Below are 262,696 nucleotides of genomic sequence, written 5' to 3' on the forward strand. Positions count from 1 at the left end.
AAGTGTGAGTCAGACTGCTCTGCTTGCCCTCAAGGCTGAAGAGGGCAAATCCCTGGCCCATTTTGTTTACCAGCACAAACAAAGCCCTTGATCCCTCAGAGTCCCTGGAGAAGCCTCCTGGGCAGAGCTCACAGTGCAAGTTGTGTCATCCTAAAACAAACACCTACTCCTGGCCCCGGAACTCACACCCCCAATCTGATGACGGTGTTAATTAGATCCTTCTTGTTTTCGGTGGGAACACAGCTCACAAGCCACCCTCTGTTGCACTGCACCAGGTAGATGTTTTCTATACAAGGAAAAGGGTTCCAGTTTCACCTTAGGACTTTTAAGGGAAAAACACCAGAAGTTTCTTTGCTCTCCTGGCAGTGATTGGCTCAGTGCCAAGACAAAATTACTGATAGGTCTCTTTAGCTGTTCCTCACAAATGTAGTTATTTTCTATTGGGCTGTTTGCCAAAAAAAACACCTAAATTGTTCAACATTTTAGGGAGAGCATGAGACTTCTCAATGCATTTTCAGGGTGTTGTAGCAGGTGTGTGGGACCTGTCCCTACACTGTGCATGGCTTTGTTCTTTGGTTTTGTATTATTTTCTTCTTTTATTTAAAAAAAAAAAAAAAAAAAAAAAAAAAGATTTTTTTTTTCAAGACACACATGATCATGCTGTCTCACTAAATATTTTAAGCCATTTTCTGTGAGGTGCTGGACACCCTCAGAGGTATTGAACCCTCACAGAGCAAAATACATCTGGCTTGGTGAAAAATCCAATAACCCACATTTGGGACACTCCAAGAGGTGAATCCCACTTGAGCTCTCAGTTCAGAGGGGCCCAGTTCTGCTCCAGGGTTCAAGGAGATGCACCAGAATCCATCCCTCCATCACCCGACTCCCGTTCTTGGCACAGTAAGTGGATGAGCTCTGAAAAAATCAGATGAAGGACAACAGGACCAGCCCAATGGGATGTTCCAATTTCCCAATAGGCTCTCCTTAACACATCACAGCTGGGCCCTGGATCTTGCTCCTGAGGGCAGAAGGAGTCTTGGATGGGTAAAAATACCAAACCAAACAGCCTCAAATTGTCACCTCCACCTGCTCTGGAGACAGTGAATTCACAGCTTGTATTCATGGCTTTCAGACAGGATCCTACATGAGAGTTCCTTCTCTTAGCAAGGATCTTTAATTCCTGACCTTCCCCACATCCTTCCCTCCCTGCTGCCCTCCCTGGCCTCTCAAATCTCTTCTCCTGCCTATGCTAGAAGAAAATTCCTCCTGCTTTTGGAAGGGTCACTGTGTGAGCAGCGGAGAGATGACAGCAGCACTCTGAGCAGTCACCAGAGATGTTCCCCAAGCATTCCCCTCCCCTTTCCCCCTCCCTTTCTCCAGAAGTTCCAGTCCTTTATCACACTCATTTCCGCCCAACTATTTATTGTGCAATAACTCATTACCATTCCTCCTAGGACACCTTTAATAAAAGCCTATGCTTGCATATTAAATATTAAATTTATAAGATGTATAATCCTGCTAATTAAGTTGAATTTAATCTAGAGCTCTAAAGTAGAAGGAAAAGAGTGTGGAGAAAATAAGGAGGGGAAGAAAAAAAAATTTCAGAAAAGCCGAACGTGGCGGAGAATATCTGTGTGTGCCAACCGCCCCGTGGTGTCATTGTCTGAGAGCAAAGACATGAGGGGCTGCCCCCACTGAGATGAGAGAGGGCAGGGGATCCACAGAGCCCTTTGAAGATTCATTTCATGCCACTCACAGGCAGCACAGCCAGAGGCAAGGTGTCCACCTATCACAGACCCATCCCGGAGTCTGACAGACCTGGTTCCCTCTCCTGCTCCACCACAGACTCCCTGCCTGAGCCTGGGAAAAAGGTCCAGATGCACAAAGGGGCTTAGGAGCTGTGTCTTATTTGAGACAGGGCTTAGCTGCCAGCAAAACGATTCTGAAAGTCCCTGACTTTGGGGAGTTTTTGGTCCACGCGGCGTTCAAGCCTTCGGATTTCATGCAACGTTTGGCTTCCTTATAAAAGTCAGAGAACCTAATCCCAAATAATTTGTGTATTGGTCCTGAGCTGCAGTGCCTGCACACAGGGGTAATTCCAATTCCTCATGCAGAAGTCCTGTGTATCTGCTAAGATCCTGCAGCTCAAAAAGCAATGGGATTATGCCTGGATTCTTCAGGAGTGGAACTGCACGGAATCATGGAATGGTTTGCATTGGAAGGGACCTTAAAGCCCATCCAGTTTCCACCCTGCCATGGGCACTTCCACTATCCCAGGGTGCTCCAAGCCCTGTCCAACCTGGCCTTGGACACTTCCAGGGATGAGGTATCCACAGCTTCTCTGGGCAAGCTGTGCCAGGACCTCACCACCATCACAGGGAGAAGAATTTCTTCTGTAAACTCCAACTCCTGATTGTTGATTTTGATGTTCTTCTAAAGCCCAGAGAAGACAGCACGTCTCTGGCGACTGCCACTGATTAATGACCTTTTACTTGTGAAATATCTTATTTTGTTCTTAAAACATCTGGATTTCCCACCTTACCAACCCCACAGCTACATTACTGTCTTTGGTAAATACAGTTAAGGGTTGAACACCGCTCCTAGCCTTTTTCCATGGGAGGGGAAAAATGGAATGTTTTTTAAAAGCAGGAATAAGGTAACCATCATGCCTGGCCAGAAGCTGGAGAGTGGAGGAATTCTGCCGTTCTAAGCAGAGTGTGTAAGTGTCAGGGCAGCTCTGCCCCAGCAGAAGCATTTTTTTAAAAAAAGTTGTAACAGGCCGAGGACAAGAGAAGGGAAATATTTGGAAAAATTGAGCACTGCACTGGATTTACTGGGTTGTTGGGCAAGTAGTGTCCTGACCTACATCCACATCACCTGGAAGAAAGCTCTCCAGGGATGTTCCCAGCACAGCTGGAAGAGAACTCCCTTGGGGTATCTCCAGAACATCCAGGAAAGAGCTTCCAAAGGTTGTCACCAACAGGACTGGAGGTCACCAGAACTCTATCAGCACACCAGAAAGAAAAGGTGATTATGATATTCCCAGCATAACCTATCAGTGTTGGAAGACAATCCCACCAGGACACAGTGGCACATTTGGCGCCACGTTCCACCAAGATGCTCTGAGCCCATCTGGCTGCACTGGAGGAGTTAAAAAGCACAAGAACTGGAGTGCTGAGAAACAGGAATGTGAGTTATCTCTCCCAACAACCTCATCTTCCTTCATACCCACGGGGTGAACAAGACCCACGGCCTGCAAAACATGGAAACCTCCCTCCTTGTTGCCTCTATTACACCCAAGTTGTGCTCCTGCCTTTTTTTTTTCTGTCAGTAGGAGACTCTTGCAGGGCCATAAAGAAAATAACTCACTTACTGGCATTTTCTTCAAAGTCCATATTGTATGCATTGCTTTTCACAGGGAATTGGATTTTCAAATTCACAGGCTCTAAAGGTCAAGGATAACAGGCTATCAGCGTTTAATATGCATTCCAGGGAAAAGGAAAAAAAAACCTATAAAATTTGAAATAAAGGCTGCATGAAAATTCATTTCCAAAAAACCCAGATCAAAACATCTCCCTTCCCTGCCTATGAACTGGCATCTGCTCTTTGTTCTTGTATCTGAAATGTATTAGAAGTCTCCTGCTAGCACCATGGCTTAAGTCAACAACTGCAGCATTGATTCCTGAAGGTGATCCAGCAAGGAGGGGGGTTGGAGCCAGGACTTTTGTTCGGCATCAAAACAACAGCAACAGCAACAAAGACCATCGTAGCTTTTTGTGCCTGTGTGTGTGCACGTGCCTGCTAGAGATGCTGAGGTGGGTGAAGGTGTTGTAAGAGATTCAGCACGGATTTCAAACAACTCCCTGCTGCTGGAGGGACGGGGAGGAGCAGAGAGAAAGGAGAATGTGAAGCCCTAAAGCTGTCTCTGTTCTCATTTCAGTCACACCAGCCATTCTCGGGAAGGGCAACCAGCTACTCTGAGTTTTGCTGCCTACCCTGATAGGAATAAGATTGAAAAGGAAAGAGGAAGGAAATTTGCTCAGAATCCCATATTCTGATCAACCGGATGACTGTCTTCTCCCTTAGTGGGTTCCACAGGTAATACCCAAAAATGTTCCACTTCATCTTGTACCTCTCCAGCACTGAAACAACTCCCTCCTCACTGGAGGAATTCCCTTTCTTTTAGGATCCTCCTAATCCTAGAATTCAGCAAGGTAAGTGTCCAGGTTGAGCAGTCACTTTGATTGCAGATGGATAGAGACAGACATTTCTAGAAGGTTGTTAGCACAGCTGGAGAGAGGCAAGACAAAAACTTTCCCTGAAAATGCATTTGTCTCTCTGCCACCTCCTCCAAGAAGTTTAGACAGCTTGCTTATACAAGAAATTTCACTTTTCAACAGCTGAGAAGGGCCTCTCCCTTTGAGAACTGCCCAAATCCTGCACTCCCAAATCCTGTTTTCAACACAAAAAATCATTCCTTGCCTTTCCATCAACCCCTCACTCTGTGACAGACCTCTCAGCACCAGTTTCCACCTGGATCACCTCATTCCCTGGATAAGGGCAGCAGGGACACAGGGACTCACACCCACACACAGACTGATTCCAGGAGTGGAGCAGAGCAGGAGCCCAAACCCTCATCAAAGCTATCATGACTCATGGGGTCCCTCAGGTGTGGAATTGTCTCAAGGCAGGAACAGAGTCACAAGGAAAAGAATTCCCAAACTCCCCTACATCCCCACTCACAGGCTTATCTGTTGTGCCACACGTCCCACAAAGCCTTCAGCTGGAGAAAAACCCATCAAAAATGTGCTGAGTGACTTCCACAGCACGGAGTGCTAAATGACTCACCACGACTCAGTACTTGGTGCAGGGAAGGAGAGGGAGGAAAACTCGATGGGAAAAGTTCTGCAATCACTCTTCCCAGTCAGCTGCAGGGTGGGATCAGTCTGCCCGTGCTCTCCTTGCCTGAGCAAGGATGTGATGGGGAATCACTTCAGTGCAGGAGCTGCTGGCCCAGCTGTCCTCGGCTCCTAGAACAGCTATTTCACATTCCCCCCTGGAGTCCCTCAGGAATTCCTCCCCATCAGGTTTCTCCAAATTCCCCAGTACCAAACCAGCATAAGCCCTGGGTGTCTGCACATCTCATGGGCTGATGCTCTGCAGGGCATGAGGACAAACTCTCCTGTATGAGTTACCTCTGGAAGCTCTGGGGAGTCTCTAGGAACATCCAGCTTCTAGGGGGTGATGGAGCTTTCAAGGGAATTTTGAACCTCTGGATGCTCCCTGGTCCCATTCATTTGGGGCTTGGCAAGGAGCCCTCTCCAAGGCATCTTGCAGTGATTTCTTATGGTCTACAGAGAAAAGAGTCCCAGATCTTTCTTGAGAGAACCCAGAGGTTGCTTACATAAGAAACAGTGGGATCTGAGCTAGTCTTGAGTCCAGCTTGCTTCGTAGAATCAGAGAATATTCTGAGCTGGAAGCCCCTAGAATCCCACCATGTGCCTGAGAGCATTTTCCAAGTTGTTTCTTAAACTCTGTAAGACTTGGTGCCATTTCCACTGTGCTGGGGGGGCTGTCCCGGTGCCCAGTCACCCTCTGGGTGAAGAACCGTTCCCTAATACACAATATTGCCTGGTGTGGTGGTGCATCCCTCCCTGCCCAGCCCTGAGACACACAAATATGAGGAGCTGCACCAAGGAACTCATCATCCAGGTGTAACCAATGCCCAGAAACATCTCCTGATGTCCCTCCAGGGTACCTGGCTGCCAGTCCTCATAGCCCAGGACATCCTGGCTGGCTTGGACACAACAGGGACCTTGTGTTTCACTTTCCCTTTTGTCCACATGGATCTTCAGGAGGAGGCCAAGGCACTCCTCAGATTATCCACAGCTGCAATCCAGGTTGGCTTTTCCAGCCCATCATCTCCAGCAGCTGTAGTGATGCTTTGGACTGGCTACCTGGAACAGAGACCAGACAGAGTTAGAGAATAAAGTAATCATTTATTAAAGGCCTTCAGTAAATACACCCTGGGTGGTGCAAGAGCTTGGCAGAGGCCGTACCCAAGATGGATAATGGTCAGGAGTTTTTGGGGCAGATGTAAGTGTGGTCTGTTTGCATATCAGGGGTTAATTGTCCAATCACAGCTTCAGGTAAAGAAGTCACATTCCCCCAGTTTGCTCCTTCCCAGTTCACTTTTGTTTAAACTTTTCAGGCCTGAGGCTGTGAGGTGTCCTTGGCTCTCAGGCCTGGAAGGATTGTTTTGTCTGACCAAACTGTGAAAAGAGCTCACAAACCCTCTACATGGAGTTCAGAGTTACACACTAATGCAGCGCAGGATCTGAAAAATATAAAAGCTAAAACTTAAGGCATCAGTGCCCCCTTGCCATGGAGAATAGCTCTTTTCCCTTCCAATGCCTCCCACCGTGCCCGTGGGAGGGTGCTTGGGAGTCTCCACAGAGAAGGGGTTAACCTGCCCCTCTCTGGGACAGAGCCAGACACCCAACATCAATCCCTCAGCAGCCAATATGAATGAAGCCAATTTCTTCATCAAAGCCTAGGAACAGCTGGTTGCTGTTAAGGGAGCATTTATGAGGGGCCTGGAGGTGTTTATTGCATTGGGAAGGTTTCTCCTGCCCCAAGATCAAGGACTCCTGGACAGCAAGTCTACAGCCCAAAGCAACACCTTGTAGTGAGGAAAACAAAACTGAGACAAACCGCTGGAAACAGGTTAAAACTCGGCTACAGCAGCACAGAGAGGAGGTCTGGGGTGTGAATGGATTTGGGTTGTGCAGCACAGGGCTCTTCAGTGGAGGAAAGAAACACCTGAGGGTTTCTAAAGGTTTGTCTGCTGGGGTGGACTGAAATTAATTTGATGCCACCATGAGAGGCTGAGAGGCTCCCAGTGAAAAAGCCAGATCATCACAACTGAAGCCAAGGGACTCTTTTTTCACAAAGTTCCCTGTCCATCAGAAGAACTTTTTGCCTCAGGATATCAGGTATCAGTAAATGTGCAAGAGAGAGAGCTGTTTGCATCATCCGTCTGTAATTCTGTCATTCTGAAACACACCCTGCCCACTGCTTCATCTCCAGTCAGGCAAAGCTGGCTGGATCCAGAGTCAACATTTCCAGACACTTGAAGATGTTTGGTTGAAGAGGGAACAGTTTATTTGGGAAAAAGCATTTCTCTCCCTCACACTTACCTGCTTTGAATTCTGCCCAATGAGACAAGGACTGAAATCAAGGTGCAAAAAGCACCAGGAATGCAGGAATGGTCCTGAGTGTGTTCTTTCCTCATCCAGGAAAACAGCTCACTGAATTTTTTTTGCCCCTCGTTGCCAGTGCAAGTGGCTGAACTTATGAAAGAGAATTGGATATGACCGAAAAAGGGAAACGATGGGATAGGCAGAAATTTGGGACAGAGAATTGGGGACATGAATGGAGAGCACTCAGAGGTTGAAAGCAAATTCATTTTGGGAGGTACAAAGGAGAACATTCAGTATTTCTGTACTTCATGCAGATAGGAGGACAATTCCTTTCATTTGTCCCTGGAGCTCTCCAAGAAATCCAAGTTGCTTAGTTTGCTTAATTTCCAGCAAGGGTTGCTGACATGAGGAAAATTGTCTTCACACCCAGGCTGTGAAACTCTGGAGGAGGCTCCTGGGGAGGGAAAGCAGCAGCATCTTTTGTACTTGGGCAGATTGGTCTGCCTGCTCACATCTGCACAGACACCAATTCCATGGGTCTCACGGGTACAGGCAATCCCATGGAGTGACAGGGACATTCCTTGGGATTTCTGGGCGCTGGCCAGCTGCTCTGCCTGGTCTGCTGGGTGGCCAGAAAAAAGTAGGGCTACCCAAAATGGCAAAAGATCCTGAATAGCAACATTTTCACCACAGAAATAGAGACAGGAGGTTGTTTGGGTACAGCTCTCATGGGTGCAGGGTACAGGGAAGTGGGATAAAGTTTTCCCAGCCTGTGTTATCTGGAAGCTCCGGTTTCTTGATGATAACAAGGAACCCTGAGATCCCACAGCCAGCTCATGGGCCATGGCACTGATCCCCTCCGACCCTCAACTCCTTCCATGGGAAACAGGAAGGAGAATGTCCCTTTTTTCATTCTCCTCCCTTGTTTCCACGTGGAATTTACAGGTGGGTGACGCTTCCTGCTGCCTTTGTGTGCCAGGTGCTGGGCTCCAGTAATGCCTGAGACTCTGAGGTGTTGCTGCAATCTCTGCTGTTACAATTGCTGCCCTGGGCATGTGGTTTAGATGCAGGAAGAAGTTTAACCCTTCCACCGCCACCTGAAAAGCCACCAGTTCTAGTGGAGAGTTGCAGGGTTTATGGTGGAGTGCCTGGTGGGAACAGGGGAGAACCTTGGGCATTGCGAACTGAAGGTTGGTGGCAGGTAGGAGGTAATTGCTCTGTGCTGGCCAGGCATCAGGTCTCTGCTTCATTCCCTTCCCAAACACAGCAACCACACAGCTTCCAGCCTCCTGCTTGCCATCTGCTGTGGAAATGCTGCTGGATGAGTGGCCTCTCCTGCTTCCACCCCTCTCATCATGGAGCAGACTCAACCAGAGGAATTAACAAGGATTTCCCTTGTTAATTCCTGAAGAAAAATCTTCTAACAATTCCCTTGGTAGAAGATGCCCCCTCATGCACCCCTGGGGCTGTGTCTGGATTCTGCTCCAGTTCTTCTTCCCACACCAGGGACATCTGAGCTGGTTCCATCATGTGTAGGATGAAGGACACCAAGAGGGCACCAGGTCTGCATTGCACAACTGGCCCTAAACACACAAACCTGGAACATCTCAGCTCCATCAGACCCCAGTACAGCCCCTGCTGTACTGAACCTGCACCCCCTGCTCCATCTCAGGCTTCTCCATGGCAGGAGGAGAGGGGCAGAGCCATTCCCTGTGCAGCCATCAGCAGAAAGCATTGCCATGTTTTGGGGCAAAAAAAAAAAAATGCTTGATAATCCCTGCACAAACACCCTCCCATGGCAGCCAGAAGTGCCCCTGTGCAGAGGTTTGGCTTTCCTGGAGAAGCAGAGGAACAAGTGGTAAAAAGTGTTTTTCTTTATCTTGGGCAAATGGGCTTTTTTTTCAGTTGCTTCCCCCCCCCCCCCTTTCTTTTCCTTTTTTCTTTCCTTTTATTTTTTTTTTCTTTCCCCAGCAATAGCACAGCCGTTGCCTGCATACTAAGCACCCTGCAGCACTCTAATTATCCTGGCAGCACACACAGCCCCTGCTTCTGCTGATGGCTGCAGGGAACCACTGGGAAGGCAGGCGGGGATTAGAGAGAGACTGGTGGGCACAGGGAGTGGGATGCAGGACCCAGCCCGGGAGGTCAAGCCTGAAATCCCTGCACCCTGAGTGGAGGATTGGGACTGGAGCCATGCTGCAAACAGCAGGGTCTGCTACAATCTGCCTGCAGGTCCTGATTGCTCACTAAAGGGTAGTGAGTTCCTCCCCAGGGGGTGCTGGATGATGATTTGATGGTGGCTGCAGGATTGTGGGTCAGTCCCGCATCCCACGGGTCATTCACCACCAAATGGAGGCTCTCAAATGCTCAAGACAGGGGGCATTGTGGCCCCACCTCAAATTCTGAGTTCAGTTTTGGGCCCCTCATGACAAGAAGGACATTGAAGGGCTGGAGAGTGTCCAGAGAAGGGAACAGAGCTGGGGAAGGGTCTGGAGAACCAGGAGCAGCTCAGGGAGCTGGGAAAGGGGCTCAGCTGGAGAAAAGGAGGCTCAGGGGAAACCTCCTGGCTCTGCACAACTCCCTGACAGGAGGGGACAGCCGGGGGAATTTGGGCTCTGCTCCCAGGGAACAGGGACAGGATGAGAGGAATATAATCATTTAAGTTGGAAAAACCTTCTAAAATCAGCCATAACTGAGAAAATGGCCTCAAGTTGTGAAGAGGTTTAGATGGAATATTCAGAAAACCTTGTTCACTAAAAAGGGTTGTCCAGTCCTGGCACAGCTGCCCAGGGCAGAGGTGGAGTCCCCGTCCCTGGGGGGGCTTTAAAGCCATGTGGATGTGGCATTTGGGGATATGGGCCAGTGGTGGCAGTGCTGGGGGAATGGTTGGGCTTGATGACCTCAGAGGTCTTTTCCAACTCAAATATCTCTGTGATTCTATGGGGAGCCAGGAGGACTGAGCTGAGCAATGGGACACCACTTTTATGGTGAGAACTTTCCTATGGAAATAATGTGTCTGTTTTCAGGAGCAACATGGACCTCCAAACCAGCCAAGGGCAAAATTCTCCAAGTATTGTGGAGCACTGGGAGAAACAGCCAGGATCTTTTCTTGGGGAATAGCCTTCTGACAGGTGGAAGAAGAACAAAACCAAACCAAGCAAAACCAACCAAACAAAAAACACCAAACAACAACAACACCCAAAACAAACAAACAAACAAACCCACAAACCCCCAAAACAAACAAACAAACAAAAAACTCCCCAAAAAAACTCAACCAAAAAAAACCGTCTGGGCCATTTTCTTCCCTCTTTCCTATTACTTAGCAAAGCCAAACTGGATTTCTGCAGTGATTGTTTCTCGTTTAATCTGTCCTGGTTCCTAAAGCTTTAATTAAGACCCTACTGGGGCGTCACAGGATGCTCACAGTTACTTCAGAAGAGTCCTAATGCATTTCCAGACTGAGACCAAAAAAATGCTGAAATGAGGGAACTTGGGCCAAAACCCGATGGGATTCCAGCTGTCAGGACCAGAGAAGGGAATCCTTATTTGTAAGAGACTCTAAATATTATGGGTGCCAAGTCCTGCCTGCAAAGAGGGCATGGCCAGAGTCCAGTTCTGTGTGACTGATGTCTTCAAAATGAGGAGAGTCCCAGGCTGAGGGGATTCAAGAGCTGATAGACCCAGGGGAACAGGGAATAACTCAAGGCTAAAAAGGACCTCTCAGATAACTCTGGGCTCCTACAATAACCATAGGAGGAAATCAGTCAGTGCTTGTTGTATGAACCATCTTGATCTCTCCAAAACTTACTTCCAATTCTGACTAGGGGACAATCCACCGTCCCTTTGGGGAGAGAAATGCAGTGGCTCCTTTGGCAGGTTATTCCAATAGTTAATCTCAAAATGAGGGGTTTTTTAAGATAATTTACCTCTATTTCTCACTTGTATTTGCCTATGTTCACTTTCCAGGTAGCAGCAACTTTGCTTTGCTGTAAGAGAGGCCTGGATGGTGTTTTATCCTGTTCATTGGTCCATTTAAAAGGCAAGATTTTCCACATTTTATGCCATCCACAGCTTTGGTTTTGATAGTGAAGTCTTGGAGGAACCTTGAGCTGTGTTACCATGCAGTGCCAAGCCAGGGCACTTCCAGGCTGATGTGCCTCTAACCTGCTGTTGATGCCTTAAGTTTGAGCTTCCATGGTTTTCAGATTCTGTGCTGCCCAGGGGTGCAGTTCTGAGCCTCACATTCAGTGTCACTCAGCTCTTCACAGAGCAGGCAGACAAAACAAATCCTTCTCCTGATGAAGACCAAGGACAACTTTCAGGCCCAAAAGCACAAACAACGGTGGCTGAAGGGAGGAACAAGAAGGATGAGACCTCACAACCTGAAGCTGTAATTGGACAATTAAACCCCAAAATGCAAATGGACCAAAACTTACAGAAGTGGGAGACCTCGTGACCAGTCAGCCAATTTGTGACCATTCTTATCCATCTTGGGTGTAGCCCTGGCCAGGCTCTTGTCCTGCCCAAGATGTACCCTAAAGGCCTTTCAATAAATACCTACTTTATTCTCTAGCTCTGTCCAGTCTCTGTTCCAGGTCAGCCTTCCCAAGGCATCACTGAGATTCCTCCAGTCGCTCCCAGACCATCTCCAGTGTCCCCTTAGGAAATGACTCACAGGTCACTATTTGAGCCTTCCTTTGATCTTGCTGTAGAGCTTCCTGACTTATCCCATGGAGAAGAGCAGGTTCCTTTCCCTCTGTGCTGGTCTTCTGCAGATTGAAAGGTGGTGCCATGCCCCCACCTCAGTGGATGAAACATTTCTCGTCCTCTCACCTTTCCCCATGGACAGGGAGCCCTGGGATCACTCTCCTCTTGAATTTTTCTGATGAGTCCATCTAAATGCCATAACCAAGCTGAAGGCCTCACACTGATCCATCAAGTAGAAGAATTGCACCAGGATTAAGTACCCACAAACAAGGCCACTGCAGTCAATCTTCCCTCCACGGAGGCATCAGCAGGGGGAACTGGCAGCTGAAATGCCTCCAAGCATTTTAAAACCCAAAGAGCTGCGTGTTTTCATCTTCATAACCAGCCTTGCATGATGCATCCAAGCTACTGTTTATTACCCTGGCAAGAGCAATCTACTGCAGTCCCAACAAATGTAAAACAGACTGGCTTTTCCTTTTTTTTTTTTTTATTTTATTTTTTGTTATCATCTTTTTCCTTTTTTTTCCCCCTTTTCATAAAAGCAGTAAACGCTGAATAATCTCAACATCACCATTGGCTTTATTGGTTAATCAAAAGCCTTTTTTTCCCCCTCTGAGCCTAAGCCAAGCTCTTAACTCCATATTTAATGGGCAGATATTTTCTCCAAATGCTCTTTTTTCATTCTCATAAGCTAACTATGCAATGGATAATGGCTTCTTTTTCCTCTTGAAGTGGGCTCTTTATCTACCTATTGGTTCCAGCTGATATAAATCCCTCCTTTTCAAGATGTGTAGACAGACAATATTTCTAAATGGGAGACTGCCTGCATCTGTTCTCAAAACCTCTCCACTGTCTGTTTTTCTTTCTTTTTTTCCACAACCCATATAAAAATATTGGAATTGTTGCCCAAAAATTATTGTAATATAATTATGATTATTTTATATATGCCTTTATTTATTTATTTATTTATTTATTTATTTATTGTTTAAGTTGTAATGAATATTCATCACCAAGCCTGAAAAGACCAAGCTCCATCCTTCTTGGTGAGGAGAGGACCCCTCAAATGACCCATCTGCCACTTGAATGTCACCAGCTCCACAGTGGGTGAGTTCAGAGTGGGTGCCAACACAACAGGGTGGGCTCTGGGTGCAGCATTTTAGAACAGAGAAGGATGAAACAGGGAAAAGCTCTTCTAGACCGACATTCCCAATGAACATGTTCTCTGCTGGACATGGATTTTTTGGGATGAAGGGGTTGGATAAGGACCCTTCCTCCTACTCCATGTGCTGGGTCCTCACTCAGCTCCTTGCACCAGTTCCTTTTACTCTCTTCCCCCACTGTCCAGTCAAAGCCACCCATGCAATTGTGAAAAAATCAAAAGAAAAAAAGAAAAAGAAAAAAAAGAAAAGAAAAAAAGAAAAAAAAAGAAGAAAAACATTGGGACATTCTTAAAAAGAGAATCCAGGGATGGATCCCTCAGCCTGGAGAGCTGTGTCACTGCTCTGCTGTCTGCACTGAGCACATCAGCCCCCAAACCTCCTTCCAGCTAGGTCTGCCTGAATCACATCCTGGGAATTCGAGGCTCCAAACTGTCTGACTCAGGCTTCCAGAGGCAAGGAGAATATCTGCACTTTAGGTGGCTTCAGAAGCACTCGCCTTCTGCAAAAGAGCACTTCATAAATGGATGTTTTTCACTCACAGATTACTTCTTTTTTTTCATCTCCCATGCTTGTGTTTTTTTGGTTTGTTTTTTTTTCTTTTTTTTCTGAGCTCATTACTGGCTTGGCTGTTAATCCCTTCCACGACTCTATCCCTCATCTTCGGGGGCAGTTTAACAGTCCCTCTGTCTGTGAAAGGGCCTTCAGATCTGGGATCACAAAACATTAATTATGGATCTGCAGTATCAACTCCGTGCCACTTGCTACATTCGCGAGCTGCCAGAAATCAATGGGAAGTTTGTGAGAACTGCTGGCTGTGATTTCAGGCTCCTTCACAAGGAGGAGGAGTTGGGAAACCTCTGCATGACTTTTGGGGAAGAGGGCTGGTGCATGGCAGGTCACTGATGGCTTGTGACTCCATTATTTCTCAGGGAAAAGCTGGGTTTCCACTAACCAGCTCATTTGTGGGATTGTTTTTGCTCTTTACCTTCCAGGGATGAGCAAATCCTTGGACCTGAGCCCAGGCAGCAGCATCCTGGCCCAGTGAAAGTGTGGCTTCACTACACCAGGAGGGCTGCTCTAAAAATCCTCTGACCTTGCCCTTTCCTCACTCAGACCATCCTTGGTGACACTCTGGCTCTTGCACAGCACCTCAGTGAGGCAGTCCAGCTCTCTGAACAGGAATAAAATAAACACAACTGAAAAAAAATATATTGGGTTTCTGGCAGATTAATGTCTTGAATTGCTCCAGCACAGGTCCAGGTAAGCATCCACACCAGATCAGAAGGAAGTAAATTTATTGACACTTTAAAAAAATTATTTATTGTTGTCCTGTCCCAGTGCTGCCCGGAGTCCTCACACAGCCCCTCCTGCCTTGTGTAAAATCCTGCCTGGGCACTTCCCAAACTCCAATCCCAGCTCCCAGAGGGAACTCACAGCTCTCCCTTTCCCTGTAAAACTAGGAGAGGTTTTACAGCCCGTGCATGGCCAGGTGGAAACCTAATAGCAAATGCAGGACCAGAAAACAATTCTCCTGCATCCCCACCATCCTTGGCTGGGAGGAGGAGGAAGGGACCAGGAGGATGGTGGAGAAAGGTGCTCGATGGTGGCAGGAGATGCTCTGTGGGGTTCAAGAGAGAGCAGCGAGCGACCCACGGGCTCTGCAAGGCACAAACCCCGAGGCACCTGTGCCAGACTGGGCACAAAAATGCAGTTACACCAAACACAGAGGGTGTTGCTGCCCTCTCCTGCTGGACCAAGCACGCACCTTCCTCCTCACCAAAGCCAAGGTGGAGCAGGGTCACAGGCACCCATGTCCCTTCACTGTGAAGCTCCCGAAAGTGACATTTCTCCAAGGTCTGCTCGGCACAAAGCCACCACTGCCTTGGCTTAGCAGCTGGGAAAAAGCAGGGGCCAAGCAACTGGAACCCCTTGGGTTCATCCTGAAAAAGGGGAGAATTCAGCTGCAAAAATTTCCTTTTGATGGAGACTTTGCTTGTGGCGAGGAAGCAAAAGCTCAGCTCCTGTCCAGCCCGGCTTTATCCTCACCCCAGGGCGTAAGGACAGGTTCAGCTGCCCTCTGAGTGTTTCCAGCCCAAGGGAAGGGCTGGGATATTCCAGGAGGATGCTGAATTTCTGGGTGGGGGAAGGCAGCTCTGCCACAGCGCGTTGCTGCCACCGTGAGCCCAGAGGCTCGGAGTGTTCGCAGGGAACAGAGGCACCAGGACAGCTGTGAAAAGTTCACTTCACTCCCCGGAGCAACCACTCCTTTCACTTCACTCCTGGGGTGAAGGGCTGCAAGAAAAGCCTTGCTCTCAATGTAAAGGATGCAGGAAGGTTTTTGCTTGTGCATCAGCTTTGCCCGGTGTCCTCCCAAAGCAGGTTCTGAACTCCCCTGACCTGGTTTAGATGCCCCAAGGAGCAGCAGAGGCTGTCCCACCATCCAGAACAAATGTCCAGGGAGATGCTTCTGCTGTCCCAGAGCTTCTCCAAACAGTTCTGCCCTCTCCTTGGGGAGGGAGAGCTTCCCCAGACCTTCCCGTCCTTGCCGTGCGCTCTCTGATCTCAGTTCCTCCAGGCCATTCTCTTCTCCCCTGACCCCTCCTGTTCATCATTGTCCCCCTCTCCGGGGACGGTCTGTGGTGGAGCACAGGGGTCAGCTTCTGCAGTGGAATCCAGAGTCTCTGGAAAACCAACACATCCTGAATTCCCCTGATTTAAAAGGCCTTTGGAACAGCAACAGCAGTGCTCTGTCTGTGTCAGGGAGCTGGAAATGGAATCAGAAAAGCCTGGAATATTTGTTTCTGCTTTTAACAGCATTATTTCAATAGATGTGAATTCTTTTCCTTGCTTTTTTCAGTCCTGAGGAAGAGCAGGGTGGCATGAAGGTTTTCCCTCTTTGGGGGAATATTCAAAGGCAGAAGCTCCTGGTTCCTGCACAGCCCTTAACTAGGAGCTAAAGTGTTTGGTTTGCAGCAAAAGCGCTTTTCCACTCAAGCATCCCACAGGCATTTCAGCTACATGCAGGTAAATGAAGAGTGCAAATTAAACCAGCGCTAGGAAAGAAAAAAACAACTCCATCCCTAAATATTAGTCCCTTCACACTTCTCAGTGTTCAATATTGCATTGAAAAACATCAGTTTTCTGGTCACCTGTGGTATCTTTCAGGAGTGTGAGGCACATACAAACAGGACATGAGAGACCAAAATTATTCCTAATGCAAAAATCAAATGGGGAGAAAATCATAGCCTTTCACTTTCAATCAGTCTCAGATGTCATAAGAAAGCAGGAAAAAAAATAATAATAAAAAAAAAGGATTTAATTCAGTTCTGCTTTTTCTTCAGGAACAGCGCTTAAACATAAGTACTACCTGTGCTGATTTACCTGGGAACATCAATTAAGCACACTGATTTGCTGTTTGCCTATTAATCCAATTTCTTCATTAGACAGAAGGGGTTTAGTGAGGGAGCCTTGAGAGGTTCAGTACAGATAAGTCTGGAAAAGCTCACATGCATTAATGACATGCAACCCCTGTTCAGGAGGCAGCTGCTGAGGAAAAGCCTCAAACCAAAGAGCAGATCCTGGCCCCAGCACAGGAGTGGGGCTGGTACCATCCCCTGGCTCTGCTGGGAAGTGAACATTCCCTGCTGAGCTGTGGAAGGATTCAGGAGGTTGGTTTTTTGTTTGTTGTGTTTTTTTGGGTTTTTTTGTGTTTTTTTGTTTTTTTTTTTTTTTTTTTTTTTTTTTTACACACTCTCACTTGAATACTCCATTTTACCTGTGGAAACCTCCAAGTAAAGCAGCACTCTGGCTCCTACCAGACCCCAATGTCTGGGGTCACATTTCCTGATGTACTTGAGCTTAAAGCCACCAGTCTGATGGCTGATGACTTGTGGCTTTCCGTTTCTGGAGTTATGGGAATATTCCCAGATTTTCAGATTTATTTTATTTTATTTTTTTTAAATTTCTCTTCAAGTTTTTGCTCTTGTGGTTATAGAATTCCAGAGGGATATAATCTTTAAGGGATCTTAAAGATAGTCTTGTTCCAACTCCCTGCCATGGACACGGACACCTTCCACTACCCCAGATTGCTCCAAGCCCCATCCAGTCTGGTTTTGGACACTTCCAGGGATCCAGGGGCAGCCACAGCTTTTGTGGGCAACTTGTGACACTGTTGCACCATCCTCTGAGTAAAGAATTTATTCCTAATATCTAACTTAAACCTGCCTTCCTTCAGTTTAAAACCACTGCCCCTTGTCCTATCTGCCCATTATACAAATTCCCTCTCCCTCCATTCCACAGATCCCTTCAAGCTAGGGTGAAAGGCTGGGAATTTCAATATTTGTGTAGGTAAAAATGAAGTTACTGAGAATTGGTAGTCTTTGGGTTCCAGAGAAGAGGATGTTGCTCTCCTTTAGCCAGAAATCCTGTTGAGTGGCTGCTCCCACCAAAATCCCAGTGTGACCCTTGGTTCCTCTCCTCCCACATGGGAGACTTGAGGTTCCCTGCCACAAGAAGGATTCCTGGCCGAGACATTCCCTCAGGCCCCATGACAGGGAATTTGCCTGCCTGGAAGCATTAGGACTTCTTTAATTACAGCAGCCCAGCAGCCTTCTCCCACCTTACAAAACACCTGGCAAAATACCCCTGTTAATACAACATGGATCTGCTCCCCCAGCTGTGTCCCAGAGCAGGAAAGGGGCTCGAAATGCAGGTGGGAAGAGTGGGGAGGGGACATCAGGGGGTGTCCCTACAGGGCATGAGACTCGACTGCCTTTGAAAGTCAACCTGAGCAGCTGTTTAGCTCCAGCAGCCAATTTTTTTTCCCTCTTGCTGGCACTTTCCTGGAGTGCTGGGTCTGTCTCGGCAGAGAGCTTTTATTGCTGAGATGGTTACTTCAGCCTTGTCTCAATTTGCTTTTAGACTAACAAGCAATGTAGCTGCAAATTAAAAAGATGGAAAACAACAATAACCAAAGCTCTGCTTCTCTCTCCCCATCCCTCCTCCCTTCCAAGAGGACGCTGAAAGATTGAAAAGTGAGTCACTGAAAGATCTGTCTAGGTCACGGAGACCTTTTCTTAATGCACTGTGAATAGAGGAAGGAAGGGTTTGTGATTGCTGAGCAGGGACCTGGGCTCAGATCCTCACCTGGCTGCAGGCTCACAGTGTATTTTGCAACTATTAATTACAGAACTCCAGGGGATTAATTTATACAAAATGGGTAAACGACTCCCCTTTTTCCAGTCTGCCTGCTCAATTTAGAAGGTCACGTCTTTGGGGCACAGATTGCCTGTTTTTGGGAGAGTACAACCCCAGGTATCCATCAGCAGGCTGTAAATCACAGCCACAACGAGCAGCATGAACTACAAGAGCATAAAACACCATTTCCTGGCCCCTAATCCACCATCCTTTATAATTGCAGCCAAAAGAAATTTCACTTTTTGGCATTGTGATCACGCCATTTATAAACTGGGGTAGTTGAACCATTTATTTGTAAGAAGGGGCTCTTTTCTGAGGGGGCACAATCCTGGTATCAAAAGGATTTAGAGCACAGACTGTTCTTCAAGTTTGAAACAGAAATTATAAACTCAAGGTAAGATTCAGTAGGGATCCATTTTTGGTAGAAAATGGAGAGAATTTGAAGCTACAGATCCTGACTTCAGGTCAGCTTTCCATTCCTGCAGACCCAAACAGTTTTGGCCAAATGGGAACGACCAAGGCAACATCAGCTGAGCATGAGATGGGTGTGAGCTGGACAGAGGAAGTGGGATTATTTAGGAAAACATGAAAGGCATTAACAGGCTAATGGGCAGGACCGTGGAGTTAAAATATTAGATGACTGGGAAAAGCTCCCCAAACAGTCTCTTGGATATTTGACTGTTTTCAAAGGGAAATGCTGGAAGCAGCTGCTTCTGGAGATATTTTCAACTTTAGGGAGGCCAAATGCTGTAGGACATGGTGAAGGGAATATTTGCATTAGCTGGGAGGGACAGCTCTTTTCCAAGTGTTATTTATCTGCTCTGCTCCTCTCCCAGGAACGTTTTCTCCCTCCTTTGCTTTGAACACTGTGACACAACAGACGCCCCACTGTGCAGAGAAATGTCCCCAGGGAGATTCACAACCCTCCACATCCCTCAGAAGTGGAATTTCCAGCATGCTGGGCTTCAGGATGGCACCTCTCTGTTGGGTTGGGCCTTGGAGATTGTGGATGGATCTACAACCTCTGTGCTCTGTATCGTAGGGAAGGCCAGAGAAGTTGAAGACCAAGAACCACAGAATGGTTTGGGTTGGAGGGACCTTAAAGCCCAGCCAGTTCCCACTCCCTGCCATGGGCAGGTACACCTCCCACCATCCCAGGCTGCTCCAGGCCCTGTCCAGCCTAACCTTGGACACTTGCAGGGATCCAGGGGCGGCCACAGCTTCTCTGGGCACCCTGTGCCAGGGCCTCACCACTCTCACAGGGAAGAATTTCTACCCTGTATCTAACCCAAACCTACCCTCTGTCAGTTTAAAGCCATTCCCATTTGTCCTGTCCCTCCAGGCCCTTGTCCAAAGTCTGTCTTCAGCTCTCCTGGAGCCCCTTTAGGTTCTGGAAGAGGCTCTAAGTTTTCCCTGGAACTCTCTCTTCTCCAGCTTGAAACCTCCAAGTCTCTCGGCCTGTTTTATAACAAAGGATCTCCAGCCCTGTGATCAGCTTAGTGGTTTCTTCTGGAGTTGTTCCAACAGGTCCAAGTCCTTCTGGTACTGAGGCCCAGGAGCTGGGTGCAGGGATGTCTCTGAATCCTGATGGCAACATGAGAGAGAAAGGAGAGAACAGAAAACATTTGCAAATCTTCACCTCTTCTTCTTATGCACACTCACTGCACAACCAGTGCTGTGTTCAACACACCCACTTCAGCCTCTCCTCTCAGGAGGAGCGCACAGGGTTTTGAACCCTGACTAACTTCCTGTGTCACGAAGAAGGAGCATTTTCATTTTTCTGGTGGGTTGGCTGGGACACGGAGCACCAAACTCGTGTTCTGACACGGCTCCTCTCCGAATCTCAGCATCAAATGGAATCGGCAAGCAGAGCTTAGAAGAACTTGGAGATGATCTAAACACTCCCCTCTGCTCAAAGCCAAGGCTCTCTATGCCTCTGTTATTCACAGCTATTCCTAATTTCAGTTATTTATTGTTTTTAGAAGATACAGTATTAAAAACATTCAATTCATTTTCCCCTTATTCCTGGATTTTAATTAAGTTAGATGAGCATCAGGTGCATTTCCTCTCACTTCTCTATTTCTCTATTCCTTGAAGTATAGAAAAAACCAAGGAGAGACACAAGGTTTCTTAATTGTCCAAAGATGCCACTGACAAATTGCTTAGTTTTTCCTGACTCTCAGTTTCACTGCTTTTTTTTTTCCCCCACAGAAGAAAAGGCCGTGCCAGAGGAATATTTATGAGCCTGCACAATGGGGAAATGGCTTGTAAAAGTATCTACAGCAAAGCACAGCACAGACATGTCTATTTGCTAAGGAGCAGGACCAAGTTACTGAATCTGGGGAGCCACTGATGTATGCAGTAATAGAGTGAAATCAAGCTCCAGAATAAAATGTGCAGTCAGGCAGAGACCCAAATGAAATGCCATTGCGGGATACAAATGAAAAATTATCAAAGGATAAAATGAAACCCATCAAAACACAATGTCCTTCACTTTGTTGTTTTTATTCTAATTCAGAAACATTCGGGTTTCATCTCCAGCCAGGCCCTAAACAGAGGCAGACTTGCATGTTGTATTTCAGGCGTTCTTTCCTCGCTCTTTTGTTCTTCTATTTCTCTTTTTAATTCAGTTTTTTTAAGTGAACCCTAAGAAGGAAAAAAAATAATTCTGCCTTTGTTTCTAATCTGAGCAGTTTGCCCTTTGCCTGCAGGCTCTGCCCTCAAACCCCAACACGTATTTTGACCTTGCTCCCTGACCTCCCACATCCCCGTGGCTTTGCCTTCAGCATCCTGGTGTTAAATCCAGAGCCTGAGTTGGGATGAGGGGGTCCGTGAAAATGAGATATCCAGGTTTTCTTTCCTTAGAGGACAACCCACCTGGTCCCTATTATCTCTTTCTCCTCCGCCCTCCATCAGTACAATGTTTAAAAAGTGTAATTGCCCCGTTTTTAAACACTCACAAATGGTTTTCCCCTTGCCACGTATGCCAGCTGCAGGGATCTTTTACTTGCTGAATGGTCAAGCTCTCTGCTCTAAAAAAGCACCCCCTGCACGCTCGAAGGGACTTACAGAGAAGAATGCAGTGGCTTTTTACAGGCTTTTTACACCATTCTGCAGTGATTAGACTGAATCCTTTACTGAAGCACAGGATTTCCAGGTCTGGGCACCAGCCTTGCAGCGCTGACAGACATTGCTGCTGCCTCCCTGGGGCAAGGAAAAGAAAATTGGCTGTGTTGTACTAACAGACAAGGCAAATTATTTCCTAGAGGTGATTTAACTAATCAAGCACAGTCAGAAGGTTCAGATGTCCTTTCCTCTGTCTGTGCATCACCAGGGATGCAGGCTGGGTGCAAGACATGCATGAAGTGATGGTAAACAGCTCTGCTTTGGGTATTTTTCATTGGTGTTTGGGTCTGTGTTAACAAGTGTTACCTGTTGCACTTCCACGGGCAATTCCTGAGATCGTTTGGGCAGCGCCCTGGTGGGGTGTACCTTGAAACTCTGTTGTTGGTGAACAAAACCAAAGAGATTTTAGAGATTCAGAGGGTAGATTTAGATGGGATATCAGGAAGAAATTCTTCCCTGTGAGGGTGGTGAGGCCCTGGCACAGGATGATTCACTTAGGACAGGGAGTGACAGGTCAAAGGGGAACAGTTTTAAACTAAAAGAGCAGAGATTTAGATTAGATATTAGGAAGAAATTCTTTACTGTGAGGATGGCCAGACACTGGAGCAGGCTGTCCAGAGAAGCTGTGGCTGCCCCTGGATCCCTGGAAGTGTTCAAGGCCAAGCTGGATGGGGCTTGGAGCACCCTGGGACAGTGGGAGGTGTCCCAGCCCGTGGCAGAGGTTGGAACTGGATGGGTTTTCAGTTGCCTTCCAACCCAAACCATTCTGCGATTCTCTATTTCTATGGTTTGGGGTAAAAATGCCTCTGTTGTAGAATGTGGGGAGGCTTTCCATTCTGAGTGCTGAGGAAAGTCCAAAAGTTGGTGTCCATCAGACACAAGGAAACATTAAAAGGAGCCGATCAGCACATCTTGTTCCAACTCAGGCCAATCACACTTCAATTCACCACGGAAAATCTCTGTTGAAATCCGGGCTTAGAATACGTGGAGTCATTTCCCATCAAGGTTTTATCCTCGGGGCATTCAGAAACAACACCCCAGAAAGTTCCCAACAGCCACCTCTCTTTAAACATGCTTCTTCAAATCTAATTTTTTCCATACTCGTTTCCCAGCCCTTCTAGCTGAGACATTCAGATATTCTGCTCTTTTTGACCACACGGATCATTTCAAGCACATATTATTGCGTTGCTATGGTTATATTAGGATTGCAGTTTCCCTTTGTATTTGATTCAAACCCGAAATGAGTTCTTCCTACATAACCAGTTTTCTAATATAGAGATATCACAATTGTAGGGAGGTTTTTTTTCTTTTGCAGCCAATATCAAACATCGTTTCAACATTTCAATGTAATGGAAGGGCTGATGTGTCCCAGTCAATGCAAAATTCAATCCACCCTCAGAAGGAATTTTTGTAATCAGTTAAATTTTGGTGGCTTAACTTTTAGATGAGTAAAAATTAGAGAAGATGGGTGCTGGTTGAAGCATTGAAAATAAGATATTTCCAAGAGAACACACTTTTGCAAGAGTGCAGAAGATGAATTGTGAACAGTCATTGCAAAAAGGGGCAAAATTATTTAAAACCTTTCAATTTGGGTTGATTTCTTAATTAACACAAGACCCAGCATCAGATTTGGGAGAAAGACCAATTTTTTCCAGAGATTCAAAATTTTGTTCCTTCCTGCTGAGGTGAAAATACTCACTGAGAGTATCTATGAGACTCGTGCAAACTTTCTGGAACAAAGCTGGAGGAAAATATGGATTGGTAAAGCAATTTTGAAGACCAAAGATTAATCTGAGAGAAAGATACTCAAAAATAAAAACTACAAAACCCTTTTAAGAGTCAGGGTTAAAATTAAGGGTAAAAGAGCAAATTTTAAGCATCTTTCTAATACATCATCTTGGGAAGGGAAAGGAATACAGAGGGACCACGGCTGACAGTTGTTCCCATCACAAAAACTTTACACATTGCCTGGCCAGCATCCTTCCTCAGGGATAGGAGATGCAAGGACACCATGTTCCATCTGCCTGCCTGGAGCTCATTAGCCACCAGCTGCTGGAGTGGGATGGCCCAAGCACAAGCCTGAGTCCCCAGGCAGGGCTGCTCCATCCCAGGGTCCTTGGAGAGTGACTCCTGAGGCTCTTCAGGACTTGACTTTGTGATTGAGGGTGGTGAGGCCCTGGCACAGGGTGCCCAGAGAAGCTGTGGCTGCCCCTGCCTCGCTGGAAGTGTCCAAGGCCAGGCTGGACAGGGTTTGGAGCACCCTGGGATAGTGGAAGGTGTCCCTGCCCATGGCAGAGAGTGGAACGAGATGATTTTTAAAGTCCCTTCCAACCCAAACCATTCCATTTTTCCACGATGACCGTGCAGTGCAAAACCCCAGAGCTCCTTCTCTTCCATCCTTCTGTGTTCAACACCAACACCTCCCATCCCAGCCTCCCTCCAGGCCCTCTTTTGGGATCAGCCTGAGCTGTGGAGATTTAAAATAGGGGCAGTCGGTGCAGGAGGCACACTGAAGGCAGCCCTGCTTTATTCCTTGCCCCATCTCCCCCTCCTCCTCCTCGGCCAGGCTGCGTGAACACCCGGCACCGATGCACGGGCTTCTCCTGCCCTCAGCTGGCTGCTCTCCGCAGTGCTGAGGGCTCGGCTTCCAAAATCCCAGCCATCTCCGAGTCGGGAAGAAGAGGAGAATTCACCTCAGCATCATTCAAGCACCGTTTGATGCCGCCCCTCTCTCCAAACTTGGTGAGCAGGGACACAACCGGAGCTGGGAGCATCAGGATAGAGAAAAGTTGAGCTTGCCATCATGGTCTGTGTTAATTCCAGAGTCACAGCTAGCAGGGAAAACACTGGAATTGCTGGAAGAGCTTAGAAGACAGAGGTCTGATTTGTAAAATGTTGATGGTAAGCAGAGAAAGAGGGATTTACCCTTGATAAGGGGGTGAGAAGTGTGGGCTCCCAGAACACAGAGCGCTAAACTGGGTGGGATCAACTCCCGGGCAAGAGGAAGGGGAAAAAAATTCCTTCCACAAAACAAGATATTTAATGAGGTGAGTTACTCTGGCATTGCAACCATTAAATCACAGAATATCCTGAGTTGAAGACTTACAGACATCATCCAGTCCAGCTCCTGGCCCTGCTCAGACCCCCCAATAATCCCACCCTGAGCATTCCTGGGAGCACTGTCCAAACACTCCTGGAGCAGCCTCGGGGCTGTGCCCATTCCCCGGGGAGCCTGGAGGCAGAAACGTTTCCTGATATCCAGCCTAAACCTCCTCTGGCACAGCCCCAGCCATTTCCGCAGGTGGCATCACTCAGACCATGACTGAATTAACAGCAATGCTCTTATTTAATGTCACTGTGATGTCATGGGACTGAGAGAACGTCCTGTACCCTCCTAGCTGCTTGTGGGTCCACATGTAAATTAGTTTAATGATTAAAATATGTCTTAAAAGATTTTGGTTTTTTTTTAAGAGCAGATCCAAGGGAAAAGGAAGTTGTCTTTCAGGTGGGTTTTGCCGTGTTGGGTTGTTTAGGAAACTTGCCAACTTACGTTTCTGCAATAAAGCTTTTAATGCGTTGTGTAGTGGAAGGAACACTGTGAACTCAACAGAGTCAAAAATCCATAATTACAATATCTTCAGACAAGCTCCTCAGGGCTCGTTTGTTTTCCTCACAGATTGTGGGGCAAGCCTTTCCCCCATTCCTCAGTTTCCCTCACCTGTGAAATGGAGATGTTCTGCTTCTCTTACAAGCACACTGGGGTAACCAGTGGAGACCTGGCCTAGCTCTGCTGTTTCTAAGGACTTTTGTGCAGTGGATAGAGGCTCATCCCTGGCTAATTCCTCATTCCTACAGAGGAGAACTGATGCCTTTTCCTCCTACAAAGACCCCAGCTGGGTCCCTGCACTCAGCTGTGTTGTTTCTTCATCCCATCTACCCCCACCAGGCGTGTCTGCGAAGGAACAGGAATGTCGCTGTGTAAGAAGCACCTGAGATTCCTCCCTACATCTTCCCAGGATTGTCACAAAGGAGAGGAGAGGGCAATGTCCTCCACAAGGAGCCAGGGGCTATAGGGAGGAGTAGCTGTCACCACTTTTCCTACAACCATGTCCCTGCTCCCCTCTGACAGCACCTCCTGCTCTTCTGGAGTTCTCACAGCTGCAAGTGAGGGGAGAAAACATGAAGATGTCCTTGGGAAAAGCGTGGCAGGAGAGGGGGGGCTGAGGAGGGCAACAAAAGCTGCTCCGCCTTGTTAAGCAAAAATACTGCCCGGGGATGCCATGAGCATCTCCCTGCTGGAGACACAGTTGACTTTTCTCCAAACAAAGGCTCTTCAGGAGCATTTTCTACCCTGTGAGGGTGGGGAGGCCCTGGCACAGATTTCCCAGAGAAGCTGTGGCTGCCCCTGGATCCTTGGAAGTGCCCAAGGCCAGGCTGGACACTGGGGCTTCAAGATGGAGTTTTGATGGTGTCCCTGCCCATGGCAGGAACCTGGAACTAGATTCTTTAAGGTCCTGTCCAACCCAAATTGTTCTGTGGTTTTTGGAAGTTTTTCCCATGTCTATTTTCAAGGGTAACACAGCAAGGTAACAGCAAAGGCAGAGGTTGCACAGAGGTTTCAATACCTTTGGGAAAAAACCAAACCTGTGACATTCAATACCTTTGGGAAAAAAACTAAACCAAGTTTCTTCATCACAGGCACCTGCTGAGATGTGATCTGGCTTTGCTTTGGGAAACTGCTTTGATGTTTTTGTTTGTGGTTTGGGGTGGGGTTTTTTTTGTTTGGGTGGGGGTTTTTTTGTTTGGGTAGGTTTTTTTTGGTTTTGTGTTTGTTTTTGTTTTGTTTTGTTTTGTTTTGCGTTGGATTTTTTTGGTTTTAATTCGATCAACACTGATTCAGAGTATTTCTTTCCTAGATTAGCTTTGGGAGAGGGCAATTCCTTCCCTCATCTCTTGGTGAGCTGGAATGCAGATGTGACCCAGGGACTGCCCCTCCAGGGTTTCTCTTTCCCAGGGAATCCCCTAAACTTGGGAATGCCATGTCAGAAAGGGATCTTTTGCAAATTCTACCACGCGAGGGCAGCCTCTTCCACCTTCCCGTGTTAAAAATCTTCCCAAGTCCAGGATAAAAGGCTCTTTAGTTTGTTTGAAGTCCCTTGATGATAATATTGCTGTGGTGACACCAGCTGCTGGCTGATTTTCAACGAGAACTGTACAAACAGTTGGACTTGATGATCTTAAGGATGCCTTCTAACCTAAATTATACCATTATTCAATGAAATATCATTCTATTATATTTTAAAAAATATATAAAAATCATCACAGGTCTTCCTAAAAGGATTCCTGGAGCTACAGGTACATTGCTTAAGAACAGAGGTGAAAGTACTCCCACACCTCAAACTGTGACCACTGAAAGCACGGGGTTAAAACGAACGTAATGACTGATGAGTCCTGCATGAGTAACACTGAATTCCTGGCCAAGTCATCTCCAACAGGCACAAACCTCATCCCTCTGGCTCTTACATCAAGAGCCACCACGTACAGCAGATAAATAAAAGCTGATTTTTGCAACCCAGAGGCAGCAGCAGATTTATCAACTGCTGTTTGATGGAGTCACTGCTGCGTGGGGAGAGAACATCCCACCAAAGGCGTTGAATTACACACATATTTCGCCCTGGGTTATGTCCTCTTCTTGATTTGTGCACTGACAACCCTGTGGAGGTAAAGGACCTGCTTTCCCAGAGCAGAGAGCAGCGGGAAGAGCCAGAGTGGTTTCTCCCGGTGGCTGCAGCACTGTTGAAACTTCTCTGTCTCCAAGCTGGCAGCCCTGGGTGTGGATGCCAGCCTTGCAGTCAGAACCTCTGGAGAGGAGGAATAGCAATGACTGCCATGAAGTGAACTTGTTTCTGTGATCACTCCTTAAGGACTAGTCCCAGATTTCTCCCTGGGGTGCCTTTAAAGAATTTTATTATGTGTTATGCTTAAACTCTGTGTATAGGATTATGGCACTCTGGAAGAGTTCTTCTTTCCCCTCTCCGGACAGAAATGGTGTTGTCCCATGGACTGAGCGTTCATCTAGCAGAGCACTCAGCATCCTCCTGGGCTTGCCACAACCCAAACACAGCAGATTGGCCAAAAAGACCAGAGCCCAACCTTATGAACTATCACAGCAACGCTTGACAGCCTGTGGAAGCTGAATTTGTGAAGAAATTCAAGCCTTGAGCTTGATTCCCCAATGCCTCAGCTCTGCAAACTGTCCCAGCAGGTTAATCAGGAGGATTATCAATTTACACCCACTTTTCTTGAACATGAGGAATTGACTATCAGAGCAGGAGTGAATTTGGCACCAGCACCAGCTTAATTTGGCACATATTAAGCAAATTAAGAGCTGGGATAAAAATCATTATATCTGACAGAGCAATTTGTGCATCAGAAGATGGTGTGCTTTAAATTCGTTGGCAAGAAGGAGGGGGAAAGGGGGAGCATCCATTCTCTGCAAACCCAAAGATAACTGGGTGTGGTTTATTCTGGTGCCAAACCTTCCAAATAAGAAATAAATTATCAGGCAACTGGCACAAAAAGATAAACGTGTAAAAGAAAAATTGGCCGTTTATTGCAGAGAAATTCATCCTCTTATCCTGGCACCATGCTGAGGGAAAATGTGGGATGGGATAAAAGCAGGTTAGCTCAGGACACCCCAGGAATTGTTTGTTCAGGATGAAAGAAGAGCTGTGAAAACCTCCCCTACTTGACACCCTCATGGCTCAACCAGAGGGGACCCGGGCATGGAGAGATTTCCAGGGTGAGTGATGGAAAGCTGAGTACTGGAATTCCTTTTGATCCAGTCTGGAACCTCCCATGAGAGAGATGACACCTTGATTTCCACCATACCTGCCCTTCATCTGTGTGGGAGGACATTTACCAGCCTGAGATCACTGAATTCCAGAATCACAGGTTGGTTTGGGTTGGAAGGGACCTTAAAGCCCATCCAGTTCTACCCCCTATCCTGGGCAGGGGCATATCCCACTATCCCAGGCTGCTCCAAGCCCCATCCAGCCTGGCCTTGGACACTTCCAGGGATCCAGGGGCAGCCACAGCTTCTCTGGGCACCCTGTGCCAGGGCCTCACCACCCTCACAGGGAAGAATTTTTTCCCAATATCTAATCTGAATCTCCTGTTTGAAAATGTTCCCCCTTGTCCCATCACTATTTGCCTGTGGAAAATCAGTCTCCCTCTTTTCATAAGTTCCCTTTAAGTACAGGAAGGCCACACTGAGATCCCCACAAAGCCCTCTCTCTTCTCCATGCTCAACAACCCCACTTCTCTCAGACTGTCAAGATAAACATTGCACCTTTGTTTATATTAAAAAATACTTCTACTTAAAAAAAAAAAAATCTACTTAAGACCTGTCTGTCTTCACAGGTGCTGCATGACGTTGAATGGGTTCTGCAAGTTAGGATAGGGCAGGTAAATTTGGAGTGATAGGAAGAAAAAAAGCAAATTGATGGGTTACAATATCACTCTTGTGAAGGACATGGAGGACAACTCATCAGCCTGCCCAGCAGAGCAGCTTCTAGATATCTTTATTCCTCTGCCCCTTTTTTTATGATGTCCCTTCAAATCTGAGACCCCGCTGAGGACTGCTTTGAACCTACAGTGCCATGATAGGAAATTTCTGTGAGGGTCAATGCAGAAGTGTCCTCTGACAAAGAGGGCACAGGACTCTGCCGTAGCAACTCTCTGTGCTACCCCTTTGATTTAGGGGATAAAATAACCCAAAGCTGGTTTAGAGGTTAATGTTCTTTCTGCAGGGGTGGCAAGCAGCACGAGGGCTTTGATGAAAGGTATCTCAGAGCCTCCGTAGCACCAGGTGCTTTGAAAGAGCAGAGCAGGAGATGTACAAGACACCAGCAAAGTTCAAACCAAGCTGCCCTAAGAGCTGGAGCTTCCCCTCAGCTCACAGTGATCTGAGAGGTCTGAGCTGCTCCTGCCTGGCCAGGGGTTTTCTCCTGAATTCAGGGATTATAAGATAAGGGACAGGCAGGGATGGCCAGGTACAGAGCAGCTGCTGAGATGTGATGACTTGGGAAGTAGAGGGCATGGCAGAGGGGGTTGGCAACCAGCTGGTTTGGTTTTCCCAGTTCTGAATAATGATCTAGAAAAAAATTCCATCCACCTTTCTCGGACAGGCTGAGAGAGTTGGGAGTGTTTGTGCTGGAGAAGAGAAGGCTCCAGGGAGACCTTAGAGTCCCTTGTGGTGCCTAAAGGGGCTCCAGGAGAGCTGGAGACGGATTTTGCACAAGGGTCTGGATGGGCAGTGCAAGGGGGAACAGCTCAGTGCTCTCAGAGGCCTTTTCCAGCTTTAATGATTCCATGTCATGAGTGGTGTGGGCATTCCCCAGACACTCCCACTGCCTGAGAAAGGATATCTGGAGGGTGCTATTGATGTTGGCGTGGTGGGATGGGGTTGTGAAGGGTCACTTTCTGTTCTCTGGTGGGTTGCAGCCATTCCCAGATCTGCCTTCTCATGCCTGCACATGCTGAAGGATGGAGACTCAAACATCTCTGTGGTTTTTATAGGACCACAGAATGGTTTGGGTTGGAAGGGGCCTAAAGATCATCCTGTTCCACGCTCTGCCACGGGCAGGCACACCTTCCACTGTCCCAGGGTGCTGCAAGCCCCATCCAACCTAGCCTTGAACACTTCCAGGGATGGGAATCCACAACTTCTCTGGGCAAAAAGCTTGCCAAGATTTCTCTTTTCCTTCATCTCCTGACACCAAATGAGGGTTGTTCGTTTTTCTGCTTCTGTAGCCAACATCCTTCTCTTCCCCATACTGGCTCCTTGGCCAGATGAAAGCTGTGAGGAGAAGGACACTGGAGCTGTTCTGCTCTAGGAAGCATCTAAAGCCCCTTCAAATCATCTCACAGACACGTTGAAGCCACACAGACCTCAAGAGAGATCTCCTCCTTTTAGGAGAAGCTGGCTCACACTTGATGCCAAAGGAGGTGGCAAACGAAGAAAGAAAAAAAGCTGTAACTGTGTAAACTCGTAAATCACCAAACTCCTAAAAGAGAAGGAAAAAAAAAAAAAGAGGCAAGAACCCAAGATGGCCTTTTTGGTTTGCAGATAAGCACAAAGTTTGGCAGGAAGGAGATTAGGGCTTTTTCCAGCGCACATCGCAGTCGATAATTCCCTCAGCAACAGAGCTGTGGGCTGCAAACAGCCACACGTGTTCTGCAGAAAATGGGAGAGAACAGAGGGGCAGAGGGGCAGGAGACAGCTCATGATAAACTCTGATGACACCAAGGGAAGGTCCTGACTGGTCTTCCCCACGCACCTTCCACTGGAGAAGCGTTTTTGCTGTCTTTGTTAATTCAGAATTTTTGGAAGCCCCGTGATGCCTCCTGGGAAACTCCAGCCTGGCTCTATCAGCCCTTGCCAGCAGCCAAGGGTCGTTATGATTAATGACAGCAGAAAACTGCCAATTCCAGACACAAAGAATTAAGTTGTCACCTACATTTAATAAAATCAACGTTAGGCCATGGGAAGGGTGGAGGAAGACGACGACAGTTGTACGATATCTGCAGCTTCCCACTCTCTCCACAGTTCCTCCTGGGGTGACCTAAATCCATCCCGAAAATAAATTTTTTAAAAGGTCGTTAAAAATAATAATTTCAATATCAGAACAGTTTTATAAACAATTTAGATTATTAACTTTCTAAGCCATGCTTCATGTCACCAGAGATCCCCAGAGTCCTGCCATACACCAAAGTGCCACCCAAAGGTCTCCCACGGTCTTGTGCCACGTCTGCCACTCCTGTGTGGACACTGAAGGTGCTCTGGGACATCTCCAGTGACATCAGTTGTGTTCAGATAGCTTGGTCAAGTCCCTGTAGTTCTTCCTGGGAGAAAAACACCGGAGAACCAAGTGAGGGACAACAAATGTCACCCAGGTACCAACTTGAAAGAATGAGAGGAAATGGCCTCAAGTTGCACCAGGGAAGGTTTAGGTTAGATATTGGGGGGGGAAAAAATCATGGAAAGGGTTGTAAAGGACTGGAAAAGCCTGCCCAGAGAAGTGGTGGTGCCACCATCCCTGGAAGTGTTACAAAACCATGTGTTTGGGGCACTTGAGGACATGGTTTAGTGGTGACCATGGTGGTGGTGCTGTGTGGATGGTTGGACCTGATGATCTTTTCCAACCTAAATGATTCTATGAAATGGAAAGGACCAGGGATGGTGGATAAACACAACAGTAAATTCAAGCACAGTTAATTGGGAGGAGATTCAGAGCAAAGAGTCCCCCTGCTCCATGAAGCATCTTCCCACTGTCCACCAGGGTTGAGCCAGGGGATGAAGGAGGCCAAAGGAGAAGCAGCAAAAATTCTCTAAAATCAAGCATCTCTCTCCAGGCTGTGAGCTCAGGGCCTGGGGAGGGAAAAGAAAAGACCTCACGGCTCCAAGGAACATCTCACTGTGTAAATCAAAGGTGAGAAGTGCAGTCAGAATTGCAGAAGTTCCTTAAGAAGGTGTTTCTCCTACCTCTGCAACTCTTTGTGCCCCCCACTCTCACAGTGAACACAGGAGGATGGACCCTCCCAAGCCATTCCTAGATGCCCTGGCCATGGTGGAATTCCCACCCTCCCAGCCCAGTGGCCCAAGGAAGATTCATTCCATCATTCCTCACATCCCTGACTTCCACAGGTGACAGGTGAAGCAGAGACAGGGGAGGGAACTGTGGACAGGCCCTCCCCTTCCACAGTGGGGGGTATTTTCCTATCAGCAGCTGATTAGATTTGGGCTGCTTCCCACAGCATTCCCTGCAGGAGGGGAGCTGCGTGATGCAGCCAGGAGGGAGCGGTGACAGCCCCAGGCTGTGGGGTGTCGGGTCACACTCCATCCCAGGAGCAACCCCAGCCCTCCACAAGGCACAGATGGCTCCTTTCCGTCATCTGACCTCATTGTTTAATCTGACCTGATCCGGTGCTCTAATCTAACGTCCAGTTTAATCACCACTATGGAGCCGGGATTGTTTCCCTGCACTCCACCCTGAGTTCCTTCCCTCCGGGGGCACACGCACAGCCCGGATCCATCGGAGGGTTCACCCTCAGCTCACTCCTGGGTGGGGTCTGAGGGTTGCTCCCAGCTCATGTAGAGGAGGTGGTCTCATGGGGGTTGGTTTCTTTCTCCAGGCAGCAACTGACAGAACGAGAGGACAGAGTCTCAAGCTGCTCCAAGGGAAATATAGGTTGGATATTAGGGGAAAGTTTTTCATGATGATGCCTTGGGAAGGCTGACCTGAAAGAGAGACTGGACAGAACTAGAGAATAAAGTAGGTATTTATTGAAAGGCCTCTGGGATCCACCTTGGGCAGGACAAGAGCCTGACCAGGGCTACACCCAAGATGGACCCAAAATGGCCACAAAATGGCTGACTGGTCACGAGGTCTCACAGTTTTATAAGTTTTGGTCCATTTGCATATTGGGGTTTAATTGTCCAGTTACAGCTTCAGGTTGTGAGGTCTCATCCTTCTTATTTTCTCCCTTCAGTCCACTGTTGTTTGTGCTTTTGGGCCTGAAAGTTGTCCTTGGTCCTCAGCAGGAGAAGGATTTGTTTTATCTACCTGCTCTGTGAAGAGAGCTGACTGGCACTTAATATGAGGCTCAAAACTGCACCCCTGGGCAGCACAGAATCTGAAAATATGAAAGCTAAAGCTTAAAGCATCAACAGAAAGGATAATAAAGTATTGGAATGGTCTGCCCAGGGAGGTGGTGGAGTCACCATCCCTGCATGTGTTTAAGGAAAGACTGAATGTGGCACTCAGTGCCAGGGTTTAGTTGAGATATTAGGGCTGGGTTGGACTCTATCATCTTAGAGGTCTCTTCCAACCCAGTGATTCTGTGATTCTGTGATGCATGTAGCCAGCCCTGTAATAAAGGAATATTTCCATTTCAGAAGTATTGAAGTCAGCAGAAGTTTTTCCTGTGGCTGCTACAGGTTCCAAGGGGTTCTTAAGGCCCATGGCAATTTTTGATCAGGGCTTTTGAAGTGTTTGGGGGCTCCTAAAAATAGTCTGCTTGATCATGAGGCTGTAATTATAGAATCAAAGAATGATTTGGGTTGGAAAGGACCTTAAAGATCATCCTGTTCCAACCCCTGATGTGGGTAGAGACACCTTCTACTATTCCAGGTTGCTTCAAGCCCTGTCCAAGCTATTCTTGGACACTTCCAAGGATCCAGGGGCAGCTACAACTTCTCCAGGTTTGCATCATGACTCTGCATGACCTTAATCAAGTCGCTTAGCCTGGGTGGCAGCACCTAAACTTTTCCTGATTTCCTGCTGTGCTTTGTGTCCTGGTCCTGCTTTGGCTGACAGTTCACACAAAGTCATCCAGAGGTGATTCCCATCCCGTTCTTGGGATACAGCAGAAAGCACACCCCCAGGGAAACCACAGTGGTCTCCAGCTGTTTATTTGCACATTAAGACATCCTCACCTCAGTTCTCTCTCTTTGGAAAGGAGAAACTCTCCCTCAGCCCAGCCTCTCCAGGCCGAAATCCATTGGTATTGCAGCAAGGAGGCACAAAATGCAGCTGAGCAGGGCTGCAGACACCAGTGAGTCCCAAATTTCTTCACCCAAATCAGGTCTCAGCCAACTGTGGGACTCGTGATGGTGCTGCCCATCCCCAGGAAAGGGCTGCCACACACACCCTTCCCTGCAGCCAGAAAGGGTTTATTGCACACAGCCCCCCTGCCCGCAGCCTCGGAGGGTGGGAAGGGGCCTGGAAAGGTCGCACAGTCCATGACATCCCCCAAGGCAGGATCAGCCCTGCCCTGGCCCCGCTGACAGATGTTTGTGTAACCTGCCCTGGGAGACCTCCTGTAAAGGAAGGCCACGTCCTGCCCCCAGCCACCTCCTCCTCCTCCTCTCTCCGGGGTAACTCCGAGGATTTTCCCACGCTGCCCGAATTACACTGCGTCCCCCTGAGCTGCAGAGAGCCCCTCTGCTCTCAGCTGCAGCTCTTTTCCCAGACTGAACCAGCAGAAACAATTTGCTGATACCTTTGCAGCGTGGAAAAAAAAAAAAATCCCAGGCTGTCTTTGCCTCACATCAACACAGAGCCCCTAATTCACAGCCCTGTCAGCATCTGGGAGAGGATGTGGCTCTGCCAGGATCTGTCTGGCTGCAGAAGTGCTCCCAGCTCTTGCTCCCTCACGGTGCAGAGAAGAGATTCCCTGCAATCTGGTGGTAAGGAGTGAGAATAAAACGTTCCTCCTTTTTCTGTCCGAGTCTATTCTGGGATGATGCTTGCTCAGGTGCATTGTTCCACTCACTGTCCCACTGTGGTCTCCCAGAATCTTCTGTCTCGATGAATTTTTGCCTCCACCTCTCTCTACAAGCCCTTATGAAAGGGCACTGACAGCTCTGCTCTGTGCTTCTGCGGGGAAGAGCCCTCGGGTGAAGGTGGGCTTTGCACAGGGAAGGCCCCACTTCCAAAACACCATGGAGTTCTCCATCCTCTCTCCTTCCATTATGGATAATTTTTTCCTATAAGATTAAACAAGCTGGCAGGTGGAAAGCAAATATTTATGCCCAGACTGATGGGTGGCGATAAAACTTCTGTCCAAGGTTAGAGATGACCCTTTGGTATCTTGGCGTTTTGATCCCCATGTGCTGCTCAGGGGCAGCATCTCCTGTTTAAGTTTTGTCACTGCCTATTTTAAAGACACTGCTGAAACCCTGCCCAAGACATTTATTTCCCTTCTGATGGGGAAGTTGTCCTATTTTGCCATTTTTCTCTGCAGTCAAGTGTGCTACAACTGCAATGTAATTCCAGGAACTCCGAGACACACACAGAATTACTGCAGCAGCTGGGGCTTTACATCCAAAACACACATGTGATCAAATTGAACGGCTTAGCAACAACAATTCTTCTATTTCCTCTGGTATTACATTGACTTTCTCGCTGAAACAATTTTCACTGCAATATCCTACCAGTGAAACTGCTCCCAGATGCCTGAGCTTAGGCTGCAGATTTGGCTCTGAAGCCAGGTTTCACAAAATGCTCCTGGTGATTTTCTAGAGAGCTTGGAAATCCTCGAGGGGTTTGGGGTTTTGGGGTTTTTTTTCTGTGTCAAGTTCACTTTATTTGATTTGGTAGGCTGAAAAGCAAATGCTAGATCTCTCAGCAGCCCTATTTAAATGTTATTTAAATGTGCTGTCACATTGGCCTCAGAACTGCTTGAGAAGCACTCACTCATCTGCCCCCTTGGAAAGCTGTGGCTTCCAGGCATTGCAGACAGGAGGATGATTTCTTGGTGCAATGCACCAAGGGATTTAAATGCTATGCGCTCTTCCCGTTCTGAGGCACCTCATAATTAAGGACTGATTAAAGTTTGGGGATTATTTTGTAACATAATCACTGTTTTGCAGGGACTGGTGCTCTGCCAGGGCTGGCTGTCTGGGTTACACCCTGGGCATCCAGGGATCTCAGGCACCTGGGGCCAGGTTCTTTTAAAGGTAGGTGTATTTTATTTGAAGAAAGGGTTTTATACCACTCCATCATCTCGCAACCCTGTGGCGCAGTTTGTGTCCCAGATGTGGCAGGAAAGGCACAGTTTGGGTCCCAGATGTGGCAGGAAAGCTGCAAGCTGTGCTTAGTTAAATCAGAATTATGGAGCAGTTTGGGTTGGAAGGAACCTTCCAAAGCCTTCCAGCCCAACCCCCTGCAATGGGCAGGGACATCTCCCACTAGACCATGTTGGTCCAAGCCCTGTCCAATCTGTCCATAAATCTTTTTAGTTATGGGGTGTCCACCACCTTTCCGGGCAACCTGTTCCAGTGTTTAACTGTTCTCATTGAAAAAAATGTCTTTTATCTAACTGGAACTTCATTTGGCTTAAAACCATCACCCCCTGTGCTATCACTACAGGCCCTGCTAAAAGGTCTGTTCCCCTCTCTCTTAAAGGGCCTCTTTAGGCCTTGGAAGGGGCTCTGAGGTCACCCCAGAACCTTCTCCAGGTGAGCACCCCCGGCTTTCCCAGCCTGGCTCCATGGCAGAGCGTCTCCAGCCCTTGGAGCAGCCCATGGCCTCCTCTGAACTCTCTCCAGCAGCTCCACATCCTTCTGATTTTGGGGACCCCAGAGCTGGAGACAGCTCTGCAGGTGGGGTCTCACCTGAGCAGAGCAGAGGGGGAAATTCCCCTCCCTGGACCTGCTGCCAGGTGTGATGCAGCCCTGGACATGATGTTCCCTGGGTGGAATGAGCAAACCCAGCCCTGCTCCCAGAAACCACAGGAACAACTCCCTCCTTTCCCAGCCTCCTCCCATCTGATTCCAGGTCAGCCTGCCACTGCCACCTCATCCAGGCGTGTTCCCCACGCCTGTGCTTGTCCATGTGGGATGGACCACAGCCACAGGGCTCCTTCTCCTCCCTCTGAGCCTCCTTCGTGGCCTCAAATCATCTCCTGACCCACAGCAAATGTTTTTCTCTGCCCAGCCTCCTCCATCTCATCGTATCTGCTCTCCCATCGTGGTGTTTACTCTCTTCAAAGAACCAAAAGCCGTTATCCTATCTTCGCCTTAGTCATAATTTGGCCAGGACTTACACATTTCTTGCTCCTTTTATTTTCTAATCTGCCCCTCTCAGGTTCTCTCCCGTCAGGAGGCTGCTCTCACAGGCTGCTTGGGTTTCTCTGTTTATCTTGGAGCAGGAGCAGCGTAGATTTTGCAAAGCTAGCTGTGAAGCAAGAGACTTTCACACTCAACAAGCTCGCGGGTGGCAAAGTGCCATGGGACAGCTGCGGAATGAAAAGGGATTAGAGGAGCTAAGTGGATGCCCCTGGGACATAACCCCCAGTCCCTCAAGTCCCTTCTCCAGCAGAGGGGCTGGTGGGGGCTGCGCTGTCCCACCCTGACACAACTTGGCCGGCAGGATCAGAGCGCGGATCTTGGCGAGAAACTCCTGTGAAAACTTGATGAAAATCACATCATGGGGCTGCGGTGGGAGGGCAGTGTGTGCTCTGCACACCCCGGGCTGCAGGATCAGCTTGGGCCTGGGAAATGTGGCTTTTCCTGAGGTTTTCCTGTGCCTTTTCCTGAGCCTGGCATATCAGCTGGTGGGGGAATTTAGTCTCACACCTCCTCAGTGAGATGTGGGATTTGTCTGAGCTGGTCCAGAGGAGATCACCAGGATGATTCCAAGGCTGGGGCACCTCTGCTGTGGAGACAGAATGAGGAAGTTGGGGTTGTTCAGTCCAGAGAAGACAAGGGTCGAGGGAGATTTCATTGTGGACTTCCAGTACCTGAAAGGAGCTAATAAAAGAGGTGGAGAGGAACGTTTACAGAGGAGATAGTGATAGCATGAGGGGGAACAATTTTTAAACTAGTTTAAAATATTATTTAAATTAATTTAAAATAATTTTATTAAAATATTGTTTATAAACTTTATTAAAATTATTAAAATTAATTATTAAAATAGAAATTTTAAAATTTTAAACTAGAAAAGGAGAAATTTAGATGTTAGGAAAAGATTCTTCACTCAGAGGGTGGTGAGGCCCTGGCATAGGCTGCCCAGAGAAGCTGTGACTGCCCCTGGAAATGTCCAAGGCCAGGTTGGACAGGGTTTGGAACAGCCTGGTCCAGTTGGAGGTGTCCCTGCCCATGGCAGGACAGGTTGGAGCTGGATGTTCTTTAGGTTCTTTCCAACCCAAACAGTTCTATGATTCCATGATCAACATGCAAACAAGGCTGGAAGTCACAGCTCACCCCAGCTGGATCTGGCTGGTGGCGATTTTGAAGGAAAAGACGAGCAGTTACAGCAGAAGAGAAGGAGGGAATCAGTTCTGCAAGGCCAGCACTCCATGAGTGAGAGATCACAGAATCGTAGAATCATTTCGTTTGGAAAAGACCCCCCAAGATCCCTGAGGCCAAGCATTAACACCACACTGCCGAGTCACCACTAAACCACGTCCCTAAGCACCACATGTCCCGTCTTTTGGCAGGTCTGATCACTGACTGACGGGAATAACATGGGAAAAAGGCTCTTCCCATTTCAAGATAAGGGCAAATCAAACCCCAGTGGAGTTAATGAAATTAAACTTCTTTCAGAAGGCACTGAACCATGGCAGCCCTTGGGGCTTGGATTACAGTTTTAGACTGCCTGTGACATTATTAGTGCTTTCTGTCCATGCAAACTGAAACCTCTCCCTGTTCACAGCAAACTCCCTCAGGTTTTGGTTGGATGGGAAAGTGAAATGAGAGTGGGTGGTGTGTGGAGGTGCCCTCTCCCACCCTGCAGAGCAGTGACTTCTGGTGGCATCGGCAATGGGCACGGGCTGTGCAGACATGGCATGGCTGTGCCGTTCTGACACGCCACCAAGAGCTGGGAAAAATGGCATGGAGCTGGGCTGGGAGAGGGTTAGGCTGGATATCAGGGAAGATTCTTCCCCCAGAGGGTGGTGGCTCCACAGGGAATGGGCACGGCCCCAAGGCTCCCAGGGCTCCAGGAACATTTGGACAACGCTCCCAGGGATGCACAGGGTGGGACTGTTGGGGTGTCTGTGCAGGGCCAAGGTCTGGGCTGATATTGCTGGGGGGTCCCTTCCAGCTCAGGATATTCTGTGATTCTGTAAAACATCATTCCTGTAGACGTTATTTGTGTCCTAATCCTTGCAAAAATAAAGGCAGGCAGGAGAGCAATGTGATCCCGAGGGAATAGCCAGCACAGGGTCATGGGATACCAGAAATCCCTCTCTTGGCTCACCACAGGCTCGTGTTGAGACTTTGGCCGACTCCACTGCTCTTTTCCATTTTTCCCCCGCTTCCTTTTGTGTTGTTGCATTGGAAGTTCACGGGAGAGTTTTCTCTGTGGGTGTGTGTGGGTGCCCACATGTGTGTGCAACATTCTGAGGTCTCCCAGTACAAAGGCAACGTAAATTATATCGTGTCAAATTCTTGGAGTGGTGGTATTGGCAGTTTCCTCCCTCAGAGACTTTGCAAAATAGCTACCTGTGAAATTAAATTAAACATTTCTTCTCCTGGGGTTTAAACAATACACTCCCTCCAAGCTGGGGTAAGGATTTCTTTGTGCTGTATTACTTTACAGATTAATACAGTGCAGAAAATTAATTACCTTTTATTCACTAAGACATTTTTTTCCCCTTGCAGATTTTAGATTTTCATTTTGCAAAGAAAACTAGAGGGGGGTGGGGGGGCCGCAGGCAATCCCACGTATGTGAGGAATGTAACCTTAAGATCTGGTTCCTGGTACCTGGGCTGCTCTGCTCCTGGGATCTGCTCTGCCTCCCCCAGCTGATAAGAGCACTGCTGGGTCTGCCTGCCACACTCATTCCATTACTCCTGACACTGTCTTTTGTCTCTGGTGGGCTCTGGACAGGCACAAATCAAAGCTGTCACGTCCTGCAGAGCCCTGGTTTGGCCTGGAGTGCAGAGATCTCTGAACTCTGACTTGTGCAACAATTTATTACAGGCAGAAAATGTGCAGGGTGGAAATTTGGATGCTTTTTTTGCCTCTTTCCCCCAGCCTCAAACACTGCTCTTGAAGGGTGAGGTTTTGCAGCACTGCATTGACCAGAGCTCTTTTGGTGGTCCCAGGAGTGCAGCTGGGAGGGGAAGAGCAAAGCACCACTAAGATCTTATCATAGCAGGGATTTGAAGGGCAGTAAAACATTTGTGAGCACCCTTTTTTCCAGATCATCAGGCAGAGACCCCAAAGGAGTGTGTGCGTGTGCACCACACACAGATGCACAAATTCCCAAAATTTCCCCTTCAGGGATAAATAAAAATCCCTCTGTCTCACTTCACCAGGAACTTTTTTTTGTTTGTTTCTACTCTTGCTCCTACAACTTTAAATCCTTTCGGGAACAGCTTGATGCCCACCTCCACTGCCACCACAACAGCTCTGTCCATGAATCCTCTGACCAAGGAAGATGCCAGAGCTGGCAGAAGGCAGCACAGCTGGAAATCTGGCCAGGGTTGGATTTGGCCAGCACAGGTACCACCACGTTCCAGAGGTCACTCAGACACTGCCAATGTTTTCCATGCAGAGCTGGCTCGGGGAGGACCTTTCTGAAGTGCAGAGGGCAGCAGTTTTTATCTGTTGCAGCTGGCTATCTTTAGACAATTTTAATAAATCAGTGGGATTAAAAACATTCCAGCCTCCCCCGAGGTGTTTAACCCCATCAGCCTGGGTGATGAGGAGGAGAGCTTTTGAAAACTGATTGCATTATAAGGGGAGACCTGGAGGAGTTTGCGGTTATATCCTCTTGAGCAAGTGCTAAAGGGATGGTGCCAGCTCCCAAACCATCCTCTGGGGATATTCATGCTTGTATCAGCCCCGATAAAGGTGCCAGAAGCCATGCACAGAAGGAAACCTCTGGATCTGTCCTGCCCTGGCTCCATGGCACATTATCTCTGTTGCACAGTGGCAGAAACCTTCCTGGCTTCTATTAAATGGTGTGAATCATTTCCACAGCTCTCTAGAAGAGAAGACATTTGTTCCTTGATTTTGGCAGCTTGGGAAGGTTGTCAGGGGACCTGGAGGGGAAGGAGGCCTTGAACTTCTGGTGAGCAAAGGAGAGGCAGGAGCTGTCGCAGAGGTGGCCTCTGACATGCACCCAAGGAAGTCCTGTTGGGATACAAATTCCCATGAGCCAAACCCACACTGGCCCAGGAGCGCCCAGAAATGTGAGGACTGAATTAGAACCTTCAGAGAAACTGAAATACATAAATCCACCCAGACGTGAGGTATAAATGTAAGTTTAGTTTTAAATAAGTAGAGTGGCTTAAGCAAATTAGAGCCTGTATTGGTTAGTAAGAAAAAGACCTAATACCTGATTTAAAGTTCGGTAACATTGCCTTTTTACAAAGTTAGTTAAATTCTAGTCATAACAAAACCAATGTAACCTTGCTAAACATTCCTAGATGGAACAGACAGAGGTGTAAGCATAGAATTTGTGTGAGAATTTATAAAAATTGTCGCACGTCAATCTTAGGATTGGTCCACCAAGACTGTGGAAAATTCGTGTAGGTACCTGACTGGCTAAAAATAGAAAAAAATGCACTACTTTGAGAATGCAGAGAGGCTCCTGAAACATCACAAATGCTGCTGTTGCTGCTGTTCCTGCAGCTCTTACTGATAAAAGCTCACAGGACACAGACTAAGGGTGCTCTTGCTGCTGCTGCTTCTGTTTGGGGCTTAGAAATTGTGTGTGAGAAGGCTGCCTGAACAATAGCACAGACTGCAACACCTCAACCTTCATGAAGCTGATTTAGCCATGCAATAAAGGACTTTGCTTTTACAACTACCCAGCTTTTGGTCTTCAATGTAGACGCCCAAACCTCTCAGAAACAAAGCCCCTGATTATCCAGCTCCTGTCCTTCTGCACCCCTGACAGGTCAAACAGGGCTCTGAACAACCTGATGAAGTGGAAAATGTCCCTTCTCATTGCAGGAGGTTGGACTAAGTTACCTTTAAGGGTCCCATGTAACCCAAACCATTCCATGACTCTACAATTCCACGACCCAGAGGGCCCTGCACAGTGTGGGAGCGCATTTCTGCAAAACGGCCAGCAAGGAAAAATCTACATTAATCGGAGCACATTTCTGCAAAACGGCCTGCAAGGAAAAATCCACATTAATTGCCTTTGCAGGGGCAGTCTTCAAGCCTCAAAAGTCCAAGCCTTTGCTTCTACTAGACTGTGACAGAGGTCCCGAGCTTGATATTTCACATTGCTCCTCAGGGAATGCTGCCACTGGAGTGATTCTCTGCCATCAGGGTATTTGCAGTCTGGGTCCACACTGTATAAACCGTGACCCTGAGCTTGCCTGCCCATCATTAGGTATTATCTAATCATCCTTTGAGATAGTTCCCAAGGGAAATGTGCTTCACTTCCCAGCAAAGCCTTTTCCACCTACAGAAGCAGTGAACTGAGAGGTGTAGGGTTGGCTACAGAGACCTTTCACCTTCCTTCCTGGGTCTTCATGGTGAAAAGCTGCTCAGTGCAGCTCCTTTTCTACAGTCATGCTTACAACAGGGAAAAGTTCAGACATTTCTGAAACAACTGAATGCTGAAAATTCACCACTGTTTCGTGCTCAGAATAGTCAGCGTATAAAATAAGGAAAACTTTGACTTCAGTGGGATTTGGAATCTAATGTTGCACTTGGTTCAATATTTTTTTCCCTAGAAATTCTCAGTTCTTTACAGACAAAACCCAAGAATCTCATACAAACAGTCCCAGTGGCTGAAGATGAACAATTAATAAAACACAAAAAATTTGCTGAAAACATGGGATTGCTACCTCATTTCTCCCTTTCCCAGCTCTCAAGATACATGATCTGAAGTTCCTGACCTGTAACTATCTGGTGGTTTGGGGCAGGTTCGGTCTCTGTTTGCCCCAGTAAGCAACACCAGGTGAATTTTTCATCAGCTCAGTGTACATTTTGAGTTTAAAATATGGGGCAGACAATGCCTCTGCAGCAGCGCTGTGCTGGTATTTCCCAATCAGTATGAAAGTAGATACAGACTTGAAGTGACGACTTTTCTTGTTGCTGCACTCATACAAACAGGGCCCTAAGCTCTGGAGAGCTGCAGCATCACTAAGGCAGAAGAGAATAAGAAGAGTTTACATAAATTTAAAATGGAGAAAAAAATTCATCTCACAGCTTTATTTGTCTGTTCTTGCTGCCCATTGCTCCTGGTTCATGCTCAGCTGTTGATCAGGTCTATGAGGGTGGCCAGATCCAGCTCTTGGTTTGGGTGCTCCCTCCAAGTTTGGTAAATGCCAGAGAGGAGGTGGCAGCCACCTCTGGGAATGCAGAAAACCTGCCAGAAATACATCTCTTTCTGTAACAAACTGCTACCAGATCCAACAAGTATTAGCTGCCTGCACCATGCAAACCCTGACTGTGAGCGCAGGGCCTGAGCATCACTTTCCCTTGTGGAACTCTAACTCAGATGAGTCCTCAACAAGGAGCCCCGTGTGATTTCTGATTGTGGAAGAACCTACATCCTAATTAAGTGAAGGAATGAGAAAAAACAGATGCCTTCCTGAAAAGGGACCCTCCTTACAAATCTTGTGTTAACAGGAGGAACAGGAAGATGCCGACAGCTGCATGGAATCACTGTAATTAAAAAAGGGAAAAAAACCCCCCAACTTTCCAGTAAGCAGAGAGCTGTGGGCGTCCTGCAGTGGGGAAAGGTTAATTCCAGCCTCATCTCCCAGCTGGCTCCATGAGGACAGAGGTTAAAGATGAAGCTGTAACATACACATGTCAACACAGCTCAGATCTCTGCCTAGCAGTCACCCTCCCGGAGCCTGCCCTGAGAAAACCACTTCCCTCCTGTTTGGTGAACAGAATCCACCTCCTAGCACATTGTAATGGAGTTAAAAAATAAGTGTTATTAAATATGAATGCTTAAGAGGCTGTGTCTCCAATTGAGACGTCTGGTCTCAGGCTGTAGAAGACAAGTATTGAAAAGAGAGATCCCTTGGGGGCTCCCAGCGAGACAAACTTCTGAAAATAACTGGAAGCTGGAAAATATCTGAAGGGGGATATTGCATGTGATTGCCCTGCTTGAACCTCTCCCCTGGGGTCTGCTTGCAGCCACACTTCTGTTGCCTTTCCTGTTACAGACAGGCTTAGCCTATCGTACCAAAGCCAAACACACCTCTCTAAGAAGAGAAAAAACTAAAGGGAGATGGGGAAAATCTGAAAAAAAAAAGAAAAAAAAAAAGAAAAAAGAAGTTTAAAGCTCAGAAGCTGGTAGGCTGCCAAATGGTACTCTGGGGGGAGTCCTGGCTGGAGAAGGGAACAGAAACTGTCCATGCTGCCTCTCTCCCACCCTGGTTTGCTCCCTTGCCAAGGTTGTTCACAAGGAGATCCTGATGGTTGCTGAGGCCTTGGAGGAAGAAGGTGTAAATACAAAGATGAAGGAAAAGAGCAACCAGGACCTCAGCAAGAAGCTGTGGAAGGGTGGCTGCTCATTTCTGCACTTCAGGAAGGACACAGGCCAGAGGATGCTGCAAACCATCTTGTGACAACAATCCCATGCCCTGCAGGAACGTTTTTGCCAAGATAAGCATCCTCTAGGTTGTTCTCTGGCTGGCTGTGGTTAATACAGACAGGTGATGGAATATAGCTGGGGCTTCACTTACAGAGCTCAGTGGTAACTAATACAGACAGTCACAAAATCATGGGGTGGTTTGGCCTGGGAGTGTCCTAAAGATCATCCAGTGCCACCCCTGCCATAGGCAGGGACACCTTCCACTATCCCGGGGTTCTTCAAGCTCATCCAACCTGGCCTTGAACACTTCCAGGGATCCAGGGGCAGCCACAGCTTCTCTGGGCATCATGTGCCAGGGCCTCCTCACCCTCACAGGGAAGAAATTTTTCCTAATATCTCATCTAAATCTCTCCTCTGTTAGTTTAAAAATGCTCCCCCTCTTCCTTTCACCATCTGTCCCTGTAAAAACCCACTCTCTCTCTTTTTTACAAACCTCTTTAAGTACTGGAAGCCAGGAAGGCTGGAATGGCCTTGGCTGTGAGGGTACCCTCAAAACCATCTAGAAAAGATGCATCCCTCTCCCCTATTTTGACAGCAATTCCCTCTGTCAGCCCTTATCCTCAGCTTTGCTCTTCAAAAGCCTTGTGCCTCAGCAGAACCCCAGGATTTACCCTCATCCAAATTTTTCTCCATGCAACCCTTACTGAACTTGCCCTTCTGCCACACTTCAGCATGCCACAAGGTTGATGCATTAAAAAAGTGATCTGGTGAAGCAGCATTGCTCGTTCCCAGGTATCAGAAAGTCTCTGCTTCTCTCTCAGAAATCAGAAATCTGTCCTTGAAATTACTGGAAGGAAAACAAATTAAGCAGCCCTTACACTTGTATTTCCATGAGTTTAACTGGTGTGACTTGGTGCTGGGGTATCCCTAAGGAAATCCCATTCTCATCCCCTGCAGAAGTGTTTTACACCAGGAAAATTAAATTATTCCTTCACTACCAATCCCAAGAAGTGCAATTTTAGTTTAGAGTTTGAAAATGGGATGGGAAGGTAAGATATAAAAACATGGATAGTCCAAGGAGAAGTGTGAAAGCTACAGAGCAAACTGAGAAGGACATTAACTAAATCCTTGGAAGATTGCAGAGCAGCATAAATCCTACCCCTACCTGAAATGTGATTCCCTGCATGGGGGGTCTGGGTGACCTTTACCTCTGAAGGTTTCCTGTTGGCATCCAACCTCTTGTGCTTTGAGCTTTGGACAGCGCAAGTCAGGGAGCGGATTTTAACTCCCTCCTAAAATTTTGTGGAAAACAAACCAAGTGTTTTGAGTGGATGCTTTTTCAAGTGACCAAATTTTTGTTTGTTTTTTTGGGTGGAAGTGTTTTCTTATAGTGGCTTTTCCCTGTGTGTTTGCTTGTTTGTTTGTTTGTTTTGTGAAAGCCCCAGAAGTGGGAAAAAACAAAACAACAAAACATGTTTTTCACCAAAAAGGCTGAATTTTCTATTTAAAAGATTTAGAGGTTTTATTTTTCTTTTGAGGGAGGAAGGTGGAGCATTTGAAAAATGAGAAGTTAAAAAATGAAAGCTGTGGTGAAGTGTTTGCCTGCAAAGATGGGGACAGACTTTTTACAAGAACGTTCAGTCATAGGACAAAGACAAATGGTTTCAAATTAAATGAGTGTAGATTCAAACTACCCATAAAGAAGAAATTTTTTATGGTAAGAGTGCTGAAACACTGGGACAGGTTGTCTAGAAAGGTGGCAGATGTCCCATCCCTGGAAATGTCCAAGTCCAGGTTAGACAGGGCTTGGAGAAAACTGGTCCAGTGGAAGGTGCCCCTGCCAATGGCAGGAGGTGGAATGAGACGAACTTTGAAGTTCCCTTCCAACCCAAACCGTTTTAGAATTCCATGATTCTGTGAATGAAACTCAAGGGATGTTCTTGGAGAATTCCCTTCTCTATCCCCTGAGCCTGTTTGAAATTGGAAGAAATTGGATTGAGGACTTCCATGGGGGAGTTCTGTGACTCAGTTCTGTGGCTGGGCCCTCTCTTTCATCCCCAAAGTGTAGGACTGAAGACTGACATGATGTGAAGGGTTGTGGGGTGACAATATTCCTGCAGCTCCTACCTTGCAACACAACAGAGACATTGAGTCTACACAGCTCCCCTCCTCCATCCCCTACCCTGTTATGTCACAACCATTCTCAGTCTTCCCTTCAATTCTGAGTCATTTCTGTTACTTTTCTTCAAAATAGGAAATAGAAGGGGTGGGTTTACTTTTTTAAAATTACTTATTATTAAGCACTCAGTTGCAGCAAAGAAAGAAATGAGAATTTACACGAGACAAGCAGAGTAATGCTGAAGAATAGGAAAAGAAATATTTCAATCCTTTCTGAGAAAACAAGTCAGAGGCAACCTCTGGGAATTAAATAAAGTGCGCGTACACACGAGCAGCAAAAACCAAACATGCTACATATTAATTCAAGCCAACTTATTTCTCAGAGTAGAACTTGGAAAACATAAACAAGTTACTACAAAAACAGAGGAAACTGGCTGGCATTTTCCAGTCTTCCTTTCACAGTTTTTGAAGATGTTTGATAAGAGATCCTCTCAGTCTTTTGAAGTCAGGGACAGTCCAATTCCAATGCCAACCGAAAGGCAGAGTCATCACTTCCAAAGGAAATAGTGGATTCCATCCCTGCTGCACGAGGGCCAAACTCCATCCTATGGATCACAGCTCTTCCTCCAGTGGGACAAGGCAGATCAGAAGGTGCCTGAGAGCTCCCAGAGTCTTTCTGATCGGGGGACTCATTAAAGGACAAATACCCAGAGGAAATGGACTCAGGCTCTGAGAAAGCAGCCCCTTCTGAAGACAGATTTTTTTATCATGACACATTCAATACTTAAAGCTTTTTTTTTCAGCCTCAGGTCCCAGTGGCAAGACACCATTTTCAGTCAGAAGCCTGGCTCCACCACTCTGTTCTTTCCATTGATTTTCCTTGGCAGCTGCATGGATATTCCAAGGACTGGGGCCACTGGAAGGGCTTAGCTCAGCAGTTCCCAAGTTGTAGAAGACCTTGAGGTCATTCGGAGTGGTCTGCACACACGCACACACAAACACACACACACACACACAAGCTGAACCCATGTGTGCAAATGGACAGATTTTTAAACCTGGCTTGGCAACTTTTCCTGGGGCAGCTCTTTGGGCAGCAGACACAGCTGGAATATCTCAGCTCCTTCTGCCCCTGCTCACATGGTGCTGACTCAGATGTCATTGCCAGCATGTGCCACATCTTCCTCCTCCTGGAGGCTGTTGTCCCTGAAAACCACATCAGCTGGCAGATAAAATTGCTTGTGCCTTGGATAGAAACCCTCCTAAATCCCCCTCGGTGGCTCATGGATGTGCAAAAGGGCTCAGCACAGATATTAACATTCTCTGTAACAAGTGCCCTCTTCAGGGTGTTTGTGCTCCTGCCTGGACTGAGCTGAGTGACCTCCACTCTGACCCATGGAATTTCACACGTTCAAGCTTTTTTCCACGGGTGTGTAGACAAAGTCTATTTTTCCAAGTGCAGGCAAATCTGTCAGCACCTCCTCTTGAAGAGCATCTGTGCTTGGCTAACCAACCAGGAGTTCCTGGGGAAATCCAGAGAGAGAGCTCAGAAATTTTCCAAACTCTTCCCAGGGACATCAGCTCTTAGTTCCCATTGGCTCCAGTAGGAATATTCCTCAGAAAATGTTGGATAAAACACACACTGTGGACCTCCTTTTCATCTTCTGCGTAGGTGATGTGTTGTCCTTTGTTGGTGGTGCTGGGTAAACCCTTGGACTTGATGATCTTAGAGGTTTATTACATCTTATTAATTCTATAATTCTACTAGAGTCAGACGCTCCTGGTGGTGGGATGTTTCTCTGGCTGGCCATTGATAAACATCAAGATCACCTTCAAATAAAGTGGTGGCCTTGCATGCCAGTCCTTGCAGTCTTTGCAGTTAACACACTAATTCCAGGTGTTCCTTTTCCAGGAAGCTCAACCCATCTGCAGTGCTTCTCCTTTATAAGGAACATCTAAAGCTGACAATGGCACAAGGATCAGACAGACTTCCTGAGGTCCCTTTCAGCCCTTAGTGTGACCCTGGGAGCTGGCTCCTACCAAAACTCGAGCCAGGAGCAAACTGTGTTGCACGTGACTGGTCTGCTTCTTCTAACATTGCTCTAAAACAGATTTTAGGGATTTTACCTGGACAATAAGGCAGTCCTCTAAGCTGCCAGCACAGAGCAAAACAAGCAGCTCCAGGATGCAATTTCATCTCCTTCTACATGAGACAGCCAAGCTTGTGTGGGTGAGCAGATCCCTACAGGTGTCTGTTCCTCACCTTTAAATATCCAGAAAGCAAAGATTAATAGATCAGGTGGAGGAAGTTGAATTTAGTGAAAGCAAACCCTTTACCTTTGTCCTGCCAAGACTAAAAGCTCTTTTGCCTCCCCAGAACATGCGTGTGTCTTGTGGTGCAGCCCCTGGACGTCCCTGTCAGAATATTTTTTCAGGTTTGTTTTTTTCTTTAAAAAACAAGCAACTTTATGCCATTTGCTGTTACAAATGTGCTTTTTTTCAGCAGTTGGGGAGGTCGAACCACAAGTCCATTTGTATAAATTGCCCTCACTCTCAGCTGACATCTTGTCAGGAGCTGGTTAAAAGCACTTTTAGGCCTCAGAAAGGACCCTGCAGAGGACAAAAAGCCTTCACTGGGGTGAATCACCATCTGCTCTAAGAGACACACATCCTTCCAGGGCTACTGGGAGGATCTGTGTTCAGGAATGCTTTTATTCTTGGAGGAAACCATTAAAAAAAATATGAGGAAAGGTGGGGTCACAATCTCTGATGTTATAAATGAGTAAAACCCTTATTCATTAACCCATCATCTGATCTGCAGTAACTAAATACCCGTGTTTGTGATCTTAACACTTAGGGACTGCCAAAGTGAAGGGCTGGCTCAGGCCACTCCTACATTTCTCCAGGTGGGAAAGCCCACCTGGCATGTGCTGATGCTGATCAATAATCCTTCAGCAGCGTGGGTTTGTGGGCTTAGAAGAGACAGAGAGGAGTCCAAGGCTGGCAATTTTTCTGTCACTGCTGAGTTGAGAAAAGGCTGCTGAGCTCTGACTTAGAGAAACCAGTGATCCTCTGCATCATCCAGGAACACAGGAGGTGAAAGGGAGGCTCTGGGAAAAGGAGATTTAGGTTTCAGACTGAGCAAGTCTGAGGGAAAAAAACCTCTGGGAGCCATCTGACCTGGGCTTTGCTATTTACTGTGCATTTCTTGTCTAACTAACACAGCTCACGAGGCTGGAATGTGTAGTAGCCTGAGAGAAAGCCTGTTTTCATTGTATATGAAAGCATAATAGAACCAAAGCTTGCCCCCTGAGAGCTTTGGAGACTTAGAAAAAAAAAAATATTGCTCATGTTTGAGAAGACAGAAGAAGGACGAAAAAGAAAACAATGACACACCCAGGAGTAAACAGAAGGTAGAAGTGGGTAGGAGAAGCCAGGTATCCTGGCAGCCTGCTGCTTTGTCCTCTTGCCCTCTCTGACTGACAGAATCAGAAGCTGGAGGAAGGGAAGGACTGGCACATGGCAAAAACAGGCATAACCAGGCAAAACCAGGCAAAAAACCAGGCCAATGTGATTTTCAGGAAGGATACCTGTTCGCAGGGGCAGCAGGTTTCCTTATCTCATTGACGCTTCTGTTCTCTGAGCATAATTATTCACTGTCCCCTTTCTACCACCAATATCAAAAGCAGCAGAAAGCCAGTGATGCTCTTTTTCTGTGCTTCCCATCTCCATCCATTCTCCCCTGACATTTGCTGTGGGCACAGAGTGTGCAGCCCAGTCACAGAGCAATGGCCCTCTGTGATGAACTGCATCTCCCTCTGTGTCCTGTTTGCTCTGCCAAAGAGACAGCCCTGAATGGGGCAAGGAGCAACAAAGAGCCCATAAAGGAGATAATTTATCCCTTTCCCAGACACATCCATGAAAGCAACTTATCTTCCCCTTCATCCACCCAGAGCCAGGATGTGGCTCTTATCTGCCTGTAAACCAGACAGAGTGGAGCATGGTGCCCTTTAAGGTCAACCTGTTGAAAAAGAAAAAAAAAAAATTAAAAAAAAAAAAAGGAGAAGAAGTAGCATTTTTAAGCTTTAGTGTGTTTTTGGTATTTTTTGTTTTTTTGGTTTTTTTCCTAGAAGTTTGGGTGTGTTGGACATGCCTGTCATCATGGCAATCCCTGGGAAATGGGACCTGTGCCTGCTTTTTTTGTGTTCGTTTTGGAACTCTCATCCCTGATATTTGAGCTCCATTTGCTCAGAGGAGGCTACAGAGATGCTGAGAGGGCTGCAGCATCTCTGCTATGAAGAAGTCTGGAGAAGAGAAGGCTTTCGGGAGATCTTACTGCAACCTTTCGATACACGAAGCAGGTTAAGAGATGGAATAAGACTTTTTACAAGGACATGCAGTGGCAAGACAAGAGACAAGAGTTTTAAACTAAAAAGGGTAGATTTTGATTGACTGTAAGAAAGAAATTCCTGGCTGTGAGGTGGTGAGGCCCTGGCGCAGGTTTCCTACAGAAGCTGTGATTGCCCCTGGATCCCTGGAAGTGTCCAAAGCCAGGCTGGGCAGGACTTGGAGCAACCTGGGATAGTGGAAGGTGTCTCTGCTCATGGCAGGGGTGGGACTGGATGATCTTTAAGGTCCCTTCCAAAGGCAGTCATGCTCTAATTCCATGGTTTTGCGTACAGGGAGCTGGACAGTACAGTCAGTGAGGTGTTACACAACCTCTGCTAACAGAAAGCTCTGCAGTGGGTGAGGTAAATCACATTCCTACCAGTCCTGTCTCTCTGTGGAGCCTCAGTCCCCAGCTCAGGAGTGGCCTCTGGCACAAAAGATGCCCAGTTCAAATGGGGTGAATCCACTCTCGAAGCTCAGTCAGATGAATCCCACCCTGGTGACTCAGAGAGAAGGAATTGCACTAATACAGGCATGTGTGATGAAGTATTTCCTTTCATTTCTCTTCCAGTCTAACTCCTGGTCATTTTAATGGATGCTTCTTGGTTCCTGTGTTATGAATAATAGTGAGTAACCACATCCCACTCACCTTCTCCATTCTTCCCCACTGTTCATAGTTCTAAAACGTGATTTCGGAAAACAAACTGGAATGATTCCGTGCAAAAGACAAGGCTACACTGCGCATTTAAGCAGCTTCATGCTGCTACTCTCTGTTTTGTTCACTATTCCCTTCCAGTAATTCCTAACATTCAGTTCCCCTGGGCTCTCATGCCAAGATCTCTTTTCTGAGTGGAAATAGCTACCCCAGAGACCATCACTGTGTATAAATATTTAGAGCTGCATTTCCCACATGTGCATTACTTTGCATTTACTAACACTCAGTTTCACCTGTCTCTTTGTTGCCCGGTGTTGAGATGATCCTACAGCTCCTGATGGGAATGTTAGTTTCAATTACCATGAATAATTCTGTGTCATCAGCAAATTTCATCACTCTTTCATTGTCAGTCTTTTCCAAATCATTTACAAGTGCGTCCAAGAACACAGTTCCCAGTGGAAAACCCTGCAGGACTCTCCTGGCAATGTTTTCCATCATCAAAACCAATCAATTCTTTGTTTCTTACCTTTTAATAAATTAGTAATCTACAAGAATAATTAATCCCACAACTTCATTTTTTGACTGCTCTGTTGAAAGGCCATGCTGACAACTCCCCCATTTCCACTACACCAGCTGGGTGATTTTATCACAGGTTCACAAACCCCTTCAGAACAGTTTGATTTGTGGGGATTAATTCCTCTAAAAGAAGTGTTGCCTTTCCCCCAACATGTTGCATTTAGCCCTGGGACTGTGGATGCTGTTCATCCTTGCAGACCCCACCAGTGAGTTTAATTCAGATGTCAGCATTCATTTCCCAGGTCCTTATGGTGCCCTTCTCAAGAATTCCCAGCACAATTGCTGTTTTATATTCCCCTGCAGCTAAGTCTGATTGAAGTGACAAGCTTCACACCACGATTAATAATATAGTAGTTTTGTATCTCCATTCCCTCTTGAATCATGTTTCCTTTCTTTTCATTGACTCTTTATAATTTATTTTACTAACCCTTCCGTTAGGGATCACTCCTGTGATTCACTCTCTCTCTCTCTCTCTCTCTCTTTTCTTCCCCAAGATAAATGTTGGTGTAGGAACCCTCTGAAGCTACTCCACATTTAACAGGATTGGAAGAATTCATCAAACCTTTCTGCTGCACACAGTGACTATCTCTTCTTTGCACAGCTCCTTTATTCCACTTAAAAGTCCCATAGAGTCCCTGACAGGTTCTTGTACCAATAAATTGGAGCGAGGTTTTATCAATATTTCATTCCTTTAGTAAAACGTTTCTTCAAATCTTGTTGGCATAATTTATTGATGTTTTTTGATAAACTTCCAGATATTGAGTTTTTTCTATGCCTCATTTCTCATATAGATATTTTTAAGGATTTTGTTTTGCTTCAATCACTTTTAGTCTTTTACTAGCCACTTATTTATCTAGATTTAGTCTTTTTCAAAATCTTTTTAATACATGATATATATTTATCCTCTGAGCATCCAGTTTGTTGCCTGCAAAGTATTTACTCTATCATATATAAGAACTTTGCAATTTTTGCCATTTTTAATAGTTTCTTTTCAAAAGTTTCTCCCTTTTTGATTAAGTTCAACCCCTTTTGGGGCATAAAGTTTAATTAGCGGACTTTTTATCTTATCCTCCCTTGCAAATATTTGAGTTTATGTACATTATGTTCACTGTCACAGTACAGCACAAGTTGCCTTTGGAAGCTGCTGGAATTCCCAGGCTTCAGGAACAAGGAAATAAAACCCGGTGATTCCTCCTGTATCATGCCATTCTTTGCATAGTTTTGGGTTCTTTTTAACCACTTTTATACCTCTGGTAGAGAGGAGGAAAAGCTGGCCTCTGAGAGGTGACAGTACACTGAGGATGACCCATCATTTAATCACAGCCTGATTATAATCAGAGTTAATTTCAAAGTTAGATTTTGTTGCACCAGATCTCATCTAGTCCAATTTTTAACCTCTCTAAGGATATTCTGAAGCTGTTTAAATAATCAGTCATGCCCATGATGAAGAATTGCACTTTAAAACCAGACAGAATTTCTTTTTCTGCTCTTCTTTTTAACTTTTCTCTTACTATCTCACTGTTCACCTTTGTCTTCACTGAAAAAAGTCCGACTCCTCGTAGTCTGCCCATCCAATCCCCATCTCTCCAATCTGTGTACAGACATGTAGGACCATGTCAAAAGTCCTGCGTAAGTACAGGTAGGAGAAATCAGCTGCTTTTGCCTTTCAGCTCATCCCAGGAGTCAAAGGAGTTGTCCCAACACAGCCTGTTCTCAGTAAAAATCATGTTCATAATCCCCTTTCTTTTAACTCCCTTGCCTGTAAACAGCTCACAGGGGCACTTGTCCCATTACTTTCCAAAGGTCTGAAGAAAAGTCAACAAGATTTAAGTTCCTTGAATCCTTTTACTTGCTTCTTTGAATCTGGATGGGATGTTTGCCTTTTTCCATCAGGAAACTCCAGGAGTTGCCACAGTCATTCAGGCATTGACCAGCGCCCTCAATCTCCTTGTCCTCTGCTGTCATGTGGACTTGTAATTGCCCACAAATGTTCCTGATTTAATCCTCCTCTACTCTGAGTAGCATCTTTCCTCCCCTGCCACAAGGCAGGTAGATCTGGGAAGTTTGGAGAAGAAGTCTCCAGTAAATGCTGAAGCTAAGAAAGCACTTGGTTATTTCCTTATAAAGCATCCTAAACAGTTTTGCTGCAGCAGAGAAAAGCAGCTGCCTCTGTGACCTTCTGCTGGAGGACTTTCCATCAGAGACACACTTTTAGGGATGGCTTTTCTGTGTAATGTCATCATCATCAGAACAGAGCTATGGGATACCTGATGATGATATCAGCTGCTTGTTTTGGAGCTAAAGCTGTTTTTCTCCACATGTTGTACAAGGCTCAGTAAATGCTAACCCTTCCCACAGATGGTGGATTTCAGCAGAGCTGTGATTAGAGAGCCCTGCTGCTGGAATTCTGAAAAACTTAGATTTGAGATTTTAGTACATAGTAATGTGTGTGGGTCAAGATGGAAGATTTTGGGCATTGCCTGAGTCCTTCTTCTTCACCTTCTTCTTCCTTCTTCTTCATGGGTTTGGATGGTTTTCTGTAATTGGGTGAAAAAAGTCCTCATTGCAGGCCTTGGGTGGTCATTATTGGGTCAAAAGTATAAACAATATAGGTGTCACCTCGTTATTGGGTAATTAGTGCTTAAATAACCTTGGAAAGTGCTAGAAGCACTCCATTTTACCTCAGTTCTCTAACTTGCTAGCTGGAGCTCAGGCCTCGTGAGTCTGTAAATAGATAAGAAACAACAAATATCCAAGTCCAAACTCGAAATCTACATTTCCCGTGTATTATTCATCCTGACCTCTGCAGGGAAAAAGAAACTAGAACTGTAACACCCTACCAACAGGTCTGATACTGCCGAGTAGGGGACAGGAGGAAGAGTATCCTCTTCATCACTGCTGCAGGGCAAGGAGTTAAGGATTAAAATCCAAATGTACAACAACCATACGCTGCCTGCAAAGCTGGGCTGCAAGAGGGGAGGAAGGAGTTGTTGCTGCAGTCCATCCTGTTTGTTGTTTTTGTAGGATCAGGTTCTGCCTTTGGTGTAGCTCAGTCCTTGGTCCTGGTTTGTCTTGTACCCCAAAGCAGAGTCCAGCTCTGAGTTTGCACAGGGTGAGCTGGAGGAGGTTGGGCTGGCACCGCCTTGCTCAGAGAACCTTTTCTGGAGCTCCTGGGTTCCACCACTAATTTGAATTCAGGTACATTTTTAATCTGTTCCTCTTTCCACCCTGCCAAGCTCTTTCCTTTCTCCCTGCCCCACTGCTCCTTCCTTAAATCCTTAAATCCAGCCCTCTCTTGTTGTGGGTCTGGTCTCAATTCACACTGAAACCTGCCTTTTGTTTCTCTGCCTTTCCCGCATGCCAGCTTCCCTCCCCTCCCTCTGCTGCCTGTAATTTACCTTCTGCCCCCTCACTGACACAGATGGGATTTCACGTTTAAACAATGTTCCACCGTGTACCATTTCCCCCCCCGATAAGTAGACTCAGTCCCAGAGTGACTCAGCCCCGTGGCACGCAGGTAATTTCTCCAGCTCCCTCTCATGGCATTCCTCCCCGGTGCCTGCCTGTGAGAGATTCCCACATCCTGGATGTCTGTGTGTGCCTTAGGTGACTGGATAACCTGTTTGCAGTGCACAGAGATGTAATGTAGAGATCTAATAGAAATCTTCGTAGCAGCTCTGCCTTGAAAACCTCGAATTGTCCTCATTAGGAGAAAAAGCGTTGAGCTTTCCAGGGATGGGGCAGCCACAGCTTCTCTGGGCAGCCAGTTCCAGTATCTCACCACTCTCACAAGGAAGAATTTATTCCTATTACCCCACCTAAATCCTTCCTCTTTCTGCTTAAAACCATTCCCCCTTGTCTATCACTACATGCCTTTGTGAACCACATCACAAAGTGGCAGATCTTGTTTTTTGAACAAGGAATTCTGCCATATCCCTTGTTACAATGCTTAATCAATTTTCCAGTGAAGAAACTTTTCATAGTATCCATCCCCAACCTTCCATGGTGCAGCTCGAGGCCATTCATTCTCTTTGCCCCATAACTGCACATCCATTTTTGCTGATGAGATTTGAAGGTTTTTCTTCTGTGACTGTTTGTGAGCTGCCTCATCTCTCCAGTGAGTGGTTGAGATGGGTCAGAATAACACCATGAGAGACCCTGCCAATTCAACCCTGCCAGCACAGACATCACCACTGAGAGAACTGGAGCTTTTTTCCTCCCAAAAAACACATGTTCCTCTTGTTGCCATAACTGGAATCAGCTTGTTGGAGAGATGGGCAAAGTGTCCCAAAATAAGTCATAATTCACTCCTCGGATCCGATGGGTTTTGCGTCAGGATTGCGAAGGCAAAATCCGAGACAGTTACAAATCTACGGAGTGATGGTGTGCTGATAAAAGGAAGGAGAGGGGAGGATCACATTCCTCCCAGCCCAGCAGGCTGACAGTGCAAAAGGAATAAGAACATTTAGTGCTCTGCACATCAAGTCCTCAGCCCGGCAAAGGGGGTGTGAGCTTTATCAGCTGGACAGGGACTTGGTGCCTCCCCGAGCACCTCTCTGAGCCAGCTCACACCTCTGAGGTGTGATCCCCTTCCCTGGTTTGATTCTGCTTTGCATTTCTCAGCTGGGCACTTCCCCATCCCCAAAAAACCCACTGAGTGGGCTAAATTAACCCTTTTTTGCTTCCAAAAGTGATACTTTGGGGTTCACCCACAAGTGACAAGACATTCAATTGTCCATTTTCCTTCACCTTTTTTTGTTCTGCTACCACAAATGTCCAAAAATTTATCTTGTCTTTCCCCCCCCCCCCCTTTTTTTGTTTTTGAGCTTTGAGTACTGACAGATTCATTTTTTCCAGTTGCCAAAATAAGGCTTAGAGGAGTCAAAAATGTGCTGATTAGAGGTTTTTCTCAAGGCTGGCAGGTCAATATGGTCCAATCTAATCATGGAGAAGCATCCTCCTCCAGACTGAATTGTGCTGGCGAGGGTCCTGCTGGAGGGTACCACAGGTCTGCCAGTGAACTGCCCAGAGAAACACTATCAAATAGGAAAAAAAAATATAAATGAATGAATAAATAAGTCAGAGATGTTGAAAAAACACTTTTTTACTCATTTGCAAACCGAAATATTGAAGTGCTAAATTGCAAACCTGGCTGTGATTTAAGTTGACCTTTCTTAAGAGCTTGCAGGGATAAGCAGAAAAAGCCACCTGATTTGTAATGTTTCATTTTAAGACAAACCCAAAGTGATGACTCAACCTGATACGATTTTTGCCTGCTTTTCTATTTTTGTGAAGGGGGGGAAAAAAATAAATTCGTTTTAGTTCAGTATCCATATTTTGATTTTTGACTGACTATATTTTCTGAGAAGATCTTTTGAGCCAAAAAATCTCCCAGATGAAGATGTAACGCTTGTTCTGACTTTGTGGAGCAGCTGATAACCACCAGATACTTTCTCTGTTCTTATGGAGGTCACCTACATTTAGATAGGTATTTCTGGCAAATATATATGAAAACGGGAGATTTCAATTCCTTGTATCAAGAGCAAAATCAGAAATCCCTCCTAAGTTCCTGGAACATCCCCCTCTGCTCAGTCTGCTGTAAATGACCCTCTTTGGACACACCTGCACCTCAGGAAGGACCTTGAAAGTGAAGGAGCCTGACTGAACACCCAGAGAGCAGATATCCTCCCCCCTATTCCAATTTATTTCCCATCTGACTCTACTTACTAATTTCTGACCAGCAAATCTCCTGAGATGACTCCCTTCAGTCAGTGCCCTGAAGATGCACTGAGAATTGTGCAAGTGCTTAAAAACTGTTTCCCATGCCTACTTTGCATTCCAAGAGGAAAGTTGGACCAATTCTCACATCCCAACTCAGCTGCAAAAGTGATTTTCAGGCAATGCTTCAGAACAAAAAACAGGTTCACCAAAATAAGTTTGTGACTGGCCTGTTTACCTCCACACACATTTTTGAGCTGCTGAGCCAGAGCTCTGGGATCAAAGTTAGGAATCTGTTTAAATTTAGCATTGCAAATCTGTCTGAAGAGCAGGAGTGTCATGATGATGTCACCAACCCATGTCCCCAGTGCCTGAATGATAATAAATCATGGTCAAATCTCTCTCCATGCCTTTTGGAAACAGAATAGTCTGAATGAATACTTTAAAATATTTACCCCTTGTGGAGGAAAAAAACTTTCTCTGCAGCACTACAGGGGGAAGATACAATCAGATAATTGGGAAAAGATTATTGGATGATCTTTAAGGTCTACAAGATGATTTTAGGGTCCCTTCCAACCCAAAAAATTCTCTGAATCTATGAAAAGATGGTATCTGCTCCCCCTTTCACTCCCTAGACTGGTGCAGAGGAGAGGCACAGAGACATTGTGCTATTTGCCTGGAGGAAGCACAACACCAGTGACTATTTGCCTTACCTTTTTGCAAACAAAAAAATGTAGATTCTTGCTCTGAAGCTGATTTTCAGTCACCTTTTGCACCCACCTTGTGCACAGTGCAGACCTTGCCCCTGCCTCATGCATGAGCACAGAGGTAACAAGGTGGGACATGCTTTAGGATGGTCACAAAGAAACACCAAGGCCCTTGGGCTCAGCTTTCTCCATCTGATGGCTCGCAGTCAGTTCCAGCAAACAGCCAGGTCACTGCAGGGCTTGCCAACAATGCTTGGCACAGGAATGTGGTGCTGATCACACCCTCAGAGCTTCCTGCAGCTGCTGGCACCAAGTCAGCTTCCCTGTGCCAGGGCACCACAGCAGCTCCCCCATCCAGCCTTGGAATTTTCCCCTCAGATCCTCAGTTTCCTTCACTGCGAACTACGGACTGATCTGGGTTGGGAGGGAAGTCAAAGACTATCTCCTTCCAAGCCGCCTGCAGTGGGCAGGGATACCCTGGCAGTTTTGCTGTGCTTCTCCAGCTGCAGCCCAGCAAATTGGGAAGGATTCTGGTCACCTGAAGAGTAAATGTCACCACTGCAAATTTACAGAAAAAAGAAGGCTGGGGTGGGCACGTGCCTTGCCCCAAACCCACCACAGCAGAAGAGCTGAGCTTATCAAGCTCCTCAGCTCCACATAAACCAACAATACTCCTTGGAAGACTTCCCACCATCAACTTTTGGCCTAAAGAAATCTTTGTGGATCCCTCTGGATGTTTTCCCCAACCATAAGTGCACAGTGTGGAATCATGGAAATGTGTGGAATACACTATGCCTCGACTCCCCTGAATTTTGAACTTGCTTGGCTTTACTTGCCACACTGCTGGGATTATTTTTTCACCAGCCTACCCCAAAATTCCTCTTTTGACCCCCACCTTTCAGCCACGTTGTCTGTGCAAAGCTCATTCCAGCTTTGTGTCCTTGCTTCTGAATCTCCCAAGAGGTTCTCCTTGCAAAGAGGGCTTTGTATAAGTGTTTCCTTCTCATGAAGTGAATTTTCTTTGATTTCTTGGATAGGAATTTGTGGAAGTGTAGACCCAGTCTCAGTGATCAGGGTGTCCCTTTAATTTTCACATAGTCTTGTCCTAGGAAAGACAATTTTTCAATTTATTCAAAAAGAAAACTCCAGCGACTACCTCTTAGTTTGAAACTTCTTTCAAGCAGCTCCACTGAAACAAAGGTTTTGCTTAACAATGCATTTCCTTATGTTCTTTGACTCTCAAGAACATGGGAGCATTTAATCAAAATCCCGGATCAAAATCCTGGCTAAACAGAAGTTTATTTTAAATGGAAATATCTATAGAAATTGTCAAGAAGGATGTTCTGTCAAACGTCACTGCTCATGCCAAAAATACATCTCAGCTGGCATTGTGTGATGGCCTCAAACCCACGGAAAGCTCCTTGAGGATAAACAGTGCACTCCACTGCATTCCCAGGCTGCAGGACAGATGGTGACACGGGAGCTGTTACCTATGGCTGAAGGGAAAAAATCGAAGGTCCCAAGAACTTCAGATAATTGATATGCTGGAACTTATTACGAGATAAAATATCCCAATTCCAGGGCTGTTTCAGAATCATTCCTGGGCACTGTCCCCACTGTGGGTTCAGGAGGCTGCCTGCTGCAACATTTTGTATTGACTTCTGTGTGCACAGCAAGACCTTTGGAGGGTGAATGCTCAGGCAGGTGTCTCCAGTGGGTCAGATGGTCTCTGCAGTCCCCCTGCACAAATAGTGCTGCCTCAACTCTAACCTGAGCAACTCTTCCTAGAGAGGAATATGGAATTTACTACCCAAACTCTTTGGTTTGAAATTCCCAAGGTCGGTTGGATGAGTTTTGACAGGTTTGAAATTTTGGGGGTGGTTGTTTTGCTTGCAAGCTGTTCAGAGTCAAAAGTGGGATGTTCTGTTTGGCCACGAAAACCAAACATGGTATCATTAAGGTGCTCAGATGGACTGGAATATGAATCTAAAGTAGATGAAGGCAGCCTAGAATAAAGATGGAGAAGGACTTTTACAAAAGCGTGGAGCAGCAGGACAAGGGGGAATGGCTTCGAACTGAAAGGGAGTGGGTTCGTATTATAAATTAGGAAAAAAATCTTTACTGTGGGGGTGGTGAGATGATAGAACAGGCTGTCCAGGGAAATTTTGAATGCCCCATCCCTGAAAGTGTCCAAGGCCAGGTTGGATGGAGCTTGGAGCAACCTGATCCAGTGGAAGATGTCCCTGCTCTTGGCAGGGGTTGGAACTGGATGATCTTTCCAACTCAAGCCATTCCATGATTTTGTGATTCTCTCAAAATAAGTGTCCGGTGTGAGTGCACAGTTATGTAGATACCTGTGGCAAAACATGGAATTTTTGCCCCCATGACTGGAATTTTCTTTCTGTGAATAAATAGACATCACATCAATAACAGGTGTCACACCCTCATTGCACCAAGCACACACTGAGTGAGTTTTGAAGCACATTGCAGCTCTGATCTAATCAGCAGTGACCAACTTCCTGACCCAACAGCTTTTTGGTTTAGGATCCACAATGACAAAACTGTAACTGTGAGGCATTAACTTTCCTCAGCAGGAGGGTTTGAAAATTAACTTTATTTGCCATAGTTCATCTCCATCACTCAAGATGACTTTCGGTGCCACAAATGCTCTGGAAATATCAAGATTTCCTTGTCTGGTGTCCATTAATTTCAATGATGTTTCTAATTTAGAGAGAGAGTCCTCAATGACAGTGAGTTACCCAACCACAAGGAGATGATTTAAGAGCAGATGCAATGATCTAGGTCTCAGAAGTTTCCTCTCAGTCTGCCTGGCTGGTGAGTTCAAGATATCCTACAGGATGCCAGTAGATAAGTGCTTCCTGTGACTGGAATCAAAATATGCCCTAAAATTCTGCCCATGGCACAAAGTATGTTTGGGGTGATGTCTTTAAACTGTCACAGGACAGGTTTAGATTGGATATTGAGGAATTCTTCCCTATGAGGGTGATGAGGCCCTGGCACAGGGTGCCCAGAGAAGATGTGGCTGCCCCTGGATCCCTGGAAGTGTCCAAGGCCAGGTTGGATGGGGCTTGGAGCAACCTGGGATAGTGGAAGGTGTCCCTGCCCAGAGCAGGGGGTTGGAATTGGGTGATGTTTAATCTCCCTTCTAACCCAAACCACTCTGTGATTCATTCTGTGATTCCATCCTTTTGAGCTGGGTGTTTAAACTCCCATGGAAGCCAATGGAGTCTGAGGGCTCAACTCAGCTCTGGCGCCAGCTGAGGTGTACTAGGATGTCACAGAGTATCCTGGGATGGAAGAGATCCCCTATGATCATCCAAGTCCAGCTCCTAGCCCTGCACAGAACACCCCAGGAACCCCACCCTGTGCCTGAGGGTCCTCTCTGTGGAATAGAAAGCTTACAGGTGTATCAGACATCTCACAGAGACAACCCAGATGATCAAATTAAACAGTGACCAGGCAGCTGAATCCCACCAACTGTGCATGGCATGGACAGGAGATCAAAGCAATACTCAGCTTGAGGAACAAGTGACGTGGAAGGTGGAGGATCCCTGCACTAGGTAAGAGCTTCTTCACTAAAGGGAGCAGAGACAGGTCAGGAATACCAGACATTATACGGGATTAGTTTGCATAGCCAGAGACAGTTCCCAAAACAAAACTGGTCTGGATCTCATGGCTCTGTGGGGGGCTGGTCCAGAGCAGCGGCTGGTGGCACGACCAGCTGTGTGCTGCCACTGTCCCCATCCCTCAAACCCCATCTCCTGCCTCCATCCTATGCCTTAGGGGCTGGAAACCCACCAGTGGTGTTTTGCTGCTGTTTGTTAGGCACCAGCAGACCCCTGCCAGCAGTGGTGGAAACTAAATATAAACTGGCTGGAGCTTCACAGATTTCATTATCGAGCTCAGAAGAGGAAACACCTGGAGCGAGGGGAGGAGGGGCTGAGAAGAGCCGGCTCTGGAGCTTACAGGGAATACCGGCCCCAGGGGCACCGGCGTTCCCATCACCACAGCCTCCTAACAAATAACAGACACTGTTTTCCACTCCAGTAGCACGTCCCTTCGGAGTCCCTGCCCAACCTCGGGCTGTAATTACTGCCCCAGGCTGCTGCGGACTCCTTACGGAGCTCTGCAGATCCATCGCTCATCGAGGCTTCGGGGAGGATGAGCAAAAAACATCCTGTCCACCTGCCAGCCCTTCGTCTTCTGCTGGCCAGGATTTCCCTCACAGAGGGCAGTGATGGATCCCCATCCCCACCACCACCTAACTCCGGGCATTTGCCTTTTCCCCTATTCCCACCCTTCAGCTCTCCTCCATCCCCGGCCCGGACTCATCAAAGGGCTCTTGTGTTGTGCCTCCCGCTCCCTCTGAGGTCGGCACCACAAATTATCCTTTCATTCCTGCTGTCGTCCCCTCGGCAGAGCCCTGAAGTCCCTGTCCCCCACTGCTCTGTCCAAGTTCAAAGCTGAAAACAGAAATTATATTCTGGTTTTCCCCTACAAAACACATCCCGCCTGCTCTGACTTTTGTCCCCATCCCGTTTTCTGCCCTTCCTTGGTGTGTTGCCTGTTCTTACAGGAAAACATCCACAATGGAAGGGATCAGAGGCGGTGGGGAGGATCACACAGGAGCCAGCATCCATCCAGACAGCTGCTCCGGCTCCACCAGCCAGCAATAAAGATTTTGTTTTCCTCTCTCCCTTCACATGCTAATCACCCAGCAGTGATTAGAGCTGCAGCCTGACTCCAAGGGAAAGGAACAGAGGCGAGGGGCCGAGAGGAATTTTTTTCAGCGCTGAGTAGAAAGGGGGGAGAAATTGCGGAAAGAAAAACGAAAATAAAAGCAGCAAAAATTAAGAAATGGGACTCGAAGAAGCTTCATTCCTTATGGTTGGTCACGTCCATCCCTTTCAGCATTCTATCCCAAAGTGACCAGGCAAGGGGCCTGTTAAAGATCCCTGTTTTGTTATTAGTATTCCTCCCTCCCCGCCGGAGGAGGAGGTGGCGAGGGGGGGAAAGGGAGATGGGAGCAGGTCTGGGGAGGGCGCTGGGAAATTCCTGGCATTTTTCTGCCTTTGTGTCTGGGGGCTGAACTGAAAGGGAGGGATGCCGGACTGCATTAAGCCTCCTGCCCCCTCCAGCAGAGAAGGGATTGCGCTCCCAGAACTGAGAGCCTCTTTATCCCCTTCCTTAGAAGGCTTCCAAGAAAAAAAAAAAAAAAAAAAACAAACCCTACAAATTCGTTGGGGTTTTGAGGGAGAAATGGCTCTCAAGGGAACTCTGGGTTCTCCCTGCCATCTCACTGGGTATCCCTGAGTGTTTTTGATCCCTGTAGGAAGGCAGGTCTTCTCTGCACATCCCTGGGGGCTCAAGCCCTTCATTTTTTTGGCTAGTTTCCCTTCATAATTACTGTTTGATGGGACTCCCCTGGCTCTTCTTTTGACACGATTCTACAGTGCTTCTTTTCACTGCCGGATCCCAGCTGGTCACATTCCTCGGGGAATAAACAGTCACTACCCAGAGCCCAGCAAAGCCTGGTCTGAGCCACCATCAGGTCCCCAAAATAACTGGGGGTGGATAAAGGGGAAGAGTGGGAATGGAGGAATATTCCTAGAGAGCAGAATGAGAATTGCAGTAGCAGGTGAGGTGGTCTCCCCAGGAGCTCCAGCACGAGGGTGGTGGCCCAGAGCATCGTTCCATCAGCCACCAGTGGACTTGTCCTCCACTAAATTTTTTCAGCTTTTTTTCATGCTTCTGGTCTCCACAGTGTGCAAGAGGCAGCAAAAGCCACACACACCTGAGCTCTTCCTGGCTCCTTGCTTGGCTGAGGGATGCTGCCCAGCTGCTGGAGTTTTGGGAAGGAGCAAATGCTCCTGCTTCCTCCCCCTCGGGATGCTGTGACCCAGGGGCTGCTCTCCTGCTCAGCTTTTTCTGCTGCACACAGTGGGCACCCATTTGTACACTGAAGCCATTCAGGGCTTGGAATTGTTCCTGGTGCTTTTACCTTTTCCGGCACTATTGTATCCTCCTGAGGTGGGGGATCAGCGTTGTACCCACCCAACAAGGGGTCAGAGCCCAGGTGATTTGCTCCACACCACAGTGGGGTTTTTTAACAATATTCTTCTTGCACATACTCTAAACTCCTATTTGACCTTTTTGGCTCTGGCTGAGTCCAGTGGTGACATTTCACTCTTTGCAGGGACCCAAGGCTGACACCCTGGGAATGGCTAATTTGGGGCCTCTGTAGGTTCAGGCTACTTTATTTTTTTTCCATGTGCAATCTTTTTCACTTTTCAACATCAACCGTAGGCCGTCCCTTTTCCTGCTCACTTCCTGCAGAGTAGGAAGAATATCCTTCAGTGGGTTTTCCTGGTGAGTTCTCAGTAGCATGAATCTCTGCTGGTTTCACTATCCCCCCCCCCTTTTCCAGATCACCCCTGAACAGTCTGAGCAGAACAGGACCAGCATCTCGACTCTTCTGGGAAAATCAGCCACGCATTCCTGTCCTTTGTTCCCCAGCTTTGAACATTGAATTAATCCACTGCAGCCTCTGAATAAGGACAGTAGGAGAGTCTCTCCAGGAATTGGATCAGTCCCATCAGTTTGGATTCTGCCCACGTGCCAACTCACCCATGTTTTTGACAGGGTCCAGCCAAAAAGGACAGAAAGTCCCCAGTGGCAGGATGGCCTCACTTCTGAGGTTCAAACTGCTGCTTTTTGGTGGCTGTAAGGAAAAATTCCTGCAACAGTTTTGGCTTCTTTTTCCGTGCCAGGATCAGGATTATTACACGGGAGTCGGAGTTCATGTTCGGACTTGAATGTTTATTAATTCTTATCTATTTACAGACTCATGAGCCATGAGCTCTAACTAGCAAGTTAGAGAAATGAGGTAAAATGGAGCATTTCTCTATCTCTACCAGGTCTTTTCAAGGACAATCTGTCCAATTATGAAATGCCACCTAAATTCTTTTTACTTTAAACCCAGTGACTAACTACTTAAAGTCTGCAATGAGGACTCCATCAACCAATTACAGAAAACTATCCAAACCCATGAAGAAGAAGAAGAAAGTGAAGAAGGACTCAGACAATGCCCAAAGTCCTACACCTTGACTCACATGTATTACTATATACTAAAATCTTGAAGCTAAGTTTTTCACCCTGTGAGATCACACAACACTATTCAAACTACACACCCACAACCCCAGTGCATCATTCAATCTCAGGACCCTGTTCCAAGGCCTCAAGTCAAATGTGGTGCTTGCTTGAGGGACAGCACCTTTAAGCACAGAAAGCCCGAAATTTTCAGCCTCTAGGGTTCCAACAAATTCCCACAAGAGGCTTTCCTGTAGTCCACATCATCCCATGAGAAGATGAATGTGCCTAATAGTATGAGGTTCAAGCGTTAAGTCATAGACTCAGAGAATATTTTGGGTTGGAAGGGACCTTTAAAAGTCCTCTGCAATGAGAAGGGACACCTTCTACTAGAGCAAGTTCGTCCAAGCCTGACCTTGAATGTTTCCAGGGATGGGGCATCTACCGCCTCTCTGGGCAGCCTGTGCCAGTATTTTTCACCCTTACTGTAAAAAAATTTCTTCTGTAGAGCTAATCTGAATTGACCCTTTTTGTTTAAAACCATCATCCCTTGTCTTATCAACACAGGCCCTGATAAAAAGTTTTTCCCCATCCTTTTTTAGTGTTCAAAGGACACAACAGGGTGTCTCCCAAGCCTTCTCTTCTCAGTGCGTCCCCAGAGCTCTGCCTGGATTGATTTTCCCTGGAGGAATCATCTCACCTTATCCCACCTGCAGGACACGTCTCCAATTCTTCTCTCTTCCTCCATCCCACTAGCAGCAGGAGGAGAATATGTACAGGATTTTCCATCATGGGGAGCCATAAACTGTGTCCAGATCTGTTTCCTGGAAAGAATTATGAGGAGCTGACACACATTGCACACATCATCTGATGTGCTAAAAATGGGCAGAGTGCACCAGGAATCACCAAGCCCCACCTTGGCGTGCCCAGGGAGCACCGGTGGGATGTGTTTGCGGCTAACAATGGGAGATGAGGAATGCTAAATATAGGGAGAGCTGTTCTTTAGCACAGGGAGGTGTGGTGGGACATGTGCTGTGCCAGGAGAACGGCTTTTGGCCACTAAATAAGAGATGACAACAGTCAAGGAGGAAGAGCTCCATTTATTCCTGAATGCGTGCTGTCTTGTGCCTCTGTGTCCTGCCAGGAGTGACCTCGGGGAAACAGGGAGCCCTTCACCACCTCCTGCTCCTCTCCTTCCCTCCTCCTCTTTCTGCTTTGGATTCGTCTGTTTACCACTCTCAGAACATGCACGGGCACCCTGTAGTGAGAATCTCTCTCATTCATTGACAAATAAATGTCTCCTATAAAACCCACTGCACTCTGAAGAGGAAACTCTCCGTGACTAATGCACCAGAGGAGGTTTCAGGCTCCCATTTTCTTCCTCACTGTTTCCTGTGATTATCCTGTGCTTTTTTAATGAAGAATGAGCAGTCCCACCCTGCTGGTGCTGTAGGAGCTGGGGAAACAGATGAGGAAAACTCAGTGATGTCACATAAAAATAGGAAAAGAGAGATCCCAGCCTGGGCTGGTCACTGCAATTTGGCTCTCTGGTTCTCACTCATCTGAGGTTCAGTCCTCAAAAAGGTCAACGAAGTTGGGAACCCACTCACTCAGTTTTGAGGGTGAGGTCAGGCCTACCATATTTTGGTTTGTTATCTGTTGAAAATGGCCCAAATATTTCCTGTTTTCCATGCTTGCCCTCCTGTGTTCAGGACTAAATGCTGTTCTGCAATGCCATCACATGCAGGCACGTGAAAGAGAAAACAGTTTGAAGAGGACAAACAGACTCTTTTTGGAGAAAACGGGGGTTTTTTGTAATTCAGTTTGTGAATTACTGTTATTTATTTTCTTTTTTTTGCCAGAGTTGGGATTAAATGCCCGAGACATATTTTTTGTTTGGATTCAGATATTTATTAATACTTATCTATGTTACACTCTCACAAGCTGTGACTTCTACAGCACTACAAGCTAACAAAGTAAAAAATGGCCCCTATCTCTCTCTCTCTCTACAAGGCCTTTTAAGGATAACCTGTCTAATTAAGAAATGACACTTAAATTATTTTTACTTTTAACCCAATAACCAACCACCCGTGGCTCGCAGTGAGGATTTTTCTTTGCAATTACAGAACACCACCCAAACCCATGAAGAAGGTGAAAAAGAAGGACTCAGCCTACACCCTAAAACTTCCATCTTGCTTTATATATATATTACTATATTCTAAAACCTTAAACTCTAAGTTTTCCACCCTGTGATATCACACACTTCTATTCAAACTCCACACCCATAATCCCAGTGCTGTCACTCAATTTTGGAAGTCTCCTCCAAGGCCTCAGGTCAAATGCAGTGTTTTCTTGGGGGTCAGTGCCTGTCAGCACAGAAAGTCTAAAATTCTCGGTGCCCAGGGTTCCAACAAACTACAATGTTACAACATCAACCTGTTCTTTAATCCAGCATCTTGAAAAGCAACATTAGGAGTCAACATCTGGGTTTGTCATCTACCCTGTGAATTCAGGAGCTTTGAAGGAGGTGAGGCTCTTCCTGCAGGGGAGATTCTCACGGGACAGCAGCTGTGCTCACAGTCCTTGTTTCAGAGAGATTTTTCCACATTAAGAAGCAAGAAGTTTGCATTGATCCAGATGAAGCCTTAACATTAACCAACCATGCTCCGTAAGTCTGAGTAGGAATTAATTTTGTTCTCGAGATCTTGAAGACAAAAGGGCTGGGAGTTCTTCCAAGGTTACCTGACTCTTCCCAGTGCTGCATCTCCTTTATCACCCTCGTGAGCCCATCCTGCTCCTTCCACCCTGGGTGCTCCAGGATATCATCAGCGTGGCTGCTGCACATGGATAGGCAACCCTGCCCTCACTGGTCATCTCAGTGCTTGAGCCCACTGCCCAGAGGCTTGTAAACACAGAGATATTACAGATTTCACATTTTCCTTGTTGACTCAGGATCCTGAATATTTCCAAGCATGAAGGAAATTTGTATGACACTGTCTTCTGGGTTGTGAGGGGGTGACTGTGCCTCATCACACATTTCCCAGAGAAAAGAGTGGACTTCCATGTTAATCTCTCTCTGCTCATCCCTTCCAGGGCAATGGAGGAAAACATCTCCATCCTCTCCAGTGTCTGGAGAGACCCTGAATGGAGAGACACTCTTGAAAAAGTCCAGCCGCTGGTGACCCAAGAGCCATAGGACCTTCACAGTGGACATGGAGCATTTACTAACTGGGTGTGGATTGAGATTAAGCCTTCCCTCTGATTCAGACCAAGATGCATTAGATAGAGAGCAAGAGTATAGATTGAGATCAACAGTATAGATTCCAGTTCTACCCTGCTCTTGGCAGGTGTGGGATCCAGCTCTAGTCCTAGAGTAGGTCCATCAGACAAAGCATGGAAAGCACACCCTCTTCATCCCCTGCTGCCTGATTTACCAAATCCATAAGCCTGATCCATCATCAGAGCCATGGGATCTCTCCAGCATGGTCACTGCTGGCGGTGTGTTAAGGTCTAGCTGTTTGCAAGCCTGTTGGGGAAGGAATTGCAGGTTTTCTCTGAGTGGATTTGCCATTTGCTAACAGGAAAACCAATCAAGTTCAGCCTGGAGAGGGAGGTCAAAGCCTTGTATGACCCTTTTGCATCTTTTGCAGATGTTCTCCTCGGGTCTCTCTCACACACAGGATGCAGCGACATAATGACAACTTCCTTCAGTCCCCGAAATTCAGCAAAGCTCTCCCCACAACGGGGACCTTCCCACCATGTTTCTTACAGGAGCAGGTCCAGCCCAGCTCCCTGTTCTTCCCAGAATTTCCTTTTATTGTTAATCTCAGCAGAATGAAATACAGACCACACCTGGAGTGTTCTCCTGGTCACTCAACTTTCCCACCAGCCACCCCGGAGAGAGGAGACCAGGCCACAAACCACAGATTTCAGGGGATTTATTTATTAATTTTCTTCTTTTTCTGCCCACTCTGGCTTTTCACTCTTTTCCTTTTATTACCTTGGTAGAGTTGCAGCCCATCACACTGCAGAGCAGGGGCAAGTGGGGGTGTGCATCTGGTTGGTGCCAGTGTCGGAATGCCCTTCCAGATCTCCCTCCTTCAGGATGCTCAACCTGAGAGCCAAAACTGACATTTTTAGGACAGAGCAACTCCCCTGCCATCACTTCCTCCATCTGTGAGCTGAATCCCTCCTCCTGCAGGTAGCAGAGAGCTGAGGCATGAAGCAGGGCTGTGTCTGATGTAAAATACCAAGGTGGAGGGTTGTGGATGCTGCTAATTGTCCTTCACGAAATGTCAGCTCCCCAGGTACCTCATTAACATCCTTAACACGGCCAAGAGGATGTGGCTTTGTGCTGTGCTGGGACAGGAGTGCTCTCCATGCCTGTTTGCACAGCACTGAGCAAAAGGCAGCTTTTGAATACATTTGAGCTTTCTTAGATCAATCCAAGCCACAAGAACAAGCAGTAATATTCCTTAGCTCTAATAAATCCCATCTCGTTGCCAATGTCTCAGGCTAAAAGGAGAATTTCTTTTTACTGGTGGAGGCTGCAGGCATTCTGCCTCCAGGCTGGCTTGATCTCAAGGAGGTGAAGTGTTTGCACGAGGTCTCCTGGCAACAATTTCCCAATGTCTGGGCAGTAGGTTTGGCTTAAGCTGAATCAACAGTGACTCCACATTTGGGGTGATTCAGGTTAAAAACTCCTGCCTAACTTATCCTAGATCTGAGTGTCAGGGAAGGAGTTAAAGCCATCACAGATCACCAGCACCCAACTGCAGCAGGGAAACCACCACAAACCTTGCCCAGGGTCAGCACTCTGCAGGGAGTCCCAGCACCAGCAGAGGGGAGAGGATGACGGGATCTCACACCTTCACCGTCTTTCCTTTCCCAGCTGCTTGGAAAGCTCTGAGCTGTCTTTTCTTTTCAAACACCACCCAAAAATTATCATTCTGGGGGTGCTGCTGGTGTGGGCTTCTGCACAGAACTGCAGGAATGGTGAGGAACTGACTGGATGGAGATTTCTCCTGCTACCTCACTGCCTTTCCCCTCCTCCCCTGGCTATTTCTTGCTATTCTTTTGCAACTGGAGGGGGAGAGATCTTCAGCTGTCCTCTCCTGAAAAAGTACTTTGTCCACAGGCTTTGCTACAAGCAGGAATTCTCCTGTCTCTGCAGGGAAATTTAGCTCCATCCTTGTCAACCTTGCAACATTGCAATCCCTCTGTAATTCCCATTACTGCTGATGAGAGTGACGCATTTCCACTAACTGGGTGAATGTCCCTTAAATTAGTCTTCACTGAAACATGGAAGCAGGGAAATAAAAGGGAGGCAGCATTTCAATTAGGTCCCAGTTTGTTTTCAGCCTTGTCTTTAAGTAGGAGAACTCCACATAAAGTGTTTCAAACCCCCTCACTGTTAAGGAAGAAAAAGAGAAAATGTGTTTATCTGTACAAAGCTTTAGTTCATGGAAATAGTAACATTTATTATTTCCACTGCATGTTCTTTCCGTAAATGTCAAAACCTTTCACAGACCCAGCCCATGACAGTCTTGTTAATCTTGGTGAGATGCAGGATGTAACTTGGATCTTCTCTTGGGAAACTGAGGATCTTCTCTTAGGAAACTGAGGAACTGGAAGGGAAAAATTGCATTTTAAAAACTAAACCAACAAGAGCATTAGAAATGAGACTTAGGAGTGGGGTTCACCTCATCTGACTGAAAGAATTGATTCATGAGGCCTAACTTGGGTTCCCACTGAAGAAGTGAATTCCCCTTTCCAAAAGCACCTTTCTCACTTTACCACAAACAAACACTAGAATAAGGACTGGGGGTGCTGGGCTGACACAGGATTCACACCAACTCTGCCATGGTGGTATCCCAGGGAGGGATTTTGGGGGTGGAAGGAAACCTTCTGAGGTGGTTCCTGTCTCAGCAACCCAAGGCTTGCACCAGGCATAAAGGAAACTGCTCACCAGGCAGCTGGGAGCACCAGCTCCATAGTGGACATTGGAGCGGGGAAGAGGAAATAAGATTTTTGATAGTGCTGGAGGAACTAGAGGGCTCAACCACTACTCTGGGACATGAGGCTTTCATTTGACCTCTTCTTTCCTCAGTTTTTATCCATGTCTAAAAAAAGCACAAGGGAAAGCAGGAGGACAGCAACTGAAGCACAGTCCAGGACAGGGACAGAGAGACAAACAAACAGGGGTTTGCCCAAGGCTGCCTGACCCAACCCAACCCAATCCATTGGCCCTCACTCCCAGACCTCACTGTTCCCCAAGCACCCTCTCAAAGCCCCAGCCACATCCCAAATGCTCCATGGAGGGGATCCACAAAGATAAACCACAAGCTCCCTCCCATCCCCTTCGCCATTCCAGGCTCCAAAAAATTCCCCTCATCTCTAATAATTCAACGAGCTTTGTTATGACAGGGCAATGCACTTAATGGAGAGTGAAATTGAAGAAGAATGTGTGGAAGTTGCAGCTTTTATCTCTAAAACAAATAGTGAATTCCTCAGGGCTGCTGCAGCCCCAAACAATGATCAGAGCTGCCGGACCTTTGCAGGTTGCCCTGGTAACTTCCAGGCTTTTTTTGGAGCAGATCCTTGTCAGAAGGAAGAGGTAGTGGCCAAGCCACTTCCAAGAGATGTGGAGTTGGTGTTGGGAGAGCAGTGTGTGCCCAAGTGGCAGAAGATATTCAGGTTGTAGAGGTGTGCTGCACCCAATGGTCATCTTGGGAAATTCCCCGCTGAATCCAGACTGGGACTTCAAGGAGTTTCCCTGCTCCATCTTGAAGGCAGAATTGCTGATCTCTTGTCCAGAAAAATAATGCAATTCACCCCAAATTTCTTTTAGAGGTCTTCCGCTGGTCCTCCACAGCCCACAGACCTCTGCAGGAGTTTTTGGGGAGGATGAACACAAGGGATTTTGGAGCAGGAGTCATCCACTCACTGTGGCCTTGGAAAAAGAATTGTTTGCATTGCTCTCTACACTTTCCTGGGGAGGGGAAGTAGAGAGGGAAGTGCTGAGCTCTGCTCCCTGATATCCAGTGACAGGACATGCTGGAATGGTTCAAAATTGTGTCAGGAGAGGTTCAGAGTGGACATGAGAAATCATTTCTTTACCAAGACGGTGGTTAAACACTGCAATAGGCTCCCTAGCAGGAACGTTGGCAGCTTGCTGAAAAAGAAGTTCCTCACTTTTTCTCTTGGAAAGTTAATCCCAAGAGAATCAGAAATTACACCTGTCTGAGTGGTCAGGTGCAGAGAAAAGTGGAACAAGAGAAGTCTTCAAAATGAGACCACAGCTGAGATCAGGGGATTATTTCAGAACTGAGGGCTGAACCTGGATTTTATAAGCCTTTGTCTAATACCAATAGGATTTTTGTCTCTTCATTCACAGAAGTTCAGAAGAAGACAGCTGGCATTGTGAGCACTGTCCCAGGCTTGGTTCTTGGCTTCCTCGAGACAATTCCTGCTCCTGAGGCAAGCTGCGTTTTGTTTCCTTCTTCTGGGTCAGGTCCATGCTAAGAAACAGACTCCCACGTGATACTTCTGACTCCAAATCTTCTGAAATGCAAACATCAGACCTCAGGTATTTTTGTCTCTTGATGAAAGGAGGGTAGTTTGGCTTTGTTTTATGGTGTTTTTTTTTTTTTGCTTTCCTTCCTGAAATAGCCTCTAGTGATCTTCAACCCAGGAGTCCACAGGCTGTTGCTCACACTGTTACTCACGTCAGAGGTACCAGCCCTTCATCTCCCCCATCTTAACCCCAAATTTGAATTCCAGACATTATTACTTTGTGCCCAGTCGCACAAGGAGATAGGTGACGACATTCGGTAAAATCGGATTACTGGCAAGTTAAATGATCCCAAGCTGGATCTGAGCCCGAGGATTTTCAAGCTGCTCAGGCTTCCCTCGGTCGTTTTCTGTGAGAAGAGGTAAATATTGCCAGGCTGCCTGGAGACGTCAGTCAAATGTTGTGACGAATCTGAACGCGGCCAAGAAGGAATTACAAGGTGCAGAGAAGATAAAACTGTCTTGGGAGATTTATCCCAGCACTGTGAAGCACAAGAGCAACTCCTGCTTTGTTTTCCCTCTCCTTTGTCCAGTTTGCTTCTAAACTGCAGGAGAAAGGGGGTGTCTGCACCCTTTGGGGTATCACAAAAACATTTTGAAATCTCTCCAACAAGGAAATCTTGTGTCATGTGGAGTCTTCCTCCTCCTGAGAGGGTTTCAGCCCAGCTGACTTGCATACCTTGAAACCACTGACTCCTTGTGCTGCTCTTTCACAGCCTTACATAAATATTTGGCTGGAACACACAGACCCAGGTAAATGTGAGCTTGTGTGCAGCCACATCAATGTCAGGATGGAAAAACACACTTGACTCGCTTAAGCCCGTGAGATTTTAAATAATCATAATGTCAATAATAAATTTTAAAGTGAATTCTTATTTTTGGCTCCCACTTCTCAGACGGATTGTGCAGGCCATTCTCCAAAGGGTTTCCCTTCACCTCTGAGACATTCATGTTTGGAGTTGAAAGCAAAAGCCTCTACATAATTTCCTGGCCCTGTGATTTTGGTATTTAGGAAAACCTCCAGAGCTGGGCTACTCATGATAAAGCTCCTGGTTAGCAATGCTGCATATCTTGGGGTATCAAAGACTGTTTCCATCTTTCTGGGAAACACCAATGCCTTTCTGATAATCCCAGAAAATGCCCAGTTTTCAAATGAGGGTTTTTTCCTGACCTTTCCCCCAGCTGATGGTTGGGATGTACTTTATCAGACACCCAGCTTTTGAAGCTAAAAAGTCATGCTAAATATCCCTTTCTTTTTGCCATCAGCTGCTCATGGTTCATAGCCTTGCTCTGACACCCTCAGTAATTATCCCCTTTGCAGCAGAGGCAGATTTGGAGCTGGAGAGGATGGGAAGGCACCTGTAAAGCAACAGGAATAATGGGACACCTTCCTGCTGCCCTCCTGGAAAAGGAGGCTTAGCTCCATGTTTCTGGATCAATCCCTTTTTCCAGGAAGTGGAGTCCATGCTGCTGTTTCAGCCACTGCGGTAATTTTCAGTAGCCAAGGTCTGAGGAAACAAAAGAGTGCTACGTCCAACAAGTCTGTTGAGAACTCACAAAACTCCCTGTGTAAGTGCCAGGGTGCCTTCTGTGATAATTAAGAGACCTACATCCCAAATCAGCAATCTAGAAGGACTTAGATGCTCAGGGGGTGAGGCTCCCTCCTGTTTGTCCCAGGCCAAAGGACAAGCACAGCCCAGATCTGCTGATGGGACCAACTAGACAGAATTCTTCTCCTAACTCTCATTAGCTACAAACATCACACAATAAAACCACATCCAGCCTGACTTTTAAGTGGATTTCAGACTGTTATGTTTTCCTTAGGTTGCTGCCAAGGGAGCTCTGTTCTTATCTGTTATTCCCACAGCCCTCAGTTAGAGAGGAGACCCAACACACCTTGGGGAAATCCCCATCTCCCAGGCAATGAGCCACAGGATATTTTTTTCTGTGTTTTATGGTCACTGCTGCCATAAGCAGAGAGTTTGAGGAGCTCAGCATCACCTCCCTCCTTTCTATCCCAGGGTCTCTGTTCTACTGAAGCAGCCCAGGTTTTTCCCTGGGCTGTCTTGGCTTGGCAGTTAACACCAAAAATTAAGAATGTGTGTGTGTGAATGGGATCTCTTATTAAACATACTCCTCAGGGAGAGAAGGAACTGCCTCTGTGATGCTGGCAGGATTAATAATGTTCACCAACACATTCATTCATTTATTGCAACTCGAGTTTCACAGCTTTTGGGTGCTGTGTAGTGCACAGTTGTAGCAAGAAGAGGTGAGGCTGGGTTGAGGCAGCTAGACAATCTCTCTGCACTGACCCAGAAGTTAAATCAGGACAAGAATCATTTTCTGGGGACAACATGCAATGCAGGGAGGGCTGAGCCAGCAAACCCAAGCATGTCCTCATCTTCTGAAGGTGGCCTGGCAACAAGAATAAAATCCGCCTTTAACTGAAGACATCAAGAAAACTGTATTTGAAAAGTTCTTTTTGGAGTGAAGGTTATCTCTACCACCTCCGGACCCAGGCTGGGAAGGTTCCTGGTTTAGCTGGATCCAGCAGAGCCAAGGGGAGGATCCAGTGCAAAGCCCTGAGCTTATTTTCAGTCTCCTCCCAGCTGCAGTGAGCACTCCTTGCCTGAACACCACAAAACAACTTTCAGTGCCTCAACACCAAACAGTGCCAAGATTTGATCATAATTTTGTCCTTCGTGCTTTGGGGGCGTGGCTTCCTTTGAGACATTCTCAAACAGGTGCAGATCTTTCCCAGAAAACATCCTGTGAAAATGTACCTTCTCAGGGGGGAAGAGGAGGGGTCAGTGCGTGTGTGGTGTATATGCAGAAGGTGATCCCAAATTTATCCTATCTCCAGATGAAAACTCCAAATAAACCCCAGCCCTGCTGAGAATCCCCATATGAACCCAATCTGGCTGAAAATCCTCAAGTAACCCACACCTGGATGTGAATCTGAAATCAAACCCCAAACCCTCATCCAGATAAAAATCCCAAATCCAGCTCCAAATGCTCAACCTGATAAAATTCACACATTTTTGGCCAAGCAGATAGGAATCCAAAAGAGATCCCTAAGAGATCCCTAAGACTTCATCCAAACAGAAATCCTAAATCCTTGTTCGTGCCGGTGGGAATCCAAAATCAATTTACAAACCACCATGCAGATTAAAACTCCTAATCCCCCACAAGTCTTCACCATGATAAAAACCCCAAATCCACCCTCTTCCCGAGTGAAACCCCCCAGTTGAGGGTAGGTTGAAATACCAAATCATCCTCATTCCTCTCATTCCGATAAAAACCCCAAATTCTCCCCAATATCCCAAATCCAGTGAAAACCCAAACCCCCCACAGAGATGGGAATGACAAATCCCCCTCAAATGGCCCACCCTGACAAAAACCCCAAATCTTTACAAAGTCTTCATCCTGATGAATATTCCCAACTCCCTCCATGCAGGCTGGGATCCCCCAAGTCCCCATCCCAATGGAAATCCCAAATCCACTCCTAAATCAAATGTAACCCCCAAATCTCCCCATGTAGTTGAGAATCCCAAATCCCCTCCCCAGATTTCCACAAATCCCCACCTCAATGAAACCCCAAAATCGTCCTCAACCCTCCAACTCTACCAAAAACCCCCCAGATCCCCCCATGAGGTTGAGAATCCCAAATCCCAACCCCCTATCCCCAGCCCAGTGAAATCCTCAAACTTCCCCATGCAGTTGACAACTCCAAATTTCAATTCAAACAAAACCCCTAAACCCTCTCCAATCTCCTAACTCCAAAGAAACCCCCAAATCCCTCTAAACATCCTCTCCAATAAAACCCTTAAACCCCTTTCCAACCTCCCAACTCAAACAAAACCCCCAAATCCCTCCATGAAGTTGAGAACCCCAAATACCAATAAATCCCCTAAATCTTCTCCAACCTCCCAACTCTAATGAAACACTCAAATCCCTCCATGAAGCTGAGAACTCCAAATCTCCCCCAAACCCCCATCCCAATGAAACCCCCCATCCCCTCTGCAGGCACATCCCCTGCTCCTCGCTGTCTGCTCCATCCCCATCCCACCCCCTTCCCCTTCCCCATGCCCTTCCCCTTCTCGTCCCATCCCATCCCCATCCCCATCCACGTCCCCATCCCCATCCCCATCCCATCCCTGTCCCCATGCCCATCCCATCCCCATCCCATCCCATCCCCATCCCATCCCTGTCCCCATGCCCATCCCACCCCACCCCATCCCATCCCATCCCATCCCATCCCATCCCATCCCATCCCATCCCATCCCACCCCATACCCATCCCATGCCCATGTCCATGCCCATGTCCATGCCCATCCCATCCCATCCCATCCCATCCCATCCCATCCCATCCCACCCCATACCCATGCCCATGCCCATGTCCATGCCCATGCCCATGTCCATGTCCATGCCCATCCCATCCCATCCCATCCCATCCCATCCCATCCCATCCCATCCCATCCCATCCCATCCCATCCCATCCCATCCCATCCCATCCCATCCCACGGCGCTCTCTCCCGCCGCTCCGGGGGCGGAGGCGGGGGCGGTCCGGGGCCCTTCTGCGCCTCCCCCGGCAGCGGGAGAAGGGGGGGCCCGTGGCCGGGGCCGGGGCCGGGGGAGGGAGGGCATCTCCCGCCCGCCCCGCCGGGAGAGAGCGCCGGGAGCCGCGCCGGGAGCCGCGCCGAGGCACCATGCGGGCTGCGGGGCTGCTGCTGCTGCTGCTGCTCGGTGAGTGCCGCCCCTGCCTTCCCCTGCCTTCCTCGCCGCTTCCAGCATCCCTCGCCCTCTGGCCGCGCTCCGCTTTGCCCGGTACTATCGGCGAGTTTGGCGGAAAAGCGGCTGCGGGGACGCGGGGCGCCCACCCCGCCGCCTGAATGCGGCTTTATCGCGGCTCTTATCGGAACCCCGGGCACATCCAGCCCTCCGCGGAAGAGCAACTTGGGGCGCGGGAGCCGCAGTGCTGCTTCGTTCTGCGGAGGGACGAGCCCGACCCTGCTGCTCTTCCCTCCGGCATCCCGCTCGGGGCTCCGGGCTCTTTGGGAGGGCGATGTGCGGAGCGCCGAGCTTCTCTCCCAGATTTTTGGGGTCCCATGGAGCGAGGGGGGACTTTGGGCTCGGCGTGGTGGGGCCGTTCTTGCGGCGGTGCAGGTGCTGCACCCCACGGAACGTGAGCCAGAGCTGGCGCGGGAGGAGAGTGGGGAACGCTGCTGGAGACAGCAATTCCCTGGTGGAAGTTGGTGGTGGAGTTGGGAAGAGGTTAAATTAGGGACTCCTGGGGATGTGTCGCGCTGGGGAGGTTTGGGAGTGGGAATAGTTCCTGCGGTAGGGTCGGGGTTCAGGGTGAGGTTCAGGGTGATGGAGTGGGAGCTGTGGGTCTCTGGTGGGGTGTTTTGTTGGCGAGGTGGCCAAAAACCCCACGGAAAAGCAGCAGGGAAAGGAAAGGCACTGATGCTTTCCAGAGTGGATAAAGGTAGGGAGGAGTGGAGCATTTCTTCCATGTAATCAGGGAAGGCGAGTGGGGTGCGAAAATAAAATAAAATAAAATAAAATAAAATAAAATAAAATAAAATAAAATAAAATAAAATAAAATAAAATAAAATAAAATAAAATAAATAAAATAAAATACAAAATCCTGCTCCAACTCATGGCTCCCAGAAGAGCCTCTGCAGAGCTGAATGTGCTTTTATTCAAGGTAACAAAAGCTGGGGGATGCTCCGGAGGTAAAAGCACAAGTGGAGGCAGGGCCCTGGGGATTTAACTCTGGGGTGAATTCCCAGAGGTCTGGCTGAAATCTCTGCCTGCTCCTTTTTTTTTTTTTTCTTTTTCTTTTTTTTTTTTCTTTTTTTTTTCTTTGTTCCTCTTGGGATTCACGGGGTTTGATGGGAGAGCAGGTGTAAACCTCTGTCCCTGATGCCAACATGGGCTTTAAAAGAGATTGCTCTTCCCATTAAAACTCAGGAAGCCCTGAGCATCATTAATTCTGGCATAAAGTAGAAGCTGTTAATGCAATTTTTCCTGTGCTGGCCAGAATTTGGCCGAGTTTAGCTGACTTTGCCTTCTCAGAAGGTTTTGTTCTCTTTTCCAAAATGGGGTGATAAATACACTGAGGCTGGGACAAAACGGGCTCTTAGCTGGGGGATGTTGTGGGGACCTGTTTCCATAACACTCTGAAGTGATCCCATTACACCTTTCCCGAAAATTAATTGATTAAATCCTTCAAAACACTGTTTTCTGCCATTCGTTGCTGCTCTTAGATTTTGAAACAAGCTCCTTAGAGATGCTTTCATGTTGCTCCCTGGGTATTGGAACCAGGATTTTCTTCCTTAGGGGCCAAGATAGACATCCCTATTTGCTGAGTGTTGGGGCTCAGAGTCCCAGCAGTGCTTAACTCCAAGACTGGCATCTGCTGTGATCATCTGAGTTCCTCAAAGCCTAAAATTCATCTTTTTTTCCCCCCCTTCCTCCTTAAATGTGAAGAATCTTGGTTTGTAAGTGAAGCTGTAATATTTTTGGTATCTTAGGAAATAATGATTGGGATGGAGCCTGCATGATTTGCTGTGTTTAATTTGGATGTGAAATGAGATTTAGGGATTTCAGAGCTTGTTTTTGGAAGGTGACAACTTCTGTGTGTGGGGGGCAGAGCAGAGCCAGCCCAAGGTTGCTGAAGTTTTTAAAAGCAGCTCTCTGGGGTACAGCAATTTCCTCTGAAATACTGACTTCCAGGCTTGTACATCCCAATCCCCTGATTCTGCAGAGATCCCCCTTTATGTCCTAGCTTAAATCAGAAGAAAATCAGCCTCAGACAAGGCATATCCAGTGTGTAAAAGAGATGCAGCAAATCTAGCATTTGGCAAAAAACATCTTTAAACTCCGCCAGCCGGGGAGGGGCTCAGAGTTACCCATTACAGCATCTTCATGGGATATTTTATTTTATTTATTCTTTCTCCGCATTGCATCTTGTATTCCCACCGGCGGTCTGATAGCAAAATTGCATCAGGAAGAGACAAACAATACTTTTTATTCTCAGGGGATTCAAAAGAGCCACAGCTCAAACCTGTCCTGGGGGCAAAAAAGGGCAGGAAGGGCTTTTTACCGGAGATCAAGCACCGGGCTCAAAGCAAACCACAGATTGATGGGTTTGAAATCCTTGTTGCCAAAACACCGCTTTTCATTCCCAAAGCTGAGTTCCCAGGCTACCTCCCCGGTACTAAGAGTTCCCTGGTACTGGGAGCTCGTGTTTGCCGATGAGCTGTCAAAGATGTGCGTTTTGAAAAAAAAAAAAAAAAAAAAAATCATTTTATCCATTGAATACTAATCTTGACACGGGCAGGAGGAGGTAACTGGGGCCGTGTACCCAGGAGGAGAAAGAAAATTGTTTAACCAGAGGGTTTTAGAATCAACATCAAAGCAGAGGGACTCTTCTAAGATATTTTGTCTCGGAGGAACTTTGATAAGATTTTTGCAACCTTTTTGCCATTTTAGCGGCGCAAAGCCCTCGATTCCCCGCAGGGACACAGTAACACTGCCCCGGGGGCTGTATGGGAGGCTTAATTAAAGGATTGTTTGTAAATCATTTGGAGATTCATGGATGAAAAGAGCTGGAACTATGCAATATAGTGATTTAATTCCAGGGAGGTGCTCTAAAGGCTTGTGACGAGGGTGATCATTCATGCTGGTGGTGATGGGAGACCGGCTGGAAATATCTGCTCTCAGCGTTTGCAGGGAGGCTGGGGTAGCACTTTGGTTATTATTTTCCCTATGAGCCCTGTGTTTTGTCTCCCCATCTGCACTTCTAAAAGGTCTAAACCCACCAGCATGACTTTTTGGGGACTGAGGGAGGAATTTCCAGCCGGTGAGGATCCCTCTGGCTCTGGCTCTGCTGTGCCCCCATTATCCCGGGGGTTTTTATCACTCTGTGAGAGCAGAGAGGAGCTGTTGGGGTTTAGCTACCCTAAATTTTGCCCCTTTATCCATGATGCTGCTCTTTGCCATGTCCCCAAGGACCCACCACAGCACCCAGAGCCCCCTGAAGCTCTGCAGGGTCGGGGAGGATGGGGTGAGTGGGGTTTAATCCTTACAGGCCGACGCTCTGTGGTGGTGAGGTCCTGCTGTAACATCTGCCTGAGCTGCCCTGTGCTACAGGGGGGCTCAAACCCCAAGCTCAGGTGCCTTCAGCAGCTTCACCTCCAGGTGGTCCAGACAGGATGAAGCCTGTAGCAAGCCCACCTGTGGACGTGCAGGAATTCCTCCCTCCCCACTGCTGAGCTGATGGGGAGTGACACTTGGAGTGCAGGTCGTGCGCCTGAGTGTGCACCTGTGTTGTTCCCAGCCTGACACCACTCCTGCATGACCAGGAACCACCCTCAGCTCTGCCCAGAACAGCACGAGAGGATTTGAACCCTGCAGGAATCTGGGTGGCCCGGTTGGGTCCATTCCCCTTGTGCAGGCATGTGAAATCTCACCAGAGCCTTCACACAGAGCTCCTGCCAGCTTCCTGCTCCACAGCCTGTTTACGTGCTCAGCTTCTTCCACAACTGGCCCATCTCCACCTAAGGATGTTGTTTCTGAATTCTTGCAATGCCTGCCCTTTCCTTCATGGAGAGATCCTGAGCAAACCTTGCTTTTTTTTTCCCCGCCCCACTCTCTAAGCAATGCACGCAGTCATCTGGCATTTGTCATTCTCCAGCTACCTGTGCTCCATCCACTGCCAGCCCCAGGGCTTTCCCAAATATTCCACATTGCAGAGAGCAGTTTCTTTGGGTTTGGAATTGCCAAAGAAATCCATAAAGTCTTTCCCTTGCAGTTTGTGAGGTCACCCTGATTCTCCACTGGAGTCTTGCAGCTCCTTTGGGGATGTGCCACCCATCTCCTCCAAAAACCTCTCTGTCTGCCATTGGGGCTTAATTTTTAAAAAAATCCTTCTTTTTTTCCCCTTGAACTGCCTGGTGGGATGGTGTCCCACACCCCAGAGTGAGGGTGCTTCCTCCAGTGCATCATTATTTGGGAGGTTTGGGGTCAGTTTATCTGAGCTCCATTGGGTTTTAAGTGCCCTAATTATATATTTGTCATAGTGCTGGGCTGAAGCCTTGCAGTGTTTTGCTCTGGGGATCCTTAAGGAACACACAGATCCACTGCAAACAGGCAGCAGGGATGTGCTCTGCCCATATCACAGCTCCAGAGGTGCTCAACCTTTGGGACTATCCAAGAACATTCTATTTTTTATGCTAAAAAAGCCCTGTCTGGGAAGAAACAGATAATCTTCCTTGTCACTCTACAAAAATCATGTAAGACTTTTTTTTCCAGCTATAAACTGAAGAGGTGAAATGCTGTTTAAAGAACTGGCTGTGGTGGAGTTCCTCTCTCTATTTTTCAAGTGTTTGGTGGCAAGACTGTGCAGTGAGCGGTTGGGGATGGCGGGATTCTCTCAGCTGGAACTGCTGTGGCACAAATTGCATCGGGGATTGTTCATAAGTGTGGATGTAATGCTTAAGGACGTGGTTTAGTGGTGGACTTGGCATGTTAGCTTAATGGCTGGACTTAATGTTCCTAGAGGTCATTTCCTACTAATGATGCCATGATTCCACGGGCAGGGACACCTTCCACCATCCCAGGGTGCTCCAAGCCCTGTCCAGCCTGACCTTGGACACTTCCAGGGATCCAGGGGCAGCCACAGCTTCTCTGGGCACCCTGTGCCAGGGCCTCCCCACCCTCAGAATAAACCTGAGGTTCCTTCAAGGTTGACTAAACCTGTTTCAAGTTACCTGCTGGCTTTGAATTGCAAATAATGCTGGAAATAGTCGTTATTGGTGGGAATCCTGGAAAATGCTGATAGTAACTTTTGTGCCTCTGGTGAGTGCAGAGCTCTATGATGGCTTATTTTGGGTGACTTTTTGAGGGTTACATGCCCATATGCACTTGGTTTGAGCTGCTGTGTGTCTTAGAGTCAGCCTTTGGCACTGAATATTGCTGAAATCTGTTGGGAACTAGAAAAATGCCAGGACACCCCAAAGAGAAAAAAAAAAATCCCTCTCTCCTTCAAGAGGTGAAGCAAACCTGCTCGAGCTCCGAAAGCACCAATATCCTTCATTACTCATCTGCCTGTTGGCTCCCAGGTCTTGCTGATGGAAGTTTTCTCACCACCAGATGTGCCTGTTTAGCAAATCTTAGCATCCCTGCAGCTCTGCATGTTGCAGGCACCTTTTCTCCCCAGTAAATAACGTGTGTCTCACGACTCGCTTGGCTGCGGGCCAGGCTCTCTCAGCGGACACTGGTGACAGTTTGGTGACAAAGCACTGCAAGGACACAAGGAGAATTCAAACAACTTATTAAAATCAACTCTGCGTGATGTCTCAGCACCCAGCAGAGAGCAGGAGGGGGAAGGAACGGGAGTGAACCTTTATTTTGGGCAGTGGGAATTCCAGCACTGCTGGAGCATCTACTTTTAGATGTGCATCCAAAACGAGCAGCAGAGGGAAGGGAACAGGCCAGGCTGAGATTTGTCTTTCAGCAAAGCTCCACTTGTGAATAACATCCAAGGTTCTGTGTCTTGGGGCTGGGTGGCAGCAGGAAGGGGATGGGCTCCAGTTTGAACAAACTGGGATGACTGGACTTGAGGAGGAAGGAAAATTGGAAATCACAGTGTGACTCTTCAGCTTTTCCCTCCCACTGAGGGACCCAAGGTAAGGCCATGTAGGTTCAGATATTTAACTAAGGTGTTTAAGGTTGAAGCTGAGTTATCCTTGAATCCAGCTGTGTCTTCTGAAGGCAACTCAGATGTGACTTGGGATGATTTGTCCACTAGAGATACTTGTTTCCATAAATACACCCCAACACGGTTGGATGTTGCACCAAAAATATCCAGGATCTGCCCTTGGAAACACTTATGTTGTGTAATACTGTCTGTATGCTCTCAAAAATGTTAAAAAAAATTGGGGTTGGGATTTGGATGAATTTCTTGCTGATGGAGTGCACCCTAAAGGCTGCAGAATGAACAGGCAAATAAGAAGAACATGGTCCTTGGGTTTAAAAAAATCTGTGCTTGTTGTCAGGTGCAGACAGGTCCTTAGAAATAGGCGGAGATGGGATCTGCCTTAAAAGCTCCTCCAAAACTGAAAAGCTGATATTTTTCTTTCTGAGTCGGTCCCATTTTAGATGTGGCTTTGAGATCTGGTTCATATCCTTATCATCCCGAACAAAAATTGGATTAATCCAGTGGCTTTTTCTCTGTTTCACAGGCTCTGTGTGCAGGGAGCTTTGGTCTTAGGCCACATGGCTGATGAGGGTGGTGAAAGGGGAAGGAAGGTCATTTTGCAGTGGAAGAATAAGGCCTCAGTTATTAATGGCAAAGGCTGAAATTTTCTCTCTCAGCCTTAATTGATTTTGGCAAATTTAACCGGAGGAGGAGGTAGAAATTGGCTTAGAAATTAAGCTCTAATACTTAAATATATATTAGATCTATTGTAGAGGAATGAGGAGACAGCCTTGTTAGACATTTATTCTAAGTGGCTTCTGCTGGGTACAAGCAAAATGAAAAATACCCAATTTCTAACTTGGACAAAGGGGACTAGAAAGGCTCTTAATAAAGGCTTGGAGAAACTCTGTTTGAGAAAGTCTTTCTTTGAAACCTAATAGCAAAGACAACTCTTTTTTTTTTCCCCCTCCTCCCTGGAGTCTAAAGGCAGGAGGGCAAGATAAGACATTCCACCACGTAGGCAAATGAGAAAAAAAAAAGCAAAAAAAAAAAGGGAAAAGTTTAAATGATACTGCTGCAGGCTGTGGAAAGTGGAGGGCTCTCAGGGTGACTGTTATGTGCTGCTTATCAAAATACTGTGAGCCCTGACTGTGAGAAAAAGCAGAGTAGTTAAAGAGATGCTCTGTGCCAGCATGGATCTCGTTAGCAGTGGTTATACTGAAACAACATCAAGTAATCAAGGTCCTCAAAATATATTTCTATTATTTATATTTATATTTATATCTATATCCATATCTATATCCATATCTATATCCATAGCTATATCCATAGCTATATCCATAGCTATATCTATATCTATATCCACATTAAATAAGCAATAAAGTTGTCCTCATTGGACATTTCTAATTTACCAAGCAGCAGAAGAAATGTTTAAAGCACAGGTAAAGGGAAGCAAGTTTTCTGCCACGCACTGAGTCAGTTATTAAGGAGCAGCCTCCAAGCAGGTTGTGATTTGCAGAACTCCAAATCAGTATTCTCATCATGCGTTTTTTTACAGCCATCACTCTCTGCTGGCGACCTGGTTCGGTTTTGGAGCCTGAAGGAATAAAAACAACAAATAAACAAACAAGAATTTGTTCCTGTGGGTTTCTCTTGGCAAAGCGGAGAAAGTAGCAACATGCAGTAAAAACAGAAAACAGCCTCCTCCTGTTTTATTTTCTTTTTTGTTGCTTTTTTTCCTTCTAATATTGGTCTCATTTTCAGATGGATCAGCACCCTGATCTGGTTTGACACAATGCTAAGAAGTGTTTGTGCTCTCCTCTGCCTCCTTCTAAGGGCACATAAGTTTGTACCAAAGCACAGCATTGCCATAAACACCCCAAAATCCTGTGTGGTGACAAAAAGCTGTGATACCTGTGCTGCAAATGGGAGGAACCAGCAATTCTGAGGCTTCCAGAAATCTTGATCCAACTGAGATCCAAACCAGGACAAAATATAAGCAAAACAGGACAGGGCATCGTGTCAGCTGTGAAAACAGAAACCAAAATTCACAGCCTTGAGCCTGAATTTCAAGTGTGCAGGAGTTAATCTCCCCATCACCTCCACTTTCCCAAGCCTCAGGATCATTCCCATACCAAAAAGCCAAGGGGAGATGCTGATCTCTTTGACATAAGGAATATTTTTCCTGTCCTGTACAGTGCATGGAATGCTGCAGAAAAAGAAAGTTTAGAGATTAATGCAACACCCTGTTATAGACAATTGTTTTGTTTCCTTAAAATTTTCCCAGATGGCTAAAAAAAGCCCCCAAGGCTCTCAGTCCATGTGATTTTGTGGGCTTCTAAGACAGTTTCTGCCAACAAATGGCACCAATAAATCCCCATTAACCACATTCAACAGGAGAATGATCTTTTTTTCTCATTAAAGCCTCACAAAGGGTTCAAAACCTCATTTTATGGCAGGGTGCTTTGATTTAAATTGATGTGGCTTAAATTATGAATTTTAATCATGACTTAAAGTACAGAAGGAGAAAGTCATAATTTGAATGGTTTGATTTTTATCATGTTTTTCATTTACAATTCATAGCTATATCCCTTAAGCAGGGTTGATTCTCCTCATTGTAAAACTTGGAGATTTACAGCCCACTCTTGCCTTTCAACTGTGTTTTCTAACTAGGCTGGCACACTCTGAACATATTTGTTGGAGGAATTTTATAGCCTGAAACCTCTCTATTTTGATTTCTAATTTATGCATCTCTGGAGTTGTCCTCGGTAATGACGAATAAAACTAATTTAGGGTTTATTGGTGGAAATCACTCTTTGCTTGTCGAGGGAATTTCTGTTAAACTGACAAATGCAAAAGAGCATTTACAATTCCTTTAAAATACATCAGATAACCGAGGACATGGGTGCCTTCTGCAATAAACTTTTCAACAAAGTTTTCAGTTTAGTGCTAAGCAATTCACTGAGCAAATCTCCAGCGTCAATCTGTGATGGAGTTAGTGACTGAAATGAATTATTCTGTCTCTCGAGGATTTCAAATTAACAGGAGTCATTCTTTTAAAATTCACTTTTACTGCTTAAAATGGGAGAGGAAACAATTTTATTTTTCGGCTGCCACCTTCCAGTTGTTTTTGCAGCTTGGAACTAACTGTTGGTGGAGCAGCTGAATGTGTCTCTCCTTGATCTGCAGAGGGAATTTCAATGGATAGCTGAGGTTTATGCACATAATTTTGACTCTCTAACTGACTATCCCATGCTGAATGTCTGGATACCCTGGACATCTGCCCATAGTATAGACAGAAAGCAATTAAAGAGAAGCAAAAATTCCTTCCTTTAATTGACTGCCCAGTTTTTGTCTCACATCCAAATCCAGCCCCACTTACTGTTGGAAAAGCTGAGTTCCCCAAATGCCATGGATGTCCTGGTTGGGTTTAGTCTCACTGCAATATGTTTAATTTTCTTTTCTGATGCTAGATGATAAAATCTGGTCTCCCAAAAATTAGGAGGAGATTTTGCCTTGATGGATTGTGGCCCGTTCCCCTCATCCACCCTGTTCTGATGTGTCCCTTGCTGGTCCAATATGAGAGCATTTTCCCCCGCTAGCTTGGCAAACAAAACTTTGCTGTTTAAGGCCACAGTCACAGACAGGAGAAAAAGAAGGAAAATAAAATAATCCTGAGGTGATTGTGATTGCCACTCCTGTCATCACTGCTTTGTAGAAAGCCATTCCAGTGGGAGGGCACATCTGCTTCTGCAGCCACACATCAGTTTAGGCTGATAAAGTTCTCTGGGAAGCTGCAGTTTGACGCAGTTCAAGGTGGAGGATGCACTAACAGACCCTGGGAAGGTTCCTGCAGCCCTCACTCTGCATTTCCTTAGTCCAAATCCCTCTCAGGCTCTTGGGAGGAGCAGCATCTCACAATGGCCATGCACCTGAGTTCTTCCATGGTGAGTGGTTATCAGAACCTGGTCTGTAATTCACCATCTCACCCCCAAACATTGTTTTCTGGGGAGTTTCCCGGCCAGGAGAAGGTCAGTAGCGGATGGGGTGGTGTTGAGCAATTCCTAATGAGGACAAGGATGGGCAGTACCACCCCCACTGTCGTCTTCCCAGTGAAGGCCAAAACCTGACACCCATCACTGTCCACGCTCCCCATTCCAGGCTTCTCCAAATCACAGCTTCAGTTGCTGGGGGTGTTTTAAGGCAAGGGGAGTTGCAGTTGCAGTTTGGCAAGGGGAAAAGCTTTTATTCTGGCAAAGGAAGTGGCTGAAGCAGGGTGGAGTGGCTGGAGGGTGGTGAACAGTAAAAATGTGAGGTTGGGTTGGTGGCAAGAGAAGTGAGGGATGTCACGATCGGTGTGTGTATTTATGAATGCCCTTTACAGAGGGCTGGGGAGGGAAACGCAGGAGTCCAGACTGATGGGTTGAGAAATGAAAAAGCTGATTTTCTGCTTTTAAAAAATCCACCTGTTCATGTGCTCCTGTTACTGCATCTGGTCACAGGTAGCTGATAGCTGCAACGGGTAAAATTTTGGGCATTTAAAGGAGTTTGACTGTCAAAGGAAAACCCCAAGGGGAGCAGTGCTCTTCCTCCCTGATCATGTTAGAAATTAAAATTACAGCATTTTGTCAGCATCCTTGATGGAAGCAAAGTGACCCGTCCCCACCAGCAGCTCCTGTTCCTTCAAGAGTCTCTGCGCTTAATCCCTGGCTGGCACAGAGGCTTTCAGCATTGCAGGACATGCCATGGACAATTGGACAGGCCTCTGGATCGAAGCAGAGTCCAGCACGATGGTCACTGGTGAGAAATTCTTGTGAGTGATGTGGAGAGTGGGTTATTTTGGACCAGACCCAAAGCCAAGCTTTGGAGTTGTCCCACTGCGTGCGACTCTGTGTATCTCCACTGTGCTCTCACACGGAAAAATCCCACTGCCAATCCCGATAAAATACTGCAAGGGGGAAAGAAAGAAAAGAAAAAAAGGTCAGGAAACCACCAAAAGAATCTGCAAGTGCCTTGGGGGTTTGTTGGGGAACACTGTGGGGACAGCCGTGCTGAAGGAATGCCGGCTATTTTGGGGCAGTGTTTGTGCTTGAGCGGCTGGAGGAGGAGGAGGAGGAGGAGGGTTGCAGCTCCACGCTTTGTCTGCCGTGAGAGCCTTTCGCTTGTCTGGCAGGACGGCTCCAATCTGATTAGGAGGAGGCTTGATTAGGAGGGGGCTGGCTCGGGGAGCAGCAGCGATGTGGGGATGGATGCAAAGCTGCTTTCCCTGGGAGCAGCAGTCCGGGGGATGCCCTGAGCCCAGCTGGCCTTTTAGGGAGGGTTCCCTTCTAATCCAGCTCAGAAGCAGTTTTGGGGCAGGGGTTTATCTCTGTCTTGGCTGGTCAGATTGGTACCCTGAGGTGCTGGGAGAGGAGTGTTGATAAAGTGGCTGGATGAAGAGGAGCAGAACAAGGAAGCCGCTGTAGGGGAACTGCCTTTGAAGCTGGATTTTGAAGAGTGCTTTTGGGGTCCCACTTTATTCATTCATTTATTTATTCATTTTGTCCTGTCCTGAAGGCTGACAAGGGGAAGGGTAAGAAAAGTGCAACCCATGAGCTGTTCCTGCAAGCATTTCAACTCAGTCATAGCAGAGGCACTCACCCCACAGAGGGACAGGAGAGACAAGAGGCAGTGAGATTTTGTCTCTGCTCAAATCTGACAAGATCAGGTGTTCACAGCCTGTGTCTGAAGAAATTAGAAGCATTCCTGCCTCAGGAATTTATTTCTTAGAAGATTTTTTTAGAAAGGAAATAGAGGAAATATTGGAGGAAATATTTATTAGAATTTATTTCTGAGACCCTCAGATCTCTCAGCCCCTGTTTTAGGCACCAAGACTATTCTTTGCTGAGATGGAAAGTTTTGCCTGTGGGCGGATTTCCCATTCTTCTCCTCACAAAAGACAAGAAATGGCTTGTTGCAGGAGTCTGGTGCCACCTGTATCCCTCAGGACTACCCAGAGTCAGAGCTGCAAAATTTCCCAGTCTGTTCAAGCTAAGGTTGTTGCCATGAAACTGCCTGGCGTGGGGAAAGGAGGAGCCCTCTGCTTGATAATCTGGATTAAGAATAAGGAATTTGTTCTGTTGTAATAAGGATCAGCTTTTGCATCTGCTTGGATTTGGATTTGAGCCATCTTCCCAGGGGTGAGCGCCTAACATCCAAATGTCCTGATGCTGTAGCTCATCTCCATCACAGGTTTGGGCTGCCCTTCAAGCATCAGGGGTGTTTGCAAGAAGGAGATTTGCTCCACATCTTGCTTTCCTCCAACACTGCTTCCGCTTCTGTTTGGGAGAGCTGATTTGAATCCTGCAGCACAGGACTTGGACATCTGCTGCATCAACCTCAGTGCCAAAATGCAGTGCCTGGATCCCAGCACTGGCCTATTTATTTGGCTACTCTGCTGTGCAGAAACTTCCTGGGCCAAGGATCTGGTGCTGTCGATTTGCATCATTTGAGCATTTCAGCCTCTCCTCAGTGACACTGTGGCCCACATTGAGAGGTCTGGGTACTGGGAAGGGGCTGGTGATGGAGAAGCAGAGCAATTCCAGGCCAGGTTGAGTGGAGCTCTGGTCCCGTGGGAGGTGTCTCTGCCCATGGCAGGAGGGCTGGAATGAGATGATCTTGAAGGTCCCTTCCAACCCAAAGCATTCTGTGATTTTGTGATGATTCTGTGCCAGCCACCAGGGGTAGGAGCATGCCTGCACCACTGAGTAGTGTCTGCAGTGCACAGGCTTGCAAGGTATTAATTATTTAAAGCAATCTGTTGCTAAGAAGTCAAAGCAAACAACAATCAATTAGAGAGAATTATCAATGAGCATTGCTAGAAATTGTCATTTGCTTTCGATGGCTCAGCTCTTTCTTGCCTCCATGGTCAGCAGGCTCAGGGCTTGATTTCTAAGTGGTGTCCAGCAGCATTTTATCCAATTATAATTTCCAGAGATGTCAGGATGAGATGAGGCTCAGAGCAGTGAGAGGGTATATTTGCACAGCTGACTGTGCTTCTCCAAATGAACATTTGAAATTTGTGTGGGGATTTTTCAGCTGTCTCTTCAGCCTAGCTGTAATCAGGGATGCTGTTTTCAGGTAGTTTTGGCAGCAAAGCCCTGCTTTGATTTGGCCAGGGATCACTTGCAAACATGCCAGGAATGTTCATGTAGCTGCAGCCTTCTCCAGAGCAGGGGCTGCATCTCCACTGCCCAGCTCCAGGATTACAACCAGTAGCACCCACTGAATCCCAGTTCAGTATTCTCTCTCTCTCCTCTGCTCTGCTGGTGGCTTTCTGTGGGTCCCATCATGTCCCTGCCCTCTCCTCCCATCTCCAACCCCACCATGATTCCAGCTCAGCTTCCTAAAGGAAATGCCCAGGCTGACATCTCAGAGTTTCCCAAAGCAGGACCTGGTGTCTGTCACCCCAGGAGCAGAGGAATTGGGATATTATCACCAAGCCCAGCCCCACAGCTCCCTCCTGTACCCAGAGCTGCCACTCACCTCTGTGGATCCCCTCCAAGGTGGGAACTCAGCCTGGTATTTGCAGACCTGATGGCCTCTCTCAGGAGAAAGAGGAGGATGATTAGCAGCAGGGAGGGGATGCAGCTCCTTCTTCCTTCCTGCTTCCTTTGCACCCTTCCCTTGCCCTGCCATGGCCTTCCCTGCAGCACAGCCTCCAGGCACTGCCCTGGAGAGAAGGATTTGTTGGCAGGGAGATGTTTTGGTGGCAGAGAGATGCCAGCAAAGCCCTGAGCTCAACAGGTGACATGGACAGGGTCTGTTCCATCCAGACCACCCTGGGTGTAGGTTCTGTAAGCTTTGCTTTCCTCTAGATACCATTTAGGTTTTTCCTCCCCGACCAGCAAATCTCTTTGTGCTCAAGCTCACTACCTGTCCAGGGAGTTTTTGTGGAGCTGAGTATGACCCTTGTTGTGTGCTGGTTTTTTTTTTTTTTTCCAAATATTACTTTTTTTTTTTTTTTCTGGAGTTTCTCAGCATGCAAGCACGCCATTGGAACCTACTGAGTGCCAAGCGTTGTGTCCCCAACCCAGTGACATCCCACAACTTCCCATGCTCTTCTGCTCAGCTGTAACCACGCAGGAATCTCACTCCTTGCTGGGCTGCTGGGTGGACAACATTGTTCCCCTATTGAGTCATTAACAATGAGGTCATTGGGCTGGAAAGACAATGTCATTCAGCAGCCAAGAACCCAGCTGGCTGGTCCCGGTTGTGTCTCATCTCCTATGACAAAGCCACTTTTAATTGACTAATTAAAGCTTTTGCAGGCTCCATCTTGGAAGGGATGACCAAAATAGACATTGTTCTTTGTCAGCATTAAGTCAGGCCAGTTGGCTGATTAAGAAGCAAGACCTTTCTTTCTTCTCCACTTTGCCACTTGCTGTGCAGGCCTCAATTCCTGGTCCTGGCAATGGGAAAACCTCCTCAGAGATATCCCACCATGTGTTGCAGAGCAAACTGAATGAGGCCCCAAGGACCTCAAGAAAGCTCACCCAAAGCCCACTCAAGACACTTTGGAATAACCTCTCTGTGTTACCATCACACCTTTTGTTGGACACTTGATATTTTGCGTTCCCAGCTCCTGCAGGAGTTTGATATTGCACCTAAACTGATGGCATTGGGGTGCTTCCGTACACTGTAGGCCTTACAAGGACAATTTGATCCACTGGCTGCAGGCCAAGGGCGTTTTTCTACCCATTTCTGGGCCATCTTTCCCTTTACGTACTTTTTGGGTGGTGTGGTGCAGGTGGAAAGAGGAGACATGTCCAAGCACCGGCAAGAGATGTGCCGACAGTAAATCCCTGCTTCCCTCAGCTGAGTGCTCCTGCACTGCCGGGACCCTCACCACTCTCTGAATGAAGATGTTTTGAGCCCTGAGACCAGTGGGCACTCCGCTCTTGATTTTTCTTGCTCTCATTGCCACTCTGAGTAATATCATCTCAAAACCAGCAAATAAATGTGCCCCGAGGGACTCCACAGGACAAAGGCTGTTTAGTGCAGCCACCTTGCCGTTTCTATCAAACCCTCAGGGTTTTCTCTGCCTGTAGTGTGATTGTCTCAAATCAGATTTATCTCCTTTCTGTGCTGCCCAGGCCCAGCTGAGCAGGAACGCTGGGTGTGTGTTTACCAGGGCCGGTGTCCCAGCCCTAAAGCACAGCAGCCGCTTCTTTTGAAGAACACACAAAGCAAGGAAGAGGAGCAATTGTTTGGGAGGAAGTTGAACCATAATGTGATAGACTCCCATGGGATTTACTATTAGTAATTATTTGTATTGCTCTGGCACCTCACCAAGGTTGGGGCCCCGGTTAGAAAGGTGCTGGATCAGCCTGTAAATGAAGTCTGCTCCTCTGTCCAAAATCTGCCCAATCTTGCAGGTAGGGATGGGGAAACTGAGGCAGGGAGAGGCTGACAAGTGTAACGAGGGTTGTTTTAGAGAGTTGTGGCTGAGCAAGGAGGTGAGCCAGCACACACTGCTTACAGGAGCATCCTTCCTCTCTGGGGGTAAATCCTAGAGCATGGAATTGCAAAATGGTTTGGGTGGGAAGGGACTTTAAAGACCATCTCGTTCTACCCCCCTGCCACAGGCAGGAATACCTTCCTCTGGACCAAGTTGCTCAAATCACATCCAACCTGGCCTTGGACACTTTCTCTACTTGTGATGCTTCCAGTTCCACCTAAAAGGCCATTGGGTAACAAATATACTCTGCTGGAGGGTCATGCCCTGGGACAACACTGGAAAAGGTAGTTTCATGCTGTTTGTGCCTCTAATACGTGATTTCTGTGATCTTGTTTATTATTTTAAGGAGGGGAGGAATAGGAAGTATCAAAGAATGCAAGTGCTTCAAATGGAAGCTGAGTCCCAGTGCTCCTGAAAAATAAAATAAACAAACAAACAACAAAACAAAAAGATGAGATAGGTTTCTTTTTCTGTAAAATGGACCGTTTCAGGGGAGTTAAATAATGAGACAATTACAAATTTGCCAACAATAGAAGCTGATCAGATTACACGGGCCTGTAAAGCCAGATCGTCAGTGGAGCCTTTTGGTGGGAAAGAAACTCAGTGCCAGACAGTCTTTAAATAGTTTTGAATAAGAGGGAGGGCTGGCTGTGTCCTTCCCTTCCGAGGCTCTCCCCACCTAAAGAATAGCACCGAGCCTCCTGCCAAGTCCAGTGTGTCCAGTCCGTGCCCAAAGGCTCCACTCACAGGCCCAGCTATATAAATATATGTAGGTGCTCATGCATGCACGTGTGTATATATAGAGCTTCCCAATTATCTGGGAAGACCCCACCCTGAGGGAGGTGTGGGTGTGGAACGGGAGGAAAAAAATAAAAAAGAGGTGGGACCCAAAATAGCACGGACACACAAAGGATCCCAAGGAAATGTGGAGCTCTCCTCACGGCATTGACAGGAAATCTCCGGGCTGCTGGCTCGGTAACCCCAGCTAGCCAAGGTCATGGGGGACTGATTGTGGTAGAGGGATGGATCCTGCTATCCATCTTCTGCAAAAATCACAGGATGAGGGGTGTGAGGTGGATGTTTTTATGTCAGTGATGATTTGCAGGTGTCCCAGATGTGCCCACAGAGGAATCTGTCTCCAGCATAGCTTGAAAGAGAAGTAAAGCAGACAGAACTGGGGAGTGATATTTAAGAAGGAAGCACCCAAAATTTTTACTTAGAGAGGCTGGGTTGCTTGAGGGGGTCACCAGTGCCTCTTGGAGGTTGGCTTCTCTGTCACTTGGCGTCACTTGTGTCTCTCACATCACCTTAGAGTGTCAATAAACCAAAGATCTCTGAATCACAGAGTATCCCCAGCTGGAAGGGACCCACAAAGATCATCCAGTTCAAAATATTTCAGGTCATCCTCTCTGGGCTCATCCCAGCCTGGTGGTGGGGGGTGTGTGAGATGGGCTGGAGGAGACAACGTGACTCATGACCCCAAAAAGGTTAAATGCGAATTTGCTGGATGGAGGGAGTAAATTTGGGCTGATTTGTGACTCATCAGAGGTGCTGGGCGCACAAAGGAGGGTGAGGCTCTGGGCCTTATCGTGTCCCCACCATCTCTTTTCCGTGGGTCCGTTCAGTCCTCGGGATAGCCAGGCAATGTCCGAGCCCTGCCCCGAGCACGGCCCCGGGGGACTGGCAACCTCACCACACATCCAGCAGTGGTGACAGCAGCAGGCTGAGGCTGTTCCCTGAGGGCGATTCCTGCTGTAAATCTTCGGGGGAGGTGGAGAGGAAAGGGAGGTGCAGGGAGCAGGGGACAACGTGTTGTGGTACCACAGCAGTGCTGTGTGCCAGCACAGACTGACCTCACACTCACCCGAATCCATTTTCTCCCTTGTACCAGGGCAGCCTGTCACCAGGCAGAGGTCTCCTCATTCTTTTGGGTTTAGGGTCTCTCCTCTAGTTTTCTGCCCCTTAGGGCTGTGGCTCGGGCCTCCCACATGCTGGGCCTGCACCTTCAGCCCCCAGCCGGGGATGGCATCCTCGGTTTTGATGGCACAGGTTTGGGCATTAGATCCCTGCTGCCGATACCAGCTTTAATGCCTCTCTGTGCTCTGGCTTTGCCAGGCTGTGAGGTCCCAGAGAAGCCAGTAGTCTCTCCTTGGGCTTAATCCTTTTCCTTTAGGAAGAGCTGCCTCCACAAGAAAGGGAATATTTCCTTCCTTCCTCTTCCTCACTGCAAAAATTAGAGTGGCACAAAAAGTGAGGGGAGTTTTGGCTGCTCAGCCAAGCCACAGGAGCTCTGCTCCACGAGAGCCTTGTGGCCCTCATCGCCCATGGATAAAGTCTAGACACGTCGCTGATGCACGGCACCCAACTTGAGTGTCATTGGATGTGACAACTCCTTCCTGGTGCCCGCCAGCTGGCAGAGGTTCAGCTGGCAGGATGAGTAGCTCAGGGCAAGCTCCAACCCTGCCTTGCTCAGCATGAACCCAAATATGGACCCAGCCAGCTGGAGAGGAGAGCAAGGCGAGGAATTTCATCCCCCCCATGCCACCCGACAACTTGTAGGGTGCTCTCTCCACTGCCTTCTTGTGGTCCTGCCTTTTCCCATGGCAAAAACTGAGGAAAAACAGAGTTCCTAGAAGACCTGATTGTGCCCTTTCTGCGGCCTTTCAAACTTTTTAACAGGGTCTGTTGCAAAAGGACGAGGAATGATGGTTTTAAACCAAACAAGTTTTGATTTAGATTAGATACAAGGCAGAGATTTTTGATGATAAGGGTGCTGAGATGCTGGCACATTTTGTCCAGTGAAGCTGTGGGTGCCCCATCCCTGGAAATGTTCAAGACCAACTTGGATGATACTCCGAGTACCCTGGTCTAGTTGAAGATGCCCCTGCTCATTGCAGGGGCATTAGACAAGGTTTTAGACATTTGTTCCAACCCAAACTCATCTGTGGTTCTATGATGTGACACCAAATCTGACATCAAACAAAGCTTTCCATGCCCAGGAATTAAGAAAGGCCAACCTCAGCTGGGGAGGAAGGTGTGCCCCATCCCTGATGTTTGGACAGTGTAACATTTAGGAGCTCGTTTTGTGGGGACCATCACCAAATTTCTCCTGAATTAACTTTCCTAAAGTGCATCAGCTTCCTCTCATCAGGTTTAAGAGCTGGGGAGACTTTGATTTGATTTAACTTACTTCATTTGGGCTAAATTAAGTAAAAACTGATTTAAAGCTGAACAAGAGTAGCCACCTGGTGGGTTGCGTGCACTTTGACTAATCCACTCTGAAATCATACCTCCTTTTAATTTTAGATTAATCTTTTCGGAGTGCCCCTGTGTAGACAAGCCATCAGGCTGTATAAAGATCAGTTCCTGTCTCGCGGGCTCACATCCTCACTCCTTCCCAAGCTGTCTGGGGTGAAGTCCTCCAGGAAAAGCCAGCAAGGGATGATTCATCTTTCTGGGGTGAAAAGCACAGGGAGGAACTTTTTCTCTGTCTTAATGAATAAATCTGTGTCCCCAGACACCCTCGTTGGTGAGCAGCAGGGCTGGAAAAGGAGGTCAGGTCCCCTGGAGGGGCTGCTGGATGTGACAGTACAGCCCTCAAGAGCAAAGCTGATGCTTTGGCCAAGCAGCTCCCAGTGTTGCCTTCTCCAAAGGTCTCCTTCCCACCACCTTGCCGACAGCTCCACAGCTCCTTAGTGCTGGAATCAACTTGTGGCCCAGCCCTCAACACTCAGGAGAGGCGCTGAAGTCCCTCCAACCCTTCTTCCACCCCAGAGAGAAGTGGTAAAGTTGGTGGGATCCTCATGTGGTCAAGGTGGAATTCCCAATCTGGCAGCCACAGTCTTTAGGTTCTTCTCATGGACCTGAGATTCCTGTCCAAATTCAGAAAAATCCAGACTTTTAACTTATTTGCCTTTCCTTAAAAAAAAAAAAAAAAGGTCTTTTTTAGTGCTCATGTTCACAGACAAAATCCTGAAAGATCATCTTAGAGTTACAACACTGAAGAAAACCCCCAGATATTCAGTGTATAATAGAGTTGTGTATTCTTACAGCTTTCCTGCAGTTTTCAGTGTTGTGTTGACTCACAACCACTGCTTTGGGACAGAATCACCTGCCCTTTATCTTGATCCAGAGAGATTTTCTGGCCCCATTACTCGGTGTAAACCTTGAGTTTCTTCCGAAGTCCTGTGTGACTTTCGCAGAAATAGAGGGGTCTCAGGGCTAAATGTTCCAGACACTGTGTCCTTCAGCCAGCGGTGATTGATTCCCCCTTGACAATAGCCACAAATCCTCCTCCAAAGCAGCAAGGCCGTCGTGGGATAGCTCCACTCCAGTGGTATAAAGGATTCAGGAGAGGACAGGAGCGTGGCCACGCTCAGTTTTGGAGGCCCTGGTCAGGCTGGGACAGGAGGCATTTTTTGCTCATGTTCCACAATTTCCGCTCCAGCAGCTCCAATTCTGTTTCCTACACAACGAGGTGTTCCTGGCTGCAGAGACCCCAGCTCATTCTGCATCAGGTCCCTTAAAAATCCCATCGTGGATGGCATGGAAATATCCTCTTTCCCCTGATGGAATGAGGGTTATTTCCAGGTTTAGTGGTGAAAAGTGACTGTGGGTTGCGTGGATAAGAGGTGGGCACGTGTGTTTGTGTTTGTTTGACTCCTTGACAACCTCCTGTGAAGGATTTCGAAGCTCTCATTTTCCACGGTGGTCTTCCTGTCTCCTTCTGATGGTTTTTTTGTCTTTCCCCTTCACTTTTTTTAGATAGCCACAGATTTTCCATGAGAAGAGTCGTGGAGACACAATCCTAAATAGGATGTCCTATGTTTATCCATAAGAGAGGCTGAACTTCCCACTGCTGGCATTCCTCACCTCTGGCTGGAGCTGGCCATGGGATGCAGAACAACCTGGGATGGACCAGCTTTGAGTGAAAAATGCCACTGATCACAAATTTCTGGCAAACCCCAGACTCTGAGGAGAAATTCAGGAGAGGTCCAAGCATGGCATGAAGGACAATTCAACAACAAAATTTTTGAGAAAGGTGGGAGTGAGGGACACTGAGATATTCCTGCTCCCTCCAATCCACTGTCTGGTCATTAATTAGTGCAGCAAATGAACCCATTTCTGCCTTCCCAAATGTGGTGTTTATAGAGACCAAGAGAAGAAAGAGGAGACTAGTCAGGGCTGCAGGGAAAGAGGAGTGTGGGGAGGTGTGCCTTGGGATGATTATTTTTAATATTTGTTGTACCTCCAAATGAAACAGCCGACGAGCTGAGCTGGCTCAAACACTTGCAGAAAGAGCTGATGGGGAATTTGTTAATGAAGCAAGTTTGTCGTCAGAAAATGCTGGTTCATCAAAACCTGGGTTCTGGGGACATTTGTTGCAGTCCTGGCAGGAAAAGTGTATCAGGCTGCGGGTAGGTTTCTTGCTTGAAACAAAGGTGGTTTAAAGGCTTTTGTGTGAATAAAATAAAGCCAGGCAGATCTAGCAGAGAGGATGAAGCAGCCAAAGCTCACGTGAGGTTTGCTTCAAGTCCTGCTCTTTGGGCCTCAGGGTTACCTATACTTGGTAAAAATAGGGAAGACTTAATTTTTTCCCAGTTCTGAATAGGGAAAATTGAATCCATTTTCCCCTCCTGCCCTGCTCCACATCCAGACAGTAAGGGTTTATTGGGAGGGGTTTTCAGGGCAGAGGCTGTGGCTGCCGATTCCTTCAATTTGACAGCAGAGAAGAGGGCACATGTCAGCATTATTGCCTCCATCTCACTGTCACTTCCACACACGATCTAAACAGCAGCAATTTGAAGAGGTTTTTTCAATAGGGTCTTTTCACAGCAGGGCAAAGGAGGTTCCCTGCTGACAATGAACCCAGTGGCTTTAAATTAGACTCCAGGCATACTTATTTCTTAGAACTATAAAATGGTTTGGTTTAGAAAGGACCTTAAAAATCATCTCATTCTAACCCCTCTGCCATGGGCAGGGACAGCTTCCACTATCCCAGGTTGCCTCAAGCCCCATCCAACCTGGTCTGGGATGCTTCCAGGGATCCAGGGGCAGCCACAGCTTCTCTGGGCAACCTGTGCCAGGGCCTCATCCCCCTCACAGCCAAGAATCCCCTCCCCTGACCTGCTGCCCACACTTCTTTGATGCAGCCCCTCCCCAAGTGTTTTTGCGCACTAATTAGACCCAGCCAGTAGGTCTCAACTTTAGCATTTTGCAGAGCAATTCCATCAAAACTGTTCTGCAGCAGTTTTTATTCTGGCAGGGGTTTGGAGAGGATATATCTGCACTGGATGATTGGACTGATGGATTAGAGGTGAATGCTGGCAGCTGCTGTTGGATCTTTCCCTATTCTCTAACCCAGGAAGCCAAGTTGATCTTTGGCCTGGGTGAAGCCATTTCATAAAGCTGAGGGTGAGGCTGGCAGCAAAGGGGTTGGGTGATACACATTAGGAAAGCATCTTAAGACGTGGAGAGTGCCGGGGTGATATGTAAACCATCCCTGTACCACATCCCTCACCAAAATCTCTACAGGCAGCTCAGGAAGACCCTGTTTGGATCCCATCCATCCCTAAGACGATGGAAGGGAAAGAGCCTCTGCACAGGCAAAATGAAAAATCCTGTGAAGTAACCACTTGCTCCGGTAGCCCTGCTTAATTCCAGGATAAATAACACTGCTCTGTGATATTCTGCCAATCTGATCCCTCTCACAGTTTCAAAAGGAGGTGACAGATTTCCTGTCCTCTGCGGTGGCTGGGCTCTGCTGCACCTCAGACATGGTTGCATTGCAGAGGTTGGATAAAACCCTCCTTGCTCCCAGGAGCTTCTTGCAACGCAAAGAAAAGCCCAGGAGCTTCCTCAGTCACTTTGGCAAACGCTGTCCCCTAGGAAAGGCCGCCCCCGGAGCCTCAGCCCCTGCTTTGCCTTTGATGAACTCAACCCGCTGCCCCTGTTTCAATCAGGAAAGGCTGCAAAAAAAAGGGGAGGAAAATAGGAACTTCCTCAGGGCCTGGCTCACATCCCTTCCCCTTCCCTGGGCTGCTCAGGCTGCTCAGCTTTCTCATCCCACCTTGGGAGGAGCAGGAGCCGGCTGGTGTAAGGCTCCGAGCCGGGCTCAGCCTGCCGGCGTGGGGTGTGTCACCCACCATTTCCTCAGTTATTCTTCTGAGTTTCCTTTTCTCACTATTAATAGAATTTCAGCCAATATCTGAGCTGTTTCAACAAGGTGGACCGGGGGGGCGAGACAGGGGGAGGCGTTACCAAAATAGGAAGTGGGAAGCTGTTGGGCAGGGAATTAATCAGAGGAGCTGCGTGGAGAGGGAATTAATTGCTGGCTTTGGGTGGGCTGTGGAAGGAGGGACAGGACATGTCCTTTCACTTTGCATTTTGAGCCTGTTTGATTCTCTTTTCACGCTCCAAGCCTTGACCTTTCCAAAAAGCTTCTCCCCTGAGCGCCTTCCCCAGCCTGCAAAACTCCACGTACTCACTGCACTGAGGTTACAACCAGAGCATCACTCCAAGGCATGGTTAAACTGGAAGAGACAAACTTGAGATTAGACATTTGTTGGAAATTAGATTAGATCTTAGTAGGAAATTTCTCCCTGTGAGGGTGGTGAGGCCCTCAGAGAAGCTGCGTCTGCTCCATCCCTGGAAGTGTTCAAGGCCAAGGGTTGGAGCACCCTGGAATAGTGGAAGGTGTCCCTGCCCAAGGCAGAGGGTTGGACTAGAGGGCCTTTAAGGTCCCCTTCAACCCAAACCTTTCTGTGATTCCATGAGCCTGGAATTAGAGGGTTAGAGGTGGTGCACAGCAGCTCAGAGCCGTGTTCGTAACTGCTGTTGTGAGGAGCTGTGCTGGCACAAGGCAGCTCATCTTTCCTTTTACATTTTGGGGGATTTTTCACATCCCACCATCCCCTGACCACCCTCACCCACCAGCACCCACAGGGACACTTCCAGCCTCCCACACGGGCCCAGCGAGCCCGTCTGGGTAATCAGCAATAAGGGAAAGTTGTCTCCCCTCCTGGCTGTGCCCATCCCAGACACACCGTATCGCAGGCCCGGTCATGGGATACACGTATCCGGACATGAAATCATGTTTTTGCAGTGGACTCATTTCCTCCTGTTTGGCCGCAGAGCCCGCGGATACGCGGAGGGCTCGCACCCTCCTCCCGCAGATCGACCACACACCCAGCACCAGAGGTTTGGATTTTCTGGGGGATACATGCAAGAAGACAAGTGCAGACCGACCTTTAGACTCACTGCAGCCAAGTGCTGTCAAAATACCCCCGGCTGCTGCTAAATTGCTCTCATCTTCCCTAAAATGTGGAATTGGGGGCGGTCCAGAAAAGTGTAATCGAAAAAAGTGGCCTTGGCGTGCCAAAATGCAGCCAGGAAGGTCAGGGGCAGGTGGTTTTTTTACTGCCTTCTGGAAAACAGGGTGAGGGACTCTGGCTGAAATTCAAGTGGAATTTGTTTTGGGAAGGGTCTCCTCCAGGTAAGGGGAGTGATAACTTGGAGGATCTCTCCTCCATCCTCCTTCTCCTCCTCCTCCTCTCTCATAGATGTCTTAAATCCTTTTATCTCCAGGGCTCACGGCGTGAAGGGATCACTTGTTCCCTGCAAAAGGACTTACTGTATCTTTTGTGGGTGATTTTCATGCTGAAGGGGGCCCAAACATAATCCTGTCCTCTCTGGCTGTTCTTGCCAGGGGTTTTCTTCTCCTTCATCCTGATCCTTTTCATTTCTTCTGTTGGGGACAGTTGTCAGGCAATACTGGCCACCAGCCCAGGCAAACAGGGGCTCGTTACCAGTTATTACCCCTGAGTCCACCACTGAAATTTGGCACAGGTGGCCAGCGAGGGAGGAAGAGATTAAAAAAAAAAAAAAAAAAAAAAAGAAATCCAACATTTTCTGGCATTTGAAAGACATACAGTATTTGTGGATGGAATACAGTGACTCCTGGGACTGTGGTGCTCGTAGTTGTTTCTGCTTCGGAATTAAGTTTGCAATGGGTTTGCCTAAGCCAGGTCTTCTGTGGGTGGTGATCCTGCAAGATGCCAAAAAAAAATGCAATTTTTCTAAATGAAATGCGTTTTTTTTCCCAAAGCTGCAGTGAGACAGAATCCCTGGACAAACAACATTAAGCTCAGAGCAATAAAACTGCAGGAAGGTATTGAGCCCCGTGATTGTAGCAGCACCTTGTGCAGCAGCAGTGAGAAAACAGTTTAATTTAATGCAGCAGGATAGAAAAGGTAAATTTTGCTGACAGAAAGGTGCCCAAAAAACCTGCAGGAGGGGTATGGAGATGGATTTTGTCGCTCTGTGGGACAGGATCTCACCCAGCTGTAGCCACAGCTCCTCTCCACTGGTGTGTTGTAGGTCCAACCCATGATGCTTAATCCCACTTAAATCACTGGTCCTGGCTTGATGAGGAAGAATAAATGGATTTTTTAACATCTCTTGACCTCATTGAAGAGGAACACTAGGAGTGGATGTAGAGATAAAGAAACTTGAAACACTAATGAGATTTTTGGGTACCAGCTTGAGTCTTGATTCTTCTCCCAGCCATTTTTTGGGGGGCTGTGTCACTCTATGTGCCCCAAAAAAGACCCTGCTACCACCCCAGCCAGGACAAGCCTGGAGGATCTCACCAGATCTCCCCATCAGCAGGACAACCCTTACTTTGGGCTTTTGCCCTCAGTTTTTTTGCTAAAAGTGGTAAAATCCCATCTGTATCTCCCCAGGGAAGTGCTGGGGCAGGGATGCCGGTTCCTTGGATCACAGGGTGGTCCCAGCTGGCCACTAGGACTGGCCTAGAGCCAAAGCAGGGTCCTGTCCCCATCTCTTGGACTGAGTTGAATTGAACTGTCTTTTTGACCTCTCTTTGGAGCCTTTAATTCTGCCCCTGTGAGGTGAGGCCGGGGCATGAAGAGGAAACGAGAGCAGCAGGGGATTTCCTCCTTCCTTCCTTCCAACCCTTTCTTTCTTTCTGTCTCTTTTGTAACGTTTCTACCTTTAGGGGATTTTTTTTTTTTGTACCTCTTTTGTTGTCAGACCCCCCCATCAAACTTTTACACCCTATTTATGGGACAGACCCGTTCTGTGGCTCACTGGATGCCTGGTCTCTCCCCAGCTTGGTGCAACCATCACTGGCAATCCAAGCCACACAAATTGATAACACAACTAAGGAGGTGGTAGGTCAAAATTCCCTCCTATCTTTGGCACCTTGGGTTTATCTGTCAGGACCCTGTGACGGTGTTTTATTTCTTTACCTCTTCTTCTCCCTCAGACAGTGGTCAGCCCATAGGAAACGTGACTTATCTCCACAAAAGCCCTTTTCCTGCAGATGTAATGGAAATGTTTTCTCACAAGCCGAATGTTTCCTAAAATAATTTGCGCTGCTACTTTCAGTCACACTCACATCTTGATTGTGCTTCCAGGAGTGGCTGCTCCTGGTGGCTGGTGGGGAAATCATGTTTTGGGAGGAGATCTGAACTTTCACAAAGGCATGGGGTGATAGGACAAGGGGTGTTGGCCCTACAGTGACAGAGAGCAGGGTTAGATGGGATATTGGGAAGAAATTCTTGGCTGGGAGGGTGGAGAGGTCCTGGAATAGGTTGCCCAGAGAAGCTGTGGTTGTTCCATCCCTGGAAACATTCAAGGCCAGGTTGGATGGGGCTTGGAGCACCCTGGGATAGTGGAAGCTGTCCCTGCCCGTGGCAGGAGGGGTTGGAATGAGATGATCTTTGAGGTCCCTTCCAAACCAAATGAGTCTGTGGTACTGTGATTCCCCTGAGGTGGCCAGGCAGTTGTGTGAGCTGATCAGTGTAGGTACATTCCAACTGAGATATTCTATATTCCTTTCCTTTCCTTTCCTTTCCTTTCCTTTCCTTTCCTTTCCTTTCCTTTCCTTTCCTTTCCTTTCCTTTCCTTTCCTTTCCTTTCCTTTCCTTTCCTTTCCTTTCCTTTCCTTTCCTTTCCTTTCCTTTCCTTTCCTTTCCTTTCCTTTCCTTTCCTTTCCTTTCCTTTCCTTTCCTTTCCATTCCATTCCATTCCATTCCATTCCATTCCATTCCATTCCATTCCATTCCCTGTTTGGATGCCTATGCAAGGCCCAGCTGTAGCTCCTCTGCCTCCTCCAAACCCACTCTGTCCCCACAGGAACTCAAAGTTCTTGCAGCCTCCCGAATCCCACTCCCCAGGTCCTTCTCAAGCCAGAAACTTGAGCTTGATCAGATCTTGGATACACAATCAGTATCAATAGCCAGGCTCTGTAAGAGAAGAAATTTTGCCTATGTGCCAGCAGGGAGGAACAAAGCAGATCTCTGGAGAGCAGCATTAGGCTAAAAAATGAATCCTTGGAAGTGTGGCTCTTGTTTTGGAGGGTTGGAAATAATATATGAGTTCTTCATGGGGGGGGGGGGGGGGAGGGGAAATTATAGCAGTTTTACTGCACAGTCCCCAAATGGAAGAACCTTCTCCCCAAATCAGATCATAGCCTTGACTCCAGAGGGATCTGTGAATAAAGTGGCTCAGCCCATTTTTCCTGAAAGGTGAAAAATTGGTCAAACTTTTCAGGGGTAAATTTGAGCAAGAGCCCAGAACTGGTGGTCACCACGTGGGGAAATTCTCTGTGGCCATTGATGGAGCTCCTGCAGTGATTACAAACAGAAGAACAGACCCAGGTTTTTATACTGGTTTAGCAGTGAAAATACCTCTTTTGGCATTGCAGCACGTTGCAGAGCTCTCTGCTCTGGGAGAGTTCTCTCTTGTGAGGAGAGTTGTCCTTCAGCTGCATCCCCCACTGAGGAACAGCTTCATCATTTGAAAGTTTAAACTATTCTTCAGAAACCAAACACAGACCTCTTTACATGTGATGTGCGATCATTGTGAGGTAATTGTTTGGGCTTAATGATCTCGGAGGTCTTTTCCTACCTAATGATTCTGTGATTCTGTGTCACCTTATCCCTTCAGGGATGTGGGAGACCCTCATAACAGGGATGGACAATTGCTGTCAGTGCATCCCTTGGCTGTCCTCTTACAAGGATCTGCTTTATTTTGGGAACCACTTGCAGGGCTTTGTATGGAAGCTGGTGGACTTCCCATCTGAAGGAGACCTGCATCCTGAGACCCAGCAGGTCTTGTCCTCCTGCTCTCCCTCTGAAGTCCTGTGAGTTTGACTACGTTTGGAGGTTCCTCTTGTCCTCCTCTGCTCTGCTTCCTGCTGGACTCAGTGATACCAGAACATGGAATTTGATATGACTTTGGAGAGCAAGAGGCAAGCCCTGAGCCAATGACTCGTGGTTTACGCCAGTGTTTACTTCCACAAATACATGTTCTGAGGGGGAACCAAGGGCAGTTTCCTTAGTTCAGAGTTTACCTTGGCATTTTTTGCTTTTCCCCAGGTGTCAGGTCTCAGGATGATGCAGATTCTGCAGACCAAGGGAAAACCGCGACCACTGCAACGACAGGACCCACCAGAATGACCATCACTGCAGGCACCACAGAGAGACCAACCACCTCTGCACCAGCACCTGCCCCAACCCTAACCACCGCCACCACCACCATGACTGAGAACCAAACCCCTCAGCACCCTGTGGAAGCATCCACTGCTCAAACCACCATCCCCACAAACCACCCGGCACCGTCATCGTCCCCCATGGCCAAGTCACCCACCACAGTGACAGGGAACACCCCCACAACACTGGGGTCAGCATCAACTACCACCGCTGTCCCATCCCATGTGTCTAGGCAGGACAGCTCCACACAAAGCATCACAACCCCTGCAGCAAGCTTCACCACTTCCCAGCAGTCCAGTATTGCCATAGCCACTTCAGGAAGCTCGAGGACCACTACTGCTGGAAAACTCATCATCACTCAAGCAACCAGTCCTCCAGGAGCTACAGGGGTTGCTGGCACATCCTCCCCCACCACACAGCCTCAGGGAAACCAGCCTTCGGGTCATTTGCCTAAAACCACTGTGAGCACCACAGTGGCGAGGACTGACCCTCCCGAAAGCTCCAAGGAGTGTGTTGTCTCTTCTTCCCCACGTGCCACCAAGCAGCCTCCTTCTTCCAGTTCTTCAGCCCAGGCACCAACCCCTTCCGCCAGTTCTGGGAGCACTGGCACTGCTGCTACCACTCTCATCGGATCCCCGTCCCTCGCCACCACTCCGATGTCACAACCTGGCAGCAAAGACACGGTCCCAAAGGAAGCCACCACAACAGCTGCTGGGGAAGGTAACAGAAGACAGGAACCTTGGTTTCCTGTGCTGGGGAGGCCTTTTTGTGTTTTCTCCTCCTCTGGCTACCCTAAACACCTCCTGCCGTTATGGGCTGTCGCCACTTTGTCTCATTTTAGGACTTTCCAGCGCAGGTGTCTGTGTGACAAGCGCATATTTAGGTCCCTGTTGTCCTTGGTGGAGGTCGAGTCGATGCAGATAGTGAAATTCAAGGAAGGAATCAACAGGCAAAGCGCAGGAATTGGCTTTTGGAGGGACCAAAGGGTGCCTGAAGCACCATCAGCTGCAGTGGCTCGATCTTCAGTGACGGCGAAGGACAGCAGCAGTGATGGGTTGGGAACTGATGGGGGAGAGCTGGGGAAGCAGTGTGACAGCCCTAGGAATGCTGCCTGTGGAGGATCCCTGGTGCAGCTGACAGCTTAGGGAAGGCTGTCTGGGCATGCACAGAAAATGAGCTTTAGATGACTAAGGAGATTTTGTGGCTAAACTCTGAGTTTACAGCCCCTGAGGAGTCTGACTTTGGTAGGACGTTCGGGAGGCCTTGGGCTGCTGACTGCTGTCTAAGCAACATTAGGAGTGCCCACGTGATGTTCAGGACCTTGCTGAACACCATTAAGGTGTTTTCTCTGACCTCTGGAGTTTTATAGGCGTGTTAGCTGCTAGGTGTCCTGGTGAGGAATAGTTCAGCCTCCCAAACTGGCATTTTTGTCTGGTACCATTTACAGGGAGGTCATCACCCTGTGGGACTGTGAGGGCTCCATGGAGCCTTCCAGACTTGGCTGGGATTGTGGGTTCAGCTCACATCTGGCTCTGAATAAAAGCTGTGATCACAATGGAGCCCTTCATTATCTTCCCCTGGAAGATGCTCTTCTTGACCCAGTTTCCAGTTACCTGGAATACAGAAGCCACTCAAAAAACATCTCCATCCCCCTTGGCCTCCCAGCTGTTGGCATCACTAAATGGGCCAAGGTTTTATTGCAAGGCCATCTTCACTGGCTTCCCCCAAGTCATGTTTTCATGTGTGGGCAGGAATGAGGTGAAATGGATATTTTCATGAAGGATGTTTCTCTTTCCTTTCTTTTCCCTCCTGCTCCACAGGGCTGTTCTCCACTGAAGGGTGATATATAAAATTATGTTAATTCAAATTGGGCCTCAAGCATTAAGCCTGAAGAGGTCTAAAAAACCCTTTATATTTAATAAATAGCTGGCAGAAAGCATGAGAAACAGATGGCTTTGGAATTAATTCTCTCCTGGAGCCTTCAGAATGTGTCTGGGAGGGAAATATCCCTCATCTTTTCTGTGGAAGAGGCAGGAGTCCCGAGAGCAAACAGGCTGTGAACATCCTGTGGCATTTTAAATCTCTTTGTCACCACTTAAGGATCAATTAGGAAGCCAGGGATGAAGATCCATGTCTTCAAAGGGTTCTGGGGAGGCAGGAGCAAGGCTGTGCTCCCACTGCACAAACAATTCTAAGATGTGACAGAACTTAACCAAGTCCTGCAGGTGACCTCAGGTATCAGAGACACCTGAATGGGGCTGGTAGATTTGGGACTTGTGCCCTTCTGGAATAGCAGGCAGGACACCCCAGGCTGTCTCCTGTAGAACCAGGCACTACTTCCAAGCATGTCACCCTGGAATTTTTCCATGGAGGTGCAGCCAGCAGAGGTTATGGCATTACATCCCCTCCCAGCAGAGGGGGGTGGCAGATCCTGGGTAGCCAGGTCTGTGTCTGTTGAGAAAATCTCCATGGAAGACACCCCAGATAAAGTGAAAGTAAGGTCACCCCATACTTCTAAGTGATTACCCAGCTACCCACACACAGCCATGCAATGGCCTTTGGTTCCCTCTCTCCAGAACACTCTGACAAGTTTTCAGCAGCAGAAAATAAAATCAGTAATCAGATTCTTTCCATTTCGAAGCTAATTTAAAAAATTTATAAAATTAAAGGAGCAATCTAAAGCCTCTCCAGCCTTTGACACAATGAGCTTCAAGGCAGGGCTGGAGATGAAAACTGACTTTGAGATGATCCCTAACAGATTAGTGCCAGCTGTGTCCTCTATACTGTGTCAGTGTCTGTCTGCTTGTTTTTTGGTGCATATTGGGGAGCCAGACCAGAGGACCCACGACATTGGATCTGCATCAGGCAAACCCACCAGTGCCTCCCAGAGCCCTGACAGTGCCCAGCCACCAGACCAGACAGAGAGCTGCGGTTCTGGCCACCAGCAACCCAACATTTCTTACCCAAACAAGGTAATGGCACCAAAGGGGAGGGTGGGCGCCTCTCAGTGGTGTTAATTGAGCTGCCATCCCACGCGCACGAGGAGTCTGTGGCTCTTCTTGCTGTTTCTGTGTCAGAGAGAGAGAGAGAGATTTGCCAGCAAAGTAATTCCAGCTTGTAGAATCACAGAACTCTGGGCTGGAAAGAACCTTTCGAGGTGATTTACTCCCATCCCTTTCTCCTGGAGCTTTCCAGAGAAAAAGGATGAGGATGGAGGTGAAAGGGAGTGTGTCCAGGGGAAGAGTCTGGAGCACCAGGAGCAGCTGAGGGAGGTGGGAGGGCTCAGGCTGGAGAAAAGGAGGCTCAGGGGGGACCTTGTGGCTCCCTACAACTCCCCAGGAGGGTGCAGCCAGGAGCGGGATCAGGCTCTTTTCCCCAGGAAACAAATGATGGGCTGTTGGATTGGTGACCAACCATCCTTCCTGCCTTTGTCCAGCACTGAGAGCTGCTTTTCTTCTGCTTTTCCAGCTCATCTGTGAAGACCAGATGCAACATACCAGGCCCACCATTCGGCTGAAAGAGCCCAGAACCTGTGTAAGTACCACCTTTTTGACTTCCAGGGAGAATTAGCAGCTGTTGGAGGTTCAGATTTTAACCTGTGGTGCTCTGAGCATGTGAGAAAATGCTCGGAAATGAGGCAATTTCATCAAAGTTGCAACCAATGTAAAATGGTGAATGCAAACCTATGTTCAGCAATGTCACCACTGCTGGTGACACTGGGGCACGTGGCAGGAGGAGAAGAGACCAGTGTTGTCTTCTCCATGTAGAAGGACCAGCTGAGCCCACCCAGGTCTTACAGAAAGACAAATGGAAAATTTTAAAGGGTAAATCTTTCCCTATGCTAGCAAGAAGGCTTCTTGCCTAAACTGAGGGGCTGGAATTTTGTCCCAAAACCCAAGAGAAAAAATGAGGTGTTCCTCCACCAGTTATTGTGCGCTTGTGAGATCTTGTACCTCACACTGGGGTAGGGTGGCATCCAACTGCAGGGAAACTGGGAAGCAGAGGAGCCTGGAGTTTGGGACTCACTGTGCTCCTCAATGCTCTCACAGAACCCTAAAGTGAGAGGAAAAAAACTTCCATTTCACTTGTTTCAGACCCTCTACAAGATCAGGGAGCAGTAAAATGTGTTGGCAAGGCTGGGGGCAGGCAAGCCCAACCCAGGACCACACACCAAGACCCTTTCTGGTGGGTGGGCACTGCCTGCTGGTGTTCCTGAGGGATATCCACCTTCAGAATGGTTCTGGTGGAAACTGTGAGCTTCCTGCAATAGGGAAGATGCACTGTAGTGATAAGTTCCAACTAGGAAGAAGTTTTTTGTTGGTGATAAAGAGGAGGAGACACCAGTAAATGGCTGGTGAGGTCCTGAGAGAGTGACTGTGGGTAGGGCTCAGGGGTGGGTTTTGGCATGATAATGCTCTGGTTTCTGGCAGTGTAAGCAGTGGGAAATTGGCACTTCAGGGGCCTTCTCACAGCCTGTGCCATGGGCAGGGACACCTTCCACTAGACCAGATTGCTCCAAGCTCTGTCCATCCTGGTCTTGGACACTTCCAGGGATGGGGCTGCCTCACCTTCTCTGGACAACCTGCTCCAGTGTCACACCATCCTCACAGTAAAGGATTTCTTCCTAATATCTAACCTAAATCTCTGCTCTTTTAATTTAAACCTGTTCCCCTTTGTCCTGTCATTCCCTGTCTCAAATGAATCACAGAATCAGCCTAGTTGGAAGGGACTGTCCAAGTGAAGCCACACTGTGTTCACAAAACCCCTTCAGACACATTGTGAATGCAACTACTGACCACAGCAGCCCTCGAAATTCACTGTGCCTGGGTGATGACCCTGCCTGGCAGCCCTGGAAAGGGTTTGGACCTCCCAGCATCATCCACTGTGCTCCTGGAGGAGGGAAAGCCCCTGCCTGCTGTCTGTTGTCACCTTCCTACTTTGGCTGCTGCTGGGTGTAAATGCTCCTTGCCCACACACCTGCAGTAGTGGTGATGTCCTTAGTGATGCTGCTCTGAATACTGAAGATGATTCCAAGGGATGGGCCTGATTTCCATGAAGCCCCAGCAGGATGGTCTGTCCTGAGACCATCCCTTTCCCCAAGTAATGCCTGGACACGGCTGCAGGTTCATGCTGGAAAAGCTTCTCATCAAATTTTGTAATGAATATATAAAAATATTCAATCAGATTGACAAAATCCAATTTTGGAGCCGAAAAGGACTTAGGACCGTGCTGGTGTTTAAAGTTTCCCTCTTCCTTCTGGGCACACTGATGTTCCAGAGCTGCTGTCCTTCCCATGGAGTTGTACTGGGAGGATTTTGGAAGCAGGGATGGTGATGCTGGGAAACACCAGTGAGCTGAGGGATGGGCAGACACCACATCTTGGCATCATGGCCTGCCCCAGGGCCATGGAGCATTGGAGCTGGTGAGCCAGGGAGTCTCCCACCCTGCTTCCCTTTGATTCCTCTGGGTGCAATAACCAGCCAGAGCATTGTTAGCACAAAATGCCAATTACGCCCCAAACAGCCACAGAAAGGCTGCAGGGCTGCAAGGGTGCATCCTCCCAAGGGCTGCATCCTCCCATCCCATCGCCCTCCTTGGCTGCCAGAGCGCCTCCCCACCCCTGCTCACCCTTAGCTTTCCACTCGTCGTATTCCTGAAAATTGCAGCCCATTTTGTGCCTCCCAGGCCGAGCAGATAACGGAGAAATGGCACTATCTGGTTTCCCTGCTTTGTAGGCCTGGTAAACACGTCTGTAGCCAAATCCTGACAGCAAAGTGAAAAAATCCTTTGCGTTTCACAAGCCGTGGGAAAACAGGAAAGTGTGTGCTGTGAGGAGAAGTGTTCCAGAAACAGCTCCAATCCTGCCCCGAGAACAAGCCAGAGTCAGGGTGGCGTTGTACTAAAAATTCAGGTCCAGCAAGAAGCCAGGGCAGTGTGGGGGGACCAATAGTGGGGGACATGTCTGGATCACACAGGGCAGGGGACAGGACACTGCAGAGCTACCCACTCCACTCATAGCTGGGCTGGTGGGGCAGCACCAGTGATGGGGGGAACCCCAGAAAACAGTTGGGACTGAATCCAGGAATTGCAGACCTTTCACCCCACCACACCTCAGATTCTCCAGGCAACAAGGAACTCAAACTATAAATCCTTTTTAAAAAGCCAAAAAAGGATGTTTCACAGGCCGGTTGGTTCCCTGTATCCTTACTCTTGAGGTGATGCTTTGAACCGATGCTGAACAGTTTGGTCCATGTTTCCCCACCTTCTCCTTCTCATTCCTTTGGTTACAGCAAGATCTTAATGAGTTTTTTAACAAGGCTTATTAGCTCAATACCTCACATTCTATAGGGTGACTTCTTCCCAGGTCTGGCTCACAAGTGTATTTTCAGTTGGGTTTCTCCTGCCTTGGAAGGGATGGATGGATGGATGGATGGATGGATGGATGGATGGATGGATGGATGGATGGATGGACTCTCTGCTCCTCATCCCAACCCCAAAATGAGTTACGTGAAGTGAGAAGTGATGATGACAGAGGTGGTTGGTGTAGCCTGTGCTGTGGTTCAGCCACACAACCCCATGTCTATCTTCCAGGGGTTCCTCCTCTATCGTGACCCCCGCCTGGACACAGATGTGCCCAAGGAGCTGAGTCAGTGGATGCTGGGGAGCAGCAGTGAGGGATGCAAAACCCACAGCAGGACCACAAAACCCATAGCAGGACCACTTGAACCCACTGGAATTCCTGTGTGACACCCACTGCTCTGGGTGCACAGGACAGTCCCTGCAGCAGGCAGAGGGACTCCCTCACCGAGCAGGGTCGTGGTGCCCCCTCACCCCGCGCAGCTGGCGGGGCTGGTTTGTTGACTCAAGTGCTGTTACCTCATTCGGGGATGTTGGTTTTAGGTCCCCGCCAGTGTGGGAACCGGATCCGAGCTGCTCGGCAGCGCCTCTCAACTCCGGCCAAGGAATGCGAGTGGCTCCGGCGGCGGAGGGGGAGCTGCCAGGGCATCCCTGCCGGCCTCACCCTGCCCCTCTCCAGCCCTGGAAAGGGACAATCCCCCCAGTTCAGCCTCTGAAGGGCTTTGGGCACTGCTCACCGGCTGCCACTGAAGTTGTCTCAGCGACGTTTCAGCCTCGCATTCCTCCACACCCACAAAAAAGGGGTCCCCCCCCTCCCCCCATGGGGTGGTAGGGGAAGAAGCAGGTTATTGAGGGCTGGGGGAAAGCAGAGCTGCGGCAAAATCAGGGGAAGGAGGATGCAGGGAGGCAGCAGAGGCTTTCCCTTCCTCTGCCAAGCAGAAAGTGCTGCGCAGACAGGGACTGGTAAATCACAGGACATTCCAAGGGTAGGAGCACAACCCAGCGTCCAGACGTGATAAAACCACCGAGCTACAGCCCCCTCCTCCCTGCCCTGCTGGGAACCAGCTTTCCCGGGAATGCTGCCCTCGGGCTGGGGCAGATTTCCCACCCATCTCTTTTCCCAGGGATGGCACAACCCCACAGAGGGGCCCCGCGGAATTTCTCCCGGTGCAAAGCGAAAGGACAGGCGAGGGACAGCGACTGTTCCCAGGGACAGCCAGGGCCCCACGATGCTGAGCTCGCCCTCGCACTGTATCCGGGGCTAGCCTTCCGCCCCGGCAAGCGCATCCTGTCTCCACTGCTGCTTCCCAAATATTTAGATAAGATGGGGTGAGATTAGGTGCGTCCCCTGAGCCGGGCAGCTCCCATCCCCGTGGTGCAGCAAGCGGGGTGCTGCCAGCCACGAGTGGGGTTGGGATGGGAAGGTTTGGGGTGATGGATCAGGAAGGAGCAGAGCCTTTCCCACCTCATTTCAGCAGGGATTAAGGACTTTTACACACAGGATCACCTGCACACAGACTTGTGCACACAGGAGCTGTATATACAGCACCTCTCATATAGGACCTGTGAGAGCCAGGTCAGTGTACAGGATCATGGAATGATTTAGGTTGGAAAAGTCTGCTAAGATCATCATGTTCAACCATTAACCCAGCACTGCCAAATCCACCACTAACCCATGTCCCCAAGTGCCACATCCACACATCAGGATCTGTGCAGGCAGGAGGGTGATCCCCTCTACCTTAGTGAGCTCCCAAATGCTACAAAGCATTGGGCAAAAAACCTCAGGAACACCACAGAGGGAGCATGGGCTCCATCCACCCCTCTCCCATCTCTCCAGGGATGGTTTCGTTTGCCCAGAGAAGCTGTGGCTTTCCCATCTCTGGAAGTGTTGAAGGACAGGTTGGATGGGGCATAGAGCAATCTGGTCTACAGAAGTTATCCCTGCCCGTGGCAGGGAGTGGAACTGGGTGATGTTTTGGGTCCTTATAACCCAAACCACTCTGTGATTCGTTCTGTGACTTTATCCAAAAACAAGACACTCTCTTGCTCTTCCCTCCAGAGCTGTGGGGAAGTTTTAGGCAGGACAGGGACCTGTGTTGGTGCGGACAGAGGGTAGAAAGGCAGGAGATGCCTGTGGGGGAACTGTGGGGCTGCACAGCCCTGCCCTGCTCCCGCTGCGGCCCCCTGGCCTCGCCAGCACCCCCGCCCCGCTTCCCTCAGGGACCTGCTATTTCTGGAACACCGAAAGCTGTGCCTCACAGATAAGGCTGGTGCAGGGCCCCGGTGAGGAACGGCAGCCAAGAGCTCGGCTTCTTGTAAAGAAACTACTTTTAAACTTTTCCTGTTCCCTGGGAGGGCCCGGCAGCAGCCAGGCAGTGCACAGGGATGAGGGAAGATCACAGAACCCATTTGGTTGGAAAAGACCTCTGAGATCACTGAGTCCAAACTATGACCCAACATCACCTTTTCAACCAGACCACGGCATGGAGTGGCCGGTCCTAAAGGGGACATTCTATAAGGATGGGGCATCCTGTACCCCTGGAGATGTGGTGGGATGTTCCTGGGTGGGGTAGCAGTGCTGACCCTCGCTGTCTCCACAGGATGAGTGGAGGACTGCCAGCAACAACAACTCCTTCTTTGAGAGCTTCTGCTCCACAGCCCAGCACGTGTTTAATGCCAGCAGGGACCGGTGCACGGTGACAGTGATGGCCTGCCAGCCCCATTCCCAAGACTGGGCCGTCTGGGTGGTCCTGCACCGTGAGTATGAGCCCACCCTCCTGCTGCACTGGGACAGGGTGGCACTGGGGACCCTGGAGCTGGAGGCTTGGCAGAGTCCTCAGGTCTACTAGAGCTTGGCCAAAGGGCTCTGTTCCTGCGGCTGCCCCCTCCCAGCGGTTTGGGAGAGGTACAGTGATCCCAGAAATGAGCTTTGCACCCCAAGGAATATGCACCAGATCCCTCTGCCATGTTGAGTCAAGGCATTGACCAGTCTCCAGGAGGAAGAATTCCTCCCAGGTGGTTAAAACTGGGTGCACAGTTCAAATCCTTCCCCAAAGACCACAGAGGGGAGCTTCATGCCCACGTCACAGCCCTGCTGGGATACCCAGCTCAGCCTGGGGGTGCTCAAATGTTGCTTTAGGATCAGGGTGCCTGGGAGATGGAGACATCCTGCTGCCCTAGCATGAGGGGGAGGAAGGCCTGAGCTCCATCCTGCTCTTACTCATCACCAGAGCAGGGGCTGAGTGGGTGATCCAGACTCCACATCCAATCTCAGGGAAGGCACCCAGGCACTGGGGGCTAATCCTTGAGGAGCCAGGTACAGCCCCTCATTTGGCTCTCTTGTAAATCAACCACTGGAGATGGATGGTGGGACCTGGGGACTCTGAGGCTGTCCCTCTTCCAGAAGAGATCCTGGCTCCTTGTCTGGCTGTGAGGCACCTACAAGGGTTGGCTTCATCCTCACCCATCTTCATCCACCTCCTCCAGAAAGGGGGTCACCCCTCTGACCAGGGGATGGTGGCACAACCTGTCCCCTCTCCACACCGTGTGCTGACTGAAACCTTTTCCTTCCCCCAGATCCCCTGGACTCTGAAGAAGTCCTCAAGGAGCTGCAGGAGAAGAATGACAAGTTAGAGGAGGTAAGTGGGTCTCTGGTCATGGCACAGCTGCCCCCATGGATGTCCCCCCGTGGTGGGTGGCACAGGAGCCTGACCTGTCCCTTCTGTGGCAGCTGGGCATCGTCAACATCACCTCTGGCAAAATGGTGGAGGATATGACCATCAATGACGAGTTCAGCATGCCCCTGATCATCACCATCATCACCCTGGCCGGGTCCCTGCTGCTCATCGCCGCCATCTACGGCTGCCACCAGCGCTTCTCCCAAAAGAAGGACCAGGTAAGGTGGCAGAAGGGTGGGACAGGTATCCCAAGACCTTTTCCATCCCAGAGGCATCTCCAGGAGATGAGGACCATCAGTGCTGCTGTCTCTGTCAGTGGAGACATCCTGGCTTGCCCACTGGGTACCACTCTGGGTCATAATTCTGCCAAGAAAGGCTTTCTCAATCCAAAACCCCATTCCAAAAACAAGATGTACCCCTCAAAAAATTTCTTGAAATACTTTTACAAGTAGTGGAGTTTGGGTTGGGTGCCAGGGAGCCCCAGGCTGTGTGCAGGGCTGTCAGCAGGTGCATTGACACCGCAGGGCTCAGCCCAGCCCTTGCAAGAGCTGGGCCAGGGCCAAATTTCAGAGCAGCAGCAGCAGGATTTAAAGAAGAACCAACACAGAAAGACAAAATAATGTGATTTTTATCTCAGGAAGCAATCCTAGGTGATTTTAGTGTATCATCCACCTGCAAGGACTGGCCATTCCCATGTCCTGGGGCACCGAGATTTGCACTGGTCCCAGCTGCTGTTCCTGAGGATTTAGCACTAGGACAGACAAAACAGAAAAGGAAAATAATTATGAAACCAGATTACGTAATCAAGGTAAACCACCCTCCTGATGCAGAAGCAAACCTACTTCACTCCTACTTCATTTTTCCCTGGACCAGCTTATCCTTTCTCAGCGACCCCAACCTCTGCCCCGTGGGAAAAGGAGGCATAAAGCTTTAAATATTTACAGTGCAAGGTAGGTGAACACAGGAGGGAGGGAAGATCAAACCAATGCCCCTGTCAGACTTGTTTGTACTTACCAGGCTTGATTTTTTGGGAAGAAATAGGGGGAGAGGCAAGACCTCAATAAATACTTGACCTGCACTGTGGTCCCCTTTGAGCTTCCAGGGTTTCATCATCCCTTGCATGAAACCTCCCTGGCTGGGGTGAAAATCAACCCACCGGGGCAGATAACAGCATAACACGCCCCATGTTGTTCAGAAAACAGGTAGAAATAGGGTATTTTTAGTGATGGGAACACGTATCCCTAAAATAACCTCGTGCAGCGGAATAGGTACCAGTCCAACTTGGATGTTCCAGAGGTAAATTCCCACCAGGCACAGGGTAAAAGAGTAAAACCAAAGCAAGGGATGCCATTTCCGAAAACCAAACACATTCCTCCTTCCTGGCTTTGTTTTTGGGTGGTTTCTTTTGTTCTCCTTCTGTTTCGTTTCCAAAAATGACTTGAAAGTTGTTTTTTTTTTTCCTATTTTATTTTGTTTTTTCTCCAACCCTCCTCACCCCCTGCCCCCCCACCTCCCTCCCTGTTGTTCTATCTTGGAAATACCCAGAACATCCACCCTGATGTCCCCGGGTTTGATGATGGACATGTGGCCCTGATCTTTAATGTGAGTTCCAACACAGGGATCGGAGGGGCGGGCGCCGCATCTGTAACACCCCCAGCTCTCACCTCCGGCGCTTGGTAGGGCCCAGGAGCTTTTAACAGGACTAAAGCCCAGCTTTACAGCCTCCTTCCCCTCTCTGCATGGCTGGAGGGTGCCTTGCCATGGTGGGAGACCAGCAATCCCACAGGAAAGCAGCCCTTGGGGGAGCCCAGGTGTGTCCTTTGCTTTCCAGCATCCCACAGTCCCCACCCTGCCACGGGTGACACAGGGGACTCCCAGCAGTGCCTCTGCAGCCCCTCTGCCAGCACCAAGCCCTGCAGTTTTGCTTCTCCATCCCTCTCCTTCTCCATGGATTCCCTCCCACGCCTGTCTCCTGACATTTACTAGGAGCACTGTAATAGAGCAAGCTGTGAATCCAGGCAGATTTTAACAGGGCTCCCCAAAAAGGGCTGAACAAGGAGTGCAGCTCCCCACTGAATCCTTCCAGGGAAGGATGGGGATGCAAGACCCACCGAGACCCCTGTGCTTCTCAAAAAGGGATGACAAGGACTGCAGTTTCCCACTGAATCCCTCTAAGGAAGGACGGGGATGAAGGAGCCCAAGTGGATGCAAAATTAGGATGGGCTGGGTTGGAGCCTGAAGCTTATCACATCAAAGGACCCAAAGTGCCTGATTCCATCTTTCCCTGTCTGGTTTCCATTAGGAGTTCCAGAATGAGGAGGGATAATGGTCAAGAACTGGCAGGTGGGAGCTACCCCTGAGTAAAGGAGAATAATAATAAAGCAACTAAAAAAGGACAGGGGGTGGAGAGCAAGGGGAAGGGAAGAGCAGATTTGAGGTAGGGAGGCAGGAGTTGGGATGCAGTGATGCTCAACCTCTTCCCAAGGTCCTGTGGGGAACAAACTGAAGCTGGCAGCTGCTCCTGGAGGTTTTCCACATGTGCTCTTTCCTCCTTCCCATCATCAGCAGAGTCTTCCTCTTGCCAGCTCCATGCTATCCCCTTGCTGCCCCCTGCCTCCTCACCATTAAAGTCTCTATATGTAGTAATATAGCTCTACATGGGGCAGCTGTCACAGTTGGCTGGGAGGTGACAGTCCTGAGGTGACACTCACAGTGTGGCCAAGGTGTTGTTCAGTGGGGTTTATTGTTTTCTTTCCTCATAGCAGCGCCTGACCGAGGAGATGCAGACCATGGAGAACGGCTACCACGACAACCCCACACTGGAGGTGATGGAGACCTCCTCTGAAATGCAGGAGAAGAAGGTGAACCTCAATGGTGAGCTGGGGGACAGCTGGATCGTTCCTCTGGACACCCTCATGAAGGAGGACCTGGAGGAAGAGGAAGACACGCATTTATAGGATGCAGAACTTGATCAAGAGAAAAACAACCACCACCACCCCCCCAAAAAACCCCATAAACCCTACACGCACACACACAGAGCTCCAAAATAAGGCAAAATTCCCCCCCAAAAGCAGAAAATCCCTTAATGAACTAATCATGGCCCCTTGTGCCACCACAGGAGATTCAGGATGGAACAGGAGAGGACATGAGAAGACACCTCTGGGGCACATCAACACAAGCCTCTTTGGCGGCCACATCTGGCCAAGCACCCTCCATCTCTCATCCACCTCCCAAGTCAGACCTGACCAGCCATGGGTAAACAGGGTGGCTTTGCTCCTGAAGAGCTGCTGGTGTCTCCTCCAAGCATGTCCCCTCCCATCCCCCAGCTACCAAGTGGCTCAAAAATCAAGAGAAATAAAGTAAACAGGACGGGAGATGGAGCACGTCTGACAGCAAAGCAGCACCTGGCAATTAACAGCTCGACAAATCCTCTGGCCCACGCTGTTTAGTCATCACTCTGCCCTCCCTGACACCCAGGTAGTGAATGAAAAAACTGGAACAGCCTGTTCCTTTTTAATCTGGTTTCCATCCTCTCCTCAGAGCTAAAACGCACAAGAGCCCCTCGTTGTGCCACAGGCAGATGGATGCACCCGGACCCAGCGGGATGGCAGGGATGCAGCAGAGCCAAGTGATGCTCAGCCCCACTGCCAAGGGCTGTGGAGCAGACCCTGCACCCACTTGGAGACCGAGAGGTGCAGCAGCATCTTGTTTTGAAAGGATGAGATGGAGGAAGAGGAAAATGAGGAATTCCTTGAGTTCATCCCTCTTAGGAAGGGTGTGGAGAGCAAGAGCGATGCCTAGTCTCTAGCCCAGCTGTGGTTTTGGGGGTTTTGTGGTGCAGGACCCCAGCTCTGGTGCTGCATTTCCCTGTAGAAGGATCATTTGCCTTCCAGGAATTACACAGCAGCATCTCAGAGCCCTCATCCATCCTCCACGAGACTGTGGGACACATGCACCACAATGGTTTGTGGTTTTTGAGGGCACATTTTCCTGTGTGAGCAGCAGAAGAGGTAAAAGAGCAGCAGCATGAGCCAGGGAGCTTGGTGGCATTCAGGTGGCCCTTGGTGTTTCATCCCCTCAAGGTTTGAAAGCTCAGCCCACGCTCTCAAGCTTTTCTTCACAAGCCACTGAAATAACAGAGACCTGCAAAGCAAATTCCAGCAAAGCTGGGACTGAACTTTGTCCTGCAGCGCTTGGTCTGTCACCCAGGTCTCCCTTTGCTGAAGCCTTTAAAGGGGAGAAGAAAAACATGGCTGGACTGAGGCCATTTCTGGATTTCGACTCCCCACCACAGCTCCTAAACGGCTCTGAAAGGTTGGGGAGAGTTTCATTCCTTTGCTCTGGTGAAGCAGCTCAGTTCCGGCAGAGGCAGGGATCATCCTCCAGCTGGGGTCCATCCTCCAGCACACGAGGACCTGAAGGTCACTTGGCTGAGTCCCTTCCCCAACGTGAGGATGGTGCTTGTCCCAAACCCTCTGCAAGCCAGAGGAGCTGCAGATGAGAGCGATGCCCAAGCACGGCCCTTCTCCTCTGCTTCCATAAACCAAGGCACAGCAGGGACATTCCCTTTGGGCTCTGCCACCAAGGGAACCCGATTGGGATCTGCTCCCATGGCTGCCCTGAATGAGGGGAAAAGCAGAGCCAAACAACGGGAAGCTTGGAGAAACCCTGGTGGAGTTGGGAGTACTCAGGAAGGAGGGGACTGGGGTGTTCCGTTCAGACCCAGGACAGGTGCCGGCAGAAGATACAAGTGGCTCTTCCCCCTTCTGTCCTGCACTGAAGGGTAGAGTCTGAAGTGTTCAAATCTTTATATTTTTGTATGTAAATATTCCTGCTATTCATAAGCAATGTATTCCGCACACTTCACTTACCTGTGCACTGCACTATGGGGAATTAATTTTGGAGGGGAGGAGAAATAACAAACAAAATAAATAAATTTTAAAAAAATCTTAAAAAAAAAAAAAAAGAGAAAAAAAAAAAAAAAAAAAAAAAAAAAAAAAAAAAAAAACTAAAGGCCAGCCTGGTAGGGGTTTAAAATTTGACATGAAGCAGAAAAAACACCTCTTGCCCAGGTAACTGTGCCAGGGCTTTGCCCCTGGTCTGGCAGCATCAAGTTCAGCTCTTTAATGTGGCCAAGAGTCTCAGAGAATGGGCCTCGGCATCCACAACTACTCTTGTGAGCATTGTGGCCTCCCAGCTGCCCTGACAGACAAGCAGCAGGTCCATGACCTCACATTTCTGTCCTTCCCAGAAAACAAAACACAGTGAAAACACAGGGCAGCAGCGGTGCTGTGGCCACAGGGGCTGGAGGTGCCACGAGATGGAGTTGCCAGATGCCTGGCAGGGCATCTCCAGGCAGTCAGGCTTTGGCATGTGCCTAGAGATTCCCCCTTCCCAGCAAAGAGATGCCAAAGTGCTTTAATGAGTCAGGTCCAAAGACTTTCCAAGAGAACCCTACAGAGGCCTGAGATCAAGTAACCTTAAATCTTTCCGAGCAGAGACCAGTGAGGATATTAACTGCTCAGCAAGTGCTTATAGTGATTTATATTTGAATAGGAATTGTACATTTATTTATTTTTCCAGACACCATATTTTTAAACCACTAATATTTTATAGTAGATTTTCCTTCCCCTATTTAAAAGAACTATTTCCACAGGAAAAGAAAACAGTACTTTTCTTTTTTTTTTTTTTTTTAATGTTGAGAACATTCTTTTTTTGGAAAAAAAAAATCAGGTAGGAAATGCAGCAATGAGCATCTTTGGCCTTAACCCTTCCTTTCATAGACTGTAGCCATAATTGTTAGACCAAAAGTAATAAAGTAAAAAAAAAAGATTTACCAAGGCATTTCCTTTCTCCCTGCCCCTCCTCCCTTCCCTGTGCTCCCCTTCTCTCCCCCAAAACAGCTTTAACATCCCACACACTGTACAAAGAGATTCCTGCTCTTACCTTTCGGTGAGAGCTTTACAAGCAGCTCAGATGTCCTTGCAAGAGACTTTTTTATTTTCAGATTCACGAGGAAATGTGTAAATAACTTTAGGAGCATTTTATCTCCCGCTCGCAGTGCCGTGACCCAGCTGATGAGGTTGATACTGTGACTGCTGCCTACAGAAGACACACAAGTCATAATCCATGAGGGACTGGGAGAAGGAAAACCCAATTCCCCAGGTGGTTACCTGTTGAACCTTGCACATAGAGTAGAGCTCTTACATACTGTGTGTAGCAGCATCTCTCATGGGGACAGGAGTCTGATTTACACTGGAATTTACTGAGGAACTGGATTGTAAGAGATTATTCTTGCATTTTCCTACAAATATATTTTGAGAGCATCATGTATTTCTGTCAATAAACATTCTTATGTAAAAGACTCATGTCTTTGGCTGAGTGAGGAGGGGGTGGGCAGGGCAGAGGACAAGTTCCAGGGACACAACTTCCTGCTCTGGAGATGCTCCATGGGAAAACACTGGACCAGCTGGAACAAAACCAACCCAGACCTTCATGGTAGCCAGCCATGGAAGAGCCTGTATTTTTCCTGTGCAGAAGGAAGTATTCTAGTGGTGGAAAATCTATTAAATTTAAAAACCAGAGGATACAGAGTGGTGGGAGGCTGGGGTGATGTTAGGGCACCCCCACCACAGCCTGAGCACTTGTTTGAGTTCTTGATGCCTTCAGGCTGTCAGAGGGAAAGGCAACTCACCTTTATCTCTGCACTTCACCTTTGTTACTGCATTTCACCCTTATTTATTTCTGCATCTCATCCTAACTCCCTCTGGTCTGCAGCCCCTCCTCGTTGTGGAGGAAGGAATCAAAGCTCACACCCGTAAAGCAGGAGAGGCATAACCCAAGGGCAGCACAGGGGCAGCAGCAGCGTGGGCAGTTTAGTTGTTCCATCGGCCTTCAAGCACCCAAAATAAAACATTTTGTTCCAGGTTAAGTTTCTGCTTATGTAAAACAAAAAAAGAAAAAAAAAAAAAAAAAAAAAGGAGATTTGGTTGAAGTCAGATATTAAAAATCAGCAGTTTGCCACAGCCTATGTTCTAACTCTTGCACTGCTCCCCAGAAAAAAGTTCCTGTGAATGTTGGGAATATGCTGATTTATGGGAAACTGACTGAGCTCATCAGTGATGCCAGGCAACAGGGCGAGACATAATGCACCACTAGTTTCACAATTTCTCCAGCACTGAAAGACCTTCATAGGCATTTTTTCACTCTCTGAAGCGATGTGAGAACAAACAGATCTTAAATCAACACCCTTGCTAGCATATACATTTTTATTAAGAAAAAAATGAACAAAATACATTCTCTCCTTATGTACATTACATACAACATAACTACATTTGTAGATATTCCTCGTGTCACTCATTCATTTATGTACAGCATGGGGTTCACACACCAACCCAGAAATCATCAAAGATGATTTATGCCAAGGAAGAAAATTAACACTCCAGGCTGAACAAAGATCATCCATAAACAAAAGGATGGGAAGGGGAATCACCAGAGTCCAGGGAAGATGCCTGTAACCACCATGGGCTCAGCACAGGAGCAGTCAATATTTGACCTTCCTATTAAAACACATGGGCAGTTCACAGCTTTCATCACTCCACGGATGCTTCTTTCCAGCCCAGGGCTGTCCACACCTCTCAGCTCAGCTCTCCTGTGCTCAGGTGTCCCAGACAACAACTGCAGGACAGACACCAAAGGGAATCCAGATGGACACCAGAGCCTGCAGGATTGCTGGGGAGGTGCAAACGCTCCAAGCTGGGTGCCAGAACAGAACAGAGAGGCCAAATTGTGGACAGGGGGGTGGACACTCACACTTCCAGCACTAGGGAGGGAGAACCAGCTTTTGGGGACCACACTGAGGTGTAGAGGACAAGATAATAATGAACACTGAAGGTCCAGACAAACAAACCATCGCACGCTACAGTGATACCATCAGAATAGAGGCAACAGCTCAACAAACACCTCAAAACCCCACCCCAGTCAGGTGATGGTGCCCAGCCAGCTCACTGGTGTTTAACCCCAAGCTACCCAGGTCCTGCCTATGCCACCAACTCCCCTAAGAGGGGCAACTGCAGCAGTTTCAAAGGGCAAACATTTAACGAGGCTCAACACTCCCAAAATGAGACACGCTGCATCTCAGCATCTGAATGCACAACATGCACACAACACCACCAGCCCACAAGGATGGGAATGTCACCTCCAATTAACTGGGAACGAGCCCACAGACTTTCAATTTCTGTCCCTCAGCGAAGTGATCTGTGTGGTTCGGGGCCTCCAACTCGCAAGACTCCCATGAACACATTTGTTTGTATAATTAGCTCTTTTCTCTGGCTTACGGTCTCCCCAGCACCCCCTCATTTCCTGCTGTGGAGGAGGGAGTGCTGGAAGACACAGCAGAAAATACAGCCTTAGCAAATGGCAACAGCTACTAATAACGAGGGGTTTGTTTTCCTTTCCACCACCCCGCACAGCAGCTTCTGAAGTGAAGAGTGTTTTGCACATCAAAACATCAACGGGAGGGACAGGAATGAGGAGGGAGAGATGAAGGCAATGTTCACCCTCCACTGCTAGTTTGCATTCCAGATGACCACAGCAGACAGGAGGAGAAAACAAGTCAGCAGCACAGTAGTTCTCCTCCATTTTCCCCTTTTAAGAGCCGAGTTTTTGTCAAAATCTCAAAAAAAAAAAAAAAAAATCACTTTTCAGCCTCAAAGCGGCTTTTTTAATGAACAGACCCTGTTCACACACCGCAGCACTTCTCTATTTAGTGAAACACTGAGTAATTGATTGAATTCCTTGGTTACTAAGTCAGGATATTTAAAGTGTATTTTCCTATCAATGGGGAGTAAAACCTATCCATTGCTATTTGGGATGTGGAGACGACTGCAACCACTGGAGCCACTGTTATGGTCTAGCCTCCCCACCATCACATTAATTAAAAAGCACCTAATCTCCTTTAATCAAACTGGCAGCTTCCATCAGGAAGCTCAGAACATTTTTAGGTTTTAACAATCCCTTAAGGCAGCCAGACCTGATCCAAAAACCAATGGTGCTGCACCACCTCCTGTCTGTCTGACTTCCACGCAATTGCTGTGGAGAGAGTAAAATTTGTATTATTCTCTCTGGTATCTTTGGGGTGGAGAGGGGCCAAAGCTCGAGGTGAAGCTCCAGGACTAGAAGATCCTGATATTGCATCACTTCTCTCTGAAAAGAGCCAGAGAATCCAGCTCACATTGTAAAATCAGCTCTGAACAGCAAAGTTGGGAGAGTTCTTCGAAGCCCTTCCACAAAGACCATACATTACACACCTACTCTCATCAGGCATCCCTGTAATTAACCCCAAGATTATTTCTCTTCTCATTCCCTCTGCCCTGCTACGCTGCAGAAATAAACCAAACACCCCAATACCCATGAAGGTTTTGGGATGATTAGAGCAGGTGCAGGAACCTAGGACAACTCGAGGGTTGGTATCATCACCTTTTTCTTCTTGGGGCCACACAAAATAAACCCTGAGATGGGAGGGAAGGAGTATCACAGCACTGAATGTGAGGCCATGGAAGGGCACAAGTAAATAAGTGTGTGCTGCAGAGGGAAATCATCTCCCACGCTTCCCTGTCCTTACCCGGGATGAGAAACAGCCCTGGAAAGAACAACATAAATCACAAGGATCCTTTCTGACTGTTTCACAGGCAGCAGGAAGGAGTTTTGCAAAGGAAGCAACTGGAGTATGATGTAGGGAAACTGATGCCTCAATAACCACTATGCAGCTCTAACCTTTAATTCCTCTGTAGGTACCCATTAAACTCAGAAAAGTCTGAAGCATTTTAATAGCAGTGAACAGCCACACAGGGAAAGAAAATTCAGAATAAATGGGGGAATAACCAAGGGGTCATGCTTTAACCATCACACTTGCTAGTGATAAGACTTTCCTTTCCAATTAGTAGCAAACCCAAAAATCTAACCTGACAGAGCCAGTTTTGAGGTGTTCACTCACATCCCTGTGTCCAGGAATGAACTGTGATTCTACGCTGAACAGTCAAGTGAGTTCTGACAGCACTCACACTCTCCAGGCCATCAGTAAAAGCTGTGCTGACTTAGAGCAAACAACTGGAAGTCAAGGCAACATGGAGCTGTGTCTGCACCAAGAATAAATTGAGATTTCAGGGTACTGAGGTGATGCACTGACAGCAGCTCCATTGGAAGCAGAGCACTGAATTTGGATCACGGCAATATCTGGAGTTCACCCCCATCAAACCAAGTCCATGAAAGCAGAAGAGACAGCAGCAATGTGTTATCGCCAGGATCTGTGCTTGGGGAAGGTGCGGCCCTGCAGAGCTCCACACCTCAGCCACGCAGCTGGAATTACACACAACCCACACAGCCACCACACCCTCCTCAGAGGTTTATGGATATAACCAAAGCACACGTGGATAATCCCAAACTCCAGCCAGCTCTGTGACCTCTGCCAGGAATGCCAAAGGGATACCTGCTGGCATCCCCATAAGGCTCTCCTGCAGGGCTCTCCAGCAGCACTAAGCTGGTCATTAACTGGCTCCCACTCCAAAAACATGTTTGGATCCATTGCCTACGGACAAAAGCATCTGGAGTCAATTTATCCAAGCACTGAGCCATGGACTCTTATCCTGGTTCCAGTACAGTTAACCTTGTTTCTCCACTCCAACTTTTCATTATACTAGAAGCTTTCAGTAAAAGAGGGATTTTGCCTATAAGCCATTACCACAACTTGAATAATCTCCAGCATGACCTTTTCCATGATAGGATATGATCAGGCCTCCCATTCCCACAGGCATTTAGATACACTAACAAGCTTCTGACAGCACATTTACATTTCAACAGTATTTACAATATACTACTAGTAATCTATAGCAAGAACATGTCATATAGTTGTTCTTAAACTCTCCTCTCACAAAATAAGACCCATCTCCAAATTAACACATGTACTTATTTAAAATAGGCCAAGCTCAGAGTTTCTATAATCTTCCCCCTAAACCAAACACCAATAATTTTAATTTTTCAACTGGGTCCACCTCTGTTTCTGTAATAAGTACAGCTATAAAACAACACAAGCACTTCCAGAGACATACATGAACTGCTTTTACTGTCAGGACTTCACTTGACAATAGCCAAACATTCCTTAACTCTGAGCCAACTAATAAGCTAAAATTCAAAGCATACACGGGGACTCAAGGTTTCACAAGACATTTTCCCACTTTTAAAAACAAAGGGACCGAATGGAAACGTATCTACTAATTTTTGCCATTTTCCCCAGAAGTGGCACAGCATTACATCAGCAGAATTACTGCCTGTACAGAGATGGAGGTTGTACACAAGTTATTCAAATTTAAAGTTCACTCAATAAGTTCTACAAAAGTATTAGTTTCTCGATTCTGAAATGCAGGAGGTAGCAAGAAAGCTGACAGTATTTGTGTTACAGGTACCTGCCACCCTCCTGCATTTGACACAAGCAGCATTAATGCTCGTCTTTCTCAGAGTAAGAGCAGCAAACAAGTTTGAAGCGTTCCTCAGGACTCTGCTCTGAATCCACCACTCACCAGCACAGGTTGGCACAGCAGGGCCAGGTCAGCACAAAACTTTGGGACAGAGAAAACTCCCTTTGAAAAATGTGCACACATCAGGAAAATGGTTCAGCAAACAGCTGTTCCACAAAGCCCTGTGGAAAACACTCTTCCAGAGTCATTACTCGGCTTTGGAAGGAGTTTCTTCTGGAAGGAGGAATAACTCATGGAGCCCTGGACACTCATGTCTGCCAATTAAAGAAACACACAAATGAGCTGTGGCAATCCCTGGCCTCCAGCCCCACACCTCCGCCACCCTCTTGCAAACAGGTGGGGGTCCAGTTAATTTGTTTACCGATTCCTCAATCTTTAAACTGTAATCATTAAATTATTAAATTTTCAGGCTGGGTAATTATAAACAATGAGCAAAGTTTCCGCAATTTCATTTAGCTTTGTCACTCCATGAAGAGAAGCTTTTCTATGCTCTTTAGGAAAATCTCTAATTTCACTTCAGTTGCCACTGCATAAGGCAATGCCTTAGAAAAGCTCTTCCAACTGGGTGTTCCCAGACTGATTTTCCAAATTAAGATTTTACTAACTGATGTTCTGGTAGGAAGCTCCAGCCTGATCCCTGAGCCAGCGTGTAACTGTGTACACCCAGAGCCATCCCACGCAAACAAAAACCAAATTCCAGAGGTTTATTTACACTACTGGGTACAACTACCTTAACTACCCATGCAAGATGCCACCCAGGGAAAGGGCAAACTGAACTTTCCAAGACAAAATTCTCCTTCCTCATTATGCTCAGCAAAAGGAAGAGATTATAAGAATAAACACATCACAAATACCTTTGAAAGAGCCAGAAGATAACAACTACAATTCATTTCCATGAACATTTTGCATCACCTTTCAGGCTTTCCCAGGACCAACACTAACTAATGGGATCCTCAAAACAAAAGAGGCAAAAAGGTGGCTAAAGTGGTTATAATCTCATTTAACAACATGTAACAAAGTCCTTCTGCCACATGACAACATTTTGGGTCACACTGCAAGAGCAGAACACGCTTGGAGAAGTCATTTTGGGAGAACTCTTAACAACTTCTACCTCGTGACTATTATGAAGGGATGTGTAAGACAAACATTAACAAACTCACTTAATTCTACCTAATCCAAGTGACCAAAAAAAAAAAATTCTGAAGGGCTTTATTTCTCTAAGAAAATATGTCACTTGACAGGAACAACATAAAAAATAATTTCTTGTTTTCCAAGGAGATGATCCACTGAAGGGTACTGTAAGGGTCAGAGTCAGTGAAGAACCAAACACAGGGAGGGACTTCAAAGGATATTTTTTTAAAAGCTAAACCAAGAGTGAAGTCTGGATGTCTGTATCAAGTTTACCCCACCCTGACTTCCTCTAGCTTTGAAAGACATACCAGAACCTTGTAACTTTGGCTTTAAAGACCCAAAACATGATGAATGAGTCCCTCTCTGACAAGGAACGATGCTTTTCTTCGCAATACCTTATTTACAAGTTAACACGGAATTTACAGATAAAACTACTCACTGTAGTGCAAAGATTATGTGGTGTCAAGTTCATACACAAAGTCACCTTATAATCTAAAGTAAAGGCAAATAGAGTATGTTTGTCTTGTCTAAGCTAAAGAGCAGCCTCAGACACAGCCTACAAGCAATGATGGTGAGGTTTGAAGACTTCTCACGCACAGCTCAGATATTTATAACCTTGCATGCACTGGGCTGTGAAATGTTTTCAGGTGGCTGTTTTCAGATCCAGTGGGTTTCTTTACTGTTTGTATTTCGGGCTTTCTGTAATGAGCTTTCCTGGAATACCACCAAGTGTCTTTAAAGATCAGCATGCAATGAAATTCAAAGTACATGTGTCACTGCCTGACAACATGTGGTTGATTTTAAAAGGAATTTTATCCTTCACTGCTCAGAGTTTTTGGTTAGAATTTAAAGCAGGTAACATAGCATACACCAATGCAAAGGAATCATTTGACTCCTAGCCTTAAAGAGAAAAAGAAGGAAAGACCCTTGGCAAAGCCACAAGAAGCCTTCCCTTTGGATTAACCTCTCTGGCCACATGGTGCCTCTGCTGCTCAACAAATACCGCAGCTGAGCAAAGTTTCTGCCGGTTAATCAGCAGCTGTAATCCATGAACTGTGCTGGTGCGAGCAGCATCGATCTGCTCGGGACAAAGGCAGGTCAATATTTGATCATCCTGAAGTGCTCTCGTTAGCTGGGACTGTCAGTCCTGCAGAAGCAGCGTTCCCCTCACTCAAACAAATCATTGATTTGCACGAGGCTACAAAACACAGAGCCGAGGCTGCCGGGCTCTGCATGCATCCCTGGCGCAGAGGACAATGAGTTTGGATCGAATTCCTGTCACACAAATCAGACCTGACACGATGCACTGCTCACCAGCAACACCAATCACAGCTCTGGGTGTTCCTGAACTTCCCCTGCCTGCTCACCAGGGCTTCGCCACCAAGGTGTATCTCATGGGCTCTTTTAGCCATCCAAGGTGGACACACGACACTTTATGAAAAGCTTGGTTAATTAGGAACCATGACAAAGAGCATTTAATCATCTGACTGCAGCTGCGATACATAAGCAATGAGATCAAGTGATAAAGGAGCACAGCAGCACTAAATTTAAGTACTAAAAGGTTGCAGAATTTTGGCTGGTTGCATTAAAAGTGCTCATTTTGACCTCAATGGAAGCAACAGCTCAGCTGGAGTATTCACCAGTATTTGTACTGTATAAACTCTGTATTAGTTAAAGCCTGAGCACAGGTAGCACACCACAAAACCCAGCAGTGATGTAAAACTTTCCATGTCAATAGGAAAAAAACCTGCCACGTTCCAAAGAAACAATTTCATCAGATTTCATTTCCCGCACCGAGTGGATTCTTCGGCCGACGTCTGATTTGCCATTTGCACACTGAAGTGCACAGTGTCTGAACACTCTCAAGTGACAGGTTAAAAACACTTCATTTGTACAGTCCTCCCTGAAGACAAGCCTGGCCTCTGACATCCTGTTCCTTTCTAAGTGATTAAACACTAGTATGAGGCTTTGAAATTTATTTCTAATGCACCAGGACTATAAAAGTCACACAAAGAACATGATAAAGAGGCAATACAATCAAAGCAAGCAGACACTCGGGCCCTGAAAAAGACACTTGACTAACTCTTTATTTCAAGAGTCCAAATCATCTTTGCACACACAGGACTTCCACCAAGTTCAACAGGAGCCACAGCAGGTGCAGCACTGATACTCGACTGGCATGAACACTGCTGGATAGAAAGTTTTGCAGTTTCATATAAATATTTACATCTGCCAGTGTGTACTGAATGCTCACGGACACCGAAAGCAGAGTTTCTGATGCTGGATTATGCATGTCCTTCATTCCACCTCACAGTGCAGAACCAAGCCCTTACAGTGTTTATAAAGAAGGCTTTCAGCAAAAGGAAAAATACATTTTCTATACATATGCATCAGCTCATTTTCAGAGATTTATGCTAAGAAGGCCTCGCTCACAGTCAGATCTAGGTCTAAAATGCATTGACAAGGGAGCTGCACTACACAGGAAGGAGACAAGCTGTTGGGAGCAACGCCCTGTACACGTACACACAGACAAACGCACACAGAAGCACATGGAAACGAAGACAATCTGCTTCAGAAATCCTACACCCAACCTGGGGTCAGGTTGCAGAGGTTGGGGGTGTGTGTGGTGGAAGACCCAGTTCTGCCAGGCTCGCCGAGGACCCACAGGGTTTCTCAGCGGATGAGCACAGCCGCAAAGAGATCAATCCCTGAAAAGGGGCCCGTGCAGGCGGCGACCGCACTCCCCTTTCCCAGCTGTATCTCTGAGGTTCCCTCTTGCCTGCCAGGTTTAAGTGGAAGGCTCCAGAGAACAGGAGATAGGGATGTAGGTAGTCAGTTTAGATGGAGTCTCAGAAGCAATTAGACATGACTGTCAGCACAACTCTGGGAAGGGGAGACAGACGGCTCGGAACACGCTCGTCTTCCCGTGACACACCGTGAGTACAAGACTCAGGACATAAATTACATGATCTCAACATGTGCCAGTGTCCTGCCACCAAGTTATTCAGCTGCTGAGGACAGAGTTGTGGGATTAAGCAACACATCATGACTAGATACAAATGAGGAAAGAAAAACCTCTTCCCCCTCTTCCTCAGGAAACGTAAAATAAAACCCATCATCTTTAATCCCAGACAACTCACAAATCTCAAATTTTCCCCCACAGGCAAAAAGATCACTGCATGACTGGGTTTTATTTCTTTTTCTTTTTTCCCCCACCTTTTCATCTTACATTTGCTAACTCAAAATCCAAAGTCAGAAAAAATATATATATTTAGTCAGAAGTACGTCAGTTACATTTTATTAACCTACTCCAAGGGAAAAGCTCCTGGGATTCACCATACAAGTATAAAACCCCTTTCGAACACCTAGGGGTTACTATATTAACTTCATCCCAGCAGTCAATCAATGCAGTAAAAAAATTAAAATACTGAAAATGGATGCTTTTCCCCTCTTCCATGTGTCCAGTGATTGCTCCATTACAGCGTGATGAGGTCCACCAGGTTGCCTTTAGGAGGGGTCATGTTGTCTGGGAAGAAGTTGACTAACGTGTCAAACAGCTGAGTTCTCTGGGCATACGTGTGGTCAACGTCTGAAAATCCTGGGGGAGGAACGAAAGGGGAAAGTAAGTCACTCCTCCCAATCCCAAACACTCAGTTTAGCAGTGGAATTGTCCATTTGGGATGAACGTTAACAGCTCCCTCTGCCTCTGCTAATAAGGCTGCCAGCTCTCTGTCCCACTACTGTGAGCACATAAACAGAGATTATGTCACCCCAAGCCAGTACTGCCATCAAAATGCCATAAAAAGTAATAAACAAACGCCTGTCAAGCTCACTGACAGCCCTGAAGAAACGGGGGAAGCAGGAGTTCTCAGGGGACTGCTCTGATGTCCCGGAAAACAAAATCCATGTAGCTATTTTTATTTGGTGCCTCATTTCTTCTGTCCTCGGGCTTTCTTCATTATCTTCATTGCCATAACCAAAATTGCTCCTTGGATTGCTTGGAGTTTTTCTTGAGATAAGTTCTGCTGACAGTAGGAGTCCCAACTCAGACTTGGTATTTATTCACTGCACTTGCACTTGGCTGCATCTTGGCACACAGAAGCTTTGCAAACCAGTTTCTGGAGTGCTACCTCCCAACACGGCAGGGTTTGGTTTGCATTGTTTATCTAAATCCTACACTAAAACAATCAGCAAGAATAGGGCAGGCATACAACAATCTCCTGTTTGGATTACTTCCATTGCTGCTATCTCAAAGGAATGCTTTTTAATTCAGTGAACACACTCCTCAGTTAATCAAAGTCAACCAAGTTAGTCAAACTGAGTATGGTTGGGTTATTTTCAAAGCACCTCTTGATGTACATATCCTCCTATCTGTAAACCCAAAAATCTGGATAAAGTATTGTACTAAGTCAAGAACTAATTCATCTTTTAAAATGCTTAAAACTAGGGAAAAGTTTTGAGGATGGTGAAGCATTGGCACAGGTTGCCCAGGGAAGGTGTGGATGTCCCATATCTGAAGTGTTCAAGACCAGGCTGGATGGGGCTTGGAGCAACTTGGGATAATGGAAGGTGTCCTTGCCCATGGCAGAGGGGGTTGGAATGAGACAGTTTTTGAAGGTCCCTTCCAGCCCAAGCCATTGTATGAGTCTATGAAAAATCCAACTTTTTTGAAACTTGGGTTTTCTTTCTTTAAAAGAAGTTGATCTTATAGGGTCAACGTCATGTTCCAAACCACAGGAACTCAGCAGAGCTTCCTCATCCAGCAGGGCAGAACTGCAGTGGGCTTTAATTTTCCCTCAATTTCTTAGATTGGGAATTACATCTCCATCAAAAACTGAAGTCATCCATACTCTTAGCAAGAGCTGAGTGACTTGAGGATACCCCAGCAGTACAAGGATGTAATTTCTGCCTGTAGCTTTCCCATAGCTTGCCCAGGATGAGCCTCTGAGATCTCCCAAAGAGTTAACTGGACAGAGCAGCGAAACAAATCATGGCTTTGGCTCAGCCCTCCTGTTTTCAGCCCTTCACGCCACTGTTTTCTCCGCTCTTGACACTCTGCCCAAAGAACTCGTTCTGTAGAGAACAGAGCGAACCAAACTACTCCAGGAATTGCAGTTATCACAGCAAACAGAGCCGTAGCCATGCTGTGAGATTCCAAAGTGACATGACAGGAGGTGCTTTATTCTGACCAAAGCTTCTGTTTACTTGGGTAACAGTGAAGGATCAGATGTAATAAGAGACACAAAATGATCCCGGGAGGCATTGGTTTTAAAACCACGGATGTTGACAGATGTTTTAAATATGGGCTTGAGGCACTGGACACTGGTCATTATAAATAACCTCTCAAATGTCTGGGTAGTGGCACTTTGCATATTGAAAAGAGCCTGCAATGTTGATAGGAACTATAACATTTGATATAAAAGCCAGTAGAAACTAAGAGTAATTATCAAAGGGAACATCATGTAATTCCTCTGACACACAATACTCACCAAGAGTCGTGAAATCCGAGCCAGACTTAAATAATGCTGAGGCAAGAAGCTGAAACTGCAGAAGAGGAGGTAAAGGGACAAATAAAGAAAAAAGTGTTATTAACCACACAGGCAAAACCCCCAAAGGATTCATAGAAGTACAAGTAGCTTTAGAGCACCTCTGTTTTCTCTATAGAGTCCTTGTAACTCCTGTGCCATACACATGACTAACAGCAGCAGGCACTTTCACATGAGCACTACAATTTGTCACCTTGGCACAAGTTAGATGGATTTTCCTAGAATTAGAGCAGTGTTGATGTAATGAAAGGTATTTGACTCAGAGCTCTAAAAATCTCATTTTTTTACATATAATTTTTTGCCTCTTTGGCAGGAGGTAGAGTCCCTTCCACACAGTAACATTCCCAGGGATTAACATGGTACAGGCTCAGCAGCCAGGGATTAGATGGCACAAAAACAGGGTAACTGCCGGAGTGATCATGAACTTCTTGAACACAGAGAAAGCTCTCCCCAGAGAAGCTGTGGAGGCTCCAGCCCAGGCAGTGTTCAACGCCAGGCTGGACTGAACAACCTGATGTAATGGGTGGCATCCCTGACCATGGCAGGGAATTTGGAGCTCAATGATCCTTAAGGTCCCATCCAACCCAAACCATTCTGACTCTAATGACAACAACCCTTCTGAACTGCCAGAGATCTCGTATCACCAATTTAAGGCAGTATCTTCTTAACTAAAAATAAAAATTCTTTGTTTGGGAACATCAAGACCATGAATAAAAACTTTTTAATTAACACATTCATGGTTTTATTCCCCCTTCACGTCTCACGGATAGATGGTGACCACAGTGTCTTCCTCTGCCCTTAACTGCTGTTTCCAGATACCCAAGGAACAGCAAAGATTAATCTTGGGTCTCCTGCCTGTGTGTCTTTTCAGCACACAGCCTGAAGGAAAAGAAGGGAAGAAAAAAGCAGAAGAGAGGCAAATATGTTCAGGAAAGGAGTGGAAAGAACAGCCAGGCATTACATATCCATCAGTTTAATTTCAATTTCAAGAAAAAATGGGAACACAGACAATTTGTAGGCATGTAGGAGTGGAGAAGGTGATGAGTAGCAGCCAACGTGAATTTGGCAACAACAAGTTGTAGCACATCAATCTGATTTCTCCTATGAGGCAGAAGGCCCTAGGGATGGGACTTGGCAATAGACCTTGTCCATTCTGACTTTCATAGGAATTCTAACACTTTTGTATGATACTTAAGGCACACTGTCAAGGCATCACTTAGATTAAGCCAACAGGGGAAGACAAACAGGTCAAATAACTTTACTGTGGGTGGCCATCAATGGTTTGACATCAAAATGGAGCCTTGACTCAGGAGTGATTCATCTGTGCCCCAGGGTCAGTATCACCCTGGGTTTTCAGTGATAACCTGATTGGTAGAACAGGGCAGGATCACCAGACCTTACACCACACTCAGACTGACTGCCAGCATGGAACAGACAGCCTTCCAACTGTTTTCCCACTTAATCCAAATTATAATGATGGATTGAGGTGCATTTCACCAGGGCCAAGTGCAAATCAACATAAACAGGAAAAATCAGCAATGCAGAACAGGTGCAGAGTCTCTGTGAAAATGCACTTAGGAACTACAACAGAACAGTATAACTTTATTATAAAATTGACAAATGCATGAAAAGGAGCAGAATCTTTAAATAAAATACTCTTGTTGTTATGAAGGTTTTAAAGTCTCCTCAACAATAAGGCACCCATTTTGGGATGCCCTGTATTAGTTAGCAAGATTTAACGAAAGCAGTGGAAAAAAAAAAATTAAGTGTTCTGAAAACCAAGTTCTATGAAGAAAGTTCAATGGAGTGAAGGCTGCAGAGCCTACACAGAACAATGGCCAAGCACAAAACTGCCAGAAGTCACAGATGCAAAAAAGGCTGTTACAAAAAGTACATCTACAACCAAGTGCAAGAAGCTACAAAAACACTTCAGTAAGCTAAGTTTCAATGTGACATCAAGGGAAAAAACAGGCTAAAATCAGGACTGCAGTGTTCTGGGGTAAGTCTGCATCCTTTGGGGAGGGTATGGTGAGAAAGATACAGGACTGACAAACTGGAGATGAGAGGGAAGTGGGTGTAAAGTACCCTGAATGTAAGGCCTGGTTACACAAAATCACTGCAATGCCACACGTGGATTCCACCGTGAGCCTCATTTGTGAGAGCAGCTTGGCTTCCCAGCAGCACTGTACTTAAACAGCTGCCCAGCACAAATAGCTCCAAAAGTTCCAATAAAACCCGTGGCTAAATCCGTGCGGCTTCTGAGAGCAAATGCCACGCTCTGGCCATCCTTCCCTCCCACACAATTGCCTCATGGGCCCGCTGCCAGCTGCCTGGTGGCACATGAAGCCGGGATAAAGGGGACGCCACGCGCTTCCAGGGGTTCCCGTGCTCCTGCAGCAGCACCCTGCTGGGAGCACAGAGCCACACTAGGGCTCAGGTGCCCGATTAAGGGGCCAGATGAGCAGGGTTCAGCCAGGAACTCGCTGAACTGAGACCAAAACCCCGCTGAAAACGGCCTCTGCCAAGTATTCCAGCCTCATTCACACCAGGCATGATGGATTTTCATGGCTGTGAGGCTCTTTGCAGCTTTGTAGGGAAGGAGGATCTTGTTTCCTTCTCCACCGATGGCACCACACTTGAGTTAACCTTGAGGGCCGTTGTTTGTTTGGTTTGAAATTAAATTTGTGTATCAGCTCACACTTGAAAAGCACTTTCTGATGGAAAAATCAAGCATGTGAGTTAAGAACATCAGTTAAGGACAGTGCTGAGCCTAAGCCGGTTCACTCTGCATTTGTATTACAATTCCAAACCCTACAATGTTCTCCCAAAGAATCCCTACTTTTTTCCCCAAAGTAAAGGACAGTTACTGCTCACTCAATACCAGGTCTCCTACAAACCATTCCCAGCAGATATCCAATGTACTATTTTCTTCACAAAGTTCAAGCTCTGCTCTAAAGAAGGAATTCATTTCTTCATTGACTTTCTTATCATCTTAATTGTTATTCTAACAGATGGCACTTCAAACTCTGATTAATATTGGGTCTGTTTGAAACTAACAGTATCTGATTTTTCAAAATATGTAGTGTTATGCAACAGCTTCTGAATTCACAGAAAAGCAAAGCCCTCAAGCAAATCACACCTCAGATCTCTCCCATCAGGCACCAGAATAAAACACCCAATTAATGACCATCTAAGAAAAACAATTTGCTTAATATCACACAGCAACTCTGTTATGGAGGCAAGAGCAGAATTCAATTATCCAGCAGAAGCATCCAACTGCTTTAATCACACCACCACCCATTTTCTTCTGACAATCCCTCTGGCTCACTGGCTTCATCCATTCCAAATTAAGTCTCCACTCAAAAGACAGCAGTTCCCTTTGTTATACAATTAACTTCTCTCTCAGAGATCCAACCAAGCTTCTGAGCAGAGGCAGGGGTTCCTTGGAGATAAACAGATCTAGTTAACTAATAAAAGGTTATATACTATGTCTATTTTTATATATTTGCTGCACACCTCTGCATTTGCACAAACAAAATGATTAAGGGGGAATGAGTAACTCTTGTTTGGGATACCTGGCAGGTTGTATGAATCAGACACAATTCCTCCTCCTCCTCTCTAATGCCTGTGTGTGAGTGCTCAGATCACAGCATAAACCAGTTCCTCAGCTTTGACCAGTTCTTTGGGGCTGGTTGACCCCCAGCACAGGCTCAAAGAGGCAAAGAGAGGCTCAAACCCTTTGAGGATGGAGCTGTCACTGAAATTGGGAAGGCTGAACGCTGTTTTTGTAAAGGCTCCTTGGCTCCAAAGCCTCTGCTCCTGCAGCACTCAGGCTCTGAGGCTTTACAAAGAATCACAGCAGGACACAAAGAAGAGAAACAGGCTTTTCTTAGCTCCTTCCTAGAACTATTTTTCCCATTTGGGCTTCAATTTTCCCAGAAATATCAGTCTAATGCAGATTCAAACAATACATTTGGGCCCTGCTGGCTTTATCTGTCAAATTTATTAAAGACAAGGTCTTAAGAATGGAAAGTATGAAGCAGCCTTGAACAGGGGCCTCCAGCCTTAGTCTACAAGCAAGTCAGGCCTCAGATTGGCCTCCAGGTCCTTGCCCTTTCTCCTACCATGCTCCAAGAAAAACATACTGTGAGTTTTCCTTGTGCTTTGTATCTATTTTACAACAATCATGGGATTGAGCTTCATCAGTTGTTGAATCTCCATGTACAAAATTATCCTGCTCTCCCACACTTGGAAAGCACTGGACATTTTTTGTGTCATCTTGATTTCTACTACAGCCCATTTAACACCAGCGAAGTTCTGGGTATGATTACTGCTGCGTTCAAGGAGCATCTTCAGCTTTCGTACATGAACAACTGATGTTTCTGTGCTTTAACAGCACCTGTTTTTCTGTAAGAACAAAATTTGGAATTCAATTTGATATTTATTTCGACCATCCTTTTATCTTTAAAAGCCTGCTGTTGTAATCTACAACCAAATTCACATCTGTGTGTGACATAGAAGAAAAGCCATGCCAGCAGAAAATTTTACACCAGCAAATGACCCTTTTATACAACTTTCAATCGGTTAAATCACAGGCAAAATTCCCCATTTTCTAGGGACTTACCCTCCTTTTCCTACAGTGACAGGGCTATTAACCCACAGCCAGTAAAAAAGATCCACTGATTTGGGAACACTGAAGTGAATGAGAAGGTTTAAGTCATGTCAAGCAGAATCACAGTTAAAGAGAACTGGATCTGCATTTGTGGGCAGAGAAATTGCTGGCACACAGCCTGTGGCTACTAAACCAAGCACCCATGCAATACCTGTTACTTACAGGCATCTACTTCATTTCGGAGTAATAAAAAAAGGAAATAAAAATATAGCCCTCTTAGCATCCCTAAAATTCACAGCAACAGAATGAAAATCTTGGGGTATGTTCCTACTATCAATCATTCATGCTACTTTAAACAAAATCGGTTACTAACGCCAAAGTAAGTTTCAAGAACAGTCTGTTTGTTTTCCTTGGCATCCAACTGCAAACAGCTGAACAGACTTGCCGAAGTAAGTCAGAAGGAATTACTTCTATTACAAAGCAAGCAAGTCTCACCACAAGGGGAAATTCTGCTTGTAATGGTATATAACACCACCCAGATCTCCATCCATAAAACATGAGGCTATACAGGCCAGTCTCCAGAATTATTACACAAAGTTGAGGGTAAAACTATTCAACCTGGTCCTTCCTAAATTTAACATTGCCCTGGAAAGAGGGAAAACAGGCAGGAATTGATTCCCTGAAATTCTAAGAAGCCTTACAGCATTCAGTGGCTGCAGCCAATCATATCTATTGCCTTTGCTATTAATCAAGATACAAATCAAATAAAGGCAGGGTATGGAGGTGTCTGGGCTGAGAGACATAATCAAACTGGTGCTTGAAATTCGATATGGAATCCAAAAAGCCTGCGTCAGTCCTCTGGAAAGCACAGGAGCTATTTGAAGATGCAATGCCAGAGCAAAAAGCCAACTCGATGTGATAACCGGAAGGTAAATTGACGTCAACTGGAAACGCACCCAGTCAGTACCAGCCCAGCAGCTGGCTCTGTGCCACAGCCCTGGCAGATCTGTCCCAGTGTAAAAAAGCTTTGCAAGTTAAAGCTTTACGACCAGCACAATGAAGAATAATTAAAAAAAAAATACAAAAAACCCCACCAAAATTCAAACAAAAAAGCATCCCAGAAACTGTTAGATGATTTTTGGAGATGGCTGGAATGGATGGAAGCTTTAATTCTGCTGAATGGTGTGTGCTGATCCGAGGGCTCAGCACGACAGACAGAAGCTATTGGATTTTGTTTGGATCAGACATTAGGCCTGCAGAGAAAGAATCCACAATATATTCACTCAGTTGGATTGAGCTATGTAAGCTCATTCACTGGATCATTAATGTTCAGACACCAGTGTGCTCTCTGAAAAGGGGTAATTGTTTTTTCCAAACATTTTATTCTATTTCTACTTGGTATGATACAGCTTCTACTTTCCCCCAAAATCTCAGAGAAGCCCATGCAGCCATGTAAATTCTCCATTCCTACAAGGTGGACAAGTTGAACACTGAACTGGGAAAAGGAAAAGCAGGATATTAAAGGTTTTCCTGTGCCAGATGTGCCTAACATGCAGCTTCTGCAGCAGCTCCTTCGGTCTGTGGGCGACAGGAGGCAGCAAGAACTAGGAGAGGAGCTTGCTCATCACATCACAGATGTTTGCTGTACAGGGAATAATAAAAAGGCCCAGCCAGCCGTGAGAGGCAAGATCTCCTTCGGAATAACTGGCTGAGGAGAGACAGGCTACCAGCACACAGAAAAAAGATCAGAGAACACAGGACACATCTTACAGGAGTGGGAGGGAGCACAAGGGGAAAAGAGAGTATCAGAATGGGGCCTTGAACTGTATGGGTTAGTACAGGTTCAAACAGGAAGAAGAAACCTTGAATTCTGGGCTCCGTTTTGGGTCCCTCACAACAAGAAAGTCACTGAGGGGATGGAGTGTGTCCAGGGAGGGAAACTGAGCTGGGGAAGGGTCTGGAGCACCAGGAGAGGCTAAGAGAGCTGGGAAAGGGGCTCAGCCTGGAGAAAAGGAGGCTCGGGGGGACTTGTGGCTCTGCAGAATTCCCTGATTTGGGGGGGGGGGGGGGGGGACTTCCAAATAATAAAACACAGGACAAGAGGAAATGGTCTCAAGTTAAGACTGGGTACCAGGAAAGAATTCACCAGAAGGGTTCTGTAGCTCTGGCACAGGCTGCCTGGGCTGTAATCCCCATCCCTGGAGGTATTTAAAAGCCATGTAGATGTGGCACCTGGGGACATGGTTTAGTGGTGGCCTCGGCAGTGCTGGGGCAATGAGTGCACTTGATGACCTTAGAAGTCTTTTCCAACCTTAAAGACACTGGAAGTGTAACCACACTGGGAAGATGGCACATATGGGGGGGGGGGGGGGGGGGAATCTCCTTTTCTACCTTAAGAAAAGGAAGATCATCTGTTGTCTTTCCTATGTGAGAAATGACTAGAAAGGATGTGAAACTACTTGATATGGGACAATTTAAACAAGAAACTATTTACAGAGAACAGGGTCACAGCACTTAAATGTTTTGTTGAATCACATGTTTATAAAGGCTGATTAGAATTTATGACGAATGTGATCACTTCCAAGATCCTGATAAGAGTAAACTTTTTCCTAATTCTAACCCTAGAATTCCATCCTGTGCACACGCAAGAAGCATATTCTTCCCCAAGACCTTTCAGTGTCTGTATAATCTTTCCTTTACCTAAAGTAGCAAGTTAAAACCACCAGATTAAGAGATTTAATCCAGGGACACAGCATGAAATAGAACTGCCCCTCCTCCTATCATGATTTTATAAAGGGAGCTGTTGAATCCCTTTCCAAGTCATTAAGGAAAGAAGACAGCAAGAACCCCAGACTTTTCCTTATCTACCCATCAGGAGCTGAACGTTGGCACATCTCAGCTGGCTGCCTCAACTTCCATGTGGAAATTATTGCCAGAGTCAAACCAACCACTTTATCTGACACTTCTCACTATTTCTTTAATCTGTTTTGTAAAGTGACACGCGCTGCGGCACTGGAATCAAAACAGGAAATGGGAACAAATTCCTGGAATAAAAATAAAGAACATGCCTACTGGATAATATTCAAAAGGCAAAGGAGATAAGATTTTAACGGTAGCAAGCAATGTATAGGTATAAACTACTTCCAGAAAGAGTGATCATCTTTGGAAAAACTGTCCCTCCCCAGAGATGTTGAACATTGAGAAACCTCAACACGAGTAAGTTTCTACTCCCTTTCTACTGCACAACCAACTACAGACTGGTGACATTTCAGAGAGTTTACATTTCAATTAAAGCTCCCAAAATATACACCAGCACACTGGAATTAAAACAAAAGCTCAGTCTTCACTCTTAGGAGTACAAAAGCTATTTTATCTGGACCTGCAGTTGTTAAATGACTGTTTTCAAAACTGTGTGACTTAGGTGCAGAGAAATACATGATATAGCAAAGTGTCTGGCACCTGCAGAGCTTTTACAAACTGAATAAAACCCAGGTTAAAGAGGCTCAAAACTTTCAAGGAGAACACAGCTTAAATTTTTTTAGGACAAGGATCATTGATCCTCACCTCCTTTGTCTCCTCGGGGTCCGAGTGATCCACGGTTACATATAAATCATTCTGCAGGTACTTCAGTGCACTGAGAGGGTCAGTCTGAGCTTTCTCTTCAAACCTGCAAAAAGAGACAGAAAACTTAAGCAGAGTCATTTCCTTCAGGACTAAATACTACTCGTTCAACAGAGAGCAAAACCCATCTGACAAACCCAGTATTTCCAAAGAATAACACTTTAATGGCAGTTGAGCCTCATGTTCGCTGGAATTTCAAGCCAGACCAGAACATGGAAGAGGGCTTTTTTGGGGTGTAAAGGAGTTAAAGGGGAAAAGTATTACATTCTCACTAAAAATATTCAAGAGCATATGCACAGAAACTTCTTAATATACAAATATAAAATACTGACTACAGCTTGTTTTCCACAAATGAAATAAGGTGTGAGTAGCACCTCACAGAACAGATACAGGCAAGCCTTGAGCACTTCAGCCCCTGGGATATTAACATCCCACCTTTGGAAAGAGCACAGCTCCATAAAAATCCTGTGCACCACCACCATTATTTCCTCATTTTATTTTAATGAACAGGAACTGCAACTTCTGTGAATTCCCTCAAGAAGTGAACAGAGCCCTCAGGAAATGATTCTGGGCTCAGCATCCTCAGTGAGCAGAGCTACTTCCCTGCAGCACTGAATTGGTTGCATAAGCCTAGAAAGGATGAGGTTTAAAATCATCTTTTTCCTCCTCTCACCGACACACTGAGTGCAGCATCACACTGTTTGTCATCTTCTCATATTGTTATTTTTTTTTTATTTGGGTCATCTACCTGGCTATTTATACCACAGTGGACATGTGTAGCCTGAATTTTGAAACTGCCTAAAGATGTCAGTGATTGAGCACTGCAGGCAGCACAAAGACTTTGTCTGTCACCTGATGCATCTGACAGTTTGGTCACTACACATGGTTTCAAACGCTGCCATAGATGCTCTCAGATGACATCACCATGGTCCAGAGAGCTGAAGTGCTTTAAATGAGTGGAGGCACTGCCACTTTGTCTTTTTTCCACCTGCCCAGCTTGGCTGACTGGTATTGAACAAGTTCATAGGAAAAAAACCAGGACCCCGGCTGATCTCTGTGTTTGCTGTGGATGCAAGGCCAGTACCTGTTCTGGTACCCAAAGCTTGGGGGAGTGCAGGTAAAGGGCAGCCAGTGACTCCACAGCAATTCAGCTCCGGCCAGTACCTTTTCTGGTACCCAAAGCTTGGGGGAGTGCAGGTAAAGGGCAGCCAGTGACTCCACAGCAATGCAGCTCCAGCCAGGTGCCCATCCCACTATCCCTGGCTGCTCAGGTTTGGCTCCCTCACACAGACCCCAAAACTGGGAGCATGGTCCATAAACCCCAAACTTCTGCCAAATAACAAAGAGCAACATTTCCTTCAAGTGCAATTTAAGCGAGTAGAAACAAATAATCCAGAGCTGTCTCTGGAGGCTGGACAGCTGCATTTCCATACCACCGCATCTGGGTTTAATGAGCCTCCCAGAAAACTGGGCAAGGCTTTTATTAATTCTTGTAGGTGTTCACATCTACTGTGTGGCTAATCTCAGTGTCTCACCCAGCCACAGTGGCTGTGAGCTGAGTACAGCAATTTGCTTGCTGCCTCAGAAATAAAATACCATCAGGAAAACCTGACCTTCCAACTCTTGTCAGAGCCTGATAGCAAAGAATTCTTCCCCAGAATGCAGGGAGAGCTATTTACTGCCTTCAAATGATTTGCTGGGTCCTGAAAGGCTCTCTCACTGCTGCAATTTCTTGACTAAGGCAACACCATAAGCTTGATTTTGAAAAGCTGTTGCCCTAAATAGCAAATCTAAGGCAGCTCTGAAGCATCCAGAGTGCAAGAAGTGCTGCAGTGTAGCTGAATTCAGCCCAAGTGAGCTCTTTCAGGAGTTTGTGAATGAGAAACTCTGATGACCTCACCACGATTGAGTCTCAGATGTGCAAAGGCACACAGCCCCCAGACTTCATTAGCATCCTTGCAGGCTGTTACTATCTCCAAGCACAGTGTTTCCAAAACATACTCCATTTCCTTGGGAGGTGACAGCACCAAAACACATGTTGATGAGCAGCAGAGTGAAAAGGGAATCTAAAAATTCCCCATGACTCCCCACACAATAACCAAATTTTTCTAGTTTTAGAATAGCATAGGCAAAATGAATCAAGTTAATTTTGCAGTTCAGCCCTGGCCCACGGCTTTTCATTAAAATAATTTTTAAAAATAATCAAGACACCTGCAGAAGGTTTATAGGGGACCTTGGAGATCATCTAGTTCCATATAACCAACAAAATGACATCTCATAAAATGGTTTATGAGAGATTTGAGTCTTAGCAACCTGGAAAAAAATGAGACACCTGGAAAACTGCAAACCACCTTTGTTTCTATACCTGTGCTTTCTGATGAGGTATTTACAGTGCCTTAGCAGGTATTCCTTTGAAGGTCGACAGAGCTTCAGAGACCAGAAATCATCTAATCTCATCTTTGGAGAGCAGGATTTACCAGGATTCCCTCCAAATAAGTAATGAACCTAAGGAAATGAGAGGCAGATCAAAAAATTGATTATTTGTGTAGATCCACTGAACAAAGACAATTTATTGTCAGCAGCTTTGCAGAGGTTTATTCTGGTGGGAGAAACTCTGCCTTTTAGACAGATTCTGCTCCATCTTATTATTAGTATCACTTTGTCCCCTTGGATATGAAGAAAGTTCTCTTAAACCATTTACATTTTAAGATAATGACAGAATTTTACTATTAGAACATCCCTCTAGCAGACACCTGAGATATTTATAAATAAAGATCCAAAATCTATGCAGACTCTTTCTTTAGGAAAAACCTTACGAGCACGGAAAGTCCTTAAGCACTGACAAAGTGAGTTGGAAGTCTTAAAGATGTCCAGAGTAAAGTGTAAGCAAGCCCAGTCCAGCATAATCTAGACTTACAGAGAGAGGCAAATTTCCAGAAGACTGGAAGTGTCACAAAAGGACTGTTTATTTCTTCACTACATTTTTCTTCCCATCATGTGGTAATTTCAGACACTGAACTGTTGATATTAAACACGCTACAAAGGACCTTCAAATACTGAAGTTTAACAAGTCCAAGAGGCTACCTTTCCCCGCGGCTTTAAAAATAATCACTCAAAACAATGTATTCTGCATCCCACTGCTGTAGGCTCTCCTTATTTATATCAGAGGAGTTTAGAAAGGTCATTGGAACAGAGGTTTCTAAAAATAAGACTCTTCAAAACAAGCACATCAAACAGCTCCTCAGATAAAGCTGGGCAACTGCGATGATTTAGCAACCTTCAGAGTAACTCAGAAAATACTACTTTGCCTCACGGTGTCTTACACTCAGAAGTAAAGGCAGAACAGTATTTACTTATTTACAGTCTCATTACAGTGAAGACAAGAAGTAATGCAATTTCTCCATACAGAACCTGCACCCATTCCTCCTTAAAAACCCCTCTTATTGCCAAGTTTTGGGCTAGTTGAGTTACCCAAATTTGATTAACCTCCCACAGAATGCAACACTAAAATATGTTTTTCCTCAACTCAGACTGTTTAGGACTAAGGAGAATTTTTAGAAAAATCCATGAAATGATTAGTAAACGAGTCGCAGTAATTTAAGTTTATGAGTTAACAAATTTATGAACCTAATCTGTGGGTTTGTGCTTTACTGGTTAATATGCACAAAGCCCTAAGTTTATTGAGCTGTCATATACACAAAATCAAATTTTAACTCTGTTTATGTATGAATGTGTCCACTGGAGGATAACAGGGCTAAATAATGACAGCTGCTTCTGACGTGCAGGGCAATTCAGGCGTCTTTGGTTCAGAGGATTCTTAACTGTGATTAGTTCATTCAAACACAACTTTTCCTAAAAATTATGGTAACTATCTGTTCTAATTTAGTCACCAACAGGTGAGATTAAATCCCTGAGGATAACGAATGATGCTTCATGTGTTATGAAGTGTGAGACCAGATCTCATGTTTACTTCATATTGACATAAAAGTAAGTTTAGCACCTTATTTCAAAATATGGGAAGTGAGAGTTACTCACCATATTAATCCAAATACTCAAAAAGTATTTTTACTGTACCATCTTTAAGGAAATAGCTACATCTTAAGAGCAAAGAGACTGAAAAAAAAAAATCACTTCATACCTTGTGCAACTCATCATACACCAGCTGATGGGCAAACCTTGGGCAGGGCTCCTCTTCCTGAAGGCTTTTACCTGGATTCTCTTTTGCTGCTTGGTCATTCTTATAGACACAAGACCTGAAATTCAAAGCAGTAAGGAATTATTAGTTGTACCTACAGGAAGCACAAAAAGTTACTGAAAGGCTGGAAGGTACAAATGATGTAAAACACCAAAGATTTTCTTACTTCTCTCTATGTTGTCCTCTATTATCCCACCCCATTCTTAGCTCTACAAAGAACCCAGCCAGCAATCAGAGGTCACCTTGGCTGAATACAGTCCTCAAGCACAACCCAAACAGGAAAAAATTCTAGAAAATTATTTGTCATGAGCTTTGGGGATCTCTTCACATGTTACATTATTTGCCTACAGAACTGTCAGCATGAAGTATTCTTTTTATTATGGAAAAAAAGTCTTGGACCCAGAAGAGCTTTAGACCGCAGATTATAGCAGAGGTGGCATTTCAGTCAGTGATTTCCAAGCAGACTTCAGTTATTACTGAGAATTCACTTTTAAAAAACAACACTCACACCTTCTGAAGTGATTGACCCCCTTTAGAAGACGCCTTGAACACAAAATCTCTGCCAGCTCTGCAAAGGAACAGTGGTAACGAGCTACTAAGTACAACTCAGTGAACAAACCTGGAGATATTTTCTCAGAATATCAGATCTGGCACAGAGACTTCTCCATCACCATTCACTTGCACCAATTTCCTCAGTTTCTAAGAACTAGAGCCATGTGCACTGCTATTAACAACTTACACTGGACTGATTTTGCTGCACTGGTGCTGAATCCTGGCCTTGAACCCTCCCTACAGGAAAAGCCTTTTGTAACTGCTCACTTCCCCTCATCCCCTCCACCTGGCTCCAATAAAGATGTTCACATGATTTCCCTCCCTCATTTGGATTATTGCCATGATACCTCTAAAGGCAATGGGAAAAAGAGGTGCCTCAAGGGAACTCAGCTGTCTTCCACAACTTTCAACAATTCCATGGTTAATAGAGGTTATAGAATTACCTTAGGGAGACAGGGTTGCTTTCTAAATAAAGTCAGTGTGGAAGTCAGAACTTAGGACTTACCAACTGTTCCTCACAATGTCATAAATCCAGAAGGAATTCCTTACGTTTTCTTCCCGCTTCTCTTTGTCTTTACTGAGCCCTGACAAGACGTGGATTTCATTCAGTTCAGGATCAATGGTGGCCCTTTGAGTGAAACCTGTCATTGGAACTGGGAAAAGAAAGTAAAAGTTACACGCTGGAAACAAGAGAGGACGCAGAAAAGGATCCAAACATCAGGCAAATGAGTTTCCCTCCCCCTGCAGTTCAGTAGATCATCAACCAGAGGCCAACTTCTTCCCTGTTAAAGCCAAGTCCAATGAAAATTCTCTTCTTCTCTTCCTATCTCTGACTCTTGGAAGAAAAAACAAACCATTCTGAGAGCTGCTGTTTCCTAGGAAAATCTATGGACAGAGTCATTGGGAGACTACCAGCTCAGAAATGAGAATTAAGCTGCCTAACATAGAGCGAAATGACCAGACGACCCTTACAAATATGAATGGAGTGATTTTGTTATTATCTCATCTGTAAAAGGAAGCATTGATTCCAGAAAGCTTAATTGCAAAAGCTGGGAAACTCCAAGAAATTCAAGATGACCTCACAATTCTATAGCTCACAACCCTACAGGACAAAGATGTCAAAGAAGCTTTTTATATTTTCTGAACAGTAGAGGCGTAATCACCAAACTATTCTTCTGTCCCACCTTCGGATTTAGAAATATGGTGAAATCCTGCGGATTCCAATAGTTTTCCTCATAATTCCCTGAAAAAAAGGTCAGCAAATTTGTTTGGCAGTCCTTCTTGTTTGTTGTGTAATTCCCCATTTCCTGTTTCCCTAGGCAACCATCCTTCCAAAATGTATTTGTGAGGGGCACGTGATCTTTGTTTACAGATCCTGTTTGTCTCCTTTCTCTTTCTGGGTCAGTTTACAAAGGCTGGTAAAGGTTCCTGGCCTTCGGTCAAGATTTTGGCATGAAAAATTCTCAGAACTCTTGTATTTTGCAAATTCTTCCTTGCAATTAACTGAACTGCACCCACGGCCCAGAAAACGAGTCCTACATTAATAAAACATTTAATATTGCCGTTGGGGAATACACAAAATGGTATTTTGGAAACTCATTCTGTAACTGGTTTCATTCTCACGCTTCACTCTTTTCACTTGTTAGGCCAGGAAAGCAATAACAGAATTAAAAAATTCTGAGTAGAATTTGGTTTTCTACAATTTTAGCCCCTACTGAAGAATTTAGCAACATCACAAAACCTAAGCACGTCTTTAAAAAAAATTTAAATGCTTAATTCTCATGTAAATTTAAACAGAAACTGGAATATATTTGGATAACTTATTCTCAGACTCCCTGTGACAAAATCCTTACGATTTTACAGGAGGAAGAGGCTTTGGAGCCCTCATCAGCATAAACCTCTCTAGTTTGACCTCCAATTTTGCCACGAAGTTTTAATGGAAAATTAATCCAGTTCATAAGCAAATGGTTGGTAGAAAACAGAAAAAAAAATAAGGGAATAACACAGACACAACAATGCCTACACGCCTTGTTTTACCTGCAAACCACAAAGAACTTAGTTTTTAAATAAGGCAAACAAGGACTGGGAAAGTCATCCCATAAAGGAAATTGAGAACAGAAAGATGACTATTGCTAAAAATTGCTAATTTTTGAAAAGTAGCATGCAATGTGTTTGCTTGCATAGTCAGGGACTAAGTTGCCGACCCAAAAGGATTAAATTGAAGGCCTGTTTGAGACACTTCTGGCAGGAGAGCCATCTAAATTTGATCAGCAATGCTAATGCACATGGAAAATGTCTTTGCAACCCTATCTGCTGCTTTGAACACTTGAGACCACGCCGGGAATATTAAAAAAAAAAAGGAAAAAAAAAAACCAACCCTGTGCAAATCTTCAGAGCACTAATACCTCATTGAAATGAAAATTATTATAATCATGAGGAACATAGCTGCTCTATTACCACTGATACTCAAAGCATCTGAAACTTGTCTATGGAAGTCCCATCCCTCCTCCTGAAATGTTGTTAAATAAATTAATTTTGTATCTCGCTTATGCTCGATTTCCCGAAGCTGAAATTATTATTTAAATAATGAAGGAGGGAAAAGCTGCCAAAGTTCAGTGCTGGTGGTTTTTTCCACTTGATATTAAGAATAGAATTAATCTGCAGCAACTGCAATCAAACCCAGATTCAAGTCAAGTAATTTTAGGCTTCCCTCAGTTGTAAATCAAACTCTTCTTGAGACTGTTTGAAATCCAGAAAGCCTAGAAAAGTATCAGCAATATAAATCCCCACATTTACTAAGGGCCGAGGACAAGGAGTAACTTACATAAACTCTGTGACCTATCTAAGCAACTGTGTAGAAACTGTATTTAAGCAGTGCCTCAGGCAAGAAAGAGTTGACATCTGGTCTTTTGCAGAGGAGGACAAAATGGGAAAATTGGATGCAGTGTCATTAAAAAAACTCCATAACACAAATTTGATAAACAAGTCCCTGAAAATAAATAGACAGTAAGACATGATACTACACAGTGAGCAGGAGAAGCTGTGATATTTTAAACCCAACAGAAACCATCAAAAAATATGTTTTCCAAGGAGGTCCGATCCCTGACAGAGCAAAAGGGCTCCATAAAAACCTCAGGACTGAAATACTTCCACTAGGGGGTAAGAGAGGTTCATCATCTGCAAGTGCAGCAGACTGGCAGGAAATGTTGGACAGAATTCAAACGAGAATGGTCCGAGTATTAGAGAGGGACACGGGCTGGAAACATCGGAAAAATACTTGTGACATTTAGCTAACAAAATGTACGTTGGGAACGAAATCTAATTCTGCAGGGGCAACAAAATTGAACCTATATAAATGGGCCTATAACAGTGACAATAATTGATTGCTTAGGACATATCTTTTTAAGTTTTAGGACTTGGGAGAAGAAAGTCAAATAACAAGAGGTGAGAACCAGAGCACTTCCCGATCTGTTATTCCCAATGTCGTAGATCCAAGGGGTGAATGAGAGGTAAGAAAGGCTCCATGCAAGTTTCCTCACTTAGACTTCTTCACAGAGATGTAAGATCAGCTTTGGAGCAAATCCCCACCAATTCCACACCTTTCAGGCCACTTCTTGGGTCAGCTGTGGGCAGCCAGCTCCAAGGACAAAGAAGTGACTGAGGATTTAGCCCTGGGTGTTCTGAACACTGGCCTGTGGCTATGTGGTATTAACTTGGGTCCTATGACAATACATCATTTTTTGAAGAGGAAAAGCTGTAGAGAGAAACACAATCCCAATACAATCCGAAAAAGTATTGAAGATGGTGAATGATTTTCCTGTGTTACTGAATGTTCTCTTTCCCCTTAATCTCATTAACCAGCCCAGAGTAGAAAGGCAGTAACTACCTGAAAATAAGAGGTCTGAATCCTTGCTCAGGAACTTAGTATTTTCATTCATTTTTACACAGTAAAAATTAAAAGCTCATGGCCTCAATATTTAGAAACAATAATCAGCCACACAGGCCTGGAGTTCACAGCCAGTTCCATAAGCAAGCAATAATTCCTAAGCAAGCTGAGGAGATGCTGTGGAGGTCTCTACAGAGTAATTTCCATTTAAATGCAACACATCAGAAAAGCTTTTCTCTGAAAGTGACACCTAATCATGGAACAGCCACATTCCCACTACCACAGTCCCTGCTTACAGGAGTTTATGGGATCAGAGCGATCATTTCAGCCAGCTGAATATTTTTTGGCTTGTGCGTGCAAACAGCTACAGTTGTTTCAAGCACAACCTTGCTGCCAGTACTGAAGCAGGAAAACAGCTTTTAGAGAGAGAGAGAGAGAGAGCTTGCAAAGCAGGAAATTTAAATTCATTGAATTCTAGGGTGGTTTGTGTAGGAAGGGACCTTAAAGATCATCCAGTGCCACCCCCTGCCATGGCAAGGACTCCTTCCATTACCCCAGGTTGCTCCAAACCCCAACCTGGCCTTGGACATTTCCAGGGAGCCAGGGGTAGCCACAGCTGCTCTGGGCAAGCTAAAGCCAAGTTTATGGTTACACAGATGTGGTTCTCATACTGGATAGCATTTAGGAAAGTAAAGCTCATCTCTTACATTTGAAGGGATAATACAGCAAATTTTCCAACACATTTTGAAACACAACAATGGCCAAACAATTCTATAAATTTACAGTCTACAGGCCATGCCTGAAGGGTTCATGAAGGATAAATAAGGGAAGCAAGTTCACTGTCAGTGTTTTAGTGCCACCTGAGTTATGAAATCCTCAGAACATGTGACTGCCAGTCTCACCACAAGTATCCTCCCTCCTTGTGATGCCTCGTGATCACAAAATTGGGAGAAAACTGCATCACATGGATACTGCTGCTCACCAGAACCTGGCACCTCCCAGTGGATTAATTTTTAAAAAGTGGGAGGTTTGCAAATTATTCCATGCCACTCCTTGTAGTTCCTACAAAGCGGAAGCAGCACCTCCCCCAGATTTTAATGGAGCAAGTCGTGGTGAGTGACAGCACCAGGCCAGCTGTTGACACAGCAAGAGAATGATTATCCTCTTGGATTTTTCCTGATGAGACTGCATCTGGCAGTCTGCCAAGGAGAGCTAAGGAAACCATCTGAACAGTTTGGTTGTCATGTTGACAAAGCAACAATCTGATGTCCAATGCTCGGGTCTCTCTGAGACTTTGAAAAAAAACCATCAGTCAGTAAATCTGAATGGAATTCTGAGATCTGGTGACTGCCTGCCCCTCTCCTCACCCTCACAGGCAGAGGAAAGGATTTGGGAATTAGTTCAGAGAGGCACCTCATAAGATGAAAAGCACATCAGGTCCCTCACAAACAAAATGCTTCCATGGCGAGGGATGGGCTGGCCACTGGGCAAGACCTTACCTGAACACAGGCACAACAAGCCAGGTGTCACTAAGAGGTGATGAAAACGGAATATTGAGGCTGCCTGTGTGAGCTGGATCCTAGCCATGCTGAGCCAGCTGTACTATCTATTTTGATTCACGTTTTTCTGACTTTGCCTTGTTTCTGCGCTGGGCTGTGTCGCCTCTGTCCGTGGTACTTATCCATGAAATTCCCCATCCATCAGGTGCAGAGTTCTGTATGTGAAATGGGCACCTGCCCAACAAGAGACCTGGGAGCTTACAAACCATCTGTAGGCTGCACTTAAGAACCACTTCACCACTACAGCAAGCCACAAGAACTTCAAGGCTTGCTCACGTTTGACTTTGGAAGTTCCTCAGTGCCAAGGGATGCTCTGCACATCCTCTTGCAGAAGGAATTCTCCCTCTGAGCAGGAGCTCTTCCACCACCTGAGTCAGGGCCAGAGGGAACTATCACAGGAACCTTGACCACAAGTGCTGCCCTCAGAGCTGAAATGACTGCCCATGATTAGCCATGGATTGTGCACTAAGGGACTCAGGAAAAGCTCCCAGTCCAGCCCCTGGGGGCACCCAGGACTGGTGGCATCTCCAGACCACCTGTATCCTTCAGATATACACCATCTTTGTTTGCTGGGGGGGGGGGTTGTTGCTTGAGCATTGTTTATGTGCTTTTTAAAGCAATTAAAATACAGAACTGCTCTAAAAGCGTGTCCCTCAACCTACACATTTCTGTCTCTCCTCCAAACACAAACTCTATTCAATGGTACTAAAATTCCTCCAATTTGTACCTCTGTTATCTTCCCTCACATCCAACACATTACCACAGTTGCACATCTATATTTGTTAGAATTATGCCTCTTACTTCAAATTAAGAAAATTTAAGTGATACTTATCACCCATCATTCCAAAACACATCAGCCATCCAAGGAGCTGGTCATAGGACCAACATCAGAGGCACAAACAAAAGCAAAGAAACGCTGAGCAGCACAAATATCTCAGGAGATGAGAGCAGCAAAACCAACATATCATTACCATGGTTTTATAGCATTGCAACAACTCTGTGTTACTGATAGTCCTTATTATCCATTTCACTACTTTTCAAAAAAAATCTCCCTACTCCACGAGATATTTAAACAAATGCACAATTAAGTTCTTTTAGAAAGGGTAAAAATCAGAATAGCTTTACTAAGAATAGAACTGAATGCCACATGCGAGCCAGGAACAAAATGTAATCATGGGGCTTTATAGGAACATTTAGGTCAGGCATCCTCAGCTTGACTCATCACACTGAGCAGCTTAAAACTTCACAGCGACCAGGCAGGCAATCACTTTGTTCAGACAGATCAAAATGGTGTATAACCACCTAACAAGAGCACAATAAAGACTAGCTTTTTTGGGGTGAAAATAATGCTGTCAACATTTGCTGTCTGAATGTAATAAGCATTTTGTTCTCTTCCTGTTAAAATGCAAATTATCCCAGCATTTTCTTTCAAAAGCAATGGAAACGTTCAAATCTGTTTGTTTACTTTCTACACACAGGAAAACAGTAAACCAAAAAAATCTACTTGTGAATTATTTCCAGTGAGTCATTTTCTTATTTAAAAAAAATTTTTAAAAAAATCTTCTATTCATCACTTCAGGGCCTGCGGGAATGGGGAGAAGGGCTAAAAATTTACTTCATTTCTCATTTACTTCACTGAACCTTGCAGTTCACGTACGAAAAGCAGAGCTCAGTGTCCGGACAAACTCAGTATCTTTAAATCTGAAGTAGACAAAGGTGTCAACCTAAAGTCACATGTTTTCAAGCTTCAGGCTATGAAGACATGTAGCTTGAAAAGATCAAAATTGCAGAATGTTACTAATTTCCTGGGGGGAAAAAAAGAAATCAATTCTTTAAAAGCTCTAAGGACAACAAAAGGAGCGTGGGTGTGTGCAGAGCAGCATTAGGCAACGTGCACCTGAATAAAGGAGACTGTCAACAATATGAGCTGGTTCTTTCTTGGAAGCACTTGAGTAAATAAACGACTCCAGAGAATTAGAGCTTGGGCACTTTTCTCACTTATTGGTATAACTAAATTAATGAGCAAACATTAGCTCGTCAACACCAATAATTCACTTCAAAAGTTCAGCAAAATTACTTGCTAAAAGTTAAGCCTGATCAAAAGGAGTAGGGCATATTAAATTCAAGATTAATTACCTTCCTGGGGTTTTTAGTAACTAGAAGAAGAGATTGGGACAGAATATACAAAACATGAGACATACTTGTAACTTCCGTCCCATGGTGGTACACAGTGCAAATCAAATTTCAAATTCTGACTTGTAGAATGAAGATCAGGGTATTTGTAACAGGCAAATTATGTGCTTATACATGCAGAAATGCTTTTCGGGAAGAAAGGAACATTTTTCTCTGTCATTTGAAGAGAAAAGGCATGAAATCAGTTCTTTATGGTTGTGTTACAGGCCTTCTGGGTGTTTTTAAAGACTTCTGTCATACAAAAATACACACAGGATATGTAGCTCCAGTGCTTTGAATCACACAGAACTGAAGCCCTGCTCCCTCCTCTTCCTTTTCTTTGACCCTTTCTGATATTTATTACAAATATAAGAGGCCAACAGTTCGGTCTCATCTTTCTAGTCAAAATAATTTCTGTCCCTCTACTCCAATTCTCTGCCCCTGAGCACCCTACCTGCCTTTCTGCAGATTATCTTATGGAATTTTCCCTTACTGAAAACCAGAAAAGTAAGAATTTACTTTCTCCAGGTTTAAAGACTTTTTTTCCAGCTTTCGGTTTTTGTCTTTGCTAGAGTTTCCAGAAGAGGTATTCTTAGTTCTTATTTTGCTGTTTTGGGGTGGGGTTTTTTTGTTTGTTTGTTTGTTTGGGCGGGTTTTTTTGTTGTTTTTTTTTGTGGGTTTGTTTTTTTTTTTTGAGGTGCTATGTGGTTTCATGCATCAATTATTTGTATTGTGCTCAAGCAGGAGAGTGTCAAATGACAGAAAGGACAGAAGAGCTAGCGTAAGTTTAACCTGTACAGTGTAGAGTTTACCTGGGTATGAGGGTTAGTTAAGGATGCCAACCACAGGTTGAACCTGGCCTTTCACCTACATATTTCTCCTTTTACATTATTTCACTTTTCACAGTACATTTCTCATTTGTACCAAGGGGATGAAATGATAATGTAGTTATCCTCTTACCCATCCCTGAATCTTTCTTGGTGCCATCTGAGATAATGTCCACGTGGTCACTGTCCACATCATAACTGAAGAAGTCGTTCAAGTAAGTCTTTGATCTCTGGCCACCAAACACATATAAGCAGCGATTTTTCTGGAATAGGAGGGAGGAAAAAAGTCCTTACAAGGTTCAAGACAGTATGTTGGTCAACTGTGGTCATTAACAGAAATATTTATCATAGAATCATAAGTGGTTTGGGTTGGAAGGGACATTAAAGCCCATCCAGTTCCAATCCCCTTCCGCTGGTCCGAGTTCCACCCAACCTGGCCTGGAACACTTCCAGGGATCCAGGGGCAAATATTAATGAATCAAAGAGGAACAGAGATGTCTCTTCTAAGTTTAACATCATTGTGCACAGGTAACTGATGCAGGCCTGCCTCACCCAGCTTTAACTTCAGAACATTAAGGCAGCAGCTCATCTTTCAGATTTATTATTAAAGAATTAACAGGCCCTGTCTCTAAAATCCATCATGAAATCACTGTTAAAAACACAACAGGAACAAAAGATAGACTGTTGGAGAAAGCATCCAGGTACCAGCACATTACTAAATTCAGTACAGGCAAATGGCAAGGAGCAAGCCAAGAATAACAGGTTTATTGCTTCTCTCAAGTCTGCCAAGTGGAAAGTCCGTAAGAGGCAGATTATTTTTCTTTCAAATGGTTGAGAAAACAGAAAAAGGACTTAAACTTCCATGACCTGTGCTTACAGAAAACAGTACTCTTACTTTTACCACGGACACCTACTTGAAAGATCCTCAAGTCCTTGTGCAGAATTTGGTGTGGCAATATGTTTTTCCATCAGATTTTAAAGAATCATTCAAAATAAAAATAAAAGTGAAAGCTCAGAAAGCCCAGAATTCACTGTAAAAATTCTGATCTTTCACTCGAAAGGGCAAGAGAAATGAAATCAGCAATTTCTTCAAATTGGTGGGTTTTGAGTTGATGGTATCAGTAAATATTTAAATGTCACAACACTAATTTTAATTCTCTTTGGTTCTCTTCTCTCAGATAGACATGTGGTTGATGAACACAACTGGAAATGCAAAGGAAGGTGGTTTCTAATACCGAATATAGAGTAAAATGCTAAATATACCTCATCCCCACCCTTCTGCTTCTCCATGAGGCTCTGGGTGAAGTGTCCGTAATGCCAGCTGTTTACAGCTGCTCAGGACAACAAAGAGCAGCTGGATGCTCCAGCACCAAAGGCTCTGAGGCCCATGTAACTCAATGCACACCCATTAAGTCCCATTCCAGTAAAACACAGAGTATCTACCATACCAGAAACTTCTAAATTGCTCTACTAACTTAAGAATAATACATTTTTGGTCAAAATGAACCACAGCCTTTGAGTCTATTTAATATTATTCTATTAAAATCAACTCTTTCAAATTCACCCTGATTTTTACTTGAAATTTTATTCACTTGGAGTCATGAAAGCTCTGAAACTTGACTTAGCACCTCCTGCACTTACCAAAGCAGAATCAGAATATGCCAGCAAACACTGATTTAACTGAAACAACACATCACTTGGGAGATTAAAGAGCTCAAAATTTGCAAGAAAAACCAAAACCAGATGTTCTCCTTCAAGTCAGACACCATAAATCAAAGTAGGGTGTGGATACTTACAGAATGGAACAACATGCAGTGTCCTATCCGGGACTGGATATCCTCGGGTCCGGCGTTGCAGGAATCCTCCCTCAGAAGTTTCCACGTCTGGCACTGACAGTCAAAAGCAAACAAGCCACTGAACTGGGGCTCACTGGCTCTGCTGTCGTCCACACTGCCATTGCAGGTCAGAATTCGGCCTCCAAAGGTGTATATCATGTGTTTTTCAGAATCCATGCACATCTGCAAGAAGCAGGGAAGCAGTTTTAAGCTGGCATGGTAAGACCCGAACACTCTGAGATCTACCATTAAACATCTCTCTCCTGCAAGCAACGCCTACTAAGCTAAGACAGTGCTCTGCACATCTCCTGAGCCTCCAACAAACAGAAAAGGACACACATCTTCATGGTTGTCAGGTCCTCATCTCACAAAAGAAATTTAAAACACAAGTCTAATTTCTACATGCCATTTAATATGCAAAGGAAAAGACTAAATATATCCTTCATCACCTAAAAACCCTGCTGGTTCCATGGAAAAGTACTTGAGAGTCTTTCACAAGGATTCACGGGGTTCTTTTCCACAGATCCACAGAAAAGATCCATAGGGATCTTTTCAAGCTACATCCTTATAGCCTGAGTTAACAGAGTTTCACCTTTGGCAATGGTTGTGCAAGGGAGAAATTCAAAATCACTGCCAACTCGCTGCTCACCAATCAACTGATGCAAAAATCAGCCTGTGATTTGTTACTGAGACTCCATGCCCAGCACACATTTACTGTTACCCCCATTACTGGAGCACAGAGTAGGGGCATAACCCGGCCAAAGATTCCTCATGGGAGTGGCAGCAGAAATATGTTTCATCTCCAAACCTAAAGTGAGGTTATGGCACACATGAGAAGCACTGCAGCACAAATCAAACCAAACCCCCTGACTCCAGGTGATGTTTTCAGACAAAGTGTAAAGCAGAGGGTTACAAAATACCAGAGGGGAGGGGAAAAAAAAAACAAAACAAAACAAACCAACAAACAGACAAGATTACAGTAAGATAGAGATGCTACTCAGCAAAGCCTACACAAAACACTCGTAGTGCAGCACATTTCTGAAGGTTAAATAGAAACTGCTATCACAGTAGATGCTGAGGGAGAGCTGCAGATTGACAGAAGTCCGTGAAGCCTTTCTTCCCTGAGAGACAGAGCAGGGAAAAAAGGAATAATTTCAAGAGGCAAGCAAAGTACCCAGAGTAGCCTTGCTAGCTGACAATTTCCTTGTGCCTCTTCCCCAACACCTGGGAGACTGGCATTGGTTATTAATAGAACAGAAAGACTGATTGGCTTTCGTTCTGCAGACATGGCGTATCTTTAATTTTCAGTGTCAGCAGAAAGGCACATTGTGCTGGCAAACAACAGCTTTGGTTACAAAACAGCCAGTACCAATAAAAACTGATCTTGGGCTGCTTTAAAAATGAGTCCTGATGTGCTGTTTCTTGGCGATGCTTCATAAAAAAAAATCAATTGAGAACAAAATACCTCTTTCAAGCAGACAAAAGCCATCGAACACAACATAAGTAAAGAAGTTTTCAATTTGAACACGTGGACAGATGTGACTTTTTAAAGGATTAGTAGCCACTCCTCTAAGGTGTTTCAAGCTCTACAAAGAAAGCACATTCTACTATTTTTAAAGGTAACCAATCTGGAAAGAATCCTGCTTCTGTGTTGGTCTCACTCCAGCAGCTTGCTTGGACTAATCTTCCAAAGGTAGCATACACAGCTTTGCAAGTTGCTCCCCAAGGCCCTCTAGGCAAGGAAGATCTGCAAACCCAGCTCAAGGAGACTGATTAAAACCAGATGAACTGTGGTTGGAGCTTTAATAAAACGTGTCTTAATAAAATGCATTTGTTTGCAAAGGTTTTTATGATCCTTCTGACTCAGTTTGATGAGGGCATCAGCAGCCAGTGGTGTTGAGCAGCAATGCTATTAGGATTTAATTGAGTGCAGATCACATCCCTGCTCTGTCACCTGGTGCAGCACCTCGAAATTGCAGAGACTACAATCAAAACTGACTTCTAAACATTGAGAACTTGGGTTAGGAGGATGAGTGTGGCTGACCTGATGATCAAACACCAGCTTGGGGCCTCCATCTGCTGCGGTGTCCTCGCTCAGTAACATCCAGGTGTTGGTGTCGATGTCGTAGCGGTAGAAGTCACTTTTCAGCGACTTGCTGTTCCTCACAGAGGAATCCAGGTACCTCCCCAGGGTGTAGATCTGCCGTCTCTGGATGTCAATGCACATCTTATGACAGGACCTGGCACTGGGACCACTCTGAGAAAGCAAAGGATCACACAAAAATGAAGAGAATAATGGATTTCATATTGCTCCAGGTAGGTCGCTAAGGGAAAGCAAATGTTAGCAGCAATTAGAAATCCTTGGGGAATTCAGGAAAATCTTCTTGTAATCAAATACAGGATTAATACATAAATAACTGCAAGAGCGCATCCCATAACTTCTGTCCTTTAGAAAGACACCAGCAAAAACCTTAATGCACTTGTCACAACAAACTTATGATTTGAACCTTTCTTGTCAGATTCCTTAGAAAACAGACAGTTTCTCCCAGAAGTGATTCTCAGAGGCGTGTGAAAACTACTTGATCTTTTAAAATAACAGAAGTTGATGCACACGAGAGGCAAATTAAGATGTCACAACCTATAAATAACTACACAGGAAAAAGATTAAGAAGTGCTCTATTACAAGAGTCTCTGTTTTATTAATAGGCTGTTTTCTAACAGATCATAAGCAGACACTCCCCCAAGCAATCACATCCCGTAATGGCTCTGGGAAGGTAACAAAAGCACTCCCTGTCCTTCACAAATAGATATGGCCCTCCCAGCCTTCATCTGAAAGAAAGTTTCCCACGGTAAACAGAACTGCCCTGAGTTATGATCTTCAAGAGAAATACACAGAGTGCCCCACGTCAAATTATTATGGGCTTAATCCATCCAGGAGTACTCAAGTTAAATCATGGAGTAATTTATTTAATGACATTAGAATGATGATTACGCCGTCCTGGGCAGTTTCCTTTCTGCTTCCCAAATCTCATTTTAAGGGCCTTTTTCCTGAAGCATGAGAGTGATGTTCTGGCACACCAAAACATTAGAAATCAAGGTTTGCAAAGCCTTATGTGCAAAATATCAGACAAAAGAAAAACATCGCATCATGAGTGTAGATCAGTTCTGTAGTTTATTTTGACATGGATGACAGGGCGTAGAGAATGGCTTCTCAATGACAGAGGGCATGACAGAGGGCAGGCTTAAATTAGATATGGGGTTGAAATTCTTCCCTGTGAGGGTGGGGAGGCCCCGGCACAGGGTGCCCAGAGAAGCTATGGCTGGTTCTCTGAAAATGTCTATGGCCAGGATGGACAGGGTTTGGAGCAACCTGGGATAGTGGAAGGTGTCCCTGCCCATGGCAGGGCATTGGAATGGGATGATCTTTAAGGTCCCTTCCAACTCAAACCATTCTGGGATTCTATACCAAAAAATCTATCAAAAACTAATGATAAGTAAAGATTAGGCAAGTAGGCAAGGATATAGCAAATCTTTAAAATCATTATTGAAGACTTACAGTTAAAGAAGAGTTGCCATATCACACCAAAGAATCAGCACAATAGTTGCTCTGTGTGCTACCAAGTATTGCCTTATGAAAAAATCTTCATAATTGTACCCTTCCACTTAAATTCTACTGAAATTTAAAGTACACTAATGGAATGCACAACACAAAATTGGATAAAACAAGAAAGGCAGCATTACATCTTTGTTGTCAAAAGCCTTTATTATTCATGTTACAGAATTCAATTTCTTGATTAAGCAATGGTTCCAGGAAACTGTTTACAGTAACTCAAAAGACCACGTGAAGAGGTGAACTGAATTGTTCCTATTTTGTAAATATGGAGCATTATGTCGGCAGTAATTGCAGCTTTGAGGATTAGTTACTTCAGGGTAATTAAGATAATTTTATTTTCTAAAAGAAAAAAAAAAAGAGTACTGATAGTACTGAAATATTAGCACAAAATCCTGAAATGCAGCAAAAGCTCATTGATTGCCTTTGGTCACATGGAAGAAGATGACACAGGAGGCAACAACACAATTTACTTTGTTCCTAGAAAATACAAAACCAGTATCTTGCAGAGGACCCTGCTCCAAACACACGGGGGAGTTCCTTTGCATGAGAAGCACCAATCAGTGCACTCACAAAGGCAGCCCATGGTTCACAAACAAATCACCCCAGTGTGCAAAGTCCGTCCCAAGCCACGGAGCTGGGACACTGAGGGATATGGCACCAGTCCCCTGCCAATGAGCATCTATTTGCCTTGGCACAGCTGCCTTGTAGGGGAGATGTGAGGACCCACCCGTGCATTCTGACCCTCCCCTCTGGCAGGTCACTGCAGTTTTTTAATGGACTTGGACAATTCAAGAATCATCCCGTCTCACCTCAATGCAGACTAAATTAAATCCTCCCAAACTTGTGCAAATAATGTCTTTGGCACTTTCAGGAGTAAATCTCCAATTTAGTAATTTCCAGATCTGCCTTGCCACAAAAAGTTACATCATCAACCAAAATTTGTCTGAGCTCAGACACAAGGCTGAGACACTTCACAACTCAATACCCATTTTAAGGCACTGGCACCAACAACACAGTTGCCGCAGCAAATATGCAACATACAGATTTCCTAAGACTATTTTAAAATGACAAAAGAATTCAGGAAAAATGCCTTTTTTCTTTACTTAAGTCCTGGCCACATCTCACACAGTAATATCTGCTTTCTTAAAGAGCTGTTAAGGTTAACATTTCATCTCTACAGACACAGAATCTTCAGCACCTCAAGTTCACTCAAACTGCAGAGCCTGCCATAACATGAACTATCTCTTGTAATATAGGAAACTTCATCCAGTTTGAAATCTGTTCTCAAAGAAAACTGGAGTTCTGCCTGCACACCACTCACAAGATCACGAGGAACATGCCAAAGTTTCTTCCTTAGCCTGCCTGTTTACCAAAATGAGTAAGTAACTCCACCAACAGTGATACACGCTGTTTGACATTTAAGGCAGAAAAGGGGAATGGTCTAAATCTGTGTTCACTTCTGAGTTCAGCCTGACCATGGCAGCCCTTGCAGCTGATATGTACTTCTAAGAGGGACACAAAGTCCATTTACAAAGACACTACAAAAGAGCAAAATGCTTTGAGGCACATGTGATGAACCAAGTGCCCATGGATGGCTGCAAATGTTCATCCAAAGCCGTGCGCTCCATGTGGTTACAACAGCAGCCCGTTGCTCACAAAAAGAACACACTGCCACAACTTGTCATGGACACAGCAATCCAGTAAATTCAAATGAGAAAGTCTGTTGATTCCACAAGTGTTCAAAGAATCTGACTCTTTAAAAGCAATGAGTGAGAAAAACTGACCATGACAGAGTTGACTCTCTAACCCAAGGTTGAAGAGATCAAGCATGGCTAGAGGGCAAAAGAACAACCTTTTGTCCCCCTGCCAGGATGTAGGCTGGTCATAATCCATTAATTAATGTCCCAGGCTGCGTGGGTCTTACTTACTAGAGATCTCTATGCCCTTCTTCAAATTCAGGCCTTATCACCAAGTCACAGTTTTGACAAGTTACTTCAGTGATTGTCTGAACTCCTAACAAACCCGTGCAGAACTCCTCATCTCTGGAAGTGTTCAAGGCCAGGCTGGATGGGGCCCTCAGCACCCTGGCCTAGTGGGAGGTGTCCTTGTCCATGGCAGGGGGCTGAAACTCGAGGGTCTTTAAGATCCGTCCCAACACAAACCATTCTGTGATTTTATAATTAAGTACTTTACTTTAGATCTGGTTTCTTCTGAGTTGTTACACAGGGAATCCACATTTTTGCAGATGAAGCTTGACAACCTGATTGACTGAAGTAGTAGAGGTGTGACCTTCCAAACAGAGCCCACCTTCCATAAGACTCTAGAAGTCACATCCAGCAACAGCACCCAAATGACCTGCACAAACACTGGCTCTGGGGAGTCCTTCCAACCCTCATCAGAAAGCTCCTGGCACACACACCGCAGAAACCACACGTGAAAAGGGCTTGTGACTGGGCTAAGTCCTTATTCAGATGGCAAGCAGCGTGTCAGGCTGCTTTGGTCAGTGCCTCAGCTGCTGCCAAGGCTGTAATGGCAAGAGGAAAGCATTAGCATATCACATTTCTAACCTACAGGACACCAAACAATACCAAAAAACTACTAAGCACAGGCACTGCTGGGTTTGTGTGGACTTAATAAGTGCCCACACAGAGCCAGGACTGACCCGAACAAAGTGGCTCTGTGCCACCCAGCCCCACTGTAAAATCAGCACAACACAGTCACAGCTAAAAGAGATTAAACAGCATGTGCAGGGTCCTGTTTGGAAGTGCTACAAAACAACAAGCTTTACGCCCAGCTCCAAGGCTCTTCCTCAAACAGGTTGGTGTTGATGCAACTCCTCTGGTCTCTACAACACAGATAAACACCCTGGTGAGGGTGGGATGGTGGGGAAAGGAAGAGAGGCTGTATGGCCAGGAGCACTTAAGACAGGCTTTCAATCCTTTAAGCGCCCAGGGCCAAATAGGATTTTTAGGTTTCGTCAGTGCTACACGAAATTCAATTGTGCAACGCCAAGTGAATACACAGTATACTTTATGAAAAGCCTTCTCAACATGCTAAGCCACTTTATAAAATCTAATTAGAGCTTTCTTCATTTAACTTGCAAATGCTGAAAGCAATTATCCCACTTAAGGACTAACTTACAAAACGTTTTCAAAAAGCAACACAACAGCACCGAGAGACAACACCGCCTCCTTAGAATAATTGATTTGTTCCTATACAGGGGAGAAAGGATTGGGACTCAACTCCTTAGGGTAGGGTCTGCTCAAATGACTATTTATGCCAGAATCAGCAGGCATCATCTTAGCAACAGCATCCTGGCATGCTACACCGAGGCACAAACATGACAGCTTTCACTTTTTGGTTTGTTTTTAAATAAATGTCTTATGAACCTCCTTTAATGTGAACATGACTGCAGGAAGCCAGTTCCACTGCCCATCCCAAACAAAAACTGGGGGAGCTTGGCTTCTTCTGGTTATCATAACCTTTTGCAAATAAAGGGGTTTCAGTTGCAAGAAAAATCTCTTTTATTCAGACCAATCCAGATGAAAAACCTCAGGAGCAAGCCTGGATCCTTTTCAAGAGTCAGGGAAATAAAAACAAAGAACAGCTGACTAATTCCCCGTTCTTGGTCCTGTAAAAGACTGAGTGGAATGTGAACACTGCCTCCAGTATGAAGTTCAAAAATAAGCATCATGAGGTAAATGCTCTTGTCCTAAAGCAAACTAGGACGAGGACATAAAAAGACACAAACAACCTACTTTGTTTCCAGTCCTGAGAGCAGCCTGTCAGGCAACAAATAGTCCCTCCTGCCTACACACAACTGCAGAGATTAATTGCTCTCATTTCCCAGTTTTGGACTATAATTCATTTCGTCCCCTCCCTCCCCCCCCCCAAAAAAAAGGGGGGGGGAAGTTCTCCACAAACTTGAAAATGAAAGGAAATGCATATTATTCCTGGCATTAATTCAAGTCCATGTGCTTTAAGATTAGAGCTTGTTAGTGCTTTATCAATGCCAGTCTACAGCTAACACGCTCCCAAAATGTTTAATCTGAGCTGCAGCAAAGATTTGCTTTGCTCAACTGCATCCATACAACAAAATAAAACACTTTCATCTCATACAAGTTACTCACAGAAGGCATTGTAAGTTTATCATTACCTAAAGGTGTCAGAAACATAAGAAAATAATTTAATCTATTCTCTTTTTTTTTAATGGTAGCATGAAGGGTTTTTGTATAGCCCCTCAACACAAAACCAGAAGGAGCTGGGGACTGATGCATCATTCCTAACACCCACAAAACCACCAGTGATGTGCCAGGAGCACCAAACCACCAGAGGGAGGATCTTGCATGTTCAGCCACACAAGAGGAGCATCACAACCGTGCTCAGGGCCAGAGCAGCCCGGCACAGGCACATGGCAGGTGCTCAGAGCCCTCCGAAAGGATTTCCTCAGCATGAAAGACCTTTCCTCAAACAGCACATCTCAACTTCCTACTCTGTATGATGGCAGAAATCAGTGCCACCCGTGTCATTTGATGTCCAAGAATGGAGAGCTCCAGCACTAGAATTAAAAACCTTTGGATGTCACACAGGATACATCCAGCAAATGACTGAATGTTTCCAGAAGTATAAGATGGGAGTTTAGCTCCAAAAAACCATATTTTGGATGCTCAGTGGATGCTCCATTCTTTAAATTACTCTGCAAACAATCCCTGGAAGTGTTCAAGGCCAGGTTGGATGGGCCTTGGAACAAGCTGGTCATGTCCCTGCCCATGGCAGGGATTTGGGACTAGATGATCCTTAAGGTCCCATCCAATCTTTAACATTCCATGATTCTTGCCACTATTTACAAAAGTAACAGATACTCCAACTTAATTTTAAGGCTGCTTTACCAGTTATAAAGAATATTTCTGAAAACACACAAGTTCATCAGCCACAGAATGGTTTGGGTTGGAAGGGACCTTAAAGCACACCCAGTCCCACCCCCCCGCCTTCCACTATCCCAGGTTGTTCCAAGCCCCATCCAGCTTGGACACTTACAGGGATGGGGCAGCCACAGCTTCTCTAGAAAACTGTTACATATAAATTAAATGTGTTCTGCCAATAAATATTTTGGGAAGCCTAAGAAATAGACTAGAATCTATCTCAGAGTCGTGATGCTGAAAACTCCTAAGGACCAGTACCGGAAAGCCATGAATTTACATGATTTTTCACACAAGAGAGTTAAATGTCTTACGATAAATATTAGGTTTAGATATTAAAAAGTTATAATTAACTATTAATAAGTCCAGGCACAGACAGGACAGAGAAGGCACCCCTGGTCAAGGAGTTGACACAGAATTTGAGCTATGGCTAATCTGCTTACTGGTGCCCTCCTACAGCGATGCCACAGGACAGATTTACCAGCAAAGTCCTTTCTGGGCATCTGACTCAGACATGATGGAGCAGATTAAAGTCAGAGGCAGCTTTTAGCACGCAGTTTTGTGTGCACATCTCTTCAAGGTGGGAAAACAACAAAATTGAACAGGATGAAGCTCTCTTTTGCCCCTTCCTAAAAGCAGGCTCACATTTTGGAGAGTCCTAATTTCCCACTGCTGATGCTGAGCAGCCTTGAGCTGAGCTTGCCACAAAGAGACTTTCCCTGCTTAAATTAGAATTAAAAAAATAAATGGCCTGATGTTCTATTTTTGAAAGATGGTTCAATGAGCTTATAAGTCAAATGATCAGGCTCAGAGATCATACGACAGGATCCTTATGACAGCAGCGGGCTGGATTTGATGACCCTTAACAGCCCAACCCTTCCAGTTTGACATGAACTTGACTCCAAGTCTTTGCTCCATCCTTCAGGGATCAGCACAGGTTTACCACAGCACAGCAAAGACTCAGTGCAGCACATGAGCATTGCTATGAAAACAAATAGATAAGGCTCTGTTCTCAGGAAATTATTATTTATTAGCCTCCCTGCTAGCTTGCTTGCTGAAATAACTAATTTGAGAGGATTTTCATAAAGGAATGAATTAATACACAATCTTCTGGCTTCTGATGTGCTTTGATCAAGGTACCTCTAAAAGACCAAGTGTGTCCTCACAGCTGAACTTTCCAAAGCACCAATACTGTGCTTTGACAGCTGTGCTGTCTGAGTTTTCCTACTGTGCAGAAACAGCTTTAGCAGCCAATGCCAGAGGAATTGCCAGTGCAGGAGTCACATTCCTGGATCTCCTAAGCTCGCTCTCCCACACCAAGGTATCATCAAGGCCTTCCAGCAATGCATAACACCATGGATCTTATGTTGCAGTAAAACAAGACATCTTACAAGCCAGTGGAAAAGGGAAAGGGGAAAAGCTCCCACCTTCAAGCATGCAAATAACTTGTCACCACTCAGTACTTAAAAGGAGGTTATAAAAAAGATGAAGGGGGACTTTTCACACAGGCAGGTAGTGATAGGGCAAGGTGGAACAGTTTTAAATTGAATGAGGAGACTCTTAGATTAGCTGTTAGGAGGAAATTCTCTACTCAGGAGGGTGGGAAGGTCCTGGCAAGGGGTGCCCAGAGAAGCTGTGGCAGTCCCTGGATCCCTGGAAGTGCCCAAGGCCAGGCTTGGAGCAACCTGGGATAATGGAAGGTGTCCTAGTGCATGGCAGGGGGTGAAATGAGTTGATCTTTAAGGTCTCTTCCAACCCAAACCACTCTGTGATCTTTAATTTATGTGAAGGAGGTTGCAGGAATGTGTATGAAGGTCTTGTGCAGGCTTTAGTTTACAGTCAAAAATAAAAGTCATGCAACCTTTGTGATTCAGCTTACAAATGCAAACAAGAGAAGTACTGAAGGAATACCCCAGTACAGAGCGACCTTGCAGCAAAAGGACATTAATTCTGTGCTATTTCTAACAAAAGGCACAATTCACCTGCAAACAAAGTGCTGCTGACACTGGTGAAATGTGAAAAAAAACGTAACTGCTTAAACTTTACCAAGTAAATTGTCAGTTTGTTCCACATCCACTGCTCAGCTTTGCTTTTCAGCAACTCTGATGAAACGTAACAGACGACCCACCAGAGAACCACAGCTTTCACCAGCTCCAAGATGGGCCCTCAGGACAACATCCCTCGTGTGCCGAATTTAAGTAACCCCATTAACAATTGCAGGATGTTGAGTGAGGTCATTTTTGCACGCATCACAAGTTCACACTGTCCTCTCATTACCAGTAACAATGGCCAGCAAAGGTCCAGCCAAGAGAGATTTTTCCATAGACACAAACTACTCAGCTGAGCTACAGCCCCACTCGCAGACCAGAAGGCTGAAAAAAATTTAACTGGTTGCTTATAAACTGTTTAGCCACAAAGATTACAAAGCAAGGCTACACTTTCAGAAGTTGATTTTTTTTGTAATTAATTGTCCTGGAGATGTCAGTGACAGACAAATATGAAATTTTAAGTCTAAATCCTTTGACAGCCACAGGCTCTCAGGTGTTTCTGAGAAAGTGAAGACAGTTTTGAACAGGTGACAAAAGAGTAGTTTGCACCCGAAGGTGTCAGCAAGTTGTAAAAGTGGCTGTTTTATTTCCCGGAGCCCAGTATCAGTAACATCTCCATCACATGGACGGCGTGGAAAATTCATGGATTAAGTCCTATTGAACACACTAAGCTCTTTCAGGTAGGTCTGAATTCAACACATAATTGCACCAGCCACTGAGCCAGTAAGTTCTCTTGAGACACTCCAGAAAGCTCAAACCCTAATTACCTCCAAAACCCAGTTGCTGAAATACCTCAGTAGCAAGGTCCACAAAAACCTACTACATTTTCAAGCACGTAATTATCCAGACAATTTAGCTACAGATTTGTCTGTGATATCACTTGAGACTGCTTCCCCTATGTTACCACCTTGGGATAACTGATATTTCCTTAGGGATTCCTGTATTTGTACAGATTGAAGAATGTTAATGTAACATTAATGTAACAAATCTCTCAGTGCAGCTGAAATAAGACATTACTCCCAAGGCAAAGTTAACTGGTGTGTGCAGCTACTTTCACTCACTGGCAAAAGTGAGTGAAAGTTTTCCTTCTGCATATTCTCCTATTTATTTAAAATCCTTTTCTTTTAATCCCTTCAGTGTGAAATGCTGGGGTCCTGGCATCCAAGCTGGCTCATCTCACAGGTGCATATTTCTGTGTCTTTAAAAGCCAAAAGGATATAAATCAGAATTCCTTGTACCAACATCAACCTCCTCATTAAACCTTTACCAGAAAGTCCTGTAATGTTGTTTTCCCCCACGATGCATCCACAGCCACCCAAGAATGAACTCTACACTGCCTCATCTACAATTTACAAGGAATTACAAAATGCATTAGGATGATGCAATAACGTCCTAATAAAGCCGTGTAAGTAAAATAAAGTTCCATTCCAGACCAGAGATCAGAGCATTAAACTCATCATAAGCTGCAGCTGAAGTGGTGATTTTTATCGGAACATAAACGCCACAAATCAACTCTGCCTGATGCATTACTTCAAGGACTAAAAGTAGTTTTCCTTTGCAACTGAAAGCTTTATGATGACTTGGAAATTCAGCATAACCTGAAGACTGGCACGCACAAGCTCCAGGGCTGCCAGAGTTGTGCAGCCTCCAGAACATCGGGCACAAGGCATTTATTTAATGCTCCTTTCTCCACGAGACTGACTTGAATAGCAGCGTGTGGAAGAAAGGGACGTCCACACATTCCAGCATCTGGTGTGAGGAATAACTGAAGTTTGGCTGGTTTTCTGGGCTTTTTTTCATGCTGGAAGCAAGAAATACAGGCACCTAGTGAGGGAACTGAATAGCTTAAGACTCAAAGCTGTTTTCAAATATGATCTTTCCCTTAAAAAAATGTCAAAGTTAAAAAAAGACAAATAAACCAGGGTTAAGAGGACAGAACTCTTGAGGCACACAAGGTAGCATAAGCACGTAAGTTAGCTTTTAAAGCTGAGAACCTTTTCCAAAATATTTAAAAATAGATTATTCTAAAAAGCTGAGGTGCTACTCCCTCAACAGGGTCTTTTTGCTTTAGGCTGCCTAAGTGGAAATCACTGGGGATGTCAGTCAGGCATATGTGAAAGTCTCTCTCTAACATTCTCATGAAAGAATACTGGCTTAGAACATTTTAAACCATTATGCTACTAAATAGGGAGGAAAATAAACCATTTGCCTGTGATATTTAGTATCAGCCTAGGAGACTTTTCATTTGGTTCACTCCAGCATCTGCTGTCTTTGTCCCTACTTTTGTAGGCATTTGCACTATTTAGGAAGTTGGCTCCGAGGTACGTCTGCAGTATCCAAGTTTCTTTCAGGGACAGCTGCCTTCTCCCTATGTGCTTTTGTGGCACCAGGCATCTCGTACAACTGAGCATCTGTACCACTGGAACTGCTCAGCAGTAGGACATGGCACATTCACTGCATTAGATCTCAAGTCCGTAAACATCGCAATATTTGCAACAAAAAGCCCCTCAAGTCACTTGAAGTGTCTTCCAAACTGCATCACCATCTGTGGGAAGAAGTCAATATTTGAGACTAGTTCAATTCCTGCACTTCAAACAGCACAGGGGTAAAAGTTTTACATTGATAAGCTCATGTACTGCTGCATCACACCCAAAAAAACCAGTCCAAGATGTCACAAAGTCCTACAAAAAATGCTTCTGTGGTAATAGGACACTGAATATAATAAGCTTTGGGCAAATTCATCCATTTCAACAAATGCAAAGAAACGCATGCAGAGACTGGAGAAAATTTAACTGGAAATACAATAGCAGCTGAAATTCCCCCTGGCTCTCACCATTAGGAGATCTTTCTACACTTGTCAGCTTTTACATTCAGCATCCTGGAAAAGCACTTGGTGTTCAACAGCAAACTGTCACCTCACAATATACCCATTTTCTACATCATTTTGAACCTACTGAACAGGAGGCACTTGTTGACCTACACTTTCCTTCATTGTGAGCAAAGATTTATCCTCTCAAGCGGTTAAACCATGACAAGACCTTCACTTCTACCTTTAGTAAGGAAACACTTCAACAATTCTTGAGAGAAACACAGTGTCACCTAAACCTAACCCATTTACACAATTTCCCTATCCTTCACAGAGCTGATTTGTGAGCAGGGTTTTCCTCTGAAGAAACCAGAATGAGGATGAGTCAATGTATTTTCCAAGAAGCAGCACAGAAGGTACCAATCAGTGCAGTGACACTGAAGGGAGATTACCCCCATCTCTTGCCTCTAGGAAATGCTAAAACAAGGTACAGGAACACCAGAGACACACAAAATATGCCAACTATCACACTGCTTTAGTCTCATTTATCTGATCTCCAGAGGCATCAACATCCCTCAGCATTTTGAGCCTATTTCAAAATCCTCTCACTATAAATTTACACCAAACGAAGACTTTCCTACATTTAAAGATGTCCTCCTGCACTGAATTGCACTGAATTATCCTTCAAAAGAAAAAGTTGCTGCTTGGAAACTAGAAAGAGAAATCAAAACACACACATTAAATTTCTCTATTAACTGACGCTGGGCTAGAATAAAAATGTCCAAGGAATGACAAGGTTTGTTTTTTTAAAACTATTTATTCCCTAATCCTGAAGAGGTCTGTTGATCTACAGCCACTAAAAAACCCTGAAGACAACAGCATTTGTCAGAACATTCCACTTGATTCAGGGTAGAAACTCTTAAAGGCTCTTAAATGAAATGCATTTTGGCTGTGCCTTGTGCCAGCTGATTCACAGGGCTGTCACACACTCCAGAGACAGAAACTGTGGGTAAGCTGAGAGGTGCTGAGCAGCTCCATGGAGCATCTCCCTGCAAGGATTCAGGCTTGAGGAAGAGGATTTGACAACCACAGCAGGAGTCCTGCTGGATCCATACACTGAAGGGCTGGTGGGGTCTGTCTGTCCATCAGAAGTGCTGCTGTGCTCACCAGCAGCAGGTCCTCCAGACCCTGTTTTTCATGCTGGAAGTGATCAGCTACTCCAGCAGTGCCCTGAGCATTTTGTCCAGACATACAGGACAGACATAAGGAGCTGGAGCATATCCAGGAAAGAGAACAGAGCTGAGGAAGGGTCTGGAGCCCCAGGAGTGGCCGAGGGACCTGGGAAAGGGGTTCAGCCTGGAGAAAAGAGGGATCAGGGGGACCTTGTGGCTCTGCACAAGTCCCTGACAGGAGGGGACAGCTGGGGGGGTCGGGCTCTGCTCCCAGGGAACCGGGACAGGAGGAGAGGGAACGGCCTCAAGTTACACCAGGGGAAGTGGAGCTTGGATATTTGGAGAAATTTCTTCACTGAAAGAGTTGTCCATGACTGGAATACGCTGCCCAGGGCAATGGTAGAGTCCCCAACCCTGGAGCCATGTGGATGTGAGACTTGGGGACATGGTTTAGTGGTGGCCTTGGCAGTGCTGAGAGAACAGTTGGAGTTGACCTCAGAGGGCTTTTCCAACTTAACTTTCTAATGATTCTATGAAAAAGAGCTATGGAAAATCAGCTTTGGTGGTCTAATTGTTAAAAGAGCAAACAAATGCAACTTCAGGTGACAAATAGACACCTCACTGGAAAACTTTGAAAAACAGCAGCAAAAACATTTTCTAAAAGGGTCACACAAGGTCTTCCCAAAGCACACACCACCAGTACCCTTATCCCAAAAGCATTACTGTGCATGATCTCTACAATAACACTGGACAGGATGCAACTTTCACCATATTTCGCTCTTATCCAAGTTTAATTACTGAGTGGCTAATTTAACCACTGTCACTGATTAATTAGAATAAAAAAGCCAGAAGCAGAACTAGCACAATACAACAAAACAAGATTAAGCTCTACTGGAATTTACTCTGAATATTTTTTAAAATTCCATGTCAACAGACATTTCCTTTTTGCAAATTGTTTGTGAGCAGTTGATGTCCCTATTAGAGAAACATCTGGAGTCTTTGTTTTTGAATTTACTTCTCAACGTTTGAGATTGACCTTTTCGTTTCTAAATCAGGTTTCATCCAGATCTCTTCGGGGGGGGAAAAAAAAAAATAAAAATAAAATTAAAAAAAAAAAAAAAAAAAAAAAAAATCACAACCCACTGCTGGTTTCCAAGAACAGCAGCTGCCAGCTCACTGTACCTCTGACAGCCACCCAAACCTGAACTACACTTCAGGAGGCCTCCTGAACACTGCTGAATGTATCACAGAACCATGGAATGGTTTGGATGGGAAGGGACCTTAAAGCCCACCCAGTGTCACCCCCTGCCACGGGCAGGGACTCTTTCCACTATCCCAGGTTGCTCGCAGGCTCCATCCAGCCTGGCCTTGGACACTTCCAGCGATCCAGGGGCAGCCACAGCTTCTCTGGGAAACCTGTGCCAGGGCCTCACCACCGTCCCAGCCATGAATTCCTTCCCAATATCCCACCTATCCCTGCCCTCTGGCAGTAGGAAGCAATTTTCCCTTGTCCTGGTACACCATGCCTTTGTCCCCAGTCCCTCTCCAGCACTCCTGCAGCCCTTTTAGGTACTGGAAGGGGCTCTGAGGTCTCCCTGGAGCCTTCTCTTCTCCAGGTGAGCAGTCCCAGCTCTGCCAGCCTGGCTCCAGAGCAGAAGTGCTCAAGTCCACATCACTGAGACCTGTCGAGTTCCTCATCCACCAACACTCCAAGTTGTCTTCCTCCTCAGGGCTGCTCTTGGATCCATTCTCTGCTTGGCCTCTGTCTGTTCTTGGATTTGCCCCAATCCATGTGCAGGACCTTGCACTTGGCCTTGTTGAACTCCACAAGGCTTGCAGGGGCCCCACCTCACAAATTTGTCATGGAGAGTCCTTCCAGAATTCCCTTTCCAAAGCCACCCACGTTTCTCCACACTTTCCTCTATTAAGAACATCCCTTCTTCAAAATTCCTCATACATTCAACAAGTCTCCACTTTTTAAAAACTCCTCTTTCTTCCTCTCCCCACTAGACCCTTCTCATCTTCCACCTGAATTTCCTGAGCTTCCACAACACTCTGCTAACATTTTTCCCTCCAAAATCCTTTTATAATCAGTTAATCACACCAACTCAACTCTTCTACTGTGTCTCCTCCACAGCTTTCCTTTTGTGCATCCCTCCTTCCTCCCATCACAGTCTTACCCTGCTGGAGTCAAGCATGAGGAACCTGGAGAGAAAACATCCCAGCCACGCCTCCTAAGCTTTAGAGAAACTCAGCTGGATGTGGCATGACCCCAGCAAGAAGGAAATGAATCCCTTAAATACCAGACTGACCCACACTGGTTTGTGCAGGAAGAAAACACAGCAGCCCCTTTTTGACCAAACAGTACATAAATGTAACAATTTTACCTCTCCACAGTTCTGTTATGACAGAAACCAGAGTATCATGTTCAGTTTTGTTATTGCCCGTTTTGTAAAGGATGTTCCAATCAGTGAGTACACGACACAGAGATTTGAGGGCTACAGGAAATGCCTGTGAGATCTCATTCTTTTTTTTAAAGCTCAGACTATTTGTCCTACTTGATTACAACCTCTAAAAAAACCTTTGTCATGAAAAAAAAAGAGAATATTAAAGTGTTATTTAATCTGGTAAGGAAGCTCACAAAATTAGCTGTGACAAGAAACTGAGAAATACAAATGAGAAACAAGATGTTTTTACACTGTTTTCAAATATCTGAGGAAATCAATTTCTGAACTTGTCAAAAAGTGGTGGGATCTCAACTTTTCATACCTTCAAGAAGAGGTGGCATGAATTTTCCTCTGACAAACAAGTAATGAACTCAAAATACAATAACCACACAGAACTAGAAGATTTCAGTGTACAGTGTACAGACTACACAAGCCAAAGGTCTTGGACTTCTTTTGTCTCGTCCTACAACCCAAGCTACATTCATTTCAGGTTTCATACGTCAAATACTGAGCAAAACAGGCCAAGGAAAATGGTTCAAATGAATGCCACGAAAGCTCTCGGGGTTGTGTAGCCTTTGGCAATAACCCCTGAACTCTAGATTTCCATCTGGTAGTTGTCCATTTCTTTTCATTTTTGACAGAAGCTAAAAAAATAAACAATTTGTTTCTGAAGCTCCAACACCAGGTTTGGGTCTGAAATGTTCATTAGTAAGTTCTTGGAACCTTCCAGTGGGAGGTGTCCCTGCCCATGGCAGCAGGGCTGGAACTGGATGATCTTTAAGGTCCCTTCCAACTCAAAACATTCTGGGATTCTGTGATTAGTCTGGTTATTCAGCCACACAAAATTATTTAACTCGTGCTCTGCTTGCTGAGCTGATTTTTTGGCCGATCATTTCTGCTTTTGAGAAATAAACCTTTCCCCTCCAGGAATCTTAAACACTTCAAAGCCACCTCCAGCTCGTATTTTCCCCACATAAGCATTTCAAAAGTCTTCAGAACTTGAAGGTCTGAACTCTGTGGCTCTCACCTTATGCTGCACTTCAACACAAGTACTTTAGTAGGGCCATTTTTGAGGGCAACCATTGATGTATTTTTAAAAATACAGATGTTTGCAGAACTTACCTCTTTCTCGGTATCCCTGGATATACAGGTCCATTGGTTTTCCTTCACACTGTATGCCCAGAAGTCAGCCAGATCCTGAGTTCCATCCCAGCCACCAAACAAATAAACAGTTTCTATTAAAAAAAAGAAAAATAAAAAGTTAAATTTATTTTAAAAAGAGAATGCGTTTGAACAGGCTAATACCTACAAAACATCAGTGACAAAGACAAACTTTCACAAGAGAAATTTAAACTCTTTTTACTTAAAACACCACTCCTCTTTGAATGGAACTAGTCATCAAGACAAAAATGTGGTTTGGTTTAGTAATGGAAGATTTTAGAATTGATAGACAGCCAATTCTCAGAGTCATTTTCTATTTCTACATTTACATAAGAGGCAATCAAACCCACAGCCTTCTGATTAAAATTCCAGACAGACAAATGAACAATATTTAACATTTTGGATCCTGTGCATGTAGTCTATCAATGACATCTCAGCCTATGCCCCGTTTGGTGCAGGATTTATACATCAACAAGATTTTGGAGATAGGAGTAGCTAAGTTTTTCTGTTTAGTCCATCCCCTAGATAGAAAAATCAACTACAAAATCCTCTTGCATAAAGTAACTTGCCTGATGCCACAAAAGCCAGTGAGTAGAAGAGTCACAAATTTAAGTCAGTGTTTCAGGGCTGTCACCTCAAACCCACAGCTGCTCTATGTACAGCAAGTTCTAAGGCTTCCCAGACTCACTGATAAAACCAGATGAAGCCTTTGAAGAGGGGAAGCATTTAAGAAAGGAGTTTCTGTTCTGCCATGGAGAGACAACCAAACTACTCCCACTATAGAAATAGCACTATCTGGTCTCAAATTCTAAAAATACTTCATTTTTAGACTGCATTAAAACACAACACAAAGCCAAGTCCAAGAAGAACGAGCTCCTCAAGACTTGTAGAGCTTTGAAAAACTTCTTTAACACCTATAAACAACTTCTATTATGGAGGTAATGGCCAATTTTTAATCCAACAGCAATTAAAGCACGGAGGTAGAGCACGATTATAAAATGGGGCTAGTCCCTGACCCTTACCTACCATCAGGATAGTGGTCATCACCATGGAAAGGTTACCCTGGTTCATTAACTTTAATTACCCTTCCTCCTGGACTCAGGGCTCCCAGTGTTCCCTGCAAAGAGCAGGTCCCTTTGTGCACATAAATTCTCACAGCTCACAAAACCCACATTACCACAACAGCTTCATTGATAGCCGAGAAAAATAAAAGATTTGGCACCAGCTAAAAATCCTACTGGGGCCTTGCCAAAATGTCAGGCCTGCCTGGAAAGGCTTTGTTGGCTCACATGAAATTTAATAGCAAACCTGAATGACTCCGATGAAGACTCAGATTTTGGAAGTTACCTAACCCAGGCTGACAGAATAAAATGTGAGCAATGGGAGAGGAGCACGGGCACCCAGCTGGTGCTGAGCATGCCCAGAGCAACACCCTGAACACAAGTGCACATGAACTCTGTGCCAGGCCCATTTTTCATCATGAAGTAAAACTGTAACTCACATGAAAGAAAGGCTCCATCACTATCTCAACCCACTGAAAATCATTTTTTAGCTGCCTTTTTGCAGAAGTATATGCAGATTTTAGAGAAAGGCTGCATGTTTTAAAAGGAATATTTCTTAATGCATAAATGCATCTGTTGCTGGTAATGTCAAATAAATAACTTTTTATAGTTCTCCTAAAATTTGGAATTGTTTTCTCATGGTATAAAGCAAAAAAATAGTTGTTTGGTGGTTTGTGGGATTATTCTTTTTGGTTGGGGCTGGGTTTGATTGTTTTTGTTTGGTTGGGTTTGAGTTTTTTGGGGATTTAAAGGGGTTTTTTTTAAGTCAAGCTTCACTCTTTTTCCCAACCAGTATCACTGCTTGTATTCTAGCAGTTAATTCAGATTTTATGGGAGGGTTTGTTTTTTTATTTTTTTTCACTCTGCATGCAGAGACCCAACCAGGACAGATCTCTAAGGCCAATATTCAAAGAAGAGGACAGAGGCCACAAACCCCAGGCAGCAGCAGTGGGGCAGCTCGAGGGGAGCCCAGCAGTCCCACAACAATATAACTCTGGTAGCACCGGGGAACTCAAGGAGGAAAGGATCCTCCCTCTGCATCCCAGCAATATGGAACACAGCAAAATTGATGCTGCTTTATTAAAGCAAGTCTCTATTCAGCTTTAGGGGCAGAGCAGGAGAATTTTCAAACCTAGCTGCAAGAAAAAAAAACATGAAAGCAATTATATTTACCCAAAGCTTTTACCAGCTACGTTTAGGAAGTCAAATTTCTCCTCCAGCATCCTCAGCTTATTTCCTCTACATTTATTTCTGAATACAAATTCAACACTTTGAATTAAATATGTTCTGTGAGTATTTCTAAACCGCTTGCTCAGTCAAAAATTTTTCTGTAACGTCTGAGTTCTTTTCTTCCCTTACTCCCTAGATGATTAAAAGGTGCCAGAGAAGCCCTCAAATTAGAGGACGTGCATTCCCAATAACCAACATTATTTCCTGTCAAGCTCTCCTTAATTTCTATTTCTCAGAAAAGTAGCAAAGCAGTCACCTCCAACCTAATAAATATCAAAATTCTTGGGGTGGTTTCAGTCCAGGTTCACACACATTCTCAAGGACAGTTCCCTGACTCCTGTTAACTCCATTTTCTCCATGTGGTGAAACCCTTGGTGGGATTCTGGTACAGGAGGTCTTCCTCAGTGAATACATTCCAGTCCTGGTTTCATATTTAACTACATTCTTTGGTCAAATAGTATTTCCATGTCTCTGCTAGAACAGTTCTCCGTGGCATATAAAAGAATTGTGGATCTACAGCAACCCTGCAAGGTCCATCAGTCATCCCCCAAATCCCTCACAGGAGGGCTAACTTCGGCAGAGACCACGTTGCCCAGGGAATTATTCAGTTACACTTAGAAGATCTCCAAGGATGGACATTTCAGACTGGATCCCTGCTGCAATGACTGATTAACTTCATTACAATTTTTTCCCCCTAATATCTAACTGGATTTTCCCTTCCTGTCCTTTATCCTATAGTCTGCTCCCCCCCAAAATGAGCCTGACTATCTCCATGCTCTCACCAGCAGCTGAAGACAGCTCTAGGATCCTCCCATGAACCTTCTTCCTACCAGATGAACCAAACCAGCTCTCTGAGCATCACCTCACACATCACACGCTCCAGCCCAGACCACTTTGGTCAATTCAGTTTGACACAATCCTTATTGGCCCAGAGAGCCCAAACCAGGCACAGCACTCCAGATGTGTCCCCAAGTACATAAAAGAGGAACATCACCCTCTCCTCTCCCTGCTGGCCCTGCTTGTGCTGGTACAGTCCAGCAGGAGGGGTTGGCCTCCAAAGTCACAAGGACACGTTGCTGACGCACATTCCGCTTCCAGTGCCTTGCAAATCCTTCCATGCAGTCAGTCCCCAGCCTGTCCTCCTGCACAGCTGTCACATCCCAGGGGCAGGATCAGACCCTCACAACACTCTCCTGCAGCCCCTCAGGGTCCCCTGAACTCATGGGCCCATTCCCCAGTTCATCAGCCACTGCCCTCCCAGTCAGCTGCCAGCACAGACTTGCTGGGGCTGTACTGGAGCATCGCTGTCCCTAAAACTATGAAGGGTTCCTCTCAGAAATAAAAAAAAAAAACAATCAAGGTGTAAGATCTCCCAAAAACCTTCTACAAAAGGATGGCACTTCCCCAAGTAGCACCCACACCTTTAGTTACGTGCCAGCAGTGCTGCCCACTTTGTGAGGAGCATTTGAGAGCACAAATATAAAACCAGCCTTCAATCTTCTTGCAGTATCACACCCCTCGGTTTCTGAACCACAGTTCAGCTGAATACAAGTTGGCTGAATACAAGGGGTTTTTTTTAAGGATAGGCATACAGTCACAAATGTGAAAGCCCCATGAAGTTGAGTAACCTCCAGAATTCAGCAGCTGTTTGTGTTTCAGAGCTTAGAAGCCATCTGTGTTTTGTTTCTGAGATCCCTTCATCCTGTACACAAGCCTTGTCTTTAAATATCTTATGGATAGCAGTGTTTTCCTCAGGCAAAACAGCATCCTTCATGTCTGCTGCTCTCTCTTCATCTTTTTCATCTTCCCATGCTGCTTTTGAACCAGCCCTGTCATTTCTGCTGTGCTGCCCACGTATCCAATGGGCACACTGGGCCCAGTGCTCTGCATCTCCCTCTGTTCCCAGCCTACAGATTTGTCCTCATTTATCTAATGGAAGGAAGCAAACGGAATTCCTTCGGACGAAAGAAAAAGCAAAATGATGTACAACCAAAATTACACTGCAGTTGCACTTCAGTGAGAGAACAGAAGTACCATATCAATAAAGACCATTTCACTAATGTTTTCTCTCAAAAAACTGTTTCAGTTGCCAAAGAGAAGAAAAATGGAGACAGAAGAAAAACCATGGTTGCTCTGCTGTTATTTCTAAAGCAGGCTCATGGGAAAAGTTCAACATTTAAGAAAGCCTGATATAACACCAAATACCTTTTTTTAATAGAATAATTTCTACATGGTCCATATTGCTATTGTTACCAAAACAATTACATGGCTTTATGGCCTGCACTGTCATTCACTGTGTCTGCCCTGTAAGAGCAGACGAGATCAATTCCACCATGCCATGGAATTGCAAAACACATCTCCAAAACACAACACACATACTGTTCATAAGTACAGACATTACTCCTTAAAACTTGCTTTTGGCAATTCACTTACCCGTTCCCTCCATTTTCCACAATAAGCACTGGAGTTTTGAAATATGTGGCATATCTGCCCCATAAGGAGGCCAGGGAGGGCAGACTCAAAGAGCTGTTAATAAGGAACCAGTGCCAGATGCTGACACACTCATTCAAAACTGCATTAGGGTTCAATTCCCTGAGAACACAGTTCTGCACACAAGCCTGTGTGTTACTGCCCCAGTACTTCCCCAGAGCCTACACAAACAGCTCCTCATGTCTGACATGCAGCACACAACACCGTGCTCTTGCATAGTTTTGGGGTACTTTGGGGGATAGTTTTGTTTTAATCTATATACCTGGGTTGCAACTACTCAAATTCTTCCCCTTCTTTGCAGAAAAGCAGAGAGAACTCTCCAGCCTCCCACACAGAGAGCTGCATGAGAAATGCACCTTGCAGGGAAAAGCAGGAATAACAGGAGCTTTCTGTTTTCATTTGCAGCCTAAAGCTTTAAAGTACCTAACAGTGGTTTCAGCTATAACTGTGAATTTCTCTTAGTTTATGTTTCTGCACATGTATACCAAATCCAGCTTCCCAACCCTGCCATCCACAGTCATTCCAGTCTGAGTGTTAATGTGATTAAAATGATGGAGGATATTGGGGGAATCACTAACTTCCCATTTTTAATTTCTCTTTCTTTTTATCTAGAAAGACATCAGGCTGCATTCTCAGTTCTGCATCCCACAATGCCTACAGCTCCATTTCAAACTGCTTTAAGAGTTTTCCAAAGCATCAGGAACGCTGCACTTACTCAGTCAGCTGTGGCAGGTACTAAGGAGTATCAGATGGAAATGAGCTCCAGCACAAGTTACTGGCTGCCAGCACAGATGCTGAATTCTCTTCCAGATACTTTCAGCCCACTCTAAGTGAAAGATAAACCATGCTAAAAGGCAGTTTAGAACAAGTTGATCCATGTTCTACCCGAAACTGATAAAAAAAGTCTCAGTGACTCCATGCATTGGCAGCAACTTAAGATCTAGTTCAGCTCCTCACCAACCCATATCCTCTATCATAACACCAGCACATGGATCCAGCAAGCTCAGTACTATTAAATGAGAATTATTTTTCTAGTCAGTAATAAGTGGTTACAATCTCCTTCAGGTTAAACAAAATGCCAAACCATTTTTAGTTCATTTATAGCTACAGCAGGTCTGGCCATTGGAGATGTAAATTTGCTTCCAACACTTAATTCTATGTGATACGAAACTTCAGATTGTAAGTTATGAAATTTACAGTCATACTTGTGTGATTTTGTTGTTTCACTTCACTTCCAAAAGATTCAAGTTGAAGAAAATACTGATTTTTGAGAAGGACCTCACTCCTCTAACAAGGAGTGCAAAGTGAGACGATTTTTCTTCAGTTGCCAAAGTCTTCTGAAAAAAAACCCACTCAGCGAGTGTGTGAGTAAGGAGAGAGGATGTCTTTGAAGGGAAGAGTACACCACTGCTCCCTTTTCCATTAACACTGGATCTGTCCAAGGTTAGCCAGGGAGCTTTCCAGCTCCAGTCTGTAAAACGCATCCTGACATAACTGGCTAAATTTCCACCAGCCCATTAAACTCCACCTATATTCAAAAGGAAAACTCCAGCAATCAGCAATGGGAAACAGCCCCAAAAACTTCCCCTGGCCTGTCACAAGCCAAATTAAATGGCAAAACTGATCATCTCAAAAACATTTCAGCTATTACAAGCCTCAGTGGACCTGGATGCAAAACTGAGAGCAACTTCCCAAACAGCCCACAGGGAAACTTTGGGAAGGTGTCCCACCATCTATAAATAGAGCTACGTGAAGAAAGAACCACCATGAGAGAGGGAGAGAGATCCAGGACTCCACCTCTGTGGGTACTGCCCAGTCACTTTTGTGCAAGTTTAAAAAAAAATTTAAAAATTAATAAATTGTATATATTTGATACATTTATGATGTACATTTTTATATTTCCATAAATAATATAAATATTAATATATGTACAATACACATATATATCCAAAGTATATATAATACGTATAAAATGTATCAAGAAATATTTTTTTAAATATATGGATGAGTTTCACTGCCTTGTTAAAGCAGAGTGAAACTGAAGTCAAAGGCAGAGCTCACAACCTTACTGGGACTTAAGAAAAGCAAGAGGAATGGAAAGGAAGGCTCACACTACCATGGATATTTTATTTTCAGGAGGTGTGCAGGACTATCATTTCCAAGTTGACAAGGATCATGTTTCTTCCACACTCTTGTGAAACGCTCACTACTAATTCCCGAGGCCACTAGGGAGCGTCCCCAGCCTCTGCATAAACACCAGCAAATCCTCCAGCAGCGTTCTTTTCTAATCAGTCTCAAACCTCTCCCACCAAATGAAATAAGTTTACTCTCCTACACCAAATAACTCGAGTGCTTCCTCTAGAGCAGTAACTACTCTGAGCAAAAGCCAGAGGCTGCAGCTACTGCTGGATTTTTGCTTGTTCACTATGACTTAGCAAATTACTCTGGAAGGTCCTATCCTGTCACATGCTCTGTCCCTGTCCTGTGACCACAACAGATACGGCCATGGGCATTTTTTTTGCCAACTCCTTCAATGCCACCCTATATTCCTGTCCAATACCCACACCCTGATCTTGTTTCTCCCTTCCCAAGAACAATCCTTTCCCTCACACTGCAAAGACTCGGGCAGATGCTTTCCTTATTTTAGTAAGGACTGACGTAGCACAGAAATCTGATTAAATAACAGAAAAAGATATAGAAAATTATGCGGAACAACAATCACTGGAACTGTTCCTGATACACCACCCCACTTTCTTTTCTCTGCAGGTTCTGTTTAACAGGCTGAGCCATTCTTTGAATGGCTACAGGAAACATTTTTGCAAAAGATGTCTAAAGAATTATATTTAACAGGAGTTTCTTGCACACTGTGGGAATTAGAAGCCACTCCAACCAAAATACAAGGAATGTTTCAACACATCAGATCTATTGCTTCAGCACAGCGTGTAGTAGATAAGGGAAATGATTATCCCTAATTTCTCTTCTCTTGTTTGAACCCCTGCTCTAAGATGGTAGGAAGAACAAAAAATTAAAACCAATTGTTCTTGGTTTCTTATTTAAGAGAAGACAATGGCTAAGGCATAACTCAGAATAACTAGGGAAGAAGAGGAAATGCAGCTGGAATATAGATCCAGAGAGGAAGAAGAACATTTAATCCAACGATTAGAAATTGAGAGGGTTTTTTTCCTCAAAAACTGAAGCTAACACAGTGACTGAAGGAAAACACATTTGCATATTAATCTGGAAAATAACTGATTAAATAATTTAGTTAAGAAATGTAAAAACTACTCACCCGTCTGCACATCTATAACCATCTGATGGCCACCTCTCATCCCTGGCCGACTGTCTTCCCCGTCACCTTCAAAAAAAGAGGGAAGGGAGAGTTTTCCATTTAAGATTTTTAAATCAAAGGAAGATACAGCCTCAACATGGAAGCAAAGAAACTGAGTAACTCACCCTTCTTTAAACACTAGCACGTCACTTTTTCCAGGTAATACTTTTTGTGCATTATAAAATTGCACAAAGTTTTATACTGAATTATCTGGTGACTGACAGTACAGAGAGCAGAAGTGAACACTGCAACTCCCAGTGCCTTGGAAAGGAGTTCCAACATTCCTGATGCACTCGGTGCACACAAAAGAGCTCCGAGCTGTCCTTGCAGCTCTCCAGCAGGGACAACACAGCCACCCTTTGGCTCCCCTTCCATCTCTCCCCACCTGAGAGCTGCCTGAGGGCTGAGCTGTGAGAACTGATACTCCAGTGACAGGGAAATGAAGCCCGGGGATGGGAGCAGGAGGTGATGTAGACAGAGAGCACAGTCAGCTCTGCACCAGCTATTCTCACATATAAGGGAATTCCAACTGTCCAATTAAAGCAGCTTTCCAACCACTTTATGTATCTTTAAGCATTCAGGACAGGTGACACAGATAACCCCTCCCAAGGGGCTTGGGGACAGTGCTCCACATCTGGCAATTGTCACCTTGGATCCTACATTTGCCCTATGACAGTGATTTTCGTACTCTGCAGTTAAGGATGCTGCTACAAGTCTCCTCTAAGGCAGACAGGAATGGAAAAGATTCTGCAGTTTGGGTTTACTGTGTAACAGATCAAGATTTCAAAAGATCCACCTCATTTAAAATACTCCCTACTAAGAAAACATATTTATTTGCCAACTCTTCACTTTAAGTTGGAGTTACATCAATTCCATGTGCTAACACACAGATTACTGTTCTCAAGTTTAACCAATATTCTGGGATTTTTTACTAAACTCATGATCTATCCTAAAGTTACCACTTGTATTCCTGCAGTGTTCCTTACTCAGCCAGAGAGCAGGCTGAATTTCATTGAATTTGCAGACAAATGCAACTTTTTCAGAGAAGAAACCATTCCCCAGAACTCTCCTAGAGGAGACTCTCTTGCATCATTTTCTTGTTCCATATTCTCAAAGGAACAAGACCGAACTGGCAGTACATGAGTTATATCTTAAGAAATGTCCTTACCTTTGGTGCTTTTGGGGATAATCTGCCCCCAGCGAGGTTTGTACTCTTGCTGACTGATATACTGATTGAACAAGCCATCTGCAAAACAAAAATTTTGCAGGATAAAACATTTATCCTTCCATTATAGCAAAATCACTTTTAAATGTGGGTAACTTCAGCCTAACTCAATCCAGTATGCCACTCCAAAGCTTCCATTTTCAGTGAGTTCTCCTTTATGTGTCAGTTAGTTTGTTAAACTTTTGTTAGTTGGTTAAACTTTTGTTAGTTTGTTAATGAACTAAATGTGCAAGCACTAAAATAAAAAGAATACTTGCTACTAGATCAATCAAGAATTATCCAGTTTGCCTGCCAGGTCGTGCCAAGTGTCTATAAATCTCCAGTGTGGTGTGTTTAATTAAGAATAGAATCCCTCCCCCTTATTTAAGCAAAAGGAAAGTTGCCAGTGCATATAAAATTCAACCATTTTAGTGCACGTTAAGTTAAAACTAGGTCAGACAGCATCTCTGGAGGTTCATCTGAGAAGGGAAGGGAAGCAGAGCAGATTGTTTAAATGCTGTGATACGGGACAACCAAGCACTGGATGAAAAACAAAACAATAGTTTACATTCTCTTCAGACAGTTAAGCAAGAAGAGCAATAGAGGAGGCGTTAGATCCCGGGCCAGATGTGCCAAGTACAGCATTTCTGTGAGCAGCACCAGCTCCAGCACTTTATCCACACTTCTCTTGTGCCCTCCACCTCTTCAGCACCCAGAGGCCAGTTCCTAATCCTGTTCAGATGTTATCAGTCTATCAAATAAACACCAATTTTCTGTAAAGGAGACTTGTAACACCCAAACTCCCCGGGACTGCTCTCCAGTCTGGGAAGGGCTTGGCACGTGGGGAACTTGGTGCTGCTGTTCTTCAAATGTCTCCTCTGAAACACCTACCTCACCTTCTGTAGCACAACAGACTATGAGAGCACCTGAGCACTGTGTGCCTGGCTACATCCCACCCATCACCCAACATCTCAACACACAAGCTCTTCCTGACAAATGTTTCTGCTGTATTAATGCATTACCTGGAAAACAAACAATAGGAATTTAACATTTCAAATTTAGACAATGAATGCCTCTGCTTATTTATACAAAAGCCCTTTGTAGGTATTATAGGCAAAAAAGAATGATCCTTACTGAACACATCCCTATTTATTTAGAAAAAAGTAAAAATCTTTGTTAAGCATGACACAAGGCTCAGAGAAAATTTTAAAGTGTTTCCTGGCATCCTGTAGTTTGTCGTGACTGAAATCCAGGTTTTAATTAAAACCCAAGCCAACAAGTATTTCCTGGGAGAAGATGAATGCTCTATTTAGAGACCATCTAACAGGAAAACAAGGGCACTTGAGAGCTCCTGAAAGGTGATGAGTTTGGTCTGAAAATATAAAACTTCCATAAACTCAGCTGTGCAAGATTTTCCAAATAAATACTCTGAAAACAGGGCAGATTTTACTTTCACCTCAGAGCCAAAACCAGCAGCTCTCTCCCCACATTAGGTAATCGAGGAAAGCCAGAAGTTTGCTCAACGTATGTAGAAAGAAAAGTGGTTTATTTTGGGTTTAATAGCAGGGTTCTTAACTCCCACTTCTTCAGCATTTATGAAGTTGGGACAACACACGAGAGGCTTGAAGCTTGAGATCTCATAAATTCTGATTCAGAAAAGCTAGGGCTAATAGAACAAATGCATGTGCTGTAAGAAATCCCACAGTGACTCAGCCACAAACCCAGACAGAAACTGAGCTTTTTGGTTATCGTTACAGCCTTGGGTCTGCAAGACAGAAACCAAAACCGTATTTATCCCGATGGCACCCAATAGATAATTGGACATAAATAGCTCAAAAGAATGAATTACACCACATAGGATCTGAAAGGGTGATTTAACCTCTCTCCCATGCTCTACACCCACAGGCTGCACTTGTCAAGATACGACACTTCTCCCCTACTGTGCCTTCAGCCTCTTTTAATAATGCTTCTTGTCTTCCATGGGACATTGGTTTGGAAATAGTCCAGCTTGCTTCCCAGAAATGCTTCCTTGTGCTGGAAGCAGTTCCACATTCACTCCACTTGCATTGCAAACCAGCAGCAGCTTGTTTTGGAAGCTGAATCACCACCTGTCTGACACCACCAGGGGAAAAAAAGGAGGATTTCTAGGAGGATTCTGTACCCGACGCCAGACCTACGCCAGCGCACTCCTTATGTTCCTTGTCAGGAGAGCACTGCTGACCAAAAGGTCTCCAAAGCTCCTGTGAGGCGCTGAGGATCAGATCTAGGCCTGCTCAGGTCTGTCAGCTGTTCCCAATGAATCAGGAGTTTAAAATAAATTTCAAGACTCTTGTCAAAAAAAAAAAAAAAAAACAAGCGTCAGGTGGAAGTTTTTAAATGAAGTGTTTTCTTTCGCTCTGGAGACCTCTCACTTCAATGTCCATGTTTACTAAAATTACAGCCAAAAAAACGACTTTGTACTATTTTCAAGCCCTTTGCAGCAAGGCATGACGCATTTTGGATGCAACAACACGAAGTTCACCGTGATTAAAGATCAGTAAATTCTGCCTCCCTGATAAGCCAAGTCTTTATTTTGCCAGCCAATTGCAGGTTACCCAGAAAGGATTAGAACAAACACTGCGGATAAAAATATTTTTTTGAAGCCAACCATAAATTTTTTTTTTTCCCTCCTGAAGCCAATCAGGAGCAAGCTGGATCAAGTTTGGGGTTTTTTTAGACAACACACATCTCCAGGTAGGGTTGCTGAAACCTATTCACTTCACTGCCATTGGCTCAAAAACCTCAGAGTGACATTTAGCCCATAATTTTTGGGAGCTGGGGGTCTGAGGTTTTAAGACTTTTCTCAAACCAAAGAAAAGTAGCCAAAATACCTGAACAGTTTGAGGCTTTTTGAGTCACAAACTACATTCCAAAGAAAACCTGAAGGAGAGAAAGGTTCTACCAGATAAAAATCCTGCCATTACTTGACTATTTCCCCAAGACATGGGAGAAACAAGGAAATACACATTTTTTCTTTCCAGCCTCAGAGCTGTAATATTTTCATGCACTTTGTTCTTCATAAAAATGAAACAAGGTTTGCTCTCAAATCCATGTAAGTTATTATTCTTCTACACAAACCCTACCATCTACTTCCCAGAGGCTTTGGATCCCTAGCCAGCCTCTCCCCTCCATATATCCCTGTATACAGAACAGCTTTCTCAGAACCAAATCCAAACAATATTAAATGGTAAAATTCAGGTACACGTATCTGTCTAGAGCTTCCAGGGGAATACAATTGTTCCTGTGCATCCTGTTCCTGTGAGTCATGAGTTCTGGGAGACACTGGAGCCTGCAGGCTGCACATCACAACTCCTTGTTTGTCACACAGGACTGACTCGTCACCAGATAAACACATGTCACACACTGACACGAGCGGTGCCAGAAGGAACACCTCAGTCCCTGGAATATTAATAGGAAACAAGCAGCTCCTCCAGCCATTCCAAGCAGCTTTCCGTGTCTACAGGAGCTGCGTTCACCCAAGCAATTTGTACTCCACATAGTCTCTGTAAGAATATTAAGCAGAGTTTTTTCTTCAATAATATAGGCCGGAAAGCTATAGGAATGGATCCAAATGTGAAGCATTTGAACCAAGTCTGTGAACCAGCTGAGATTTAGGGAACCTTTTCTTTTTGAGACGAAGTCAGGCAGCTGCCAGAGTTTCCATTTGCCCATTTTCTAAGTGTAACGCACAAGTCAAAAGAATCAGTGGGAAAAGTGTGGCTGCCTGCCACCAAGCTCTCAAAAGAAATCATCTGGTGATGTGAGGTGGAAGACAGCGTTCATCATTAGCAATGCAAAAGAACAAGAGTTAGCTCTGCCAGCACTAATTCTTGACCACCTACTCTTTTTCTACATGACTAAGCCTATGGAAATAGCCCGCCAGAGACGCAGAGCGTTGCACTTTGTCAATACCCACCACTGCAAATACCAGCCTCTCCAGAAGACATTTTAGGCTGAACTGAGTGTGCAGTATCTCTGTCAACCTCACTGCACTTCTGTTTGTGCCTTTAAGGCAATGAACTCCCAGATCAGCAAGCGGTCAGGAGTTCACATATTCATGCCCAGTCTGCAACGGAACAGTCGCTCTTTGAACGATTTCAGGGATAATTTAAGGATCTGTATGTCTCAATTAACTCTACACTTCAGCTACACTACACAGACACAGGACTAAAGTTAATCCTCTTTTATTTGGAAAAACAACACATCAGACAGGAGTTCAGTGGTAAGAACACCCACACCTTAGAGACTAAGCAGCAAGCTACTGAGACTTCACGACAGAGCTGCTAGCAAAGTAAAATGATTAAAAAATCATCACAGAATGGCCTGGTTTGGAAGGAACCTTAAAGACCATCTAGTTCTAACCCCCATGCTGTGGACAGGGACACCTTTCACCAGACCAGGCCGCTCAGAAAATACTGGGGAGACAGATACAAAACAGAGTAAGGACAGGTAACTGTGGAAGATCACAGGGAGTAGATAGCAGGAATAATCTATGAGAACGTCCTCAAGGCTGAAAACCTCTATTCCCATCCGACCAAGACGAATCCAGCTGTTAACCACCATTAATATTCAGCACCTTGACTGCCACAACTTCAGACACATTGTTCCAGCTGCAGTTTGGGGAGGTTTGTGGCTATCAGAAGAGGTTTGTCCTGTCCTCTCCCCCACCCCAGGCTGATCAGCTCCCTGTCTGGGTTGGCCATGTGGCAGCACGAGCACCAGTGCCAGGGACACACTGTCCTGAGCAAGGGCAGGATTGACCCAGTTAGTGAAAACCCGCAGTCGTGTCAGCTCAAAGCAAATATGGGATGCAGCCTCAGTGTCTCGGGATAGATAGCACTTCTCTCCAAAGGGTGCTGGGAGGCGACAGAGCTTTAAATGGGTACATTTAAAGCTGAAGACAGCATAAGGAATGGCAGGAGGATGGGGGAAGGAAGGTTAATGTATTCCAAGACAAGCAAAATCATTAAGGATGACCAACAGAGCGATGGGAGATGCGCACACTGACATTTAACTTCAGCTAGCCAGGTGCCGGATTAAAATGAAGCAAAATAAACATCCCCATGCATATTTTTCTCTCCCTCAGAAGCAGTGACAAAACCTAATGATGCTCTTGAAGACTCTCCTGCTAAATTATCCACCGTCTGTTACTACCAAGACTTGCTTCTTATATTTGCTGGAAGAAAAAAAAAAAAAAAAAAGGGGCTAATAAAACAAGCTACAGCATTTTCTTCCAGCTCAGCAAAGTGATGCCGAGCTCCTCAGCCTCCAAAAAGGGACATGATTACAAAAACCAGGGAAGGAGGATTATCCACATCAAATCTGACAAGAAACAAGTGTCTGTCAGACAGAACAATGTAAGATCTACAGTTTCCTACCAGGTCAGTCCTTTGCCAGTATTTCCACACCTGGAAAAGCAGAGCACTGCTGATGACAGCAGCCCCACCCTCAGCATACATTAAATAATAAAAGAAATTAAGATATAGCAGCTCAAGAAATGAGGCTGCAAATATTCATTTCATTAGCACCCAAGAAAAAAATCCAATTTTTGAGAGTATTTTTTCAGCACATTCTAAGACTTTGAGTGAAATTCCATTCAAGAAATCATTTCCACTCCAGCCTGCAATGAAGTGGAAAGAAGACAGCCTCTAGGCACTGAGATTAAGCCATGGCCAAGGCAGCAGAGCGAGGCAACGATAAAATCATCACCATCAGCACACAGCACTCCTCTGGCTGCTGCAGCATCATGGTGGGCTCATCAGCTCCCTCCAGGCACTCGTGTCTTTGAGACACAGACAGAAACAGCTCCCTGCTGCTTTTCCAGCCTGCAATCCTCCTTTGCCCTTACAATTCAGGAGGAAGCTGCCAGTTGCAAAATGCCCCTGCACTGCAGGAAGTTGTTCACGCTCCCAGCCCAGCCAACACTCTGCTGTCTCAGGAGGGTGAGGATGGACATGGCAATTCTCAGTCTCAACACTTGTAGCTGCTCATGGAGCTCAGCACAGGGCAGGTCTGCACTGTTCTGTCTGAAGAGAAACCTTGAGCCAAACCCATAGAAAACTATTTACTGCAGTTCTGGAAAACCTGTTGCAATAAGCTCCTTAAAACTGTGCTCAATTGAACAGCTTAATCACAAAAAGATGGTGGGGTTTCATGGAAGACAACCCTTGATTTTCAAGCTATCATTTCTATCACATTCTGAGAACCACTTCCAGCTTCAGTGGTACAAACCACACTGATGGGAGTCAAGCAGGTACACCGGCATCTTTCCAAAGGTATTACAAAATGACTGATTAGCCCAGAATTAGAGAATAACATCTCTGGTGCCAGCTATCCATGAAATTGGTTCACTAAGCCCCTAACTCTACTGGCATCAGACACAAAGTTTTCCTCTCACACCAATACAGGTCTCCTACAACGAGTTGACTGCACAGAGTCAAAGAGCTCTACACCCACAGCCAAGAGCACCTCTGTTTTATCAGACTAGAATCCAAAACTGCTGCACAGGTCTTGAGAGTCACATCAGTGCAACAGCCCACTCTTTCTGTATCCTATTCAATCAAGAGAGAGTACATCTCCTTCCTTTTAGGAGCTGAGAGCTGTTTACACACTGTGTTTTTAAGTAGAAAGCTTCCAAGTAAAGAATTAATGGCAGTTCCAATGAAACTGACGGCCCTGCCAAGGTCCCACTCTGCAAAGGAAGGAAAACAGGCTCTGCCTCCAGTCAGACTTCCACACAATTCTCCAAGGATTATTTTCCCCATAAGCAAAGAGAGCATCCTCATCCAAACACAGCTGAAAACTTCTGCCTAAACACCAACTCAGCGGTAAGCTCCCACCAGAAACCATGATCCAGATCACCACAGAGAACTCCAGTCTTCTGCCTCCCTGCTCACCATTCCAGTGACTCTCCTGACAGTTTAAGCCCCCCCTCAACTTGCCAACACTTACATGAAGAACTTGCCTTTACCCACTCAAGTGCATCTCCTCGTCATCTCTGGGGGAAAGAGACTCCAAAAGTAGCAGCGATAAGAGATTTCATGAATTTTTATCCTTCATCACACACACACTCACACAAGTCCAAAAGCTGCCAGCGCACCAGAAATGAAACAACACATGGACCTGCCAATTCTACTACTAAGCACATTAACATTCAAAAGAAGGTAATATTTCAATGTGCTTTTTTAAAAACAAATGAATCAGATTCTCTGATTCTCTTACCATTCACAGCTTTTTCTATCAGTTCTTCACAAGCATCGAAGTCGCCCTTCAACACCAGTTTGTCGTGCAGGTCTGTCAGCATGGGGTGCTCCAGAGCAATCTTGGTTTTCTTCTGCAGCGACTCGAACGCCTCGGTGTAGTTGTGCTGCCGAAAATGCTTTAGGCAAAGGCGAATGGCTTCCTGTTCACGGTACTACTGGAACACAAGAAAACCTCTGAGACATGGAGATTTTTCCTTTGACCAGCACTGCTGGCAACTATCTGTGAACCTGCCCAGAGACAGGATCTCTTCTCCACACCACACAAACGGCTCGCCAGCTCAGGGAGGAACGCTGTGTGAGAGATATTACAAGCTGTGCAGGCATTTACTTTGCAACAGTATAGAAATTATACAATTTGGTATCATGCAATTCAATAAGCATACAAGAAGAGAGTGCATGGGTGTCCCAGATCTCTGGGGTGACCATTATTTCCCCCCCATCTGCTTGGCCCTGCTGTTCGAGGCCTACACGAAGCACAGAGCAGGAAAAAGCCTTCGCTATCAGCGTTACATAATTTGATTGTATGACTCTTACATAACAAAATAATTTAGAAGAGTAAGTAGGTCACAGCTTTTCTAGAAGCAGAAGGGGGAAGAAAAAAAAAAAAGCTGTGAGAATGGGAATACTTGCAATGACCAGCACTCCTGCCACGGAAAGGCAGAAGGCTGACCCCAAATCCTGCAGGTTCGTGAGGGTTTGGGATCAGCAGCACCAAGGATTTATGTGCATGCCAAAGTTTTAAATTCTAAATATTCTCCTGCATCTTGAAGCAGAACCTCTGCTTTCACACCACGAATGGAGCCACAGCTGCCCATCTCCCACTCGGCTGTGGGAAGGGGTGAGAGAGGTGAGAGAAAACCCACGCTGGGTCAAACATCCTGGCACAGACACACGAGGGAGTAGTAAACTCTGAGTAAGAGCTACAATTTTCAAAGCTGCTAACAAGATGCATAAGAAACACAGATTTTTAAGTTGATAAGTAGCAGAATCACTTATTTTAAACTGACTTTTCAAGACTAAATTCTAAGGCATTAAAGGAAAAAAAAAATCTCAATTTCCATCCTTAAAACACAACTACTGTGGTGAAAAGCAAATGTAACTTTAAGCATCTATAAGACTGACCAAATTACAGATGAAAGATTTTACTCCTTAATGGCCACTACTACTAAAAGTGAAGTTTATAGTATTTAAATGAATAGTTTCTTTCCGAAAACCTGGAACTAATACTGACATTTAACAAAAATTAGTGCTCTCAAAATAATGGCTTGATAGCAAGAATCTCATAAACTGAAGCAGCTAAAAAGAAACACGGCCATGTGCTGTATTTTTAGTTCTTAATCCATCAGTATTTCACAGCTGCAAATAGCCAGAACTACGCATTTTTAGAAAACCAGTTCCCAGCCCACATAAAGGCCAAGGACATGTACCGATAAGAATGCAAGGCTGCAGCAAAGGAATATTAAAGCTAAACTAGTTTAGCACAACTGGCAAAAAACAACTTCTTTTTTTTCTTTCCAAGAGATGCCTAAGACACTCTGCTTAAGAAAATCTTCACTTGCATGAGTCAAGGCCAAAACCAAATTAGGTATTTTTGTTCAAAGGGATAGCAAGCAAAAAGAGAGCTGCACACCACTAACTACCAGCTTCAGCATTTTTAGATCCTCCAGTTTAGAAATCAGACAAAATCCAGACTTGGGACAGAGGGTACCTCCTCCCTTCCACTGAGCCTCTCATGACTGATAGACTTAGCTTAGATAGCCAGGAATGACTTGGATGGAGTTTGGCCACTTGATGCAATATAAAAGTTTATACGCAAGTGACACCATAGTAGTACTTCAGAAGTTAAATGTAAAAACTTGCTTTAAGCAAAAAAAGTGTATAGAAAGTATATAAAAGGCTTCTTTTTAAATGCTGTCATACAGGTTTAAAGAGATGACAGCCCAAATAATAGCTTTGATCTGAAGCTGTAAATAATTCCTATGGTTAAAAACGTAACACGAACATGAGACTAAGACATCAACACTGTCAAACACACTCGTAGAATTAAAAATACTTATTTGCCCATTATCAGAAGTGGTACCCAGTGGTACTGACAAAGTACCCCTTCTTAGGTGCTGAAGTATGTCCACTCCTCAGGAAAAAGGGGTAAGGCTTTTTGGAGGCAGTTGGCTGAGCTGGACAGCAAGGAGAAAGCGCTGGGGAATGTTTTAGTCCCCACCCATTATCCCCAGCTCCACTCCCCTCAGGAGAGGGAGGTTTTGTTGGCACAAAACAAAAAGGAAGGGCAATGTGGTGTAGAACCTTCCTCTCATCTGATGTCATAGGCAGTGAATAATTATTACACTTCAAAGACTCTGAGATTTCCAAAAACACACGTGAAAATGTTCCTACCATCTCAAAGAACTGGAAGAAACAGGTCAACCTTTCCACCTTTCCCTAAATATGGGACAGCACATCCTTCTCCATGGATCCAGCAACACTGGCCTCTCCTCTGCGAGACAGTGACATCACTGACACATGCACTCATCACCAAAAGCTTGGCAGTGGATCCTAGCAGAGCCCACACCACTGTGACTCAGTCTCTGCACTGCTGCTCTGGGGCTCCAAGCTTCAGGAGAACAATGCTGGCACCCCTTGAAGAAGCCGTCCCTACACACAATGCTGACCAGGAAAAGTGCCCATTCCATGGGATAAGATGGAACAAAGCAGATGCAGACATCATCACTGCATGACTCCTGACCAAAAAAATAAATAAAAATCAGAGCTTCCTGCTTGCAGCAACTGATCCCAACTGCCAGACACACCACCACATGCAGAGCCAGCAAAAGGAAAACCATCAGAAGCTTCTGTCAACTGGACTTTTCAGAACTGGACATCTATCATCAGCTGACTCATGACCACAACACCACTTGGACCATAAAGCAGCTCCAAACAACTTCCACTGTGCTGGTTATTTAAATCCTCCACAAAGCAGCTCATGATGTTGGTGTAAATGGGCACAAGCCAGATACCACAGTCACAGATACACAGCTTCCGCAGTTTCTTTCACCATTCTGACAGCACCATGAACTGGTGAGGGAGTCTCAGTAACCATCACACACAATCTATATCCCCTTCTAAGTTCCTCCTTCTGGAAGCAGAGATACACTGTTCTACTACTCAGTCCTACTCAGCTGGGAAGGATGTTTTCTCTGCAACACAATATGAGTTCCATTAATCATTCCAGAAGATCCAACGCACAAAATGTACCAATAAAGTAAGTTCTGGTTGTCAGTGTGCACTTCCCTTCCACGGGAGAGGCATCCCTTATAATTAATTAAATACAGGTTATAAAAATAACATTTGGAACCCTTTGAACTTTCTGTCTATCAAATGACAAATGGCATAAATCACCTCATCTCACAACTCCAGCGGCACCAGCCCCACTCTGTTCCAGGGTATTCAGCAAAAAGACAGTAACAGGGAAACATCTAAAGTGCAAGACACCAACATGGATTCTCTTTTAAAAAAGGTCATTTTTATATCCTGTAACAAAAGCTGCATCTGTAACCCAAAAGGCTCTAGACTCCAGGGACTGGAGTTAAAAGAATCAGAAGGCAAGAAGAGAGAGAAACAGAATCTGGTTTTGTTAAGATTCATTTCCCTTCCAATACAAATATTACTTTACTAATATTGTCCCCTTTGGCTCTCAGTGTTCCTTTCTTTTATGTTCTTCTTCTGATGTCTACCTGGCAGGTTTTTTTTGGGGTGATATTGGTGGTTTTGGGGTTTCTTGGGGCTGTTTTGTTGGTTTCTCAAAGAGAACAAGCAGATAAAATTCAGGAAGTTTCCCTCAGGGTCAAAGTCGGCCATGTGGTTTCAACTATGCGTGTTTGCTGTTTTAATAGCTGATGTTCAAGGAATGAAAAGGTCACATCACTCCAGTAAGAGAAGTTTCACAAGATTCTGAGACTGGGAATCTTTAAACAAACAGGCATCTAAAATGCAGGCCTACCTTGCTGTACCAGTTGAGGCATGGCTGGACCACATCTGGATCATCAATGCCATTTAGTTCAACATACCAGATACTAAAATTGAAGCTAGGTCCCCAGGATAAGAGTGGAACTGGAGAAGAAAGGAAAAGGAGAAAAGGGATGCATAAACATCAAACAGACACTGTTGCAACAGTATGCTTTTAAAGTTTACACAAAATTCAGTGTTTCTGACTTAAGTTCTAGCTCATTTAACTTAGCTTAGGAAAATTACCAAATACATCATGTTCAAGTTTGTCATTTAAAGCAACCTGTGCTGAGCAACATTAACACAGCAGATCATTACAAAGCAGAAGCTTGCTTTAAGCAAAAGAGCAAAAACACTATCATTAAAAACAGCTCCAAGAGGCAACAAGCTTTGACAAGGACGGGAGTCACGAGCATACTAGCGACAGTATTTGCTCCTCATAGTACATTTATTTCCCCATTTGTCAGTAACAATTATTTTCCCTAATGGTGAAGACAAGAAGCTTGGGTATTTTAAATTGTACAAAATTAGTAACATCTGCAACTTGTGGAGGAGGGAAAGAGGGATAACTGTCAATTTCTAATTTAAAAACTCTATTTTTAAAGCTCTAATCTGTGCAGGTTTTTTGCTGATATTCTTTTATCTGAATATTGGAACAAATGGACTTGAAATACTAAAAGAACCATGAAACACACTACAGCCTCTTACCTATGGCTTCTCTAGCACTCTGAGTTAACATCTCTGGCCTTGCACTGATTTTGTGATTAATCTACTGGTTAAGACCTGGTTCTGATTTTTGAAGCAACTCCAACTCCCAGAAAACTTGTGTGTGAACTCTGACTCCTTAAAACTGCAGTGAAATCAAGTGGTTTCATTTCAAATACTTTTGTTTCCTTTTTATTTGACTGTAACTGATAAACAGGAAAAGACTGTATTAAAGTTGAATGAGCAGTTACCAGCAACAGCAAGGAGTCCACTACCTCCTCCCTTCCACTACTTTTGCCACAGAGAAATTGCTTGTTGTCTTTCAAACCACCATGAAATACCACTGAGATTAACCAGTTGAGCTCATGTTTTTCTGACCTACTCCTTGAGGAAATAAAAACCCCAAACTCATCATAAAGTTGTTCTTGAGCTCTCACAGGTTCTTAAGTATTTATACTTCAAACAAACTACATCTGTGATTGTCTGCAATGTGTTTGGGCACAAGGCACATGTTCAAACACATGATTTTCTAAGTTTTAGAGGGTGTATTTACAAACCTATTGCTAAAGACTCATAATAACTTCTGGGAACAGTCAAGATCCAAGGAGACTTTGTATATGCAACTCTTAACTGATTTCAATATCCCTAAGAAGGTACTTTCTATGTTACAGCTCTCAAACCATCTTTTCAAATACTTTTTTTTTTTTTCAATTTGATCGCTCAGCACAGAGTGTGATGCTTTCAGAGCAGCTCCTTGTAGGTGCATGTTTGTGGAGAAAAGAGATAAGTGAAGTGGTCAGAAAAACCAAGAGTCACCTGTCTCCCATTCACATCCCACACTCCCTGCGCAGGAAATTTCCCTCCTGCTGATTTTCATCCCCTGCACAGGCTTAGGGTTGCCAATTGGGTAACTTAACACCATAAAACATGACTGCCGCTAAATTCAAGTTGAGTCCTGGATATCCTACCTAGTACTGCAGTCTGACAAAGTACCACATCTAAGGGTAACACCTTTGGTCTGTCCTCAGACCTGAACACACAGACCAGACCAAACCAAGGTTAAATTTGGTATTTGGTCAGCTATAAACATCAAAGTCTATCCAACAGCTCACTGAACTGAAACACTCAACTAGACCACAAACCACCTCAAATGGGCCAAGACCATACATTTCCTGATGGCAAACCTGAGACCAATTTTCAAACTGAAGTATTACCACCTTCTCTGTCCACCTCTATTTCTTTTCAGCAATTCTCCTCAGAACTTACATGAACTTCTCCCAGAAAAAAAACTAACAATTCACCCCCTTATCTTTGAGGCCAACTACAACATGTAAAAAGTTATTGGGATGTACAGAAGAATCCAGGGCAGCTCTCACCAAAATAAAAAGCAAAGCCATCAACTTATTGACATTTGTCCTCTCCACAGTTAACTGAGAGCTTCCAACAGTCTTTTTACCAAAACAAAAGAACAAAACACCAGAAATTGTGATTTTTAACAGCAAGATTTTCATGGTGAAACCATCTTTTCTAAGCAAAGCACATTAAGCTGTAAGGGGAGGGGAAAGCAAACACTCCCCCAGCACTGCATAGGCAGAGAAAACTGAACCTGATCTTTGTCAACTACTTCATAGGAGCAGGAAAAGAAACAAAGCTGAAGGTTGAGACCAGAATGTGATTTCTGTTCCAGTTAGGCAAGTTAGTGTTCTGCTGGATCATCTCCCCATTTTAGAACTTCTTTCCTGACTCCCAGGAGACACCTCTCACCCTTTCTTTTTCTCTCTCTCTTTTGAGGCCTCCATAGGAATGCTCAGATCTTCAGAAAAATCTCCTTTTAGAGCACCCAATCTGACTTATACCTGGAAAGAGGAGGCACTAAGTGCAGCATGGAAACACTTTTTTCTGCACACCTTTGAGATGGAAATACACTACAATCAAAGGTGTTGAAAGCCTAAAGCTATATAATTCCTCCACTTTTTATCATAAAGCCACCTCACCATGTTTTTTTTTTCCTGCAGGTACTACAGCAATCCATCTTAAAAGGTCTAACTGTTCAGAATACTTGAATTGTCACTCCACAGTGAGAGATGCTCAACAGAGGAAAAAATAATTTTTTTAAAAAAATCAATATTCTTCTGAGAAACAGAGGGTATTTGAGTCACTTAAACACTTAATCCATACAACAATGATTTTAGGGGATACTTCTCAATAATAGCTATGCCTAGACAAGGACTGCAACTCTATAGTAGAGAAGATAATAGCAAAGGCAATAAACATGGTAATTTTAAATACCTCTCTCCAGCTAATTTCTGTGTCCCTTATCTACAGGCAGACATACAAACACGTACACTTGCAAAAATGAAGAAAATATCCATTAAAAAAGTATCCCTCATTTTTGCTCCATCAAAGCCTAAAAATCTTGAAGCCTAGTTACCAAATCCCATGCTAGTAACAAACTGCAATGAGAATTACACCTGGCATTTTTCAAGTTCTTTCGTGGCAATCAGTCTTTACACCTTCCGCTTTCAAGGACACAGCACAGAAAAATCTCTGCTTGGAGAAATCATGAGAACAGAGCCAGAAACAAAGCTCACAGACATGAAAAAGATTATTCTTCGATACTTGGTCTGGATAAATATCTTCTTCCCTCTCTCCAGTTCTTTAATGAGGTGCTACATGAAATTGTAAAAATTACCTGTCAAGTAGGTCAAAAGCCTGCACAACTGGGCATTTCAGTGCTCAGGAACTGAAGTTGAAGTAATTAAACTAACAGAAGTGCAACACTGTTTTTGACAGAAGGAGAGAGGTTATTCCTTCTATGTTTTATGAGCCTCCAAATTCCTCTGATAGTTGAGGAGAGCCTCTATGAGCAATGGAGGCTGGAGCAGGAACTTTCCCCTCTCCCATATCTCCCTGTGGTTCCTCCTGCCCCATGCCCCCATGTAAACCCCACTGCTGTGTTATCGACAGTGCTGTTGTAGGTCCCTGTGCTGACCTGTGGAATCATAAAGCCAATTCCTGAAGCAAGTGCTGCAAACCCCCCAACCCAAACCTCACTGATAGCAGGATTTCGCCGTGTCAGCCCCCAAGAGTCCAAAAGGGCAGATTTTGGCCTCGTTTCCTGGCACTGTTACAAGGAACACAGCACGGTGCTTGAAATTTTGAGTTACTTTGGCTAGCAGCTTGGAAATTTTAACAAACTCAAAACATTTTCAAGCTGTGAATCCGAAAAATAACAGAATTTCGTAACAGTGTTTTGCAGTTGTTTCACAGCAAAAAACGCTCTCACAACTTCATCAACAAAATGACACCAGCCATCACCCAGAGGCTTTCGTAGGTTTGGGTGAAAATATCATTTCCAGTTGTGTCTTAGCTTAGGAATTTCTTCATGGAAGACAGTTTCAGGAAATGAAATGCTGTAAGTAAAGGAAAACTCATCTCAAACCATAACCAGTGAGGAAGTGACAGCTCAATGCAAACCTAATATTAATGTAGATAATAACGTTTATTCATGGAATGGTTCGGGTGGGAAGAGACCTGAAAGAGCATCCAACCTCATCCCCCTGATGTGGGCAGGGCCACCTTCCACTATCCCAGGTTGTTCCAAATCCCATCCAGCCTGGTCTTGGACACTTCCAGGGATCCAGGGGCAGCCACAGCTTCACTGGGCAACCTGAGCCTCCTCACCCTCACAATCAGGAATTTCCTCCTAATATCTAATCTAAATCTACCCTCCTTCAGATAAGGCCATTTCCTCTTGTCCCATCACTACATACCCCTTGTGAGAAGTGCTACACAAAGATTCCATCCCAAGAAAACATGGTACTCATGTAATTTCAGAGGAAAACATCCTGGTAATAGAAATTAATCAGCATTTCACTTTCTTAACAAGTTTCAACTCGAGGCTACACTTCATTTCATCCGAACACACTTTCCTGGAATACAATTTACACATCCAAAGAAGCAGCCAGAAACCCTTCCACTGACCCATTTAGCCCTCCAGGAACTACTTGCCAGTTTTTAGCCACTGAAAAATAACATTTTCCAAAACCTTAATGCTGGAAGCTTCAGAATAAAAAAATAAAAAAAATAATGTTTTTAAAAATTCATTTTACTTCCCTGATGTAGTCAATCTTTAACTTGATTCCTCTGCTACTCTTGAGGTTTCCCAAAGCCAAACACTACAGTTGCTTCCAAAAGTAGCAGCCAGAAACCAGCCCAGTGAACAACCAAATCCTCTGCCTCTCTAAGAACAGGAAACCCCACAAATGATTACTGGATTCCCAGCCTAAAGCTTTCAGTTCCTGACAAACATGAGGAGATTTAGGAAGAACACACTGGAGCAAAAGACTCTGAGGGGAGCCCCCACACAGCCACTATCATCAGAGTCTTGGCAAAGGAATTGCCCAACACATCAAACCACTCCTAAATTCATCTGAATTAGCCAACAGGATCTTATCCCATTTTTCAGCAACTACCTCCTTGCTCTATTTTTAACCTTAAACAGCTAGTTTAAACCCAGTCATTCTTGTACTTTCTCAGTAAGTAGGAAGGGAAAGATAAATTTACTGAGCAAGCTGAAAGGCTCCAAATCCTTGGATCACATCCAACAACTATAAGGCTCTTGTTCTCTCTGGCCTGCAGAAAGCAAGGAAGAGATATCCTCACCTGCTTCCATCACACATCCCAGTCCCTGGCCTTTGGGAGCACCCCCTCAGCCCCTGCCCCAGCCAAAGCACATCAGAGGACACAACCCTTCCCTGCCCCTGGGTGTCATCATCAGCCAGAGGTGAGTGAGATATCGTGATAAGAGCAGCAGGGAGAGAGCAAGGGAGGCTTCTGCTGTTGCTTTGTGTGTTGAGAGCGTGTTTGAGAACAAAACTTTTCAAGCTTTTTCAGACTCGAGGGCTGTCAACACTGAAACTTTTACTGGTATTTAGCTTAGTTATTTATTTAAAGCTCTATATAGCAATTCATAGGAGGACAGTAAGCAGCTTCTCCCGCAATTAGTTGACTCAACAGCTGTATTTCTGAAAATTGCTCTATTTTGCTTTCACTCCCCAGGATCTAAATTATGAAGCTACTATTTCTTATTAACAGGACTTCACTGTGTTCCAATCTAACCAGCCTAAAAGATGATGAAATGGAACAGCTATTGTGGATACTTTGCCTGAGTACAATGAAGTCACAAGTGCCAAGACAGGCACAAGTATCAGAAGAGATTATTTTCTACTCAGAATGCTGAAAAAATGCATTTACCTATCTTAATGAATCGACAGGGGAACATCTGTTCATCAATTTTATGCTTCAAGGTGAATGTTTCTTTGTTATAATCATTCTTTAAGCCACTGTGGGAAAAAATAAATAAGGTTACTAAATCTTACCTTGTATTTTAGGACTAGCTAATAAATGCAATCTAGGTCACGCCTGAAACACGCAGCTTGTTTCACACCACTCTGAATCATCAGTACACGTGCTGGACCCAGGCCTGGGCTGCTCTCCACCTACCTGTGCCTCCCTGGGAAGCAGCACTGGGATTTTGGGAGGGAATTGGCTTTGGATCAGTGCTGCACCTCTGTACCTGGTACCCTGAGACTTCAGCTCCTGATGTGCTGAGCTGCACTCTTCCATTCTCAAGAGGGAGACGGATCGGATCTCAAAGTTAACACCCTGACAAAGTGCTTTGTGATTCATTTATGGGCATTGCTTTCCAAAAATATCAAATATTTAGTATAATTTATCAAAAATCTTAAGTCCATTTTTACTGAAAATACAGGTAACAGGTCCCAAAATGAGGATTTTTATTAAACTTCAGCCGAAGTGAAACGATATTAAATGTCAATAATTACTAAGATACTAAAAGACGTCTTCCCCCACAGCTGTAACAGCAAAAAAGGCAATTTTCAAGACTGATCTATCTAAAGAGGGCAAAAGTGTGGGAAGGGCTGTGAATAAATTCTGTACGGTCTTGAATGATACCTGCAACATTTGTCCATGGCTACTCTGCTTGACTACAGATGATGTACCCCATACGTTCCCTGGAGATGGAGTTCTCTTCTGTAGGCCTCCCAAAACACACCAGTTCTTGCTACTCTTTTCTCTTGTGCTCCTGGATTTTAACTCTCATTTCCCTTTCTGAAACAACACTCTCCTTAAAAGGCCCTTGCAAATTTATATTAGCAACTACTCAGAAGTTCTGGATAACCTGAACAGCCAAAAGGCTCTTTTTTTAGTCCCTATCACTACAACTCCACCAAATCCAACAAAACAAAGGAAAATGCAGGTTTTCATTTGCCTGTTTGATTTATTTACCCATCTGAAAAAGGCAGAGTAGCTGACTAGTTCAGATCTTTAAGGCTGTAATGAGGGCTTTGACAAGGGGAGGTTACTTGGGTTTTTAGAAGTTACTTCAAAGTCCCCTACACTTGGGGAATCATTTCTCCCGTGCCACAGGCACAGGGAAGGAAGGAATTGCAATCCAGCACTCAGCTCTTCCAAATCCCCAAGAGCTCACTCTCCACAAACCCCCTGTGGTTAGAGCAGGATAAGGAAGGCTCCTGGAGCCAGCACTGGGATTGCTGCTCCCTGACCTGATCACAAAATGGCAGGGCCACAACCACAGCTCTGCCCCACTGCTGGCCATGTGTCTGCTGGGCAGCCAAGGGGAGAAGGGCATTTTGGTCCAGCCTTTACAATTCCCAGAGGTGACAGAACCATGTCTTACCTGGATAAGAGATCTGTCATATTCTCCTCATTCATCCCACCAAAGACCTTAAACTTCTTTAAATTGCAGACATGTGTTTTCTCATATTTGCCAAATGTGATGCTCTGGACTATGGCAGGTCTTTCAAGCTTCAGAATCAAATACTGTGGAAGAGAAAACAGTGAGTTTGAATATTAAAGCCAAAGCTGCAAAACACACTAAGGGAGAGGCATTACAGCCTTCAAATATTCAGTTTACAAAGCCAGAGAATGAAAGTGAAGATGAAACATCCCCATTACAGTATTTTTTCATTTGTCCTGGAATGAAGGAAAGGTTTTTTTAAAAATATTATTTTAAAATCAGCTCATCTAAGAAAAAGATTTGGTTGAACTACTTATTCCTAGCAATTCTATTCAGAGCTTACATACATTCCTTTAAGCTGGACACAAGACTTCCTGAAATCAAGCAAATAGGATCAAACTACCGAGAGTGAAGATTCAAACGCCCACTACAGCCTGAAATGAAACCTAAACTGCATGCACAATTAGATAAATACAGTATGTTCCACATGCTAAGAGAACATCCAATTACTTTCTCTCTCTGGGCTGACACTGTTTAACCACTGAACACAAAGTTTGGTGTGTGGCGAACACAGGAACCAACTGCTTATTAACCATCCCAGATAAAACTGAGCCACTTCATTACAGAAAAGGAGTTCTGCACAGAAAATGATGAAAATGTTCTCCCTTGTGAACATCTGCTGCCCTTTCACACTGGGGGGGACACAATCTGTGTATGAGTCGTCAGATTATTTATACTCAGGCCACAGCTACCAGCTTCACCAGCACTGCTGGAGGAAGAGGTCTGTTTGCATGGAAAAGCACTTGCACCATTCATCAGGGACCACTGAGTGCCTGCCCCTACCCAACAGCTCTTGGGGAGATTCTGGAGACACCTTGTTTTGCAGAATACATCCAGTTTTATATCTGAAAACAATGTGTTTCACTCTCTCCCCTGATTTCTCAGAAATAAGCAGTGCACCACAGAGGCAAAGCACAAAATGACAATTACTCATCGTTCTGGATTTTGCTACAAAACCCTGTCATTAGGATCCCAGCACGTTGTAGGACACCTCCCACCACAGGCTCTGCTGATGGCCCTGTACTCCGAGCAGCAGCACTGCCAAGCCAGACATGATGCCTGAGCTTTGTCTTTCATCGACATCAAGTCGAGTTATTTGCATGCGTGTGGCTGCTTTCTGTAGATCCTGAGAGGAGACTGAGTAGTATCTCCTATGCTACACATCTTAGGACAGTATCTACTATCATAGACAACTCCATCAGTAGGGCAGTCTTACCCTAGAGAAAGGTAACTTTTGTGAGAAAAGCTGAAAAAACTTACTCATCCATTTAGCTTTCAGGGTTTTTTTTTGGTTTTTGGGGTTTTTTTTTGGTTCGTTTGTTTATTTGTTTTGTTTGTTTGGGTTTTTTGGGGGGGGGATTTGTGTGGGTTTGTGTTTTTTTTGTTTTGTTTTGTTTTTTTGTCTCAGCCTATAAAGCAAATAATTCTCAGTCTAGGAGCAGTATTGATATTGTTCCGGAGAGCACCAGGATAAAGATATGAAGAATAAAGGTTTGACCTCAATGGCTGGTTCCTACTCCATTTACAAGAAGCTTAGATTAAGAGAAATACTTGTACACAGAGCAGTTACAGATGAAGATGCAGACTGGATAGGTACTAATAGCAGATTTACTGGCAAAGATGTTTCCAGCATCTCAATTTTTTTCAAAATTAAGAAAATAAACCAATAGCAGCACTGTGAGGGTACAATAGAAGAATGCTTTGGTGCTTTTCCAAATACTTTTCATGAAGAATTTCTACTTTTGTGAAGAATACCATCCACCTAAATGTCAGAACCCACCATTTACACAGCAGCAAGCCATGCTGATGTCTCAAAGTACTCCCCAAACTTCAGGAAAAAAAACAAACCACTAAAATTCTATAGAGAAAACTGATTTTCTTAAGCAGAAGAGAGAAAAGGATGAGCAAAAGGAGGGTCCTTTAATGAGCAAGGCAGCACTTGATACATGGCACAGCCCGCTGCCAAAATTCCCATACAGAACAGACAGTACACAATGTCTAAGAACTCCTCCTACACCATCATATCTTCCCTGCAGATTTCTCCTAAAGCTGGAAAAGTGAAGCCAGCACTACCAGCAATTGCAATTCTTAATCCTGCTGGAATTCCAACCCTAATGCCTGGGCCACGAACACATACTTTCTCAAGTACCACACAAGATTTTCAGAAACTTGGCACAAACGTCATTCTGCATTATTCAATTCTTACTCTAAATTAAGGGAGAGAAAACCAGGACTGCAGTTAAATCCTTTATGCCTAGAAGGGAGCAAGGCACAGCAATTACTCCACATGGCCAGCAGTGATTTCTTAACCCTACAGGTAGAGAGGGAACTCTGCTGCCCTCCTTCCCACTTCCACACATCCCACCACCTGCTGAGTCATGCAGACCTTACAGAAAATAGAAGCACAAAAGCTAAACTCAACCTTTTTCTGTGAATTATCTGCTGATTGATATGGAAACAAAGGACAGATTTGCTATAAAACCCTGTGCCCTAGGTATGTGTTTTTCTGGTTTATAATGCATACACACGCACATCAAACTGAAAGCCTTTCAAACTAAAAGATAAATTTAGATTAGCTATTAGGAATAAATTCTTTACTGTGAGGGTGATGAGAGTCTGTGGATTCCCCATTCCTGGAAGTGTCCAAGGCCAGGCTAGATGGCACTTGGAGCAACATGGTCTAGTGGAAGTTGTCCCTGCTCATGGCACTGGGTTTGAAATGAGATGTTTAAGGAGGACCCTTCTAACCCAAACTATTCAGCAGTTTTATGATATATGTAACAATACAGACATGTATTTTTTGGGTTTCTATACAAACACACACCGCTGCCCCTGTGTGGGTACCAGCCCTGAATCTCACTGATGTTGAAAAAACACACTGCCTCAGGAGCTGCTAACAGCTGGCTGCATGGATATTTTTGGACTGCTCCCAGGATTTTAGCTGTGACAGACTATTCTCTGTAGCTCTAAAAGATGTGACAGAAGTGCCTGTAGGATCAAGTGATTTAGTCAACCTGGAGAGAACAAGTCTATGAGATTTCAGGCAAATACACCAAGATATTTGACACTTTTCCATTTTATTGCTGTGAGCATCAGTACATTTAATGTCCACATATTCATGCAGTATTCCAAAAATTCGAATTATAACTGAAGTGTTTGTCCATTAGAATATGGCACACAGATACTAACTGGTATGACTGAGCAAAAAAGCCCAGTTGTTAGGACTTAAATCACAACACTAACAAAAAAGAGGCTACAAAACACTAGAAAAGGAAAACTTCTGGTTTGTGATTCAACACATTTGTAAGTAAATATGCACAAGGAGCAGAATAAGTCACATATGGCACTTCAGCACCCCAACACCTGCTTACAGTGCACCGCCCTAAAAAGCTAAGTCCAGCCTTGTCACACTGGGAGCTGCAGCAAATTCCAAACTTTTCTGAAGCTCTGGTCTGTCCTACCATTTGATGACAACCATATGCAGGCTGCTGCATCACACAGTGTAAATTTTATTAGCATACTTTAATTCCTGATACTATCTACAGAGCAGGATGGAAATCAGAGAAAAACTGGTCTTCAGATGCAAAACTGAAACCAATTGTTTGGACAACACCACTAACTTTATGCATATTGATCTTCAACTGTTCAAAATTCCCACCTCCCCAACACTGGAATGGGCTGCCCAGGGAGCAGGTGGCAGAGTCACCATCCTTGGAGGCATCCAAGAAACAACTGGATATCACATTTAACTGGACCCTGGCACTGAGAAGGTGGTGACTGGTCAAAGGCTGGACTCTGATCTCAGAGGTCTATTCCAACATAATTGATTCTGTGACCAAATATGATGAACCAGATTCCAAAGTGCACTACGAAGACTGCCCGTACAATTAGAACCACACCAATGTTTATCATTATCTTTCTCTTTAGCCAGCTCTGCTCAAGTTGGTTGGTTTTGTTTTTTTCTAGTTAGGAACAGTGAAAGTTGCATTGCATGGAAAAATAAGACCCACAAAATAAAAAGGGCTGCCCTTGTCCACAGCACAAACATCTTGATTGCTCTCGCAATTAAGCTGGTGGCTAAATAAAAATCTGTGCTTGTGTTCTACATGTTATTAATCAAGCCACTCAGGGGAATTAAATGCTCTGCACAGTCTTCCACATCAGACCATCACTGCAATCATCAGGATGAGCCTTTCTGACAGGGCCGTGGTCTCCAGCATCACCAGCCTCATTGCTTCACACTTCCAATGTAAGCCGAGAACTGCATTAAAAATAGAACCATCAGCCCTCTCCTGCCTGAATAGGTTACTACATAACAGGTTTGTTATTAAATATATAATTTCTGGGTCATCTATTTCAAGACTCAAGAAAGATATCTAGTTTAATAAACAGAAAAACAGCTGTCAGATGTATTTCCTTTCACTGGCACTCATTCATAACCAACTGGTGGCTTTCATGACCACGAGAATTATTTAACTCTACCATACCCAGGGAGCCAGGAACACCCTTTACTAAATATAGTCACGTGGCAGCATTTCAAGTGTCACCACTTCCACTTTCATTTTCTTTCTCTTTTTAAAAAGCTTTGGTATGGAGTTTCGCACATTTACTGCATTTTCATAGAGCTACTGAACACATTTTGATGTTTTTACCCATGTTCTTCTGATTCATGCTCTGAAAGAAAAGGTGCCTGGAAAGGTTTTATTTCACTCAGTGAGAGAAGGGAATAAACTCATGTTTAGGGATTCACTCATATTTTTACCTCTAAGCCAGCACAGCATCATCACCTCAGCAGGGAATTGCTAAACCCTGGCATTAAGGTGAGGCACTAGGGAGACCAACACGAGCGAACAGGGCTGCAGAGCTTATTAAAATATCTCACATTGAGCACGCTGGACATCAGTCCCTGTGTTGTGCCTTAGCCCTGGTTTCAGCTAATAAAACTGGGAACAAGGAGAGCTTTATTTCCCTGAGTTTTAGTTCGCTTCCTGCCCGGACCATTATGGCCACCCACACACTTGAGCAAGTGCGTCACCGCACGAGTGACCAGCTTTTAACTGAAGAGCTGCCAACACAACACCCATAAAACACTTCTCAGCTTCATTTTCTATAGGATCCATGATGTTTATTCCAGAGACTGAAAGACACGTGTAGAAATCAACATTTTTAGGAATATGAACTATCCAACTTGATTTTTCCCGAAATTGTCTCCTCACCACACTTGTAATTCAGTCATTCGTTGTTTCAACTGAAGTTTTCCAAGCTAAGATCCTGCTGTAAGAACTTCAGCCACTGGGGGGAAAAACAAAAAAACAAAAAAAAAAACAAAAAAAAAAAAAAAAAAAAAAAAACCAAAAACAAAAACAACAACAACAAAAAAAAAAAACCGCAAAAAAAACCAAACCAACAAACAAATAAACAAACCCCCAAGGAAGCAGAACACCTATATAAATGTTTTTCCTGCATTTAATTTGGCAGCCTTTCAATGGACAAGGTGCAAGAACTATTTTGATCAAAATGCGACCAAATCTGGAGTTCTTTCATCTGTCAAGCATGAGACAACACAAATGGGAACTGCTTCTACATACACAGAAAAAACAGTAACTGCACTCCTTGCACAAAGGACTCTCCTGCAGATTTTAATTCCCCACTTCCTCTTTCCAGCTAATTTTTCAACAGAGAAATTAAACCGTAAAAAATGTTTTACATGAATAATTAAACATTCAGATTAGAAACATGAGAATTAGCTGCAGTATATAGTACCTCATATAGTATAAAGCCACTGCAAATACATTGTCTCTTACTCAGTGCTCAGGATTGGGCTTGCTGAACACACCACAAACTACACAGTACTTTATATTCTCATTATTAGATACAAAAAGATTCAAACAAGAGGATCCAGCAACACGGTCTTTTCCAGTCAAGCAGCCAGGTTTTCTGTTAGTTTTGTCTTTAAGTAATAGAATAAAACTCAATACAACTACTGTTTTGCCAATCCCAGTTGCCACGTGAGGACTTTTTTTTTTTGCATGCCAGGCCTTAATTCTGGATCTCTAAAATGAGTCTTGATATGTGACACACAGGTAGATGATTCCAGTGTTAATTCATCTCTCTCCTACCAAGAGGTTACAGTTAAATGCCTTGCTTAGCATGCAGAGCAGCACCCAACTCTCCAGGGTTGGAGTCAAGTCATTCTGCAACAGGATCTCCATTCAGGTCACGACTCATACACATGAAATTTTTGGAAGACATCTCTTTAACAAGCTCGTGTGGTTTGTACAGAAGTCTGCCACTCTAATTAATCCCTGCTTAATCTACATGTCTGAGTGTAACCTGCATCACTCCTTGTCAGCCTTAAGTATAAACTGGGAATATTCTAAAGGATCCACTTACAGGAGATGTGTTTCCAATCCAGAATCAGATTTATGAAAATACTGGATGTTCAAGATGGCTCAGAAAATTAAAGAGTGAATTTAGGCAACAACTAAGAGTACATCTCAGATGAAAAGCTCAGTCCAAAGACACACCATGAGTCAACCCCATCCTGGGAAAAAAAGCCCCCCAAGAAAAACACGAGCTTCCTGCATGAAGGAAAGTAAAGGATGGCACTGGCTGGGATACAATCCATGCTCAATACCCATTACTCTGCAATCCATAGTTCCTAGATAGACTGAAATGCTTCAGGCTATGGATTAAAAACATACATTGTTTATCAAAATATAAATAAGTAAAATAATCAAATTCAAAGAGCAGTAGATGCACAGAGGCATCAGAAGGATCAATATCAGTCTTTACAATCAGATTTAAGGAACATGTTAACGGAATACAAAGGATACCTTTCCTTCTCCTCTAAAAAACCCAAAACCCTAATTTTACAGACACAATGACATAGAAGGATTGACCAGAAAATCCAGGTGAAAACTCTTCAGCTGCAGATGAGGTGCTGCTCTAGGGAGCCATGGGTACAGACTCTGGATTTTTAACACAACTCCAAGATAAAGCAGCAAGATTTACCTGGAGAAAAATCCAGTGAGATTTCACTCATGAGGAATACCTGGATTAAATAAGTAGATAAGCAGAACTTTGCATCAGAGAGACACTGTGCAAGTCATTCTGCCGTGTATCAGTGCTTTAAACAAAGAATTGAAAACAAGCAGCGTAAGAGACATAGAAGCTGATCAAACCATATCAGAGCAATAAGGTACAGATCTAACACAGAGGGAAGGATAACATTCGTTAGAGAAAAAAAAACAAGTGGAAGAGAATATTCTGGATAATCCAACAGCCTTAATAATAGTGAGAAAGCAAATTAGATGCTAAAATCAACACAAGTCTTATTTTAATAAAGTGCTTAACCAGCAGAAGAGGTGACATTCTTGTCTCTAACCAGAGGCCACATTTCTGAACGTTCTGTAAGGAGAAACAAACAGCAGCTCCTTAGATCTGGGATTCAAGGCCAAGAACCTACAACAGCCTCCAGTAGTGCTGACAAAGGGGGACCTGCATGCCTCATTAGCAGCTTAATCTCACCATAAGGTTTGATTATTTCCAGCACGGCCATGATTGCCAAGGAGGAAACCTGAAACGTCCCCCGCAATGAAGCACTTCTAGAAGGATCACAAATTGCCAGAAATGTAAATATCTCATGTACCAACCACCTGCATTTTCCTCAAGAGAAGGAAGCCTATAAATATGTCAATGTCAACAGCAGCAGCCCACATTTAAAATAAAAACCCCAGTGTACATTAAATTGTACAACACAGCTATAGAGCAGCAGATTCAGGAGCTTACCTGGGGAGGATAATTGCTTTCTGAAGACCATCTTGAGGATTGATCATTTGGCCTATCCACCAAGATATTCCTAAGAAAAAAGAAGCCAAAAGTAATTTTAATAACAGCTGCATATTTTACATCTCCAATAAATACGTCGTACACCCAGATCAGTAACATTCTCATGCAACTACCTAAATCATTAAGTACAGACTCAGGTTCTCCCCATTCTTTATTAAAATTTTTCTACATTGCTGTTTTACAGAACCCATCAAAATACGCCTTCGAGCTCTGTGGTTGTGAAACGAAGCTCCAAGCTGCAAAAAAAAAAAAATTCAAATTGTGAAATAAATGTAAAACAGATGAATTTACATCGGCCTAAGTCTGTAATGAAGTGAAAAAAAAAAAAAGACGGGCTTATACACCTCAGAAGGGTAAGAACTTTTCAACAAGGTTAAAATGATGAGCAGTTGGAGGGTTAGTAAGCCAAAAACTCTGCTTTAGGAGACAGGCAATACTGGAAGGGAGAGAGAGGGCTGCTAACCTACTTAAGCTTTCCTGGTAGAAAGATGACCACCCAAGTCATGCCAGATTTTAACAAGTATTTTTCATGAGCTACAAGCCCAGAACAAAACACAAAAAAGCAGAAGTTCAACGCTTCAACCAGCAAAATTGAATTGCTTGCTTCACTTTGAAATAGTACAACATTTAGGTATTTAATAAATTCAAAATAGTTATTTTTTGGCTAAAATGAAACAGATTCATCATGAAAGTTACATGACACATCTGCTTTCTCTTCTATAACCATGCAGTAAAGCTCACATCCCAGATTAAACTGAAAAAAAAACCTCCTAAAAATCCCGAAAATATATAATTATTGGCAAGGTGACAATGCACCACCTGCTGGACAGGGCTTGTGAGCTCTCCACCACTTCCAACTAACGAACTAGTCAGCTCATAAAACTTATGTAAAAAGAAGGAAACAGTCATCAAAAGGCTTCTGCCATCTCCATCTGCTGTGTAGGAGGAAAAGAACACGAGCATCTGGATTACTACAAAGGGCTGGAGGAAAAAGCTCTCCAATGAAAGCTCCAAAGGGAAAGAGGTTAAGTCAGAGGTTGAGCATTACCAGACAGAAATTAGTTGGCCCTTTCCTCACTGGGCAGCCCAAAATCACCTCAGCAGCAACAGTATCCAGGCAGTCCCATGATGAGACAGGGGACAGGGCCAGGAGCCACACCAGGGTGGCCTCTTCAATCTGAACACTTTTGAGAGCTGGCCAAGTGGCTGTGTCTATCCATAGGCTTGGAGAACACCTCCGGATTTTCACACAGTGCAGGAATAAAACTGAAGTTCCCCCTCCCTGGAGCTGATTCCCATCACAGCACGGCATGTATTAACACAGCGATGCCAGCACCAATCCAGGTCTGTGGCTGTTTTATTCACCCATCCCCACCTGGGAAAACGCAATGGAACAGCACTGCCCTCTGCTCCAGCCGCAGCCAACATAAAAAACCTGGCTCTACATAGTTCAACATCCAGCTAAGAACATCATCTGCAGTGCAAAGAGGCTCAATTCCAAGAGAAAACTGGCCCTGTCTTGTAATTACAACTGGGACAAAATAAACCAACCTAAGCAAAGAGAAGAATTTGGGAACTGAGACACAAATTTCTAATAAAAGCTGCCAGTTTGAAAGCTAAGTCACCATTAGAAACCACAAGACACTTGCTTTTGAGAAGAATCACCTGCAGTTTCCTGTACCATGCCACAGGCAAGACATGCTATTTAATAAATTCTTAATACCTCTTGGTATCTGGAGAGAGAAAAAAAAAAAGGCTAAACTTAAAGATATGTATCTTATATTAAATACTTTAGGGATACAAAGGCAGATAAAACTAGATAATGCTTTATGGCTTTCCTCCTTTATGGAACTTTATCCTAATCCTGGAACATAAGAAGACAAGTTACCCTACGGAATAAATTCTATTTATGATTCCATTACATTTGTTTAAACATTAGACAATAAACTCTTCATACTCTGAGCAACACTCGCAGGAACTGGCACTGCTGCATGGTCAGATAATGCCCAGCTGGAAAGAGGCATTTTGCACCTGGGACAGAACCCAAATATCATATTTTTAGAAGCAGATTTGTTTGCTTCTCCAGGTCAAAGATCAGTTTGCCACAATCAGGGAAGATCTCAATCAGTACAGCTAGACAAGATAAAAATCATTCCACAGAGAGAGAAAAGAACAAACAGCTCACACAAAATAAAGGCTAAAAATGTGAAAGATAAAGATAGCACTATCAATGGAGTTAGAAATGTTTTAAATACATGGGTTATTAATTTATTAAGATTAAACAAACACTGAAGACCAAAGGCCATGTGCACAAAGCCAATTTACCATAAGAGTTTAGGAAAATTCATGGACTGGGAGGAATTCAAGCACTGCAGAAGCCGTGAGGCAATAAGAAACAAACAAACGCCTGTCCTAACAGCAGACGCCTTTTTCCGTGTAAAAGCCCTTTTTCTGGACATCACAAAACTCCTACACAGTACCCAGAGGGAGGCTTTGCTGATATGACACCTAGATTAAAATCTGAGAAACTTTAAAAGTGAAAATTCCATTAACACAACAACTTTCCATGTAATTTTCACAAGACATTTAAAAAAAAGGTATTTGTAAGCCCTCGAGCTACCACAAGTACCAATGGTGTTACGCAAGCTTTTCCTGCGAAAAAAGCAACCCATTAAACGTGGCTCGAGATAACTTCTCATCATCAGCTGTGGATACAAGATCGAGTCTAGCAGGAATCTGCAACACTGCCAAAGGGACCACACCCCACCCACTCGCTAAGGATCCTCCCCCTCCCGACACCAGCAGCTATAATAAAGACTCGCATAAATAACTTCTTTCCTCAGAACAGTTCTCCAGTTCAGCTCATACTGAGACTAAAAGATGAGCAGCTGGATTGGGACAAGAGGTTCCCACTGAAGTGAACTCTCAATCCTCCCCCTTCCCACTGGAAAGAAACTACTAAAAAAAATGAGGTGACGTGGCACCTCTGCTATGAGAAGCAAAGCAGGAGGGGCCATTTTATTAACACCACAAGCAATTCCAGAGGCGGCCCTGCTGTGCTTCATTTCCTAACCTGGCTGCCTGCACAGCTATCTGCAGCTAAGCCTTAGTGTAAGCATTCCCATTGCTGAAGAGTGGATGGCTTCATGCAGAAAGTTCTTGGCAGAGCATAGGGCAAGTTTCTTTTTATTACCCGGGCAGACGCTGGTCTCACAACTGCTGGAAGGAGATAATTTTTCCTTTGACCAGCCCAGAAACCGTCACATCCTTTGTGCCAACTGTTGGCTGATCTCTGCTGGAATGACAGAGGTGTCCTTCCCCATGCCTGTGACTTCTCTGTGCAAAGAGCTCTGTAGGTTCAGGCACGACAGTCGCTAAGGGAGAGTTTTCCTTTGCTCCAGCGGGGAAGGGAGGCATAAGATGACTTTGCAGAATACGCTGCAAATTAGGTTTAAGGTTGCTGTAATTTGCATCTAACCTAAATATTTTCATGGAGCTGCTATTAGGGAAATCCATGACTTTAGGAACGAGTCTTTAAGCATAAACAAATCCCAAACACTCTTTGCTTGGCACATTCCCATGGCTCTTCAGAGAGCAGCTGTGCAGGAAAGGGCACAGGCTTTGCGAAGAGAGGACTTGGAACTCAGACTCTCTTCTTCAAAACCACAGAACTACCACGCCATTACACTGCAAAAAAGGCACTTGGAGTGCTAGGAAAACACAGACTGGCTGGAAATGGACTAAATACTTGCTCCAGCGTTGACCACGTGATAATTCTTTCAGTTTTTTCCTACAACCATCCCAAAAGAGATTGGGAAGAATACAGCAACTGGAATACAGGGACTAGAATTTCCATTAAGTCCACTGTAAGACGTGGTGGACCCAACTATTCCAAACATGCAGAACCCTCCCAGCAGCCAGCAGAAAGCATCCACGGAGATAATCCTGCCCAGCCTAGACACTGGAATGTACACAGAGCCTTAACCAAGAAAAACGGGGAAAAAATTACTTACCACTTAAAAACCTAATAGACTGGAAAGAACTACAGGGTTTTTTTTTCTCCTGCAACTCCCATAACTCACTATGAGCTTACTGGTTTGGAACCACCTGGCTACAATGTTTGAAAACCTGCAAGTACCTATGGGTGTCCCCTAAATCAAGTCAAAAAATGCTTTTTAGGTTCTGCTTTTTAGTTTCTCTCCTTCTCCTTGGAAAAGTTCTCTGCTCAGACTGGCAGAAGGACGTAAAGACATGAAAACGTGTTGATTGAAACACAGCAAAAACAGAAAGTTATTATGCAGATCCATTCAGGAAAAAAAGTTTGGGGTTGCTTTTTTACAACACAGGATTTCTTAACCTCTTGCATAGCAAAACAAAGTTTGAATAGAACATGTACAGAAGTGCACAGTTTTAAATATAATAATGCCACGAGATTGGCCAGTTAGCTGCTCAATTTTGATTCACCTCCTCAGCAGTCTCACACTATTATCCAGTATATTAGAAACTTATTTCTATCAAAACTAAAACAGCTTAATAAATACAGCATTACAAAAACACACTGAAGAATTTAGAAATCTTGCAGAAATACATTCATCAGATTCACAGCTGACTATACTGGACAACAGACCTGGCATCACTTAGCTCTGGCCTAGAAACAGCCCTATTATAATCAGGTTCTCAATTTTTTCAATGAAAAGCATACTCTTGGTTTTTTTTTTGATCCGCCCATCATCACTGCCAGACCAACCAAACTGCTTCTTTAATGCTAAATGACCCCGTCGCAGACATTTCCAGTAAGGCAAGTTAGGAAATACATGGGATTTTTTTACTCCCTCTATCTAGTTATGACTTTTAAACAAGACTTTTTTGATTCATCAGTTCTTCCTGAAGACATGACAGGAATTGAGTAGTATCAATAGTGACTAAAACTGCAGCAGTGCAGTGCAGAAGTCACAGAATCTCTTGGGGCTGGGAAAGCCCTAAGATCACCAAGTCCAACCATCAAACCAGCACTGCCAAGGCCACCACTAAACCACGTCCCGAAGTGCCACATCCACTTGTCTTTAAAATCCCTCCAGGAATGGTGACTCCACCACTGCCCTGGGCAGCTGTGCCAGGGCTGGACAACCCTTTTGGTGAAGAATCCCTTCCTGATATCCAATCTAACCCTCCCCTGGCACAACCTGAGGTCATTTCCAAGCTACCAGAACCCGGTAAATTAACTTCTATTCCAGTGACACTCAACAACCCTAAATCACGGATTAAACTTTTGACTATATCACTGAGGGATTCAAATCCCTTGGTGGCAACAGCTCCCAGCTCCAGGCTGGGAATATCAGTATTAGCCCAGAGGAAAAACAAACAGGAGAAAAAAATAAAGTCAGGCTTATTTACTTAGGTTGGTACCCACAGTAACTTCACGCCTCACAGATTACCAGCCTAATTGGCCCAACATTCAGGGATTATAGTTTAGATGCAATTTCACTGCTAAGTGATGCTGAGAATCATCTAAGGTTGAAAAATTACCAAGGTTCATTCTCTTCCTGCACTAACTTTAGGTTTAAATTTAAGAATCATTAGATCACTAAAACAGATATTTTCTACGCAGTTCAATTAGTGTCTATCTGCTGTTTTATAAGAAAATAACTAAAAATGCCAGTGACGTTAGTGAACTCAGTGATTATAAAATCATCTGATGCAGTTTCTTTTACTCATTTCATACTCTGTGTTCACCTGTACGTATTATTATCCTCAGTAAGGATATTTGAGCACACAAGGACATCTGAATTCCAGCCTTTGAACTAAGCCTAGGTAAGATACCAGAAGACTCCCTGAGTAGAAATAAATCCCTGGCTTAATAAAAAGACCAAGAATAGCATGAATTCTGCCCTTCAAGACTCAAGGAAAAAGATGAAGAGATTACACTCTTCAGCTGACTGAATCTGTAGCCAACAGATAAAATACTGGAGTAAAATCTTTCAGAGTTTAAAACATCACCACCCACAACCACCGGATAACAACGTTCAGTTTTCATTTTGAGAAAATCTCATATCTAGCTTGAAAATAGTTTGGATTGTATGTGAACATAGGGATTTCTACTGCCAGCAATCACCAAAAAAGTCACTGAACTTTGACTTTCCAAATCATCCTCAGTTCTGGTAGAGCAGTCCACTTCAGCACTGCTCACTTCCCATTTCCAAAAGCATTTCCCTGGGACTGGACAGATCCTTTTTAAGCAGATTAGAGGAAAGCAATGTCTAGCACACATCTATGTGAACTCCCTGTGCTGTATTTTTGGAAGCAGCACAACCTCAGTAAAGTATTTCTGTTTGACTAATGCACATATGGAAAAACTTAACGAAGGCCAGGAAGTAGATCAAGGCCTTCCACGATTTCACAACAGTGCAAGGATGCTCCTATACTCCACAATATCTGTAATAATTCCACTCAGAGGAAGCCACAAAACCAGACAGAGTGATTGCATGTAAAGATATACATTGCTAATGTAAGCCATAAACACATCTTTAATACTCATCAGCACTGTAACCTCACACCCAGTAAAAGTTCACCCAAAAATCCAATGCCTGTAAAAGAACTTAAAGCAGATTACGTTCAACAAAACAGACTGAAGCGCCCTCATGCCCAAACTGATGTCAAGTTTGGATGTTTTTCCACCAAAACTCCATGGAAAATGACTCCTGGTTCCAGGTGGGAAAACTTTCACAGATTTCTTTTCAAAATAAAGCTTCTCTCACTGACAGTGCAACTCAGGGAATGCAGAAGACAAAATACTGATGTGGGAAGATAAGGATGTCTCACCCTGTTAAGTGCTGGTCATGTGGAGAAACACAGTACAGGTCAAACATCTGACCCTGGTTTACATTAGGGAATAATTCCTTATTTTGGATCAATATACATAATTCATGCTAAAGGATACAGCAGTTCCCAGGCCAAAATTATTTTCATATTTGGCAGCTTCCAAAGCCTGTAGCAGAAACCAGGATTCTTAGAAGACAAAATTGAAAGTTAGCACTAGTACACTGTCACATAGGAGTGGAGTGGGAACTCATTCATCAATTCCTTATTCATGGGTCAATTTACCTAACCCAAATTTTTACCTATAATTTAACACTCTGAGTTAAGAGCACCTCTTTACTAATAAAACTTGCAAGTGCAGAACAGGCTAGGAAATTGCTGTTTAAATATAATTACCATAAGAGCCAAATGCTGTTTAAACTCTGTACTGACAGAAAAGGATTCCAGAAAAATACAGGTCATGTCCTAAACAGAGTTTCAATGTTTTTTCAGGCACCTTCCCAGAGCCTGAGCATGACATTACAAACCCAGCCAGTCTCAGGAGGAAAGGCAGGGAAGACCAAGGAAAACACCACCAAATTCAAACTGACCAGAGCACGATTTTTTCTCCATGATGAAGATCCTGTCCTTTTCCAGGAACAGCAGAAGGTGCCAGCAGAGGAAGAGCAAGTGCTATCAGCCAGTCTGCTCCTGCAGTTTAAATTCAGACGTGCAGGCTGCTGTCCTCAACTTAAATAGATGGTTTGTGCTCCTTGATTTAAATTGATCCAGGAAATAATTTCTCAAGGATTATGCACATTGAGTTGCAAGTAATGACTGAAATAGCAACTACCTAAAGCAATAAACCACTCTGGATTTTCAGTGCTCCTCCTCCCCTTCCAGTAACTGGTGTATTATGGAATTCAGACCCAGTGAACTTGCAGCTCGCCCTTCCCACAGAATTCAACAGGCCAAAAAAGCAAAATTATATCTGGGTTTACAAGTTTATATTAAGACGCAATTAAAGTCAAGCACTGGCTTGCTTTGGAACAAGTCACCATCTATGTAAGTGATGGAATCAGTGCTGCCCACACCACTTAATCTCAGCAAAAAAATCCGGAGCAAATCACAAAATCGATGGTAGTGATAAGCCTGACCATTTTACCAGCAATCTGATAAAAACATAATGAATGTACAGAATTAAAAAGCATATTCTTTGCCATGAAAAAAAAAATAAAATCAAGCAGACTGTACATGATGCCTTGAGCAACGTTTATCCCAAGGAAAACTGTGACTCAATAACTAGTTAGTCTTTAAGCCAGTAATTAGTAATTAAAGGCTGGAAAACTTTTATTCGACTCACAGGCTATGCAGCCACATCCACAGCAAATGACCCACAATGTGACAATGTTAACACCTCCCATGAAAATTTCACATTCTTAATGCTCCTAAGATAAAATTCTTAATGCTCCTAAGGTGAAATGCCATCCCAGAATATGCTGAACATCAGAGCACTACAGGTTCTGCCAGGTTGGGCACACCAGGGAACCTGAGCAATTAGCATTTCACCTTCCTCCTTCTGCCAGTGAATAAACCTGTCTAATCTCTTAAATAATGTCTATATTTTAACTGGAGTCTAAAGAGATTTCTCCTGATGCTACAGCACTTGTATCTTCACCTGGGGAGCAAGAGATATCATAACACATAATTCCTCATAACTTCATAATTTTGTGAGGTTTTTTTCACTCCCTCCACCTCTGACATTTTCTTTCTCGCTAATAAACTTTATCAGACACCAAAGAAGCATTTTATGGTTATGTATTCGATGTGTAGGCAACTTTCTTTCCTACAGAAATATTTTGTTCTGTAAATACTGAATTTCAGCACTCACAGAAAAATCCTAAGCTAAAGAAGAGACGTAAACAAAATGAAAAATGCTTGTCAGAACATGAGGTTGTCTAGAAACATCCAGGAAAGTCCACTCAAACAAGCAGAGGGGAAAAATATTTTCCACTGGCCACCGGAAAGGACGAAAAGCAGAACTGAGAGCATTTCTACACACAGGGTTCAGCTGAGAGGAAAAGAATGGGTCAGCTCACTGTTTGCATCTCCTGCTCATTTTAATAAATGCTGGAAGTTTTGATCAATACTGAAAGCCATCAGGAGTTACAGAGCCAGCCCCTGCTCACCTTCCCAGATCTAAAGGCAAAGCAATTACAACAAGGAAAGTGAATTGGTTGTGTCAGAATACTGAAGTAAAGCTAGAAATGCTCACAACGTAAGCTGAAAAAAAGCACATTAATGCTTATTATTAGTGCAAAAAACCTCCAAAGTTACAGTTCTACAACTCTTCCACCATTTGGGTCTGGTCTTGGATGGCTTTAAACTACTCAGATCTCAGCAGAAGGAATCCTCACCTTGTAAAGGGAACACAGTTTGGGCTCAGGGAACAGGATATTAAAAATAATGACTTATCAGTAGTCATGACTGATCTCAGCTTGAACACGAGATCCTTCAAGACCTGGTGCATCTACAAGGAGATCTATGCACCTCTAAGGTACAGATCTGAGTCATCAGTTTCATGTGGTTGGAGGAGAAACTGAGAACCACATTTCACTGGCCACAAACAAATGTTTTTTCCTGTTACAATCATTTCAGTGAGCAGGGGAGCTGGAATTCAGGTTATTTTCCACCTGGGTTTTTTTGTTTGTTTGTTACGTCTGTTGTTTTTAATCCTTATGCACTTTGCCCCATAAAGTTTGCTACACGTGTTCTCTTCACCTTCTTGCTAAGTTCTGCAAGATTTGAAAACACTTAGAGTACACTTCCTTCAGAGTAAACCACTACAGCAGTACTTTTTAGTCTGGCCAGGAACTTGCTGTCACATCCTTATAAGTAGAAAGCAAAAATAAAATTTGCATTCTCACTTTAAAAACCTATGAGTCACTCATATTTTACTATCAAAGTATCTTGCACTAAGTTTTCTTCCCCTAGTTTGATGGAAATACAGAAAAACAATGAAAAAAATAAAATTATTTTGAGTGTATTTTAACAAATCAACTGGATCTTTCCCTGCTTCGGGACACTTCCTAGGAAAGGGACAACAGTTATTCAGCCTTCAGCATATGACACCACTCAAGGCATCAAACTGGAGAAGACTGGAATACTCCGAACAACTAAAGTAGACCATGAAATAGATTAAAATGAGTTGCAGTGAAAAAGTGACACTAACTAAGAGGTTGTTAATGGTATTTAATTATCAGCTAAGAGACCAATCTTAATTTATATTCTTAATAACAACCTTAGAACAAGAAATAAACAAAATACTAATGAAAAATCCTGAAGTGAAACACAGGAAATATACTGATCTTCCTCTACAGAGATTCCATACAGGAAAACTTGAAGGACTGAAAATCTGAGCAACAGAAACAGGATGAAAGTTCCCCACTAGAGTATGTGAATAGAGGAATGCAGCAAAAAGCTCTTGGGAGTCTCTGAAGTGGGATTTCAGCTGTATAAAACAGTGACAGAAGGACCTGAGTGCATTACCCAACACAAAATACCATCATGAGGCTGATGTAGCCAGGAGAACCCACAGCCCCAGGATACAGAAACCTGGCAATAAAAAAGGTTACACGGCTGCATGGCACAGAGCACAGCACTTCACCTCGGGAGGAAGTTCAAACTGGAGCAGCTACAAAAACAGGCCACTAAAAAAGTCAGGGTATGAAATGCTTCTCTCAGTGTAGAGCAAGAGCTTCTGCTTCTATTCCCGACCAAAAAAACCCCAAGTTGGAGCAAGGCCTGTATTACCTTCTATAACTGTTTATTCCCTCCTTGTCCAGAAAGAAACAGTGTTTGAGCTCATCACTTCATGCAGGAGGGCAGGGAGGGAAGAGGAATAAAGTCCATTTAAAGTCCATGATCATTTTCCAAGCTGGATGAGCTCAAGCCTCTCAATGCCTCTGCATGGGCAGAGCATCTCTGGAAACACCAGATGTTCCAACACTGAATTTCTTCTTGGATCAATTCTCTTCCCAAAAGTACAACCTCCCCTACAACACAGACTGAGCCAGCCACTATAACCAGACCAATTCTTTGATTTCTACCCAGAGAGTTTCTAAAATAAATATCCAAGTCAGTCTTCTTGCAGGTACAAACCAATAGACAACAACTCCAGTGATTTGAAAAAACAGGAGAACTATTTCCTTTCATTAAGACAATCCTCACTTAATGTCTGGAAAGGTCCTTGCAAACATGCAGGTAGCTGCAGCACAGGTAAAACTGCAAGAAACTGAATCCAGCACTGACTAATCCTCCAGTACCACCATCAAATACAAGAGGAAAGATGCTGGCATTCAGAGGAAGCTTCTCTATCACTGAAAGAAAATAAGTGTTTTTCAATAGACTCCTAATCCTCAACTAGAGCATGACCAGAAAGGCCTTTGAAAAACACTTTTTGTTTTGCTTTGTTTAGGCCTTTTTTTAATTAAAAGAAAGGTTATCAGATGATTTCAGTGCTCTGAAAAGTTTCAATGTCAGTTCAGCATCACATAAGCAGGTGAGATGTCACCAGACATCTAATTTCTTCCCTGGTCAGCAGTGATGGAAGTTTTACATTCCATAACCCTGTCTGACATTTAAAACCATACAACTACTTGAGGCATGTGTTTAAATCATGCTTAACTCCTCCGCTGCTCCTCCTCCCCGAGCACTTTGCCTGCAATACCACAACCTCCAACAACCAGCCATAATATTTAATAAGTTGTATATTCATTCCTACTTACATGACAGCAGAGCTCCTTTTCTCCTTCAAGGTTAAAGTAGTTTCTTTCTAGCTATGCCAGCAAACTTATTTAAACTACAGTATAACCAGAAATTCCCAATGTCATAGAATCATGTGGGTTGAAAAACATCCTCTAAGATCAAGTTCTTCCAGGCAAGCATCATTTTGTTCTGCACATTAAATACTAGGACAGCCTTTAGCTCCATGTGCATGTTCACCTCACAAGGTGTTATTGTCCTGTCCCAGGAATTTTCCAGATTTCCATCTTCAGCCCATCCCCAAAAACCTTTCCTCCCATATATTTCTTATTAAACTTTCTCTTTTTGAGAGGCTGATGTTAAATCACAGGTCAAAGCCTCTCCTTTCCAATCCAGACTGTATTCCAGCTCTCTCCCAGACCACGGGAATAAAAAGTTAGCAAGTAAAAACCACAACTTCCATAGCAAGACAGCGCATTAGCACCAGAATCCCTCAGACCAAGGTCAGCACACCAGAGGACAACCCCACTGCTGGTATTACAGTGCTTAAAAGCAGATAAAACTGTTTTCACTGATGACAAGCACTTTTAAACAACGTCTTAAAACCAGCCAAACGCAAGGTCACGTGTTTGTAAAACACCAGCCCGGCTGCAGGAATGGGAATTTGTATCAGGGAAGGCATTAAGGACTTGGGGCAGCGCTGCAGATGCCATGTGAACATTAATTCCTAACAAGAGTCAGGAGCAAAAGGGACTAATGGGAGCTTTGGAAAGGAACATGGAGGAGAAGGACAATACTCTGTGTTTATAGCTCATCACTGAGATCAATAATGGACTGTCATCCCTCTCCTCAGGGACCAACACTTTAATAAGATTTCCAAAGCCAGAAATGCCAGTAGAAATAACTACAAGACCATCAGAGACCTGAAAGAGGCACCCTAAGGGCAAGCTGCTTTAACAGGGAAGGTGAAGAGATGGCTTAATTACCACCAAAGATTGCCAATTAGAAAAGACACCAGATCTTTTTCACATCTAACACAGAAAATACACAGAAAAACAAAACAATTTGGAGTTCAGTTCAAAAACCCTGTTTTTAGAGGTTTTGCTTCGTTTTGGAAAGTGGAGATAATTGAGGATATTAATAATTAACAACTAAGGCAACTCTGTCACTTGTTGACAGTGGGTGAATTCAGGACACATCAATCAAAGGTCAGCAAATGCAGCACAATCGATGATGGGATGAGTCTCGACAGCCCATAATGACCTCGTTGTGCTGTGACCCCGGCAGTCCTCCCGAATTCCAGCACCAGGGATGACTTTTGCAAAAGGTGCACCAAAAACATCACGCCTAAACCACGCTGTGGTCACTCCAAACCCGACTGTCAGCAACTGGAAGAATTCCACAGGCTGCAGCTGGATGCCAGATGGCCAACAGAGGATGGGATCAGCTGCAAACCCACGGCTTAGCAGCTCCTGCCAGCCCCCAAATTCCTAAAGGGCAGCAGGTGACCCCTTTCCCCTAAAATCACACACAGCAGGTGACACGGCCCAGCATTCCAGAGGTCAGCGGCAGCACAAGACGCCCAGCTGCCAAAAAACACAGAGCCCACAGGCACCTGACACAGGCAGGGCAGGAGGGGCACTGACCCTTCTCCTCCCTTCGCCCAGTAACTGACCAGCCTCTCCCACCCCGGCACCTGTTCTTCCCCCAAATCTGGGGTCAGCTTCCCCTCTTTAGCTGCAACTTCCCTTCGCCCATACCTTGTGCTAAAGCTCCCCCCAAGCCTGACTCTCCAGGCCCTCCCCATTTAACTCTGCAAGCCCGGACCCTCTGCCCCACGCAACTCCCCGCAAATCTCTCCATGAGCCACTTGCCAAACACAGCCCCAAGCGATGGTGCCCTGTCCCTGCACCTCCAGCCCTGCTGAGGACCTCCTGAGTCCCGCAGTACAGCCCTCAAACCCTGCTGGAGAGAACCCTCTCACACACACAGCCGCCCCAAACTCTCCTGTAGAGACCCTGCTCCCACACGGCGCCCCCAAAACCCGCTGCACAGAGCGTTCCCACACACGGAACGCCGCTCGCACACAGCCGCGGCCCCGCTCCCCCCGCCGCGGCCTCCCCGCGCAGGCCTCAGCGCGGGGCCCGCGCAGGCCCCACACAGGCCAAGCCGCTCGGCCACCCCCAGACCCGAGCCCGGAGCGCGTTCCAGGCGCGGTGCCGAGCCCGGCACTCACTCGGGCAGATAGGTGGAGGAGAAGCTGCTCCAGCGGTGCAGGCTGTAGCCCAACACGCGGCTCTCGACGCCCGCCGGACCCGCCGCCGCCGCCATCTTGTTGTCAGCAGCGGCCCCGGCAGCGACCGCGGGGGGCGGGGCCAAGCCCTTAAAGGGGCCGCGCTTTTAAAGGGACGCGCCGGCGGAGCTCGGGGGGCGGCCTGAGGGGGCTCGGGGGGCGGCCTGAGGGGGCTCGGGGGGCGGCCTGAGGGGGCTCGGGGGGCGGCCTGAGGGGGCTCGGGGGGCGGCCTGAGGGGGCTCGGGGGGCGGCTGAGGGGTTCAGGCGCTGCCCCTTGGGGCTGAGGAGCCATGAGCGGTTCAGGGGGTGCCCCGTGAGGCTCAGAGGGGCTGTGGGTCTGAGGGGATGCCCTGAGGGGCTCAGAGGATCCCTCATGGATCTGAGGGGCTGTGGGTCTGAGGGGATGCCCTGAGGGGCTCAGAGGATGCCCCATGGAGCTGAGGTGGCCTGAGGGGATTCCCTGAGGGGCTCAAGGGATGGCTCAAGGGTTTGAGGTGAGCTGAGAAGTTTGGAGAATGCACTTCGGGGCTCAGAGGGATGCCCTGAGGGGCTCGGGTGGGCTGAGGCGCTCGTGGAGTGTTGGTTTCCGAAGGAAATGCTCCTTTCCTGGCCCCAGCCGGGTGGGTGATTGAGAAAGGGGTCAAAAGAAACCCAGTGAGGTTTGATCCTACCGGGTCCTGGAACTATAAAACTGTTAAGGCTGGAAAAGACTTTTAAGACCATCAAGTCCAACCACCAACACAGCACCAACCGGACCAGCACATAAGCTTGACACATTCTTTGACAAGCTTCTCTCTGTCTGAGGTTGTTGTAGGGTTTTTGCTGTAGAAGGGAGATGTTTTCACCCAGAGCTCCCACCATAGCAAGTAGGAAACTTGGGACACCCCTGGGAGAGCTCTGGGCTACTTGAGAAAGAAAGGGGAGATATTTCAAGACCAGAGGGTGAAAAAAAAAAATGAAGAAGCCAAACCAATAAACCACTGTCTGTTGGAAATGACAGATTGGAGAGATATTATGAGGCAGGACAGCAGGATGCCTGGCTAGATTAAATTAGCACAAAGATTCTTTTTTTTTTTTTTTCCCTTTATTTTAGGAAAGTGAGTGAGAATGTGGCAGCAAAATCTGCCTGTGGATGAAAAACTCGCTCAGCAGCCTTGAAGGCTGAACATCAACTGGGTGTTTCAAAAGTGAGGGGGAGCAGAAAGCACTTCATCTCAAGACCCCTTCCCAGAGGAGGTCTGCTGTGTTTTCATTGGTATCAAAGCCACACGGCTCAGCAACAGCACAACAAAATCCATGGATGAGGCACAAACATCCACATCTCCTGCTGCTGCTTCACTAACGAGGCCTTTTGAAGTTTGTGGCCTTCCCGTGGCATTTCAGACTTCACTTTTCCCAGCTCCAGCCTGCTGGCATCCCCTCCCAAAATTACCACAGGAGTAATAAAACAAATGCTTTGCTGATAATATACTCCCAGCCCCAGAGGAAGAGACACCACCTAAGTGTTCGGAGCCTTGCTAACAACCAGCCCAAGGGGAGCGATGATGTGTGACACCTGTGACCTCTGAATATGAAATTTAGGGAGTTTAGAGAGGGGGTAACAGCCCTGCAGCAGCCAGAAGGAGGAAGAGCCAGCAGCTCGCTGCTGCACAGTGAAACCACTCCAGGACTTCTCTGCCCAATATCCTGTTACCACTTGAATCAAGACCTGGATGCCAAGCCAGCGTATTTTTAGCACATTTTGGACTTCAGGTGAAGGGAATGCTGGTGAAATACGCAGTACTGACAGCACTGGAAAATCTTTATTCATTTGCAGCACAGGCGGCGGGGAAGGCTGTGAGGAAGCAGAGCAATCCAAAGCTGCAAACCGAGCCCTCTGGTCCCTCCAGCACAGCCTGCCCAGTCCTGTGCAGTTAGCAGTGGCTGCTGGAGAAGAGGATTTTTCCACACTGTGTGGACAGAGCACGGTGGGGAGGAGCATGATGTGCAGGGCAGTGTTGTGCTGTGGATTTGGACAGCCTGCAGCCTCCAGATGAGCTCTCTGTATCCCAACCAGGGCAGCTGCTGGAGCCCAGCTGGTGACGGGGCCACAGAAGAGTATCTATAAACATGAGTATCTGAACCCCACTCTGCTGGTCCAGGCCTGTGCTGTGCTTGCTCTGCCAATGTAACACTGGATCTGAGCAATGTGGGGAGCCCAATGGCACCAACATTCCTCTTCCTGCCTCTAGCAGTGACTGAGACCCATTCCTCCAGGGAAGTACCGCAAAGAGGGCACCTACACATAGAATCACAGAATCATTAGGGTTGGAAAAGACCTCTAAAATTATCCAACAGTTATGGAATCTCTTGGGGTTGGGAAAGCCCTAAGATCCCCAAGTCCAACCACTAACCTGGCAGTGCCAAACCCACCACTAAACTATGTCCTCAAGTGTCACATCTACATGATTTTTGAATACTTATAGGGATGGTGATTCCACCACTACCCAGAGCAACCTGTTTCAGTGATTGACAAAGCTTTCAGTGAAGAAATTTTCCTTAATGTCCAATCTAAAACTCCCCTGGGACAAATTGAGGCTGTTTCCTCTCATCCTATTGCTGGGAGCAGACACGAACCCTCACCTGGCTGCACCCTCCTGTCAGGGAGTTGTAGAGAGTGAGAAGGTCCCCCCTGAGCCTCTTTTTCTCCAGGCTGAGCCCCCCTAGCTGCCCCTCATCAAACTTGGGCTCCAGGCCCGTCACAAGCTTCCTTGTCCTTATGAAGCAAACTCCTGCAGAGTTTTCCTGCTTCTGCCCCCCCCTCACTTGGGACCTCACTGAAACCCTCCAGCACGTTTTGGTTCCTCCTGGCCCAGAGCTGGCTGGGTGAATCCGTGCTGCCTGTGGCTGGCTGCTCTTTGCGGATGGGGCCGCTGAGGGGAAGTGAGAGCTTTCTTAGCAGCAGAAGGTCCCTTTGGCGTTCAGGGACCAGCCTGCCAGAGAGCTCGGAGGTCCCTGGATGTGTGCCTTGGACAGTAGCTGGAGTTGCTGGGAAAGGCCAAGGTGACCACAAGAGATGTTCCCCACGTCCCTTTGCCAGGAGGATGCGCACACAGCGTTCATGTTCTTGTCATCAGCGAGCTGGAACCCCAACTGCAGGAAACTCGGGGATTGTTTGTGTCAGCCTCGAGACAAATATCTCACACCCCCCTCCCCCCCCAATCAGAAACTCACTCCTCTACTGCGCGTGTGTTTCGAGTTTCCTCATGCAAAACCTCGCGTGGGCGTTTGGATATGTAATGAGCACATAGTTCAGGATGAAAACAAGTTGCATGGAAGAGCCAAGTAACGCCAGAAAAATGAAAGCAATACAAACAACAACATGGCACGCAGCCATACCAGCCAGCTCGTGGGCCAGCCGGATCTCACGTCCTCCCCGGAGCTGCGGAGCCGATCAGCTGTTGGAAAAAGAGACCTTTAAAGATGAGAGAGAGAGGAAATAGCATTGGCAGCACAGGCCGCTGCATGTTTCCTTCCAAAGCAGGACAGAGCCAAGGACATTAGGCAGAGCTGTAACATTTGGGGTCTTGTTGCTCAGCCATGAAGCAAGGCAGAAACCTCAAGTGGGCTGCAGTTGTGTAAACTCCTATTGTTTAGGGGGAGGAAGCAAAACGCTGGCCCGGCAGGGTATTGTCCTACCAGATTTTGGCGGTGCTCTCCTAACCGAGCTCCTCCTGCAAGGCCAGGGCCTCGTTTAACTCAGACATGGTGCAAAGGCAATAAAACCTCCTGCCTGCACCAAACCCAGGCTAAGAGCTTCCACCCAAGTCAAACGCCTGCTGCTTCCCATAGCACCTTCAAAGTAAAATGTTTCTTACCTGCGGGCAAGGCTGGAGCAGGACCAGAGGGAATTCCAAAAACTCCTCAAACTGGCCTCACTCATCTCCATCTCTCATTTTGATGACATGATGGAAAAAAGTGGCAAAGCTCATTGAGACCTTTTCCTGTGGGGCTGCCGTGCACATCCACACCGAAAAGGGGTGAGAACAAGCCTCAAAACCAGATGATGTTTTATTTCTCCCCTTAGAAAGAGGGATCATCTGTGCCTCTTTACAATGCAGTAAAACAATACCTCCTTCAGCGTAATAAAATACCTCTTCTGATCTAGGCCCTGATCCAAGCATCTGCTTCTAGGCTAAACACTCCAATACCTGCTTGAGTCCTCTTCACTGCCTCTTGCAGCATCCGTCCTTTGGTTGAAGGCTTAAATCAGTGAAAGACCTCGCTGACAATCCAGAAGATTGAAAGAGGCCCAAAATGCCAGCGCCTCCATGCACACATTGACATAATTCTCTGCATAAAAGCCAGCTTTAAAAGGCTTGTTTTGCAAAGCACAAGTGTGCATTTTTTTTCGAATCAAGGTCAGTAACTCAGCTTCATTCACCAGTCTCCAGCTGCAAAACAACATGCCCCAAACAATGGAGGAGAGTGTACTGAGTCAGAAGATGCCTTTTAAGGGATGCAAGTGGCTCTGAGCCACAGTGGGGAAAGAAGATCTTCTTGGTACCCTTGCGTGCTCAGCCCTGTCTGAACCTAAATAGGGCACCCGAGGGCAGGGAAAGACAGTGAGATGGGAACGGTGGCACAAATCACACTCACAGGCTCCATCCTTTGGTAAAACCATGGAATGGGTTGAGTTGGAAGGGACCTTAAAGATCATTTAGTTCCAACCTCACCTGCTATGGACTGGGATACCTTCCACTAGATCACGTTGTTCAAGGCCTTATCCAGCCTGGCCTTGGACACTGCCAGGCTTGGGTCATCCACATCCTCCCACTGGTGTTCCAGTGCCTCAGCACCCTCACAATAAATAATTTTTTCCTAATATCTAGCCTAAATTTCCTCTCTTCTACTTTGTACCCATTACTCCTTGTCCTATCACTACAGTTCCTGAGGAAGACTCCAACTTCCCTGTAGGCCCTGTTTGGATATTGAAAGGTTTCTATGAGATCTCCACACAACCCTTTCTTCTCCAGGCTGAACAGCCCCAACTTCCTCAGCCTGTCTTTGTAAGGGAGATGTTCCAGTCCTCTTGCCAACTTTGTGGCCTTCCTCTGGACTTTGCTCTAACAATACAGTGTCCTTCTTTTCTGAAAAATGCAGTTTTCCGACGTCACCCCCATGCCACTCTCTCTGTGCCCACCAGTGTGACGTGCCATGACACTCAGCCACTCTCCACAATTCAGCACTCGTAGGAAGCAGACGAGACACTCCCAGCTGTGCCTCAGGCTAAAAATATTTACTCATCTCTTCCCCCCCAGGCAGGTGTGTTCATCCCAGGCAGGACTGCTCCCACAGGGATGCTCCTGCACGGCAAGCACTCGCTGCTCATTGTGCACTGTGGAGCGCTGGGGTGTTGTGATGATTCCTCTGAATCACCCAAAGAGAGCTCTGTCCTGTGTTTCAGATGCAAAATGTGCCTTGGAATTCAATAGTTGCTATAGTGCTTAATTACACATTTTATGGCGTACTTAGTCACAATGGCTAGAGTCTTGTTACTAGACTTGGGCTCCTTCTGTTGATAAAAAGCTCCTCTTTTTGCTAACTGTTTTCTCTCTGCATTAGAAATAGTGTATTGCAGCACTTTCTCTCTCCAAAAATATCCCAAATTCATGGAGCACTGGTCATGAAATTGATAGCAGCGAGCTTGCAGCCTTCTTTCTGTCATGGTGCTCCACAATGCTCATCAAAGTCGGCTCAAATGACAGCAGCGAAACATTTCCCAGGTTCCAGGAACTCTTGAGCACTGATCCTGGCAACACTGCAGTCTGTGGTTTGGAGACAAGTCACACTGTCTGCTTGGGGCATCCCCACCTTCCCCTGGGCAGGATGGAGAAGGTGGATTCCTTGGGTGCTCCTCCCAGAGGATGATTCAGCCCACCATAGTCGGACACATCTTGCACGAGGCTGAATCACTCTCCTGAGGTGCTGGTCTGTCTAGGCACATTCTAGAAGGGCTCAGCTTTATTGCAGATGGCTGAGATGGGTAAGACAAGCCCCATGCTTTGCATTCCTCCTCTAAACTGGAGGAATTCAATTGGAATTAACTGGAAGGTCATAGCCCACCTAAGGTACTGTATTCATCTCTGGAACCCCCAATGTAAGAAGAACATGGAGCTATTGGAGCAAGTCCAGAACAGGCCATAAGGACGCTCCAAGGGCCAGAACAACTCTGCTCTGGACACAGGCTGGGAGAGCTGTCAGTGTTCACCTGGAGAAGACAAGGCTCTGGGGAGACATTAGAGCTTCTTCCAGCGCCTAAAGGGGCTCCAGGAGAGCTGGAGAGGGACTTGGGACAAAATCATGGGCTGACAGAACAAGGGAGAATGGCTTCCCACTGCCAGAGGGTAGGGTTAGATGGGATATTAGTAATAAATTCTTCCATATGAGGGTGGGAAAGCCCTGGCACAGGTTGCTCAGAGAAGCTGTGGCTGCCCATCCCTGGAAGTGTTCAAGAAGAGGCTGGACAGGGCTTGGAGCAACCCAGTGGAAGGTGTCCCTGCACGTGTCAGGGGAGTTGGAATGAGATGATCTCCAAGGTCTTTTCCAACCCAAACCATTCTCTGATACAGGCACAGGGATGTTCTTCACCCTACAGGACAGCATTGGTCTTTCCCCTATTAACCTCTTTTTGTGCCTGGTTTTCTTCACCAGGAGAACTAAGCTAAGTACTTAATTGCCTGCTTTCTAAGGAGTCAGGCAGGATAATTAACTAATGTTTGGGTAATGTGTCATAGGGTAGGAGTGCTAAGTAGTGTTCTGTCAGCAGCACAGTGGGAAAGTGAAGGACTCAATCTTGTTTTTCAGCCGGCAATGTCACCTCTCCCCTAAGTCCATTGTTCCTGTTGACTGGTTTGCTGAGGGCAGGGAACTTGGGCAAAGTGTTTAAAAGAAGAGGATGGAGGGGACAACAAAGAGGTGGTCCAGAAGAACTGTCAGAAAAACTGGGTGAATTTTGGAAAGAGAAAACTGCCAATTAAGCCAAAAGCAGGAAATATGCCTGAGACTGCACAAAAAAATCCTTACATTTGTAAGTGTGGTGTAAATATTCAACAGCAACATCCTCTGAGTAACAAAAGTGCATCAGAGAAACTTTTCTTGCACTGCACTTATTGCACACAGGCAACACAGTGGGAATCATGGTACAGGGACCCATCTAACTCACCCAGGGGACTGAAGCAGACTCAGCCCAGCAGAGATTTCACATCTTTAATTTTTATTACCCTGCAAATTACGTTATGGATGAACTTCAAGCCTTCCTCATGTCCGCTGATCGTAATTGATGAGATTTCAATCACACCTCCTTGAAGTTAAACATCTGAGAGACACTTTGGTTAATAGTTTGCCTTTCAGAGCAGTGCATTAGTTCTCTTGTGCTCCTGTCTGCTTAATTTAGAGCGAGTGGCCAAGAGTGGTGCAATTAAGGAAGAAAGAATCTTGGGCTGAAGCTCTTGGTGCTTTCAAACAACTAGCAGACCCTTCAGCACCAGCTTGTTTTTTACGCTAGCTGGAACAACACTTTCCATGACTCACTGCTAATTATGCTCTGAATTTGCAGACAAAGGTTTTTAACCTGTTCTGATTTTACATGAAAATCATAAAATTTAGTGCTCCCCCAGTGCCCTCCTATGATGTTCTGTCCCACCTCTGCAAGCCTGACTCTTGCCAGGCCAATCCAGGGAGACACATTCTCCCTCTGCCTCTCTTCGAAACAGCCCAAGGTTTCTCACTCTCTTTAGCTATTTTCTCCTCTTGAGGACAGTCTCATGCTTTCATCTGTGCAGAAGATGACTTTTCCAGTGAGGCTGTTGGGCTCTCCCTGTTTCCTGTGGAGTGTCCAGCCACAGGCCACATGGAGATGATGCCAGCTCCCATCCCTTTTCCCTGGAGTTGCTTAGCCAGCTCAAGACCATCTCAGCAGCTTCTGCCAACTGCTCTGCATCCTGTACAGACATCTCACTCAGGATCTCCACAGCCTGGAATAGGGGGAGAAAAATCCACAGATAACCTGGAACTGATCCTTTCCACCACAGGTGTTCTCTGATCTTCCGCACAGAGATCCATAAGGAGCAGTAATGCCTGACCTCTGGAGAAGGAAAGCATCCTTTCACTTCCCAGGCCTGACAAAATGCAATTATATGGCCACACACATGAAACATCCACATGCCAAACTCACCAACCCATGCCAGCACTTCCTGGGGAGAGGTTGTGCCCAATCTCCAAAGTCTCTGAAAAGCTGCTTTATTCCAGAGGATTGCTTCCTGTTGTGGCTGTTCCTGGTTTTGTAGGTGGAAATACTGGCAGCAGTTCTGGGATGGGAAGGGCTTGGGGAAGGATATGCCTGTTCACCAAGGTCACCCTCCATGGCCATAGATGCTCCACTTAAGACCCTCTTGAGCACTCAGGCACAAGTGGAAAAAAGGGGGAACACACTGCTCTCATGAAGGGAGATGAATTTTTCTTCCACTTAAGAGAGAAATAATATTCTATGGAGGAATAAGCATTTTCACTCAGTGCAAGTCATTCAGGGATCTCAAGCTGCATTTTACTGTTGCCCCAGCAGCAAGTCCACCCAAACAGACTCATCTGTTCTGTTCAGAGCCCAACCCTACCGCCACCAAAAGGCTTTTTGGGAGGGGCTGGGGTGACACATGGTCTGGGCCTGTTTTTATCTACAGATCCAGATTTCTCAGTCCATTGCAGGACAGTGCTTCCATTTTTTCGGGAAGAGAGGAGAGCCACATACCCAGTGGGAGGCTTGTTTCTTCCCAGGCTCAGCTTCTCCTGCTTCATCAGAAGCAATTTCCCAGGAGCCACAGACGGGCCTGGACTGATGCCTGAGCCCTCTGTGCTCTGCTGGTCCCTGCGGTTATTTGGGTTTGCAATTTGCTTCCTGGGAAAAGGAGGGAGGCAACAGTGCTGTGACTGCTGGAGGCTTGGGATGGACTCTGCTTGCAGGCAGTCATCTGTGTGGGCTTGGCAGGTGGCGCTCAGAGGTTTGTGGGATGTGGGAGTGCCATCCCTGCTACTTTCCTGACCTGCCCCCATCACCATGGATTGACTGTGGGGCTCAGAGGCCTCCCCACATTGCTGAGAAGGAGGATGCCCTCTACAGAGATGCCAGAAGAGAGGGATACACAACACAAAGTCAGAGAAGAGAGACAGGAGTATGACCCAAATCACCACATCCTTCAACGTTAGCACCTGAAAAAGCACAGTCTAGAGAGTATCAGCCCAACATGTGCTGGAATAAAACAAGCTCCATCTTAACTTAGCAAGGGACTTCTCTTACTGCACAGATCATCCCACATTACCTGCTGGTGTATTCCTGTTTGTCCAGACTTAGATGTGGAAATTCAAGCTCCTTGGTCACTGCAGGGGGTGAAGGAGTTTGCTCAGCATAAGCCTCAGGTTAAGAGTCTTTGTGCAGACACCTTGTTATTGGGATTTGTCTCAATGGGGCCTTGGCTGTGTCCTTCTGCAAGGTGAGGCCCTGATCCCTGGGGAGCCCTCCAGTTCACCCTCTTTATCTTCCCTGAGACCCTTAGTTCTGCCCTTGGCCTTGAATCCAGTCATCTTTGTCAAAGATGAGAAATATGACTCCATGCAAAACTGAAGGAAGCTCAAAAGTGTGTTGTAACCTCATGGAGTATGTCCTCACACATACCCCAAAGCTACAGATTTGCTTGTGATTCCCAGCTCTCTGTTTGTCCTGGATGTCTGGAGAGCACCTACCATCCATGAGAGCTGCAGAGACTTAAAAAAGAGTCCAAGGAAGGCAGAACACCCCTGCCTCCTCCAGCAGGACAGCAGCAGCAGACATGGCTCCCCTTGGGAATACATAGCTCCAAGGGTAAAAATAACAGGTCTGGAAATGGAAAAGGGAAAAGCAAGCAGGTTTTCTTAAGAAAAGGGAAGGCGGGGGGATGAGCAACTACACAATTCTGAGCTGGGGGTTGATCCTACAGAGCAGTTAGGGGGTATTGAGGCTCAAGAAGTACCAGAGACACAAGTCTGCCACTGGGGGGCAAGGGTTGGCAGATGTGTCCCTGCTCTGTCACGGCCTGGGCAGTGCTGGAGGGGCTGGCCACAAAAACCAAATTCCCAGGCATGCTCTGAGCCCTGTGCAAGGCTCTCCCCTCACAGCACCAGCCCCATCGAGCTCCTCCCCAGCTCTTCCATGTGTCCTTCAGTGCTGCCCCATCCCATGAAATGATGAAGACCACAGCACTGGGCAGAATGGAGGTGCCAAACCTGCCCATGGTGCCCATGAAGTACCTCATGCTAAGAGTCATTCAAGCCATCCACTGCTGCTGCCTGCTTGGACGTCAGTTTCCTCTGCTGCCAGCGAGCAGCAGTCATGGCTGTGTGGGCATCCAGAGCGTGTGGCTGAATGCGGAAGCGGCGAGTGGTTAAAAAGAAGGTAATTCCAAGAATATGCCTGTGTGTGGTAAGCAAGGACAATGTGCGCTCCAGAGAGAGCACTCACTGCTGAGAGAGTGACCTTTTAGAAGTGATGGAAAACCAGGCAGATAGCTGGGAACTTGGAAAAGGAAATGGCAAGAATAGCAATCTTGGAAATTTTTACCTGGCAATTCTGACTTCAGTCCTGAACACAGCAAGGGGGAAGGCAGGGAGTGACATCAGTCTCTGACCGGCAAAAGGATGATGGGATAACAGAAGTTAAGGAGTAGAATGCAGAGAATGCTATCGAGAACGCAGAAATGGAGAGATTTCTTATCATTTTGTAAAATGAGTGGATGTGGGAACATCTTAAGGCAATACATCAAATCACCAGTGAAGTTTGATGAAGTGTGTAACAAAACCTTTTTTTTTTTTTTTTATTTCTCTTGGCTTGAATCTGAACATTGTCACACAGAATGAACATTACAACCTAAAGATCCTCTCAGATGGCCACGTGGAATCTTGATTCCTCTCAAATAAAGTTCTTGTGTTTCTGTTAATGACCCCACCCCTCTGCTGAGGCCGGCGCTCTGCATACATGAAACCACTGCATTCATCTGCTTCCTCCAACTTCAGTGCAGATAAGACTCGACAAAACACCGCATCCTGCAGGATGGAGGCGGGAAGCGAGAAAGCCGGCGAGTGACTCATCCCAGCCTTACGGGCAGGGATCTGCACTGTGCAGGAGGCAAAGAGCTGTGCTAGGGGCTTGCAGGAAGCGGGTGATGGTCCTGCAGGAGTCCTGGACCCTTCCCAAGGATCCCCCGGTGCTAACATCATCGCCATCATCATCATCATCAAAAACCTTAATCACAGAATCATAGAATCATAGAATCATAGAATCATAGAATGCCCTGCATTAGAAAAGACCTTAAAGATAATCTAGTTCCAACCTTGCTGCTGTAGACAGGGACACCTTCCACTATCCCAGGTTGCTCACAGCTCCATCCAACCTGGCCTTGAACATTTCCAGGGACCGGGCAGCCACAGTTTTTCTGGGCAACCTGTGCTGGAGCCTCCCCACCTTCACAGGGATGAATTTATTCCTAACCCACTCCCTGACAATTTGAATCCACTCCTTTTTGTCCTGTCACTCCAGGCCCTTGTAAACAGTCTCCATATTTCTTGCTGGCTCTTTCAAGTACTGGAAGAACACAATTAGGTGACCCCAAAGCCTTCTCTTTTCCAGGTTAACAATCCCAACCCTCTCAGCCTTTCCTCAAAGGAGAAGGCCTTCATCCCTCTTATCAGCTTAGTGTCCCTTTTCTGGACTTGCTCCAGCAAGTCCATGTCCTTCCTGTGCTGCATGCTGAACTCAGCAAAACGTGCCAGTCACCACCGTGTCCTTGTCTCCCTCCCTTCTCCTGCAGGACCAGAAACCATCTCTGCTGGTTTTCCATCAGGGAAGAAGTGTCTCCTGAGAGGCTGCAGCAGTGGTTTGTGGCCAAAATCCTACAGGGTGTAAATATAGGCCACACTGCAAGAGAAAGTGGCTTTCCAACTGTGTGGCAAGAATGGCCCCTCATTAAGGAACCAAAACATGATACATCAAGGCTGTCTCTTGCAACATGCCCAAGTCCTGATTATGGTCATTTTCCTCCTTGCTTCCACTGCATGCCTGGGAAAGGGCCGCAGTAATTAAAGTCTGAATCTCATTAAAACCCAGAAAGTGCTTGGCTTTCTGAGAATCCAATTATCACAAACGCTACGTAACGCCAGTCAGGGCACGGCTTGTTTTTGGTGTTTGGAATTATTTTTGTTAAACATACAAATATGGTGTGAAATCAAATTTTCCAGAGGACATTGCAAATCCAAAGAGAGCACAGTTATAAAAGCAATTGAAGAAAAATGCTTTGGAGAAGGAGGGAGAGGCTGCAAGGAGGAGGAAGTGGGGGGAACATAGTGATGCTTCTGAAGAAAGACAGAGCCGAGGTGCCAGGCAGCAAGGATGATGCATATCCTGTCCAAGGCCCTCTAGGGACAATCTGTCTGGGTCTGCATCCCGTGGATGTGGCATGTCCCAGCTCCTGGCTGGTGATTTTAGGCACAGAGCCGTGGCCTGCTGTGGCTCAACTATGTCCCAGCTGTCCATACTCACCACACTGCTGCATGGATTTCACAGGGAAAGTCCTTGAGTCAATGGGTGCAGCATGTATCCGTGGCATGGGCAGGAGATGGGAAATTACATGAGCTGGGCAGCAGGAGATGAAGCTGCTCTTCCTCTCCCTCCTCAGTGTAGCAAGCCCTACAAAAATGCATTGTGGGAAGCAGAACCCTGCCACTTTCCAAGGAAATTGATCTTTCTCAGACGAGCTTGGCAGTGTAAAGGGAAGAGATGGGGTCTCCGTCCTTCACTAGGATGGGAGCCTTTCTGAGGACACAAACCGTTCATGTCAGCACAATTACAGCCAGTTCCTGTGGCTGTGCACAAACTCTGTGAGCATTTCCCCGAACTGTGGTGGGTTGTAACATCTCCAGATCCCATCCAAAACATCCTTCTCCTCTGCTCCCAGCTGATCCCTGGGCTGGGACCCCAGGATTTTGCTGACAATGTGTGGCAGCATCCAGGCAGCCAGGGGTTATGGAGTGTGACCCCTAACTGGAACTGGCAGTGGAATTTGGGATGCCTGGCTTTGCTGCTGAGTCGCCAGGGGAAAGGGGACACTGTTTTGTGCCTCGGTTTTCTCAGCTGTAAACACGTATTAAAACAATTTGCTAATTTGTCGGGTGCTGACAACCTCCGGCAGCAAGAGTGAGGAGCTCTGCCAACCTGGGGAAGGTGCTGGTTGAGTGCAGAACAAGGCTTTCATGGCACACTGTGTCTGCCATACATTGCACTTATGTAACATTTCTTAGCACTCAGTCAGCACTTCACATCTTTAACTAATTACACACATTCGAACCATTTACCAGCGTGAACAGAAAAACATCCATTAATGACCGATCTGGAAGCGCTGGACTGATTTCCAGATTTCTTCAAGAGTGAGAATTTGAAGAAGGTGGGAAATAGGGTTTTGAAAAAGAAAGGCCAAACAAACAGATGCATTAAAAGATAAAAAAAAAAACAATTGTACAAAAAGTGTGTCTGCATGGAAGGAATTGCAGGGTGAAACGGCCGACTGCAATTCGTCGTGGAAATACCCAGTCAGAGCTCAAGCTGCAGCATCTCCAAAGTGCATTTAAAATTCACCTCCTCCTTCTTTTTGCAATTAAACACATATTCTTATGCACCTCGACATTTAAAATAAATAATGACAATTTTTAGCACTGGCAATTAAAAGCGACACTGTTTACATTTTAATGAGCTCCTCGAATGTGACTAGCTCAGCTTCTTTCAATCAGAAACGAATGGATTTAGAAACAAGACATCTTTAAATGTGCTTCAGATTTCTGTAAACAGTAGCCCAGCTCTGCTTTCAGGTTCTCGGGGTGGAGGGAACAGAGAGGCAATCTGCTGGATAGAGAACTCTGCACAGCTTTTCTTCCTGGTGGCGATTCTCTGTGGGAGTGCAGAAAAGGAAGTTTATTTTGGAAGTGAGAAAAATAAAGCAAGGTTTTGTTCCAGGAGAACACAAAAATAAGTAGCATCTGTGCAGCTGGAAGTGCCGGATGTGGCTGTGAAGCCCATATTTACAGCTGCAAAATGCCAGGTACATTTTCACATCCTGGTAAGACTTCAGAAGGCATCAAAGCGCTACCAAGCTGGTTTCCAAGATGTGTTTTCCACCCACCTTTGGCTTGCTCTTGGAAAGCCATTAATCATGTTTCGGCTCAGCGCCATCCAAGGGTCTTGATTCGGCATAGTGAGAGCGGATGGAGACTTTACTGCTGATTTCAGTACAAATAACTGTGTTGTTCCAGCCTGGGTAATACAGGTGGGGTACACTGGACCCTAGGGCTCTACAGATCAATGCTGCTCCATCTGAACCTCCTCCAACAATTCCAGGGCAGCAGGCAGCCGGTTGGAGCCGGCACATCTGCATCTCAGATGCAAACCTCTTGGAGAAGAGGTGGATGTCAAAACAGCGCTAGAAAAGCTTTTGCTGCTAAATAATTCCAGCATAAACAGCAACTGTGAATAAGTTGACAAAGCGGGCAAAGGAGAAGCAGGTTCAGAAATCCAGCAATAATAGGAGAGGGGTTGGATTTAGTGCTGCTAAGCAATATTCTCCTTCCTGCACCCTCACGCTGCTCAGTGATGAGGTGTCAGCATTTCTGACTCACAGAGACACTCAGGCTTTCACAGGGCAGCAGGAAAGATTTTGGATGTAGGATGAGGATTTAACACTTTTTTGGAGGAAAGTTGTCAAAAAATCATAGAATGGCCTGGGTTGAAAGGGGCTTTAAAGATTATCTTTTTCCGTACCCCTGCCATGGGCAGGGACACCTTCCACTATCCCACGCTCCAAGCCTTGTCCAGCCTGGCTTTGAACACTTCCAGAGATGGGGCATCCACACCTTCTCTGGGCAATTTATGCTAGGGCCTCACCACCCTTATAGTAAAGAATATTTTCCTAATTTGTAATCTAAATGTACTCTCCATCATTTTAAATTCTGCCCCAAAATCCCTGTTTCCCAGTGATTTCAGCCCTGGTAGGCTGGCAAGGGAGAAGGTCAAGAGGCACTGCAGCTCCTGAGACCTCTAGCTCTGAAAAGTGCATTTTCTTTGTCTCTCTGCTTCAGTTTCCTTCTACAAACAGCACTCCTCGGCATGGGGTAAATGTAGGAAAAATGCCCTGTAAAGACCAGCTATTGTTATGGAGTTGGGAGAGAAAAGACAAATCACTGCGATTTGAAAGATAATAGAGCATCCCTGCCATGGCTGAGTGTGTAAGGAGAAGGAATGAGGTATTTGGGGGTTGTCTGGGGTATTCCCATGGGGAAATACTTCCTTTGTTCAGGAAAAAAAGGCCGTAGAGATCCTTTCTTGGGTGATTCCTGGTGATTCCTCATGGGGGTGGCTTCTGGTGAGTGAACCTACAGGCTGGTCCCTGCCAGTCCGAGGTTCCCATAAACCTGTGGCCTTCCCTTACTGCTCGATCTCCTCTAGACACACAATTACCAGATAAAATAGTCAGGCCTTCAAGAGCATTGTGTTAACTCGTGGATGCCTCAGGCTGGGGTCTGCTGGGTGCACACAGCCAGAATCACACCTGCATATAGTGAGTCACTTTCAGAGAAATCCATTAACAGCCAGGCTCTGGGGAAGGAGAACAACCTGGAGAGAGCCATTCCACGGGGAAATGCAGTTTGCAGGCTGACATCACTGCTCCTGTTTGCCCAGTGAGACGATGACCACCGAGCCTGTGTGATTCAGCAATTATTCCCCATGGCAGGGCTGAAATCTGATACTGAAATCTCAGTTTAATCATCATAGTAATTGGAGTGGGATATTTTTTCCCATTTTTGGTGCTTTTTATGTAGCGGGGGGGGGGGGGGGGGGTGTATTTCAGGCAGAGATGGGCATCCCACGAAATGCTTCTGCGTTTGAAACTCTCATCCTTTCCCCTTCCACAGAAGCCCTGGGTGGTGAGTGTAGAAACGCTGGCGCAAAACATGTTCCCCCACCAAGGCCAGCACAGGGGACGTTTGACCCGAAGCCAGTAGCCTCCCTGCTATTTTTGGAGCAGCCCTTGCCAGTGTCTCTCCTCAGGGCCCCATGCTCCTGGCAGCCCAAGGTGAGGAAGCTGCCAGCAAGGACCGAATCCTGGGGTGATGAGGCAGAGCCTGGAGGCAGCACGACAAGTGCAGGAGAAACCAGAGCTGTCACAGCTGGTTAAGGCTGCCTGCCCCGAGCTTGAGTTGCTTTGAACACTCCTTGGGTGCTTTGAAAAGGAGCCCGTGGCTCATTGGCTCCTGTTGTAAGGCTGAAGGACCACCCCAACCTCCCAAAAACTGCTGGGTCGCTGTCTTGCTGCTTCGAGGCTGCACTTTGCTTTTACATTTTTTCCAGCCAATCCTCCACTCAGTCTCTGCTTCTCTCCAGCTCAGCTGATGACCCCAAAGTAAAGATCCAATGCAAGGGTCCAAAGCATGCACTCATGTGATGAGTTACACTTTGGAAAACCTTCCTAACCCTTTTTCCAGACTGGAAATGGATGGGAAATCTTGGACATGCAGCTTGTGAAAGGAGTTCAGCTGGGCCACAGCGAGGATTGCATAGAGAAAGAAAGAAAATAAAACAGGGATTTGGGGGTTTTAAGTCTCTGCTTGAAAGGACAGTAAAAGCCAGAGGTGAGGGAGAAGGCTGGAAAAATCCCAAGGAAGGCTCTACTTAGGGCTGAAGTCCAAGAGTTTGTCCAACATAAAAGTTGTCGAAGGCTGAGTCTCAAGAGGCTCCTCAGGGATGGGGAGCCCTGGACAGATGTGCACTCCTGGATCCAGCTGTGCCACTGGACATGCTCCTCCTCCAGCCTCTCCTCCCTACCCTGCAGCTGCTCCAGGCCTTTCAGCACAGAGCAGCATCACTTGTTGGAGCAGATTTGGGGTCACAGTGTTACTTCCATGGACACTGTGGTGCGGACTGTCCTGTGCTGCTGGGGATGGGAGCAATTAGCTGGGGCACAGTGACATTTCAAGCTGGCACAGCCCTCTGCAGGGTGGACATCTGCCCGTGGATGAAAGATATAGGGAGGTAACCACGTGGGAACCTTTTGAGACAGCTAAGAATTGCTGGGAGGAGAACAGTGAGCCAGGCAGGAAAACAGCTTGGTCTTCATTGTAGGATTAAGAGGGGATTCACACCCAAAAAGGAAGAAGGAAGGTAAGTGAGGAAGAAAAAGACACTACTGAGAAGCCAAAAGGGCCAATATTCTGAATGAGCCTTAAAATCCTGTTCTCCAAATGCAGGTAGAAAGAGGAAAAAGGCTTTCTTGAGAAACTTTATATTTAAGAAACCAATCTGTATGGATTGCAGACATCCAGTATTCATTCTCAGTGGTTAACCACTTTCTTTAATGAACATATTGATCCTTGGGTGGTTGCATTTTAAAATCCTTGGACAATATGATCCTGAAAGGCAGAAGGAAAGAAATGAGGTGGTGATTTAAAACAAAGAAGGGAAGAATATAATTCTGGCAATCACCAGCCTATAAAAGTAGCAGAACAAATATTCTCTAAAAAATCATGATGAAATATTTAGAGCTTGGTTCTGTCCACACAATAGTGTCAATGGGGAGAAAGTTTGCAGAAGCCAAATGCTGAATAAAATTACCATGAGACAACAGTCAGACTCGAAGGATGATGGGCACAGAAAACTTCCAGTTTTCTTCTTTTCCAACTTTTTTTTTGGTGTGAAGAGAAATGCTGTTAGAGAACAGCATGGCTGGAGGATGAAAGCAGCACAGCCTTTTATGAACATGTGTTTTTATTTTGACTAATGTATTTTGCTTCTTTGTGTTAGGAAATGCAAAAATTAGGGAAAAAAAGCCTTGGTCTGAAATGTGGTTTATACAAACTGAAAACACATTGGGATGCAGTCAGTAATCCTGAACAGGAGTCGGCTACACAGAGCAAGGCGCAGTTACCAGGGCAGAACAAGAGTCAGGGCTAAAGATGACGTTTCATTAACACCTTTGCTAATGATCTGGAAGGGCAATGCATAAAATGAGATACACAGAGGATGGTAAATTTGAAGCAGGTTGGTGAATAATAAGGAGCTGTCTCTGGTTTTCTTGTGAACACCTGGAAATTTCCATCCAATATCAAGCAGTGTTGAACACACTGAAGCATCTCCTCTCACTGAGTGACATCTCCATTACTCACCACTTAGCCCACTCAGTGTCTCTTTTTAACCCTTCCAATTTACTTATGGGCCTCTTTCCCAGGTCTTGCTGCAGACCCAACCCTGGGATGACATTTAGAGGCATTATTTTTTTATTTGACATTTCTGGGGCAAACAGAGCAGTCCAGCACACGCAGCCGCCTTCTCCAGGTTCGTTCTCCTTTCCCCACCTGCAATGAACACTGCCGGACAGGATGATGATGATGAGCACTGTGCCTTCAAATGTGTGTCCCACCCAGCATTTCCTCCAGTGCTCTGACACAACGTGACTTTAACTGGTGCCCCCAGCAGCCTCCAAGGTCTGTGCTGGCCTCGTGTTCCTCTGGCCGCCTCCTCTTTGCACTATTTGGGTGATTCATGGCTGTTGCTCAAGACCTTTCCATCCATGAGGGCTTGAGCAACAGCCCTGAGTCGCTTGAGGAGACTGATCCAGGCCCCTGGAGCACTGAGCTGAGCTCTCTGGGCCATCAGGAGACAGGGAGCAGCAGGGGACAGGGACATGGGAGCATCTGTGTCCTCTCTAAGCAGGCTAGAAGGACACGGGAAGTTTCTGGGGAGGATTTCTTAGCTTTTTGTCTTTTCTCACAGAACAAGATCAGTGGTGGAAGGGAATAAGAGAAAGTGTTACCCTCAGTAAGGGAATCAGGATTCACTGTGGGAAGAGGACTCCATCTGTCAATCTTCTCAGGATCTTCTGGGAATGAAGGGAGAGAGGGAAGAAGTGAGGCTTGCAGGAAAAGTGGTTTTCACCTACGTTTTCTATGGTCCCAAAACATCATTCTCACTCCTGTCTGTGTCTGCCTGTGGCAGATGCCCTGGTCAGAGCATGACCAGTTGTCCTTGGGGCTGCAGCACCACTGTCTCAGACACCAGCACCACACCAGGAGCAGAAGGGACATAAAAATATTGACACCCTCAGGTCTTCAGGTGTGGTGGGATCTGGTCCTCCAGAAGTGCATTTTGAAATTCCAGAGCTTTAATGAAACTTTAAACAGGAGGTAGGGGTTGCAAACTCTATCATCACCCACTGGAATTCTTAAGCATCCCTGAGGTGGAGGAAGAAGAAACCTGAAGAGAGCAGAAATAATGGATCCAGTGACTGATGAGGGGACCCATGAGCAAAATTGCCATGGGGTCTGGCTAGGTCAGCTGTGGAGGCATACCCTGCACAGGGCAGGAGTAGGTGGCATGGGGTAAAACCTTCTGGAGAGACAATATTTATCCAGTTTGGTTTGAGACTGTTTGAAACTGCTGGATAATTTGCTCCCAAACACCAAAAAAACAGAAGAAAAAGAAATGCATGTCAATGGATCCAAATGTCTCCTTATGGTATAGGGGTTTTTTCCTTCTTTTTTTTTTTTCATAAATGAAATATGTGGATTTTACATTTGCAGCACATCAGGGCTAATTTTAGGAATTATTTTTTTTTTTAAAAAAATAGCCGGGGGGGTTGCAAAAACCCTGCAGAAGATAATACATGGTCTTCAGCCCCAAAGGCTGAACCTTTGGCTTTCCTGCCAGAGAAGCAGCAATCCCTGGGGTGGGCGGGCAGGCTGTCAGCAAGGCCCTCCAACCAAGCTGTGATTCTCAAGCAGGGCAGGGGACCAAAGAAAACTGCTGCCTCCAAGCTCGGGAAGCAGGGTGGCCTTCCCAGGGAAAGCAGCTCCGGGATTACCAGGAGCTGGTGGAACCTGCCGTCTGGTACCTCCTTGTCCCTCCCAGCCTCCAAGGGATCTCCTGGCTCAGCAAGGACAACACAAACCACAGCTGACCCTGTCCCCTCCCTTCATGCTGCTCTCCCTGGCCATGCTGGAATTGGCCGCAGGCACCTCGTTCTCTGACTCAGCCGTTATATCTGGGGAATTTATGGCTTTTCCTTCCTGCCAGCCTTAGTAAATAACCCTGTCATCTGACTGGCTTTTGGGAACCGACCAGGAGCAGGAGCCTTGCTGGCAGGCTGAGAGAAGGACCTGCACCCAAACAGGAGCAGCATTGCCAGAGCTGGGGGTCCCCAGCAGCACCCTCAGCTGTGGCACCACTGTCCCCTCCACTGTGGAACTCTCACCTGCAGCATCACCATCCCCAGTGGGACCCTCACCCATGGCACCGCCATTCCTGGTGAGATCCATGGCATTGACATCCCCAGAAGAATGCAGAACCAGGACCAGAGGTTCTAACCCAAAATGTTTTCCCACTCAGAAGGGGAACACTGGGTACAGCTGCGCTCCCCCACCTGTGACACCTGGCTGGGATTTGGCTTTTATTTTCCTTTTTCTTGGAACATCATCCATGAAACTAGGAGGAGGACAAGGGAAACTAGAGGGAGGATTGAGGCCATGGAATAAACAGATCTCCAACAGCCACGTGCTTCAGCCCTGCTGGTACCTTCTCTGCTTCCTTTATTACCCAGTGGGAGTTGCCCAGGTAGAAAGATGCTTTCACCCAGGGCATCCCAAAAAGCCAGAGGCTCCAGTGGGCTGAGCAGAGCAGGGAGACCCGGGTTCTGCCAGGTGGACACCTCGTTGCTCCAGGACAGAGCAAAGTCACCTCCACAGAGTCCCTGTAGCAAATTTGGGCATCCTGGCTTGCCCCCTGGAGGCAGCCCCAAGCACTTGGATGGAGGCAATGCAAACGATGCTGGCAGCAACAAGTATGAAGATGAGCTGATGGAGGAGTTCGAGCACCTTTGAAGGGCTGCAGGGAGAAATATGCACTTTTGGAATGTTGAAGCAGCTCTTTTGGCTAGATAGGACCATGCTGGACTGGGGATGGGATGAGCCAGAAGTTAAATCCAGTGTCCAAGCTGTGGCGTGTCCCAGGGCGGATGCTCATCCATGCCAGAGCACTTTCTCCCATTACACACCTCAAAGTTAATGGGAATTTCGAGCAGGAAGATCAGAGAGGTATTTTAACTCCCTGTGGTGCAGGAGGTCAGGCTGAGACTCGGGGACTGCTTTGGAAACTGCCATCCCTGTGCCAGGAATTATGTGCTGCATCCTCCTGGCATGGGCACGGGGAAGTGCCTCTTCCTTCCTGGTTTTCCTCTTCCCTGTCATCACCTTAGGAGGCTTTGAGGACTGCTCCAATATTGGGCCTCTGTTTCCTGTGTCATTGCTGGAGCCTGGATGCCAATGAAATGCCATCAGGCAATGATTGCCATCTCTCCACCCGCCTTTCCAGGAGTTTGCCCTTTGGAAGGTCTCCTAAGCAGCCCCTCCTCACAAGAAGACTTTTCCCTGTTGTCTTCTACACCAGCCAGTTGTCCCCAGCACCATCCTCACACTACCTGTCACTCAGGCTGCCGTTCCCTATTTAACAGCCCCACAGCCCCCAAATCCCTCTCCTCCCTGCCATGGAGCTGCACAACGATCTCAGTTGGGGAACTGATCCAGCACAGAATAACCTTGCAAATAAAAACCCTCCCCAGGCCCTGCTTGGACAGCATGGTTGCTGAGAAATGTTCCAGGATACATTGAGAGTGAGGCTGGCACATCCCTGCATCCACAGAATCACAGGATGGTTGGAGTTTGAAAGCACCTTAAAGATCATCTACTTCCAGCTCCCCTGCCATGGGCAGGGACACCTTCCACGAGAAGCAGCCCTGTGCTAGTCCTAGAAGACTTCAGCACACAGTGGATTGGAGGAATCACATGAACAAGAACCGACCTCCAGACCCTGCAGTACCTGTGTGTACTCCTGGGAGCTGGGCTGCACAAGATGTAAAATATCCTCTGTCTCCTGGCTGAGCATTATTTTACCCTCTCCTGGATGTTGAGCAGCTGATAGTACATAATTAGTTTCCTGTCCAGTGTGCACTTATCGTGTCTGTGTGTTCTATGCATTGGGTGGAGAGTTCATAAATCAAAAGCTCTCAAGAACTCTTCTGTCCCAAAGTGCTTTCGTGGGCAAGCAATCCCCAAGAGGCCCCAGAGCAGTGATTAATAGCACCCATCTCTCTGTTTGGGCTGGTTTAGGGCAGCCTGAGTTACTGTTCTCATCGAGAAATTCGTAGGTTGGCACAACTTCTCACCCCCAGAAAGCTCAAGGCAGCAAATCCCTGTGAAACACCAGAGTCAAAAATAAGTGAATAAGTAAAAAGTGCTGCTGGGAGCCTGGTGGAGACCCCGCAAGACAAAAATTGTAAAGACAATCCGCAAATTGCCGCTCTGGACGAAGCTGCGGAGGCAGCCTCTAATCACTACCCTGATGTAGGGCTGCCTTAGTCATCCTTTATTGATTCCCTTTTCTGTGAATCATCAGCTCCTCGCGGGGAAGGGCTCTCCAGCTCCCCGGCTCGGAGAGACACAAATTACCAGGGAGCAGCACGTAAACAGGAGCTGCCGACGGAGATGCCCTCGGTCATGTGCCCGGCAATTTGGGAAGGCGATTAGAGCTGCTAACCAGGAAAAAAAAAAAAAAAAAATTGAATTTTCAGTGGGAAAACGAGCCGGGTGAAAGGCAGCAGGCACGCAGAGGAGGCTGATGGTCTTCTGCGCGAGAGAAAGTCACCTCCTGTTCACTTTCCAGGGAGCAACGGGGAAGGGGTTTCTCCCTTTGATCAAGCACCCTCAGTGCTCTTATTTAATCGGGTGAGAGGCTCCTCAAGTCTGAAGCAGCGGGAGCACGTCCCGCTGTTTTGAGGTCCAGTGATTTGAGGTCATCTACGTCTCTCCAACCTGCCCTAAACCCCTTTGAGCCATCCACGCCCTGTCACACCTGACCCATCCCCTCCCCTGCTCTTCCCAGGAGATTCGCAAAGAGCCGAAATTTCCTCTGCTTGCCCCGTGTCCACCCTTGTTCTCATTGCACGGAGCAAGGGGGGGCACTGAGGAAGGATTTGGACCTTTTTGGGGGGCACCACAAGGAGAGCAGCCCTAGAGGCAGCTCGGCTCGGCTCTGCTGGCACCGGCGCTGTGCACAGCTGGCCTCGGGAGCGGCTGCAGAGCATCCCTGGCGCTCTGCAAACACCAACTGCAGCAACAACATCGCGGGGGGAGGAATGCGGGGGGTGCCAGCCAAAAACCGGGGTGGCTTCCTAAACGCTGACGGCTGCGTCCTTGCGATTAATCCCTGGGGGCACGGGAAGGGCTGGAGTCCATCCCTGCTCCCCCCTGGGTTTATTCTCCTGCCTTGCCGGGAAGGCAGATGCCGCTGCAAGAGCCGAGGCAGGCGGGTCCCCTGCAATCCAGAGCAGAGCGAAGGCGAGCAGGCGCTTCCGCTGCCAGGGAACGAGCTTGAAAGGGATCCAGCGGATAAAGAGATATTCAAAGTTCAGCTAATGAGTGAGATGAGTCACTGGCTCAACGAGACAAAGGTTAGGCTGGAAAATAAAAGCCCTCGCTGCAAGGAGCGGGGTTGGTGGGGATGCAAAAGGCAGAGGATGGGGCGTAGCTAAAAGCCGTAAGTGCTGACAGGGGCAGAGGGGACAAGCTGTGGCTGTGGCTTGGTTGTGACCTCGCGTTTGCCCCAGATTTGGCCCAGGATGAGCGCAGGGAAGCTGGGACTGTGGCCATGGATATTGAGGCACATCGAAGCTCCCTCCAGCAGTCAGCAGCCCTTCTGCAGCTCCTCTCTGGGGTGAAGCACAGCTGTTTGGGGGGCCAAGGAGATGCTGTTTGCGAGTGAAGCACAGCAGCTCTTCCTTCACCACCCAGTGCTGATGAGAAGGGACAGGAGATGGTCAGACCTCAAAAAACACTAATTAATCACTGGGAAGCTTCAGCCTACTTCCAATGCTCTCACTGTTACCACTGTGCCCAAAGAAGTGAAATACTGTGGTAAATGTTGGTCCTGCTCCAAACCATCCCAAAAATGAGGACTGGAAAACCACCACCTTCCTGCTCCTTGAGGATGCTGGCTTGGGGGTACCCAAAATCCCTGTTAGAGCACTCCAGTGTCAATGCTGAGCAAAGCAGAGGAAAAGTTCTTCTCTCCTCATGGTCTTTTACAGCCCAGAAACCAAAAAGCTGCAGCTTATAGACAGCACAGAAGGGGTACGTGTGACATGGGGCAGGTGCAGTGCTGACGGGCTTTTCTAGACATCTCAGGACTTCATTTTTGGATGGACTTTGATTTCCTTCACTACCGGGTTCAGCCTGGGCCAGCTGAGTTGACACCTGCACTGCTACACTGAAAAACCATCCCCCTCCTCCTGAGAAAGTGAAAAAAAGAGAGATGGGCAAGGATGTCATGTAAATATTAAATTGACTGCATTTGGAGATTTTTATGGTCCTTAACATGCTTTGGAAGCCTTAATGAATCACACACTAGTTTTGCACACCCGCACTGGCTCTGCTTTGCCAGTCCACTGTCCCTCTGCCCATCAAGACCTGTGGGACAGGCTAGAAACGGTGGGATGCACACAAAAATTCCTGGCATGAGGGCTGATGGTTTTAAACTGGAGGAGGGTTGATTCAGATAAGCTGTAAGGAAGAATTTTTTTACGGTGAGGGTGGTGAAATACTGGCACAAGTTGCCCAGAGAGGTCATGGATGTCCCATCCTTGGAAATATTCAGGGTCAGGGTGAATGAGCAGAGACATCAACATCTTCAACTAGATCAGAGCTCAGAGCCCCACCCAGCCCAGGCTTGAGCATTTTCAGCGGTGGAGTCACCTCTCTGGGCAGCCTGTACCAGGGTTTTACCACCTTCTTTGAGTTCAGAGCTAAATGTGCAACCTGGGAATGAATGCCTGAGCTGGGCTGCCTCAAATACATCACCTGCATTGGTAGTGTTAGAAAAGCCAACTCAAAGAGGTCCACAGCCTTCTGCAGCCCCAGCTGCTGTCACTGCCAGGAGCTGGACCTGCTGCTGTCACCAGAGCTGATGGAAGAACCTCACCGAGATGTGAGGAATTGGGTGGGCTGAATGGAGACAAATGGATGGAGTCATCAGGGAGTTCAAAGAAAATGGTGACAAGACAAGTTGTTTTTAAAAATTATTTCCACTCTAATGGTTGAAGGCTGCCACGGATTTCTCTCAAAAGCCCAACTGATGGAGAGTGACTCAAAGTAATGCTTTCTGGTAATCAGAGCCTTGGCATTCCTAAGGCTGCACAAAGAGGGCATGAAAAGATTTCGATTAAAATAAAACAATCCCATAACTGATTGATGTTTACAAAATAAAAACGTGGTTAAAAGGCATCCATGTGGACAGAATAAGGCTCCTCACACCAAGAGTCCTCAGAGCACATCCACCTCCTCAGCATCACCAGTGGCACACAGGGGAATCCAGCCTACAGCATGGAGCAACCATATCCCACAGGCTCAAATCCTTGCCCCCACCTCTGCTCCTGTGCCCCTGTGCTGTGATCAAAGACCTCCAACAGCTGTAGACTGCAATGATTTGGTTATTTTGGTGACAATCCTACCCAGGGCTTAAATAACGTAGTAACTGTGTAATTGTCCAGAGAAATTGTGGATGCCCCATCCCTGGAAATGTCCAGCCCCTTGGATGGGGTTTGGAACAACCTGGGATAGTGAAGGGTCCCTGCCTGAGGCAGGAGATTGGAAGTAGAGGATGTTTAAGGTCTCTTCCAACCCAAACCATTCTGGGATTCAATGATTCCATGAACATGCACAGGGGGCCTGGAGAAAAGTTTCCTTGCAACAGAAAGTTTTGCCTGTGCATATTTTCTTGTGTGTCTTGAGCTAATCCTTTCCCAGGGTGGTGCTGAGGAGCTTATTAATTTTACAAGAGTGAAAACCTACCATATTACCCTATTTGTTTTCAACCATTGGTCTGAAATGCCCATAATTAAAGTGCAAGTGAAGGATCTTCTGCACAAAAACGATGCAGCCAAGCCCTCAGCAGCTCGTGGTGCTGGAACAGCATCATCCCAGCTGCCCCCCGGGGACACCACGAACAAAAAACACCTTCTGAAAGCTTTGAATAAAACACCACTTGTCAGGACGTGAAATACAAATGGGTTTGTGTCTGTACAGCCGGAGTAAAAATGAGACAAGGAGACAAATGAAAATAAACAGATCGGGTTTGAGAGAGATTCATGCCCAAGGGATGAGGTGAGGGCTGGACTTTGAGAAGTCAGCACCGTGCTTTTGCCGCGGGCTTCAGGGCGGTGAGTGTTTCAACAAACATTTACCCTTTGCGTGCGTTTATCACACTTTTTCCACCTTCAAGCACAACCTGGAGGAGACTGGCCTTTCTGATGATGGATGAAAACCCTACATTTGTGCCAGAGAGGCGTGAACAAGGAGGGGACCTGATGCAGGGAATCCATTCTGCATCATCTCAGGCACCTGGGAGCATTTAATTCACCCAGATGATGCTCCCAGGCCAAACAGACTCATCCCTTTAACGTGACATTATCTCGTTGCTGCTGTGACTCCTGTTATTATCTTGGAAACAAGCTTTAGGATGGATTGCCAAGGGGATAAATGGGAATACAGGGGTGCAATGAAGAGAGGGAGTGTTTAGGGTAAATGCTGAATTTTCTCCTGGTGGAAATACAGTGAGTTGCCCCCAGCATGTACACTTGGACAAGGCTGAAGATCAGAAAATAAATAGAATAACTCTACACTGGCAGGAATGAGGGCTGGGTGACCTGACATGTCTTCCCTCTCTCTATGGTCAGAGTAAAGATTTTGCTTTAATTGGCTTTAAACCATCTATCTAAGTCACTCCCAGTACTCCAGAACCTGAACAACAGCCAAGTTTTTAATATACTCATCCTCATGCATCTCTGCAGGGATAGAAGAATACCGAGACCTGTTTTATACATGGAGAACTGAGGCAAAGGGAGACCAAAAGCCTTAACCACAACTTGCAGGGTGGGATGGCTTCACCATTGGGTGGGATACAGTGTTCTTTCCCAAGAAATGGCCAAAAGCATGGCACATCCTTTAGGATGCAGGGAATGGCACTGACTGTGGCCAGTTTGAGAGAGATGCTGGACCACTGTCTAGAGCACCATTTCTTGACTAAACTGGGTCTGTCCTGGCCAGATTTCAGTGGAGAATTCTGAGGTGCTGTCTGCAGTGTGGGTTCACCCACAGTTGCCTCATGGGCTGCAGTGTGAATCCTCCCTCCAACACCTGCACAACGCTGCCATCTTCCAAACCCTGAAATGTGCTCATCTCCACACAATGAACCAACCACACTCCAGCACAGCAGAAAAATACTGCTGGCAACTTATATGAAATACCTGGAGCTCCCGTGAGTCACTTGGTGTAGCAGTGTGCTACCCCAGGTGTGCTACATCTGCCACATTGCTACAAATTGGGAAGCATCTCCCTCTCAGTGATGTGGAGCAGGTCTACAACTGCTGGATTTGATGCCAGTTTACAGCTTGTGTGAGCCCATGCCCTGCTCAGGAAGGCCATCAAGGGCATCGCTCTCCAGCACCTCCAGAAAACACCGGCCAGAGATAAAGACATCCTTCCTCCTTCTCTCAACTGAGCAGCTCTTCACTTGGATGTTCTGCGTGACTTGACCCACTGCCAGGCTTTGAGCTTTGGTCTTCATCCAGGAGAAGCAGAGACCGAATTCATCAGCTTTTGCCTCAAAGCATCCAGGCGCAGGCTCCAGGTGTTGAGCTGAAGAACCGGCGGGACCCAAGGTTGGCCAAAGGTGACTCCATCACTGGCAGTGACTCCTGAGTGATGCATCAGCTGCTCTCCAGCCAGTGGCACAGCAGAGGAGGATCCCAGTTTTCCAGGCTCCTGCTCTACTGTGGAGCCCCTTGTCCCTTGTGGCCTCATCCCTTGTGGTCACATGAAGGTGATTCCTTGGTGAGATCCCAAGGCGATGGAGTCACACGAAGCAGGGGAGGACTTTACTCCTGCCCTGTCTTTGCAGCTAGTCCAGGACAAGGTTCAGTGTCTAGATGTGAGTGATTGGCTACAAAACAGGAGCGTTCTGGGCAGTCTTTGCAAGTCAGCAGTGGCTGGGTTTTGGCAGAGGCAGCGGGGACCAAGCCTGGCGCGGGAGCCAGCGGTGACACGGTTGGGCAGCATCTGCTGCAGTCCAAGGGTTGGACCTTTTCCTTTGCGCAGTGAGGAAGGATTGTCCTTCCTCGTCCCAGCAGGGCTGTGCCAGACTTCAGGGGAAGGGACAACACTCATCTTCCCTGATTTTGAGGGTAAACAGGAGCCTTCTGCTACTCTCATCACCCTCTGCTCCCTTCAGTCACCGGCTAAGGGAGAGACGCAGCTGCAACTGGAGGTTGGTCTGTCATTTTTGATGCCAACCTTAAAATGAAGCAAATCAGCCCCTGCTGCTGCAATTGGCATTTGTAATGTTATGTTCCTTGTTTCTTGTTAATCATAAAGGTGCTTCAATGAGACACTCCACAGGCCACCCACGAAACCTGACCTTTCACATAAATGGTTCTGTTTGTCCTATAAACATGTCCAGGACTTTTGACTATAAACGTGTCAAAGCCTGGCACCAATTTAAGGGGTGCCACATGCCTGTTGAGTTCACAGGATAGTACAAAGTTAATCCCTACAAAAGCTTTTCATTCCTAGGGGAAGTACCTTCTCTCATTTATTATGACAATGGTCAGCTCAAAATCTGTGGATGTGGAGCAAAAATCAGGAAGTCCATGAGCCAGTCCTGCCCTGGCTCAGCAGAGAGCTCTGTGCAAGCCACATCTCAAAGACTCGTTCTCAGTATTTTGCTGCAAATAATTCTCAGAGATCTTGAATATCCTTCAGGGCTTTGTTTTTTGCCTCTGGCACAGTGGAACCCTGGGCAGTGGGGAGTCACCAAGAAGATGGTTTTGCTGGCAGATATTCTGCTGCCATCTCTCAATTTGGTCTTCTCTGTCGCTGTGATGTTGCTCCTGCATTTCCACATCACAAGGGGAGGAAGGGGACTGTGGACCTTTCAGGACTCTCAGGGGCCACATCCAATGTGCTGGGGAGTACACAAAGATGATGGTTTTTATTATCAAGTTTTAGAGCTATGGTAGCCTCTAAAATGGCTTTACTCAGGCAATCTGTAACACATAGGTCCCCTTTTTGTACAGGTTTGTTTTCCTTAGTTAAAACACTTATGAAAGTTTCTCCCTCCAAACAGAGACCCTGCACTGGTGGGATTGCAAGAAGTGTGGAAAGACACAAGGTGTTTGTTTCTGTGCTTATCACGGGTATTTCTAATTTCAGTATTTCCTCATTGTCCTTCATCTCATCAGGCTGAGATTATAATTTATTGTTAGTTCCACAATTATTTTTTTGGTCTCCTGAACTCTTCAGAAACCCTAAGGAAACTCAATGCCACGATTTGCTGGTATCTTTGATGGCTTGTTTGTTTAAAAGATTTTTTGGGGAAGAACAAGCGAAACATGGCTGAGTCTAATCTGAAAATTGGATCTTTCAAAGTGTTCCCCTTCCTGCCTGGAACTCAGCTGAGCTAAGCTGCTCTCTGGAGCAGTTAATTCCATTGAGTGATGGAGACATATGATTTTTAACTTCTAGGTAGCACTCCAGGATAGGTTAGTAAATCACCCGGAGCTTCCCACTAGAAGATGTATTACCTTGCTTTTAACACTGTGAACCCTGGAACATTTGGGCAGAAGTTTTCTGTGCTGAATGTTTTGTACTAATGCTCAGCCTTCAGCCAAAAACCAGGCAGCCATTTCTAAGAACAGGGGTAGGGAAGAGTAAGATGTTTCTCCCTTTTAAGAAAATGTTTGTGGATTTCAGCTGTGGAGTGCAATTGATTGTTCTTAGGATTCTTGTGAATGCCATCATCTTCAAAAATGTCCACTGGCCAGCGTTCAGATGAGACATCTTCAGAGACAGCAACTGAAATCCCAGGGCACTCAAAGCCCACCAGGTGCCTTCCCTGCACCTGGAGAAAGAGCAGGAGTATCCCTGTTCCATCAGGGCTCCCAGGTCCATCGGCTCTGCGGGGTTCAGCCTCGAGCAGCCAAAGAACAACACTGATTAGCTGCTCATTAACTGAGCACAGCACATCCTGAGCACTAAATGAAGCAGCAGCTCAGTGCAAAAAATAGCTCAATTAAGGGCCATCAGGACTCACCCACACAAGGGGGATCATTGCAGGCTGCAGGGATATTTTTAAGCCAGGGTCTTCCCAGCTTGTGTTTTTTCATCTTTGCTTGGTGAGGGGGTCCCACCGCAAACACTCCTGGAGTCATTTCTGCTGAGATTTTCATCTGATTTGTGACAAAAAGTACGAAAATTAGGCAGTGATTTCTTCTTTCCCACGCCCCAAAAGGACCTTGCATCCCCTAGTAGGGCAGTCCCAAGAAGAGCCACACTCCTTTACCCACAGGAGCATCCACTCTCCTCCCTCCCAGTGGGCACCAAGGCAGAACAAACGTTCCAGAAGCACATCCCAAGCGCCCGCCCCGTCCCACCAAATATTTGTCACAAATCCATCCGTGGTTGCAGGAGTAAGGTGACCCTGCCCTTGCTTTGCGGGGCCTCAGTGTCACCTCCCCTGCTCCAGTTTCAGGGTGGTCACACGGTGCTTACTCAGAGAGGATGAGGTAACAGCCCTGTCAGCAGCGACGCCATCGTCTTCCCAGTAAAGCACCCTTCTTATCGCCTTCTCAGTCATGTTTTCCTGGCAGGCAGCCCAGCCAAGGGATATGGTAATCTCCAAACGCTATCGGACAGGGCGATCAGCTGAGCCTGGGATATCTCCCTGCAGTGTTTGTGGTGATAGCATCCATGCACGTGGAATCAAAGGCTGGAAAATGTCCTTAACATCATTGAATCACGCTATCATCTAGGTTGGAAAAGGCCTCTCCGATAAAGGAACCCAACCATGAACCCAGCACTGCTGTGTTTACCACCAAACCATGTCCTCACGTGCAACAGTCTTTTGAACACTTCCAGAAATGGTGGTTCCGCCACATCCCTGCTCCAGTGCTGAACAGCTGTTTCAGTGAAGAAATTTTTCATAATATCCAACCTACACCTCTCCTGGTACAATCTGAGGCTGTTTCCTCACTGTCACTTTGTTCCCTGGGAGCGAAGACACCTCCGGCTGTCCCCTCCTGTCAGGGACTTGTGCAGAGCCACAAGGTCCCCCCGATCCCCCTTTTCTCCAGGCTGAGCCCCTTTCCCAGCTCCCTCAGCTGCTCCTGGGGCTCCAGCCCCTTCCCCAGCTCCATTCCCTTCTCTGGACACCCTCCACCCCTCTCAGTGTCTTTCTCATCATCGGAGCCATCAAGACGGAGATTTCTGGCTCCCTCAGGCTCTTTCCCTCACCTCCTGTCATCCCCTTCCTGCTCTTCTCATGGTTCTCTCCTTTCCCACCAGGCTCTGTCCCTTTTTGGTCTCACCACTGCAAATGGAATCATCCTGGTGCTGTCTCCTGGCCCTTCCAAGGTGATACAGAGGGGATCTCCATGGGGTTCTTCATCTGGAAAGGAATCCCAGGAACCAAGCATGGGTTGTCCTAATGCGCAGCCCAACGTGGATTTTAGAAATCCACTTTTTTTCCTCTCTGGATGGCATTCTTGTTTCTCGTGGTAGGTTTCAGCATTGTTGTCCCATGTAATTTCAATATAAATCTTGTGATATTTCATGCCATGGGTGGTGCAAGGGTGGCCGGAGTCACATGGTTCTGTGACAAGGAGCTTTTATGAGGGGCAAAAATAGCCCGGCGTATTTGTGCTCCTCATGCTATGAGGGAAGCAGGAAAATATGCCCCCTAAAGGTTTGGAAAGCAGGCACAGAAATGAAAGGAAAACCAAAACACAGCCTAAATCTGGAGGATCATTTTTTTTAAAATCTCATGATTTTTAACCTGCTGTGTTTTTTCCTGGTGTTGGTTCACAATTCCTGCTCTCCCGAGAGCAGCTGCTGTGCTGGCTTCCAAGCTGTTCCCTGAAATGTGGAAATCCCCCTTACACAAACAATGGCACTGTTAGTCTTGCTGATTTTCTGGAAGCACAAAAACATGTTTGTTTTCAGCCATGATCCTCTGAGGGAATTTCCTCCCTGATTTGGAATTTGGGAATTTTTTCTTTTTTTTTTATTCCTCTGAAAGCCATTTTCCCAGTTTCCAAGATCCTTAATAAACTACAATCACCAAAATTAAGAGCATTATGTGGCTGGCATCGGACACAGAAACAGACCCTGAATTGTGATCGCTTTGGTGGAGTCTGGCCAGAATAAATGAGTGAAATGATCCCTCCTCCTGCACAGAGGGTGAGAGTGCGGAATTGGTGTGCTCCTGTTTGGGATAACAGGTTGCCTGTGGCAGGAATTTTGTGTCCATGGAAGCTTGGGCACCTACCCCAAGTGCTGAGCTGTGGAGGAAAAGCAGGCAGGACCTGCTGGCAGCATCAAAAGGTGCTGCTGGGGGTTTGCAGGTTCATGGAAAGGAGGTTCAAGGGCTTTTCCCAATAATGGCTGAGCCTCAGGTGTTGCTGGGGGCCAGCACATCCTGTGTGTTCTCTCCCATGGCAACACTGCATGGCTGTCAGCAGGAATTTGATGGAGGGATGGATGAAGGGATGGGAAAAGGACTCAGGTCACCCCTGGATGGGTGACAGGAGGAACACACCATCCTCATGAGGAGCATGAGAGAATCACTCCTGGAGCTGGGGCTGGGTTTGAGGGCGTAGGAGCCTGCGACTCCTCTGAAATGATCCATCCTGACGTGTGGAGGCAGGAGGAAGAGCTGCTCCATGGGAAGAGCTTCTCCATTGGCATCGCTGGCAAATGGTCTTGTGGCTCCTGGAGCTTCCTGCTGCTCTTGCTCCAGCTGCTTCATGTGCCCTTGTCTGGAGAAATATCGGCAACCCCAAATCCCGCCCAGACCTCGCAGGGATGGCTGAGTGCCACCAGTGGAGAACAAACACTGACCCATCCCAGGGAGGCTTTTTGGAGCCAGATGAGCTGCAGTGCTTGGAGCTGCCAGGGCCGCCCTTCCTTCCTCTGTGTTTCACTGACTGTGGCCACCCTGTCCCTGTGCCCCGAGCCTGGGTGGCACCTTGAACCCTCTGATCTGTGCCACGAACTTGGGCAGTGCCCAGTCAGCTCCGGGAGAGCACTGGGTGCCTCAGCTGAAGGAGCTTTGGCAGATCTGAAGGGAGGTTTGACCCTCCTGGGGGCTGCAGAAGTGGGGAGTGCCACAAAAGCTCCACGCACATCCCTCCTGTGGGAGGAGGAAGCTCCTCTGCCAGGTACACGTAAGATCTTCCCAGCAGGGAAGACAGCAGTTATTCAAGGAGGAAGTCTTTGAAACTGTACTCTGCTGCAAGTAGCTCAGACATCCTCAGTGACCCCAGGATGAGTAAGAAAGGACCTTTTTTTTTTTTCTAGAATAGGTTGAAGGATATGTGGGATTTCCTAAAATCCTCCTATTTGTGTGGCCATGTAGCTTTGATTCCAAGCTGCCAGGCCCGTTAGCAGCTCAGCACATCCTTTGGGAGGACAGAAACTGCTGATGACCACGGTGGGTCTTTCCGCCACAAGTACTCAGTGGAGACCCAGGTGACGCCAAAAATTTGCCGACATCCATCCTTAATCAGGCACCCACAGCAGGCTTTACAAAAACATCCAAATCTGCCCTAAAAATTGTTCCAAGGGAAGTCTTCTCCTGTCACACCTGCAGCTTGGTGGTGGGATTGCAGCCAGTGCAGGAGGACGAGGAGCCCTCACTCCTTTTCTGGCTGTGTGGGCTGACCCTGAGATATACTCAGCACTGAACTAGATCCTGTTGGGCTCGGGAGAGCATCCCACAGATGGATGTGCAGCACCAGCTACACCCTGGTGGGCTCAGGAGAGCATCCTGCAGACAGACACGCTGCTTTTCCCACGGTGGCTTCCCTGCAACGCTCCACCAGCGTGAGAGCTGCGAGGGAGGCAGGACTTAATTAGAGGAATCTGGAGAAAGGCAGATTTTGTCATGTAAATTATTCCTGTCATAGGACACGTTCTAAATTTGGATTCTGAAGCTGGGGCTGAGCAGAACAATCTCTGCCGTAGCGTGGCAGCTGTCAAAGGTAGGGAGAAGCGTTGAATGCCTACAGGAGTGATGGCTGGTGCCTTTTATTTCACTGTAGGGTGCTTTCAACCTCTGAGCACATCAAGTGATTTCATATTGCTGGACAGGAACGATCCTGTGAGACAGCTTCGATCCTCCCCACTCCTTTTAACTAAGGTAGCCAAACCCCCAAGTCCGTGTGGGCAATAAAAGAAGTTGTTACGGCAGACATGATTTGATCCTGGATTTCCAAACCCCCGGGCCTGTGCTGAGGCTGTCAGCCAATATCACAGCCTGCTCCTGTTTAATATTTTCTTTCTCCGTTGCTCAGCCCCGCACAGCATCACAACGGGAGGCAGCGCTTTCTGCTCAGTTCCACCTGCTAATGGTGCCTCTCACTGTGTTTTTCTTCTGGTGCTGCACCACGAGGTACTTATTCCTTTAAAATAACAACTTCTAAATAAATTTTAAAACTTCCTAAAGTAGGTGTGGTAGCAACAGATAAGGTTCCTGATAAGGATGCATTTTGACTGTGAATTCTCTTGTGCCTCATGGGGTTGAGGCTCACCTTGCTTGCAGGCAAAGGTCTTACAAGTGTTCATTTCTCTCTGGATTCCCAGGGGAGTTGCAGTCAGCCTGTAATCTTCCTTCTTCCTGCTGCTTCCCTTTGCTTGTTTCCATTAAACTTTCAAAAACTCTCAGACTCACAGAATGGTTTGGGTCGGAAGGGCCCTTAAAGATCATCCAGTTCCAGCCCCCCACCACGGGCAGGGGCACCTCCCACTAGATCAGGTTGCTCAGAGCTCCATCCAGCCTGGCCTTGGGCACTTCCAGGGATCCAGGGGCAGCCAAGAGCTTCTCTGGGAAATTTTCATTTCTCCATCTATTGAATCCAGATGAAGATGCCCACCAGGTTCAACAGCTCTGAGAGGTGCTGGAGAGGCAGGTATGGAAGTGTGGCTCCAAATAAATGGTGCTCAAACACGTCAGCCATGCCTCCTCGGGAGCCCAAGCTAACAGGGAACAGTAAAAATTCTCTTTGGAAAACGGCTGGAACAAATCCTGTTGAATGTATAATGTGGATAATGTTCCAGCGTCTGGGAGAAGTGCTAAGAGAACCAGAGCAGAGCGGTAAGTGCATCATTCATAAGCACCAGCTCCTTTAACAAATGTGGCTCCTTATTATGCTCATGAATTATACATGGAGGAATCACAATTCCTGACGGTGTTCTGCAGTCGCTGGGTTCAACCGTGTGACTCTGCACGGACCAGGCGCCACTCTGGAGCTGATTCCATTTGGATGGCAGCATCCTGGCTGGCCAGAGAGCATGGCTGCTCCTCACTGACTGATCACTTCAACAGGTTCAGCCTCGATGTAAATCTCTCAGCGGTGAATATTCGGCTGTAAATTTGATGTATAGTTTCTATAAGCCGGTGAAACTTCACCTAGACTGGCAAAACTGTTATCGAGATAAAAGACTCTGCCCACTCAAACACAAATCTAGCAAATCTCTTGCAATATGGAAAGGAGCAGAGGTAAAACACTATTGGCAGCATTTCCTGAAGTTTCTGAGAGGCAAAATACTATTGGTAGCATTTGCTGAAGTTTCTTCATCAGATTTCGGTTTTGTGACCCATAAAGCACGTCCGTATTGTATTAAATTAAACAGACCATCCTAATAAATAATTTTCAGGAATAAAGCCCCTGAGGGAGAGGTTCAAAAGTCAGATGCTTTCTATGCCATCATGGACAGCAGTGATCTGCCCTCCTCCTGCCCTCTCCATCTGCAGGGAGCGAGAAGCAGCAATTAGCCAGCCTGGGGGTGTGTTCCCTGCTTGGGTTGAATGACTCCCTGAGCCCAAAAAGTTCAGGTGTGACCCTGTTTGGTGGCAAATCTGGCTTGGGTTCAGGCAGCCAGCGATGAATTGAGCTCTAAGGTCAAGCTGAGTTTGCAAAGTGGAAAAACCCAGCGAGCAACAGCCTGAAATCACACCCCGAGTGCCCCAATCCCAGAGCCGTGCCCCAGCCCTGTGCCAGGCTCAGGACACCAGGTCCTGGGCGCTGGCTCATCTCCCACTCAAAGACATGGTCCTGATTTTGGAGACCTGATCCTGAGCTTGGCTCAGCTCCAGGATGGAGGAAATGACTCAAGTGACTCTTTGGCAGCAGCGGTGAAGAGGAAATAATAAAGAAATCCTTGAAAATAAAAATAAACCATCATTAGCAAAGGACACTGAAAACCCATCAGAGATTTTGTGGGGTTTTTTCCCCCCAGGTGAACAACCAAACTCAGAGAGAAGCGGCACATGGTTCAGATTGTTCCTGTACCTGGGACTGTACGTATGGGCCAGGATGGGCTGTGCAAGGAGTACAAACCCAGAGCAAAGGACTCACCTCATCCCAGTGATGGCTTCCACCTCCTGTGTTTGGCACAGGAGACAGCAGATGGACTCAGATTGAAGGACACGTAGATGAGTACGAGATCTCAGTGACAAAGCCATCTGTCTAGCCAAAGTCACCCACTTTTGTAGTCTGTGAGGCTTGGATCCACCCACTTGTGTTGTGGAGCCAGACTCTGAGCTCAGTCATTCTGCTGATGGTGGAGTGTGGTGTCTCTTTTACGGGGAGATGGATTGTACCCTAAGGGTTTGTATTTCTCTGCATTTACTGCAAACTCAGAGCAGGATTTAGTTGTTGTTTTGTCATCTCTCATCAACACATCCCAGGCAGACACTCAACAGTTCAGCTCTTGCCCCATTAGAGATAACTTGTTTTAGTGTCTTGGTATTTAGGGCTTAAGTGATGGTGAAGCAAAGAGGAACTTCGGGATACTCTCATGACTCGACCCAATGGCAACAGCACTTGTGCTCAGAAGGACCAGTCCTACCTCTTCTCACCCACTGACCTCTGAACACAGCTTCTCCCAGACCAGGAAAAATTTCTTCACCAAAAGGGCTGT

The 262,696-nt window shown here is 45.9% G+C and overlaps 2 protein-coding genes and 1 long non-coding RNA gene across 5 annotated transcripts; 1 reads left to right on the forward strand and 2 right to left on the reverse strand.

Annotated features, from left to right (window-relative positions):
• The first annotated feature begins 77,880 nt into the window (after nt 1-77,880).
• On the forward strand, nt 77,881-122,384 carry PODXL (podocalyxin like). Of its 3 annotated transcripts, none has more exons than XM_066182661.1 (9): nt 77,881-78,009; nt 105,875-106,708; nt 108,821-108,960; nt 109,457-109,522; nt 114,946-115,102; nt 115,922-115,983; nt 116,076-116,240; nt 117,568-117,624; nt 118,785-122,384. In XM_066182661.1, exons 1-9 carry the CDS (start codon nt 77,973-77,975, stop codon nt 118,977-118,979), a joined length of 1,713 nt encoding a protein of 570 aa, XP_066038758.1. In that variant the 5' UTR covers nt 77,881-77,972; the 3' UTR covers nt 118,980-122,384. The 3 variants fall into 3 exon arrangements, with proteins under 3 accessions (XP_066038758.1, XP_066038759.1, XP_066038760.1); XM_066182663.1 differs by lacking the exon at nt 77,881-78,009 and adding an exon at nt 101,059-101,964; XM_066182662.1 differs by lacking the exon at nt 117,568-117,624.
• On the reverse strand, nt 116,633-118,823 carry LOC136289170 (uncharacterized). The gene is made up of 2 exons (XR_010720729.1): nt 118,734-118,823; nt 116,633-116,773 (listed from the first exon to the last, which is right to left on the reverse strand). It is a non-coding gene; the product is annotated as an uncharacterized lncRNA (long non-coding RNA).
• An 888-nt stretch (nt 122,385-123,272) lies between the features above and the next one.
• MKLN1 (muskelin 1) lies at nt 123,273-225,561 on the reverse strand. The gene is made up of 18 exons (XM_066182660.1): nt 225,461-225,561; nt 211,606-211,675; nt 203,695-203,837; nt 202,230-202,318; nt 196,264-196,373; nt 192,229-192,421; nt 184,933-185,010; nt 183,726-183,791; nt 175,617-175,729; nt 159,534-159,746; nt 157,451-157,672; nt 155,788-155,917; nt 147,716-147,863; nt 146,602-146,716; nt 144,829-144,968; nt 142,407-142,509; nt 134,174-134,228; nt 123,273-132,282 (listed from the first exon to the last, which is right to left on the reverse strand). The coding sequence occupies exons 1-18, from the start codon at nt 225,553-225,555 to the stop codon at nt 132,161-132,163; spliced, it is 2,205 nt and encodes a 734-aa protein (XP_066038757.1). The 5' UTR covers nt 225,556-225,561; the 3' UTR covers nt 123,273-132,160.
• Between the last annotated feature and the right edge of the window lie 37,135 nt (nt 225,562-262,696).

The sequence above is a fragment of the Chamaea fasciata genome, unplaced genomic scaffold, assembly GCF_029207755.1.
Source record: "Chamaea fasciata isolate MVZ Bird 193981 ecotype frontalis unplaced genomic scaffold, bChaFas1.0.hap1 SCAF_5, whole genome shotgun sequence".
In the NCBI taxonomy this organism is placed as follows: domain Eukaryota; kingdom Metazoa; phylum Chordata; class Aves; order Passeriformes; family Sylviidae; genus Chamaea; species Chamaea fasciata.

Coding starts and splice junctions, on each gene's coding strand:
- PODXL (XM_066182661.1), top strand. CDS start 77,973: ATGCGGGCTGCGGGGCTGCTGCTGCTGCTGCTGCTCG. Junction 109,523..114,945: donor TGAAAGAGCCCAGAACCTGT/GTAAGTACCACC, acceptor CTGTCTCCACAG/GATGAGTGGAGGACTGCCAG. Junction 116,241..117,567: donor TCTCCCAAAAGAAGGACCAG/GTAAGGTGGCAG, acceptor GGAAATACCCAG/AACATCCACCCTGATGTCCC.
- MKLN1 (XM_066182660.1), bottom strand. CDS start 225,555: ATGGCGGCGGCGGCGGGTCCGGCGGGCGTCGAGAGCCGCGTGTTGGGC. Junction 192,422..196,263: donor GCCTCAACTGGTACAGCAAG/GTAGGCCTGCAT, acceptor GTGTTCCAGTAG/TACCGTGAACAGGAAGCCAT. Junction 183,792..184,932: donor TATCCCCAAAAGCACCAAAG/GTAAGGACATTT, acceptor CTTTTTTTGAAG/GTGACGGGGAAGACAGTCGG.